The following is a 267,290-nucleotide window of genomic DNA, read 5'->3' as shown; positions in this document are numbered from 1 at the left end:
GTCCTTCACCACACGCAGCTCAGACACGATGTCCTTCTGCAGTGCTGCCAGGTGCCTGGCCAGCCCTGACCCCTCAGTGTCCATGTGGGCGCCATGAAAGTGGGCTCCTGTGATGGTCTCCTGGAGAACGTGGTAAAACTTCTGCCTCCAGCCCTTTGGGCGGCCAGGGGGCAGGAAGGTGGCCTCCAGGAGCAGAGTATCATCTATTTTCTCCTCCCGCTCGATGATCCTTACAGCAGTGACGAAGAGAACTGGGTCCTCACGCACCAGCCGCAGGCTGCTGCCCACGATGTCCCACAGCTGCTTGGCCAGGCTCTCGTTGAGCTCCTGTAGGCCACCGAAGTAGGACAGCACAGTTGCCTGGGCACTGGAAAGCCCACGGAGGTGCAGCTGGGAGAGGATGTCATCCCGGAGATGCTCCATCATCATGAGCTCTGCATGGGCCTCCAAGAGTTGCTGCCCACTGAGCAGCTGCAGGGTATGGGAAAAAACCTCGTGGACTGTGGGGGAGGGAGGAGAGATGCCAGGATTGAGTGCAGGGAGTGAAGGGGGTTGGCACCAGGGTCATGGGTGCAGGTTAGCAGGGAGATGGTGAGGGAAAGGGTCTGAGATCTGAGGCTCTGGGAGTACCGTGCTGGATCAGGCCTCGAGGAGGCAGTGGCATCTCCATCCACAGAGACTTTCCAAACCCAACCAGCAAAGCCAGAGCAATCTGCTCTAGCTTTGCTGCCAGCCCTGGGTGGAGCCTAGGGTTGGACTGAAGTTCTCCCCAGTGCCTTCCAGCCAAAATCCACAAGGACCGGGCCAATGCCTTACCCGAGAAGAGCTGGGGCAGCACCTGGACCACCGAGGCCAGCTGCACGTGCTCTGCCATCAGTGCCCGCATCTGCTGGAGGCCCTGGAAGCGGTCTGCGCTGTCGAGCAGGGCCCACCGCGCAGCCCCCAGGTCCTGGCACACGCTCTGCACCTCCTGGGCCGCCGACCTCAGCTGCTCCAGCCCCGCACTTACCCCCTCCAGGTAGGATTGGATGGTTGACTGGGGAGCAGAAGAGGATGGAGAGGCAGTGGAGAAGCTCTCAAAGGCTGGAAGACTCGTGCACCATTTGTCCCAGCCTTGCCAGGTCTCCCTTGCATGCACTCTCCCAGCCCCACAAAGTCACAACTGCCATGATGCCATCATATCTCCCAGCCCTTCTGTGATGACCCCAACCCATCAGACCCAAGCACACCCAGATCCAGCAGCAAGAATGGCTCATTTCACCCCTCTCTGGGTAAACTCAGTCACAGTGACTGTTTATGGGATGGGAGGCAATGGCTGCTGTGCATGAGGTGGGAGAAGGGCATTGCTTTGGGGTGACCAAGACAGCAGAGTGAGCAGTAACCAGATGTCTCCTTTTGGGTTTAAAAGATTACTTTGCTTCTGCAAAATCGTAACATGCCACAGGATCTCTACGTGCCCCCCAAGGCGTATTAATGGCATGAAGCACCTCAGTGGCCCTATGAACCCTCCTCCCAAATGGACTTCCATCTTTTCCGGCCCTGCAGCGGCTCTGGTGCATCTCCATGCCCTGTCCATCCACTTAACTCCCGGCTCCTGGTGCCAAGAAGTACTTTTACCCAGCGTCACCAGAAGCAAGTTGTTTTCTCTGAGGCCACATCACTTAAAACAAGTTGCCTCCTTGACAATTCACCCACATTCAGGCTAGGAGAAAATATCTCCAAAATAATCAGGAGAAGGTTGGTGTGCTCAGACTGACTGGGTCCTGAGGTTAATTGTTCCTCAGGTTATGCAAAAAGGGTCACCCTGAGCAGGGAGGTGTGCACAGGGACTGGGGACAGCTCTTACTGATGGATGTAGAGATGGAGTTTCTTCTGTGGGGATCTGCATGCGGGGGCAGGTTGGAGCTCTTGGCCTCCTCCCAGGAGGGGAGAATTTGGTGCTGGGATGGGACAGTGATGGAGAGCGCTGGCTCCTGCACATGATGTGCCAAACACCCTTGGTGTTTTGTATTGAAGGATGGTCGGAGACATGGGAGACTCATTTTAACACTTCAGAAAATATGCAGGGGGAGGGCAGGGCGCGGTGGTGGAGTTTACCAGATCTTTTCCCCCAAACAATTGCATTTCTCCCACCAAGCACCAGCCAAAGGACAAGATTTTGCCAGAAGTGGACACAAAGATGATTCAATGCAGAAGAGGGGACCCTAAATGGGATCCCTGCTGGGGGAGGTGGTGAGGCTGCAGGCGTCCATGGGGTGGGCTGTGGCAAACACCCACCTTCAGCCGGGACTGGATGGAGCTGTTCCTCTGCGTCTCTCGGCTTCGGTACTGCCCGAGCCCCTCCAGTTTCTCGGGGCGGTAAAACACCCCTGAAGCCCATTTCAGAGCGGCTCCTCTTGCCAGCTTCTCAGCCTTCTCTGCTTCTGGCCACTCCTCATCTGGGGATGAAGCCAGGGGTTAATGAACGCAATGAAGCCTCTCCTGGCAGGGCAGGAAGGGCCCCTGAGGCCAGAGGCAGGAAGCTGGCTGCCAGCGGACTTCCAAGCACACCCAGATCTGGGAAAGCCAGACAGCACAGTAGCAAGCGGGTCCTTCTGCTAGGGTGTCGTCCCCTGTCCCCCCCCAACCCCAAGATGCCACTGCAGCAGACTGGGACTGTCACAGTGGCTGTGGCAGCGAGAAGGCTGCCCTGAGAAGCTGTCACCCAGCCTGCCAGCTTGGGCTGTACCCCAGGCTGAGGACATGTCCCCACTGCTCCCCCCAAACAGAATGCTGGGTTGTCTGAGGGGGTTCTGATGCCACCTGGGAAGCCCTCAGCAGAGCTGAGGCTTCTGCAGTGAGTCAGCAGGAGGGATAGAGAGATATCAGCTCTAGCATGGAGGAGAGTCAGCCTGAGGTGAGAACGAGGGGCTCCTGGTCTCCCAAAGGCACCCACGCAGCTGTGGCGGCCCACGGCATCCCCCTCCGCACAGGGTCTGAAGCCATGCAGAAGGCCTTCTGGCCAGAGTGGAGGGCTGAGAACCAGCTCAGTCATCACATGCCAGTCCTCATCCCCAGTGCCTGGTTTCATTGTTTCCCCCTGCTCCATCCCCAGCAACTTCACAGCTTGTGGCTCTCCACAGCCCCACTAGGATGTCACCCAGTGCCAAGCTGGACTCCTGCTCTGCTGGGGAGCCTGCCCGTATGGCCACCCTCAGGGACCGGGGGGGCTTTGGAGGCAGTCAGCAGCTTTGAGGACGAGCTGTGCAGTGAGCAGCACTGCTATCACCATCAGTAAGCAGAGTCAGGCTTCCAACCCCACCCGAGAGCACAAGGCACTGGCCGCGGCACGGAGAAAAGGTCCAGGGGTAGTTAGGCAGAGGGCAGGGGAACCCCCAAAATGTGCTGCATGCGGTAGCATCCCTCCCCTGCCCAGCACCGCCAGCTCCCAAGGGGGATGGCCGCATCGTCCTCGTTACCTCTGGGGCTCACGGTGCGCTTGTCCTCTGCAGACATGCCCATGGTCTCCAGGCTGCTGGAGCTGCGGGGGCCAGGGCAGGGCTGCGCGGAGGAAGCCAGCAGCCGTTTCCTCAGCCGGAGCAGCCGCGTTCCTCAGGGCCTCATTGTGTTCCCACAGCCACGCTCAGGACGTCAGGAACGGGGGGTGGAGGGGAGGGGGGACACAGGGGAAGGCACCATGGCTGTCGCAGGCCTCGGGAGTAGAAATCATGCCCTGCGTGCCCTCGCCGGCACCCCCAGACCTGCCCTGGGCAAACAGCCTCTCTTCGTGGCCCCCCCCAGCGCTTCCCTGCTCGAAGCTAGCGTGGCCCAGGGAGGACAGCAGGCTGCCCGGGGTGCCCCTGACCCGACAACCGGCCCAGGCCGGCGCTTTCACCGCACCATCTGCACCCAGAGCGGGAGCAGCTGGCAGGAGCCGGGTGAGGGTCTGCCTGCGACAGGAAGGGGAAGCGGGGACAGACCTGGAGACGTGTGCGTCCCCCCCAACCCACCTTCCCCAGGGCACAGGTCGGGGGATTCGCCCCCGCACTGGATGTTTTAAAGCAGACAAGCGTGACGGGTAGCAGCGAACCGCTCCCTCCCGCCCAGGCAGTGCGAGGGCTCAGGGATGCAATGCTCAGATCTCGTATGTCAGTTTGGCTTCGGTACCACAGTGACGGTGAGGGGACGGACGCGTAGCCCGGTTTTACCCTGGGGCTTCCCTAGCGGTGGGACGGGGACTGAGGGTGTGCCCGCAGCGGGAGGCCCCCCCGGGAGGCGCCGGGTCGCCGTCCCCTGGCGGAAGGCGGTGGGTCCCTCCGTGGGTGGGTGTGTGTGTGTGTGTGAGACCCGACCCCGATCCCGATCCCTATCCTGATCCCGATCCCGGCCGTCGAGCCGCCCCCACCCAACCCCCGGCCCCGGAAGTTCCCATCGTGCCCCGCGGCCCCGGAAGCGGAAGCGCGGAGGGGCCGGAGCCGGCGGCGGGCAGATGGCGGAGTGCGGGCCCCAGCCCCCCGGGGGTGGGAGCGGGGCTGCGGGGGCGCCGAGCCGGCATGAGAAGAGCCTGGGGCTGCTGACCACCAAGTTCGTGTCGCTGCTGCAAGAGGCCAAGGACGGCGTGCTCGACCTTAAGCTGGTGAGGGCCCCGCCGCCCCCGGGGGGGGCTCTGCGGGAGCTCCCGCCTCGGGCCGGGGTCCTGCTGCTGGGGGAGCCGAGCTCCTGCGGGCCAGGTTCTCCGGGGGCCGAGGCAGGTTTTTTGGGGGGGGGGGAGTCGGGGCACGGCAGCGCCCGGTGCAGCAGGTGCAGGGAAAGGGGGGGGGGGCCCCCGGGGGAACGGCAGAGCTGCCAGCCGCGCTGAGGGCATGCAGAGGGGGCTCTGCACCTGCCTCCCTACTGTTCCCTCCTGCCGCTTCCTTCCGAGCAGTTCTCCCCACCGAGCCCCTCCGCTTTGCCCAGGAAAGAGGAGGCAGCGGACCCTGCCTGACGTTGCAGGCAGTTGTGTGATTCAGTGGGAGCCCTGCTTGGCCGTCGTCTTCTCTTCTGCATTCTTACCCCGCAGCAAGGTGCTACTTGATCACCAGCACCAAAATGATCCAGCCCTGTAGAGCCTCTGAGACATATAGAAACAGAGACCTATAGAAACTGTTCCTCCCCACTGCAGTTTGCCCCGCCCTGGCATAGAGCAGGAAGGGGAGCGTGGTCAGATTCATCTCTGCCAAAGGTTGTCCCTGATGCCTTTAGGCTGTGGAGAAGTGGCCCATTAATGTGCCTTGCTTTTGCATTTTGAAGATCTTCACCTAGAGGAAGTAACTCTGTCTTTGTGGCACGTAGGGTACTTAAACCTTGGCCTTTTCTATAGGTGAAGTTCCTTTGCTGTGGTTTATACAAATACCTCTTAGGTGGATATGCGTGCGAGTGCGCTCTGACCCTTCACAAGCAGTAGACGAGTGTCAGAAAGCTCTGAAGATGCATGGTTTGGAGGAGTCTCCTGGCTATAGGCTTCATTCCTCTCCTGTGCCAAATTGTTGTATCTTTGGATTTGGGCAATATTTTCTTGCTTAAAATGGCTGTTAAGTGCATTCGTATTTGTTAGCATGGTTTGATCAGTTGTGCCGTGTAGGGTCTCTAAAGTCCCGGTCTGTTACTGGTAGGTGAGAGGGAACTGACACTGTTGGTCCTGGCTGTGCCAGTACAGCACATGTTAACTCTTGCTGGTGCTTGGTTGCCATGCGGTAGCAGAAACAGACGTATCAGCGCAGTCCAGTGTGTCCCGAAAACCGAGGGGAGGAGAGTTGTGTAAGCAAGGCAGGGAAGTCCCAGGGCTGCTCAGGAGCTCCTGCCTTACAGCTGTGCTTACTCTCCTCCCAGCACTGCATCTTTCAAACAGAGGAATCTGCCTCTTGAGAAGGTGTTGATTCTCTATCAAGCGGTATCAGATCAGATTTAGAAAAGACCTTTTGAATGTTGACTTCGCTGAACTGTTGTCAGTCATACAGACAATTCTCTGTGTTCTTCTTCCCATGCCCATCTCTTTTACCCTCAAGAAGCACTGAATTTTTAGGCTGCCAGACTAGTGTCTTCTAGCACTGCTGAGGAATGGTGATTTTTGGATCCAGCGCGAGCAAGGTGGCTGGAATTTGATTTGTGCTTAGTGGGGAGGTGGCTGGGTAAGAAAGGGAATGAAGGGGCAGTGGCTTCTCATGGTTGTAATGACATTGAGAATGTGGCTTTGTAATTTGAGGTGCTGGGACATGAGAGGTATGAGATGGTGAGCAGACTGCTTGGCCAGGAATTAATCTGATAGGCAGGAAGGATTGAAACATGACTGAGAGGTTGGAGTTCAGTGTCTAACCTTTTTGCAGGCTGCAGATACCTTGGCTGTGCGACAGAAGCGACGGATCTACGATATCACAAATGTCCTGGAAGGCATCGGGTTGATCGAGAAGAAATCCAAGAACAGCATCCAGTGGAAGTGAGTGACAGAGAAAGTCTAAATCGTTCACAGGTCCCTTTTAGTCCTGGGTCCTGTCGTATGGGTGCCTTGCTCCTCTTCAGGCAAGCAGAGCTTCATGAGGCTGTTATCTAAGTGACACTGGGGTTAAAATGCCTTGCTTGGAGCAAGGTTCCTCAGTGGCCTGTGCACGCTTGTAATTCCCCCAGCTGGGCTATGCTGATGGTAGTAATGAGGAAAGCTGAAGTACATACCATGTATCTCTTACAGCAGAGCTCTTATTTTGGTACAAACTAAGTATTTGCAGCACCTTGGGCTAGAAAAGATGCCTGTCTTGGCACTGGAGATGGGGGAAAGCCCTGCCAGTCTGCAGGATGTAGGAAGATGTACCAGACCTTGCTGTGCTGGAAGGAAGGCGGAGATCTAGAGTGGGTATAGATGAGGGTTTCTGAGCGATCCAGCCTTGACGTATTATAGGGGTGGCAGTAAGGAAGGTGGCAACCACTCTGAGAGGATGGGGCTGGTCTGAGTGCCTCCAGAGGCTGATACATGTCACTCCTTTTTACTTTGCCCAGAGGGGTGGGTCCTGGCTGCAACACACGTGAAATAGCTCACAAACTTATCGAGCTGAAGGCAGACATAGAGGACCTGGAGCAGCGGGAACAGGAGCTGGAGCAGCAGAAGATGTGGGTTCAGCAGAGCATCAAAAACGTTACAGAAGATGTGCAGAACAGTCGATATCCTTTGTGTGAACTGATTACTCTGTCTCCATGTTCGCTTGCTAGGCTGGAAGGCAGGGACCTGAGGGCTGCGTTGGTGCTGCCCTGCTGAGGGCAGAGGGGTGGTGGTGACCTCTTGCTGCTGGAGAATCTGCACTGAAAGGCTCCAGAGGCAGTGCCTGGCTTTGAAATTAGGGTAACTCTGTCCAGCCTGGGAACCAGCTTTCTTTGTGGTGTGTGGTTTCTTGTCTGGCTTTTTGAAGTACAAAACACTGTAACGTTTACCATGATGAGAAAAGTGCTTCTCTCCGAGTCACAGGTGCCACTTTCTTGAGTGCAGAGCTGCTCTTGTGGCTTGTCTGTCTTAGGGTGTCAGTTCTGATGAGTATGTAGCTTGCAGGCCTTGCCTGCAGACCACTTCAGAGTGTGGCATGGAGAGCCTTCCGGGAATGGCATTTCTTGTGCTCAAGAAGGAAATGCCAGGTGCCCTTTGAGTTCTCTGTCTGTGCAGGAAGTTGCAGCCTTTCTCCTTAACCTTGGAAACATTAGCATATGTGACACATGAAGATATCTGCAAGTGCTTCACAGGTGAGGAAATGGTGCTGCATCGTAAAGATGTAACATTGCAGTCCTATCAGTCTGTCCCAGCTGCTCTCCTTTCTTCAGGAAAGAGGAAGCAGCAGACCACGGGCTGCCCAACAGCATTAAGTTAAATGTAGTGCGAGCTCTGACGCCATCCTGAGTTTGTGTACCGCTGAGTTGTATCTTTCTTGTCACCCTCAGAGGGGGCAGGCAGTTTCTTTTACTTGTGTTTAAAGGAACATTGCTGCTATTCCTAAAGAAGTCTTTTTGCTGGGTGTCACTATGTGGGTGTATGTGTGTTATGTTAGAAGCCCTTGATGTTAAGGGCTTGGGTGGACAATGTTCTAATAATAGGAAGCAAATTTTACTGCATGGTAGGAATCTGGGTGTAAGCAAGGAAATAGTATAAAAAGTGGACCTTCAGTTGCATCATGCCTTCTACCAACAAGAATGCAAGAGGAAGGTAGTGAAGAGCAGGACAGAAGGGAATACACCGCTTGCTGTGACCTCACTTCCTTGTGTACTGCCTTCCTAAAGCTGTGAGGTGCCTCTATGAAAAGCCATATGTCCTGTCTCTGTGGGGCAAAAGTGAAGAAAACCCACAGGAGTCTCTGTTTCTTCTGTATTGCCAATTTTGATGGTAGCTGTAGAACCCCTCCAAAAAAAAATCCCCATTGGTCAGCGTGCAGTACGGCAGCCTGCAGTACATAAACTGTTCTCAGCTGTAGTGGTGTGGAGTCACAGCTCCTTTCTGCATCAGTGGACACCTGACCTCTCCTGACCCCGAGCAACCTGCATCTGCTTGCTTGCAGCAGAGATTGAAGCTATTTACCCTAACCTCCGTCAGCCATGCATAATCTCACCCTTGTCTGACTCTCTCCTTGTCTCTTCCAAGCACCCTTCTCACCCTACACTTCATCAGCTCTTCTATTTTTCATTTTTGCCTTTGTGTGCTGTCCTTGTTCACCGGATTTTATACTGCTCAAGTTCCTGCTGGTAACTTATGCATCATCACCCCCTTTGCTTTACTGTTTCTTCTTATTTAAGCTAGCCCTTTTGGGGGGCAGGGGTTGTATTTTCAGTTTGACAGTGCCTAGGGCCAGATAACTTGTAACAGTCTGGAAGAGTTTACTGGAGACCAGCAGACAGCTTATTGCTTGGTTGATTGAGTGTTTTGCATTTTATTGCACCTGGTTTTTGTAAACCAGTTTGCGTCTGAAGTCAGACCTCGCCAAAATCAGATCTTACTTAGGGCAGATCTGAATTCCTTCTAGAACAGAGGCTTGATCCATGTTTTTCCATTGTCTGTTCAGTTTGCCTGTATGAATATGCCTTACATCACTTATTTTTTTTCCTCTCCTGGGCATCTGAGCCTTGCAGAGGTTCTTTTTTGGACCTCTTGTGTTCTTGAACTGTGGTGCAGGCTGAATTTCAGCTCCTGGATTTTCTGATTGACTGCTATTGAACTTGCTTTCTCAAAGTGAGTTAGGGCTTGAAGATTTCCATGCTTGGACTCTTGTCAAGTATGGATTCATTATGTGGATTAATTAAAAAAAAAAAAGTTAGTTTTTAGCGACTGGGAAACATAATTTTCCTGTCTGTTGCTGTGATGCATTTTCCACTTGCAGAATGAAAAAAGAAGTGGAAACACACTGTACACTGTTTTGTAGAAGTATTTGGGATATAGCTATCAAGGGAGATAGAAATGCAACACCTGTATTTGAAACCAACAGGTCTTAAAGCTCGAGCTTGTGTCTTTAAGCTTTATTGTGCTTTTTTTGTCTCTTAACAATATTTTTCTTAAATGCAGATTTGTTAAAGGAATCTCATCTTATTGACAAATCCTGTGGTATTTTTAATCCCTGTACCTTTTGCTGATCTGACCTTTGATTGCTTGCCTGAAATTAAAGGATGTGCTCTTCTGCTGTCCACTCCCTCTCATTGCTCTGGGGATCTTCTGTGTTAATTATCAAGTGAAGCTTAATGCAAAATACTGGTGAAGTGTGAATACTAACCACACGAAAGCTTAAACATTCAAAGTGAAAGCTGCTAGCTGCTCGGTCTGAATATGTCTTAATGTTCACAGCTCTGGTATTTCTCTGTTCATGTTTCTCTAAACCCAGATATGGACTGGAAGCTGCTTGCCTGTGACTGTTGTGTTATTAGGGGCACAGGTCTTAAGGAGCTGCAGAACTTGAAAAGGAAGGATGCTGTCAGCCTGGCTCCGAGCCCTGCATGTGCTGGGCTCTGTGCAGGGTCCAATACAGCTAACACCAGGCAGCTCTCTTGCCAGTAGAGACTGGGCAGTGTTGGTTTTGCGTATTGGTACTCCAGCATGAGGTTGCCATGCTGTTGGCAGCCTCACTCCTGAGCCTAGTTCGACACCATCTCTTTGCTGGCAGTGCAGCTCTTTGAGTTGTGTGCTCTTTTGTTTATAATTCACATCTAAAAGCTTGTGACAACAGGTGGAAGGATCGTTCCCTTAGGTTTCAGATGTTCTTAAGAGTGAATTTAAGCCAGCCCTTCTGAGAGAAAGAAAAGTTAGTCCTGTTAAGGATGCTGCTAAAAAACTTTAGGGTTGCTTTGGGAGAAACTTCACAGGTTCTTTGTGCCCTGGGCAGCTGGCACATTGGGAGCTGTATGATATGCTTAGCAGCTCATGTGGGTGTAAATGACAGTACTCCATGGAAGAGAGGGCAGGAGATATGGGGCTTTGAGGAGGGGCCCTTTGTCAGTGCTTAATTATTGTCAGAACAGTTTGTGCCTGCTGAATGCTGACCAGTCTGTTTTCACAGGAGACACCCTCCTTGCTATTCGAGCCCCATCAGGCACCCGTTTGGAGGTTCCCATCCCTGAGGTGAGTGATAAATGGGCAGAGCGCAGGAGTGTGTGTGTGTGTCAGAGTGGCAGTTGTGGCTGGATTGACCAAGCTGGGAATTGGCAGTAAAGGGTTTGATGGGAGTCGGAGGAACTGCCAAGACAAGGAAGGCTCCAGATACTAAATAATTGCCAGAAAGCTCTGTTGTTTAGAAGTATGTAATTGGAGGAGCACCAGGGGAGAGGATAGTCCTGGGAGTCAGTGGAATTGTGTGTGGAACCATGCTGAACTGTCTGGACAGCATGTCTTGCCTCTGGGAAATTCCTGTTCTGTTTGAAAAGGGCATTTAATATATGGTTGTGTTTTGCTTTTGACTTTTCTCAGGGCCTAAATGGACAGAAGAAGTATCAGATCCATCTGAAGAGCACAAGTGGTCCCATTGATGTTCTCTTAGTAAACAAAGATGCTTGGAGCTCTCCTCCTGTCGTACTACCTGTCCCTCCCCCTGAAGACCTCATTCAGTGCCAGGCAGTTGCACCCTCAAAACCGCAGATACCACCGCTCACACACTTCCAAGAGGCATCCGTTCCCAGCAGCACCCAACCCTCTACACCGACACCTACCAGCACTCAGGACCATAGCCCTCCCGTGCAGAAAGCCACAAGCACAGGTGAGAGGGAGGCTATGGGAGGCAGAAACAGGATGGTGGCTGAGAAAGGAGAGTATGTTCCCTGGCCTGGCTGGGGCTGGCCCTGCTGGTCGTGCAGCATCCTCAGCTCCTGGCAAGGGAGGTACCCCTGCCTTTGCTGCAGCCAGCCTTTTCTTTTGTCTCGATTAGTGGGACTGGCTGTGTTAACAGAAATGAGACACTTGGCTTGAGGGGGTAGTGGCACCCTGTAGGAGCAGTGGTGAGGGAGAGACTAATCACACAGATTCATTGATTAGCAGAAGTTTGTAAAAGGGTCTTTTCAAGTTCAGCTTTCAGTTTGAAAAAAGACTGTCAAAAATTCTAGATTAGGTTGCTTGTGGCTTTGTCCAGCTAAATTTTGAAATCCTTCAGCAGTGGAGATCCCCAGCTTCCTTGGTGAGCTCTTCCAGGGCTGCAGCACCCTCTCAGTGAATTCCTTTTTCCTGATGTCTGGATCCTTTGAGCTGCATCTCATGCCTGTTCTGCATGTTACATTCTTTGGCACCACCGAGAAGTTCTTAATTTTTGTAACTGCCTTTCAGGTAGCTGCAAGCTGCTGTTAGATTGCCCTTAGACTTCTCTTTGCCTTACTGAATAAGCCCAGCTCCCTCCACCCCTCCTTGTAGGCCATGTGCCCTAGCCCCCTGGCCATCTTGGTAGCCCTCAGCTGGTTCTTCTCCACATCTTTCTTGAACTGGAGGATGGCCAAGCTGGACACCGTACCCCAAGTGCGGCCTCAGCCCCACACTTCCCTCAGTGTGCTGGCCACGCTTCTCCTGGTGTAACTTACTACCCGGCTTGTGTTAATTGCTGTGAGAGTGTGTTCTTGGCTTATGTGCAGCCTGGCACCACCAAGACTGCTGCTCTCCAGCAGAACTGCAGCTGGACCTGGGAGTTTTTGCTGGGTGAAAGCCTTCCTATGCAGCTGTTTGTGCTCGGCCAGCCTTGCCAGTGAGGTTTTGGTCTGTGCTGCAGCTGCTTGCTTTGGGACTGGTGGGAGATTACATTCTTGTGTGTGTCTGTGGCTCTTTCCAGAATGCGGTGTCACAGCGGCAGAGTCCAAGAGCAGTGGCAACTTTGACCCCCTCGGCAATGCGTCCGCATCGGCCAGCCAGCCAGCCGGGTTAGATACACAGCCACTGCAGTCCTCTGCCTCGCTGGACAGCAGCTCCGTCCTACACAGCCCCTCTACCTCCTTTGAGCCGATCAAGCCCGACCCCACAGGAAGTGAGTATGCACCCTTGTTTCATGCGTTGCTCCAAAAGCATGCAGCTTGGAGCGAGGGAAAGGCTGCTAGGCCTGGAGGAAGGAGCTGAACTCTGTTCTTCCTTTGCTGTCAGCCAGACTCTGCAAGGGATGAGTAGGCATTTCCCTGTGAGGGTGCTGGGGAACCTGGTGAGAAGGTGACTCTGTCATGTCTAGGGTCCTACCACTTTCTGTGACGTCAGTACTAGAAAATCTGTGAGGGACACTCGCATGACATGCATCTTTGCTGTTACATGTAGGATTATTCCCTTGCAGTCCCTTCTGTAGTGCAAGGTCCAATTTTGAGACTGCATGAAGCTATAGAATTTCCAGCCATCACTGAGAGCACCTTTGTAGCTCATGGGGAGTTTTCCTGTATCAGGAGAGCTCTTGTCTCTGTTTTCCTCCTTTACTTAGGAATACTTCATCTATTTTTAGTCATCTTGTGGTCTTAATGATCTCACAGTGTATATTTGGGGAGCTCCTTGATGTGCTTGGTGAGGTGAAATGGGCTTTAAAAAAGGGACATTTGAGCTTTATGCCAGGAAATGGCAGGGTGGCCCAAGGAGAGAAAAGTATCCTCTAGGTAGGACACACTGCTTTAATGTTTCGAAGCGTACCTTCACTGCAGAAACACTCTAGGCTAGAGGGTTATGGTTAGAAGAGGAAATCTTCCTCAAATGTACCTCACACAGTGCTTTTGTCATACTTCTGCTGCTAGCGTGTCTGAGAAGTGTGAACTGTCTGTCTTCATCTTGGAGTAGACTTGTTTGTGGAATTAGGCCTGTGATATGTGTATAGCTTAGCATTTCCCAGTGGGCCTGTGCTGACTCTCTAAAGGCACGCCCTCATCCTATACAAGATAAATCGAGGTGGTATATGGAAGCTGACACCATATGAGGCTTGCATACAGGGAATTATTCTAGAGCTGCTGACTGTGATAACGTGTTCATGTCCCAGGGCTCCTGATACATATAATACAGATTTATTTTAAAGTAGTCGAGCTTAAGTATTTTATTTCTTACCATTTCAGCAGAAGTATGTGACATGGGGTCTGGGGGCACAATTTCTGGTGGCACAGGATGATTTGGGTGCATAAGGAGTGCAGTAGGACAGTAGGTGATTGTGCTGTAAAGCATTTCAGACTCTTTGTGTAACGATGCAAACCATTTGGTTTGTTGTATTTGCAGTACTGGAACTTCCCAAAGAGCTGTCAGAGATGTTTGATCCAACGAGAGGTATGTTCACTCCCTGACCATGGCTTTGTTCTGTGCCCATCTACCCACAGAAGTGGGACAGCTCGTTTTATTCACTCTTTTTTGGGTTATTTTGGGGTTGTGGTTTTGTATGGTGCTTGTGGTTGTTGGTGGCTGCTGGGTCTCTACTTGTAGTTAGACACTCTTAAAATTACTGGTTTCTGTATGTATTTTTCTGTCTTCATGTTGCCAGCAGCCTCTGTTAGAGTTTGCCCTACAGTGTGCGGATGAGGGTTTTCCTGTCACCATGCCAATGCTAATCTGTGCTCTGCCTTCCCATGCTCCTTCTCCAACTTGTCTGCACCATGTGAAAGAAAAATCCCTGTTAGTCTTGTTCAGCTGTAGCCTGCCTGAGGCTAATCCAAGCAAATAATCTAGGGAGAGTCTTCTCTCTTCAAAATATCCCTCTGTGGTTTTGGTGGTGCTAGTAATTTTGGAGCAGTAGGGGAGGAGATGCTGTTAACTTGTGTTAGGAGTTCTGCCTCTGCCCAAGGAATCTCTGGGTGTCACTGCCTAATGGTGGGACAGACTCTGGGCTAAGGGCAGGAGAGGTGAAGGAATTTGATCTGACATAAGCCTAAACTGGGAAACTCTTCTTACCTGCACATTTGTTTCCCTTCAGTGCTGTCAGAATACTTTCTAGCCCCACAGCTAGGCAGAGCTGAGTACACACAAGCACTTCTGTGGTGACAGGATATGTACAACAACAGTCCCTAGTTCTGTGTTCTAGCAGGTGCTTTGTGAAAGTGCTGCCTTTGCGTAAAAACCCCACAGTCCCAAATGCGCACGTGTGAGCCTCCAATCTGTGTGCTAGGAGCCCTGGCCTCCACAGTTGGCCTGGAGTGCACCTTTCCTCCTTGCCCAGTGCCCACTGCTGGAGATGGTGGATGAGGTCTTGGTAATGACTGAGTACATCTGCAGAACAAATGTGACTTCGCAATGTGAGACATAAACTGCTGCAAGGCCCCAGCCCGTGCAGATCTAGCTTAACGCAAACTAACAGTACTGTGTGACTATGTGGACACTATTAAAAAGGAGGTGTTTGCCGTCTATGGTAATGTATGTTGTTTTATGGAGTATTCTTCCCAATTTGGAGGGGGAAGATGACAATCCAGGAGTGAAGGACAAAACAGAGTCGACAGCTACAGAGGCAAAACTCAGGACTGGAAAAAAGGAACACTACAGAGCTCAGAGAAATGGGACTTGCAGCATGCTCCATGCAGCCTCTTTCATCCGTGTGTGATCCCAGTAATGTTGCCCTGGCACTGGTGGCTGCTTTCAGGCTATGCAGTTTAAGCTGCAAGAGCCTGCAGTTCTTCCTTAGTGCTTTGTATTGGAATTACTTTTTCTGCGTGGTTTTCTCTCTCTTTTAAATGGGTACTTAATAACTGCTTGTTTTAAACTCGTATCCTGGAAGAAACCTGGATTTCAACACACACATATACACACCCTGCTATATTCCCAGCCCTGATCCAAGAACGCAGGTTCTGCATTTAATTGCTATTTATTGAAGCTGGTATTAGTCCTGTCTAGTTGCTCATTGTTGGAATTCTCTCATGTCATGGCACTGAATTAGACCGGTAGGTTCCTGTCTTCTGGGAAATAGCCTGCTGTGGATAGGTGTCTTGAAAATGGGCTCATCTGAGTTTCTTTGGGAAAGCTTATTTCAAGCGTGGGTGGTATCTCATCAGCCCAGTTAGATTGAGTTAGATATTCACTATCTGAACTTGGTAAAGTGAGAGAGGTATTCAGAAAGTTGTTTTCAAATGCTTAGTTTCTTCAAGAAAAGAGATTGACTTGCACATGCTTTGTTTGGCTGCTTGTGTACTGTTCAAGTGCCTCGTGAACCTACTAGCCAAGAGTAACAACACTGGAGGAAGGAATGACATTTCAGAGATAATTTTTTTACAGTTTTGTGTGGGCAGTAGAGGGGAGAGCAGAGTTAATGGCCCATTAAGGAAGGATGTGGAGAGCTCAGATGCTCATTCTGTTTGGCAGCAGGCAGCCAGTGAATCTGCCAGGGCCTATGGCTGGATTAGCCACAGCGCAGCCGTTGGGCAAGGGGAGCAAATTAAGGGGGCAAAGGACACAAATCTGGAGGAAGCTGGAGGCTCGTTAGTTCTACTGCTTCTGGAACAGCTCATTTGTTTTTTATTTTTTTTCCCCCACTGTTAGCAAAGTTGGTGGGTAGTTGAGGACTGTGAATAAGTCGGGCTTTACCAGCTCAATTTCAGATGCATGTTGAGGAGTTTCCTCTGGAGGAGTTTGGGGCACCAGCTAGCATGCCAGCGCAGGGGTAAGGCACAGCCTGTCATATGAAGGAGACTGGCGTGTGGTTGAGCTAAAGCAAGCAGAAACCTCCTGCAGAATTTTTTTGATGTAGCTTTAATTGTCTGACACAGATTTCCCTTTGCCTGTGGCAGGAGGGCCAAGCCTCCTTTCGCCACTACCTGCTGCACACACTGTGCCTTAGCCAGAGGAGGGATAACAAGGGCGAAGACCACCCTGGGAAGGGTGGGGAACTACACAGAAGCAGACCAGGAAAGCAGACTGTGTTGCTTAACCATGCTTGTCTCTTTCCCAGAATGTATGAACTCTGAGCTGCTGGAAGAGCTGATGTCATCTGAAGGTGAGTCTTTGAGTCTCCCCATCATGGTGTGGCCTCTCCAGGGAAGGAAGGCCACATTGTATGACTTTACCCAGCTGACAGTCTTGCGACTACAGACTCACCCTCATCTCTTCTGGGCTCTGGACACAGACTCTGTTCTCGCTGTCCTGCCTGTCCCTGAGAGAGGTGTGAGGACCAGAAGAGCCTGTCTCTTCCATATTGCAAGGCTGACTTGAAGCAAGCTCAAAGACTGTTACTGTGAGGTGGCCTCCTCATGGCTCTGCAGCTCAGCGCCTGTTGGCAGCTCTTGGCTCAGTGTGGGAGTGCTGAGTTTAGTAACCAACCATGGGCTTTTCTTTCCCCAGTGTTTGCTCCATTGCTCCGCCTCTCCCCTCCACCTGGAGATCATGACTACATCTATAACCTGGATGAGAGTGAAGGCGTCTGTGACCTCTTTGACGTGCCTGTCCTCAACCTCTGACTTCTCAGTGCGGCTGTGAGCCTTGCAAACACAGACCGTTTTGTAACTCTTTGGAAAGTGTCTATTTTTGGATTCCTTTTGTGCTAGAGCTCGATGAGTGAGCGATTCAGAGATGCTCTCGTATGGACTCAGAACCAAGAGATATGGACTTGCAGGCCGGGAGCCTCCCTGTAGCTGCTTCCTCTTCCTCTGTTGCACGTGCAAGGTGCATGTGCAACTCACTCCGCCGTATCTCTCTCTCCACTGGATCCTGGGCCTCACTTCAAAGGGTCTGTGTTTTGAGTGTTCCCAGTTCACCTGTAGAGTTTGCCCATGTGCCTCTCCGAGCTTCCTCAAATCTGCATGCCTTGGTTTTTCCTGCACTCCTAGAGGCACTTTGCACCTCCTAGGTACCAGCTGCTACAAGGAGCCCTAATATCGTGGTCAGTTCACAAGCCCAGAGGTAGTTAGCTAGATTTCTCAATGTGAGCAGTTCAGATTGGGGTGGTTATATTTCTGAATGACAGCAATGGGGGAGAAGGGTGGAAAGGTACCAAAGTGTCCATTTCTTCCAGTGACTCAAGACCAAGCTAGTATGTTTTGCAAGAAAAAGCACTTTTTTTAGCCAGCTGTGCCTCCTAGTGGGACTCAGGAGTTGAGCATTCCTAGTAGGACCCGGGAGCTGAGTCTTTCCCTGCTTGTGCATCAGCAGGAATGCTGGTTGTGTGTTCACCAGTCCGCTGATGCATGAGCCCAGGGGCTCTGGCTCTTTGTACAGCAGCTGTGCTGTTTCTACAGGGCTAAAGAAGAGGTGCCAGTAAGTTGTTTTTTTTTTATTTTATTTTTTTATTTGTTTTTGCCTGAGTGAAGAGATGTTTGAAAGGGTAAGACTGCTCCAGCTGGTGCCTGTAAGGTACTCCAGGTACATCAGAGCCTGCTCATATTTGCAAATAGCTATCTTCTCCAACCATTGCACTTGAGCCTTCAACTGTCTAAAAGGCGACCAAGCAGTAACAATTCAGTAGTACTGTGCTGTGACAAGTTATGTAGGTGTTGTCAAAATAGTGCTTCCCCCTCCCCCCTTTTTTTCCTCTCAGCATCTGCTCAGGATCAAGCTTTCTGTATATTTGAATTTGCTCCTCTAGTATCCATACCCACACACCCAATTCCTGATCCTGTGGCAGGTTGCTACCTGGTGTGATGCTTTCTCTGCATTATTTTTCTGCAAGATTTTCTTCATTGCTTTCTTCATACCTTCTTCCATTGTAAAGGAAGGTCTGCTGTTGGGTTCGTTACGATGATCAGGTGGTACCAGTCTTGGACCTTGTGCAGTTTAGTTGGAGTAAAATGCCCTGATGGATCTGTGTTGTATTTTGCAAGCCCCGACTTTGGTTTTCGGTCAGATCCTGTATTTGAGTGTCTTCAGTTTTGCACATCTTCCTGCTGATGTGGTGGCAACAGCTGTCCTGCCTTTCCTGCTCTGCAAACTACCGAAGAGAGCACCAGGCCAGGAGTGTGGCTCGCCGTTGCAGACAGGTAGCTTGCAGCCAGCCGTGTAACCAGTTGATGTTTAACTTCTCCGCTTAGCTGCTCGCCGCCTGTAAACCACACAGCCAGCTGGAGCACCAGGAATATGGGATGTAAAGTCTTCAATTGTTGGAGCCCGCAGAAGTGAGAAGAGTATATGCTTGGGATGTGGATCCCTGAGGTGGCTCCTCGGGCCATCCTGTTCTGTGTGGGACTCCTCGAGAAGAGCCACCCCTCTCTGCAGCCCTGAAGCACCGGCGTCCTCTTTGGGAAAAGCCTGAAGAATTCAGGAGGAACAACGGGATGGTCTCTAGTGTGGCAGCGGGCAGCTGCTGCCGGCGAGACAGCCACGGCGTGGGACCCTGCAGGGGGGTGAACTTCCAGCCCGCATGCAGCTAGTCCACGAACCTTCCCTCCTCGGCATCCCTCGGCCCTGCGCGCGCGTTAGCTAGGCTCCGTGGCTTTGGTGTAGCTCGAGCTCTCCGCGTACTGCCTGGCCCTCGCCCTCCTCCCGAGTGTTCGCGTTTGCCACCACCAGTTAGACGACCTTTGGAAAAGGACACCTAGAGAAAAATTTACAGTCGCAAATGAACTTTTGATTCATATATAAAGATTATTTTTATACTTTTTTTGCAAGGAAAGAAACAAATTGCCTGTAATATTTGTATAGTGTTCTCTGACGTGAATAAACAAAAAACTTTCCAGAGCTTCCCACCTCGGCCGAGGCCGGACGGAGGGGGTGCCCCCGAAACGCGGGGTGCCGGCCGCCCCCCTCGGGGCCGGGCTCCTTCCCCGGCGGGAGGTGGGTCCCGCCGAACCCGCGTCAGCTCAGGTGAGGGGGCTGGGCCTGCTCGGGGCTGCGTCCGGCACCGCCATCGAGGCCGGCGGCGGCGGCGGCGGGGGCCGTGCGGGAGGCGGGGAGGCGGTGGCGGCGACCCGGAACTGCGGCGCGGGCGGGGCGGGGAGCCGTGTGGAGCGGGGACGGTGCCGCCGCGGGAGCCATGCCGCCGCCCAAGGACGTGGTGAAGATCGCCATCCAGATGGTGGGAGCCATCCCGCAGCTCATCGAGCTCCAGCAGGTACCGCCCGGCACCCCCCGAACCTTCCCCCGACCCCGCAGCCCAGCTGACGGCCGCCCTCTCGCTTGCAGACCAAGCCCCTCGCCTCGGTGCTCAAGGACGTCTGCGACGCGTGAGTACAGCCCCCGGGTCAGCCCTGACAGCCCGCCGCCGGGCTGCTGCCTGGCCCGGCGGCCACCGGCGCTAGCCGTACGGCGCTGTGACCGGCCGCCCGTCGCCGCAGGTGGAGCCTGCCCAACGCCGAGCGCTACGCCCTGCAGTACGCGGACGGGCGGCAGACCTACATCACCGAGTCGGTGAGGTGCCCCCCGAGCTCCCCCCGGACCTGCCGGCGTGGCCCTCACCGGCTCACTGGTCGCTTTCTCCTTGCAGAACCGCGGGGAGATCAAGAACGGGAGCATCTTACGGCTGACCACCTCCCCGGTACATCCCTCCGTCCCCCTGTCTCCTTCTCCGCCGCTTGCTGCGGTGGGATGTCCCGCTGCAATGGGGCGATGCGGTGCTCCAAGCCCTTTGCCGCCGCCTCGCTGCGTGACTTCTGGCTCACGACGGCTCCTCTCGGTGCCTCAGACCCAGCAGAAATAACGCGGGGAGGAGACCTGTCTCGACCTTCATTCTCCCTCGGCAGAGCTCGGGGGAGTTTGAAGAGAAACTAAGTCATCTCGAGATGCTTTGGACGCGTGGGCCAACTCATCAAGCGTTCTTAGCGTCACACCAGCTTGACCTCCTTCCTCAGCTCCTCCTGGTCTCTGCTCTGGTGGCTTTGTCTCTCGGTCCAGCTCCTCACCAGGGCTGCTCTAGCCTGAGCCTTCTTCCAAAACTTGTGCTTAAGCTCTTCCAGCCTTCTCCAAGCTTCTCGCTGTCTTTCGATGAGCCCCTTTGGCTTGATTCTTTCCTTCCTGGTAGGACCAAGAAGCAGAGCAGTTGTACAGCGGGATCCAGAGCAACAACTCAGATGTGAAGACTGACTCACTGAAGAAGCTTGCAAGCCTCTCCCAAGACGTTACCTTTGCTCAGGAGTTCATCAACAGGAATGGCTTGAAACAAATCTTCTATATTGTGGAAGAAGGGAATGAGTGAGTAACAGGAGAGGACTTCCTTTGCAGTTCTTGACTTTTCTTCTCCCTTGCTAATGCTGCCTGAGCTCTCAGCTGGGCGTTGGCATGGACTCTGTTCACGTTCCTGGCTTGTTGATCCCTGTGCTGTGGCATGAAGGGCAGTGCTGGTGGCGGGGCACTTGGCTCTGCAGGCGCCTTACCTGCAGGTATGTGGCTGTGTCCCCCCACACTGGCAGCCAGGGGAAGGTCCCCATGGGTCTGTGGTCTTGATTCCTCATGAATGTGCCCAGACTTGAACCTCCTATCCCTTCGCTGGCTGGGTCACCTGCAGCCTCATGGGTTTTGCTACCAGGAAATGTCCTGTGATGAGCCTAGCTTCTGCTGCTGCTCATTCCTGCCACCCCAAATAATCCCCCTGCCCTGAGGTTTTAGTTGCGAGAGATCTGCAGGCAGCTCGAGAAAACCCCGGTTGCCAAATACTAGTGCCTACTCAACTTTTTCAGGATGTGATGGTGCATCTCCTCTGAGCTCCTATCTCACAGAGGATGTGGAGCCTAAAACCACACAGTGTGTGTTTCTTGGAAGTAGAGGGAGGGATTTGGGGTGGCTTGGCTTTCCTGAGGGCTTGTCTGCAGTGGTCTTTGTACCGTGGTAATGCAGCTTTCCACAAACTGTTGAACTTCCCTGCCTCAACTTCCTGGGATGACTAAGTGAGGGTCTGATTTCTTACCCAACAGTCTCTTTTTCCTTTCTTCTTCTGCTCACTGCTCTCTGCTTCTTTAGCCGTTTCTAACGTACCCACCAATGTGCAACTGTACTCCTGTCTTACAGTGGTGACTGTGGGGTATCTGGAGCCATTCTCAATGCGTTTGCTTATCTGTCCCTCCAGTACAGGGGAGATGCTAGCTCACACCCTGAAGGCCTTCATGGAGCTGATGGAGCATGATTTTGTTTCCTGGGAGACTCTTAGTGCAGCCTTCATCAAGAAGGTAAGCGCCTTCTGCAGTATCCACAGCCTGTGCCCTTGGAATTCCTTGTTGCCCTCATCACCCAGGCTCAGCCTGCTGTCGACGGATGGTTTTGTGTCTCATAGATAGTGAGTTATGTCAATATGAACGCGGTGGATGCATCTGTGCAGCAGCTCTCCTTGTCTATCTTGGAGAACATGGTGCCTACCAGTCGCCTCCTCTTTGAGCTAGTTAAAAAAGAAGTGACGCTGGATCGTCTTCTCACCCACTTGCAGGTGTAAGTTGAGAGGCCGGAGCACCGTTCGCCCACATCCCAAGGCTGGTGGGGATGAGGCGATGGGGGGCATTTCTCTGGGTCTTGCTGACTATCCCTGGCACGAGATTGTATTGTGCCTTCCTAAACAACTTGTGGGAGATCAGCCTGTTCTGTCCCTGATGCTGGGGGAGGGGTGGACTATCCTGGAAACCATCCTGTTTCCAGGTCAGATTCCTTCATGTGTTCATTCATGGCCTGTTTCATTCCAATATCTTGGTTCTTTAGCTGACCGGAATTTTTTCTGGTGTTGGCTCTTCCCTTTCCCTTCCCTTTCCCTGGTATATTTAGGAGCAATAATAGTATGTTCCTTACAACTTGGGGTGGTGGTACTGTAATGAACAAATGGAGTTTGTTAAATCCCTCAGCTAAGGTGGGTTCTTCGTTCCCTCATCTTCCTCATACCACTCTCTTCAGTTTGGAGGTTTTTCTTTCTTGAAAATGGAGGGGCTCATGCCCAGGGCTCTTGCCAGACAGGAGTCTGCTCTTCACCCTGGGTTCTCCTGCAGCTCCAAAATGCTGCACCCGTGAGTGTGTGCAGAGCAATGTCTGATCCATCCATGAGTGCCCTGCAGTCACAGCTGTGGGGACCATCTCACCCCTGGCCCTGCTGTCAGCAGCTGCTCACTCATGGCTCTGGCCTCTCTGGGTCCTCCAGCTCCATGCAGTGGGGTCCAGCAGTGAAGTGGGGAGAAGACTCTGCCTTGGGGAAGGCAAGACCATCCTCAAAGCTGGTGACTCTCCCCATCCTCATCCTCCTCCTTCTGCAGGACAAATGCCCAGCTGCAGCTGAAGGCGATGGCCCTGCTCATTGCGCTGCTGCTGGCTGCGACTGATGCTGAGCGGCGGGTAAGGGGCTGTTCTCTGCCTGCGGGCAGTAGGCAAGACCGGCTGATGGCAGGGTGCTGGGCATTGCAGATCCAAGTACCACAGTGCCCCTGTCACAGGGGTGCTCTGCCAAGAGGCCTCTGCTGTCTCACACCCCTTGGAGTAGTTTTTGGGGGGGTGGGGGGATGCAAGATCTCAAATGACAGGAGAAGTACTATGGCTGGTGGCGGCACAGTGACCGTGATGGCCCAGACCCAGCACCTGGCACGTCTGGGCCATCATGGCTGGGCCCCCTGTGATGGGATCTTGGGCAGCTGAGTCCTCCACTGCAGTGTTTGTGTTCTCTGGGATGCCGGGGCTGTGAGAGGTGCCTGGAGATGTTTAAAGTCGGCCTCCTGACTCTGCTTCTTCTTAACTGACACAACCTGTCCTGGCAGCCTGGTGGGGCAGGATCCGTTTGAGCACCCCTGAGGTGGGCTAGGGCAGTGGAAGCTGGGGGCAGGTCTCCTGCTCACTGGTGTCACTCCTGAGACTGCCCATTCCTTTTTGTCTCCACCCTGCCTATGGCCCCAAGCCAAGCTTAGCGAGGATGGTGGGCTGCAAAGGGAACACAGGCTTTTTTGGGTGAGTGGTGTGTGGAGCTGGAGAATGTCTCACAACCACTTCCCTTCCTAGGACATGATGGACTACCTGAGGGAGAAGAACATCAGGCAGTTTATCCACAAGGTGAGGAGCTGGGTTCGTCAAGGGTCTGCTCTGTGCTTCGTCCTCTGTCGTTCCTCCCCAGCCCCCGTCCCCTCAGCCCCAGCCTTTGGTGACGGTGCCTGGCTGGGTTGCCTGTGTGTCCTGCATCCCTTCCGTGATGCCTCCTGTGGGTGCTGCCTCACTGGCACCCACATGCCCAGGGTTGCACCCCTGGCTGCCTGCAGTTCAGTGCACCCAGCTCTCGCCCAACCCTGAGGGGAACTGCCTGCTTCCTAATGCCTCTTTGAGCAGCAGGACCTGTTGGGCTTTGGCTGCCATTGGGCCCTGGGTTTGGAGGAACTGGGAGCAGCAGCCTGGGGGAACCTTCTCACTAGCAGTCTCCTGTAGAACATCATCCACAGCTCCGAGCCGCTGGGGGATGAGATGGCCCATTATCTGTACGTGCTGCAGTCTGTCAGCCTCAACCTGTGTGAGCGTCGCATGAGGACCTCCATGGATCCCTACTCACAGGTCTGGGAGTGCTCTCCTTGCAAGTCTGGTCCTGGTCTCTTCCACCTGTAGAAGTAGAGACAGGTGAAGGTTCACCTTTGGGTGAACCCGGCACATTTGATTTCAAAATTTCAGTTTGTCCTGGGAGAACCTGCTTGCGTGGGCCTCACCAGCATCTCCACTCTCCTTCCAGGAACAGCGGGAGCTCCTCCAGTCGCTGCGCCAAACTGCCTTTGAGTCGGAGAGCGAGGCACCTGGCAGCAACTTCAGCACCGAGCGCCGGCGCTCCCTGTGCGCCAAGGAGTTCCGCAAGCTGGGCTTCATGGTGCGTCCCCCGCTGCAAGCCCCATGCTTGCTCCGCCAGCCGGCCTCGGCAGCACCTTCTGATGGCTTCCCTAAGCCTGGTGTCCCTGTTGATGCTGCTGGGCCACCATGCAGTACCTCCCTCTGCTCCCTCGGTACTCCCAAACAGCAAGTGCTGCAGAGCTGCTGGGACTCAAAAGGCAAACCCCATGGCTGCTTTGGGAGGACTCTGCTGCTTGGACAAGAAAGCAGCAGCTGCAAAATTGCATCCTTTTGTGTCCTCCTAGAACAACAGCAACCCAGCGGAGGACCTCCGCCGTGCCCCGCCAGGACTGCTCGCCCTCGACAACATGGTGTATTTCTCCAGGCACACCCCCAACGCCTATAGCAGGGTGCGTGCACTCTCCCAGAGAACTCCCTGGCAGAGAGGTGCTGGTGGATCTCCATCTTCTTTTCCTTTCCCTGTGACCTGTCCTCAGCCAAACCCAGGCGAGGATGTCCCTTTGGGGCAGGTATCCTACTGGTGCACCTTTTCAGGTGGAGCTGAGTCCTCCCTGTTGGTAGAAGCAGCCATTTGAGGCCGGTGGCACTGAAGGGTCCCCATAATTTCTAGTGTTTTGCTCACAGCTTGATTTCCAGGCCTCGTTCACATCTGAGCAGACCAGGGCAACTTGGGCAAAACCAGCCAGTGGCTGCAGGGCATTAGCTACGTTCCCAACTGCTTTGCCTCTGATCAGTTCCCACACTGTGGCAGGGGAAGGAAGAGGCTGGGGCTGGTTTTTGGGGAGAGCTAACTACTTCTGTTGAGGATGGCTTAACCTGGGGGGACAGCTTGACTAGGAAGTTCAGGAGGAGCGTGGGATGTCTGATCCCCACCGTTTGGGCAGCTCTCCAACTCCATGGCCCGTGTAACACGAGGCAATGGCCCTCTCCTCCAGTTTGTCCTCGAGAACAGCAGCCGGGAAGACAAACATGAATGTCCTTTCGCTCGAAGCAGCATCCAGCTCACCCTGATCCTCTGCGAGATCCTGCACGTTGGAGAGCCGTGTATGTGTGTGCTCCAGCTTGTCCATCTCCCTGCCCTGCTGCCTGCCAGCTGGCAGGAGTGGGGACAAGCTGCCAGGGCAGGGCGCTGCGTATGTGGGGCCTCCAGGCTCTGGCGTGGCTGACAACAGGGGAAAGGGAGGGAGGGCTAGGAAATGTCCTGGTTCTCCTGGACACTGAAATCCCCTGGAAAAACTGGGGAGTCTGGCATCATTTGTCCTTCTCACTGCAGGCTCGGAGACGGCTCAGGCCTTTTACCCTATGTTCTTCGGGCAGGATCATTTCTTTGAAGAGCTCTTCTGCATCTGCATCCAGCTGGTGAACAAGACCTGGAAGGAGATGCGTGCTACCCAGGAGGACTTTGACAAGGTGTGAAGGGACGCTGGGGCCACAGGCTGTGCACAAATTCAGAGGCTCTGGGGAGCGTCACCAGACCAGAGGTGATGTCCTGGGCCCCACAGGTACTGCAGGTGGTGCGGGAGCAGATCACCAGGACCCTGTCCCTCAAGCCCACCTCCCTGGAGCTATTCAAGACTAGAGTGAACGCGTTGAACTACAGCGAGATCCTGAAGCTGCGGCAGACAGAGCGGCTGCACCAGGAGGAGACGCTGGCTGTGCCTGTGCTGTGAGTGGGCTGCAGGCAGGGAGCCGGCGCTGTGGTGGGGGGCCGTGGTGGTGGAGGAAACACCGTGGGGCTGGGGAGGTCAGCGAACACCAGTTGAAGTGGCCGTGCTCCTCTTCTGCTGGCTTTCACCCCAGGGAGTTGCGTGAGAGGCTGAAGCCGGAGCTCCTGGAGCTGATCCGACAGCAGCGCCTGCTGCACCTCTGCGAGGGCACCCTCTTCCGCAAGATCAGCAGCCGCCGCAGGCAGGGTGAGTGCCAGCCCTCTGCTCCTGGGTGGGGGTCCCGGGAGTGGGGGGCAGAGGCTTGTCCCCATGTCCCCTGCCACTGGGAAGAAGTTGCAATTAATCTGTGGGGAGTAGCGTGCCCGGCTCCCTGGACGGCTGGTGTGGGCTAACCCACGGGGTGGGACCAAAAGTGGGGTGTGCTGATGAGGGAACAGCTCCGTCTACCCGGGGATGGGGACCTCAGCTGGGGGGGGAGAGGCTGAGCATTTCCCAACAGCCCTTCTGCTGCAGACAAGCTCTGGTACTGCCGCCTGTCACCCAACCACAAGGTGCTGCACTATGGGGACGTGGAGGAGGGGGTGGACTCTCCCCCCATCGAAAGCCTGCCAGAGAAAAGTAGGTGATGGAGAAAAAGAAGGTGGGAAGGAGGGAGGGGAGCTCTCTGCCCACCCGCACTGTGATGTGCTGGGGATGTCTTAAGGTTGGAATTGCCCATGTGCCTGGCCCAGTGCCCGCTGGTAGTGTGGGACTGGGAGCTGTGGGAGTTCAGGCTGGGGCGGGCTGGCTCTCCAAAGGGTGCTGCAGAGCGGCTCGAGCCCCCCAGCCCCCGAGTTGCAGATGGTTGTGAGCCCCCATGCTCTGGCTCTGTTGGCCTCTGAGCGCCGGGGACCTGGGGGAGAGGAGAGGAGAACGGTCACTCACAGCTCCTCTGCTTGCCCCAGTTCCTGTGGCAGATATGAAGATGCTGCTCATGGGGAAGGAGTGTCCGCACACAAAGGAGAAGAGCTCCGGGAAGCAGAACAAGGTCAGCATCTCCCACCCTGCCTCACACAGGGGGCCCAGCATGCTCCCCTCCCCAACTGCCGATGGTTTTTGGTGGTGGGTAGATGGTGGCAGGTTTTTCAAGTGGCTTGAGACCTTTTGGGTCTCCCAGAGAGCAGAGGAAGAGGCTGAGAGGCAGCTCCTGCTCTGAACCCCACCGGGGCTGGGAAGAGTCCAGCCGAGAAGCTGGCTAATCCCTGCACTGTCCCCGCAGGATGTCCTGGAGCTGGCCTTCTCCATCGTGTATGACGTGGAGGAATACTGCCTCAACTTCATTGCCCCCACCCGGTACGAGGTGAGCTCCGAGGGCCTGCTGGGGAGGCACACTGCGGCCAGATGTCCTTGCCAGGGGACACCAGACGGGGAAGGGAGTCGTGTGTGCCCTCCCAGCCCAGCCTCCTGGGCTTCCCTGCAGTGGGAGCTGCAGTGGGGGGAGAGGTGGGCTCTCCGGCTGTCCCAGGCTGGTGCCAGAGTCACTCGTGCTCCGTTTCCCCAGTTCTGCCTCTGGACTGATGGGCTGAACGTGCTCCTGGGCAAGGAGATGACGAGCGAGCGAATGCAGACGGACCTTGACGTCCTACTGTCCATGGAGCTCAAGCTGCGGCTCCTGGACCTGGAGAACATCAGCATTCCTGACACACCCCCTCCTGTCCCAAAGCCCCCCAGCAACTTAAACTTCTGCTACGACTTCAGCCACGCAGAGCAGTGAGTTCCTCCCTGTGCCCCGTTGTCCCCTGACACCCCCCAAAATCAAACCCCTTCCTCTAGGCTCTGTCCTCCATCTCCTGCCCCCAGGTGCTGGCTGGGGGCTTGGGCTTGGGCTGCCCACACCTTGCCCATCCCGGGGCAAACCGCCCACCCTTCCTTGCCTGTGTCCTGCCCTCCTGCGAGAGCACGGGGCTGAGCCACCAAGCGTCAGGCTCCTGTTCGAGGGGGGGTGACCCAGTTGCTTTGCTCCCCTGCCATGGGCAGGCAAGACAAAATACTTTCCAGACAGCCAAACCCCTCTGTGGTGGGGCTGACCCCCCCGCACCACAGCCAGGCTTTGGGCAGAGAGGGCAAGGATACGGGCAGGAATAAAGGTACAGGCAGCCCTGGGACAGCTGGAGGGGAGGGGCAGCACTACAAAGGTACGAATCCACACTGCCTGGCTCTCCCTGTCAGCATAGGGGATCCTTTCTCGACAAGAAAGTGGTTAAAAAAAGGATAAAACACCCCTTTCCACTCGGTTTGGCGAGCAGACGGCATCTCCAGAGCACGGTGTGCCTGCCTAGCCCATCCTGCACTGAAACACTTTTCTGCAGAGCCCTCTGTGCTCCCACTCCTGGAAGTGGGGGGTGGGGGGTGTTTAGGGTCCAAACCCTCGCTCTCTCAACACCATTTCAGCTGGGCAGGGGCTTGCTGCTGCCATGCCTGGTGTGAGGAGGAGACCCCCGGTCTGCCCTTGCTGCCCAACGCTCGTGCCAATCCTGGTGCCTTACCCCGCCCCAGGCGGGTACTTGCACACTTCAGCCATGTTGCTGCACTACTGCACGATGACAAGCTACCTCCTCCCTGGCCCCCACAACTCCCACCCCTGTGCCCCCACCTCCTCGTGCCTACAGCTTCTCCTAGGGGTGTTGCGGTAACAACTGCAGCTGCAGGTCGCCAGGGCTCCGACTGTGCCTCTGCCTCCCATGTACTGGGACAATAAACCACTTGTGGAGAACTCAGGGCTGTGTCCTTTCCAAAAGCTTGGGGAAGGTGTCAGGCTGACTGCAGGGCAAAAAAGTGCCAAAGCAGGCAAAAACTGGGATGGTGCTGTGGCACTGTGGGAGCCGTGGCACAGAGCATGAAGAAGCCTGGAGGATGGCCAGCATGAAGATTTTGTTCCTGCTCTCGAGGAGCAGGCACGGAGTCTAGTCACCTCTAAGGAGGGCGGCCATGGGGCTACAGCTAAGGCCGTTTCCAGCCTAGGAAGGCTTAGGAGCACTGCAGGTGGTCCTGGTAACAGGTTGGATGGGCTCAGCTCCTGCAAGCGGGCCCGTACCTTAGCCTTGAAGCTCAGAGAGCAGTGTCTCGGCTGTAAAGAGGCTGTCACAAGGAAAGATGAGGCTGGGGAAGGCAGGCTCTGTCTGCAGCCCCGGCTCTCGCCCCATGCCCTGAACCACCTCCTAGGAGCTGGCGGAGCTACTGAGGTGAGAGCAATGCGGCTTGCTCGGCTTCAGGTCAGCCTTTTGATGGCTGTGCAGGTAACCTTCTCCTAAGAGCCAAGGGGAGGTGATGGGCACAGGTGGGCCAAGGGGCTGTAGGGCGGGGGAGGGCAGGCACGGGCACCCCAAACCCACGGGCTGCACTGTGGGGCCAGGGAAAAGGCCTCAGAGTCCCCTGGGGCCGGGAACCCGAGGGAGAGGGAGAGACCTGCGGGAACTAAGACCTTCCTTCCCCGCCTCCCCGAGGTAGGCCTTGGCTGCCAGGTACCAAGCGCGGCCACGCCACTTCCGGGGGAGGGTGACTTCCGGTGTGGGCCGGAAGCGGAGCGTGGAGCCGGCGCGGCCATGGCGGTGAGTGGCGGGGCCGGGGGCTCGGTGGGGCCGGGGGCTCGGCGGGCGAGCGAGGCCGCTGACCGCCTCTCTTGGCTCCGCAGCCCAAGGGGAAGGCGGGTACCAAGGGCAAGAAGCAAATCTTCGAGGAGAATCGGGAGACGCTGCGCTTCTACCTCCGCATCATCCTGGGGGCCTCCGTGAGTGCGGCCGGGGAGGGCCCCGGCGGGGCATGGGGCCGGTGGGGAGGGCCGAGCCCCGGGCCGACAGCCGTGCCGTGCTCTCTCCGCAGGTCCTCTACGCCGTGGTGAACCTGGTGATCTTCTACCCCGCCGCCTCTGCCTGGACGTGGGTGAGCGCCCGGCCGGCTGCTGCTGCGGGCAGGGCCCCGGCGAGGGGGGCCGGGGGCTGGGCCTGGCCTGGCAGAAAGCCGGCTCCTTTCCTGGTTGCCGCGACGGGCGAAGCCACCAGGCCCCTGTCGCCCTGCCCCGGAGGTCGTGGCTTTTGTGGCTGACAGCCGTTTTCTTGTTGCAGCTAGCATTCGTCTTCAGCTCGGTGGTCTACGGCACCAGCTACCGCTCCATGAACTCCATGGCAAAGCCGTCTTTTGCGGAAGATGGCAGCCTTGCCGACGGCGGAATTGACCTGAATATGGAGCAGGGGATGGCAGAGTGAGTGTCCACACCCGCACGAGTCCAGGTGAGCAGGACCTGCTGCCTGAGCGTGCACGCAGAGCCAGGAGAGGCCCCGAGGGAGAAGGCTGGGCCTCAGCTCCCACCTCCGATTGCCCCCTGACACAGGCACGAGAGGAGCTGGAAGCCTGTAGCCGTTTTTTCCGAGAATGTACCTAAACTGTCCTTGTTACCTGAATGCTTGGCCTGGCGTGCACTAGTCACGAGCTGCTGCGTGGGTACGTCAGCCTGGGACGGTCACTCCTTAGGGCTGAGGTACACAGGTAGGAGATCCCAAACAGTTTGGCTGGAGCAGCTGTAGCACTCTTTGTCTTTCATCAAAGAGACAGCGCTGATCGTGTGTGTGCTTCTGCCACATGCAGAGATGTATTTTCTTTTTAAACCAGCACTGCAGGTAGCGCTTAACAGAGCAGAAGGGCGTGCACTGCCAGTTACCCCATCCTGGCTGCAGACTGGCCACGTCTTGAACTGTTCTACGCACTAAAAACATCCCTTCTGTCTTAGGCAGCTCCTCTCACCTCCTCAGCCTTTTCTGCTCCTTGTGCTCGTGCATTCCTCATGTCTGTCTGTCTGCAGACAGCACCAAGTGTTTGCCTGTCCAGTGTTCTTGGTGCTGCTGTAACTCTCTTTTCCTTGGTCAAGGAGCACGCAACAATAATTCCTGCAAAGCACTGTTAAATAAAATAAGGCGACAACAGTACCAGAACAGCAGAAATATCTTCTAGGTTTGTCTTTTCCAACAGCGAGGCTCAAGCTAGTTACAGAAAACTGCTGGGCAGTCGTGGACAGGTCATGCTTTGTTCTCTGTCCTCCCTGCCCTCAGCCTCTGTCTGTTGGTCCAGCTTTTGCTGGGGTTCTTCAGTGTGTGCTCGGCAAGGTACCTGGAGTTGTTGGCCCTTTCCTTCCGATGCCCTTGGCCAACAATTTAAGGTTTATCACCATCTTTCACTTGCTGCCAGGCTTTTGAAGAAACACAGTGCGGCTTTGTTTCCGGCAGAGCCCTCTGCATTGTGTCAAGCATTCTTGTGTGGGAAGGGCTGTGTATTGATTTATATTTTTTTTTGTTGTTGTTACAAATTCTATTTCTGTAGCCAGTAGATGCCTGGGGATGTTATCAGCCAGTAGACCGACTTGTGCAGCACAGAACCTGCTGTCTGCACAGGATGAGCTTTCATCTTATGTGTTTGTTAGTGGAGTAGTGAATTTGCTACCTGCAGCCAGAGTGACTCAGGCATGCAGTGTAAGAGACTCAGCCAAGGGACGAGGTAGCCAGGAAGAGAGGAAATTATTTCTAGCGTGATTTGTGAGCCAGGTGCTTTACACCCTGTTCATCCTATAGTGAATTCTTTTCCTGCTGGTCAGCCGAGGGTTTTTCTCCCATTTTACACTGTTTTGGCTCTCCTGAGTAGAAGCATGAAATATTTTGGAAACATTTTTTGTGAAACACAACATGGGACAGTTGAGTAAGGAAAATACAGAAGTTTGATGTCATCTGAGGTATTGTCCTAGTTGTGGGAGACGCCTCTGGGAGATGTGTAAGGCACCGAGGCAGAGCGAATGCCCCAGTAACTGCCCCATGCATGTGTGTGATGGTGCTCTCGGGGGAAATGACTGACAGGAGTTAGCAGAAGGATCCTGTTACCTGCTGTGAAAAGGTGCCAGGCGCAGTTGTAGTGCCGCTGCAGCCCACTTGCAGACATAGTACTTCCCTTGGTACCAGGCCTCTGCGGCTTTTTTGCCTCAGCAATACACCAGAATTAATTGATGCTTGTCGGAGGCACAGGCTGTACAAAACACAGTGCAGCTTGAAGGCAGAGCTGTAAAAGCAAAACCTGCAGAGCTGAAGTTCTCATCCTTACCCTGTACCTTTGTACCTGAGCCTGTGCAGAGCCCTCAGCCGTAAGAGTGCAAGTTTCATTAGTTTAACCCCATTGATACGTGAACACAAAGTGTTAACAAACACTTGGTGCTCCTCCGTTTCTCGGGTGAAGTGCTCTAAATTACCTGAAATGCTCTAAATTACCTCTCTGGGGATCAGGGAACCACTCTAGGCTAAAGGTTACTTTCAGAAAGCAGTGGATGTTTTCCTGCCTCTCAGCTGAGCATGCCACAACTGATTAACATGTGCTGTTCTGGAGCTGCTTCTGGAACGCTGCAGATTTGATGGTGTTTCCCTTGTGCTGTCTGTAACTGAAACAGATGCTGTGTGTTGTTTTGGGGTTGAGGAAAGCTGAGCTTGCTGGTCCCTGGGAGAGCTGGGTTTGGTGGGAGCGCTGCTGTGACCCCTCTGGGGCCGCTGGTGATGCATGAGATTTCTGAACCTCAGCATCCCATCATAGAGCCTTTGCTGGATTCTGCAGCATCTCAAGTTGATGACGGTGTCCCAGCCTGAACTAGTTGTTTCTGGTGATGAATACCTAACATCACCTTGCTTTGTGCTGTGCTGCTGAGAACTAGATGAGCTATTTCATTACCTTTGCCTTTGTTTTCTTGACTTCATTCTTGGATGTGACTTGAGGGTTTCTTACTCCAGCAGATGATGATTTAATGGGAGCGAAGGAGCTGGCATTTTTCTAACTATCATGGCACTCCCTGTGGCTTGTGTTGGAAAAACTAATACCTGTTTACCTCTCTTGGGTGTCAGGTCCGTCCCCCCCCCCCACCCTGGGTGGTGGTGGAGGTGTGGGCAGCTTGTTCTCCTGTGTAGCTGCTCTCAGCTCTGCCTCAGGCTGGCGTGGAAGAAGGAGTCGGATAAGCGGGAGGGGAGGGGGAGCCGAAGCCGTCTGTTGCTGTAGCTCCGCTTGTGGGTGATGGTGTGCTTGTCCTTGTAGCACCCCAGCCCTTTGGTGACCCTGAGTGTGTCTGTCAGCCTGTGAAATGGCACAGAGAAGATTCATGTTTCCCTTTAGTGCAGCCAGCTGTGAGCAGCTATACTTTATGCCACAGTATGTATCAAATCAGGGGGTGCTGGCTGCTGTTGCGGGCTGCGGGGGTGGTGGTTTTGCTGCCGATTTCCACCCCCCTGCATTCCTCAGCTTTCTCAATGTCCCTTTTCAGAGGGACCCTAGCTCTTTAAGTCATCGGATTTATTTATTTTTTCTGTTTACTGCTCTGACGCTTCTAGATTACCACGTGTGGCAAAACATAGCTGCAGGGACAGTCCTTCGGTTGGGCCAGGCAGGGTCGCTCCCTGGAGGCGGTGCAGATGGGCTGTGGAGGCAGAGAAGCTGGTGTGTTCGGGAGCTAGAATGGAAGGTTAATGTTTTGCTTTTCTTCCCTCAGGCACCTCAAGGATGTGATCCTGCTGACAGCTATAGTCCAAGTGCTGAGCTGCTTCTCGCTCTATGTGTGGTACTTCTGGCTCTTGGTAAGCTCCTGCGTTTTTCTTCATTGCTCTATGTTGTCCTTGTCTTTCCCTGTCTTCAGAGCTGAGAACGTTATCTATTTAATTTCATGGCATCCTGTTTCAGCCCAAAACTGTTTGCTGATAAATTTTTTAATCTCCCTGTCAAATCTTGTTAATAATGAGACCGTATAAGGGAAAGAAGTCCTGATCCCTGTGAGTCAACCATGCAAAAACCAGGCTGGCCTTGGCCTTTTTCTCTGGTCCTGTGAAAGGGCAACAAGAAACATGAGGCAGATCAAAGCCATCTTTGTATATAGAGCCTTTTTGTGACTGGCAAACAGACTGTGCTGCTGCTTGTTTGGTTTTCTTAGTCATTCACCAGCACAAACTGAGGCTGGGAACTGCTGGATACTGTGGCACTTGGTAGATCAAACGCTGTAGGCTTTGATTTCCCCTTAACACACCAGACTCTTTCTACTCCAGAGACATTTGTCATGTGTCTCCAGCTAAAACTGCTTTTGCAGAAGGACAAAAAATCTCCAGTTAAAAAAATCCCACAGTTGCTTTGAGTATATCCCACAAAGGTATATAAGGCAATCTTGGGAGCATAGAAAGTTACCTTACGGTCACTTTCAGTGACTTACTTTCAGTCCTTACTCACAAGTTCCTTTCTAGCTGGCCTGGCAGAGGGCAGCCTGAACTCTTGACTATCCCCCGGAGATCATTCAGATCACATTTGTTTTCATTTAGAGAAATGTGGGTGTGTTTTCTGAAGGAGGGAGAGGCAGAACATGTGGGCAGTTGGATCTTTCTGGGTAATTCAGACCTGATGCTGAGATTTCCATATATGAAGCTGAAGTGCTGTATACAGATGCAAGTTCCTAAACCATACAAAATCAGGCCATTTATTTTGGACACCTGCCACTGCCTTTGATTTCCGTGCATCCTGTGATGCCCCTGATCCAGCCTGTAAACATATTCCAGCTCCTTAGGCTTCCTTGGTAGGACCAGCCCTCCAGACTGTTGCACCACCCCTGCCAGAGCTGTCCCCAAAGTGACCGAGTTTGTGCCACACGTGTTTTGCAGGCTCCGGGGCGCGCTCTCTACCTCCTGTGGGTGAACATCCTGGGGCCCTGGTTTACAGCTGACTCTTCGCCTGCCAGTCAGGAACCAAACGAGAAGAAGCAACGCCGACAAGAACGCCGCCAGATGAAGCGCTTCTAGCCCTGGCTGGGGAGATAGATTAATGCCGTCTCTCATCTCCATGCTGTTATTTCATCAGAGATGCGACTGAAATCACCGCAGTAGCTATGTTACCCTCTGTCATTGCTGCCATTCCGCTAGAAAGGCCGCAAGAGACTTCCCTTGGTTGGTTCTTGGCGCCAGTCGAGGCCTTGCTCGTTGGCATGACAAGGGGGGTGATGCTGGGATGTGTGTAAATACCTTTTTAAAGCAGTGCTGTATCATGTTCAAGGTTGGGGATTGCAACGTTGGAAGTAGTATATTAAAGAGCAGAGTCTAATTGGCCATGCTGGCAGTGTCTTCACACAGGGGTGCTCGCAGAGTGGAGCTGTTAAAAACACCAGCGTGTTCTTGGAGACCTGGCCCAGAGGGAAGCAAAATCCCCGAAGAAAAGTGGTCTTATTCCTTCCCAAGCTTGCTTTGTGCTGCCCTGCCTGCCGGAGCATCTGCATGCTGCAAAGGGGCTGCAGCTGCCCTGCGAGACCTGGAGCATGGGCAGCTGGGGGTGCTGTGAACTGGGCTTGCAGCCAGCCTTGGAGCTTTTGGAATAGAGCCTGGGCTCTCTGGAGCCACCAATTGGCCTGTGCTACCTTTGGGGGAGAGCTCAGTGGCATGAAAGGCGAGAAGAATATAAAACCAAGTCTGTGGGGTTTGTGTTTTGTTTGTTTGTTTTGTTTTTTTAAAAAAAGGGCTCTCCTAGGCATGGCACAGCTGGAGGAATGCTGCAACTGTGTTAGAGACCAGGAGCAGCTCGGGGCAGCTTCTGCTTTTACCTACTTTGATTTATTAATGTCCCTGCCCAGTATGTTGTTTTACACACTCCGGTGACCCCATCCTGCTCCTGACGCACCAGCTCGGAGCCATGCAGCTTTGCCTGCGCAAGCGAGACACACAGCACTCACAGCGGTACCAGCCTGGCTGTTGATGCTATCCACAACCTTTTGCCCACACGTTGTTTCCATTACATCATTTTTATTACACACTTTCTCCTTACATCAAGCCCAACCCCCACCTTGAGTTCTCCTGTGCCTCAGAGCCAGGCAGAGTAGCTGTAGTTGGGGTGCAGAGCAATGGTTAATTGTGGGCAAATATCTATGAGGAGGGGGGAGAGCAGAGAGGGGTAGTTGGGGGATTAAAGTCCTTTCTGCTGCTGGTGGGGGACATGAGGGAAGGGGTAGGGGGTGGGAAATGCATACACAGGGGGATTATTCCCTGCCAGGGCTGCCAGGCACAGCCCAGAGACCCCAGCCCCATCTGCTGGCCCCAAGTAGGTGCCCCCACTCTGCTGGGAACACCCCCTGGTACCCTAAGGGCATCCCCCAATTGCAACCACCCCAGCACAGCCTTCTGTACCTCTGGGGAACCAGTGCATCGCCCCAGCTCTGCACCTCTGGGGAACCAGTGCATCGCCCCAGCTCTGCCCTCACTCCCTCTGAACCCTCTTCTCCAGCTCCCCAAAGCCACACAGCCATCCCCAAAATGCACAGGGGACGGGGGGGACATACATCAACACTAACCACACCGGCCCTCTTGGCCGCGCTACCCTACACAGCCAGTACATGCACAGCAGCCACCCGGGTGCAGGGGAGGAGGCCCAGGCTCTGCCCTCTCCTCCAGGCTCCAGCCCCAATAAATATCCAATAAATTGCACCAGTTACACCCTTGGGGCACTGGTTTGCCGGGAGGGGGTGGGGGGGAGAGCGGGGAATGCCCCTCAGTCAGGCAGCAGCTGCTCCAGCTCCTCCTCGTTCAGGCCATTGGTGGTGACAATGTGGTCCAGCTGCTTCATGTACCGCTCCAGGTCCTGCATGAAATGGGGGATGCGGGCCTTCTCCAGGACCCCAAATTTCTTCAGCCGATTCACATCTTCATAGGAGACCTGATGGGAAGAAGGGTCAGTCCCTGCCATCCAAGGAGGAGGTCCGGCCCCCACCTGCAGCCCACCCCTGTCACTGCCCCAACACCTTTCCTGCCTGCAGGGAAGCATTGGTAAAGCCACCTGGAGGGGGATTTGCAGGGATTTGTGGTTTTGATAATTTTCTGTCACTGTGGGGACAGGTGGCAGCGGGGCCAGCCTGTGACCAAGACAGAGGGGCTGGTAGAACTTAACCCCCTGGGTTAAGCATCCCCCAAAGGTTTCCCATGGAGGAGTATGGATTGTCCTGTCCTTCCTTGCATCCTACCCAGCACAGCCTTTCCTCGCTCCACCGAAACCTATACGTGCAGGGACAGGAAGCTGAAGGGCTTCTAGCCAAGGGCTTGTTTTTGGGAAGCCCATATGAGCTTTGGGATGGGATGGGTACTCTGATTAGCTCCCCGTGCCCCCCACCTGCTCCCGGCTGTTACCTTTCCAAGTGCAGCCAGCAGCGGGAAGTCGATGGTCTGCCTATGGCGCAGGATGCGGAGAATCCCATCCAGGTAGACCTGGTCCTTACTGAAACATCCTGGAAGAGCGGGAGAGGCCAGGGAGCGAAAGCCTGGCTTCCCCACTGCCCTCCGCTTGCCTGAACTTCTGCCAACCACAATAACCAGAGCGATGGCACTGGACCAGGGTGACACGAGCGTGCCAGGGCTCGGGCATTGCTGGTGCCATAGCCAGGTCCCAAAGGATAAGCATCAGGGAGCAGCGCCAGGGACCGTGGAGGCAGCCGCATGCAGCGAGAGCCCCAAACCTCTCACTGGAATGCGTTCACCTTTCTTCCCAGTGGAGATTTTTTTTTTTAATGGTAAACCACTGCAAGAATCTAAGTGCATCCCCAGAATGCTCATTTTTTCCTCTCCTCTGGCTGTTGCCTCCCTGCGAGCTTGTGCAAGTCGCTCCCATCAGACCACAACCACCTTATGGGGCTCCCCAGGGTGCCCCATCCATCCCCACCTCACCCCAAGCAGCCGAAGAGCTGATGTGCCGGGACTGAATGTAAAAAATCACTGCCATAAAGTATAAACCCGTAAGAGAGCAGTGCTGGGGATGGGGAGGAATGTGGGGACAGGCAGAGCCACCATTTCAAAGGCTGCCATGGCCACAGGAGCAGTGATGCTCAACCCACCCAGCAGCAAAACGTGTCCGTCTACCTCTGTTTTCTAAAAAAAAAAAAAAAAAAAAAAAATCATAAAAAAAAAATATCCCTTCCAAATCCTGAAGACTTTTCACCCCCTGAGAGGTACCTGGCTGTGAGGTGTCGGTCTGGCCCCGCTTTGCCCGCACGCAGTATTCCCACCGGACACCGGCATCCTGGACATACTGCTCCAGGTCCTGGAAGAGGGCGGAGAAGGAGAGGCGGCTGGCCCGCTCGATGGTGTAGTAGAGCAGGGCTGCCCGCCACAGGAAGGGCTGCTTGCGGAAGAGGACGCTGTGCAGGCTGGCCAAGCCTTCCTCCGTGGGGTTGGCAGGCTTCAGGCTGTACTGCTTGCGACCCTCAGAGCTGTGCCAGGGCTGGCGGGTGTTGTTCACCCCCCGGATGTAGTGGGTGCCTGGCGAGGGGGGATGGGAGCGAGCCCCGTAAGCCGCAGCCTCCAAAAATCTTGGCCCCCGGCCCCCCCCCCCCCGCCCCGCCCCTGAATCGCTGGGCTTGGAGCTGAGACCCAGCACCCACGGGTGCCAGCTCCAGCCTTGGCTGGAGATGCTGCCATGGGACATGTGCTTGCTCCGCTGCCCAGGGTGGGGGGCAAGCACATGGGTGGGTGCCCAACACCCCCAGCCCCACACGCAGAGAGGGGCCCAGTTGGCCTCAGCCCCTTCCAAAACCCACCCAGGAGCACCCCTCCAGGATGCTTCCTTGCAGGACCCAGCGGGTATTACCTTGCCCCGTGGTCCCCACAGACCCCAGGCCATTATGCCGACAGACAGAGGATGCTCGCAGCGTCCTGCGCCCCCACCCCAGCTGTGCCTGTCACCCACAGCCACCCCCCCGCTGACCTATCTCGTGGCGCAGCATCCCCTCCAGCCAGTGCTGCCGGGCTCCGGCCAGGTTGATGGCCAGCGTCGGCCGGCTGTCCTCCACCATCATCACTGCCTGGGACAGGAGGTCATCAGTAAGCTGCACCACCACCTGCGGAGGAAGGAGGCAAATAGTGTCAGCACACCCATGGGAGGAGATGGTCAGCGGGGTCTTGGCTCTAAGCAGAGGCTGAGATGGTGGCAGATGGTCAGAAAAAGCCACCAACGCCACGGGTGGCACCATCCAGCACTGCTGCACCATTACCAGCTCATGCTACAGCTCCCCACAGAAACCACAGAGAGCAGGAGCAGGCAGGGAGGGCACTGCCAGTACTGAGAGGATGCTGAGAGGAAATGGATGATCCCACGGGAGGGTTGAAATAACTCCTTTAATCTCTTTACAGTCAGCAAACCTGAGCAGGCACTGTGGGGGGAGCAAGCAGCTCCTGGGCAGCCTCCTCCCCCATCCCTCTGGCTCCGGCATCCCCCCTTCCTCCCTGGCTCATTCCCATGGGGTCCTCACACTTTTATGGCCACACACAATGGGCATCCTCCAGAGACCTGCCTGGTTCCACCCCTGCATCTCCACTAGCAATGGGACAGCGCAGTAAATTTGGTCACCAAAACAAGCTTGCTCTAAACAACCAGCAGCACCTGCTTTGGTATGGGCCCAACCTCTAGACCCACCCAGAAAAACATCCCACGCGGGAACCAAGGCTCTCGCTCCATTTTCACGGACTCTCCTTTCAAGGCTCCAAGACATGAGCAGTGAGGACGGATCCATGCCAGCCTACCCTTGTGGCAGGAACTGCGTGTACCAGCCACAATTCGCAGCAGGGACGGGCAATGCATGCGCAGGACTAGCGAACATCTTTATAGAGAAAAAAACCTCAGCTATTTTAGGAAACCTGGCCACCGCAAGTGCTGGAGCCAGGACAGCTGCTCTACGTTAACAGGATTTAACGTGCCAGCCAAGCAGCATTTTCTGACCATCCGACTTCAGACCTGCAGTGACTCAAGGCTGAAGCATTGCCGGAAGAGACAGCCCTGGAAGCTCTCGTATCTGAGGTTTGGCCGTGGCAATGCTTGGGACCTTCAGGCACATACCAATTTCATCTCAAAACCCTTCTGCCACATCCACGTTAACTCTAAAAAACATCTATTATTTCACAGCTGACACTTTCCAGGATGAAAATGTACACACACATTACTACATGACAATTCTTCTCTTATTTAAAAAAAAGCAGAGGAGACTGAACGGGTTTGCTTTAACCCAGGTTTATTATTGTGCAAAGCTGCTCAGAAAAGCCAAAAGTGCAATGTAACAGAGCAGAGTCTACCACTGGGCCAACAAACAGCATAAAATACTTACAGTGCAATTGCTTACCTGGATTAAAATATACCAGCATGAAAGAGAATCCCTCCAACTCCAAGAAAAGACTTGCCAGTTCATTTCTGACTTGTGCATATCTCCTTGAGCTTTATTTCTGCTCCAGTTAAGCAAGTCAAAATAAATATGGGTTGCAGTTTTGCTGCCCTCTCCCACATCCAGCCACGGACCTTGGTGACCTGGGACAAACTGAGGCAGGGAACTGATCCGGACTAAAACTGGTCTTATACTCTAGGTTAGTTTCCAGCAAGATCACCACCCCCGGCCACCCAAGCTCTCGTGGGGGGCTCTTGGCAGGGACAAGACTTCTGGCAGCAGCACCAGCTTCTGCTAACAGCCCTGTCCGAGGCAGGGAAGGTTACAGCTTCACCGCAAGCAGAAATAAGGAGGCACACATGAGCCAGGTTTTGGTATGATTGTAACCAATTCCCACCTCTTAGGTCAGCTCCGTCTGCGGGAAATACAGCCTGGACACCTGACATGGCAATCCCAAATGCGACTAGCGGAGGCTGAAACCCTGGGACACGGGAGGGGAAGGGGAGAGCCAGGGGACAGAGTTTAAACCAAAAGAAAGAAGGGGAGGAATACATTTCATCGTCACAGCACTTTTCCTGGTCCCTTGAAGACACTGCAGCACAGAACTGCTGCCCAGACCCTGTGACAGCCCTTGGTCCTCAGGTCTTTGCTGCCCAACCTGCAGCTCTTAGAGGGAGCGCTGGAGACGATGCACGGTGTCAGCTGGAGCTCTGCTACCAGGATACAGGATGCTTGGTTGACTGGGAGTGGTCCGCAAGGCCAGGTCCACATCTTGCTGTCTTGTCACACTTCATTGTCCCTATACAGGGAAAAAATAAGCTCAAAGGAGGCTGGAATTTAGGAAACTAGATGTAGAAAAACTAACTTCTTCCCTAGGATAAACACTCCTATTCTTACACCTGCTTTGCCCCAGCCTATTAAAAAAAATACCACCCCCCAGAGCTCCTCTTCTCTGCTTTTCTCCATTTTCCAATTGCTCATCCTTGGCCATGTTACACTGGATTCCTTCAGAAGCCATCCCCAGGCAAGAGGGATTCAGCAGCTCCAGGTCCCCCGTACCAGCAGGACCTGCTGTGGAGGGCTCAGCCCAGCCGGCGTGTCTGGGGAGGCTGGTGCTTGCTTGGCATCCCACCAACAATTCAAGTTTCCCTTGTGCAATTTCAAAAGCTACCTTTGAAAACAACACTCAAGAGCACCCGCGCAAGTGAAATACTGCATAAAGCCAGGATTTTAATTATATTGAGTGTTGCATGGATAAATGCTCCACACAGCTCATCCCTGCCGTTCTGGTGATATCCAGCTCTCCCTTCCCATCTGCACTGGCACCTTAAATCCCACCCCTGAAGAAAACTCTTTTATTATAACCCAAATATCTGTCCATCACCTGCACGTGGCTTCTTCCTCTGCTGTACCGGGAATGCCATGTCCCAAGTCCTATGCTGCATCTTCCCTGATGTTACCCCACTTAAGCATCCTACCAGAGCTGAGCTTGCCTACAGCAGAGATACACCCTGCTTTAATAAGCATTAAGCAACATTTGCAAGAGAGTGCTCTGGCTTTATAAAAGCTAATTTTTCTATTATTTTGGGGGGGCCTTTATGCTACAGGACAAGTCAATGGTCACCAGGCCAGGCATTTCCATCTTGTGATGGTGCAGAACTTCAGTGTTAAAGGCAGAGCATCAACAGCTGCTCACACAATTCAATGTGGGCACCAAATGAGCCCAGACAAATTATGGAAAGGCAACTGCTGTCCTTCAGTCTTCACTACCATGCCTGAAGACAAGGTAGGCTGAACAGTCCGAACCCCAATTTTTTTCTTTTTCTTTTCCTATCTGGTATCACTATGCACAGGGTGAGCAAAGAGAAACGCAGCAAACAGCTGGAAAATAAGAGGTGGTGCGATGCTCAGTGCTGAAACCAGGTCTTGCACGAGCCCTTTTTAGGCAAGGCAGCAAGAGCTGAAATGAAGACCGAAGCATTTCCTGGGATACAGCATCTGGAGAAAGATCCAAGAGCACAGAAAAATCGGTCTACAGTAAGCTGGGACACTGCTGGTGGCTGAGCACAGAGGGAAGGGGGTAGTTGAAGCAACCGTTCTGTGTTTTTGGGAATCAAGGAAAAGTCCACGCAAAAACATCCCAGAGCCTTTAGAGGAAGAATTCAAGTTAGAGGGAGCACTGTTGATTTTGGTTTTTCCTCTCTAATGGTGAAGAAAAAGTAAAGGCAACACAGAAACAGCAATACTCAACTCAATTATATGGAGCGAAAACTACCTTTCCCTGTACAAGAGCTCGATGGCATCAAGCGAAGTGGTTAGGAAGCAGATTCAGGACGAAGAAGCATCAGCAAACGATGCAACCCACCGCATGAGGTTTGCAACAGTTCACGATCAGGTAGGCGAATTCTCAGCAGGGGTTTTGCAGGCAGAAACAGCCCCCGACTCAGGAAGACACCAGGCTGCCATGGCCTGGGGAGAAATTCCCCATCCCTGTCCTAAGGACGGAGAGATCCCAGGACAGAGCTGGGCAGGGGAATGAGGGATGGAAAAGGACTGATCCAGGGGTTGGGAAACAGGATTAGACACCGCTTGGAGAGGATGAGAGCAGCTGCAGCCGCGGGTACAGCCGCAGGTCGCAGTCCCCCTGCGAGAGCCGACGATACAGATGCACCCAGGGGCCACCACGATGAGAAGCTGATGGACAAAACCCCATGATGTCATTCTTTGGATGTCAGTCTGATGATGTTTTAGAGGAATTGACTTGGGTGGGGGTTTTTTTTCCCCCTTATTTGATAATGTGAGGATACAGCATTGCTTTGTCATACTAAACAGAGGTGCCAGGAACCACCCCGTGCAGAGCCAGCCATCTGGGAGTGATGGGAAGGGACCCTCAGCATCATCACAGACTGCAGCTATGCACGCTCCCGTTACGCTGACCCTTCTCTGGCTGCAGCAGCCCATCCGCCCGCTGAGCAGCACTGCTTCCCTTATTTTGGGAAACCCTCCAGCTTTGCAGGTGCTGTTAAAACAGGGGCTGCGACTTCAGCCACACTTATTCCTGGAGCAGCAATGCCAGCTCTCCAGCTTTGTGACCTCTGTTATTCTGAGCAGGATCCCCAGAGTATCCTCACGGTCCTCAAAACTTCTACTCGGCTTTTGTGGATGCAATGATGGAGAAAGAGCTTGTCCCCAGGAACCGCGGGAAGACTGCTGACAGCCCCCGCAGCACGGGCTCCTGCCTCTCCCCAGCTCCCTAGTGCTGCTCAGGACCTCGCATGCCAAGAAAGCGCTGGTATCGAGCAGCTCAGAGGCGGAGGGGCACCACCGACGGGATCCCAGGAGGTACTAGCTAGCGCTATTTAGGCTAACAACGTTTCACAACCCCAGGGGTTGGCATGCAGAACTTACCAACGGGGTGAGGGGGTTCTTTGCTGCAAGCTGGGAACTCGCCGAAATCCATATGGAGACCTCTGAGCTCTGGCAGCATCACCTCGGTCCTGAGCCAGAAGAAAAGCAGAAGAGCTTCAGGATCTGCAGCTCTGACCCCGACAAAGAAGCTTTTGAAGACACAAAGTTAATTATAGCGTAAATACTCACCCACGAGCGTGCTGCCTGTGGTGCCGGAAAGCGGGATCCTGCCTTCGCTGATCAGCGCCGGGGACAAAGGGCAGCTGCCTGCAGCGACTGCCACCAGCCTGGCCCGCGCTGCCTGCCAGGACTGCCTGCAGGCAGCACAGGCAGCTGTTGCATCAGCGGGTCAGTCTCTGGGCTAACGCAACCCCCCCTGCACTAGTTTCTTCTTGGGTTTTGGGGTTTTTTTAAGAAAGCCATCACAATTAGTACATATCAGGGAAGGAAATGGCATGGCAGAACAGACAGGGCACAGCAGGTGAAAGTCAGGAATTATAGATACAGGTGCGGGGAGGGACATACATGTCTGAAACCACCTAGTTCCCCGACAGGGTGTTAAATTATCAGCGACACAGAAGTTTCAGCAAGTTTTGGTTCTGTATGGGGAACAAGCTTTGCCAACATTGCTGTATCAAGAGCAGATGAAACCCTTCCCTCTTCCCTGCCCCAGAGAAATTCAGCAAAATTTGTAATGGGTAGGAATGAGCAAACCAATGCTTTAATGGTTTTAAAAGCACTTATCAAAAGTTTTGGATAAAAGGCCCACTTATCTCACACGCCGATGTGCAAACATAATTACTGAACCCTGCGTTCCCTGGAGCAAAGGGAAAATTACACAGGGCTGGAAGGAAGCCAGTTGTACACCAATACGTAAGAAAAAAAGATGGCTTTCTGCCCAGCCAGAGCTCAATTTGGGTTAGATTAACGGAGAAAAGCAATATAGCTGAATTTAATCAATTGATAAAAATCAAGAGATGGACCACAACTAGCAGGTCATAAGTGTAGGTCTGTAAGTAAGACTTGCCAGCTGCTAGGTTGGGTATTGGGACTGGTTCTGGGTACTAAAAGGCAGCTGAATTATAGTAAGAGATTTGCAGAAATCCCTTCTGTCCTAAGCAAAGGCTTAGGAGGATCAAGGTGCCAAATCCAGATCCCAGGGACAACCCAAGGAGGCTGGAGGAGGAAGGTCCCCTGGCCAGGTGGGACCTTGAGGAACCGCTCACTCCTGCTTTTGCAGGCGTGAAATGGCCTGGGTACCCCTGAGCAAGTTGACGCTTCAGGGAAATGCTCATGAATAATCCTGTTTGGAGATGGAGGTGAAAAATCAGAGCTAAGAAAAATAGTCTGGCCAAGAGGCAGCAGCGAGGAAGCCCCCCGTGCCAGCCAGCACTGCACGGACTTCTGCCTGGCAGCCAACAGCCGGAGGCAGCCCTGCAAGCCAAAAAAAGCAAAGTCAGCTCCAGAAATCCTTCTCAGCATTTGAACCCAGGACGGTGGAAGCATTTTGCCCACACCTTGCTAGCAGAAGGGGGGGAAAAAAAAAGCCCCTTAACCAAAGCTGTGGGACATCCCACACTGGATGCTGCTCAGAGAAACCAGATTAAGAGATGCTGGACTTCCCCCCTGCCTTCCTCCCGCACGGCTACCGTCGTATCTTAACCACGTATTTCCCAGCTTTAAAACCCAAGCTTGGGGTTTCAAAGTGCCATAACCTGGCACATCCCATGGGACAGCAGGAAATCTCTCCCCCCAGCTTTGCTTTTGGACATGTGAGTGAAGGCAGCTGTCTGAGATGTCTGCCATACCACAGAGAGATGACTTCCTGATGGTAATTGATGCCTCATGCACACAGCAAAAGGCCACGCAGACAAGCAGCAGCTCCTCTCTCTCTCTCGGGAGATATACACTGAAAAAATCATGGGAAATCGGTGGGGAACCAGCACCCATGTCCTAATGCCAGGGTAGAGCGAACGCAGCCAAGCCGGCGCTGAAAGGACACCACAGCTCAGAGGAGAAAAGTTTCTTCTCTGTACCCAAAACACTTCCTAATCTAAGTCCTTTTTATCAGAAAATGAGTATTTTGCAGCTGTAGTTTACAAGCGATAATACAGGGACGTGGATTACCTCTCCCACACAGCCTTCCTTCTGCATGTACTTTCGGATAATGGACCAGATCTGGCACTTGCTCAACAGCCTCCCACCCGTGGCAACTTCGAAGCTCTCGTAGGTCCCATACTTCTCCAGGACGGCACGAATGATCCTGATCGCCTGTTGCATGCAGAAACAAAACATGAGTGCAAACACCTTCCCTGCTTATAAACACGTCTTAAAATACCACATGCAGTAAACCCCAGTGGAGATAATCCCTCATAAACGCCCATAAAGTGAGACGTGGTTTTGCAACCTCTAAAAAGCCAAGGAGATTGAGCCAGCTGGAAGTGGCCACCAGGACAGACGGACACTTAATGCAATCAGCACGACCCACAGTATATTCTTTCTGGTTTTTATCACCCTTGCAAGCATCTGTTGTAGGAACTGGGCAAAGCAGAAGCGAAAGAGCATCATCACAGCATGCTGCCCCTGGAGGTTAAAGCCACGATTATTTTCATCTTCTCTGCTTTCAGTTCTCCTTTCAAACTCTAGTGCTTGGGTCTAGCTTATCAGCTTGCTTTTTACGCTGAGAGTTTCTTATTGCAGCGCTGGATTGCAAGCCCAGCAGGAAAGGTGGGCATCACCAGCATCACCCTTTACAGCGCTGCTGCTTCCTCTTCTTTGGCCGAGGTCTCAGTGCAACCAGCCTACTGCACACCAACAGCCTTCTAATAAAAGCAGCATGTGCTATTTTATTAGCATTAACATTTACGGAGCATCTACAAAATACAAGCATTTATTAGCACGTTTCCTTCCCAAAAAGTGAGTTTGTATTTTCAAGCAATGACTTTCTCCAACCTATTAATATATACCCCAAACCAGATGACAACAACTTTGCACGAGTTCTGGAGTTTTTCCAACAGTTTTATTGCATCTGTAAATCTGGCTGTGCTGCTGCCGAGCTTCCCAGCCCTGGGCCAAGCGCTGCTCCTGACTGGTGTGTGTTTTACCTTCTCCTGCTGAGCAAACCCCCTTTGCTCTCGTATGGGCTCCAGGCAGCAGCTGGAGCCCTGCAGAGGAGGTCCCATCCCTGCCCTCATCCCTAAGGTCACCCATGATCAGGAGATGGGTGCTCACCAGCAGTACCAGTACTCAAGCCACCCAATACCCCGTAGAGGGGCTTCGTGGTCTGCGTCTGGTGAGCAGCCTCCCCTATCCCAGCAGAAGGTCCTGATTTTCCTTCCCTGAACAGTTTTCTCTGCACTGCTGGTTTTTATTCTCGAGTCACTTATTGTGTCTTTCCAGAAGAAGTTGCGCAGGTTTTTTCTGTGTTTGGGTGGGGTTTTTTTGGTGGTGGTGGTTTTTTTTTTTGTTTGGGTTTTTTGGTTCTTTTGCTGAATGATCAGGATCGGTTTTGCAGCGCTGCAAGGTACCTCCTGCTGACAGTGGCAGAAAAAGGACCGTTTCTTCCTCCCACCTCTGCTCAACCACTTGTTCTCTCCTCCCAGAGGACCTAACATGCCAAGCCAAGAGAAACCCAGCACAGCTGGTGCCCAGGAGCAAGACGACCAAAGAGCACGCTCCTTGCTGACCTCCAGTGCATGTCCCAGCAAGCAAAATTCCTAAGATACCAAATTTAGTGTTCTGAGAGGCTGCTGAGCATCCCCGGGCAGCCCGAAGTCGTGCACCCATCATATGCAGTGGGATAACAAATCCTCCAGCCCCAGCTCCATGCTGGTGCTGCTCACGTTCCCAATCCTGTAACAAACCAGGGATGTGATCTCCAGAGTGATGAGCCTCCATGGGGCTAGAAGAATCCTTCCAGCTTATTTAAATTTTCAATTAAAAAAATAAAATAACCCCCCCCAAGCACATGCAGAGCAGCTGGTGGAGCAGCAAGCTGGAAGCAGGGAGCTGATGTTGGTTTTTCTGCTCTTGTCCAAGGATCTTGGCTTAGCAAAATGTTTCATTTATTTAAGCTCCATGATTAATGCAGGTTTTTAAAATAAAAGCAGTTTGTAGCTAATAGTTGGCTGGCAAGGGAAAAGGTTTCCCAAAAGAAAAGAGACTGGAAGGAGGTTACTGCAGGGTAAGAACAAAGGAACCACAAATACCGTCCCATCACACTGTCACTGGAAAACTTGGAGAAACACCAGTAGAAACACTCAACACTTAATATCTCTCGCAAAGGGTTTTAGGATCCAGGATGACGCCATTCACACTGGTTACGAATGCTTAGTTCTATTCATTCAAAGTAATGCGCAGAGAAAAATAATCTCAATTATTTATCTTTTACTATGTTGTAAGTCAACTGTACCAAAACAGAAAGCAAGGGGGGAAATAGCGCCGAAGAACTCATTTTACTGCATTACGTGGAGAACGAAATGCACTTAAATGCAGGAAGAAAACACTGAAAAGCCAGCCAGGTCTTTATAGGAGTCAGACTGTCTCCCCTGCAACAGCATCGCTGGCACCAGTTTATCTGGGGCAGAGGTACGGCAGGCACTGGAAATGACTAACTGCTTAGAAAGCTGTTTACAGAAAGAGCCTGAATCGTCAGATAATAATTCAGGCAGAGATATGGGAAGTAACGCAAGAATAAGTAAACATTCAAAAAGCAATAAATAAATCGGTGAAGAAGTTGTTATTGAAACACCAGATGTAAGCTCCCAGCTAGGAGGTGGAAAGGGACGCAAGTCTGGCGTGCAAGTCTGGAGTCAAGAGAAGAGTTGTTTTTTATCTGCTCCCTCGGAAGCAGCTGAAAGGGGCCCGTGGGGCAGAAAGGATGCGATTGCCAGAGGCGGGATGCCCAGCCCGAAGAGCAAGCTGGTTTTGGGGCATCGCCAGGCTCCCGGCTCCAAACCCAGAGCAAAGGGACGGAGCCGCTCCATTGCCTGCCTCGCTCTGCCTGCATCCAGGAGAGGCTCGTTCGCAGGCAGAGCATCGAGCAAGCACGCTCCTGCCTGTTCGCTCCCTGCTACCCACCCACCGTTATTACCCGCGGCAGAGAGCAAGCCGGGAATAACAGTTAAGCAAAATAATGCAGACTCCTTAAGGGGAGCCTGCACCAACAACTGTCATTCCTAACGGCGTTTGCTGATGCGTTAAGGGTGCCGCCACGCCAGACGGCCTTTAGGCCTTCCAGAAAACAAGCCGGACTTAACCCACCAGGTCATTCCGGCTAAGGACCACTTCCCATGCAGTCACCCACGCGCTCCGGCTCCTTGTCCGTTATTTCTACAATAACAAGCGTAAAAAAAAAATAAAAATAAAAAATAACAGCGAGGTGTCCCTGAGGGAGCATCGAGCTCCTCCTAACCACCACCAAGAACCAGTTTGATGCCGGTAGCATCCCCCAGCCACCGGTATGACCGTTGCCCACATCAACCGCGGAGCGCGCGCGCTATTCCTGCGGGTAGGCTGGGTAACTAAAAAACTTTTTAAGAACGGGGCGAGCGTGCTGAAGGCAGGGTACAAAAAGCAGGGGGCCAGATCAGGCAGCAGAAGCTGGGAAGGAAGGCGGGCCGCGAGGTTCCACCTGGACCACGGACCAGCTCCCGGCCGGCCCCACCGCCGAGCGCTCCCAGCGCGCGGCAGGTCCCGTTGGCATCGCGGGGGTGACACCGCCCTAGGCGAGGACGCCCACGCCTTCGCGCCTGCCGCGTTACCGCCCTGACGGGGCGGGAGGAAGGCGGCGAGGGCGCGATCCGGGGTCCCTCCTCCTCCTCCTCCTCCTCCTCCTCTTCCTCCCAGGCCGAGCATCCCTCCCCAGCCCCGCCGTGACGCTCCCCCCGCCCCCCGCCCGCAGCAGCTCAGCAGGCAGCAGTACCGGCAGGGGAACGAAGGCACCGGGGGCTCTGGCAGCTGCCCGCAGCGACGCCCGCCCCGCGCAGGCAGCGCGTGACCCGCCGGCCCCGCCTCACCTGAGCGACGAAGCGATCGGAGGCGGCTCCGTATTTATCCAGCACGGCGGCGGGGACCGGCTCGGCGTACTCGAACTGCGGGTCGTAGGCGAAGCTGGCGCGGAAGAACCGCTCCCGTTCCGCCTCCACGTTGCGGGGCCGCAGCGCCACGAGCAGGCAGGGGCTCCGCCGCCCGCCGCCTTCCTCCCCCCGCCCCCGCGCGATGTGGGGCAGGGAAGCGGCGGCGCGCATCCCCCCCACGCGCCTCCCCGCGCTTTCGCTCCGCCGCATCCCGGCGCCGGTTTCCGACAAACGCCGGGTTCCCCGAGAGCGACGGGGCGCGGGGCCCGGGGCCGGTGGCGGGGGGGACGGCCAGGAGCAGAGCGGCGGGTCATGGCGGTCGGAAAGGCGCGGGGCGGCGCCGGCCCCCAGCCCTCCGCCCGCCGCCGACCCCGGGTCCAGCACCATGGCCTCCAGCGCGGCGGCGGCGGCGGCGGCGGCGGCGGCGGCACGTGGGCTGCGGCGGGCCGACCCCCGCGCTCCCGCCCCGAGCACGCGCCGCGCCCCGCCAATCGGCGCCGCGCCCGGCGCGCCGGAGCCAATGGGAGCGGAGCGTTGCGGGAGAGCCCCGCCCCTCCCCGCCGCTCCGTTCCCCGCCCCGCCCCGCCCCGCCCCGCCCCGCGCGGAGCCTGCCCTGCCCGCGGCCGCGGAGCCGAGCGGCGGCGGCACCGGGGCGGGCCGAGCGTAGCGCTCCCGAACGGCGGGCTCGGGGCGTCCCCGGCCGCATCCCCAGCAACCCCCGCCGTGTCACTAAGCGCGTTTGCATTGCTAGCCCCGGCTCCATCGCCAGCCTCGGCTCCGTCGCCAGCTCCAGTTGCACTGCTGCCCCGGTTGCTTTGCCAACCCCGCTTGCGTCGCCGTCCCCAGCCGTGTCACCAACCCTGGCTGCATCGCCAGTCCCAGTTGCGTTGTCATCCTGGCTGCTTTGCCAGCCCCAGTTGCATCGCCAAGGTGGTTGCATCGCCGGGCCAGCTGCATCCCTGGTCCCGGCTGCATCAGTAGTCCCGGCTGCGTCACCAGCCCCAGTGGCATCGCCGGGCCTGGTTGTCTCACCGATCCTGGTTGTGTCACCAGCCCCAATCAACATCGTCACCCTTGTCGTGTCACCAACCCCAATCGTGTTGCCAGCCCCGGTTGCAGCCCCAGCCCCAGCTGCATCACCAACCCCAGCTGCGTCGCCGGGCATGTGGCTTTTCCCAAAGCCCCGGCTGCTGGGGTGCTGCGGGGCAGTGAGCACCTCCATTTTTGGTTACGGCTGGCTTTACTAACCTGCTGTGCAAGGACAAGGCAGGCTCAGCACTGAGAAGCAAAGTGTGTTTATTATTTTGTACATCTGCCGATTTCGAGTCGGTCTTGCCCCAGGAGCCTAGTGTGCTGCCTGCATGCTGGCGGCTGGCAGAGGTGCTCTTGCAAGTCATACCTGCCGTGCCACCCTCGTGCCACCCCCGCGACCGCCCCGGTAAATCAGAGCCTGCACTCGTTATGCGACTTGCTCTGTCCCAAGTGAGCAAAGGCTACGGCACCCTGGGCTCCACAGCCTCTAAAGTGCCTAAACGCGGCTTGCTAGCGACAAGGGCTTGTGCGTACACCGTAATTCGCAAGTGTGATGTTAATGAGCTGACAGCGTGGTTAATTATCCACCCGCTAGTGGGAAGTGACAAGCCTCTGAAGTATAATTAATCGCCATTCCCAAAAGAAAAACCAATCAGTGTGGAAGTGGGTGCCAGCCCATCTACCTGAGCTGTTGGTCTTGCTCCTTTTCCTTCCAAACTCAGCTCCGAGTCCTTTGCTCCCCTGCATGGCAGCTTGCGGTGGCCACCAGCATGGAGGGAAGCTGGCCCTCATTTCTTTCAGTTCTTTTTGGGCTCCTTAAGGACTGTGTGCCCAGGTAGAATCTTCCCCCCCTTCCCTGCCCCTGGGCTGGATCTCTCCTGCCCTGGCTCCCCCTGTTCCTGTGGGCTCCCCAGCAGGATTTCATTGATGGAACTGAGCGTCAGGTTACTGAAGACCATGTTAAGGTGGTCGACGCCTCGCAGCTCCTGGACGTGCACCTTCTGCTTTTGCTGGTCACGCCATCGCTTGCACAACTCCAAACTGCGTGTGTTGACAGTGTCATCCCCGTCACCATAAATCATGTCCACAGGGTCCTCGTAAGGGAAATGCTCGTCATATATGTAAGTCTCCACAGTGGGGTAGCCTGTGCCATAGAGGCAATACGTGTCCACCCCAGGAGGGGGTAAGCCCTTCAGCAAATCCTTCATGTCCTCCCACATGTACCAGCCGTCTTCCAAGTTGACATCGGTGAAGAAGCGTTGGTAGTCCCGGTAGGTGTAATTGTAGGACGGCGTGGAGATGAAAACGTGGGTCTCGGGCCACGCCAGGCTCGTTGGGAACATCCAGGGGCTGGTGGTGGTCATGCGCTGCTCTTCACGCAGCTTGATGTTGGACATGAGTGGGATGCCCTGATTGTCACCTGTGGGACACACAGGGGCTTATCAGAAACAGCACCAAGATGTACCCTCGCAAACGGTGCCCCTTGGGCAGCTGTGCTGGGATCAGCCCGTCCACCTGTGACTCACAGCTGTCTCCTGGCTGGGGTATGGTTCCACCTCAGATCTTCCCCTGCTTAGCCCTGTGCTGCCCATGACCGTACGTCCTCTTCTCACCCCTCTGGCTGCAGATATCCAGAGCAACCTTCCAAACTCCCCTCTCTGGCATCACATCTCTAGCTGCTAGGCGGGGCTGAGTGTAGATAAATCTGGACGTGTGATGGCCCTGACCAACCCAGGCCCAGATTTTCCCTGCAACCCCGGCACCTCCATGCCTGCCTGCAGGGACAGGAGTGAGCCGAGTCCGTTGAAGGTGCTGATAGTGGGTGGCCAATCTATATGTCTCCTGCAAGCCTTGGCATTTGTGGTTTGTCTGGAGTCCTAAGACCACGCAATGATCTCAGATTACCTTAAAAATGTCTCTGGCCCTTGTGGCAACAGAGAAAAATATGAGGAGGTGACTTAAGGGTGATGCAAGGGGCCAGATGCTAAAATCTTCAAGCACATGATTTTTAATTCCATGCATTTTTGGAGGCTCAGCTTGTGACTTGTAGTTATTCTGGGCTGTCAGCATTAGGCAAGTGATTGTGGCTTTCTGGGCTGCAAAGAGACTAAAGAGGAACTTGGTGAAGGGAGATTAAAGCCTGAAGACAGCAAAGCTTATGGGGGATGGGCTTCGAGATGTGGGGAGATCCAAGCAAGTGGTGCAGGAGAACGTGAGTGTCCCTTGGGTGGCCTCCCTGTCCTCTGCTGCAGAAGAGATGTATGGTTTGCAGCAAAGGTCCAGCAACCTCACTGTCCTGCATGGATGGAGGCGGTGCAGATGTCAGGGGAGGCAATGAGAAGGGGGTGAGCGTGCCCTGGGTGGCTTCTCCGGCCCCAAGATTTGTGGATGGGTGTTTTGGCTTTCCAGGAGCAGCCCTAGCCCAGGAGTTGATGCTATGCATGGTGCAGGCTGTGCTGCAGGCTGTCTGCCGAGAGCTGGTGCGGAGGAAGGGGGGTGGCCAGGCTGCAGGTGGACCCTTCTGACAACAGTCTTCCATACACACAAACCCAGCAACCCCAATCATGGAAACCAGAGCAAGCTCCAGAGCATGCCCTGGGCCACTCTCCTGCTGCCGGGTCTGTGGCAGGAACCTCCATGGTGCTTTCTGCACCACAGGATGCAGCAGGATGCAGAGGCATCAGCACCAGCGTATGAGTGCTGCCTCCACAGACACCTCGGCCGTCTGTCCCCCACCTCTTCCACCACCATGTCCTTTCCCTGCCCACCCACCCCCCCGCTTCCATTTCTGCAGGAGGGAAAGAAAGCAAAGAGGTGGCTGCACACAAGGAGTCACCCACCGGATGCCAGGACACGCAGGGGCTTGACAGACCCTCCCCAGGGGGCACCCAGGGAGATGAAACCCCCAATGTACTGATCTTTCCAGGCTTGCGTCTGCTGTAGCAGGAAGTAGAGGACGTTCAGGTTGCCCATGCTGTGCGCGATGAGGAAGATGCGTCGCTGGTACTCGTCGTGCATCTCCTCAATCAGGGCCTTCAGGTTCTGGAAGTATTCGGGCTGTTCCTCTGTGGACAAAAGGGGCGCCAGCTCTTGGCCACCTCACTCATGGCCAAGGGCTGACCCGACCAGAGAGAGGTGTGGGTGCAGAGGCCACAAGTGCCACCACGCATTCACACGAGTGCACTGTGAATGGCCAAGCACCCACCATCATGAGCAGTCATCCCTGTCCAGGGGTTCCTCCACACCAGCCAGCTCACCCAGCCCGTGCGAGCCATCCTGCTTCCCCCCCTGCATGGGTGGCCTGGCCACAAACCCCAGACTTACGGGGCCCGACCCTCCAGTCGTAGGGGGCTGCCCGAACTGTCTGGTCCCTCACGTAGCCGTTATTCACCAGGTTCTGCACCAGGGTGTGCAGGTAACCTATGGGCAGAGAGAACAGGTGGGAATTAGGTCTGTGGTCTTCTCCTGTCAACCTTTTCCTGCCCTGGTCCTGGTCACAATGTTCTCTGGTAAGCCCTGTAGCTTGGTAGCTCCAGCCAGAGGTAGTGGCTCCATGCATCCCATGCGCACTGGGGTCCAGGGTGGGGTGGTCCCTGCCTCCTGCCTGTGCTCAAAGGGAGTGTGTCCCCGAGTCCAATGTCCCTCACTCCCAGGTCACCTGGGCTCTCTGCAGAACCAGTCCCTACTTGAGACACGGGGACACCTTTCCACTTGCAGGGAGCACGTGGCTTCCCCAGACATCCCACGCCTCTCCTCCTCTCACCTGCCAGCTTGCTCTGATCCAGGTATTCCACGGAGTAGGTCTTGCCGAAGCCAGGCACGCGGATGTGCACTCCCGGAGCATTGGACATTTTCCGAGAGGTTCGGTTGTACACCACCCTGCGGGGACAGGACAGAAAGTAGCAGAAGAGCCGTGTCCCCCATGGGGGACACGGGGCTAGGGTGGAGATCACTGGCTGGCAGCTTGGACCTGGGCAGCTGTTTCCAAGTCTGGTGTGGATGGGGAGGTGGACCGGTGCCAAGCCAGCGTCCACACCAATCGGCCGGCAGCTTGGGGCAGGAGGCTCTGATAGAGTGGGCTGTAGCAGCCCCCTCACCCTGTGGCCCCAGGCAGGGTGGCAGCATCTCCAGTGGGTGCTGAGGATGGTCTGGCTGGGCACGAGCACATGGCAGGGATGTGGGAAAGGGATGGGCGCTTGGAGCGGGAACCAGTCAGATGTGTTCCCAAACAGTCCTGTGGTGCTCCTGTGGTTTTCCATGTGTGCCAGGTCGTGGCTGGGGGGGGGGAGGAGAGGGGAGGGAGATCCCTGGTAGGTCATTTACCTGGGGAGTTCCCGAGGTGGGGGTGAGCGGTACCTGGTGTTATCGATCCAGCAGTCAACTCCCACTGGCAGGAAGGTATTGAGGTTGAGCCAGATGGTGAAATAGTCCTCCGTTTTGCGGTAGCACATCCAGTTGACCACATCTGGCTTGTCTAGCTTCGCTTCCAGCTGATTTCCAAGACACCCAGGCACTGGAGGTACCACAGAGGGAGAGCATAGCCATCTACAGACCCCATCCTGCTGACTCACAGCTTCCCCCAGCCCCCCAAGCAGGGATCCCCCGGGGCTGTCTGGCTGGGGACACCTGGGGACCTGCTGGAGCAGCATCCCTGGAGAACAGCCTGCTCTGCGCAGGAATGAGAGTTCTCGGAGCCGAGATGTGGGGTGAGCATGGAAGCAGTGCTAAAAACACATCCTCAGGGACCTCTTCAAGCTGTCTTTCCCATGGGGTGACCCCCAGAGCTGCCACCCTCGGCCCAAGCCTGCCAATCTCCACCAGCACGTAGCATCCCAGATTATTCCCCCCTGCCTCGCTGGGTTTCCATCCTCTTCTCCTTGCCGCCCAGCCTGGGGGAAGGAGTTGGTGCGGCTTGGGCCTGCCCAGCCCTACCGCACCTCTGGCACCTTGTCCTGGGGCAGTGGGACAGCTCGAGGATGCACAGAGTCCCCAAGGAGGTGAAAGTCATGCCAGTGCTGGTTCCCGAGGCCCACACACTGTTTTCCTGAACTTTAAACCCTACACACAAGCTGAGCAAGGTCTCTGAAATGGTTCTGCACTGAGCAGAACTGTACCTTGTGGGTGTTCAGTGCAAATAAACACAGTGTGGTTTTAAGCAAGTTCACAGTCTGACCTGAGCTCCCTCGATGGAGGGTGACCATCACTGGGGCATTTGGTCTGCCTCTGGGAGCTTCAGTGTGGTTCCCAGCAGGGATGGGACACCCATTCTGGTGCCACCCTGTGCCTGTGCTGGGGGCAGACACCATGGAGAGCTAGTGTGCAGAAGCCAAGAGCCGGCTCCTAATGCCAAGTGCTGACCCCGAGGGCAAGGACAAGAGGTGAAGGGTCTGCAGGGGGCAGTGGTTGTGAGCTGCTGTGGGACGCGAGCGCTGGGTGACAAACCCCACGGCCCCAGCAGGTCTGAGGACAGGCCCGAGACGCACGGCTGGAGGTAGTGTGGACCTTCAATGCTGCTGCAGGCACTGTCTGCTATGTGGCTCGCTACATGTCCCACGTACGGCCCTTCCCCCAAGGAAGGGAGCTGCTTTGAGCTGCTTTGTAGCCTAAAGTCCCTATGGACACCTGCCCTGTGCTTCTCTGGGGCCCAGACCTGAGCTCTCCTGCGGCTGCAGGACCCCAAAAGCGCAGCAGGGTGGGAGCCACGCTGCCTGGTGCAGGGGCTGAAGGATGCAGGTGAGGAGCATCTTTGACCTGAGAAAGATGTGCCCCATTTCCCCTGGTCCCCACCAGCCTCAGGTGTCCCTGCATCCCAGGGTCCATGGGCATAAGTATTTCGGAGAACCGCAGTGCTGTCCCTGTCACGGGGTGTGAGGGCAGCCTGGCCTGGAGATGCTCTACACCCATCTCACCCACCAGAGCCCTGGCACCTGCAGCGCAGCAGGGGCAGGGCCAAGGGGTGCAGGGGCATGGTTGCAGCCTCCGAAAGCCCTGTCCCATGCAAGAGGGGAAGGAGATGTAGCAGTTGCCTCCCTCAATCTGCTTCATAGCTCCCTCACCTCCGTAGCATCTCCCCAGTCATACAGGGAGGGTCTAATCCTGCATTCAGAGCACCTGGTTGGGGATCAGGCCATCCAGTGGACGCTGGCATAGGAGAGCCCAGGCAGGGAGCAGGCAGAGAGGACCTCCTAGGCCAGTGAGAAAAGCAACACCACAAGCTGCTCTGATGGGTCCCGAGGGTGCCCAGCCAACACCCCCGCCCCCGGCATGCAGCCCTGAGCTCTGCCTCCCCTTCCAGAGGACATTAGATAATTATTAAGGGAGTTCCTGTGGGGGCAGAGGGGTTATCGGCGGTCCCAAGGGCACTGGGGGTTTCTAGGACGCCTGATCCAGGGGGATGGGCTATGCCGAGCGGCACGTGGGGCAGCTGGACCCGGCCGGGCACGGGACAGGGGCCGAGGCTGGTACCGGGGGCACGGGGAGATGCTCCAACCACCACAGCTCATCCTGAGAAGAGGCACCTGGTGATGGCCACCCGGGTTTCCTGGCCACCAGCATGGCCAAGCAGGACCAGCTGCAGGACACCGAGGCTCCAGACACCATCCCCTGCTCTCTGATGCCTCTGTGAAGGGAGTTTGTGGGGTCAGCCCTCAGCATTGCAGCAGGGATGTTCTGCTTTTTCTCTTCTCTTTTTAAAGGGGAAACTTGGCTTGATTCAGGAAAAAGGAGAAAAACCCCAACTCTGCTCAGCAGAGGTTTCATGGCAAAACCCTAGCTCGAGTCCCCAGTGATGGCACAGAGGTCAAAGGAAGGCAGAGCTGTGCAGGATGGAGGTACCAGCTGGTGGCTGCTGCTCCCACCTCCACCTCCCCAAGGTGATGCCCCAAACTCTCCTTGCACCTCCCTGAGCACCTCTGCCAAAGGCTCACTCTCCTCCGCGACATCCCCCAGGCAGGCTGGACGTTGGGTGGGATGCGAGATAGATGCCCTTCTGCAGCAGCAGATGAATTAACCATTGCCAGGGAGCGGCAGAAGACACGGGATGGGGTGGATGTTGGGGGAGCAAGGGGTGGTAGATGCTGGCCCACAGCACCGGCGGCAGCAGATGTGGGAAGTGGCAGATGAAGATGTGCTGCAGCCCCCATGCCTCCGCTGGCAGAGCCCCCCCTGAACCGAGCAAGCCCTAAAACAGCCTCTGGGCCAGCTGTGAGATTTTAGAGCCCCCTTTGCTTTCTGGGGTACCCAATCTGCACCCCCAGCTCTTGGGCAGCTGCGGCTGGGCACGGCCAGCCCTGCATCCCTAGCTCGGCGGATGGGAGGGAACCTGGAAGCCATGTGTCACCCGCCCCCCCCTTGGTGGCTCCAGCTCCAGATTGCAAAGGGCCACTGCAGCCAAGAGCCACCAAGCTGGCACCCCAACATCACCGCCAGCTCTGGGGGGCTGTGCGGCACCCGGGGTGCCCACCCATACCCTGCATGGTGCCTGTGCTGGCATGACCTTACCGAGTACCACGGGCGGCGTGCTGTTGGTCGGGGGAGCTTCTGGGGTGGTGGTGGGTGGAAAGAGGACGTTGAAGAGCCAGAACTGAGACGTGGGCTGTAGGAACAGCGACAGCGTCAGCAATGCAACCCTGGCGCCGCTGGTCCCCATGGCAAGCTCGGCTGGGATCCTCCGGACGTCTCCAAGCAAAACAGCCTTTTATATTTTTTACGCAGGTCCAGCCAAGAGGCACCCGGGCTGCAGGGGAGGGGAGAGCTGCAAGGGGCTGGCCGTGATGGGGAGGAGGGACGGGGAGGGCCAAAGGACTGGCCTTACGGACCTGCCATGCCCTGCCAAGGCAGGCCAGCGGTGCCCAGGGGCTCTCCATGCCCCAAAAGCCCTGCCCAGGGGTGCCAGCAGAGGGGGCATGTAAATTTAGCAGCTTCCCGGTGCCTCAGCGTCCCTCCGCTGCATGCTGGGGTTGTGGCCGCCACACACTTCCCCCTGCATGGTGCTCCTGCGGTAACCCCACAGGGCTGCCCGGGGCTGCCTGGGGCTGTCTGGGGCTGCCCAGGGCTGCCCACTCCCTGCATGGCTGAATACAGCACGTCCCATTCCTCCTGCCCTTGGTGGTGGGGGGCTGGTGCTGCTGACTTGGCCAGGCAGACCCCCAAACCTCTGGGAGAATACATGGAGGCTGGGACAGCCAAGGACACATCTGGGCAGCACCTCATGCCACACGGCAGCAGCACATCCCCCAGTGCCACCCTGGGCACTGCAGCTGCCCCATGACCCCCTGCCCAGGCTGCTCCAAGCAGTATCCCCTCTGCAGGTGCTCGGCCCCAGGGGGATGCAGCATCCCCCCCCAGCATCCCCCGGGCAGGTGCTTGACCCTGGGACCCTGGGTCCCTGTGGGTGCCCCCTTGGCACCAGCCACAGCCTGGGGGGAGCCCCTTCAGCCCCCATCCTGCATGGGCAGGGCTCCAGGTAGCCCTGCCTACACCAGGGACTGGGAGGCACCCAGGGGAAGGCAGGGTGACCCAGGCTGGCAGCGCATGGAGGGGCACGGGATGGAAGGGGCTAGGGTGCAGGGGGGCGAAGAAGAGGTGAATGGTGCTGAGCCATGGCGGTGGAGCAGAACCCAACTGCTCATGGGCTTGCTCCAGCCTTCCCAGTGTGCTCCAGACTTCCCAGTTTGCTCCGATGGGGCAAAGGGCCAGTGCGCAGCAGTGCTGAGCAGAGGATGCTGTGGGGGGACTTCGAGCTCACCTGGAGCGTGGCCTTGTGATCTTCCGGGTGCAAATCCTTCCCACCCAGCATCTTCTCTGGATCTGAGCTCTGGGGCATAAAGCTGCTGCCTCCCACCTCCTCTCACTCTGTGGGGAAGGGAGAAAGGCACGCAGCCTGTCCAGGGACGCTTTCCCTCCAGCTTGGCCAGGGCAGGAACAAAGAAGCTCCAGCAAAGCGGGTTGGCTTCAGAAAAGCCATACTCTCCCGCTGAAGGGAAGATGTCTTCATCCCGAGGAAGAGCGAGGTGGGTAGTGTCTGCGTGGGGGTGGAGGGCACTGGTGGGTGGGCTGGGCTGGCAGGCTGGGTTCCCCGCGGGGCGGAACCGGGAGGGATGGCAAGAGAAAAGGGAGGGTGGCCTTCGGGAGCCCCTCCGAGGGCACGGCGTCTTCGCAAACCACCACCACCACCACCGCCACCCCGCCGCCGCCTCCCCGGCGCCTTCGGCCCGGCCTTCGCCAGCACCGGGCCGTTGGCAAAAGCCTTGCTGTGACTCGGATTCGAACCGAGGTTGCTGCGGCCACAACGCAGAGTACTGACCACTATACGATCACAGCCGCCGAGCGGGGGGCCCCGCGCCGCCGCTCCTCTCCTCCGGCCGCATCCCCCCGGCCTGCCTCGGGGAGCGGTGGGGAGGCGGCGGAGGTCTTTCTTGCGGCCGCCCCCGCGGCACCCCGCTCGCCCTCCCCGCGGGCGCGCCCCTACGGCCCCGGCCCCGGCCCCGCGTCGGGATCGGCGCCCCGGGGCGAGGCCGGCCCGGGCCGCGGCCCGAAGCCGGGTGCTGAGCCCGGCGGGCGCGGGCGGCCCCCCCGGGGCGCCGCGGGGGGGCGGGGGAGGACGAGGTCGAAGCGGGGCGCCGCGGGGGTGGGGACGAGGTCGAAGCGGGGCGCCGCGGGGGGGGGACGAGGTCGAAGCGAGCCCCCGCGTTGTCCCGCCGGCGCCGCAGGGAAGTGGGGTCCCGGGTGCCCGTCGCGGACGTGCCCCGAGGGCGCGGGCAGGAGCCTGGATAGCTCAGTTGGGAGAGCATCAGACTTTTAATCTGAGGGTCCAGGGTTCAAGCCCCTGTTCAGGCGAAGGCGTTATCCTTTAGGAGCCCGCGAGCAGCACCTCTTCCTGCAGCCGGGATTGGACAATCCCTCCTGGGACAGCTGAGATGGGGGTGAAGCAAGTAGATCTGTGTCCCCTGCTCCCTTCCTCACTCAAGGCTGTTCAGGTGCCCAAACCAAGCAGGTTCCCCAAAGGTTGGGTTCCTGCTGGCACCTGCTTTTTTTTTCTACATGAAGATGATGAAGGGGCTGGAGCATCTCTCTTAGGAGGGAAGCCAGCCTCTTCTCAGTGGTGCCCAGCGTCAGGACCAGAGGCAATGGGCACAAACTGGAGCACAGGAGGCTCCATCTGAACATCAGGAAACGCTTTTTCACTGTGTGGGTGACCGAGCCTTTGCACAGGTTGCCCAGGGAAGTTGTGGAGTTTCCGTCCTTGGAGGTATTCAAAAGCTGACTGGACATGGTCCGGGGCAACCAGCTCTGGGTGGCCCTGCTCGAGCAGGGGGGTTGGACCAGATGACCTTCAGAGGTCCCTTCCAACCTCAACCATCCTGTGATTCTGTTGCTCGTCATCCCAAACCCACTCCAACCAAAGCAAAGCCCTGTGCCCTTTTAAGGGAAGATGGTTCATGTGAGAGCAAAGGCTGCAGTGATCTGTGGGGCCACCGCACTGCTTCAGCCAAGCCCTGAATTGCACTGAATAAGTGTATATACTCTTCAGGTTATTTTTGCAAAATAGAAATTCTTTTAACAGAAAATTGAGTAATTTTGGATGAAAAACATCCCCTTTGGGATTTTGACATTTTTCAACCTGAACATAGATCAGTTATTCAAGCACAGTACATTGTTCTTCAGATAAGGTCAATGGCCTTGTACCCAAAACTGACTTTCTGGAGGGGGGGGGGGTGGGGAAGGGGGGGTTGGGAGGGGTGGAGAAATATATTTCCTTGTGTTTCTGCTCCTCAGCTGTTTAGGAGTGGGACCGGTACTGCTGCTGCTAAAGGACAACTTCTCTAGATGGTTGTCTTCTCTTCCTTCTGTATTATCTTTAGAAGGGAAAATGCTTTTTGAGCTTTCTCTGAGTAAAGAAATACATGTTTTCAGTGAGAGAATAAATGAAGATTGGAGGACTGTGAAGTTGTGCTAGTGGCCTATAAAGTGCAACTCCTAAAGGTAAATGCATAATGAATTTTGCTCTCCATTTCTTCCTATGGATAAGGTATGAAAGAAAAATAATTTATTTTGTGCAATAAAAAAAGCCTCCCTCTCCCCTTCCCATGCACAAGCCCTGCGGACACCTGAACCAATCTGCCTGAGTGCTGGCAGCCCTCTGCTACTTTCAGTTACCCCCGCAATGGTGAATAAATTGAGACCCGCTGCTTGGGTAGTGTTTTCATCAGGTCAGCCCCGAGTGCGACCTGTGCAATACCTTATGCAGCTTGAAAACTGCTGTCCGGAGGGAGTTCTGCACAGCTGTCAGGAGAGGGCACCAAGACCAAGCAAACAGAGTGTCTTCACGGTCTGAAGGCTCCCGAGGAGGAAAGGCAAGAGTTTAAAAGGCTTCCTCAACCTGAAGCACCTCCTGGTGCACCCCAGAGATCTCTATCTGCCTCTCGGTGCCCTTGAGACCTCTGGTTCCCAACCCACAGTGTGTCAGGGTCATCCCCCAGCACTGGATGGGTTTTGCCTCTGCTGTGAAAGCATCCCCAGAGGTGCTGCAGCCAAAATCCTGTTCTCCAGGAGCTGGGAGTGCTGGCAGCGGGGCTTTCATCAGGTTGATCTTCCTTCTTCTTCAGGTGGTCGTTGTGGCAGATCCTTCCTACCCTGGAGGGCAGGAGCAGGGACCTGAGCCCTGGGGCAGCAAGTTGCTCCCTCCCACCTCCTCTCACTCTGCAGGGTGCCTACAGCATCTTCTGGCCCTCTTTTTCCAAAACTGGGAGGAAGGGTGAGGGAAAGGTGGAAAGCTGGGTGATTTCTTCGGAATTCTCAAGCTTTGCGTGGAAAATGGAGAAGCTGGAGTGCTTTCCCAGAAGCGTCACTGAAGCCCCACTGGTGAGACCCCACGCAGTGCCTACAGGTCAGGAAATCATTGGAGGCGTGAGTCCGGTCACCCTTCGGAGCAGAGAGCCCATCAGAGCTTGTGGCTCTCTCGGAGGGCATGACATCTTTGCAAACAAACCTCCTTGCAAATGCCTCCCTTGTATCTCCAACCCAGCCTTTTCGTGCACCAGGCGATTGGCAAAAGTGTTGCTGTGACTCGGATTCGAACCGAGGTTGCTGCGGCCACAACGCAGAGTACTGACCACTATACGATCACAGCAGAACAAGTCCTGCCACACGCCAGGTCCATGGGGAGGAGAGCGCCTGCACCGTCCCCTACCCTGGCACGGGGCACCTAGCACAGCCTGGCAAACAAACCCCCACTATTTTATTCAGGCAGCTGCGAGCGGACCTAGATGCTGCTGCTTGAAGCCTCAGCAGTCTGGAACAGGGCTGTAAATTGTGCAAAACCCTGGCAATGCTGGGATGGCATGCAGGGACTGCGGCTGCTGTAAAGGACAGCACTGTCAAGGGGATATCATGCCGTGGGGGCATCATGCTACAATACAGCAAATTTAGAGCTATAGTAGTTTCAGCTAAGTCTGAGTTATACAAGAGGTGCATAATTAAGTAATTTTATGGCACTGTAAATGCATGATACAAGAAGTTTGTGGCAATTCAGTTTAAAATATGGCAAATGGCATGAGGAGCTCCATGGGAAGCTGACTGATGCTGTGGGAAGGACCTGGGCCGGGAGGTCCAGGTAACCCAGGATATCCCCAGGGCACCTCATCCAACATCCCTGCGGTCCCACTGCCATCTCCCTGCCTGGCTGTGGTCCCTACAGAGAAATCGTTCCCTGGCAGCATTGCTCAGGGAAGCCCAGGGCAGGCAGCATGGTTGCACTGAGCCTCCTGGCTGGGCTCAGCCTTGTGGGGCTCCTTGGTTTGGGGTCTCATCCTCCAAGCTCGTGTCTCCAGCATTTGTGCTGACACTGAGGTCTGCCTCTGAACCCTCGGTTTTCACCCCAAACCACCCCTCCAACTGCTTCTGTGACACTTTTAATCCTCCCCCCGTTCTATTTTTGCCCTTTGATAGCCCAGTTTATGGGGTGTGTTGGTCAGTGCTGCCTACCCTTTCCACATCTAGGCTTTTTGCTCCTGCCTGGTTTGGAAAGGAAACCTAATTTTCTGTCCTTTTAGCATCTTTATGACTGGGCATGCACCACAGAGGTGTGACTGGGTGGTATGAGATGGCCCAGGGTTGAAATTGGCCAAGAGAGATGGATCCAATGCCAGTCTGATCCCCTCTTCCTTTGCTCCTCACTGGGGCTTTCTCCTCCCTTGGAGAAGAAATGGCCTCACCTCTGGTGAGGATGGGAGGGCCAGGACTTTGTTCTCCCAGAGCCATCCTGTCCCTAATTTTCTCTCCCTGCTGATGCTTGCAGGCCCCCGAAACACCCCAAATGCCCAAACAGGGACATCAAAATGATCCTATGTGCCCTGTGTTGGGGCTATCCTGTGTACCTCCTACTCGGCCAAGGTGGGAGGGATGGTTGAGGGTCCCATGTTCTTCATCCCTATGTTAAAACAAAATCTTTGTATTCATTATTCATGAAAGAAACACCTCTACATCTCTCCCAATTTTACACCTTTGAGAAAGTGCTTTGGTGACTCCAGAACTGCTTTTGCTGGTTTTGGCCCCAGCACAGGTTGGGCTCAGTGATAGTGGAGAGGGAAGGACTTGGTGAGGGCAAGAGCTCCCTGCTCCATGTCCTGGGCAGCCCACGGACCCCTGGGTACCATCCCACCACCTTCCATAGGAGGTACCATCCTCCTTCCCATCCCACCACACACCACAGGATATGCAGTGGGTGAGGCTTGGTGCCCCCAAGCCCTGCATGGACCCCAGGGCCCCCATGTGCCCACTGGGTCCCTCACCCTGCTCCATCAGCCCCTTGCTGGGTCCCAGAGCCCCTGTGGGCATCTCTGCTCAGCCTGGAGCCCCCAGAACCACATGTGCCCCACGGAAACGTACATAGTACTGAGACCCCATCCTGGCTCTGCACACCAGCTCGGAAGAGGGAGCGGAACCACCCAGAAGAGAGGTGGAGATTGGATTTAATAGGAATATAGAAGTGACAGAGATGGGGGGGCCTCCCATCCCTGGGAGGGCTCAGGACCATGTTTACAGACTTCCCCATCATATTCACGTGTCCTCTGTTCTGCCAGAAGTCCAGATACCTTTCCCTTGGATCCTGGAGAGTCATCTGTTTCCCAATGCTGTGGCATTAAGGAGGAACGGTTTGGTTTTATTGCACAGGAAGGAAGGCACAGAAATGCTATGGGCTTAGTTCAGGCTGGATATTATGGGATCTGCTTCCTCTGGTGTTTCCATACTTTCTATGATGGGACACAGGACCTCGCGTCTGAGGCAATGACAAGGTCCCATGTGCAGACAGTCAGCCTGGGGATGGGTCGGGCAAACGAAAAGACTTTGGACCAAATAAGCATTGAGCCACAGGGCAAGGTGTCTTAGTGTCTAGTTAGAAAGCACCAGAGGAATCCTTCACTCTTTGGCCACCCACAACTTCCTGGTCTCATCCAGAAATCCTACAGGGTCCAACAGCTGGCCCATGGATGGCAGGGTGCCTCATCCCAGGTGCCACCCTCCCAAGCCTGCTGCCCTTCCACGAGGGTGCCAGCATCCTTCCTCTGGGTGCTCCTGGTTGCGGAGGGAAGGGCACTGCAGGGGATGGGGAGACACCATCCATAGCTGGAGAGTTTTACCAGAATAACTGAGTCTCTTCGTAATTCCTCTGCTGATTCAGCTCTACTCTCCTGCTCCACTCTTCCCGACGCCTGTGGTAAGTCTCCAAGAGTTGCAGGGTGTAGTTTGCTCGTACAGAAAGCTGGCTGCAACAGCAAGAGAAAAGTCTCTCTCACCTTCTGGCTGAGACCCTCCTGCCTTCCCACTGCCTTCAACTTGGAGGCAGCTTGGGGCTGCCTGGCATGAGGGTCTAAGACAGGTCATGGGAAAGGGGAGGATGCCGTACCCAGCCCCAGAGCTCCGGAGTTGGAGTCCTTCATGCCTCGGACAGCTGCTTCTGCTCAAGTTTCCTGGGCTGAGGTTGGTGAACATGTTCAGTTTGTGTAGCCCCTGCAGACTCTCCAGCTTCTTCTTCACCATGGCTCTGTGTAGGAAGGGAGCAGTCCTCTCCTCTTTCCCAATCGATGGCAGTGGGGAGCATGGCCAAATCTCTGTCAATGTTTCATGAGACCACCTAGCCTGCATTGGTTCCAGAGGATGATTTTTAGGAGGCTTCTCACCTCCCTCAGGTGCTCTGAACATTCAGCAGTGGAGAAGCCAGTGGCTACAGGGTCTGGGCAGCCCTCCAGCATGTTCTGGTCCACCCTCAGAAACCCCTATGAGGCAAACTGCCCTGGGCAGGGACCTGCAGCTGTAGCAGAGGAACCCGGAGAATCACCCCAGCACAGCCCTCAGTGTTGGGGGGGATATCTGTTCCCCACTGGCCCCACGCTCTTATGCTGACCTCACTCATGATGAGGTAAATGATGGGAGGAAATGGCAGTTTTTCAGAGCAGGAACTGTGGGATTAAATCCTCCAGCAGGTCAGAGCACACGAACCATGAAGATGGCTTGGTTGGAGGAGTTGGAGGCCCTGAGGGCACCAAGAGCCCTCAATGACCCTGTCCAGCATCCCCTAGGACCTCCACCCATACCCCATTTTAGCCCCTGCCAGAGCTGATCCAAACCCTGACCTGAGGACTGGTTTCCTGGCGTGATGGAGACATCCTCTTTTCATTTCTGAAAACGGGAAGTGTGGTTTGAGGTCTGACACTGAGACTTTGCTTGTGCTTGCCGTCCTTTTCCACCACCAAGAAGCGCTCCTGAATTCTTGGCAGAAAGCTGAAAATAGCCAAGAGGGTGAGCTGATATGGGTATGGGATGAGGCTGTTCTTCACCTTGTGCTCACGAGTAGCTCAGTGCCAGCCTCTGCAGCAGACGTCAGTTCTGAGGGAGGTTTGGGTGTATTTTGGCTACTTGGTTTCGTGTCAACAGTGGAGGAAGAAAACCTTGAGTTGTAGCACTCACATGAGCTGTAACACACACACGTGGTCCCCATCTTGAGGGAACGATGAGAACAACAGTGACTTTTGCAATAACCACAGCCTGGAGGGACCATGACCCTCCTCCTGCGAACTGCACTGTGGTGGTCACACACTAAAGGCTGTGTTTTGGGGGCAGCCAGTGCAGGAGAAGGAGGAAGTGTTTGAGGGAGAAAAGCAAAGCTGGCGATTAGCTCTCTCTGGCAATCCTCCTGTGCCAGACAATCTGCCCTGACCACCAGATCTGGAATTAAATCAGAGTCCTCCAGCTGACTGAATGCAAGTTAGAAAACAGTGAACACAGACACTGCTCTGTCTTGCTGGGGGAAGATGTTCTGAATTTCATTTTTCTTTGAAAAGTGGCATCATTTACACTGAAATGAGAGGAGGTTCATAGACATCAAAAAGGAAGGAGAGACATTTCCTCAGTTCCTGGAGTAATTCTTCACACAAATATCAGTCACCATGACAAACCTGAACAATCCTTCAGAGACAATACCAACACTGCATACAAAGGGAACAACTCATTCAAGAAATCAAAGAACACAGGGTCACCCTTCTCCATTTGTCCATGAGGCTCACCTGCCAGGTGACCTTCTTCCTTTGCCTTCCCACCCCTTTCCCTTCTTCAGGCCAGATAGCGTGGACAGAGACCAAGACTGCCTTCCTCGAGAAAGGAGACGTTCAGTAGGAGGACTCTCTGGAACTATCCGAGAGGAAGACTCTTCAGAGCACATCTTTGGGGCTATTTAACAAGAATGACATGCACATCAGCTCCAGCATCTGATAAAACAATACAATTCCCTTGACACCATCATCTCAAAGAGGTCTTGCTCTCTAGGAGGACTTTGGTACAGCATATCAGCCTCTTAAAACTCATCTCCAGGCAATTTTTCTCCCCACATTCAAGTGCACAGGATCTGTGGGAGAGGTAGACCTCTCTACCCTTAGCAGCTCAAGGCAGAACTTCCTAAAATGAAGGAGCTACTCGCAATATATACCACGGCATAGAGCCCTGGGGGAAAGTGCGTTGCCATGAGGTCTTCTTCCATAGTGAGTAATTTGAGCTTGTGTACAGCGAGACACAAGAGATGCAGTCTTCTCTCCCAGAGCACCACGTTTTGGCCTTGGCTTCAACCACCTACTGCTGATGACTAAAGGAACACCCACATACAAGCACTTGTGCCCACACACACACACGGCTCTCTCACAAGTCAAATGTGACATTACCATCAGTCTTAATTTGCTTATCACCCTCTTCTTCCTCCTTCTCCTTCTTCTCTTCCTCCTCCTCCTCCTCCCTGTCTTCTGTGGCCTTCAGAGGTGCTACAGAGGGACATTCCAGGGCTTCTTTCTCAGAGGGAAGTGTAAAATCAAACCTCGAAATGAGAAGATGCCGGATTGAGAAAGGGCTACCACATTCCCTTTGCATCTCCCATTAACAATGCGGTCATGGAGACACTTGAGAAGGTCTCTCAAGCTGCTGCTTTCCAAAGCAGAATATGCAATGTCCTTGAGAGCTGTGTTAGGAAACAGTCACACAATCAAGATGTCCGTGGCTTGGGAGCACATGAGAGGTCCCATCAGTCTGCTCCAGGGCTTCCCAATCCTAACTCTGAAAAACTTGACTCCCTCACTGAAGGCCATCTCTCATCTCCTTTTCCTGTTCATGCACATGGAGAACAGACTACTCTCTCTTTAATCAACTGGCCAATGTTAGCTTGAATTCTAACCCTTCCCTGCAGCTTTCTTGCAGGCCTTCTCAGGCTCATGTCAGGGCATAACCACCATCCCCATGGCCATTAAGCACACTAACAAGCAGCCCCAGGCTCAGGTCAGAACTCTGAAGAATCCCACTCAAGTACAGGAGGGGAAATCACTCCTCCTGTCCCCCAGGGACTCGGGAAGCAGGCATTTAGGGGCACTTGGGGCCCTCAAGTCTCACCAAAGGCACGGCTCTGTGGCAAACACAGGACTTGTATGAATCTGGTACCCACTCAAGGACACTTTTCCTGTACAATCCATGTTTAGGAAATTCTGGGATCTTTCCATTTTGAAATTGCACCCACAAGAAAGAGACGAATCAGGGGAAACCTTATGGAAAATGTTGCCTCAGTTCCTCAACCAATGAGAAGGAAACGTACTGTGGCAACAAGAAGACACCTTCAGGACCCATGTGAAAATCAAGACTTTCTCTGTCTGATACCACCAGATGTCTCCTCCCTGGGGTCTGAAACAGAGACAGACATGTGAGAGCATTCAAGGGACATTTTTACCTTGTTTATAAAGTTGTCTGCTTCACAGAGAAGACATGGCCACTCAGACATACTATAACAAAGTTTTCTTTGGCTAATATGAGCCCCTCAGCTTTTCAGGAAGAAGCTGCACAGCTCAGAGTTGACAAGGAGCAATAATACTGCCACATGTTGTCCCATGCAAGCTGCCATGTCTTAGGTTCACAACAGGAATACGGGGAACTGAAGCTGCTGCGCCTGCTGTGCCAGTATCCCAAACGTGGTCCAAGAAGTTGATTCAAAAGCAGTAAGATCACCCCAGGGCTGTTAACATGCAGGGGAACTAAACCTTATCTTTCTGTGAGGGGTGAAGTAGGATGGGACATGTAATGGGCATTTCCCCATGTCTTGGCACTCCTTCCCTAGACAGTTCCTACTTTCGTACCCATCAAAGCCCCACCATGATCGTTTCTATGACAGACAGTGGGATGCTGGGCTAGGTAGAGACTCTAGGTGACTCTTCCTGCATTCTCTATGTCAACTATACCACTGTGTAGGAGAGCAGGACACTACAGAGTTGGCACTGCTGTAGACCATGACCGCCCCAGTGGCCAGGAGGGTCCTGACAGGCCACCAGAAATCAGGTCAGTCATCCTTTAATAGGTGTCCGGAAGGATGAGGTATAGCACAGGGAAGGGATCAACTCACACTGAGAAGGGCTTCCAGCAGCTTTCCAGTGCCATCCACAGTGAGGAGAAAGTAATCAAAAAATCTCATAGTGACTTCCCTGTTTCGTATGGAAAGAATGCCGATGGACTTGAAGACAAAGTCCGTGTCCTGTCTTTTAGAGGTGGCCCGAAAGAATGATGTCACAGTCTCATATACACAACATTGCACCGTTGTGAAAGGTAGTTGGGCACATACAGAGAGCTCCTCACACCTCAGAGGGACGACTGTTACATCAGCTAGAGAACAGAAAAAGAGGAACAAAATCATCTCTGCAGCAGGACAGCATAGGCTCCAAGAAGGTGTCAGCAGCTTCAGGCAGGACACTGCTACAGAGCAGTCTGTTGAATTCCATGCCTGCAGCTCCTAAGAGTGCCTGGGGGATGAACACTGTGTGGGAGGGCAGGGAAGACAGGTGGAGATCCCACGACAAAGTCCAAGGTGCTCGGCCACAATTGTGCCCACACTCAGTGCACTCCCACTAAGTCTGTGCCAGACTCATGGAGAAGCCATGGAGGAGCAAAATGCAAGGACTGCACAGCAGCATACTTCTGTCCCCCTGCCCCTCATACTCAGGCACCCACCTGATGTTTCAATCACATGGAAGATGGGGTCACGTGAAAAAGAAGAGCCCCTCCAAACACAGACCCAAGCTCTTCCTACCCCACAGCATCATCCATGTCACACTGCAGCCGCACTGAGCAGAAGCCATGGCAGATCTGGCTATCCACGAGTCCTTCCACAAACTCTTGTCCTCATCTTTGGTTCTGGTGTGTCTACAAGTGACTTGTACCCACTTTGCTCTAGAAGGAGCCTCTAAGAGCCAGTAGGAACTCCGGCCGTTGCCCTTACAAGTAGATGGGCAGCACCATAAAGGCAGAGCATGAGCTTTCTCTCAGTTTCATCAGAAATATCAGATCCAATAAATTAGTCTGAAAGCAGTAGTCCTAACATTCCTAACCATGAATGATATGGAGCCAAGCGTGAAAGCAATTAAAGAAGACATCCTCCAGCTGAAGGCATATCATCAAAAAAGGACACCCAATGGGTCTTTCCAAGGAATTTCTCTTTGGTGGCCTGTTCAGCTTGAACGAGCTGAGGCTGTTCTCAGGACATCTTTAGGCATTCAGTCATGCCTTAACAGTGGTTAGCATACGCCTCAAGGGTGGTGCAAGGGCAGGCAAACGTTCTAATCCATCTTCTTACCAGGAACATCTTCTTCAGTGTAGCTGAGGTTGCATTCATCTGCAACCACCTTGGACATATGAAACATGGGTCTCCGAACAATCGAAACCTCGCTGTTCACGGTGTGCATGTAGTCTTTAAGAACATAGAACGTCCCGATTCCTAACAGTCGGACACCCTGAGAACAGTGGAGGTAAAAAGAAGGAACAATAATAAGTATCCAATGACTTGCCAGAGCATGGGGACGCTGCCTTGTGCATTGCCCACCCCGAGCCTACAAAGACCAAGATGGGATACTGAGGAAGCTTTGGAGAGAAAGCATGTACTCCAGGTCTTTTTTGCTCTTTCTCCTCTGCTCTACACAAGAAAGCTTTTGGGAAAAGTGGCAACAGAGCTGACATCCCTCCCCTAGATAAAATGGGAAGGGTTTCCAACAAACCCTTAAAGAGGCACCAGGGTATGGTCTTCCCATTCTGGCACTGGAGATGAGAGAAGACCCAGAAAGTTCTTAACACTTTCTTCTACTTCATCTGGACTTTCATTTTTATCACAGGTGCCAGAGAAGCTGGTCTGTGCCATGTTTGTTGAGAGCAGTGTCCTGCCAGGCAACTGCTTCTGCTTTCAGAGTGGGGAAGTGATGGCACATGGTGGCACAGCATTGTCCAGACAAGGCAAGCCCTCAGGGTTTCACAAGGGGAGGAAGAGGATGCAAGACCCACCCTATCCTGTGCCAAGTGCTGTCTAATCCATTCCGACACGCTATCCCAAATCGTAAGGATCTCTGGAAAGCAAGCGAAAGATGTGTCATGCTCCAAGTCAGCAAGCTCACAACCCTTCAGCACACTCTTACCCAAGGAGATGATGAGTGAGATTAAATGTATTGCCACCCCAATTGAGAACATGTAAGGTGCTCCACAAGACAGGAGATGTAGAATAGATGTACACACCAGCGAGAGGATGGTGTAGTGTCACAGAAGAGGGCTCAGAGACTCAGGGGACCCCCATGTATCTCCCCTGCAGGGACCACCGTCAGCCCTCTGTGCTCATTGACTCTGCATGGCCACTGTGGCTGGGAGCTCTGTGTGGGCAATTCCCTTTGCAAGGCAAGAAGCAACCCTTGGTGCCAGGGGCTTTGACCTGGGGAGTGGGCAGCAAGGCAAGGGCAGAGGAAGGTCCTCAGGAGGAGGACCTGGGAATCCTGGCTCCCAAAATGATCCCTAAGCCAGGGAGGGATGATCAGACAGGGCTCTTGTTGTACCCATCAGCCCTGTCCAGTCCTCCCCCAAAAGCCCCCATGTTTCTACAGCTACTTTCATAGTTAATATTGTCTACAACATTCAGAAAATAACTTCTGCAAGCCTCACCACTGGAGGTGAGATTCTTGAGCGTTGGAAATGCATCTGGCCACAGGTTTTCCATCTTTGTCCCCTTGTCCCTCTGGGTTAACTGCTGTAGCAGGAGGGTGAGAAGGAAATGTCTCCTCCACGATCTCCACCTCCTTCTTTGGCTTCACCAAAGGGTGTCCAGCACCGTCCTGGCATGGAATGTCACACTGTGACCCCAGATCATGTCACAGAGGGGCTGCAAGACCTCTCTGACTCCCCCTTAACCCCCCCCCAGATTCTGCCAGATTTTGCCCTACGAGAGGGAAGGGTGGTGTGGTGGGTGGTGTGGAGTATCCCCACCTCACGGCCCGCTCCCCAAGGAGAATGGGGGGGCATTGAGAGCCATGGGGGGGTGGTCCCAGACAGGGGCTCACCCTGTGCACTCCAGATGCACTGTTCAGCTCATTGGTCCCAGCTGGAGAGGCTGTGCCACGGTTGCTGGTGTGGGGCCCGTGCACACAGCGGTGTTCCGGCTCCTGGGGTTTGGACAAGGCTCAGAGATGGATGCACACAGCAGCATCCTCAGTCATGGGATACTGGTGGGGGTCTTTATGGGTTTTCCCTCTATGTGAGAGAGCAGCAGGAATGCATGTAGCGCTGCCTGGGAATGAGTGATGAGCCAACTGGGGGTCAGGATTAAGGAAAAGACTGGGATGGGTATCATTGTAGTAGGTGTCTGCTATAGGCTGCCTGATCAGGAGGAACAAGTGCACGAGGCCTTCTACAGACAGCTAAAAGTAGCCTCATGTTTGCAGGTCCTGGTCTTCATGGGGTATTTTAACCACCCTGATGTCTGTTGGAGGGACAACGCAGCAGGACATAAGCAACCCAGGAGGTTCCCAGAGGGCATTGGTGATAACTTCCTGACATATGTGATAGAGGAGCTGAGGAGGAGCTGTGCTCTGCTGGCCCTTGTTCTTACAAACAAGGAAGGGTTCACTGCGAGCACTGACTGATGCATCAGAAGGTTGTGCTGCCATTCAAAGGGAGAGCTGTGGGATGAGCCCCTCTGTGCCCAGGGGCAAAGTCCTACCAGGATGATGGCCAGACCCCCCAGTCAAAGGAGATCAGACATTCAGACCAGCTTAGCTCAATTATATTGGGAAATAATTCTGAGAAGTTGACTCAAAGCACTATGTCCTGGTTTCAGCTGGGATAGAGTTAACTGTCTTCCTAGTAGCTGGTACGGTGCTATGTTTTGAGTTCAGTATGTGAAGAATGTTGATAACACTGATGTTTTCAGTTGTTGCTCAGTAGTGTTTAGACTAAAGTCAAGGATTTTTCAGCTTCTCATGCCCAGCCAGCAAGAAAGCTGGAGGGACACAAGAAGTTGGCACAGGACACAGCCAGGGCACCTGACCCAAACTGGCCAACAGGGTATTCCATACCGTGTGATGTCCCATTTAGTATAGGAACGGGGAAGTGGGGGCAGGGAATCGCTGGCCTGGGACTAGCTGGGTGTCAGTCGGTGGGTGGTGAGCAATTGCCCTGTGCATCATTTGTACATTCCAATCCTGTTGTCATTTTATTAGTTTTGTCATTATTAGTTTCCTCTTTTTTGTTCTATTAAACCGTTCTTACCTCAACCCACGGGTTTTGCTTCTTTTCCCGATTTTCTCCCCATCCCACTGGGTGGGGGGGAGTGAATGAGCGGCTGCGTGGTGTTTAGTTGCTGGCTGGGGTTAAACCACAACACACTAGTAAAGACTCTCACAGTGATAGTTAAAGGGAGACCAAGAGAAAGGCTCAGTGCTACTTATTGTTTACACACAAATTTATTAAGACACAGGCACAACTTGGTGCAGCAGCAAAGGGACCTGCTGTCAGGATCCTGGGCTGACATCTCACCAGGGCACAACCTTCCCCTCCCAGTCCAGGAAGGTCCCAGTGTCCTTCTCGGAGAGGGAAGAGAGCACCTTCAGCATCCCTCGCACGCTCTCATCCACTCTCACAGGGGGCTGCAGGCACACAAGGAGAAACACAGCCACGTGTCAAAGACCTGGCTAAGGTCTGCCCTGGAGTAGATCATTGCTCAGGGCTTGGGGCTCTCTGGAGTGAGTGAGGAGAGGCCAGCATAGGGCAAGAAGAGTTCCCCATCTCTCCTTCCATCATGCGCCTCCAGCTCAGGGTATCTGCCAAAAAGTTCCCCCAGAGCCCAGCATGTCTGGGACTGTTCAATCCACAGCAAGCTCTGCATTTGCAAATAAAAAGGTTCTTCCAGACCCTAGCCAAAAGCTCTCTTACCTTTTGTGATCCTGAGCCCCCCATGTCGGTTTGCACCCAGCCAGGGTGGAGAGCCGCGCAGAGGATGCCATGCTCCCGGTACCGCAGGGACTGGCACTTGGTCAGCATGTTCAGAGCAGCCTGCGGGGAAATGCGGCAGGGATGGTGGTGGGAGGGAGAGGGCGGCTGCAAGGGAACGTGTCCGACCCCGCGGCTGTGGCAGGGAAGGGCCGGTGGAGCCGGCTCCCCAGGGCACATAGCGCTGCTGCACTATCCCCATGCAGACGTCCAGCCCAGCCGAGGGCCCATCCCAGCACATCCCTCTGAGGTGGGACCCAGGCCCAGGCACAGGAACGTTCCTGGGAGGGACCCAGTGACTGACGGGAGCACAGTCACAGTGCAGAGAGGTGCAGGGACTGAGGGGGAGGTTGGGAGGCATGCGAGATCATTTGGAGATGAAAGTGTCTGGGCTTACACCTGGTGCAGTGTGGCAATACCTTGCTGCAGCGGTATGAGACAACTTGTCCATAATTCCATAAAAAGACTTCCTCAATGGAGCCTGCAGAGCTGGACATGTTGATGATGGCTGCCTTGCTGCAGTTCAGTGCTGAGCCCGGGATCCCCTGGGCAGCCTTCTTCAGCAAGGGCAGGAACGCCTGCGAGGAGAAGAGAGGAGATAGGGCCACGCACAGAGGTGGCACAGGGACAAGGGCCAGCTCCTTCCCCAGCAGGCAACATTGGCACCAGCACCGGAGCATCTTCCCTCCTCTTCGCACTGCCCCAGCCCACCAGGCTCCAGGTCCTGAGCTCCAGCTCACAGCTCCATGAGCTTCTTGTTGAGTGAGAGTCCATCAGCACCGGAGCAGAGCCAGGACCCTCTCCCACCAGCCCTTCATGCCCCCTGGGACGACCCAGCTCAGGGAGCCAGGGCCACGGGAAGGGATGTTCCCTGGAGCTGCGCTACAGTTCCAGGGTTGAGGGTCTCACCTGGCCCAGCAACAGGGGCCCAACTGTGTTGGTGGTATAAATCTGGGTCATGTTCTCCAGCGTCTCGTTATCAAGTGAGCTCGCCTTTGCAGTTCCAGCGTTGTTGATGAGGAGGTTCAGCCCCGAGCCCCGCAGGTGCTCCCCAACTCTGGCTTCAGCTGCCTTGATGCTGGCAGGGTCAGTGACTTCTGCAGAGCCGACAAAGGGTAGGTCAGTGCCCGCACCCCTGTGGTGACTTGGAGCCCCCTGTGTGTCCCCAGGGATGTGGCCTCGGGGCTGGCCATGGGCAGGAGGGATGGCAGTGCCCAGTGTCCCACCGGCACAGGTCCCTCATGGCACAGGGCTCCCCGAGGGTGCACAGCGCCCGGGCACTCTCCAGGTGAACCAGGGAGAGGGACCCCCATCTCAGGGCACCTACCAAGTGGGATGATGACCAGGTTGGGGTGCTTGGAGGCCAAATTCTGTAACTCCTGCAAGAGAGGGGACTGTGTGGGCATGGCGAGGCTGGACTGGCTGCACAGAGGCTCAGCCATTCCCAGACAAAGCCTGTGTCACTCTGGCTCTGTTCCTGCACCACCTCATGCCCAGCACCCTGCTCAGGCTGCCCTGCTCCCGATGGATGGGGGTCCATGCCTCTCGCATGCACCACGTGCCACTGCTTCACGTCTCACCCTGACGTGGCAGACACAAGCCCTTTGCCTCAAGCCCTTAAGGAGGTGGGAAGCAGCAAGTTGCCATTTTTGTCCCAGAGGAGCCCTGTCCCCTCTACACATCCCATGAACAGCTCATCTCAGAGGTGTCCCAACCTGGCTGCCCTGTCCTGCAGCACTTGGGGTGCCCGGCTGCAGCCCCCTGTGCTCCAACCTGCTGCCCTGTCCCTTTGTCGCCTAGCACAACCCGCTGTGTCCAGGCCAACCTCACCTGCGCTCGCTGTCCCTTCGGGTCCCGACAAGCTGCAAACACCCATGCAGGTGGGCTTGGCATCCCCAGGAACTGCCGCACAAGCTCCAGGCCAATTCCCCGGTTGGCCCCAGTCACCAGAAGGGAGTGGACATGAAGGTCTCCCATATTGTTTCTCTTTCCTCTGCTTCAGCTTGCATTGTTTGCTCAGCTCCTTAACGCTTCTTTATAGCATGTTCCACCGCCACCCCACCCACTCAGGGCTCACGCAAAGGCTTGGCTCCAGGTACAACCTCTCCATCTCTTCAAAGTTTATGACATAGGTCCTGGCTGGGAGCCAGCCCTTGTTACCAAAGGGCAAAAGTCAGTTGGCTTTTTCAGGCAAACTCCGCTGACCTTAGGAAATCTGGCCCCATAATCCAGGAGGTACCAGCCAGCCTGGCCAGGAGAGGCTATTGTGGGTGAGGAGGGAGCAGCATGTGGGAGGGATGCAGGATGCCCCATGGCTTAGGTGGGCTTTACAGCTTCACAAGCATCCTGTGGGCTAGACGGGCTTTCCACATCATACCAGGTTGTGCCTCAGATGTCCATGAGCAGATGTTCTCCACCTTGCTCTTGCCTCTTCCAAGCCAATGCCCATTCACTGATTGTCCTGTGAGAGACCCGTGGACTGGAGCAAGCCCAGCATGGTCTACTGGCAGAATGATTAGACCCTACACTGCTTGCACATCACATCTCTGTTGGTCATGAACTTCATCCCTTGGGGTGCAGTCTGAAGTTGAGTGGTCTCTCTGCCCAGAGCCATGGATGACTTGGGTACCCAGGACGTTCTTCTGCAAAGAAAAATGCTTTGGTCAAAGCCCCATTCTCCACATTGCCCATAGGCATGGGACACTGACAGTTCTGTGCTATCACCACTGAAGCCTGGTGCTGCCCAGTACCTCAAGTGAGGCATTACAGGTTTGCAGGGCTGGGACTGGTGTGCATGCACATCATGTGTTCCCACTCCACTGCAAGTGAAAACACATCCCCAGAAGCCTCTTGCCAACCCCTTGCTTTCAAGTGTTGAGTCCCAGAGCCATTGCACGGGCTCCCTGGCAGTAATAGAGACACTGACACTGCTGACGTGTCTGTCACCTTCTCCCCCGGGATGCCTTGGCAGTAGCGTTAACCAGAGCTGCTTCCTCTCAGCTGCAGTGCCAAATGAGCCCTCGTGCTCCAGCAGCAGCTAGTTTCCTCCTCTTCTCTTTTCTGTTTTCTGAGGGTCAGCTGGCATATGCCACGAGACAGGAAGGTCCTCCCCACAGACTTGGGATGAGCCTGCCCAGGGCACCCTCCCCATTCCAGTCGAGCAGATGCAGCTTGGGGCTGCAGTAAGAATGCCCATTTGATGGTCCAGCTCTGCCATCCCCTCATTCCTACACTTGCTTCTGTCTTGGTACTGCTCTGAGACTGCAGCACCCTCACCCTCATATCGCCACTGCATTCACCTTCTCCCTCCAAAAAACCTACTTTAAAGTATGGACGTGCCAAAGTTTGGTCCCAGGGATCCATCTGCACCTCAGGCCAGTCGCATGGTCACCACAATGCCACCAAAACAGGCAGTCCTGCCCTGCCTCACTCACCTCCCCATCTCATATTTGGGCACCTGACTCAAGGGCTCAATCACGGACCTGACCGATGCTCTGGCTGCCTCTAGTTGCAACGGAGGGGAGGATGCTGCCACCAGCCCCACTCAAAGAAGGGATGAAGCCCAATTACAGTGGCAGCATCCACTGTCTCTTCTGCGTCTCCACGTGGAATGGTCCAGCTGCACGAGGGATCGAGCCTTCCCTCCCTACCTGCCTTCACCAGGCTCTCCCCCAGGCCATAGCTCCGGCAACCACAGTACATATGAATCCCACACAGGACAGGTGAGTGGTTCTTGTCAAATCAGCACAGACCACACCTAGATCTGGACATCATGTCTTTAAGAAATATTCTCATTGATAGCAATCAGTTCTTTCCCAGATACGTTAAAAATGCATTGAACGTATATAAAGCATGTTCCTTTTCCAAAAGGCATATTTACCAAATAGCATTGTTTTAAGGACATTTTCTGCAAGTAGAGACATGCCACAAATCCCAGGGCAAAACTTCTCTGATTTGTTTTTGCTAGGCTCTTAACATAGAAATTTGCAGTTTCTGCTGTGGTGGTGTTGAAATATCATCACCATGTACCTGTTGGAGAGAGAACTGAATTTTGCACATCCCATCAAAGCATCTCAGCATGATATACTAAATCCCTTCGATACTCCTGCTCTGCCAGCAGGATCTGGCACACGCGTCTCTCTCCAGCTCTAAGGGACTTTGTGATTCCCCCTGTACCCTGGAACATGCAGGCTGGCAACAGCCCCAGCCTTCCTCTGCTCCCATAGCAAGCAGATATTCATTTGCTTTCACATCCTCAGAGTAAAATGTACCATTTTGTTTGCTCGGTGTAAATCCTGAGATAAAGCCCAGAGCACGTGACAGAAATGCACATAAACACTCTGCGTTTTCTGGCATGGCAAATGAAAAATCATCTTTGTTGGCAGGCCATAGTCAATGTTTCCCCTTACGGACCCTGTGGAAAATGTTCCCTGATAACATATTTGTTTAGTTCCTCTGCTGTTACTCATAAGACTTTGCATACAGGTACAATATCAGCACATTAAGCACTCACACATTCCATTCACTTGGACAACATCATGGCAACCAAGGCTGGGGTTTTGCCCTTCTCCCTTCTACTGCTTGTAGCTTTTCTTTTGTGGCAATGGCCCTTATTGTGGTCCCATGGTACATTCTGCACCAGCATCCCATGAACTGCTGTTGCTTCGATGGCCATTTAGTACGGTGCTGTCCAGCTTCTAGGTGAAATATTCCTCTGCAGGAACACAATAGCAGCAATCTGCTCCTTCTCTCCCGCGCATTTGCAGCTTGTAATTGGGACCTGATCACAGATCTTCCCCCTTCCTGGACACTGCCAAGTCTCAGCCTCTCCTTAAGCTCTACCCATTTCTTTTTACTTTCCATTTTCTTTCCTGAGGCCAGTCAGACCTCCTTCTGCTTTTCTGATTCTCCACATCGGGTTGAGACACTTCTTTTGCCTTGCAATTTCCTACCACTTATCAACTGTACAAAGCTTTGGGTCTTCCAGCTGTCTGTCTCAGACTGAGGACCCTGACAATTGTCCCCACGTCAACACACCTCCCACATCACAGGACTGGCTTTCTGGCTCCAATGGGTCATTTCAATAACCTTTTCCACTTTCTTACTTTTTAATGACTACAGACCACAACTATACTTGCCGATATATGCCATTTGCACGCGAGCTCTGCTCCTCCAGACTTCCACGGTTTTCTTCTTCTAGGCGGAGGATGAGGCCGTCACCCACAGTCTGTTAGAAACCTCCACAGTGCCTCAGAACCAGAGAGCATCAGAAACAAAAAAATTAACCTTTTAAATCTCCTATTTTTGCTGTGTCACCACATTTTTGTAGCCTTCCTCTGTTTTGGAGTCATAACTTTATAATGTTGACTTTGCTCTGGGGCCCCATGCTGCAGTGTTGATCATTACAGTTTAACCAAGTGCTGCTTCTCCAGGAGTCAGAGTCCAACCTGGTGCGAAGAGGCAGAGGAAAAAGCGACCAGCCTTGCCTGGCTTGCAACCCAGCTTCTTCACAAGTGCTGCTGCTGTCCCCAAGCCTCTGGAAGGGACCTCAAACCAGCTCCTGAGAAGGGATTCCTTTGCTCTGAAACGTTCTTGCACGGTCTACACCTTAAGCTGAGCACTCCTCTCCCCTAACCCCTCAGATAGCTGTATTTCATGTATGGATGTTTTCCATCTTGCCACGCTAGGAAGACTCAGAGCCAGTTTTCTAAGAGGCGGTCATGCCTTCTCTGCTATCAGGTGCTGAAAGCTCAGGTGTGCTCATGCTCACCTAGATGTTTGCACAAAGAGCAATGACAGTGCTGCTTACAGAAGTATTGAGAAACAGGCTTTTCTTTGCTAGCCAAGGGAGTGGGTGTGTGGCACAATTATCTTCAGTACATTTGATCTACCATGTAAGTAAGAATAAACTCGTTACTATTTACCAAGCATACTTGCTCCATGATGTATTCAGGGCTGTTTTGGGCCATGTCATAGCATATTAGTCACTTGCTGAAGAATCAATAGATAGTGATGAATGAACCGCTAATCAAGGCATGGGGTGAGACCTACCAAGCCCTGTAACTGAAGCTGGGCAGGTCACGTTCACCCTCTGTGACTCATTTTCTTTTTTGCTGAAGAGGACTAGTGACACCCCCTTGTGAAGGGGATCATGCAGACACTGAGGGTGAGAGCCTGAGCTTAAAATGCAGCTCCCAAGGGAGGTGAGGAGGTCCTAAGTAAGGCTTCTCATGGCCCTTTTTCATAGCTTTGCTGTTTTCCCAGCAGACTGTTCCACGTTACACCTGCATTATATCAGAGCTGGCTTTGAGCCCAGGAACCCAAACATCTGGCAGCAGGGAAAGCAGATGCAAAGCACTTTGGACTCTGGCATAGCAAACTGTGTCTTAACATGAGAAGAAACCAAGGCTGAGGCAGGTTTCCAAGCAGCCCCTGCCCAGTGCAGAGGACAGCTACAGGAACTGCTGGGTTTCTTAAGATCCAGATGAATCTGTGGGGAACCATATGTCACTTGTGACTACTTCAGGCAGGGAATAAAGACTTTCCTCCTTTTCCAAGCTCATGGTGGGTTCTCTGGTCCAGTAGCTCCAGAGAATCCCACCAAAGGCCCTGAGTCAGGGGTTTCCTCTAAGCAAAGCGTTTCTGAAGAGCTCAAACCAGCTCATTGGAAATAGCAGGCACAGAGGCTTAGATGGAAGGTGAGGGCTGGATGATTAGCGCTGACAGGAGTCAAACACAATGCTGAGGAGGCACAAAGTACAGAAAACACCTTCACTCCCCGCATTCCTGCACCAGACCCAGGCACAAGTGGGTAGAGCAGGATGGGAGGACCTTCTACTTGTGGCAGAAAGCACAGAGGAGCCACTTTTCCTTCAATGCTGCTGGACTTGAGCAGGGTGGAGGGGCACAGCTGCCTCCTGCCCAGAAAAGCCATCCCCATCACAGCTGAGCTGGTGGTGGAAGCCTGCTCAAGCCCCACCGCACTGCTGATCAGGCAGTGGGATGAGAGGAGAAGGGGAAACAACCAAGCCTTTTGCTTCCCCTTCTGACCTGACAGTTTAAAAAACGTTGACCAATATACTTTTCATAGTCTAAGTATAGATGGAGCACAATTGATTTGGATTGAGTTTCAGAGCCCATGAGCTTGATTCAGTTGCCCAAAGACAGGCACTGGCTCAACGACCATGGAATTCTTGTAAAGTACTGGACTGTACTGGTCCCATTTTAGGACTGTCAGGAAAGGTACATGGAGAAAGCACAGAGAGAGAGGCTTCCCCACAAAGTCTCTGTCTATTAGCATCTCTCTAATGCTAAGAGATGTGCAACAAGCTCCAGCTAGGTCACTGCACACTGGTTTCACAGGAACTGACTTCTCATTGCAAGGAAGGAGAAACAAAACCAAAGGTGATTTGGGTCGTGTCAACTCTGCCCTACGCTTGCAGAGGTCACACCACCATGTTCCTTGCAGGAGTCCCCCCACGCAGCCTGAGAAGTCTCCTGGACACAACCACCACCAGGTCCAGAGATGAGTGGTATTGAGGATAATGGGAGAGCCCACTGCAACTGCAGAGCCTTGAACCTCTGCAGAGACCTCAGCAAAGGGGATTTTTTTCCAAGTAAATCTTCCAGAAGAGGATTTAAAATGCTCAGACTCTCCACACAACCTCACTTGGGCCACAGTATTTGGACCCAGTGTCAGCTAGGGGCCTCAGACTGGGTTCAGAAGCACTTTTCTGGGGATATTCCTCTCCTGAGAGCAGTCAAGATAGCTCAGCTACCTGTGTGCAGCGGTGCTGGCAGCACTGGCAGTTGGCCTCAGGGACAGAGCCACATTGTCGGGACACATGGGGACACCACAGATCCCCACTGGCCTCACTTCTGAAACCCTCTGGGGGCAGTGGGCTGGGTTATCCTTCCTTCTTCGGCACGATGCACTGAAGAGGGACCTCAGAACCACCAAGCAGCACAGATTTGCACTCCCACTATTATATTTGCTAACAGCGATGTCTGAGAATGGGCTGTCATACATGACGTGGAGATATGCCCCATCTCAGAAACACTAAGGCACAGGCTAAATGACCAGCTTGTGAGTGGCGTGGTTTGACATCCATGTGTTGGAGGGAGAGAAGGAGGCAGGGCTAAAAAGAGCACTATATCACCTGATGGGTGGAAACAGTGCTGGGGAAAAAAAACCCCAACAAGTTCTTTCCAGCCCCTCTTCTTTGTTAAAGCCAAAATATACAACCTTCCTCCTAAAACTGTGTTACCTACAAGCCCCCACCAGCTGCTCTGTGATGAAGGCCCAGCCTCTCAACCGGTAAAACCTGGACATTTGACTAACACCCTAAGAAACACACCAGTACAAGACACACGAAAAATTCTTAAGCCTGCAGTGGGACTTGTTCCTTCATAGGGAACATCTCAGCCTCATGTCCTGTTTCTGAGGGATGCAGCAGGACAGGACATTAGTTGGGAGGGTCAGGTGGACCATGCTGCTGCATGGAGAGGTTTTAGAGGCATGGAAGCTGGGTCTGCAGGACACCAGTGCCCACCAAGGTTAGGTGGGGGCTGAGGGCAGGTGGAACATGCTCATATTTATACACTCAAGTGCTCCAAAATTCAGTAAGATCGGGATTAGACTTTACCAGGCAGCAGGAAGTTACCAAGGCCTGTTGTAGAGAAACTAAAGCACTTGGGTAAGCTTTTTTTTGTTGTTGCATTTCTCTTTATTACCTTCTGGAAGCCTCGCTAACAAGGTTTTCCAAAAAATCGATAATCCCCTATTTTGGACATGGGGAACTGAAGTCTAAAAGTGGGTCAAGCAATGTCCGTATTGGGAAGTATCCAACTACAGATGCTTAGAGCTTGTCTTTTTAGATGGTTCACATTTGTATTCAGAATAGGCTCCTACTGACCTCAGCTGTGGCTGCGCATTAATTGTTTCTACACAGCAGATCACAAGGGATCCCCGTTTCCAGGGCTTTTTGAAGTGAGCACATAGGAAGAGTTGGTTAATATATATTCCCCCCCACAGTGGAATGGGGGAGAGAGTCGGGGAAAAAAGTAAAACTCGTGGGTTGAAATAAGAACAGTTTAAGAGAACAGAAAGGAATAAAATAATAATAATGATACTACTACAATAATAATAATTAGAATATACAAAACAAGTGATGCACAATGCAATTGCTCACCACTTGCCAACCGATGCCCAGTTACTTCCCAATCAGCGATCCACCCCCCCAGGCCAGCTCCCCTCAGTTTATATACTGGGCATTACATCACATGGTATGTAATACCCCTTTGGCCAGTTTGGGTCGGCTGTCCTGGTTGTGTCCCCTCCCAACTTCTTGTGCCCCTCCAGCCTTCTTGCTGACTGGGCATGAGAAGCTAAATCCAAAACACAACACTGTACCAGCTACTAGGAAGAAAATTAACTCTATCCCAGCCAAAACCAGGACAGTTACGTATCCACCAATCTTTACAACAGATGGAGCAGTACTTCTGGTGACAAGTCACCTAACTAATGGCCTGAACACAGAACAAGGCAGGAAAAAGAGAATGGGTCCTTTAATTCAAATATATGCTATAAGGACAGTTTCTTCTTCTTAGCATGTATTGGCATAATCAAAGATTTATTCCTAGTAAATTCCATTTTCTGTATCACCAAAAGGTTCTCAAAGCATTTTTATATCCCAAGGCAAACTGGGGAGCAGAGGCTCAGCTGTGTAGTTGAGCTACAGCACAGCAAGATAAAGGTGGCACAAATCACCTGATGCTATCACCAGATTGATATCATTATTTATTTTCTGATGTATTTATTGGTATCAGAGGTGTTTTGTCTAGTGTTTGTCAAACAAGGATGAAAATAAGCAACAAAAATAATGATGCTTACATAAATCAGAGTTGCTCAGTCATTACTTCACTGTTGAGCCCCTGGTTATGTGCTTACCATAATGGGATTTTAATGTCATTTGTGCATCTGGTTTTCCATGTAACAGCTGAAAATAAAACATTGACACCCACCTCCAGGCTGTCAGCAGAGCTGGTACTTGCAGGTCCCCTCCAGACACAGTCCTCCAGCTGACACTGATGGTCTCTTTTCTGTTTTCCCTTTCCCCTCACGCCCCATTTTCCCAACCCTAGATGCCACCAAACGTTTTTCCTTGCTTTACTCCTGTCCACACCTTTGGTCCAGCTTTGAACCAGGTACCTGACACCCATCAACAAAAGCAACAAGAAAAAAATCCATCCATCATCCCCCCCTACACCACAGCCTACTTACCCAATTCATTGCATCTGATCGTCACAGAAAGAGCCAAATCAGGTGCATTTCTGGGCAGTCAGTAAAAACAGCTGTGAAGGATTTGGTACCTCCCTGATAAATTGGGTCAATGCTGGGATTTAGGGTTGTGTCCCCCCCTCCTGCCCCCGTCCCAGCCCCTATCTAGGGGGAAAAATAGCATTGCTGTGCTAAAGGTGCTGAAGACACCACCCCAGAAATGCTGTAAGCCATCTCCCCTGCATCCCAGCCTTGGGAAGAGATGGGGGTCCCCTTCAGCCCTCCCCCTCCTTCCCAAAGCATCGCTCCGGGAGCCGACCCTCCTCCCCGCGGGGCAGGCGGGGACCCCGGCACGGCGATGCCCTTGGTGTCTTTGTACTGAATATTAGATAGGAAAGAAAAAAAAAAAAAAAAGATACACACACACACACACACACACCCCCCCCCACTCCGGTGGTTGGCGCAACCCCCTCCGGGCCAGCCCGGGGCCGCGGAGGCGGGACCGGCCCGGGCCCGCCCCGCTCCGCCGGTCACCGGGGAGGGCGGCGATGGCGGCGGTGCGGGCGCGTACGGTGCTGCTGACCGGCTCCAACCGCGGCATCGGGCTGGAGCTGGTCAAGCAGCTGCTTGGGGCACCGCGACCTCCCGCCTGGATCTTTGCGACCTGCCGGGACCCCGAGGGGCCGCGGGCCCAGGTCAGTCCGGGGGAGGCGGGGGGGGGGGGGGGGCTCGGGAGCACCCATGGGTGCAGGCAGATGCCATGACTTACGCGCTCGGTTCGCTTCACCGATGTGAAAATAGCATTGCGGTCGCAGATCTCGTGTTCGCACCGTGCCCTGCCCGGCACGAAAGTCCTCGGAAGGTCCCGCGGCGCTTCGGGCGATGAATAAAGCCGTGCCGCCCTTAAAACCGTGCTGCCGGGCTATTTGAGGCCGCATTGGCTGTGCCCCAGCCGGCCTTCCCCTGCCAAACCTTCGCTCATGTGCTGCTGGCATGGCGTCGGCTCCCAGGGAGCTGGGTCTGAGCGGGGCTGGACTCGGTGGTTGCCGCTGGCTGATGCTGGTGTGAATTGCAGCGACGCTGCTCTGGCCAGTTCTGCGACGTGTTACCGGTCTCTGCAAAAGCTGGGGGTTCGTTAACTGGTGGGATCCTCCTGCCCCCACTTTTCACTTCACTTAAATGGGAGAGACTCACACATGTTGCTTCAGCGGGAGATCACAGGAGCAGAGCATCACCGTACCCCCAGTTTTTCTCAGGTCCAGCTTTGGTTTTCCTCTGCTTACTGTGACCCACGGAAATACCAGTGAGCTCTCTGGTAGGTCCTGGCTCCGGCAGGTTTGCTTGCTGCATCTTCTCGCAGCTTGGTTGCGCACAGGGGTCAGCACGGCGTGTGCAGGGATGACATGTTAGGAAGTCCTTGAGACGCATTCCGTGTGCTCGCTGCCAGCGTTATTCTGGCTCAGGAGTGATGCCGGTGCAGTGAGCATCCACCCTGCCACCAGCCCAGGGGTGCCCAGCTCCTGCTGCTCCTGGTGCCCAAGCTGGCTGAGTCAAAGCTAGCTGAGGTCTCTTATTTTTGCCCCGTTCTTCCCCCCCACCCCCCTTCCCCCTCCCGCTTTGCTGGGTTCAGGCAATGATGAGATCAGAGGACTTTTTGCAGGGCTGGACTGGAGCCAGTTTCCACCCAAGATGGTCCACACACATCGATCTCAGCCGTGGGATGCTTCTCTAAACCTTGTCCAGCTGTGGTAGGGTGAAGGCAGCGTCTTCAGGGTATTGCTGCTGAAGTCCATGACCACAGGAGACTGAGGGCAGAGTGATCCTCCGTCAGGCTGGTGCCACCCTGGGAGCCACGTTGCTCCTCCTGCCCCTTTGTGCCCAGATCAGACGCTGGGCTGGGTGAGGCTGGACTTGCACCAGGACAGTGTGAAGCTGTTGAGGCCAGCAGCTGGGCGAAACGGGAGGAGAAATGTCTGTTAGTTATTGCAAACCATTTAGATGGATTTTTTCCATCCTTTCCTGTGCCCAGGGGGGAACATGGGAACAGGGGGAAGCCCAGAGATAACTGAAGGTGGACCACAACCAGCACCAGCAGCTCTCCTGCTCCATGTTGGTAGGACGGGTCCTCTCACAAGAAGCTACCAATTTGCATTTCTCCTGTAGCGTTCTCTGTGGGCTTGTTTGTAGGAGGTTTTTAGTTCTAAAAGCAATCATTTTGGACACATTGAATGTGGTGTTTTGGTTTCTGTTGTCTAAAACCTGCTACATTGAAGAAGGCTCAGAGCAAAGAGCTGCTAGGAGCCTTGAAGTTGAAAGTTTCCTTTTTGGAAAGGGCTTCTGAATCCTCCATGTTTGGTGAAAATAATCAATAAAAATGTGCAAAACGGTTCATTTCACTCGAGTGGGTGAGACGTTAGTGTCCAGAGCAGAGTGGACCCTGGGATTGGGCTATTTGGATCCAGACGTGACTTCCCCAAATGTCAAGTCTGATGTTGACACTCACAGCCATTCCTCCTCCACCTCGCTTCCAGCAGCCTTTGGGAGACACTTCTGGCTGTACCTTCAGCCAGTTTGCATCATTTGTTGGGGGAGCTGGTCCTTAATAGTTTGCTCTCGTCCTTTGCTGTGGCTCTGGCTGGGTTGTACATGTAGACCCTTTGGGAGACTGGCCACAGTATCTTGCAGTCGTAGCCTTGTCATGCTCTGAGCACATGCACATTGCTTAGTGGAGCCCAGAAGAAGCCTGAGAACTGAGGCAGGTCTCCAGTCCAGCCATTCACAAGCGCTGAGTAACATCTGCAAATGTTTCCCTCAGGGTGGACCATTGCCAGTGCCCCAGGATGATGCTTGGCATCGCCTCTGCCTCATGCTGATTGTTTCCCTATCTCTTTTTGTAGGAGCTGAGAGATCTGGCATCCAAACACCCAAACGTGGTTCTTGTGAAGCTGGGTAGGTGTGCTCTGCCTCTGAGCTGGTAAATGTGTGGCTGCTGGCCGCGCTTACCCCGTTTCTCCTTCCCTCCCTTCAGGCTCTACACGGGGATCCAGTTCTTCAGAGCTGCTTCAAGTCCTGCTGCCAAAACCAGACCTGTATCAGCCTCAGTAGCCCATTCCCTGCACCTCCTTGCCCCGCAGCCGCAGAACCAGGAGGTTCTTGAGATCCATCCTGTGTGGTCCCCCCAGGTCCCCCAGCCAAGTGGCTGCATCCTTGCTCTGCCATGCAGCTGGTCCCAAGTCCCAGGCAAGACCAGGAGGGCTCCAGGAGGAAGACAGCTCCTGTGGAAACAGTGTGTGATCAGCCCAGAGCTTGAGCAGGAGCTGTAGGACCTTGCAGAGCCATCCCACAGCAGGTCCCAGCACAGCCCCTGTAGGGACTGTCCACCCCCACCCCTCCCAAGACTCCCCTGGGGTTCTCCAGAGCTTGCTCAGGCAGGGACTTTGTCAACAGACAGGAGGCTGTGGCTGCTACCTGACACAGCATGGGGCTGTCCCCCAGGGTGGCTTTGCCCGATGGGCTGCCCCAGGGCAGGATCCTTCAGCTGCCGGTAGTGGGGCACCCTGTGCATGGCAGAGGAGGTGGTTTTGGGATGAGCTGGGACTGGTGGGTGCTGGGGTGCTCTAGGCTGGTTGCACAGCACCATCTGGTGCCCACAGATGGAAGGAAGGCCACACAGGTCGGGTTGCATAGCTATTCCTCAGCATCTTAACCTCCTTCTCCTCCCCTGGTCCCCCAGGTGGACCCCATGGCTCTCAAACCCTGTTCTCTTCCCCTGCAGATGTTGCAAATCCCTCCGCTATTACTGATGCAGTGAAGATCGTGGAAGGGAAGCTGAATGGCATGGGCTTGAACCTGCTAATAAACAATGCTGGCATCTACACCCCGACGGCATCACTGGAGACGGTAGATGCTGAAGAGATGATAAGGACATACAAGACCAATGCGGTGGGGCCAATGCTGATGGCCCAGGTATGGATGAAGCTCTGGGGATGGAGCTCACCGTGGAGGGGGAATTTGGCCCAGCTTGAGGCTATCCCAGGCTGTGCATGGTCACGATGGAGATCTCGGAGTTTCTTGGGGCTGTGGGAGGGAAGGGGGAGTGCCAGGGCTGCGCTCCCAGTCCAAGCCCTCTGTAGCGTCCCTGTGTTGTGCTGGGCTAACTGGGAGCAGGCAGGGCCACTGCAGCAAAACAGCTGGGCTCTCTTGGCTTCCTGCTGTTCTTCCTCATCTGCCCTGCCATAGGCAGCCTAGGTTGCCGTTGCCATAAGTGGGGCTGGCTCGAGGCACAGGCATTCCACAAGGTTCCTTCTCCCCAGGCGTTCCTGCCCCTGTTGAAGAAGGCTGCCCAGGAGAGCACAGAAAAGGGACTGAGTTGCAGCAAGGCAGCCATCATCAACATCTCCACCATCATGGGGTCCATTGAGAAAACTCCCGAGTCCTTCTTCAAGCCTGTGATCTCCTACCGCTGCAGCAAGGTATGGAGACTGGGGACCTGCCTGTGCTCATGAGCTCGGTGGGAGTCAGAGCTGCCCCTTACCAGGCCTGATCTCAGGGGAGAACCTGAGATCACGAAATGGAGGGACTGATCCATGCTGATCACTGTCCAAGTTCCCTGGGCATCTCCATGCCCAGCTGCTGCCCACCTAGAGGAGATACACACTATCTCTTGAAGTCTTGGCATTGCTTTTTCTCCCTTGCCACGAGGCAGTGATGGGTGGGGAGCCTGATACATGGAGCTTTCTACTGCCCATGGCTGATGCTTCCTTCCTCCCCCAGGCTGCCCTCAACATGCTCACCAAGTGCCAGGCTCTGACCTACGGGGAAGCCGGGATCCTCTGCGTGGCACTTCACCCTGGCTGGGTGAAAACCGATATGGGCAGCCAGGAGGTGAGTTCTGGCTGAGCACGTTGAGGGGGGAACCCACGGGTGGGACCCAAGCCTACAAATTTGCACAGGGCATGCCTCAGGTGGCTGAGATGGCTCTCAGGAGGAGGGATCCATGCGAGAATGGGCTGCCTTTTGGGCTACAAGTTGCCTGCATTTCTGCTGGGCCACTCCAGAACTTGGGTGCTGCCTGGGAAATAGTATCAGCACATATCCAGGGTGAGCAGGAGGCCTGTTCAGGGGGAAAGGGCTTTGGGCAGTCTGGAGATGTGCAGGGAACCTGAATTTGACAGAGCAGGAAGGAGAGGAGCAGCAGCACCACCCCATCCTGTGCCGTGTTCCTTGAAGAGCTGCGGGTCCGTGAGGTCTCTACTCATCCCGCAGGATCCTTGTTTTGGGGTGGGGGTTGTTGCTGGAACCCTGGAATTCTGAGAAGGCTGCACGTAGCATCCCGCTTGCAGCAGTAATCTCTTATGTGTCCTATTGAGTTAAACCCATAGCTGGCTTCCCAGCCCAAGCCACCTCCATCCAAGCCATCAGTGAGCATGCAGATACCCAACCATCCTCCCATGTAACGGGCTTATCCCACCTCCTGTGGCTCTCTACTCGGTCTGGGTGGAAGGAGCCTTGTTGCCAATGTGCATGAGCTGCGTGGGTGCTGGTGGATGGCTGAGAAGGACCGCGGTGTCTCAGTCCTGCTCCTCACTTATACCCATTGCAGGCTGACCTGACGGTGGACACGAGTGTGCGGGGGCTGCTGTCTGTACTGCCAATCCTCTCCGAGAAACACAGCGGGACTCTGCTCAACTGGGAAGGTAAAGCTATTCCTTGGTGACCACTCTCTGCCCCTGCGAGGGACCCTACAGTGCCAGGGGACTCTCCAGCTGCCCTGGAACACCAGGATGCTCAGCATTCTGTGGTCTACAAGGGACCTACTTAGGACTCCACCGACCATGCAGGGCAGCCTGTGATCCCTACCTTCATGTTGTTAATAAATAAAGTCAATTAGTACCTGTGCCTTCTCCCAGCAGCAATGCCCCCACTGAGACTGTCTCTGCCCTGGCCTGGAGCTGGTCCCTGCAAAAAATAACCCAGCATTATAGCAGTCTGCTTGCCTTGCCTTTGGCTGCTCTGAGCTGAAGGAAGGTCCCAGGGAACACATAACCAGCCCAAAGCCCTGCTGTTCTCCCTGGCCACTGAATGTGCCCAAGTCTGCCTGCTCTCTGCCATGCTTCCACCCAAAGCATGGTGTCTTCGCTACAGATTTTTGGGAGGACTTTGTGCTGGACACAGTGCCTTTGGGAGCAGCCTTGGGGCTGGAATGGGAGGATCAGTAGCACCACAGTCCAGTTCTGCAATTCCAGGGCAGCCCTTCCCAGTGGAGCGCCAACTGGGCATGGTACCCCTGGGTGGGGGAACCCCAGTCCCATGGGGGAGCACAGCATGGGAATGGCACTTCTGCAGGATGGAGAGGCTGGGAACCTCTGGGCTTCTGCATTGGTCAGGCAGCCCTGGGCTGCATAACTTTGCCCAGGAGGTGGTAACACTCCCAAAGAAAAGGACTTTGGGGTGGTACTGGATTTTCCAAGGAGGGTTCTGCCATCTCTGGAAAGAGCTTCTCCTTGGGGGGATATGGGGAAAAGGAGCCAAGGCTCCTTCAAAACCCTGCCTAGTCTCAGGTGGGCAGAGCAGCCTGGCTTGCAGGAGAGGCAAACCCACTGTTCCTTCCCTCAGAGGCCACCACCTCCTCTCTCTTATCTGGAGGATCAGCTCAAGCACCTCTTTCCCTCTGGTTCTGGGCTTTTCTGGGGTCGTACCTCTCCCCTGGAGTGGGGGCTTGCCTGGCAGCACCAGCTTTGCTGGGAATATTGAGGCCATGCACTGCTCTGCACAGGAGTCCTCCCATTTCCCACCCAGGAGCACAAATGCTGCAGTCCCCATACCCAGGCTTCACCCCCTGAGGCAGACAGAACATGGCGGCAGTCTACTGGGCTGGGACCATGTCTCTGCCCCACTGAGGCGAGCTGTGCCCCAACAAGCTCTAACAAGCCTTGGCACCCACAACCCAGTGAGTCACAGACTCCAGTGAGTTTTTCTTCCTCACTGGCTCCAGTTCCTCCCAAGCCAGTGGCATTTTGGTAGCCGAGACTTTTGAGAGGCTGGGAAAGGGGACAGCAGGGAGTATCTGCAACTTTGGTGCCAGCCTGGGCTTGGGGACAGAGTGCCTGTGGCTGGAGGTAGCATTGCTGCCAGAGCTTGTGAGCTTGGACTCCTGGCTCCTCGTACGCCCTTTCTTGGGGTCCCGAGCAGCCCAGGTGCCCAGCCAGGGATAGGAGAGGCAAGATGCCCCTGTGAAGTTCAGAGGTGCTGGGAGCATCCCCAGATGGAAAGGGGATCCCTCACTCTGCAGACCCTTTCCATAATGGATGGGCAGATCCTTTCTGGAGCAATTGCTGGAACACCTGGGTTGAAGCTGGGTCCCACTTCTCTCCTGGAGCTGGGGCTCCACTGCCCCATCCCTGGCATGGGGCTAATGCCAACCCCCACCTGGCTGTGCCAAAGGAAGCCAAGCCTCCGGGCTGTTTGGAGCTCTCTGTCTTCCCCATGCCCAGGCTGACGTGCACTTTTCCAAGCCCATGCTGTGCTTTCCAAGGCCCTCGGGTGACTGTGCTGCCAGCACTGCTGCAGGGAGCTGTACTAATGCGAGGCACCCACTGCTGCGTGGGTGCTCCCTGGCGTGGAGACGCTGGCCCTGGCTTTCTCCTCCTGCGCTCAGCATCTGCCCAAACAAACTGAGCCACGCTGGGGATGGGAGCAATACTGCTGCCCCAGCTGAGGGCTGCTTCATCCGTGGGGAAGCTCCAAACCATCTGGGCTCTTCCCAGCCACCTGATTTCCCATGCAAATGCTCACTCCTTTTTGCTCTTTTCTTTCCCAGCTCCTGTCTGTGGCCAGAGGAGTCAGTGCCCACCTGGGCACCTCCCCAGGTATTTGTGAGCACTGCAATGGCAGAAGGAGGAGAGAAATCCCTGGTGAGGAATGGCTGAGGGACAGGAGCATGGGTGAAGGGCCTGATCCTGCAGCCGTATGGCTGTGCTCAGCCCAGCACTGGCTCAGAGACATGGCCAAGCCTCCACTGAGCACCCTCCCTGCCCCTCAGCAGAGGTCCTCCTGACCCAGTTGCTCTGCACAAGCCAGCTGGAACCCGGCCAGTCACTGCGTGCTGGTTCCATGCTCATCTCTCTCCATGTTTCTCCCTTCTGCCCCATGCCATGTGCTGGATCCTGGGAGATAAGCTATGCCAGGGATCCCACCACTGGTTGCAGACAGCTTATAGCCCCTCACCATGATCATTGCCAGTCCCATGAGATGGATGTAGCTGCTCCCCTGGGAACATGGGGAGAAATGGAACTGCTGAAAACTGGGACAAGCTCCATCAGCTTGGCTGATGGCCTGCAGTGCTGGTGACACAGGATGGTTGCCCACCTGCTGTGGCAGCAGGGTTTTGGCTGAGCTTGGGAGGCTGATAAACCCGTGAGCATCTCTCTCCAGTCCCCTGGGAACTGGGACATCACAGCGTGGGCAGGTCACCTGGGACATGGGTAGCCCTGTGTCCCAAAGGTGGTGGGAGGAGGAATGGGAAGCTCTGCAGGTGTGTGGTCTGCTCTGGCATTACTAAAAGCCCACCTGCTGGGGATGAGAACAAATGTAGGGGGGCTGCTGGATGTTGAAGCACCATGACCATCAGCCAGTAGGACGCCCAGTGCACTGGTCTTTCCTTCGGGTGCCGGGACAGCAGGCTAATTGCCACACACAGCCAAGTGGCAACAGGTCAGTCGATCCCATTTTTCAAGCCAATGGGAGACTGGGCAATATGACCCAGCTTGGGCCTCTGCAACTGGGAATCACCCTTGATGAGTGCTTTGCCATCACAAGCGAGGCCAGCAGCTCCCCAGGAGCCCATCCTTCCACCCTCCAAGACAATGCTTATCCCAGGGAACGCATGCTGGAGCTGAGCTGCCAGGGACTGTGCTGGCCATGGTAACTCGGAGGCCAGGGATGCCCGAGCACCTTAAGGTGCTCCAGGATGTGTGTTCCTCAAGAAGCCTCAGTAGAGGGGCCAGACGGGCAGATCTCCCTGCTCAAATGCTTGCCAAGAGGTGTCAGCTTTTGCTTTGCACAAGTTCCGGGCGTTTGTGCTCATGCAGTTGATTATATCCCCGTTTCCTCTCCTGCCTGATGTTTCCTGCCTCGCTCACTCCCTTTTGGCGACTTTGCCCTTTGTGTTAGGCTCATCTCCTGGCTCTGGGTAGTGTCAGACCTCAGCGTCCCCCCAGCCCACCATGATGGCAACACACAGCCCTAAGCACCATGCCCTGTGTCCTTTCACCGGGCTGCCTACTGCACAGTGCCCCGGGAGACACTTGAAATGCCAGCTCCACCTGGCCATCCAGCAGCTCCTTGGGACAGAGCAAGGGTGATTTGGGATCTATCTGCTTTTAGCAGCTGATCCATCTCTATTTTGAAGCTGGGGAGCAGGTGCCAACTGGACAAGTGCATTGCCACAGGGGGCTGCTGGATCCAGCAGTAGAGAAATCTCAACAACCCCTTGGGGACCCTTGATGCAGGGGCTGCACAAGGGCACGGGAACATGTCTGGGGACTTCCAGGAACCATGGGTGGGGATATTGTCACCCAGAGCAGCTCAGACTGCCTCCACCAGCCCCTGTGGAGCCATAGTAGCATCTGCGGGCAAACATAGCTCTGCTCTGGGGACCCCAGCAGCTCACCATGCTCCGGGGATTGACTTCAGTCAAGGAAAGGGAAAGGCCCATATTTTTGAGAGTCTTCCACCAGCTGCCTTCTTGCAGCCCAATAGCCACTGGCAAAGACTTGTTGCACCAGGAGCTGGGGTCAGGCAGGTCTGTGGGTCAGGACAGGAGTGGGAAGGGCATGGGGAGTCCTGGCAGGACTTGCCAGGATCAGGGCAAGACTAATTTTGAGAGGCAACCTCCCATGCCCAAGTGGGGCAAATAGCAGCAGGCAGAGCCCCTCGAAAGGCAAAGACCGCTCCAGGAGGAGAGCGCCAAAAGAGGAGACTGGGAACGGAAAAGGGCTGCTCCGATGACACAGATGTGGCTGCGGAGGTGGAGCAGCAGGCAGGAGGCAGGTCACAAACAGCCAGCACACGAGGAAGCGCTGGGACACAAGTCAGTGTGGCCAGGACAGCCAGCCGCAGCAGCTCCAGGTGCAGCAGACCTTTGCTGGTCAGGGAAGGACCGGGAGCAGAGGCAACCAGAACTGCAGGGACCTCAACCAGGACCTGGAGATCCCCTCAGCAGGAGTCTTCTTCCAGCCAAAACAGCTCTTTGTTTTGCCAAGGTGCGGACACTGTCCATGGCATGGGGGGACGGGGCAGCAGGATGGTCATGGTGGGGACATCTCCATGCCGGGTGGCACTGCAGTCCTGTGGCTTAGAGCCCCAGGTGACTGTTCCCAGAGACACAAACAGTCGGGTAGACTGGTGCTGGGAAGGCTGGATCGTCTGGGGACCTGCAGGTTTCAGGGGGGTGCAGTGCTGGGAGGGTGCTGGGGCACAGGGCTGCCATCAAAGTACTGGGAGCCAGCCTGGGTGCATGAGAAACGTGGCTCAGGAGGAAGCACATCTTGGTCCCTGCAGCCCAAGGGCTGCCAAGGAAGCCAAGTGGGGCCAGCAGATAATGTGGCGAGGCTTCCTCTGGCATCGCCACAGCTGCAGGGCCGGGGTTGCTCCGTCACTATCTGGCCCTGCAGAGTCCCATGCATCCCTTCTCCCTCTGCTTTATTATTGTTAGCAGGGAGAAAGCAGCTCACCAGGTCCCACCTAGAGCTTTTAACCCACTGCTGCCTGGCCTGCTGCTCTCTGGTCCCGTCAGCCAGAGCTGGGAAGGCTCCATGGCTGCCCCTGGGAAGATGGTTTGGTACCAGGAGCTTGTTGCAGGCTTCACCACCCTGGGGACCAGGAGCACCCCCCGGCACATCTCACCCGAGCCATGTTATCTCCCACAGCCACTCTTGCAAAGGGTGGATGCTGGCATTGTCATCTCTCAGTGTGGAGAGAAGGTCCTGAGGGCTTTAGGTGCCGCTGATTCCCTCCTTGCTCTCTCTTCCCCCTTTTAGCTGGTCGGATCCTGCCTGGTGCTTCCTCTGGAAGCCCCCCTGGTCTCCTGGGTAGGCACCATGGAGGTGGTGGCTTTGCCAGCTTTGCACAGATTTAACCCAAATACCTAATGAATTATTTGGAGGAAATCCATCCTGGGGAAGAGAATTGCAGCGCTTCACCAGCTTCGTTTGACGAGCCGGGGTTTAATTGAACTCCAGGGTCTCCACTCCTTGGGTAAGTGGAAATCAGACAGACATCTCAGCAACCTTCTCTAGATCTGCCAAATTGCCCCCCCTTCTCATCTGGCCGGGAGGGGACCTTAGTGTCCTGTCAGCACAGGCTGGGGCTGTGTCCTCCCTGGTGATGACTACCACAGGACACCTTTCCTGAGCATTGCTGTCCATGCAGGAGCAGAGGTAGGTCACCCAGCCGAGCCTGCTGGAGCGATGCAGAGGTGCTCCACGTCTCCTGCAAATGCACAACATATGTTGACATGCCCATCGTATGCCCCGGTGCCCCACGTGCACTCCCAGCATAAACCAGCAGTTCACCCGGGGCCAGTCTGCTCCATGGCCTGGGGCCCTGGCACAGCCACACACATGGATCTTCAAAAAAAAAAACCTGTTTGGCAGCTGTGCAAGCCGTGCTGTCACCTGAACTCAGCACAGGAGTGTGCATGGGGGGGGTTGCATTGAGGTGCTTGCCCTTCCTCCCACAGCTGGGCTTCTGCCCATACCTTTGTCCCCAGCAGTGCCGGTGAAAGGGGTGACACTGTCAGAGTGAGCCCTTGGCCGTAGGACCTGGGTCCTGCTTTGAAGGGTCCTGCCGGGGGTTTGGGGCAGGTCAGCCTCTCCCTGCCCGTCCCCCTCCCCGGCACTGGCTGGGCCTGAACTTCCAGCTCTTGCAGAACAAGTTCCCGGGAGGCTGCACCCAGGGCTGGCACAGTGCTGAGCTGCCAGCGTGCCTGTCCAGTGCCATGAGCATGCGGGGGGGGGGAGGGCTGCAGGGATGTTGGATGGGGTTAAGCTGCCCAGAGTATGCCATGGGCTGGGGCAGCCTTCCTGCTGCTTGCCTGCAGGACAGGGCTCGCTAGGGGGGTTGTCCCCTTGGTCCCCAGCACATCAGCACCCAAATGCGTCTGTGCAAACGCAGCGAGTGGCACAGGGACTTGAGGGATGTCCCTGGAGACCAGCTGGTACCCATTCCATCCTCTCCGGCCACATGGCTTGTGTCCTAGCCTTTGCCAGGGACGCAGAGTGACATGGCCAGGATGCCCACTTGGGTCCCAGCCCTGATCCTCTGGAGCATCTCCCCCGCCTTGTTGGCTCTAGGGAGTGGACTGAGACCCAGTGATGGCAAGAACAAGGATCCAAGCTCATTTCAATGAGCTCTCTCCCCCGTGTCCCTCTCCTCGGAGCCAGGGAAGTGACGCTGGGGAGGAACTTGGCTCCTCTTGTTTGTTATTACAGGATAAAGTTACCCTTTAAAGCAGAGCCAGTGCTGTCAGGGCTGCATACCATCCAGGAACATCCCTCCTTCCCAACGGCTCCAACACACTTCTTGTTATTGTGCTTGCACAGAGCCAGCCCGCTCCCAGCCCTGCGCACAGTGAGGGGGACGCAGATGGGGGGGAATCAAAAAAGAGCCTCGAGGCTCTTTTCCCACCCTTGGAAAGTTGGAAGCAACGGGAAAAGGCCTCTCTCCAGAGAGGGAGAGCTCTTCTGGCTCTGGGATATGTGGGGAAGAAGGAGCAGAAAGCAAGCAAGGGCTGGGAGCAGTGGAAGTGCAGGGGGAGCTGGATGTGGCCACGGTAAGCTGGGGATGTCTGTTGTCCCCCCAGAGAAGGGCCAGGGATGCTGCCTTCACTGCAGCTCGGTTGGGGACCCTTTCAATGGGACTGACTGCTGGTTCCCACTGGGGAAGCTGCTGTGCACAGCAGGGTGGTGGCGTGCGGCTGGCACCCATCTCGCCACGCCACGAGTCCAGCTCCAGCTCAGCATCTCCAGCCAATGTGCAGCCAGAAAGAGGGCTGGCTTCTCCTTTGAGCTCCAGCCTCTGTCCCTGGTGGTCCCAAATCCAGGGCACCCCCCATCTCCTGTGAGCTGACACCCCAGGAGACAGCCCAGCACCCCAAGACTTTCCAGACATGGGGGGTCCTCAGCAGCACCCTGGCCATCCCACCCATGCTAGACCCTCTGGAGGGGGCTGGGGGCTTGCTTAGGGCTTGACCCACCCCCCCGCCGCTGAGCCATGACGTGCCTGTGGGGTGGAGAGGAAGGAAGCCAGCCCGGTGGAGCAGAGCCAGGGAGAGCTTCCTGGCAGCGAGCTCCAGCCTCCAGCGCCTTCCGTGCTGCTGCAGATGGCTCTGAGCGGGATGGAAAGCAGAGGGCTGTGCGAGCCCTTTCCAGCCATTCCCCAGCCTGGCATCCACCCGCTTTGTGCCGGTCAGGAGGCAAATGCCAGCCGGTGACGCAGCACCAGGGCCCCGACACTGCCGCCCCGACGAGGTGTCGGAGGGAAGCCTGACTCATCCCCAGCGGGAGAATTTGAGACTTGTCCATGTAAACAGAGCTGGTCCTGGCGCACCAGGGCATGTGACAGATACAGGAGAGACCGGCTGGAGCCACAGCCTGGGGCTGGTGGCATTGACACATGTGCTAGAGGCATGTGAGAGGCAGCTTGGCCTGCGGAGAGCTGGAATCGGTCTGCTCCCGCCTCATCCTAAGGCTCAGGAGACCATCATTTGGGTGGGGAGGGTGCGGCAGGATCTGTGCTATTCGGCATGTCCCCCCTCTGCTACCCCTGCCCCATGGGCAGCTTTTTAGCAACCAGTGTTACCCCTGGTCCAGCTGTTTGGCTGCCACCGCTTTCCTACAGGGACATCCTTCCCAGCAGGGACCAATTTGGACCAGTAGCTCAGGACAGGCAGAAGAGGGGCAGGATGAGGGCCTCCTGAGATGCCATCTCACAGCGCCAGCTTCAGGAACAGAGTGCAGCTTGTGGTGTCAGGTCTCCCTGCATCTTCTCTTCCGCGGGGATGGAGTGAGCATGGAAGCACCACGCTTGGGTGCACAGAGGGTCACTGGGTGCTTGTTCCCTTTCTGGGACCAGGGATCACTTGGAAACCTCCCGGTTGTCCGATGCATTCTCCAGCACATGATTGCCTTGCTGCGGGATCTGGGCTGGGAGAGCTGCAGGCCAGTGGGGAGAGGAGATGATTACAGCCACTTCCTATCCTTGCTTACCCTGCAAAGGTGGTTTCATTTCCTTAATCCCCATCCCAGCATTTTCTTTGTTGTTTTCTTTGGAGGGGATAGATCATTTGCTGAAGGCTGGTGCTTACTGGAAGGAGCGCTTTCACGCTCTGGGAGACCAATGTGGGTGCCCACTGGCTGCCCCCACATGGAGCTGCTCTCTGCTTGTGGGTGCTGCTCACAAGGGGACGGGGACCCCACCTCTCAGCAGTGCCCAGGACCACCATGGAGCGGATCAGGGTATGCATGGGTCCCCTGCGCCGCTCGGGGAGGACAATATTTGCATGCATTTGCAAACAGCCCTGCCAAACTTGCAAATTCAGCCCTGCCAAAGGAGCTTGTGCTCCCAGTTGCCTTTTCCTCTTGCATCCCCTACGGCACTGGCTTGCCTGGCCTGGGCCAGCTTTGGGGCAAGGCATTCCTGCCGGACTGAGCTTTACCCGGTGCGATGCTGAATCCCCAGGCTGCTGATGCTGCACCATGGTCCGGCTGTGCCAGCCTCCCTGCTGCCGGCCGGCCGTGTGTGCTGAGCTGGGCTGGTTGTTGGGCTTGTCCATGACCTCAGCTTTCCTGCTCAGTGTTGGACAGTCCCTGAGGGGCTGCAGGAATCTTGTGAATCATGAATAGTTTTGGAGTGATTCCTCCAGGGTGTGTGTGAGCTGGTTTCTACTGTGCCGAGGTGGGGATGGCTGCCTGGTTGCAGGAGGTGATGTGGCCCCAGGGGATGTTCAGAGCCCCCAAGCTGAGCTGGGGTATGGGTTGGATGCTGCCTGTCACATTCCCGGGATCGAGAAGGGAGTTAGGAGAAAGAACAGCTGGCTGGTGGCTGGAGAGTCTGGACTAGCCCATGGTGCCCTTCAGCAGCTCCTTACCCTCCTTGGCCCATGCTAGGGTTGAATCTGATGCAGTCACGATCTGGATGTTCTGGCTTTGCTGCAAAGCCTTGGCTTGGGTGCCTGCTTGCTGGCCAGAGAGCCTGGGCAAGCTGACTGTCACCCAGTGCTGGCCAACACCAAGCAGGTTTGTGGCTGCTCAGGGGATGTCCTTGCCTCCCTTCTCCCAGCCCCGCGGGCACGCAAAGTGCTGGGACAGGCAGCTCTGCCCCACAGAAAGGGACGGGCTGGATCAGCGCTGTGCCCCAGACTACTGCTCCTGCGAGCTGGCCCCGAGCACGCTGGGGAAGGGTTTCCAGCAGAGCTCAGAGGACCTGCTGGCACAGCCTTTCCCCACTGCCGGCCAGTTCGGGGCCCCGGTGAGTCAGCTGGACCTGTGGCTCACATTGCTCACGATGCACCAGCACCGCCCTGGCTCCCTTAGCTTTTTCCCAGGTTGCGTTCCCCAAAAACGCACAGCCAGAGGGATGAGGAGCCCAGTGCCGGGATGCTGGATGCTCAGCTCCAAGCTTGTGGCAGGCTCTGCCGAGCCGAGGCACCCTGGCTGCTCTCGGGGATGACAGCCAGGCTCCGAGTGTGCTCAGTACGTGTGGCTGTCCCGGCACAAGGCTTGAAGCTCTGGCCTGCGCTCGCTGCCTTGCTCCAACGCTGAGCAGGAATGCTGAGCACGCGGCTGTGGAGGGAGGCAGGCCTGGAGCCAAGGGCTGGCCTCCTGCCCTCCGGAGAGTGGGGAGTGGAAGACATGGCTCCAGGCCCAGCCTGCAGCTAGAAGAGCAATTTGGGCAGAGACCCACGGTGTGGGGATCCGCCGATGGCTCAGACCTTACTCTGCATCGTGGCAGGCAGATGCAGGCAGCTGGCACAGCCGGTTGCTGAAGCTGCAAGGGAGAGGGGAATGTGCTTATGGTGGTCCCAGCTAATCAGGCTCTGGCAAGGTGCAATTCTGTGCTGGGAGGTGCTGGGTGATGCCAGCCAGTGCTCAGACAGGGTCTCTTTGCACTCAGAGACTCTTGCCTGCACCAGCACCCAGCTTCCCAGCGTGGGCAGGGACTGCTGGGAAGCCTCCTCCAGTGGCCAGGATCCAAGAATATCCATACCCATGCCGGGAAGGTTAACCCTTGCCTGCCGGTGGGCATCATCCCTCCTTAAAACCAGGAAGGGTTTTTTTGGGGAGCAGGCAGGCAGGGGGGTTCTGCAGGGACTCAGCCAGCGAGCCTGCCCTTGCTTTTGTTTGCAAAGCTGGTCTGTGCCGAGCAAACTCCCGGTGACCTAGAATAGCCCGTGCAGTGCGCCAGCCCAAGCCTTGGCAGAAGGAGTGTTTAGCTCAACATCCCCAGTCTGGCAGGGCAGGCAGGCGTGTGGCCGAGGGGAGGAGTGCTGCAGGCAGCTCTGTTGGCCCCAGCCTCGGTGCAGTCCCCTCTCCTGATGTCTGCAGTGTGAGACAGCTACTCCCCATCCCGGCAGCGGCCGGGAATAGTGTTTTACCTTGCCATGGTGATGCATGGGTAAGCAAAACGTGGTGGTGTGGGTAATTCCTCCTCCAGGCACCCCAAATCTTTACCAGGAGGGTGGTCAAACCCTGGAACAGGCTTCCTGGAGAGGTGGTCGATGCCCCAAGCCTGTCAGTGTTTAAGAGGCATTTGGCCAATGCCCTTAATAACATGCTTTAGCTTTTGGTCAGCCCTGAAGTGGTCAGGCAGTTGGACCAGATGATCACTGTAGGTCCCTTCCAGCTGAAATATTCTATTCTATTCTATTCTATTCTATTCTATTCTATTCTATTCTATTCTATAATGGTTATTATCTGAAAACCCACCTTGCTGCGAGGGAGCCAGTAGGACCAGCTCAGTGGTCTTCAATTGGGGTGGGTGAGCCCAGGCAAGCTGTGGTGGGCACTAGGCAGCCCACCGTGCCAGCTACTCACCTGCGGGCTGGGGACACAAGGAGGATTGTATGCACCCATGCAGAGCAGGGGTGGGTGGGTGCTTCCAAGTGCCTGTTTTGCCATGCTGTGCCAGTTGCAGTTGCAGACCTGCCTTCCCCCAGCTAACCTCACCGCCCTGACCATGCAGCAATATCTATCTGGCTGCCCTTGGAGAGCTTTTGGGGGTAAGCAATGTGGTGACACCATCCACAGGGTGTGTGTGGGGAGACCCAGCCCCTCACTTGATCCACAGGGGATGCTGGATCAAGCGATGACAGCATGGCACGGTGCTGCTGACCACGCCAGGTATGTGGCGGGCCATCCTGGTGGGAGAGGGACTGTGTGGCGCTGCGACCTGGGTTGATTGATCAACCAGCTGGCTTGATGGATCCACACACCCTGTCTGCCTGTCCATGTTGGCGCTTTGGTTTAGCTTTTCGCTGGTGGCCGCAGGACCTGCTGTCCTCTCTCCCATCTTTGCATCGCTTCTCCTTCCCTGTAACCAGGGCAGTCTGGAGGGATGGGCTGGGAGCTGGGATGCCCCGGTTCTCACTGAGCGTCCTTGGCAGCAGTGCTCCTCTCCCCACTGTGGTCCCAGGAGAGCGACAGTGGTGCAATGATTTCCTTGTCACTGATATTGTCCTACTCCACTGAGCTCTGAGACCTGGTGATGGTCTAATTAGTGCTTTTGCATTCCAGGCTGGCTGGAGCGCTGTGTTGTCTCATCCTTGCATGGAGGATGTCTCACCGGGGCCGCAAAGGCATCAGTCCCATTTAAAACTGGGTCGATTCAATATGATCTAGGACAGATAGGAGAACAATGGGCTTGGGAGAAAGGAGAGGAGCAGGGTAGTAGGCATGGTGCTGGGGAAGCGTGGCTTCCTCCCTTCCCTCCACGCAGAGCTCCAGCGATGCTCAGAGGTGTCAGGGTTTAGGACCTGGACTGGCAGGGCAGTGTCCAATCCAGGGCAGCCATGATGCTCCATGAGGAAGCCAGCACCATGTAACTGTGGCATCTGTCGGGGTGGCAGCCTGCATTCACACCAGGGCTGCCTGTCCTGTAGCTGGGGACACTGGGAGCACTGCTCTGCTCCTTCCCTGTGGAGGTTGGAGGCTGCTGGGGATGGGAATGTGGGGCAGTGCCTATGCTTTGCTCTCCCAGGGTGGACTTGCCGTTCAGCAGAGGTCTGAGCACAGCTCCTGCTTTCTGCAGTCGGGGTCCGGCGGTGGGAGGAAAGGCAGCGTGGGGCGTTGGGTACAGCTGGGAGCAAGGGTGCTTGGGCCCTGGTTCTGCCTCCGCCACCGACTGGCTGCACAGCCTTGGTCATGTCACTTTACCACCTGGAGATACCTTCCCCGCTGTCAGCAGGCCGCGCAACATGCTCGGCGTCTTTCAGGGCGAGCTGTAGCCTGGGAGGCCGTGGTGGCCCTTGTTGGGGGGACCGGGGGGGGGGGGGCGACTCCGGCCACCGCTTTCCTGGCAGGGGCTGGCTGTGGGCGCAGCAGCCCGGGGTCTGAGCAAGCCTCAGGGCAGGGCTGGGAACAGGGCTCAGGCATCCCGCTTCAGCTCTTGGTGGGGTTGGCAGACCCCCAGGGAACGGCCATGCCCCGGCAGGCTGGGCAGATGACCCCTGCGAGGCGGTGGCGGTGGCGGTGATGGCGGTGGTGGCGATGGCGGCGGCGGCGGCGGCGGCGGCCGTCTCCTCGGGGAGGGAGGGAGGTGCTCCCGGCCATGCAGCCGCCATTGGAGCTGGCTCTGCCGTGGTTTCCTGCCGAAATCACATGGCTCCCGCGTTTCCATGGAGAGAGCCGGGGTGGGCGCTGCCAAGAGCCTGCACGAACTCCCCGCTTGCTCCCCGTCCATGGGAGTGGAACAAAGGGGATGCACCGAGCCAGGCCCGCTCTCGCCCCGCGCGTCGTCCCTCGCCTCTCCTGGGACATGTGAGTGTCACCGGCACCTCCGCACCCCGGGCAGCACCGCCTGCCCCGGGGGGAGACACCGGTCACGGAGCGGGGGGGGGATAAGTGGGGAGCGGGGTCGGCGGCTTTAGCAGGGCTACACCCTGGGGGGGGGGGGGGGGGAGGCGGCCCATGTCGCCCCAGTGCCACCGTCTGCAGCCACCGCGTCCGCCACCCGCCGTCCAGCCCCGGGGTGGGCAAGCGAGGCGTGCGGGGGGCTGCTCCGTCACGGCGGGGAGGGTGACGGGGGACTCGGCTCCTCCGCCCCATGGCCCTGCGGTTCGAGGGCTGCTCCGCACCCCGCGACAGGGCCGGAGAAGGAACCAACCGCCTGACCGTGGGATATTGGGGCCAGCGACCCCGCAATGTCACCCTGGCCGGGATGCGTTGGCATCCTCCGGGCCCCGCTTCGCTCCCGGTTTTGGGATGGTGCCGCTCCTTGTACTCTGCGGAGGAGCCGTGCTCTGCCCCGTGCTCTGCCCCGTCTCTCCCGGGGCTGGCCGGGCAGCAGGACGGCAGGCAAAGGACAAGCCGCCGGTGTCCATATAGGGCCCTGCCCGAGCGGCTGTGGGACGAAACAGCCATCGGTCCCGGAGGAGCGGCTGCACCCATCTCCCCCCCCCGGCCCCATCACACCCCTTGCAGGACCCCGGCGGGGCTCCTGGGGGACCTGGGTGCACCGTGTCAGCTGGGTGCTGCCTCCTCCTCCTCCTGGGTGAAGGAGGGAGGAATGCTCGGAGGAATTAATGAGACAGATCTCGCTTTGTTGCTGGCCCGATCCTCCTATCTCCCAGCCCTCCCCAGCCTGCCAAGAAGTGCTGGGGAAGGCCTCACACCATTAACTCTTTCCCTGCCGCACCTCCTGCTGTCCCAGGGCTTGCAAACAGCCTCAGTGGGTTTTACCCTTGCCAGATTCCCAGAGGAGACTACCGAGGCCACCGGGAAGTCCTGGCCTTCCTATAAACCCCGTGTTGGCTGAGGACCTGTCTCCAGGCTGGTGGCTAAGGAGCAGCCTTGCTGCGTCCCCCCTGGGCAGGGCTGGGGCGTGAGGCTATGACATCGCGCAAAATCAGGCAACGTGGGGCTCGCCACTACCGGCGTTGCCTGCTTTTGGCTGGTGGAGGTCCCCAATGCATCGCCATGGTCTCCGGGGTGAAGAGGAGCCATGGTGGGAGCTGGCATGGTGGTGGACGAGCCTCTGCGGAGGACACGACATGATGGGGTTGAGCCTGGGAATGTGGACGGCAATGGGCAGGGCAGGGATGGGAGATGCTGGGATGGGCAGCTGATGATGTGGGTGTCAGGGTGCAACCAGGGGATAACTGTTGATCTGCAGCGGGGACGGCGGTGGGGACTGGGGCGTCTCTTCCCAAACCCTTCCTGAGGCTCCTGGCCAGCACTCCCCTTTGCCCAGGAATCTGTGGCCTGGGTTGCTGCACGGTGCCTGGGACGGGCATTGTCCATTGCCTGCTGCTACTTCGAGAGGAGCTGGGCAGGGGCGTGGGGACATCCCCCAGGGATGCCATTGTGCTGGGCTCCAGCCTGCACCCGTGGCTGAGGCTTGGCGGGCACGTTGGAGCTCCTGCCGTGGCTCTGACTTAAAGGATGGGACCTGGGAGACCCATGGTAGGCAGGGAGCTGGCATTTGGGGTCCCCGGGGGACAGCGAAGGCAGACCAAGCCCTGGCTTTGCGTGGGTTGAGGCCATTGCTGGGCTGGGACGAGCTCCCCGCCTTGTGCTTTGGGGTTATTTATAGGGCTGCCATTTATATCGCTTCTATTTCTGCTGCCGTGTGGGGACGATGCAAGGAAGTAAGGGGGGAGGGCTCGAGTCTGCCGCGGCCCTGGCGCCCGGATGCGGGGTGCCCAGCCCCTCTGGCAAGGGTTGCTGCCGGCAGCGGCAGTGTAGGTGCCAGTCTGGCTGCGGTAGCCCTCGGGGCATCAACCCTGCAGAAAAAACTCCACATACGATCTGTGGCGTTGGGCTGCCAGGTTTTTTTTGAGCTGGCTTTGCTGGTTTCTGCAAAAAAATAAAGTCAGAGAGGTCGGCTTTAACACCGTGGTGGGGGTGACCATCTGCAGCTCTAGGACCGGGCTTTCCCAGACCAGGACTGGCTCTTGCCTGGCCACAAGTCACTTGGTCACTCACTGCCATGACAGTGGGTCTTCTTGCCAGAATTGCCACCTCCTGCCCCCTCCTAAGTCTCCCCCATGGCCAGGAGCTCTTTGGCCCCTCAACAGGCTGGTGCCTACGTGCTGGCACTCATCTTCCCAGCCTCTTTTGACCAGCAGTGACTTCTGCTCACTGTGCACCCACTGAGGCATGCCTGCGCCTTTTCGTGCCACATTTCCAGCTGTGCTGACATTCCCAGCCATGGAAGGGTGTCCATGTCCAGGGAGCGCTTGTCCAGGAACAGCCTGAAACAGGTTCTTCATCACCTTGGTCTTTGGTGCTGGTGCCACCAGGGCAGCATGCTCCTGGGGCTGGTGGCTTCTCCAGGGGCTGGGTGATGCTAGGTGGGCACAGCTTCAGTGCTGATGATCCCAAGGCCAACAGGGAGCAGCTGGAAAACTGCACCAGGACTCAGTGCTGGCAGGATGTGGGGTCTCTGGGAAGCCAGTCTTGTATCCCACCCAGGGCAGGGAAGTAGGAATGTCCTCCTGGGGTGTCTGGATTTTTCTTCTGCCTATCCACAGCCTGGCCATGGCTGTACATGCACGTCCAAGCATGGCTGCCCACGGAGGGTTTTGTTTGCACGTTTAGCTGTTGTGGGGGTGCTCGGGGCAGCTGCCCAGGCCTGGTGAGAGGAGGCCATGACAGGGACACCCCCAAAAAGGGGGTGCTTGGGGCGTTACACCCACATCCCTGCCATGTACAAGGGATGGAGGCAGCTGCCCTGGCTGGTGACTGGTGATGAGCATCCAGGGAAGTCCCCTGAGCTGGGGGAGGTGATCAGCACCCTGCAGGGCCATGGGGCTGTCCCCTTCCCTGCGCCCACTCTTTGTCCCCGGCCAGGCCAGGGAGAGATTAATTTAACTCAATTACCGCCCAGGCCCTGGCAGTGTTGGCATGGCTCGTGCCCTTCCCTTGGCAAGGTGTCCCTGAGCTGGCAAGCCCTTCTGGAGTGCTGTGCAGGGTGCCACGAGGCGCTCAGAGGAGACGTCTGATGCCATGTGCCCATGTCCTCCTCCAGCGTCCTCTGCCACCTTTTGAGTGCACGACCCCAGCTCCTGCCTGGTCCTGATGTCTCCCCATGGGTGATGCCCAGGATGGTGCTGTGCCACGGAGCTTGCCTGCACTGCCCACATATCAGCTGCCCCACAGCCCTTTACAAGGCTGCAGGCAGGGCTACGGAGAGGCAGAGTCCCTGCAAGTGGCACAGCCTGGCTGCCACCTCTCTGGTAGGAAAGCCTGGATGTCCTTTCACTTCGTGTGGCACTGAGGAACACCTCTCCTGCAGCTCCCGGCAGCTTTAGCGTGGCTTTCTTGTTAAACTTTAATGAGAACAAACGAGCTGGCATGGGCCGTTGCTGTGGGCGCATTGCCTGGCCATGTGCCGGGCACTGGCTCCGCATGGCTGGCAGTGCGGCGGAAGCTTTGCAGAAGGCTGGTCGGTCCTCGGGTGGTGCTGGGAGCGATGCTTTCCCCCGGGGAGAAGGAGCAAGGGGTGAAAAGCCAGGCAGTGGCCCCCTGCCCATGTCAGCCACCGGGTCAGGACTCTGCCCGTCGGTGGGGAGAGCCGGGGGGATGCATCCCGACCAGGCGAGGTAGGAGAGCTGGTCTTCACGCAGGGTGGAGGTGGGTCCCCCGACACCATGCTTTGGGTGTGCTGGGCTGCTGGGTCCCCTCCATGCCCATGGGGGCTGCAGGCAGGTGGGCAACAAGATGCCTCCGTTTGCCAAGCCTGGGATGGCTTCTCCTCGGATACCGCTCACAGCCAGCCCAGACTCACCAGCTCTTCCTCCAGCTGCTCTCCCAGTGGGGCTGGCACTGGGCACCCACTTAGGCACCCACCCAGGCACCCACCCAGGCACCAGGACAAGAGCATGCCCTGGGATGCAGTGCTCTTTGGTGGCACCACTGCAAGCCCCAGCTCACCAAGCCTGGCTATGGCTGGCTCCCGAGCCACGTGCATGGGTGCCCACAGTTGGGGAGCCATGCCACCCTACAAGGGAGCCTCAGACACTTCTCCTCCCCTGCCATGTGCTGGTCCCATTCTGCACAGGGACCAGCAAGGAAGGGACCAGCTGGGGAAGCAGCTCACCCTCTAGGGAGGGGGTTAACTGTGTCCAAGAGCACCCCATCTCTGCGAGCACACCCCCAAGACTGCCCCAATGCTTTTCCTCCCAAAGCTGGCCTGACCTCGCTCTAAAAGCAGCAGCAAACAGGAAAGGAGCCTGGGAGGGAGGTGTCTCTTCCTGCGCCGGTGACGTCAGCTGGTCCCAGCCTTGGATGGAGCTGGCTGCTTCAGCCTCCTCTATCGGAGCCGGAGGGGTTGCCAGGCCTGGGTGCCCCAGGACCAGGACCCCTGCAGGGACTTACGGTGCTGGAGGGGGGTGATGTCTGTGCCACAGAGTCCCCTTGTCGTTTAGGGCATCCCTGTGCTTTCTGCCAGGGAGTTGTGGGGCCGGGAGGTGCTGCTGGCCTTGGCACGGAGGGCAGGTGGGTCTGCCATGCTGCCCTGTGGGAGCTGGACCCCCGTGGGAAGCGGGACAACCTTGGTTCCTGCATGGGAATGGCACCCAGCATCTTTGAAGAGCCCTGCGAGGAAGCCCTGGCTGAAACCAGCCCCTCCGAGGCTTTGGAGACCCGGATGACACAAACTGGGGACATTTGAGGCCTTTTCCCAGCAGCTCCTGGGTGTTGCAGGGTGCCCACAGGCATACCGCGGGGATGCATGCCATGGGAAGCCCACAGCAAAGCCACGGCTGTTTTATATATATGCATATACATATATTTAAAAAAAAAAGCAATGCAGAAGCGAGCAGTAGGGCTGCTGGGACTGCTTCCCATAGCGGTGTGAGCATCGGTTGCCCGCTCTGCCCGCAGCTTTGTGCCTGCCTGCAGCAGAGCCAGCAGGGATGGGGGTGAGGGGCTGTGCCCAGTGCATCCCCTCCGGAGCAGGGACCAGCAGCAGCCCAGGGCCAGCGGTGCGTTCAGCAGGGCGGTGTTTGTACCCTTGCTCATGGCCTGCCCTGGGTGACGGAGGAAAGGGGGTCTCTGAGAGGAGCAGCATCATGGGGGGCTGGCTGGTATGAGGCCAGGGTGGCACGGGTCGGGGGCGGGAGTTTGAACCGCATTGGCCTGCGGTGTTGTCCCCTCCCCTGCGCCTGTGCCTCAGTTTCCCCAGGGGGGCGGTGGGGAGGGAAGGATGGGGACCGAACCGTGCTGTCCCTGTTCCCGGAGCAGCTGGTGCTGGTGGGGTCCCCTCCTTCTAAGGGGGATGGGGGTCCTTCTGTCCTCCCCTACTCTGTCCTCTTGTCCCCAGCCCTTGAGTCATGGCCGGGGCTGCAGTGCTGGGCAGTGATGTCAGCCCTCGGGCAGGGGAAGCGTGGGAGGAGACTGCTGCCCGGGGGGAGCCCTCCCGGCCCCGGCCCCCACACATGGGCGGACAGACAGAGGGAAGGACAGACGGCATGAGAGAGCAACAGCTGCCCGGGACACTGATCCCAGCCCGAGGGGGACGTGCTGCCGCAGCCCGCCATGAACGGCAAACCGAAAGGTACTGAGCACTGGCGTCACCGGGGCCCCCTGGCAAACGCCATTAATTTGGGGACCCCCAGCTGTCTGAGGCTCCCAGGGCGATGTGGCCGGGCTCATGGGGGGGGTTTTGGGGTGAGCAACTTCCCCAAGGAGGAGAACTCTTCTTCCCCAGGGATCAGTATCCACCACCTGCAAGGGATATGGTAGTCACCGTGGCATGCAGTGATGGGGTGTCAGCGTGGGGTGCCCATGGCAGGATAGGACCCGCCAGCTGCCCAGCCTTGCCATTGCCCATGCTGAGACCCAGGCTCTGCATCTCAAGGCAGGAGAGGGGCCATGGCTGCCCCCCGCTGCCAGGCAATGAACCCCCAGTGCCACAGCAGCAGGGCTTTCCTCGGCAAATTGGTTTTCTCCCCCTTGTGCCCCCCGCATCTCGTCTGTGGTCATGCTAATGAGGACAAACAGAGCCTGGCTTCAGTTGAGAATCCCTGGCACCGCAGCCCCAGAGGATCTGGGCAGAACAGGGGGTCCTGGGGCTACTCTCACGCACAGGGACCATGTTGTCTGGGCAGGATTTTGGGTGGGGGAAGCTTCTGGTACCCAACAGAGCATCCTGGAGATGAGCAGGTGGGGGTGAAGGTGGCATGTGGGACCTTCGCAAGGTTATGTCAACCCCAGCAAGATCATGCCAGAGCCCTATCTTTTGCTCAGCACCTCTAAGAAGGGTCACAGCCCACTCAGGAGTAAGAACTGGTGCCCCTGGCCAGGCTGCAGTCCCATCTAGCAGGGCATGGAGGTGATCCCTTAGGCCTCCAAAGCCATGGGGATCCTGGCTGGGTGCTCTGTCTGTGCCTTTGGTGGTGGTCGATCTGCTTCACTAGGACCGTAGTGGTCCTGGGCTGGTTCTCAGGAGCCGTCCTAGAAAACAGGATGGGCTTGAGCTCAGCCAGGCACTGGGGAACCCCCTGGGTCCCAGTTTGGGGCTCGCATCCCTCTCCGGCTGCGAACTGGGAACCCGTGGTGTGTATGGGTGGTGGGGTGGGAGGCTGTGAGCCCCCAGCCCCTGGGGAGCTGGCCGTGAGTGTCTGCCTGCGTCGTGCCCTGCCCTTCCTCGGGGATACTCCACAGGGTAAATAAGCGCTTCCTGCAATTCTTCCCATTTGCAGCTCCTTCCCTTTCCTGCCGCCCTCCCACTTGGCCCAAGGAGTCAGCTGGCCTCCTGCGGCCGCGAGGGCGGATACTGCTGCTGTGCCCCCAGCATGGGAGCACCCAGCACCCATCCAGCCCCCTGCCTGCAGCACCCAAACCACCATTCCCTGTTCTGGTGGGGGCTGCGACATTATGGCTGGGAGTTTCTCTCCTGGGTGAGTCATAGGGAGCCGGGATGCCATTCACTGACTCATCCGACTCCCAAAAAACCCCAGTCCCCCTCGTTGCCCCGCACGGGGGGCAGGCAGCGGGGGTCCTGCCTGCCTGGAGGAGAGGCAGAGCGTAGAGGACGTCAGGGAAGAGGCGGCTCCCAGGCTCCCTGTGACCAAGGCGGCATGGCGTCGGTCCCCGGATGCTCCTGTCCTCTATGCTGGGGAGGGACGAGGGGTGATGGGAGGGAAAAGCTGCTCCAGCCCACGCCGGGAGCTGGCCAAAGGCTGTCCCGGGGCCGGAAGGGGCTGGCGGGGGGCCGGGGTACGTGCCTGGGTTAGGGCAGCAGGGACGCAGCTGTGCAAACAAGGATGCAGCGGCTGGGCTGGAGGGAGCCGTGCCAAGGGCCTGAGTTCGCAGGCTCCCAAGGTCGTCCCCGCCGTGCGCCCAAGGGACGCTTACCCAAGGGTGCTGGGGTGGGGGGGGTCGTGCCACTGGCGTGGGGTGGCAGGACCACCCACTTGCCACAGACGCCTTGGGTGACCAAGCTGCGGGCAGGACAGACCATCCCATGGCTGCTGTGCTGTGCCCTCATTGGGGGACACTGCTGTGCCCGGGGAGGTGGCCGCAGTGCCATCAGCGTGGGGGCCACAGCCCAGCCCTGCCAGCCCCTCCTGGGGGAAGCCCCTTGGGAGGCCGCGGGTGCTGCTGGCTGGTCGTGGGTGCTACTCCTCAGGGTCAGGGGTTGCGGCAGGCTGCTGTGTCGGCCACCTCAGGCGTTGCTGGCCTCCAGTGAGTGACATTACTGGAGATGCTGGTCAGAGCACCCCCAGATCCCGGGGCTGTGGGGCTGGGGATTCGGGGGGAGCCAGTTTGGGGCGTCTCCGACCAGGGCAGTGTTGATAAACCCGCCGGAGCGACCTGAGGCTGGTGTGTCTGAGTGTCGGAAACAGAAACCAGCTGGGACCAACCCAGCCGGTCGGACTGCCCCCTCCGCCGCTCAGACCAGCATTCTTGGGATCCCAATTATCTCCAGAGCACCAGGCATTGAGAAAGGAGCTGGCGGCCGGGCTGGAGAGCCCCGGGGTGGGCTCCAGCACACCCCCCCCCCGCCCCCGCCACGCCACCTACCCAGCTGCTCACACCTGGCTGCTCTGCACCCTCAGCCTAGCCCGAGGGCAGCACTGGCCGAGGACGGACAGAAGGACCGACTCCCAGGATTGTGTTTCCTACGCCGGGAGAGCTGCAGGCGGTCTGCTGCGCAGGCACAGCAAGGTGAAAAGCTTGGTCGGGAGGCAACTTCGTTAGCACTGAAGCCCTAATTAAGAGCAGGGGGCAGTGGGGCTGGCAGGGACTGGACCTTTGGGGCAGGACCTCTGCAGCTCCTTCTCAGGAGAGGGAGGGATGTGCTTGGGGCTCAGCGCATGGCAGGGACATGAGTGTGCCAGCGCTCTGCCTGGTGCCAGCTTCCCAGTAAGCCTGGCACGGGGCTCACTAGCCTGGGAGAGATGTGGCAGCCAGTGGCCCCTTCCAAGCGTGCCCTGGGCTCTGCTCCCTGCTGGGGCTGGCCGTGCCGCCATGGTACCAGGTACCTCTTATCTCGGTAATGTCAGGAATGCACCACGCCGGGGTTTTTTCCGCCGCTGTGAGCCAAGCGTGCCAGGAGCGGAGACCCCACACCCTGCCTGCCCTGCCTGATGCAGGCAGCGCTGCCCTTTGGCACCTGGCTGGCTGGCTGCATGTGCCAAGGTCGAGCATCCCTGGGGCTCCCGGGTCATCACTCCTGCAGAGTGGGGCACGGTGTTCCCCTCCTCAAAGGGGGTTTGGAGTCCTGGCATGGGAGCTGGGATGCAGGGTGCCAGGCCTGGGGACACAGGGTGTCATGGCAGAAAGGCTGGTGCCGGCAGGACCTGGCAGTGCCCGGGGCCAGGTGCTGGGCTGGCTAGCAGCACGTGTTGGGGCTGCACCATCCCTTGCTGTTGACACAGGTCTGCACCCATCCTGCCGGCTATCTGGCCTCATGGTGCGGTGCATCGTGGAGGGTGTTTGGGGGACAGTCGGATCCCTGGGCTGGAGGGCAGGGATGTGGTCCTGTCAGCAGCCACTGCTCATGGCACTGCTCCCTGTGCTAGTGCAGGAACTTCAGATGCCTCAGAGCACGACACAGCACCATGCAGGTGGCTGCTGGAGCCTCTCAGGGGTCTGGGTGTGTGGCTGAGGATCACTGACTCTTCTGGAGAGTTGTACTGGGGCATTGGTCCCCCACAGCACGCCCAGCATCCTTCTCCCCTCTGACATCCCCAGCATCCTTCTCCCCTCCAACACCCTTGGCATCCTTTTCCCTAGTGTGGGCTCCTGCCTGGGTGACCCTCTTTAGAGCCCCCTCCATGCCCCCAGATGGCAATGTGGGCTGGAAAAGGATGGGCTGGCAGAGTTGTCCTCTCCCTGTAGGAGCTGTGACCTGGTCCGCATGTGGAGAGCTGCGTCTTAGGGGTGGTGGGTGCTCTTCCTATAGATGAGCTGCTGTAACACCCAGCTGGGGCAGCAAGCACCAGTGCCACAGGCCTTGCTCGCTCAGTGGGGAGCAGATTAAAGAGCCCTGCAGAAGGTAATCTGCCCAGGCCCAGCCAGGGATTACAGCTTCTCCTAATGAGCTTAATTGGGACAGCGTTGTCCTGGAAACTGGAGGGACTGGCACCGAGATAACGCTGAGGCGGTGGGACCCACAGAGCGGCTCCGTGGTCCTGGGCTGGGACCTGAGCGCCAAGGAGGGACCAGATGGACCTGCTGCATCCTGGCTCCGATGGGATGGAGGTTATTGGTGGTGGCTGCCTTTGACTCCAAACGGCCCTGGCTCATCCCAGGAGCTGTGAATGCCTGGCCCCAGCCTGGCATGTGGGAGGTGACAGCATGGCTGCGGGGCGGCGGGGAGCACAGCGCTAGGGGGATGCTTGCCAGTGGCCGAGCAGACGTGTGCCGCACGGGGCTGGTTTGAGCTGGGCTCCCAGGCTCCGTTGTGCCGGGGGAAAGAGTGGGGATGGCGGCGGGAGCCCCGGCAGCGCCTGCGTCCCTGTGCCGTCCCTGGTGCTGCTGGGGCTGGGGGCTCGCTGCCTGCTGTGTTGGGGGCAGGAGGAAAGGCAGAGCAAGGCCCTTAAAGCGTGGGGAGGTGGCTCTGGCCCCAACTGCCAGCTGGGGAAGCTATGCATTCCTAGGGCCCTGCCTGGCCTTCCCTGGCAGGGTGTGTGACTGCTGGACACCGTGTGGGCTCATCCCTGGCAGCTCCTGTCTCCCCATTCCACAGCTCCGCTCTAGGGGCTGGCAGCAACAGAGGGACTGAGTTGGTGTCAGCAGTGGCTGGGATGAAGTGGAGCATCCAGAAGCCTCTGCCCTGCTCTGGTGGCTGCCCTGTGGGCTGGGTTTTTCCCTGTGCCCAGCTGGCACTGATGGGGGTGGCAGGGCCAGGAGGAGCCCTGGAGTCCCCTGCTCTTGCCTTGTGCTTTGGGCTCCCCACCCCAACCCCAGCCACAGCTGCAGTGATGCTCCCTGCAATATGGGGTGGCAGCTGGGTCTGAGCCCCGAGACTCAGAAATCTACTCTGTCCTAGCTGGCATCGACTGCACTGGCCACTGTGGGGACAGGCAGGTACAGGCAGTAGTTTCAGGGCTCCTGGCACCCTCTCTGGCGCTGCCAGAAGCAGAGGGCAGGGCTGCAACAGCTGTGGGGCTGGACACGTGCTGCCTGCAAGGACTTTCCAGGGTCCGACAGGGAATGGCTCGGCCTTTCCTTCTCCGACGCAGAGCTCCTGGCAAAGCCGGGGACTTTCCAAAGCACTCTGTTGCCTGTGGGTTTTCCTCCTGGTCGCTGGAGCAAGCGGAAGCGAGTGTGGAGACAGCGAAGGGCTGGGCGGCCAGGTCTGGCCCCGCGCCCTTCCTGCCCCTGCAGTGGGGTGGCACGGATGACAACGGGACATGGGACGAGGTGGGGTTCAGGAGGAGGTGGCCAGGCTGGGGCACAGTGGAGGGTTTGCCATGGTTGTGTCCAGGAAGGGCCATGGTAGGCATTGGGCATCAGCCCTTTCCTGTGGCTCCCATGGGGCCAAGCTGGGACGTATCTGTTCATCTGTCCCCACCGAGTGCTCATGGTATCCAGAGCCCTGCTTCACCCAGGGCAGGGCACCAACAGCATTACTGGGGACAGCATGGGACCTGTGTCCCCAGTGCCACCGGGAGCGTCCCTGGGCTGAGAGGGAGGGAAGGCTCCCGGCCCATGAGTGCTACGTCTACCACAGCCCATGGGTGCCGTAGCCACCCTGGTGCATGGGTGCCATTCCTGTCCTGGTCTCAGTGGCAGCCCTGCCTGCATGTGTTTCCCCGCCCTGCTGCTGGTGACCCTGCTCTCTCGTGCCCCGCAGGGAGGCCCTCCAGGTCACACTCAACGATGTCACTGTCTGTGCGCCCGCAGCGCCGAGTCCTCGTCACCAAGATCAATAGGAGCCAGTCCTTTGCAGGAGTGAATTCGACGGCCGACCGGCCCTTCAGGTAGGAGATGGGTGCTCATGCTGCATGCAGTGAGGGATGGGGATAGGCTTGGGTGCGGTGGTGGGACCTGCTGCACATCCTGAGGCACCTTCCTGACCCGCTGGGATCTTTGTGGTACCCAGGGGATGTTGTACGGGGGGCTGCGTGGAGCATCAAGGCCAGATGGGAGACAGAGCCCACCACCCCAACCCTCCACTGTGCTGGGTCCCAGGCTGGGTGAGGACCCTGCAGCCCTGTGGCTGCTGCCACCAGAGCATCAATGAGGCAGGTGTAGCTTACCCTTGTTCCTCAACCAGCTCTTAAGAGCTTCCCTGTGACCATCTCATCATGTTTAATGGGTGTGGTGAAGGAGCTGGGGTGGCTTTGAAGCATTGTGTCTCGACGGCCTTGACATCCTGCGGCGGCCGGTTTTGGGATTTGAGTGCTGGCGTGAATCAGGGTTTCCTCCAGGTCATTTCAAACATGTTGCTGAAAGGTTTTATTGGCTGCCCGTCAGCTGTGTTGCGAGGAGCAGCCGTTCCCTACTCATCCTCTCCAGCCGCTGGCGATGTTACGGTCCCATCATACCCTTCCTCCTCCTCTCTGCTGAACCTCACATCGGTGAGAACTACCCCATGCGCTGCTCATCCCTGCCACCCTCCTCCGCACCACCCCTAGCTCCTGGCTACCCTCTCACAGGTGGTTCTTGAGACATGGGCATGCCGTGGGTTTGGGCTGTGGGACTATGGCATTTTAATACTTTTAATCCCTTTTCCTAGCACCCAGTCAGCCTCCTTACCTCCCAGTGCTCCCACCAGTGCCTGGGGAGAGACATGTCTTAGCCAAAGGGCTGGGGAAAGCAGTGCCAAGCTGCCTTGCCAGGCTATGGCCACCTTCACTGGGTGCGCACAACCGCAAGTAGAGCCTCCCCATGTCTGGGAGCAGACATCCAGCCCTGCTCGGCTCTTGTCCCTGGGTCCTGTCCAGCTTCTGGGCCAAGTGACACTTCCCAGGCCATGGGCACATTGCTGGACCTGGGGGTGCCAGAGGGGCTTGCTTGGGGACAGAGAAGTGGGATGACTTTTGGATGCCTGCAGCCAAGTGTCTGGTTGGGAGATGCTTGTGGGAGATGCCTTCAGGGGCCCGGGAGGGCGGGAATGAGGAGGGGTGGTGGAAATCAAGTGTTTACTGTGGCTTGGGAGGAGGCCAAGACATTCTCCCCCCCCCCCCCCCCCCAGTGATTCAGGGAAGTCTTTTGGCCACACCTGCAAAGAGCAGCACAGGATGGGAGGTCGGGGCCCGGGGCTGGGAATGAAGGAGCCCAGGGTGTCTCCTAGGCACCAGTGGCGCGACAGTGAGCTAGAAGGAGCAAGGGAAGAGCCGGTCTAAGTGGGGCGTTGCTCGCTAGGCTGGGGAGCGACTCCATTGCACAAGGCAGGAAGGGTGGTGTTTGGGTCCTGGGTGCTGGGTCGGTATCCCTTCAGGTTGGCTGGGGAAGGTCCTCGAGGCAGCAGTGGAGCAGGTGGAGGCAATAGGCAGCCAGCAGCTCCATATGGCTGGTTTGGTGTCATCTGGAGAGGCATAGCATTAGTGAGGATGTCCCTGCCCCATGTCGCTGCACTGTATGATAGGGTGACAGGGCTGTTTGTCCCTAGGATGCTACCATGCTGCCACCCGCTGGGATCTCTGCCTCTCCCTGGGAGCTCACGGTGGCAGGGCAGCAAGCTGATGGTGGCATGTGTCACCCTGCCACAGTGCCCAGACCACAAGGAGCATCTCCATGCCCCTGGCAACCTGGGGTGCTGGCAATGGAGCAGAGCACGGCCCCTTCGGAGTGTGGCCAGGCCCGGAGATGCCACCACAGGCACTCCAGGAGCACAGCTTAGCTCCGGCTGGTGCCAGCCCCTTCTACCTTTGCTCCCTCCAACTGGTGCCTGTGACACCTACACCTCTGCAGAGGCTACCCCACAGCCAGCCTGTCTGACCCCGCTGGGACAGGGTTAATTCTCTGCTCTTCTCCACTGCCAGCTTCATGGGTTTCTCCTTGTCCTTCCCATGGCTTCGGGGCAGCCAAATGCACTGGGGGGACTGTGGGCATGTGGTGCAGGCAACACTGCCCAGCTTTATGGCCCCATCTCGCCCAGCCCTGCTGGCTGGTTAGACTGGCTGCTGGGGAGTCCTGGGAGAGGCAGGCAGGTCTGGGCGGACCTGGCCTCCATCCCAGAGCTCCTTTGTGTCTCGAGACAGGGTGCCCGGCAGGCTGGGGCACCCAGGCAGACCCCAGTGCTGTGTGCTGATGCCGGCTGCCCCGGGTTTGCCTGCGTCTCTCCCCAGGAACCTCTCGCCCTTCACCCCCACCGTCTCCCGCAAGACTGGCTCCAGGGTCAGTAGGATGTTCTCAATGTCCCACAAATCCCCACCACCCAAGGTGCCTCAGCCCAACCGCCTGGACGAGGTGTACGAAGCTCTCAAGAAGGGCCTGACGTAAGTGCTGGGGCTCCCCATGGCTGGGTGGTTGGAGGCAGGGAGCCCCTGAGGGGCACAGGGACAGCTTGCCATGGGTTGGGGTTGGCAGCTCTCCACTCCCACCAGGTAGGGAAATGCCAGGTCTCCTGGGTGCAGTGCCTGGGGGTCCTGGAGCTGCATGGGGTCCTGCATCCCACCACATCCCATGTTGAGGCAGAAGTGGGCTTCCTCACCTGGGTGCTGGAGCAGAGAGTGGGGATGAAGGGCCAGATGTGCTGGGTTGGTGTGGTCTGTGGGTGGCAGGAGCCCTGGACATGGTGTTCCAGCCTGACCCCCATGGTGTGGTTGCCCCCAGAGCCTACCTGGAGGTGCACCAGATGGAACTGGAGAAGCTCAGCACCCAGATCCGCGAATCCAAGAGGAATTCACGCCTGGTGAGTGTTGCTGGGAAGAGCCTTACAGGGAGTAGTGCTTTGGGTAGATGCCCAGGGTGGTGGGCACAGCTGGGGCAGCCCATGGTCCATCTGTGTACCAGGGCAAAGCCTGCTTCTGTGGGGATGTCAGGGGCCAGCCCAGGCTCTGGTGTTGGGCTGCATGGGGCTCCTGTCCTACTGTTCTGCACTCTCCAGCCCTGGCTGGGTGCTGCATGTCCCCACTGACATGCTATGGGTGGTGGGTGCGATGTGCTGGGTCTCCTTGGGTAGGCAGAGCTGGCTTTGTGCTGCATCTTATCCCTCTCCTCTCTCCTCCAGGGCTTTCTCTACGATCTGGATAAGGTAAGCGGGATCAGTGCCCCATCCTCCTTGTGTCCTTCCTAGCGCCTGGGATGTGCTACTGCCAGCCCCTCTCTGCTTGCTCTGCCCTGCTGCCTGCCCCCCATCCCCTGCACGGCAGAGTGCCTGCGGGCTGGGATCGGGGCTCTGCAGGCAGGGTGGGTCTGGGCAGGGGAGGTAGCAGTGACAGGCAGCGTGTCACCCGCTTCTTGCAATCAAAAGCTGTTGTTGGTGAGTGCTGGGCTTGGGTTAGCTCTGAGGCTGACAGAAGAGCACCCTGGAGCCTGGCCTGTCTCCTGCACAGCCCTCCGGGGCAGGGGAGGCTGGAGAATGCTGCAGCACATGGGTGCAAGCACAGCCTCTGCTCCACTCACTCCCAGCTGCCACCCTGTACCTCCCAGGCAGGGCTGGTGACCAGGACCCATCCCAGCTGCAGTGCAGGCATGCAGCAGGGCACATCCTGACCTGCAGCTCCTCTGCAGAGGGGTTGGGCTGCTGCTTACACCATGTCCTCTGCTTTTGCAGCAAGTGAAGTCAATTGAGCGCTTCCTGCGTCGCCTGGAGTTTCATGCTAGCAAGGTGAGATCTGGGGACCAGGGTCACCTCGGGGCAACCTCAGTGCAACCTTGGTGCAGCACTGGGACAGCCATGCTGTCCCCTGCCCTGCCCCTCACCGCAGCTTGGGTCTGTCCTTGCAGATAGATGAGCTCTACGAGGCTTATTGCATCCAGCGGCGGCTCCGTGATGGAGCCCACAACATGGTCAAGGCTTATAGCACGGGCTCACCGGGCAGCCGGGAGGCACGCGAGAGCCTGGCTGAGGCCAGCAAGGGCTACAAGGAGTACACGGAGGTGAGGCAGCTGGCTGGGGTGGGCTGGCAGGGTGCTGGGTCCCATGGGTGGCTGCTCAAGTGTTGCTGTCTGTCCGTCTGTGCCCAGAACATGTGTTTGTTGGAGAACGAGCTGGAGAGCCAGCTGGGCGAGTTCCACGTCCGGATGAAAGGTAACACATCCTGCTCCATCCTGGGCTTGCTGCCTGCCTGCCTGCTGCCTGCTGATGCCCCTCTGCCTTCTCTTGCAGGACTGGCAGGCTTTGCCCGGCTTTGTGCTGGTGACCAGTATGAGGTTGGTGGGACCATATGGGTTGGGAACTGCTCTTCTCCTGCCCTGTGGTCCTTGGGGTGCCTGGGGGGCATAGGTGGGCGCTGGTGTGGAGGGCATGTTGCAGGGCAGTGGTGGGTGGAATGGGTCCCTGACCATGCCCATGGACATACAGAGAGCACCCACCACCCCGGTGTTGTATCATCTCCCTCATACCCATGCCTCTGCATCACCAGATCTTCATGAAGTATGGACGGCAGCGGTGGAAACTGCGGGGGCGCATTGAGGTGAACAGCAAGCAGGTGTGGGACAGCGAGGAAATGGTTTTCTTGCCCCTCGTCACTGAGTTCCTCTCCATCAAGGTACAGTGCAGAAGGAGGCAGGGATGGTGTGGACCAGCTACCACCCTCCGTCCTGGCAGGGCTTCCCTCCAGGACCTCACCTAAATTTCACTCTCGTTGGGGTGGGAGGAGGCTGTCTGGTGGTGGTGGCATTCTGGCACAGAGCATGGATGCAAACAGCATGGATGCAAACAGCATGGGTAAGATGAAGCCCATGGCTTCATCTCCTCCTCTCCTCCCTCTCCTTCTCCAGGTGACAGAGCTAAAGAGCCTGGCCAACCATGTTGTGGTGGGCAATGTGTCCTGTGAGACCAAGGACCTCTTTGCGGCTCTACCCCAGGTAGTGGCTGTGGATATCAATGACTTGGGCACCCTCAAACTCAGCCTGGAGGTGACCTGGAAGTGAGTATCTCAGCAGGCATTGCTGGTACCATATGGCAGGGCTGGGGATGCCCAGCGTGGCGTGGCAAGAGGTGGCCTGCCCTGGGCTCTCTCCCATCCCAAAACTGGGCTGCAGTTCTGGAAAACCAGAACTGGACTGGATGGGGTCCTGGTGTCCTGCTTGCTGCAGAGCAGGGTCAAGACCCCCCAGGCTGGCACACACCTCTCACCTCCCTGCTCTTCTCCCCAGCCCCTTCGACAAGGATGACCAGCCCTCAGCAGCCAGCACTGTCAACAAGGCCTCCACAGTGAACAAGAGGTTCTCCACCTACAACCAGAGCCCGCCTGACACACCATCCCTGCGGGAACAGGCTTTCTACGTAAGTAATACGCCGGTCAGGGCTGCTCAGGATAGGTGGCCTGTGGAGGGGTCTGCGCAGGGATGTGCCCAGGCTACGTCCCACAGGGTGGCACGGCTCAGGCACAGGGGTGGGCAGCTCCTCTCCAGCCATCCAACCACGGCTCCCCGGTACTGCCGCCTGCTCCTCCCGCGCTCACAGCTCCTCTTCTCTCTGCCCAAGAGCCCGGGGCGGGCGGCCAACAAGCATGGTTGGTCCTTGCTGGACATCTTTCGGGAGACACTCTTCGAGAAGCTGTCTCAGAGCTGCTCCTGCGGCGACGTCTCCTCGGCCGAGCTTGGGAGATGGCCGCAGCAGGGCCGCGTAAGTGTGAGGGCTGGAGCCGGCCAGTAGCTTAGCCCAGCGTTGTAGCCGTCCTGCAGTAGCTATAGCTGCTCCTTGTCTCCTACTCACTGGCCCTTCCTGATGCCCAGAGGCCTGATCCTGCCAGGCTGGGGTCTGGCTGGTACTGGGGATACAGTCCCCGAGCTAGGGGAGCCTGGGCTGCATGGGCTGGCCCTGCTCCTCTGTCCACATGCCCTTGTGCGAGAGCTGGGCACTAGTGAGTAGAAGGTTTATCCATGTCCCTGCGCTGGTGGCGTTGGTGTGCTGTGCCATGGCATTGGCATGGTCCTGGTGTGGTGGTGATGGTGCTGGTGAGGTGCTGGTGTGATGGCGTTGGTGTGGTGGTGCTGGCGTGGCACTGGCATGATGCTGTCATGGCGCTGGTGTGACACCAACATGGCGTTGGCGTGGCACTGGTTCAGTGTTGGTGAACCACTGGCATGATGTTGGCGTGATGGCCCGTGCTGCCCCTCCATGAGCTGGTGCTGGAGCTGTTGCCGTCCTTGCAGCCACGGTGGGTGGTGTCCTCAGCTCTACATGTCACACCCTGTCATGGCTCACTGGAGCTGCCCACTGTGCTGGGGAACCACTGGCACCCCAGAGCTCTGGGGCGTGTGTGGCTGGGCCTGGGTAGCTGGACTCCCCACTGGTGTGGGGTGAGATGTAGGGCTGGAAGAGGCAGCCATGGTCTGCCAGGTCCTCGCTGCCCAACCTGCTGTGCTGGCAGAGTCAGGGCAGTGCGGCAGCCTGTGCTGGTGATCACCACGGCCTCGGTGCCCTCCTGCTCAGCCGGATCCTGCCCCCGGTTGAAGGGAAGGCAGCCAGACAAGCAGAGGCGGCAGGAGGGTCTTGTCTGACACCATTTTCCCCCTCCCCAGAACATGCTGCGGCGGCAGGAGGGTCTTGTCTGACACCATTTTCCCCCTCCCCAGAACATGCTGCGGCGCCAGGAGGAGCTGGAGAACGGCACGGCCTGGTCCATCTCCTCCGAGTCCTCGGACGACTCCTCCAGTCCCCAGCTGTCTGGCAGCGCCCGCCATGCTGCGCACAAGCCTATCGTGCAGCCCGAGGTGCAGGCCTCCGCCCCCGCCATCGAGATCTCCTTCTCCCAGCAGCCAGAGGAGGCCAGGGCTGGGCCCAGGGCTGGCGGCGTTGGCGTCCCCCCCGCCGGCAGCCAGCCGGAGGAGCTGGGCAGCTGTAAGAAGGAGACGGTGGCCAACGGGCACGTGCCCTACTCCCGGACTCTGAGCCACATCAGCGAGGCCAGCGTGGATGCCACAATGGAGGCCAAGGCTGTGGAGAGCCCCTGGGAGCCTGCGCCCAGCCCGGAGGAGGACGCAGGGATGGGGGAGCAGGACGTGGACCCCCTCCCCGGCGCCTCGGTGGTAGCCACCATGGCAGGGCAGGACAGGGGTGCTGAGGCCAAGCCCCGTGCCTCTGTGGCGTGGGCTGTCACCTGTGAGGCGGAGGCTGGCGGGGCCGAGCCAACGCAGAGCCGGGTGCCAGTACAGGGCGGCTGCGGCACCAGGGACCCCGCAGTGCTGGCACAAGCCTCCGCGGAGGAGAGGCCTGTCCCCGCCCCGCCGCTGCCGGCCGACATCCCCGAGGTGCCGCGGGGGAAGGTGGTGGATTCGGGTCTGGAGGAGGCCATTGGCCTCCTGGGCTCAGCCCTGGATGACTACCGGGGGCAGTTCCCAGAGCTGCAGCCCCTTGAACGGGAGCTCAAGCGCCTGGAGGAGATGCTGCTGGTGAGGGGCTGCCAGCAGTGCCTGGGGGTTGAAGGGGGCGTTGTCGTCCCTGCTGGCAGTGCCCAGGGATGATGGGGATGGGGCCATCCCTGCTGGCAGTGCCCAGGGACGACTGGGATGGGGCCATCCCTGATGGCAGTGCCTGGGGACAATGGGGACGGGGCCATCCCTGATGGCAGTGCCTGGGGACAATGGGGACAGGGCCATCCCTGATGGCAGTGTCTGGGGACAAGGGGAATGGGACCATCCCTGATGGCAGTGCCCAGGGATGCAGGTGGCAGGCCTGTCTTGGCTGGCAAGCCAGGATCCAACCCCGCCATGCCTTCCTCCGCAGCAGAAGCAGGGCATCTTCCTCAGCCGGGCCTCCAGCATCAGCCTGACAGTGGAGCATGCGCTGGAGAGCTTCAGCTTTCTCAACACCTCTGACATGGAGGACTCGGAGGGCTCTGAGGAGGACCCTCTCCAAGACGAAAGGTGCACAGCAGGGCTCATGGGATGGGGCGTGGGGCAGGGTGCGGCCCTGGGGCAGTTGGGATGGGGGATGCGCAGCTCTGCCAGGGTGCCCAAGCACATTTAGACTGGCCCATCACAGCTCAGGGCAGATCTAGGTCAAGAAGCAGCAGGATCTGGCCCTTCTGGTGGCACAGTGCTACCCCACATCTCTCCATGGGGGCAGGGCTGGGAGGCCACCCCTGTGCTCTGTGCACCTGGGACCTGCTCTTTCACCCAGCCCTGATGCTGTGATACTGCATGTCCTACAGAAACTCTGCCCAGCATTGCACCTATGGGGGGGGAAGGGCTGGGTCCAGGTTTCCCATGCTGACCCACTGCCTCGGTCTCTCCCTGGCTTGCAGGAGGGCTGGCAGACCCCGGCGCAGCAGCAGGGCCACCAGCGCTGGTGAGACGGGGGCAGACGACACCGGCATGTGCAGCGGCTCTGAGGCCAGCACCGACCCCATGACCACCGGCAACGAGTTCCTGGATAAGGCCCTGGTGCTTCACCTCAACAACTGCAACCGCCTGCTGCTGGTGAGGACGGGCCAGGGCACCGTGGCAGGAGACATCCTGGGGAGGGAAGCCCTGGGGTGGGCTGTGGGTCCCCCCTCGAGGGGTATCTTGCTGCAGCATGGAGGCTGTGGTATGGGTGATGAGCTCTGTCCCTGAGGTTCCCTGGTTTGGCCATGCCTTGCAGAAGCTGGGCACCTTCGGTCCCCTGCGATGCCGGGAGATGTACGCCCTGGACAGGCTGATGCGGGAGGCGCAGGTGCTGGAGATCGTGTGCCAGCTGACGGAGGAGCGAGCGGGAGTAGCCAGCTCTGCTGCTGAAGGTAAAGACACACGGCTGAGGGGACTGTCTCTGCCACCTCAGGGGCTGCACAGAGCCCAGTCTCCCCTGGGCCATGGCTGGGCAGTGAGTGGCCATGCCAACCGGAGGGCAGGAGTCACCTGCCTGCTGCTGTGGCCCCTGGAAGCTTGACAATACCTGTCCCCGCAGTGGTGCAGTTCTCGACACAGAAGGAGGGCGTGCTGCCCCTTTGGGACTGCTGCGTGGAGGTGCCCAATGTCTACACCTGCCCCGTGGAGCGGTTCCTGCAGGTGCTCAGCGCCCAGTATGCGGCACCCATCAGCGAGCGGCACCCTGGCCTGGCTGATGCCGGTGAGCGGGTGCCCAGGGGTGTTCAGGGAGAGAGTTGCCAGCCCCACTCAGTGACCATGAGTGGGTGCCTATGGGTGCCAGGAGCCCTGCAGGGGGGTGACCATGGCTGCTGCACACCCTGACCTGTCCCTTTCTCTCAGTGTGTGTGAAGCTGCTGGAGGATGTGATGAATCGGCGGCTGCCCCGGCGGCCTGGCAGTGCCCAGGGCGAGCAGATCACCATCTTCCAGTACTGGAGCCATTTTGAGTCACTCGGCACGCTGGTACTCGACATCTACATGATGGAGCTGGCAGAGGAAGGTGAGTGCCCTCCCATTCTCCCTAGACCCTGGCATGGGGTGCTGGAGCATCACCATAGGGGATCACCCTGCAGCACCACCATGACTACCCTGGGGCAACACCCAGAGGCTCAGCCATCCCTGGGGTGGGCAAGTAGGTCTGATTCGATGCACAGCCCACTCCCACACTGCCTTCCTGAGCACTGAGTCCTTGCTGTAGGTCCCCAGCATCTTGGCTTGGGTACCATGTGTTGGCACCCTGCGTGGGGCTACCTCTGCCTGGCATGGGCGCAGGGTGCCCAGGGATGGGTTCCCTGTGGTGGCAGGGGCGTGCAGGCAGTGCCGCTGGGCTCCCCACACCTCCGCTCAGCCGGTGGTTCCCTGCAGCGCTGCTGGCGCAGAACCTCAACTCAGATGACCAGGACGTGGTGCTGCGTGCCCTGAAGCGTGTGCCCGAGGGCCGCCTGAAGAAGGAGGGACTGAAGGCCCTGAGCCTGCTCCTCGTTGAGGGCAACAGCAAGGTGGTGAGCGCTGTGTCGGCCCAGCTCCGCAGCCTGGCGGAAAACCCCCGCTTCCGCCAACGGGTACGTGCCAGGCAAGCCAGGGATGAGGTGGGCTGGTGCCACAGTCCCCAGGGTGCTGCCCCCTGGCTCTGCCACGGGTGGTGGCACTGACCCCCCCATCTCCCCCAGGCCCTCGTGTGCTACCTGGAGCAGCTGGAGGATGAGGAGGTGCAGACGCGTGTGGCAGGGTGTGCAGCGCTGGGCTGCCTGAAGGTGAGAGGGACGTGGGGAGGAGGCAGCAGAGCTGCATCTTCCAGAGGAAGAGGAATCGCATGGGGCTGGCAACTCCGGACATACCTGCACAGTCTCCTGCTCCCAGGAGAGAGGGACTGGGGTTGCCCCAAATGTGCCAGCAAAGCAGGCAGGGGCAGGGCAGGAAGGGAAATGGGGAAGGAAGGGACAGGACGAGGGACTTTCTTGCACTGTGGGGCTGCAGCACCCTGTGTTGTCTTCCCCTCCGGGCTGTGTTCCTGCTGCCAGCCCTGCCAGCCACATTCAGCCCCTTGTCCCTTCTTCTGCAGGCCAAGGAGAGCATCGAGCAGCTGGTTTACCTGTGCCAAACCGACAAGGAGCCTGTGCGGGAGGCAGCCAAGCAGAGCCTGATGCTGTGCGGTGAGTGTCCCACTGCTCCTCTCTGCTCCCTCCCCACCCACGGCATCCCGAGTGGCATCTCCTGGTGCCAGCAGCGCCCGTAGAAGAGGGTCCCAGGCTGGTCCCTGCCTACCCCACACAGTCTGGCTCACGGTGCCCCAAGCTCTGCCAGGCAAGAGCAAGCTGGCAGTGGGCAGTGAGGGCCAGGTGTCCTGTGGCCACAGAGCACTAAGGCTGGTTGTTATTTATTATTTGCTAGATGGCACTGAGAGAACCATCTGAGTGGGTTTCTAGGCCTCCAGATCGCGGCAGCTGCTGCACAGGTTGGGACACGTGAGCCATCTTCGTCCCCCGTCCCCACTCCTGCTGCTTTGCTCACGAATGTCTCCGTCTTAGAGCCTGTCAGCCGTGTCACGTTTCGGAGTCTGTGTGTCTTGGTTGTTCATAGACCCCGTCCCCGTGGCATCCCAGCACATGTAGATGCCTTGTGTCCCATGTCCCAGCAGATTGTCCATGTCACCATCTCTTGCTGGGGATGGCCATTGCGGGCAGATTTGCGTGTGGGTGTGCCGGGTCAAGATCTCAGAGCCCGCTTGTAGCATAGGTGTGTGCATCTCTGTGTGCCGGGGGGTCCTGGGGAAGCCCTCGGGATCCCTGTGCCAGTGCATGCAGATGTGTGATGCTGGAGCTGGCACAGCCCCAAGCCCTGGCCCCTTGGCCCCAAGCTAGGCTCTCCACAAGCCAGCACTCCTGCAGCCCAAATGTGAGTGATCCCTGCCCCGCGTGGGCATGGGTACGGCAGGCAGCTGAAGAACAGGATTTGCAACATCTGAATCAGCTCTGGGGGCTCTTTTAGCTGGATCCTGGCTGGGACCTGCCCAAGGGTGTGCTAAAGAGGACAAGAGAGGTCTCCACTCTGTGGCCATAGCACACCAGCTCAGATCTGCCAGGCATTAGCCATGTTTCCCCAGAAAGGCTGGGAAAGGTGGCTGGGGATGGGCAGGGGACAGAGCTTCTGCAGTTCGGTTCACTGACCACGGCATGTACTTGCAGGGGAAGATGGTAAATCAGCTCACCGGCGGCTGGAGGAGACCCTGGACAGCCTCCCAAGGATCTTTGCACCAGCCAGCATGGCCAGTACAGCTTTCTGAGACGCCACGCAAACCCACCTGCCATCCCTTGAGGGCAAAGGCACCGCTGGGCTGCCCCAGGCTTGCACAGACTGGGGCCAGCCGGGACCCGGCAGCTCCTGCTCTAGGCAGCACCGCAGTATTATCCCCGCTGGCAGCTCACCACGGCTGCACACTGCCTTACGGAGCACCGCTTCCCCTGCCACTGACCACTGGCCCCACGGGGTGCCATGTACACACCCCTCGGCAGGGGGGGCTCGCTGCACATCCCACACTCTGATGGCTATTTAAAATACACGGGGAGCCCACCCTTCCTGCCCCCCTCGTCGGCTACAGCTGCTGGGACCGGAGAGGCAGGGAGATGTACTGGATTTCTCTGCCTCCTCTTGCCTTCCTTTTGCTTGAGGGCACGTGCCCTGTCCTGGAAGGACCTGCACTTTGGAAACCACACCGTTTCTTTCCAGGAGTTGCCTGGGCTGTGGGGACTGCTGCCCTTTGCCACCTGGAGTCCCCAGGACTTAAATAAAATGAAATATGAGATATTAATATATTCTGCTGGCGTTTCTTCTTTCCAGCTCCATGTGCTCCTGTCCCTCCCCAGCTGTGGCTGTAGGGAGTGTAGTGAGATGTGGCCCCAGCCCAGAGCCTTTCCTGGTCTGTTGGGAAGCGCCGTGGAGGGCAGGGGCAGGAGGAGCAACAGAGGGACGGACAGACGGACGGACAGAAGCTGCCACCTTTTTTTTGTTTGTTTTATTTTATTTTTTATTTACAGATTTTTGCAGAAAAACAAAAGCAAAAAATTCTTTTCTATAATGTCTCTATAAATCTATATATAATGTAATTACAGAGAACGACTAATTTTGATTTTAAACCAGCAATAAAACCAAACCTTTAATGAGTGCCGGTGTCACTGTGCAGGTGTTTCTTTGGCCCTGCTGCTCAGGGGCAGGGTAAGCTGGGGTCAGCATAGCAGGCTGGGGGAGGGGGGGGGGGGGGTGTTCACGGGGCGTCATTGTGATTTCTGGCATCGTCTGGGTGCAGCCCTGCCCCACGTCTCAGCCACCAGCAAGCTCGAGCCTGAGCCAGCATGTGGGGCTGCCGGGTGCCTTTCATGGCCAGGTGTGCAGGGGAGCAGGTACGTGTCACTTAGCACAGGGCACAGAAGTCTTGGGCCTCCTGGCTTGGCACAACTGGGGCAGAGAGAATTGCCCTGGCCGTGTGTGGCACTGCCCGGTCCCACAGCATGCCTCGCTGTCCCACCTTCCAGGGATGCTGTTGCTGGAGGGCTTTAAATGCCATTTCTAATGTTGTCTTTATAAATGTGTGGAGGAATGCTTCTGGACTGAGGGACAAAGCTGGGCTCAGCTGGGTGTTTCTCAGGTGCTTGGAAAGCTGAAGATCAATACTGCTCCCACGGTGGCCTTTGGTTTCACCAAAAGGCGAACAGGTTTCTCCTTTTCAGCAGTGGAAGGAGTTTCCAACTTCCCTGAGCTTTGCAAGAGTTGCTGAGATGTTACCAGACTTTGGCTGCTGGGTATGGGAAGCATCACCCAAGGTGGCATGAGATGGCTACACGGTGGGAGTGCCCAACCAGACTTTGGCTGCTGGGTATGGGAAGCATCACCCAAGGTGGCACGAGGTGGCTACACGGTGGGAGTGCCCAGCTCAGGAAGCCACTGAAACCAGGGCTGCCCTGGGGAACAGTGACAGCGTTGCACGCTGTCGCTGTTGCCATGGCAGCCCTGGCTTCTACCATCTTCTGTACCTGTGGTGGGAACACACCATGGTGCCCGACCCCAAGCAGAGGTCCAGGGAGCTAGGGACAGAGCTCACTCAGCTGAACTGGTTTTTCAAACCCATTCCCATAAAGATTTGGCACCTCTTGGTGCGGGTCTCATCACTGAGCCACAACAGATCAAAGACTCAGAATAGTTGAGGTGGGAAGGGATCTTTGGAAATGCTCATCCGTTCCCCGATGCTCAGAGCAGGGTCAGCTAGAGCTCAGGACCACATATGGTTGGGTTTTGAGTACCTCCAAGGATGGAGATGCCAAAACCTCTCTGGCCAATCTGTGCCAGTGGTTGACCATCCTCACAGAAAAAACTTTTCTGAAATTTAACTTGAATCCCTGTACTTCAGTTTCAGTTTGGTTCTTGGTCTTTCACTGGGCACCACTCAGGAGCATCTGCCTCTGTCTTCTTTACCCCTCGCCAGGTATTAATAGACACAGATAAGAATCCCCCCCAGCCTTCACTTTTCCAAGCTAAACAGTCCCAGCTCTCTCAGCCTCTTCTTATATGACAGCTGCTCCAATCCCTTAATCATCTTAGTGGCCCTTATGGTCCTGGGAGGGGAGTAGGTTAGAGCAGCGAAGATGTCCCAAAAGGCAGCAGAGGCAGGGACTGCCACGGCACTGTCCCATGGTGCTGCCAGCCACCCGTGCCGGAGCAGGCAGCAATTGCTTGGGCACCACCAGCATTGGCAGAGCTGGGGCTTTATGGCCTCCAGGCCAAACAGTATCTGTCCATCAGTGCTTCCCGGGGTTTCTAAGAAAGTCCCAGCAGGTTACAGCCTCCATGTCCCTTTTCCTCACCGGAGCAGAGCTTTCTGGGCTGCCTCAGGCAGAATGGCACACATGGCATAGCATGTCGTGGTGCATGGGGAGTCCCAGATGGGACACTGCCTTAGCATAACCACTTTTGGATGTGGTTTTATCTGCAGATGGGATTGCAGGAAGGGGGTAACCAAGGGACATTTTGCTGCATCCCTGCTCGCCTAGCCTTCCGCCACCTGCTTTGAGGGTTGGACAAGCCCCAGGAGGGACACAGTGTTTCTCCAGAAGCACTGCATCACACCGTCAGCTGTCGGCAGCAAGAGATGTGGGATGTGGGTCCCAGCTAGCACATACAACTGTGGACAAGAGCACCTGAGAGGTGGAAAGTGGCCCAGACAAGACATCTTAGATGTTTGTTTTGGTTTCTTTTTGCCCCCTGAATAACTCCTGGAAGTAAAACCACCCCAGTGCCCCAATGGCCAAAGCCACAAATTCAGTTCACTCACCTACATGGGTGTTCTCCTTACCCTGCTGAAACCTAGCCCCATCCCTGCAGCACAATACCACCTTCCAAGATAAGCTACACCTTGGCTGTAGAGAGATCAGAGCAGGAAAGCAGCCTTCTGTCAGGGCAGGCAGGGAGCTGCAGGTCAGGACAAAATGACTCTGCTCCTGGAACTGCAAGGAATAATCTCATTACTTACGTGGCTTTAAGAACATTTGAGGAAAAAACCCCAAACAGATTAATTTAGGAATCTATGGCCCAGCCCCTTGCTCTGAATGGGTCTATGCCAGCATTGTCAAGGACCTCTGCCCCACACACTGCCAGGTCACCTGGAATTGTAGGATTGCCATTTTAACTGGAATAAACTTAAAAAAAAAAAAAAAAGTCTTGTTTTTTGGACAGCACTCACTTAAAACATTCACTGCAGTCTGCATCCTGCTTGGGTTTTTTTATTTGAGGGCTGGGGCGGAGTAGGACAACCATCACAAGACTCAGCTGTTTGAAAGGAGGCAGGGGACTCAGCTTTTCCCTCTGGGACTTAACATCTCCAGCCCTTGTGCAGGAACCGCACCGCTTCATGGAGTGAACTCCCTGGGAGCCACTCTCACAGCACACAGGGACGGACACAGCACCACAGAGCACGTTTTGCGGCAGCGTGTTTGCTAATTCAAAGGAGACAGTGTGCCAGCACCACATTTGTCAGCCAGATCTGTGTCAGCGCTTAAAACATCTCCCTCTCATATGGACTTGCTTGTGCTCAGCAGCACCGACGACTGTTGCAGCTACTTGCTTTTCTTGTAGGAGCTGCAGCCCGTGGGAGGGTGTCTGTGTCACGGTTACATTACCCATGTGCTCTGGCTTTGGAATGATGTTCCTTTTCCCCCATTTACTGCTGTTTTCCTTTTAATTAGAGGTGCATATAGATTCTGGAGCACTTTGCAGTATCGTTTTTTTACCTGCTGGTCTCAGGTTAGTGTCCTGAGGAGCCCCTGCAGATCATCAGCACAAAATAACTGATCAGTCAACATACCCTCCTCTTGGACAGCTGGTCGAGCTGCACAGGATATGGGTTGTGGTCTTCACCAAAAGCTCCCACCAGCCAGAATGACCCCAAGCAGTCACTGCCACTTTGGAGTGCCATAAGCTCTGATCAGCCCTCGTGTAAGATATGACTTAAATCTCGATGCCAAGTTATTTTTAGGGGGTTGTAGTTTGGCAGTCTCCAAACTCTGAGCAGCCTCAGAGTTGGACCTCTCACCTTATCCCAGGCTTGCATGAAATCATGTTTCCAAGGCATTCACTAGGGCACTTAGAAATGATTCAAACAGCTAACTGGTCTGCATTAAACCACAGCAAGGCAACAACCTCCTCATGATCATTGACGTGTTCCTCGCAGGGCTGTCAGGCACATACATACAGGCTTGTTCTCCAAGGACTACTCCTAGGGTGACAGGTGGGGCCTCATTTCATACAGAGACCAAAGTGTGCTCCAGGCAGTCTCCAGAACTTAATTTAATGCTGGCTCTCAAACTCAACTAATGTCTTCCTTAGAGCTGAGTGAGGAGAGGGGTGGTGACTGCTGAGGGCTTGTACAGCGTGAGGGTGGTGGAAGCACGGAGCTAGGAAGAGCAGGGAACAAGAGGGGTGAGCTCACCCGGGGCCTCGGCAAGGCAGCCAGGAGCTCCGCAGCTTCAGTTCTTGGCGTTCTGCTCATGGGCAAAGTGTCTCTGGGAAAGGCCTCGCTCAGGCAACTTTTCTAGAGGAGCATCTGCCTCTGGGTGTCTAATTTGGACAGGCTTGGAGGCTGCTTTTCAGGAGCACCCACAAGCAGGACTGAAGCTGGGGGCTTGAATCCTCTGCAAATCAGCTCAAAAGCGCCTCCAAGTGAGAAACACAAGATCAATAGGTCAGACCCCCAGCACATGCTGGTAGATGGTCTGGGACACTTCTGGCAGAAGTCCAAGAATAGGTGTTTGCCAGAACAACTTCTGTTTCCTAAGCAGCAACATTCCTACTACAAAAGACAAGTGACCATTTGTCATAGGATGGCTACAAACAAAAGGCAGAGGGCATCATTAGCACTCCCAGCCCTGGGTGAGTATTCAAAGGAGCATAAGAAGCAATTTTACATATAGCCAGTGCTCCTCTCTATTTTGATTCGTGCCTGAACGAATTTTTGAGCTTAAAGCAGGATTCATGGCTACATGTGAAAGATACGCCACTCTCCCAGAAATTACAGCATGGGAACTGATGAGTTGACAGCTTAGAATAAATGTAAATGATTTTTTAAAAATTCACACTACAGAATCTCACTTCCCCAGAAATGTTCTTAGCAGACTCTTCGTGCCGTATTGACTTAATTTCATTTTACACCAACCTGTCTAGTGGATGAAGGGAAGGCAATGGATGTGGGTTTTTTTTGCTTTTAACAAAGATTCTGATAGTCCAAGAGGAGTTGGACAGGAAGATCCTCATGGGTTCCTTCCAACTCAGGATATCCTATTTCTATGATTCAAATTTCTCATGCAGTGAAGACCCCAGAGGTCATGGTTGTGGGCTACACCCTGTCACCTATCATAATTAATGGTCACTTTTCACCATTGCTTTGTAACTAATTTTTTTTGTCCTTCAGCCAAGGCTGAAGAAACAGAGCTACATCCTCATGACTCAACACAGCTCGTCCCCTCCGGCCGCTTGGTAAGCTACAGTTCCCCCGCTGTAACGAATTAATGGACTCAGCCTGGTGTCATAATCCTCAGAAGGGAACTTGGTCTCAGTTGTCAACAGCCCCAGAAAGAGTATCGGTGTTCACAACGCAGCCCACGGCACTGCCACCAGTGCCCTGCTTCTTTGCAAGGACTGGGAGAGCTTAGGCAGGAGAAACCAGTGAAGCAGGGTCAGGAGCTGATCTTCTCACTCACCACCACCTCTCAGCGCAACTCCCTCCTCACAGAGCAGCAGCCTGGCAGACCCTTCTCCACGACACACGCTTAACAAGACATAAGCATTATTCAGACTAGGATTTAAGGCACAGCTTACACATGTTAATGTATGCTATGTTTGTCTGATGGTGTTGTCACTTGCTAAGCAGGTTGGGATAAAGCCTAGGCTGTCGAACAGCTTTTATTCTGCCCTGCAGTGACATCTCAAGACGCAAAAATTTGGGGCAAGATTTTATTATCAGTTTCAACTGTGACAGCTTTATAACTCTTTAGTCCTACTCGCAGAGGTTTGGGTTGAGGTTCCTTTACATTTAGTCTTCCCTCTGAATTTCTGGCCTTATTGTCCTCCAAAGATTGGTAGGTGAGTAAAAGGAGCAAAAACCGCAGCTTCTTTCCAATGCATCTTGTTTTTGAACTATTAATATTTTAACCCATTACTCTAGCTCAATTTCACCTGTTTTTATGGTAAGAAAATACAAAGAGGATGCAGCGTGAGCTCATAGAATTCTCCCCTCCTCTCAGCTTGCCTGTTAGTCAGCTACGGGACTGCAACAACACTACCAGAGATGAGCAAATATGTTAAGCCCAGAAGATTCAGCAACACAGGAAACTGCAGAAAATGAAAGACAGGCGAGCCCCCATGCTTTCTCATATAAATTCACGCATCTCACTATGGATGCCGTGGCTGTTTCCACCTTTTGGGGGTGGAGGGAGAAAGTTGTGGACAGGAAACGGTGTGGCATCTAACTCCTGACGGGCAGGACCCAACCTTTTTAACTTCCCTAGAAGCTCCCTACTAAACACCTGGCACCACATTCACCATTCTTGCAGTGCTGAAGCAAACTTGAGCAGCGTGTCCCAGCTGGTTATGAGCTTGGCAAGCCCAAGGTCCTTCAAAAGCACCAGGCAAATACCACCTCATTCCAGTAACTTGTTGGTATTTGTAAAATTGCCCTACAACTTTCCTAGTGATTTATTCACAACAGCATTAACTCCACTTCCAGCTTAAGAAAAGCTTGCATCTTTCCACTAGCGAACACCTCCTCGGCATGGAGGAAGGCACAAGTTTCAGCATGGCCTTCTCCTCCCAAGCTCCTTCCCCTGGAGCTGAGGCACAGTCTCCTGCTCTGGCAGGTGTGAAAGTTTTGCTTAGGTGAAAGGGGGAAGTTTTAGCTTTGTGAAGCTTAGGAGAGGTGTGCAGAGCCACGGACGCGGGTGTTTGAGGGTGCCTGGGGCTCAGGGTGCCAGTGACAGGGCAAGACTCCCTCAGAGCCCAGGCGGCTGGGGCACCAGGCACTGGGGACGCAGAGCGGCGGCAGCGCCGCGGGGTTCCCGACGCGCCCGCCGGCCCAGCCTGGATCTCTCCCACGCGGTGCCGCCACCGGGCTGCCTCCCACACCGGGAGAGCCAGCAGCAGGGCCCGTGCAGGCTCCCCTGAGGGACGCGGCGCTACTGCTGCCGCCACCCGCCCTCCCTCCACAACGCGTGACGCACCGACGCACGCACAGGCGCGCGCCGGCTGACGCCGCGGCCCCGCGTTTGAAGTTGGCGCGCGATTCGCGCCCCCGTCCCTCCCACCCCGCCCGCCGCTCCCAGCCTGCCCCGCGCGGCCGCTTCCCCGTGCGCCGTCCCTCCCTCCTCCCTCACCCCTCCCCGCTCCGGCCGGCGGCCGCGGCAGCCGCGCTGGCGCAGGCGCACTCCGCCCGCCCGCCGCCATTTTGTGTCCGAAGCGACTGTGGAGCGATTAAACCGCGAGCTGGTGCTGGGCGCTAGCGGCGGCCGCGGCGGGGCGTGCGGGGCGCGGCGGCTCCGCGGGGCCCGTGGGCGGCGCGGGGCGGCGGCGGGGCCCGGCGGCCGGAGCGAGCTCGGCGGGGTTGCGGGCGCAGGTAAGCGGTGGCGGGGGGTTTGCAGTCGCTTTCTCCGGCCTCTAGGTGTCACGATGGGGCTCCGGTTCGGCTGGGGCCCCGCAGCGGCCGCCGCCGGGGAAGCAGGGGGCTTTGTCTCCCTCTATCGTCCCCAGCGCGGCCGGCGCCTGCCTGCCACCGCCGCCATTCCCCACAGCGCGGCGCTGGGCTGCGGGCCCGGCCGGGCCTTTCCTTCCCGCCGTCCCCACCCGGCCGGGCCGCCGCCGAGCCGCCGGCCCCGACTCCATTTTCTTTCCTTTGTCTCCTCCGCCGCGCCACCGGGGCTGATTACCGCCCCCTCCCCGCCACGCGAGCTCGCCGGGCCGCCCCCCCCCCCCCTTTCCCTTCCCCTCCCGTCCCTTCCTCCTCCCCTCCCCCGCCTTCCCCGCCCCGCCGAGCCGGGCCGGGCCCGCTCCCCACCCGCCCCGGCGCCGCCGCCACTTCCCCCACCCCCCCCACCCCCCCCTCCCCTTCCCCCCGCCGTCTTCGCGCGAACCTCTGTGGGGCTCGCCCCGGTTCCCTCCGCCCGCTGCCCGTGGCCTCCCTCGGGTGTCCGGCCGGCTCCTGACCGCAGGGCGGTGGCGGCGGCGGCGGCTGCGTGTCCCGCTCCTGCCGGCCGCCGCCTCGCTGCGCTGGCGTGTGCTGCGGAGTGAGAGGCGCTGCGAGGCGCAGAGCGGGACTCGAGCTCCCTCTGCAAGGCAGGCTGAGCAGCGCCATGCAGCACCGGGACGCGGGCACGGCTGGGGGGCGCCCGCTCTCGCCGCGCTGCCCGGCCGCCAGCCTTCCCCCCCCCCCCCCCCCCCCCCCCCACCTCCGCTCCCCGCTCCGTTCCCGGAGAACGGCTGCCTCCCCCCCCCCCCCCCCCCCAACCCCCGCGTCGCGCCCAGGCCCGGGCCCCCCGTGGGGCTTCAAGGCCGCCGCGGCGTGGCCCGGAGCAGGCGGGGATAAGGGCGCAGCTGGGTTGCCACCGACCCTGCGACAAGTTGTGTCACTTGGTTTGACTTGGTCCGGGCTTCGGGGCGGCCGCCCTTCGCAGCCGGGCTCTTGCTTAGGGATGGAGCCCGACAGCCCATCACAAAACGCGGTTTTATTCCTCCTCTTGCATGGGTTTGTTCTGCGAGGGTGGGTGGGGGGGGTAGCACAAAACCCGATTCTTTTTGTGATGTAGAAGAGGAAATCGCACATGCTCTTTGTCCAGTCAGTTTGCTTTTTGTTCTCTACATCAACTTTAAATCTCTTCCGTAAATGTATTTATATGGTATCAGATTTGGCCTTGCCTTAGCTTTGTGAAATGACTTTGATACAGTCGTTTTGTCATGTTGTAGACATCCTTTTCTGTTCAGTGTAATCCTTAGGACTTGCCTGCTGGTGAGAATGAGCTTGCTTTCCTGTTTGTGACTTCCTATTTTTTACCCAGTCTTCTCCCCCCACCCTCCCCCAATAAATGCATGGCTGTTCCTCACCTCCTGCCAGTTATTGAATTCTGGTAATAAACTCCAGAGGTGGTATTAGAAGCATATGAAATACTGTTTACCACTTCCAGTATATGTGGTTTTTGTTTCGGTGCAAGAAGTGTGTAAATATTTTCTCAAGTTCTCCAGTTTATTCTGCTTCTGCAGAGCCTGTTGAATTTGCAGGAGTCCGTTGGGTATAAGAAATAGCTCCATATTGTATTCAAGCTGCTGTTCTTTCTTAAGCTTAAAATGTACCTAACATTTTACTTTAGTGCAGAAGGCATCATTAGAACTGAAGGAAGGAGCAGTTTTAGCATAAAGGCAAAGCAATGCTTTTTTTTTTTAGGTTGATAGATTTTTTACTTCCATTTTGCTTTTCTTCTGGATGTATAGGGCTAGTTCAATTTTAATGTCCTCTTTACTTATACTATACATGAGAGAGGTTATTGGGATGCACAGAATGGCTTAATACTGTTGAAACTTTGTGGGATATTTTTGAGCAGTAATGCCCAAGAAAAAGGTGTGAAACTTGAGTTCCTAGAGCCTCAAGTGGCCTTGCAACTGAAATAGTACAGCAAGTCTTGTTCAGTTTGGACAGAGCTTGGGAAGCCGTCACTACAGTGTTAAGTTTGCTGGCAACTCGTGGCTGCAGTGCTATTGAGGGAAAGAGCTATTTCAAGAACTGCTTTTCATATTAGCAGGCTGTATCTTGAATGTGAACTGTAGCTAATTTGCGTGTATCATTACCAGCTCTTGTGGCTGCAAGTTGATACCTGCCTGATGCGGTACCATTGTTGTTGTCTTGAAAATGCCAGAAGCTGACCTGTGTTATCCTTGTGTTTATTCAGCATTTACCTGAAAAATCCAATTATATGTGATTACTAACTTGCTTAGGAATTTCTACATAGAGCCTACTCCGGAACTTAATTTTTTTTCTTCTCCTTAGTACTTCATGTCCAAGAACTCCTGCTTTGCTAATGAAGATTTTTGGAAGTCAGGTGTGTGTTTATTATTAGACTTATCTGCTCTCTGAGAAGAGCCAGCCAGCTTATTCCTTGCCCTTATCCCTCACGCTTTGGCAGATTCTTCACCACTTATAACAGCAAGCTGTGTTGAGCTCTGACCTCTGGATAGCTCCTCCTGCTCTGTCTGAACAGATTTTTGTACCTTAGCTGTTTCAGATATATATATATATATAGACTATATTTGCATAAAACCTCCCTGATTCACCCATCCTGGCAGCTCTTGCTTCTCTTATCCCTTCTTTACGAGAGAGGGAATATCTGAGGGAGTAATAGAGCATTAGGATCACAAATGCTGCTTCCTCCTTTGCTTGTACATGCTCTAGAAATACATGTAATGAGGAACAGTCACCGCTGCTACCTGCACACCTGAAGGCACACACTGACTGAACTGCTAGTCTTCAGCTTCCACACTGAAGCTGAGAGAAACCAAAGCTTTGACTCTGGTTGTTGTGTTTGTGTTAACTTACTGAACTGTACTGATTTGTTTGCTTAACTTTAAACCTCTGTTCATCCATTTGGCTCTAGTTCAGATGCCCAGTTCAGTCTTTGTTGGACTAAACCTTGAGATTTCAATACAGTATCAAGCTCTACTGCTCTGCAATGCTACATGGTCTTAGAGATGCACACAGATCTAGGAAATTTTGGGCTTTTGTTCAAAGGTTATATTTATTTACTGCTGATAAGAATGGTTCAGAACATGGCTTTTGTTTTTTTCAGATTTTTTTTGCTGAAACTTAGAAAGAATCTTTGTCCTGTCCTGACTGTAACTGAAGATGCTGCTTTTTTTGTACTGAAGGATATTTGAATTTCATTTAAAACACCCTTTTCTGCTGCTCCTCCCACTTGTCTCCAATAATCCATCATTCTTCAGGAATTGATATATAGTTATTCTTGACATATTTAATATGAAAAGTAAATAGTAGCTGCTCAGCTGAGTGATCTCAGTATTTTCTGATTGACAAAAATAACCTTGAAGAGTAAACATGAGGTCGGTAGGGAGTTTTATGATTCAGGTAACTACACTGAACAACTTGGTTTTGGTGTCTAATATAAATTAAAGCTAAAGTAAAGTTTCCCTTATTTAGTATTATAAAAACTTGGAAACTATCAAGTCTTAATATCTTTCCAATGTGGTTCTTAGCAGGTGAAAGTACAGAAATAGTAGAGAGGCAGCTCTCGAGAATAATGCAGTTAACATACATTACTTAGGGGAGATCTGTTATAGAATGGATTCCTGAAGAATTATTCTTTAACTATCCCTACAGATGAAGTTGTGAGTCATAAGATGTTTACAGTTGCATTTCTTATGTAAAGGTTTGTATTTAGAGACACTTCACTTCCAGCCCTCCCACTTTTTGCTGTCAGCTACCTGAGGATTTCAGTGTGCTCTGTGGACTTGATGTTAAGTAGTGAGGCAGATAAGTTTAAAAGCATGTAAAAGCACAAGAAGGGCAGTGATCAGTTAGGATATGCTGACCAGGTAACACAGGGGAGGGCTACTGTACTGGTAGCAGTGCAGCAAGCTGTACTCCAGGGTATTTTCTTTATGCCCTGTAGTTCAGGTAGTATGCCCAAATACATACTGTTTTGTCAGTCAGCTATCAGCATGGTCTTATTTTTCTGCCATAGCAACAAACTCATGACATTTCTAAAGCTTCATGGCTTTCACTGTAAAGCTTCACTCAAATGTAAAGAGACTGTGAACTAAGTTCAGCTTTATGAAAATCTTATTTTACCTCTCTTCTTTTTTTCCCTAGAATCTAAAAATATCTGTTGACATCATTGAAATTGTCAAATTCTAAAAAAACAGCAGCCAAATCATAGATTGTTTGGAATGTGAAATATACCTTTGTCTTAATACGCATCACGATTAGAAGCTTGTATGTGTCTTAAACATCAGCAGGTAAAGTAGCTATCCGTAAAGTAGAGGAGAAAGTAGCTTGGTCCAATTATATAAAGAATATTACTCGCCTTAATTGGGATGTCAAAGTAATCCTTACTCCCTCTTTCAGGTATTTAGAATTAGGTTGCTGTTCTGAAAGCTTCTGAAATGCTTCTGTTGTGTTTTCTTTTTAAAAAAACCCCAAACAACAAAAACCCCCCAAAATGCCAAACGCAAGACAAAACATAAACCAAAAAAAAACCTGCCCAGACACCCCACCACCAAAGTATATTGGGAGGTGAGAGGGATGTTTGCTTTGGCCAGTGTATTTTTTTCCACTTTTAACACTGGAGTATCTCTAGCTATAGTATTGGAAGGAATATTATGTAGTTGATGCACTTTGGAACACTGGGGAAATTCTAGGAGGTCAGAGAAGTGCTGATGTATCAGTATTAAAAGGAGATGGAGTGGATGAACATGGCAGCTAGTAATGTGCTGTGCAGACACACCCGAGCTACCTTGCGTATTTGACTAGCACTGCATGATGTTAATACATACATAGTTTACATTATTACCAGCTGTCCCACTTACTCTTAGTGCAGAATTTAGTTAGGAGAGAAAAGTATGTAATTAATCCTAGTAAATAAGGCTTTAAGGAGAAAAGAGCATGTTAAATTTGTTGTTTGACTTGGTTAAAGGTATCTCTCTTGATTTTGAGGAATATAAAAATTAGTATGGAATATCAGTAAATGCCATTCAGTTCAGAATAGTTCAAGAATAGTCTGGGGGTGTACGAGACTGAATAGTTTCCATGGATGTTCAGCAAAAACTAGTAATTGCTTGTCATAATTTGTTTGCATTACTGATTTTGTTGGTGCAAAATGTCTGTTGATTTAAAACTGTGGGTCATGGAAAGGCAAATAGCACTTATGCAGCCATCATGATTGTCAGGTGAAGTAGATACATTCAGATATGTGTGCTAAGGCTGCTGTATGTAAAGCTATACACCTGGGAACAAGGCAATTCAGCTGAATTTAAATCAAGGCACATGGTAACCTAGAAAGGAGTGCCTGAACTGCATTTTGGAATCATAGTGGATAAACAGCTTAAACATGAGTTTCCAAGGTGATGCTGTGACAAGGTAATGTAGTTCTCAAATGCATTAATGGAATGCATAGAGATACATTCTTGCCTGTGTGGGGTGGGTTGAAGTAGTTATCAAAATACTATGTACGGTTCTGACATCAGCACTTAAAAAAGCAAACAAAAAAATTACTGTCTGCAAGGGGGATTAATCTCCAATTTGGTGGAGAGCTTAGCAGCGCAGTAAAGCATTAAGGGTTTACTGTGCAGCTTCTTGGCAAAACTGAGAGGTGACTTGATTAGAGTCCTCAGATACCTCCTTGGCAAGATAATACTGGCTAGTAGTGAGCTTTTTTAATCTTGCTGATAAACACAACAAGAATTTGTAGCCAGGTATGTTCCAATTAAAAGACTAAGTTTTTCACAGTGAAGGTGATTAACCATTGGATTATGATATGAAGAGCAGTCATGTATTTCTTAATGTCTTAATACCTTTGAATCAAGATTGTGGAAAAAAATCTGAAAATTGCTTCAGCCAGCTGCAAGGTACTGAACTTTTGTTTCATATACATTTAGAGAACTGTAATTCATAAGAGGTCAGACTTGGTGATCAAATGGTAGGTCATCATGCTAAAGAAAAAAGATGGGGAGCAGCTATTCTTCTCTTTCACCACCTTCCCTCTTTTTGAACAGAGATGGGTTTAGGACTTTTCCTTAGAAATCTAGAACATGATCAAGCCAGTATAATGTTCTGAACAGGAGAAAGTAAGCAGATATTGATATATATTGGAGGTGTGTCAAAATAGTGTCCCATATATTTAATCCAAACTCATGACTGAAAAATCCTAATCTGTGGTTATAGTACTAGTGAGCTCTTGGTAGGATACAAGTTACTACTTTGCTGGCAGGGCACACTGCTGGCTCCTGTTCAGCTTGCTGTCTACCAAGTAGTCCTAGGACCTTGTCAGCAATGCTGCTGTCCAGCCAGTCCCAAGTCTGTATCACTAAAGGAATTCTTCCTTCCCAGTTCATAGCATGGAAGATGCTCAGTGAGGGTGAAGCAGGGTGATTTTTACTGAATCCACTTCAGAAAATACAGCTTTGTAAAATTATTTATGTGTTATATAAAATTATTTATTGCATCATATTTTATATATTGCATTTATACATATTGTGTGAAATTATTTTGTATGCTAAAGTGGATGCTGAATAAAATACTGAATTAATCAGGATTGAAACTAGGGAGAGTAAACCTGTGGAAGAAGGAATAAACAAGACAATAATTTTGATCTATGATAATGCATCACGTGTGGAGACTTGACGCAAGTGTTTGATACTTTCCGAGCTCTCCAGGTTGTTAGAGTAGCCTCATGGTGGACTAAGCATCTCGAGGTGGAGATAGCTAAAAGCTAAAAGTTCTTTTTGTGTATTACATATGTTAAAGGTGGGAAGGGGGAAATGTAAGCTTGAGAATTATCTCAGCTAAAGAGCTAACTTGCATACAATCTATATGCTCTTCTGGATGGTAATTTCAACAGAAGCATCTGGTGCTTGAATTTTGCAATTCTGGTTTCTCCTGGCTGTTTGTAAGAAGGCAAATAGGGTAGCTCTGCTGCTACCACTTGTGTTCTTTGCAGAAATTCAGTCTGTGTCCAGTCTGATTGCTTTTCTGTGGTGTGGTTCCTAGCACTTGCACAAGGCCAACTCTTCAGGTAGATGCAGTGAGTTTTGTGGTGAGCCTGTACCTTGTAGGAGGAAGAAATGGGGAAAATGCACCACAACTGATGGAAAACCTGTTTTGGTAAGAGACTGTGGAGACACTGTAGGTGCAGAAAGGTATCAGCAGGTCCAAAGGCTAAGATTCCTAATCCCATGGCAGGGTGTTGGGATGAGGGTGGTAAACCACAGATATGACTGATTGCTCTCCCTACACAGCGTTTCCTCCTTGATCTTTTGCAGACAGACTGCTGGACTAAATGGACACTGATCTGTCCTTGCAGGGATTTTTTTTTTTGTAACGTTCATGTTGGAGAAGGGGATTTTTTTTTCCTTTTTTCCCCAACCTATTGATAAAAGCTGTACAAGTGAATTTACAGCTCTTGCTATGTTGGGAATAACACCAAAGTATTTAGGGAAGTAAAAGTCATGGCTTCCCTGGAAAATTAAGTTGGCTTGCATTGGGCTGTTGTGACCCCATCTCCTTCCACTTGTGTGCTAGATACTGCATCACCAGGCGATGACTTGGTCAGCTGAATTTGCTTCCTGTGTGTGTCCATCCGTTCCACCCCCTGCCAAAAAAAAAAAAAAAAAAGAGGTGGGGGGCAACTGGGTGTAAGTGGATGTGGAAGAACTGCAGCTCTGAGTTTGTTTTAAGCCTTTGTGGTACCATGTCCCAAAATATTTTGGGATAAGTAGAGGCTTTCTGAAGATGTAGCTGAGACCACAAGTAACAATGGCAGCATTTGGATATTTGTAAACATTTTTTGCTCTTTTGAAATAGAGCAGTAAACTTTGCTGTATGTTTAAAATCACTGTCAGGGGAATTGAATTCTCCCATTATTCAGTGATGAAAGAGACATCGTTGCTCTGGACTGGCTCCTGGAAGAGCTTTTCACTGCTGTAGAACCAGTAGTGATTTTTGGCCAATTACTTCAGCTTCTTGTGTAGTTTCTCTGTCTTTGTGTATTAGATTTGCAAAGCTGTTGCCTTGAAACCACCTCTAACATCCCGAGATTTAAAATGAAAGCAGGAAATGCTACTGAATTAAAAATGCCCCTGTTTTGGGTTGTATGTACTTGACATAAGTGTAACAATACTACCTTTTAAAACAGTAGCTTTCTCCTATGTGCTAAACTATTTGCAGTGGAGATGCAATATAAACTTTAGTTTTGCTTTCTCAGTATGTGCTGCAAAAGAGCCTTGTAGAGGCACTTCAGGAGTTTTCAGATTATAGGTTGGAAAAAAATAGAATTTTTTTGAAGGCTAGTAGTTTCAGTCAAAGCTTATCAGATTATTAAAACCTTTTTTCTTTTCTTTTCTTTTTGGAGGATTGAAGAAGTTAGTGTTATCCAGCATTCCTGCTGAGTATATAAGTTACTGCCATTTCTGATCTTTGAAGAGAGATTTATCGCTTCCTGTGGCAATACTGAATACTGAAAAGGTACTCATTGATTACTTGATCCTTGCCTACCTTCCATATTAATGCACTCCTCTCCTTCTTGCTCAGGAATGACTACTGTTGACTCCTACCTACTCTGAGCTACTAGAGCATTATATGAGCCCAGCGTAGTTTATACTTGGCTCCTGTAGTGTGTGTGGAAATAGTTTTGTCCTGTTGAAGCAGCTGCATCCTCTCCCTGTTCTATCAGTGTTTTGACCTACATGAAGAAGAATTTGGCAGCTTCCATGACAGTATGATGGAGCAGACTATCAAATATTCAGATGTCTGACTTGCCTGACATGACATCTGTAATGTTTTTGGAGACATCTGCTTCAAGCGGCTTGTGCAAACAAATCCTTAGGGATGTTTTTCCACCTCCACCAAATTCAAAGAGCATTGAGTGTTTGTCCTGCTCTGTTATCAGTCCAGTCCTCCCTGGTTAGAAGTACTTGATCTAGTCCAGTTGTTGGTCAGTATGATGTGTCACCATTTGCTCTTGTCCCAGAGCTGCCTCTTCAAACAGGCTGTCGCGTGCTGGGAGCCAGGGAGCCTTTTCAACCACCTTCTGGCACTCAAGATGTAACCTCTTGTTAAGATTATGGAGAAAAGAGCACACAGTAGTCCTTGTTTCTTCAAAGACATATTTTTATTAGTTTAGATTTACTCCCTGTGGGCCTGGGTTTTCTCCTGCAAATGAAAAAAAGTAGTGAGGTCCCTTGGTAGTACTGCTTCCACCTTTTCTATCTGAAGTTCATATAGGAGCATTGTCTTCTGACGTTGGTCTTTGTACAGCCCTTCTTTGACTTCATATCACATGTGGTTTTGTGTTTCCTAAACAATGATACACTAAGCCTGTGCTCTTCTAATGCTCTTCTCTTAAATACTAGGCGGCTTTGTATATTCGCTGCTCTGAGAGTGCAGGTTGCTAGTAGATTGCCAAGAATGACTGTACTTCTGCACATTAACAAAAGAGCTGGTCAGTATTTGAGATCTTGCAAAAGCGTTCCAGGTCCTGTAGAACTTATGTGGAAGCTAATGCTGAGACCCTTAAATCTCTCTGTCCGAAGAGCATTGTAGTTATAACTGTATAGATTGAAAAACCTTCACTGTTTTGTGTTTGAAGTTTAATTATATCCTTCATTTTATATATAGTGCAAAGAATGATAAAATAATTTGGGTTGGAAGGGACTTCTTGTGGTACCCTGGTTCAACCCTTGGCTCAATGCAGGGCCAGCTTTGAAGTTAGATGAGGTTGTTTAGGGCTATGTTTAGCAAATATTTTCAATAGCTGAAAGATCAGAGTTTCTACAACATCTCTGAGCAACCTGCTCTAATGTTTGACCACTATTCTTGCTGCAGCTTGCCTGTTGCATCTTGTCCTTTTACTGTGTACCTCCAAGAGTATGGTTTCATCTTCTCTTTGCTCTCCCCTTAGGTAGTTGAAGGTAGCAGCAAGATCTCCCCTTAGCCTTCTCACAGCTGACTCTGTCAGCCTGCTCTTGTAGGTCTTGTGCTCTAGCCACATTGCTGTTTTGGCAGCCCTCTAATGGGCTCTTTCCCATGTATGTCAGTGTACTAAGCTCAAAAATGGAATTGTGGAGCACTTAAATTTCCAGCTTATCCCTGTTTTCCTTCAAGCTTATAAAATCTTGCTCATATGTCAAAGATCTGATTGGAATGTAAATCATGCAAGGTATTTTTATGCCAGAAAATACGCTGGATACTATAAGAGATGTAGGCTGTCTTTCTAGTAGAGGAGGTTAGGAGTGGCTTTCCTTCCCTCTGGGACATTCAATTAAGTGTGCTCTATTGAAGAGTCCTGGTGTGTTTTGTCCAGTGATGAAACTTCTGAGATACGTTTTCATGTGGGAGGTGTTCACTTTTCATCAAGTGTCTTCTGAATGGAGAAGTCCTTCAGTCTTAAGGCTCTTCCGTCTTAATTTACAATTTTTTAAGTTTTAGAAAATGGTAGTCTTCTCCAGGTTACAAGTCAGGAATAAAAACTTAGCTACCAACAGTAACTGGTTTATATGCTTACCACCACTGTGTGCAAGCTTTCACCGGCACAGAACCTGGCAAGGATGCAGCTAGCATCAGCAGTCTTAATGTGCCCTTAGCAGTGGTGCACACCCCACATATCCTCTGAGCCTCCCCTTTTTTGATCAGTGAATGTATATAGCATATGTGGTTTTTACAGAGTAAGTGTTAAATAGAGATCAACTCCAAATGCTTTTTAAAAGCTCACTGTCACTGAGCATCCACAACTCCTACAAACTTCTTATCAGCAGTGCTCTTTGAAGCTGATAAAAAAATTAAAAACATACTTGCCAAGGAAAAAATGCAGCCAGAATCCAGATTTGAGTGCCTTATACTAAATAAATGACGGAACAACTTGGGTGAAAAGTACTTGAATTCAAAGGGCGTTGAACTAGTGTGAAATTCAACACTGCTTGGCCTGCATCACTGAGTGCAGCAAGAATATGTGCCTCGCTTGAGAATTACTCCTGTGGAGTTGCTTGCTGTTCCCAGGGTTTTTAGCATGTATGCACACAGAGGACTGAAAAGGATTACAGATGAGAAATAATGTGCTGTCTTGTAAATATTTTAGTTCTCTAAACGTGAATATTTTAAGTTCTTAATTGATAAGAGTAACGAAGCTAGCTTCGCAACTCTTCAACGAGCTGAGGCTGTTCTTCCTCAGGGTAACAAGGTTAGAATTGTGTTAGAGCTGATTTTGTTACTTTATTGATAGTGTTACTTGCTGCATTGACAGTATGTAACGGGTTATACTTGCTCTAATTTACACTCTTTTGACAATAAAAGCTGCTTTACTCTTGTGACTTGGTATTCCACAGCACAGGAGAAGGCGGCCATCTGAAGTAGGCATAACCAGCTCTAAAATGTCACATTGCACTCTTAATTTGACATGAGGCATACAGAGTCTTAGGCTGTAAGAACTGTAAATGCTAAAGAGTTTGAGAAGAGGTCGAGAAGGAGTTTGTAAAATGAGTTCATTCTTCCTGGTGAAAAGTATTAAAACTGATTAAAATACTCTTGGTTTTGTTTAAGGCTTTTTTGACAAGTGAAGGGGTCCTCAAGTAATTCTCAGTGCTATTCTTCTAAGAGGTGTGGGACTACACATTTTCTGTTAAACAAGCATTAAACATTCAAATGGTGCTTTTTTTTTTACACACACACCCCCCCCCCCCCCCCCCCCCGCCTTCTCTTCCCTTTCTCTTTTATGTAGTTTCACTAGTACGACTCATCTGTTCTGTTCCAGAGTGTGTTCTGACATCAAGAGCTGCATGAAGAATAGCCAGCATGAAGAGAACAAATCAGTCCAGGCAGAAGTGCAGAAGCGTCAAGAACATAAATGTAAATTAAGGGGTTTTAAAGTGTGGTATGCGTTCCATGCCAAGGCAGTAGTTTCCCGAACACTTAAAGCTTACACTGTGCTGGAAGAAACCCTCTTGCCGTGCTTCTCTTTTGGCTGGCCTGAGTGTTTGGGCACATCAGAGACCTGGTCTGGATGGAAATAAGTATCTTTTTGGCTGGGTGAGTTCTGGCCTGGATTAGTTTCCTGACCAGTTAGCTGCAGTCTCAGAAATGCTTATGCTAACATGAGGAATAGTTGGGGTGATGTGGGTGGGAATGAGTGGGCAGTTTGAAGGCAGGGATGGCTTCTCTGACAGAGAGGCCTTGCTCCTGGAGGAAAGGTTTTTTCCTCCAAGGTTGAGTGCCTTTGTGGGTTTGGGTTTTTTTACTTCATCTACTTTGAAGGTTGACTGTAATGGCACTTTCAGGGCTCAGTGTATGAGAATATTTGGAACACAAGTCCAAATTAATTAGATGTGTGTATAAAATGGATTAAACTACTTAAAGCTTTAGCATGAGGGCCACTGTCTAGGGTTCACCTGGGTTTAATTCTGTTTACATCTATTCCAACACTTACTAATTCAGATGAACTTTTCTGTGATTGAAAAGCAAGGATAACTTAATTTAGGGTCCAAGAGTTTGTCTTGTCCACCACCTTTCTGCCATAGGTGTTTCCAAAACTCTCCTGGAATTTCCTGTCCCTGCTGCAACAACAGTAAACTCCACCTCTACATTTGACAACCTGACATTAAGTTAACTAGCACTGACTTTAGTTTTCCTTATAGGCATCAGGGTGTAATTTGTGAGGTGACTAATAGTTACTGCATGGACAGCTGTTGTTCATGGAGTAGGACCCATGTTACTGTCCCAGGGATGAGCACTTCCTTCTCTGATTTGAAGCCTGAATTCCCTTATCCAGGCCTGAATTCCCTTATCCAGGCAGAGTATCACAACTTAATGAGTACTCATGCAAAGGTAAAAGGAATAGCTGTTCCCAAAAAGTTTCTTCTTGGATACTTGTTCATCTAGATATGAAGCCTTAGAGGAAAACAAAATCCAAATGCTTGTAGCTTATTATGAAGTCTCGAGAATGCCAGGAAGCTTGTTGCACTGGTCTCTTTTCAGGTGTGGTAATGTCTGGTATTGCCATTTTGATATCGTGCAACACTGCATCAGATGGCTGAAGAATCCTTCTCTGATCAGGCTGGTTGTGAAGTGTATTGGTTTTGTTTGGCAAGGTTTTGGTAGCGGGGCGGGGGTTACAGGGGTGGCTTCTGTAAGAAACTGCTGGAAGCTTCCCCTGTGTTCGAGAGAGTGAGCCCATATTAGCCGGCTCTGAGACGGACCCGCCGCCGGCCAAGGCCGAGCCAATCAGTGATAGTGGTAATGCCTCTGTGATAACATTTTTAAGAAGGAAAAAAAGTTGGGACGGAGAGAAACTGCCGCCGGAGTGAGGAGTGAGAACATGTAAGAGAAACAAGCCTGCGGACACCAAGGTCAGTGAAGAAGGAGGGGGAGGAGATGCTCCAGGCGCCGGAGCGAAGATTCCCCTGCAGCCTGTGGTGAAGACCCTGGTGAGGCAGGCTGTCCCCCTGCAGTCCAGGGAGGTCCACGGTGGAGCAGATATCCACCTGTAGCCCGTGGAGGACCCCACGCCGGAGCAGGTGGGTTCCCGAAGGAGGCTGTGACCCCGTGGGAACCCCGCGCTGGAGCAGGCTCCTGGCAGGACCTGCGGATCTGTGGAGAGAGGAGCCCACGGAGCAGGTTTTCTGGCAGGACTTGTGACCCCGTGGGGGACCCGCGCTGGAGCAGTGTGCTCCTGAAGGACTGCACACCGTGGAATGGACCCATGCTGGAGCAGTTCGTGAAGAACTGCAGCCCGTGGGAATGGCCCACGTTGGAGGAGTTCGTGGAGGACTGTCTCCCGTGGGTGGGACCCCACGCTGGAGCAGGGGAAGAGTGTGGTCGGCCCTCGTCCTGGGGAGGTGAAGCGGCGGAAGGTGACGTGTGATGACCATAAACCCCATCCCTGTCCCCCTGGGACAGGGGCTTGGTGGTGAAATCCGGGAGTGAAGTTGTGCCCGGGAAGAAGGGAGGGGTGGAGGGAAGGTGTTCTGAGATTTCATTTTATTTCTCATTACCTTGCTCTGGTTGATTTGTGGTAAATTGAGTTAATTTTGCAAATTGAGTCTGTTTTGCCCGTGACGGTAGTGGTGGATGATCTCTCCTGTCCTTATCTCGACCCGCAAGCCTTTTGTTATATTTTCTCTCCCCTATCCAGCTGAGGATGGGGGAGTGATAGAACAGCTTTGGTGGGCACCTGGTGTTGAGCCAGGGTCAACCCATCACATGAAGAAACACCATTTTTGCTGTTAGCAGTTGGCTAATAGACTAAATGAAAGCCTAAATGAATATGGGGGGGGGAAATGACCACAAATACTTGTTGATAAAACTATTAACCTTTTCCAGTATCTACCTACAGTATTAGACTACTTTTTGTGGCAGTGGATTTTACAGGCTGTTTTAACCTGAAATAGTTTTCTGTTGTTCTCAGTTTATTACCTTCAAGTATTCCAGTGGTCTTTTGTGAGCTTCTTCATCACTTATATTATGAAGAACTGGAAAAGGAGGGACTGATTAGTTTTATGATCTAGCATCAGCTGAAAATTAATTCCTCTGTGACTGCTACTTCTAAGGTGTAAATCTTTCTGTATTTTACACCTGATAAAATTGCATGTTTGTCCTTCTGAAATGAACCATCAGGCTAGCAAAACAGAATACCTTTTAATATATTAAGAAAAGGGAAACACTTCCAAAAAAAAGGTTGCTATCGAAATGTTTAATTCACATTTTCCTACTTTTAGTAGAGAATTCTGTGTGTGACTAAACAACTAGTGTCATCTGAGACTGCACTAGCAGTTACTGGAAGAAATAGGGAAAACTTAAACTAAAATTTAAAAGAATGTTAGATATGAATGGAAGGAGAAATTAAGGAAGAATAGAACAAGGTTTAAGAACAAGAATATTTACTAAAATTGTCCCTACTACCTTCTCAATAGAATTTTAATTCTCTAAATCTAAACGAAAAACAAGGAAAAAATGGTTCTTCCAGAAGTAAAGCTGAAATGCTTCCACCAGACTGCTTGCTTCATTAAGGCTTACCATGTCAAGTTAAAAGTTTAGTTATAGCCCAAGTGACTTGAATGTGTGGGGGGTTTGTTGTCAGTAACTGCAGTGATTTATTTTTTTTTCATTATTATTATTTGTCTTGACGATGCAAGTTTCAAGCAGTTGACATCATTGTATTACGCTTTCCTCTCCATTGTAGACTACAGCTTATTACAGCAGAATTAGCAGTATTAGTTCTGGTAGAGCCTTGATGCTGGGGCCTTTTGCCACTGTCAGGTGCAAGGATTAAGAGGGAGCTTGTTCTGCAAACAGCTGAGGAAAGATACAGAATTGAGTTTCCTTCTGTCTTGCTGGGGGACCCTGTATTTATACTCTGTTTTCACGTCTTGCTCATGTCTTCCCCTGAGTTCTTGATCCAAAGTAACAGGTTAACTTTATCCTGAGTAATTGCAGAAAATCACAGGTGTGTGCTACTTGCTGACTGAAAAATAGGGGTCAGTGCTGACTGAAGTTTCTCATCACTTTGAATTATTTCATGAGACATGATGAATGTTTGAAAGAGCTCTGCTAAGATCCCTGGGCAGGAGCAGCAACTAGGAAGATTACTTTTGTAGGTTACAGAAGGAGAGGAAGAAAAGAAAAGGGGGTGGGGAGAGGTTGGAGGTGTAGAAATGTCTCGGGATGCAGTTTGGTACTAATTCTACACCAAGGTAGCCATGAGTAATGAATGTCCTGTAGCCAGGGAGATGGCTTGGCTGTGCTCCGAGGAGTCCATAAGGGTAAAAGGTAAAGATTACTTTTGATAACATCTGGCCCAAAGTGTGCTACCTTCACATAAGCTTAAGTAAAAGGTAACTTTGGTTTGCAATTAACTATTTGAATAAAATAGTAGTGTGGGGGTTTGATCACAGTTAAATGTTATTGAATTTAAACAGGAAACACCCACAAACTGGCTGTGACAGAGTTGCAGGCTGCTTGAGAGAAAGCAATTTCACTGTAGTGTATACTTGGTGGATGGCAGGATGGCACAAAGTGGAGGGACACAGCTCAGTGTAGACATGTAGCTTCTGTGATACAAGGTTCTTGGGTTCTTGGTGCTGTGGTTTGCTTAAAGCTTTAAGCTGGCACTGCTGCTTGAGGTGGCCCTGGCACTCAACCTGCTCCCTTACCTCTGTCTGCCCAAGCATTTGTGTAGGGAATTGGATCAGGAACTGAACATGTTCTGACATAATTAACTGTTTTTCCCTGCACTAGTTTTCAGCTGGAATTAGTTCTCGATCAAGTTTGTTATGGTGAGTGAATTATTCTATCAATGTGAAGGAAGGGAAAAGGTGAGAGCAGCTCTTTCAGCAGCAGCACTGTGTTTTCCTGTCTTACAGGGATTATGAAACCATTATGCAAGTTAAGAACGTGGTCTCCTGTCTGGTTAATGGGGAGAAAGGTGGGTTCCTCTAGAAGGTAATCTAGTGTAGAGATCCACTTAAAAACTTTGAATCACTCTCTGGAAGAATGTACTCTTCTCCCTGTCCTATTTAGGGAGGCCAACCTTCCAGCACAGACACCTTGGTTGGGTAATGACCAACAGGACTCCAGACACTACCAAAGCTGGCTGTCTGCATCTGATCCCTTTGTAGGGTCAGTACTTAAGGAAACCATTCTTCTACAACTATGTTTGCAATTGCAGCTGTCATTTCTATAGCTTTTTTACATATTTCTTGGGGCTTCTTCACATTGACAGGCCCCTTTTTGTACACAGAAAAAGCACAAGTATTTATTAACCCATTATGAAGTTTGTTCTTCTGTTCTAGCTTTCTTGCTCTTCCTTTTCCTTACTTTCTCTCCAAGATGCTAAAATATTTCTTAAAGTAGTTGTTTAATAGTGGATTAATGAACTGCCTTTTTTTATTTAAAGCTGTAATAGATTTTTGAAGTAGTATATTTGATAATTTTTTTGTTTTCAGTACCAGTATTGTAAGTGGCAAGGAGGAAATGAGAAAACAGCTGGCGATGGGTGTAGCAGTCATAACCAGTGGATGTGGAATTTAATGCAGTAGGCAAATGAAAGCTTTAAGTTTCCAGCATGAGAAAATTACGTAATAAAAGAAACTTATCCCAGCTTTCTAGTTTCTGCTTTTGGTAGTATATCTTTCATGTTTTGCATCTGATAGCACTGTAAAAATATCCTATCACAAGTTGTTCCTTAAAGCTTTGTGAGCTTTGTTGAGTAGTTTCACGTTCCTAGGCTTATCTTTAAAAGAAAAAAGAGGAAAAAGGTGGTTCCCTCTTTCACCTGTTCCTAAAGAATTGAACACAAGATTCTTAAGCTTTTGTACAACTTTTATAATTGGATGCTTAAGTAACTCTAGCCCTGGTAATCTTCTGTATTTCTATGGGCAGTTAGCAACAGAAATGGATGAGAGTCTAGTATGAAATTTCAGTCTCTATGCATATAATCTGAGTTCTGGATAACCTGTGGGTCTTTGGCTTTATGCACAGCTAGCCTGTTTGGATCCAGCTGAGCCTCTTAAATGTAGTACTGTGGCTGAACAACTCCTAGAACCACTCCTAGAACCACTCTGAGTTCAAAAGCTTTATAGTGGTGTTTGTGAAGTGCTGAGACCAAGCTAGCAAACTCTGCCTGCGGGTGCATGGCCCTACACAGAGCTCTTCAAGTATCTTCCTTCCACTTTCCAAATTGTGTCAGGATTTTTTTGATTCTAGTACCACACTGTGTGGAGAACAAGAATTGGTGTGCTTTTAAACTGAGAGAGGAGAGCTTTGAGAAGAGATTGCACGTACACCTAATTCATATTCTGGATTTGTTGCTTATCTATGGGTACTACTGATATGCCCAGGAGATCGGGAGCAGTGAGTAGTGTGTAAGAGCAGCACTAGGAAAGGCTATGCTTAATGCTTTGTGGTTTATATATGTCTGTTTGCTTTAGAAAAGTTACATTCATGCCATGTTCATCTCTTATCAGGGAAGCCCTGCTGGAGGAAATGCCAAGGCTGCTTACCTGTTAAACTCCCTTATCTTTGACTATGCTTAGTTGGGAGGCTTTTCAGAAGAAAGACAAGGCTATTTCACGATGAGGAAGGAGAATGACCAAGCACTGCAGTTACTTTGCATCTGCTAATGTCCTTAAATACTTACATAGACATAAATATTGACTGCAAGCAGGAAAAAAAAAGAAAAAAAATTGCCTGTTTGTCATAAACCCTGTTGGACTCTTTTGTTTTAAATCTTCCTCTTGCTTTAAGTGGCAGAAATACTGTGTAACTGTAGACTCTTGGGTGAAGTTTTTGTTTATTCCTCTCTTCAGCTTTCAGAGGTTCCCAGGGTATGCAGGAGAAACCTAAGTCTTCCATGTTTTAACATAGTGCTTTATTTCCACTCACATATCAAGTTTAATAAGTGGCTAATCCATAAGTGTCAAAGCCATGACAATTTTGGAGTGGGATGTGTATGTGGATTGACTGGAGTTCAAAGTCTGAATGTGTTGCAGGGGTTTGGCTTTTTTTTTTTGCTTGCACTAATGTAGCTGCTGATATTTTCATTATTTTATGAATGTCAAAAACTTATTGATAGCTAGCATGTGGTTTCATTGTTTCTATTATTATTATTTTGCTCAAGTGAACTGTATATTACAGCACTAAATCTACTTTTCAATTGCTTTGAATGTCCTACAGTTTTTAGTGAGACTGTGCTTTGTTTGACAAAAAAAAATAAATTTTGCTGTTATTTGGTCCATGAAGCTTGATGCAGTTCAGGGTTTGTTTTTTTAACATTGGCTGAGAGGCAGGCAAATGCCTCTTTGTGACAGTAGCTTTATTATAAATAACCCAGCTAGAAGAACATGCACTGGCACTAGCTATCCTAATATATAAACATCTGTCTCTGGGTTTGTACTGTCTGCATTGACATCTACAGCAAGTTGTCTTTAATATTTCTACAATTAAGATTAATGCTGTTGTAGGATTGCATTAATTGAATGCTGTCTTTGTGTTGATGTGTTGAGTTTTATCTGCCTTGCTGTACTGGAAGTTTTCTTAAATCATCTTCCTGAATGTTAAGAGTTTATACCTTCAAGCTGAATGCTATGTTGGTTAAGTGTGAGGCTTTTGGAGGGGACCCAGAATGGCAAAACATTCTATTGTAGTTGGGCTGAGACTTTTTCCTGTGCTGCAGTTAGTAGGTCTGTTGGCATTAAATTACTTTCTCTCAAGCAATCTTTTGATTCCTTTCACTGGAGTGAGGTGTCAGTTGTATCAAATGCATACCCCATCTTATTTCTGCTTGTTTCAGTATTTTAGATGAGCTGCCTCTCAGTTATTTGAGAAAGCTTAGGTCTGTTGTTTGGATGTCACAACTTTTTACCTGGCTAATTGGATTGTGACAATGCATTGAGCTGTTTAGTGATCCAGTGCGTCTCATTTGAGTTGGTAGAGCCTGTTGAGCGAGCATGTGTGTTAAGACTAGCTTGAGCTATTGCATGGGAATTGAGGTGTTGATTTCAAATGTTCTTTGGTCTTTCCTTGGTCACTATCCTTATTCTGGAAGCTCTTCTCTTTCTTTTTTTTTTTTTTCCCCCCAGTCTTGATTTACCAAATCATCTTCTGTTAACCTGCTGCTTTGTTTTCCTTCTTAGTCAGTCATTGTGGAACTAAGCTGTTGGTATAAGGTACAGTAACTGGTAGGAAGAGAGCTGAAGATAAAAGCCAGAAATAAAAAGTTGGGAGAATGGCAAGGCAAAATATATTGAGCAGTTTTTATTCCTAGTGTTCTGCTATAATGGTCTTGGTTGTAGCAAGCGACGCATGTTCTCTGAAATGTTGGAAACTTTGTCTCAGAACTTGGCTGGGTAATTTCTAGGAGTGAATCTGTAAAAAGATGAGGAAGATCCAATTCTGTTAAAATTAGTGGAAATGGAAAATCCTCAGCAAGCTGTGGGGATCACATTCAGTGAGTTGATGGTATCTTCTGGTGACTCCTCCAATAAATATAAAACCTTCCTCTAAAACCCACTTTGTGAAAAAGGACATTTAAGTTTTAAAAAAAAGAAACGGAAGAAGGACAAAACCTGGCTAATACTTTAAGACAGAGTGATTGAGAAGTGACATGGACAGGCAGTGCAAAACTCACCACAGCAGAGATGGAGAGTGTCCAGAGAGCGAATTTAATAGGAAAGAAAGAGCCCATACATCTTGTCTAGCTCCCTTTTCTCTCAAGTTTAGAGGCCATCCTGTGTGTCCCCAGTTGTAGAAGTATTTTAATTTGAAAATCCACACTTTCTTGGGAAGAAATCTTGGTAGCTTGGCAAAATTTTTGAGCTGGCCAAGACATCAATTGAGATTCTTTCTGTATATTTCTGTATTTTCATGGTATGTTGTTAGTTTAACCTGAAGTGTTTGTAGTTTTGTTTAAAATACTGTAACAGTTCCTCTGCTGGCAAAAGCCTTGCTTTAAAAACAGTCATTTTCAGATTAATTTACCGAAAGGAACAGACTGTAGTGCATAGCATGGAACACGCAGGAGTAAATGCTTATCCGTGTGCTGAGTTTTGGAGTACAGGAGTCAGGATGAACTAGAGGGCAGTGAAAGAGGAGGTAGCAGGAAACCATCCCGGCTGCGCTGCTGCAGTGTGGGTCGCTCGCCGCTGGAGGACAGCCGTGCTTCGCCGGGCCTGCTGCTTTGGGGTCTGGCTTTCGCAGGAGGATGTGGTGAGTAGCGACAGGTAACTCTAGGGTAAGAGATAATCATCTCTAAAATAAGAGAGGGAGCTGGAAAAAATAGGGTTGTCTTGGTTTCTTTGCTGAATGGTTGTGAGAGGCCTTTCACTTATTTCACACGCATGTATACCCTTCATTGTGAGGATTCTTTAAGCTAAGTCTTGCCTGCAGGCATTTATTTGGTCTCAGTGTAAGTCTGCATTCCTAGGCTGGCAAACTTTCCTGACAACGTGAGCCATGTGCAAAAGTCTACATCTATGTGAGTGACCTGTTCCTTGGTGGACACAGGATTTTCTGTTGCGCGAGTCTGAGATGATGCCTTCCAACCGCTCCACTGGAGGACCTGCTTCTGCAGGATCCTAGAGGACACTGGCAAATCTTGGCCTGTTGGCTTGCTTTCAGGTGACTTAGCAGGCTTGTTACCAACTTTGATATTGGCAATTAACGTGGAGGTCCTTATGAGAGCCTGACCTGAACTGCTCAGAGCTGCATGTGTTTGTGTCAAGGTTGCTGACCTCTGCTCTGTTCCTCTACAAGGCCCCAAAGTGGAATTGCATTAGCTCTGCAGATGGGCTTTTGCCATTTTTTCCCTCTGTCTTAAATCTTTTGTTATTATTGCCTCCCCCACTCTCCCAGCCGTTTACCACATTCTTATCTTTTGTTTAGCTCTGTCCATCCTTTTCTTGTTCAGAGAATTCTGGTCACCTGAAGAGGCTTCTCCTTCTGTCTCTCTGCAACTACTTGAGATGATTGAAAAACAATTTGCTCCAATTGTTTTGCAGTTGCTGTAGACCAAAGACTAGTTCTGATCGCCTGCTGGCCGGTGTTAAGTACTTACATCATCTTGTGTACTTCAGCTGTTTATCCATATGGATTTGCTTTGACTGGAAAAGCTGATGGGTGGTAAAGGAAAGGAGAGGCTGGATCCCTGCAGGGAGTGCACATGAAGCCATATGTCAGCATTTCTGGGTATTTGGTGCCCCCTGGAGACTGCTGCTGCCCACAACATAATGAATATCACGACAGGACATTAATAGATGTCCCTAGTCTGAGCAGGCTGAAGAACAATATGAACTATATTGCTCTCACAACAGAAGTGGATGATACTAGAAAAGGCAGTAGAGTAAAAGCAAGGAGACTCTAAAAATAATAACAATTACATGTCCTGTAATTCTTAAAGCTGGTGAAGACTAACAGCTGTTTCATGTTTATGTATGTAAGCCTGTGTATTTCAAAAATGCATATGCAAGATTAAGTGTAGATATTTGAAAGTAGTATGGTGTGAGATTTAAGTGTTGAGTTCACAAGACAGATTAAATAGATTCCGTTAGTTGGTCTGAGAGGCCAGTCAATCCAATAGGAAAATGTGGAAGTCTCTTACCAAATCTGGAATTGAAGTCAGAACTTTGTCACAAGCTTTGTAAGGAAACCGGCATTTTTGTTACTTGCTTCAGCAGTAAAATTGACCTTGGTACCTTTTTAACACTTATGTGAGGGGTATAATAAAGTATATCCTGATGCAGGGAATGTATTTGACATGGTTGTGGAATCTGCTTTCATTTTTCCCAAGGCAAAGCACCCGAAACAGAGGTAGACTTACAAAATACTGCTTTACTATGATTTTTGTTATTTTCATTTGGGGAAAAAGACAGCTACAAAATGATAATTTCTTTCAGGTATTATTACTCTGGAAGCAACCTTCCTGCAGAATGAGAATACAGGAATTTCATATTTTACCCTGACTGCAGAGAAGAATCCTGCATGGTCTGAGAAGGAAGAAAAATCTCAATGTTATGCTTGAACGCAACTATTTTCAGAATTACAGTTAAGGCCCACCAAAATGATAAACTTTAATATTGTTGTTTGTTTATGACTGTGGATAGATTTAACCCAGGTATCGTGAGAAATCATTAGAGTCCACCAGCTCTGAGTCTCCATCATTTACATTGATATAAAATTGTACCTAAGCCTTGTCTGCCTGCTGCAGCTCGTTCGGCCCGAAGAGGGCACCATGCATCATCCTTTGCTCTGCTCTGCTCTGCTCAGGGGCCAGGCTGTGCCCAGAAGTGGGAGCAGGAGTTGAACTCCATGCTGCTTACAAGAAATACACCTGACTAACTCGATTATGTCCTTTTTACTTTTGTTGTTCAGAGAAGTTTAAACATACAGGAAATAGTAGTTGTTTGACATGAAACAAGTGAGAAGTAAGTTCTTGTGCTCAATTCTTAGTGCTTTTTCTTCCTGGAAAAGTTCTGCGCTTCTCAGATGCAAGACTTTCTTTAAGGTTGGCTCTTTACTTTTAACAGTATGTTATCTTTGTATCTTTAAAATTTATAGCCAAAGACTGCCTCTGATATTGCTAAACTGTGTGAAGTGACTAAACAAGCTCAGTAAAGAATAATACTGCTGTACATCTTGCCTGTGGGATTTGTGGTCTGAGAAATGGGAACATGCATATCACTTAATTTCTCCTCCTTGTTTTCTGTCCTTTCCAAGAAACTGGTACAGTTGTCTCACTTCAGGCAGCATTCTGTGATTGCCTTGGTTTATGGTGGCAATACGCTAGGAGAGACCTACAGTTACCAAATCCCGTTTTCTGAATATGATTGCAATATGTTGCTGCTCTTGAGCTGGTTGTTTTCAGTTAGGCCACTTGTCCCTCTGTGGGGTTTGTGCAGTTGCTAAAATACATTGAATGGTGTGCAGCATTCATTCTCTTGTTTTTACAGCAGGAAGGTGAAATGGAAGGTGAGGCAGTTGAAGCTATTGTGGAAGAATCAGAAACTTTTATTAAAGGGAAAGAGAGAAAAACCTATCAAAGGCGACGTGAAGGTGGGCAGGAGGACGATGCTTGTCATATACCACCAAACCAAGCAGATGGAGGTGAAGTGGTGCAGGATGTCAACAGTGGTGTGCAGATGGTGATGATGGAACAGCTGGATCCAACTCTTCTTCAGATGAAGACTGAAGTAATGGAAGGTGCAGTGCCTCAAGAAACAGAGGCTACCGTGGATGACACACAGATCATAACACTTCAGGTTGTTAATATGGAAGAGCAGCCTATAAACCTTGGTGAGCTTCAGCTGGTCCAAGTACCTGTACCAGTGACTGTACCTGTTGCCACCACATCTGTGGAAGAACTTCAGGGAGCTTATGAAAATGAGGTTTCCAAAGGAGGCCTGCAAGAGGGAGAGCCCATGATCTGTCACACCCTCCCTTTACCAGAAGGCTTCCAAGTAGTGAAAGTGGGTGCAAATGGTGAGGTGGAGACACTGGAACAAGGTGAACTTCAGCCACAGGAAGATCCCAATTGGCAAAAAGATCCAGACTATCAGCCACCAGCCAAAAAAACAAAGAAAAACAAAAAGAGTAAGCTTCGCTACACTGAGGAAGGCAAAGATGTGGATGTCTCTGTGTATGACTTTGAAGAAGAGCAGCAGGAGGGTTTGTTGTCTGAGGTCAATGCAGAAAAGGTGGTGGGCAATATGAAGCCACCTAAACCAACAAAAATTAAAAAGAAAGGTAAGCTTCCCATCTGCAAGTGGGTTTTAAAAATGTATTTGTTATGGTGGGACCTTGAAATATGATTGAAGTGTGAGTAGATGCAAGTGGGAGGAAAGCAAACATGCCCAGTGTCATGTACTCTTTATATAATAGCACTCGGCTCTATTGTTTCCTGGGCAAACATCCCATCTTGTCTATCTAGGCTATAAAGGAGCTCATTTTCCTTGAGTGTGATGCTGTGGCATTAATATTCCCATATAACTACAGTTCAGAAGATTCTTCTCCTTGCTGTAATGCATATGTAAGAGTTTGTGTACATGTGGTTTACATCAGGAACCAACAGTATAATTAGTTCTGTGTGTTTTTTCCTAATCAATTGCTGGGTAAGGTAGGTGGTGCAAAATACAGCAATATGTACATTTGACTTTTCTTAAAACTGTAAGTTAAGCAGCCCTTTTTAGAGGGGAGAAGGACCATTGAGTGCTGGCATACTAATGAAAATTGAAACCAAGTCAGCCATAGTCAGCAATGACTGTTTGTAAGGGTATGCAGTTGGATTTAATGGTACATGATGTTTCCTTGTAGTAGTTATGTCTCCAAGAAGCTTTCCTTTGCCCTGCTGATCTCTTATGTTATGCAGTAGACCACAGTCAAGAGTAAAGGTTATTTCCTTCATGGCTAGGTGTAAAGAAGACATTCCAGTGCGAACTGTGCAGTTACACTTGTCCGCGTCGTTCCAACTTGGACCGCCACATGAAAAGCCACACTGATGAAAGACCACATAAGTGCCATCTCTGTGGCAGAGCTTTCCGGACAGTCACATTGCTGAGGAACCACCTCAACACTCACACAGGTACTCTTGCTTTTGTGTACATTGTTTTTGTAGGATCTGCTCTGTCATTAGAACAGATATAAAACCAGGATGGATCTATCTTGAATCTAATTTCTCTTATGGAACAAGCTAAAAAGGAAGAAACCATGCAGTGCTGTCATTTGTTTCTCATATGAATGCAGTTTTCTGCCTGGCCAGGTCAGGTACAGAGCTTGCCCTGTACACAGGGATAAAACTGATCCTGGGCTTCATCTGAAATTACCTGAGGTTACAGAAATGTTCCATTTGTCTTTGGCATTAGTACTAAGCTTTGTGTTGCTGCTGTTGTTTGCAGAAAAGTAAGATGAGAATGAGGCTGGAGCTTAAACATAAGGGAACTGAAAATAACAACAAAAAAAAACTAACCCCAAGGAGGAGGTTATAAACTGGACCAATAAAACTTATGGCTAGGAACTGTAGCAGATTTCTGTGGTCCTTACTAAAGTTTCTGGTATAAAACTACAGGTAATTGAACTGTAATTAAACTTAAGCTTGTTGTGACCTTTCTGTGAAAAAAATGTCATTCATATCCCTTGTTTTGTCTGCATACTTATGTCTAACTGGGTGGTTTGAAATTTGTAAATAACCAAGTGATACGAAAATAAGGGAGTCTGTTTCCTCACTGAAAGGATATTAATTCTCTAAGATCTTCAATCCATTAGTTATTTATACAAAAGTTGACTCTTGTGTATTATTTGCTTCTCTAATTTAATCTTTCAGAATGTGAAAGCAATGTTGCTAATTCACTTTAAAACCAAAAAAAGTAACCCCCAAACTGTTCCATATTCTCTTTTGTCACTATATCTGAATGTCATCTTCCTGTTTTGCTGCAAACTATTAGGTACTCGCCCTCACAAGTGCCCAGACTGCGACATGGCCTTTGTGACCAGTGGAGAGTTGGTTCGGCATCGCCGCTACAAACATACCCATGAGAAACCATTCAAATGTTCAATGTGTGATTATGCTAGTGTGGAGGTATGTTGGTTAATTGTTACAGCACTGAATACTTCCTTGTACGCTTCAAAGCTTGTTCACCATCTGTTACAAACTGTTCTTAGGCATTTCCTCTTTGGCTATTTGCTTAAAAGGCTCTGAGAAGAAAAAGTTATAAATCAGGTCTGCTCTTGGAAGCAAATGGTGGGGTTTCCTCAGTTAATGAGAAAACAGTGAGCATTTATGCACAGAAATTCTAAGTGATGTCCACTTCCTCTTTGGAGACAATAGTTGTTGTCATTGTTTCTTAAATTATTTGGCCTTTAAGATGATTGCAGGAGTCATAGCATGCTCCGTCTTGAAGAAGGCAGCCATCTCCTGCTGCAGTAAGGATGGACTTTCAGACTAGAGGTACCCTCCCATTTTAGAAATGTGCATTCTGCATATGATTGGTTTATGCCACTAAGGTGACTGTAGCAAAAACTAATGAGCCTTTGCCTCAATATTGGTGAAAAGCAGCTTTGCTAATACTGGGTGATTGTCTAATTTGCTCAAGTAAATTAAGCTTCCTTGGATGCTCTCTCCTATGCAGTATTGTTACTTATGCTACAGGACAGCCTTTATATTGTGATGGGAAATTTGAGCAAGATGATGAGCACCATAATTTAAAAAAAAAAACAACAAAACAAGGGGATGTCTGCAGTGGAAGAAGGCTACAGGGGGGAGAGGTTGAGTAGGGGCTTTGGGCTTTTTTTCCTATCCACACTGTGGCTGCAGTGCTGTAATTCCATGCCCTGTGGTTTGAGTGCTGAATAAATTGTGCTGCAGTAGTTTTCATAGTATGAGTTAGGAATAAATAACCAAGTTGATCTATACGTGAGCTCGTGCTGCGTTTTGTAGACATAGGTTGGTGATTAAGCAGCGTGGTCACGTTTGAGCAAAAAATGCCTTAACGTTTGTGTTCATGCTGACCTTTAAGCTGGGTTGGTGCCTTCTAGATAAAAGCAGGAGAGGAAGGGAATTAAGTCACCTTGTTGATTGTAGGACTAGATTTTTTTTGTTGTTCTTAGCAAGAAATTGATTTATCTTATCCTTCTCAAAGTAACTGGAGAGGACCCAAGAAAGCACCCTGTGGAGAAGAATATACTGTACAGGGGACACTCGCCTCCCACAATGTTCCTTGGGTGCATGCTTTCCCAGAACACTTTCTTGTGCCTCTCCAGGACACTTTCAAATTTTAGCGTGTCTTCAGATGCTGAGATGGTTGATAACAGTAAGGTGAGCACAAGACTCTAAACCAGGCTGCACTGAACGTGGGAGCAAGCATCAAGCAAGATTGGGAATGAAGTTGGGAGGTGAAGTAGAGTGGGCAGGAGTGAGTGGCTATGTGCAGTGTAAAAATGGCATTAGAACATGCTTGTTTGGGTTAGTGGTAAGATAAAAATAGACTGCCTTAAACTTAATCTTGACTGATTTCTTGTACTTTTGGCAAACTGACCTGCTCATCTATGCTAATTTCAGTATTGCTTTTGACTTCCAGGTTAGCAAATTGAAACGCCACATTCGTTCTCACACTGGAGAGCGTCCGTTCCAGTGCAGCTTGTGCAGCTATGCCAGCAGGGATACCTACAAACTGAAGAGGCACATGAGGACCCACTCTGGTATTGATGCCATGGTTTTTTAGTGTGTTGTTTAGCGTCAAAGAGTGCTGAGGCTGTGTACAATGGGTGCTAACACTTAAACAGCAAAAGAAATATAATTTTGTAGTTGATAAAAAAACCTTTATAAAATCTGTAAATGAAGAGAGTGCACCGTGATTCTAAGCACTTGTAAATTCATAACCTGGTAGTAACTGCTGCACCAAGAAATGAGCTTGGAGAATTCTGATTTCCAGTCTGACTGTGAGGTGATAATGTACAGGCACTTCCAGTGTGAACAGAAGAAACTCCTATTACCAGTTTTCCACTTCTGGTTGAATATTATAGCCTTTTATAGTTTCATGCTTGAGTGTAGTTGCAAAAGCGTCTCATGCATGTTATTTTTTAAAAATCCTACATTTTTTCTTTAATAGAAATCGGGATGGTTTTAGCACAGAACGTTACTGTCATGCCAAATTAATCGTATTGCTAAAATTGAAGGGGAAAAAATGCCCTTGCATGTATACATGAGCATTCAGAACCCACAAGCCCCCCAAAAATCTGATGCCACTTGCTGTCTTCTGGCAACCTGTGTGTAGGTCTTCCATACATTTCTCAGAGTAAGGATAACAATTTAACTCATTTGCTTAAAGATTGGACTTGAGTCTCTTTGTAGAAAGATGCACGCTGAAGCTAAAATTTATAGAGAAAGAGACATTACTGAGCTCTTTCTAGGGTTACTATTTTCTGTCAACTAGCTGCCTGTTGGAAGTTTTGGGAGGTTGTTTTGTTTGGGGCTTCTTGGTGAGATTTCTTCTTAATAAAAGTACTTGTGCTATTTTTTTTCCTTCTGCTACTGAAGGAGAGAAGCCATATGAATGTTACATCTGCCATGCTCGCTTCACTCAGAGTGGTACCATGAAGATGCACATTTTGCAGAAGCACACGGAGAATGTGGCCAAATTTCACTGTCCTCACTGTGATACTGTTATAGCGAGAAAGAGTGACTTGGGTATGTATCTCACAAAAGTGGCCATTTGGTGAAGATTCTACGAAACACTTCCCAGAAATAGAGTTCACGTAACCCAACTGCTGACTTTTTTTTACCTAATACTTCTGGTAACTGTACAACATGAAGCACAGGATTAGATGTGTGGCTGGTAATACACACTTTTACCTTACAATAGCTGCTGCAAACTAAGAATTTTAAGGTTTTTTTCATTATTTGAAAATGTAGTGTGTTTTCCAAGCATACAAGGCAAGTTACTGTTTTCAGGCCTATAGATGCAAGGCATTTATTGAACTTGGACTGAGATTACAACTGCGTGTGGATTGAGGTTTGAAAAACCCAGAGGTCACTTGGCTTGACCTCCTGCACATTGGAGGCTATTAAGTTTCATGCAGAGATATTGTCATCAAGCTAAAAAGTTTGAATTAGACCAAATAGTTTAATTTTCCAGGGTGTGGAGCTGTGTGCCACAGACAGGGTAGGAAAGACTTGAGTTGTCACAAAAGCCCTAAGTCCTTGCAGTAGGAGAGTCTTACTCTAGCAAGCAGTACCCAGTGTGATTCCAGCAGGCAAGCTCTCTTTTATGTTCTACAAGAAGGTGAAAAATAATATCACGCCCAGAGCAGCTGAGGAGAAGGAAGAAGCCACAGTTTGGCAGAACTTTCTGTCTATAAACAGAATATCACCCAACTAATGGGGAGGCGGGCTCCCTTCCAGTAAAGACAAGTGTAAAGTGCTACAGCAAGAGGCAGTTTGAGAGTGTGGAAGTCAGTTGATGTCGGGAGCAAACAAGCTGATTTACAACAGAGGAAAACTGATGTTAGCTATGAAGAATTTTTCTTCTCATAATGCTTTAGTCTACCATAAGGTACCTTGTGCAGCTGTGGTATGCTCATAGTTGGAGGATTTTAAAGAAGTGACTAAAACCTCTTTTGGGGATTATCTGCTGGTATCCCTGTTGCCTTCTAGCCCTGTCACTCTGACTTCTAATCCTGCAGAAAATCCTGTTTCCCCCAGTGTATTACCTGGCATAACAGTCCACGAGGCACTTTAGTGTGACAAACATATGTTAATCAAATGCAAGTGTACTGTATCAGCACAGACTGACTAATAACCAAATCTAGAATCCTGTGGAAAAACTCAATGGAGTTTTTCTTCAAGACCTTTCTGTCTAGAAATTGTTCTGGGTGCTTTTAATTGAGAGTCTTTTAGGTTTTTGGTAGAATCCTAAATTAACTATTTCACTTTTTTGGCTTGAGCTTGAGACTGCATGCAGGGAGATTGCTAAGGGAACTGTAGGCTAGTCTTTCATGCTTAGAAAGGCACGGTGATTAAAGCCTCTGATTCTTTTGTTCCTAGGTGTCCATTTGCGAAAGCAGCATTCCTACATCGAACAGGGCAAGAAGTGTCGCTACTGTGATGCTGTGTTTCATGAGCGGTATGCCCTCATACAGCATCAAAAGTCTCACAAGAATGAGAAGCGCTTCAAGTGTGACCAGTGCGATTATGCATGCAGACAGGTAAGCTTTGGGGGACTGGCACCTCTTAGGAGCATTAGAACAGGAGCTAAAAATATAAGGTGGAAATCTTAGCTGTTAAGTTTGACCAGCTGTCAAGATCAAATTAGCTCTCTAAATCTTTTGAAGGGTGTGAAGGAAGGTTCAGTGGCCTTTGCTTCTTGATGGTGTAGCGTTCCCCTGTAGAGAAGTACTTTCTAAGTCACAACCTTTGATGCATCTGTTGACAAAGAGATAAGAGTCCATCTATGATGGAAGTAGCTAGGACTGATTATGCCATCAGTCAGGATGTTCTCACATTCCTGCAGAATCATCCTTTCCTTGATATTAAGGATAAAGTTTTGGCCTCCCTTTAGCTGAAAATTCACTCTTCTGTATCCATATATCTGAGTTCTCAAGTTACTTTTCCTGTCTTGTCCCTGTCAGGAGCGACACATGGTCATGCATAAACGGACCCATACTGGAGAAAAGCCTTATGCCTGTAGCCATTGTGATAAAACCTTCCGTCAGAAACAGCTCCTCGATATGCACTTCAAACGATACCACGATCCTAACTTTGTCCCTGCTGCCTTCGTCTGTTCCAAGTGTGGCAAAACATTCACTCGCAGGGTAAGAGAATATACTGCTTTGAATTGTGGTGTTTTGTGGTGGAATGAGGCTTTTAACCAAGGGGAGGGGAACAGGTTTACCCAAAAGGAAAGGTTTACCCAAAAGGAAAGGTGCATGAGGTACATGGCACAATACTGATCTCTGAAATAGAGCACTTCTTTCTCAGAGGAAAAGAGACGGGGGGAGACCTGGTATAATTCAGAATTAGTACTAGCATGTATTAGGGTTGACATAATAAGCAATGTGAAAATGCAACTTTTATTCATAAAGTTGATGGAAATTTACCAGTTTCCCCTACATAGTCTTTCTTAAGAGAAGAAAAAGAAAAAATGCAAGTTACCAGAAATGTGTTTGAAAATATAGAGCCAGAATATCTGATCTTGGATTCAATGCATGTTGTATTTTTTTGTTGTGTTTTTTCTCTTTGAGTAGAACACAATGGCCAGACATGCTGATAACTGCTCTGGCCTAGATGGTGGGGAAGGAGAGAATGGAGGAGAGACAAAGAAGGGCAAACGTGGCCGAAAGAGAAAGATGCGGTCTAAGAAAGAAGATTCCTCTGACAGTGGTAAGAAATGGCTCAGAACATTCTGAGAACTACAGGCCTGTGACTTGCTGTGTGTGTTAGCTGTTAGTTTGCCCGTTCTACAGGTTTGTTCTGGCACTTGAAAAGCTTTTATCTAGTTGGCAAGCAAAAAATGATGGTATGTGGCCAAGTACAGAGGTGACTGCCTGTGAGGGATAGTATAGATTCTGCTGTCCCGGGCCTCTTCCAAGACAGAGTAGTTGAAAAAACAGTCTGACACCCTTTGCCTAGGCTGCGCAGTTCCTGTCCTGCCTGCTCTTCTGTGTGTGAAATTCTCTGGTAATGCTTTCAGTGTGCCAAAAGAAACTGTGTGTTTCTGTGGTGCACTGCTATGAAATGGTACGTGCTCTTGCTTCACTGCTATTGGGTGGCATGTGGCATGTCCAGATGACCCCACTGCTGAATAGCTTGGCTGCTTCTGTGGAGGAAGGCTGGCCGCATCCAAGAGAATGGTGGAGACAGTACTGGCAATCTATGGACTGTTGTGGACAGCCTGCTGAGACAATTGAAGGGTCAAGGAGCTGGTGGTGTCTTCCGCTTCATGCGTGTGTTTGCATGTATGCTGATATTGAGAAGATGGCTTTTGAAGGGCTCTGACTTACTGGATAACGTGCCAGAAGATGGGTTAGGTGCAATTTGTAATAGGGTGGCTATTGTCTGTAAGCTTATCCAGAACAGGGAGATGGCAGAAGCTGTTGCAGCAGGTAGTGATCACCTTCACTGTGGTCCTATTTGTGAAGGAAAAACTCAGTCATAGTCTTCCCTCCTGGTGGAGGGAAAGCTTAGTCATGTCTTCAGCAGGAAAGTTGAAGTAGAGTCTCAAGACCAACCAGTTCAAAGATGATTCTGCAAAAGCAGTGTTGCTGATTAGTCTTTTATCCGGAGTGTTTTATGTAATTAATCAAGGGGTGTAGGCATCTTTCTGGCTAGAGAATGTATATCTGAAATGCTTATGTGGCAAACAAGTTTTATAGGATGAGTATGGTCAAACGGCTTGTGCAAACCTTGACTTCAAAAACTGTAGAAATAAGTGCTTAACCTCATGTTTGTATAGGTATTTCAAAAAAAGTGTTACAATCAGTTGAATAAAAGCACGTGTAACTAATTGTTCATTTAAAATATGAAAAGATCATGGAGGTAGAGAGAGTAAAATAACTGCCTTGATGGAAGGTAATTAAAAATATGGGATTCTGGAGTATCTAATTTTTATCTGATTTGTAGGCTTCCTGGGAGTTTAGCCTATTCTAAAACCCCAAATTTTATTTAGTTGATATGGTCCAGGTGCAAAACAATTTTTTGGGGAAGCTGGTCAGAAGTCATGCTTGCTAGGTGGACTGATGATGAGCTCTGTATGGCTGTGGCTCAGACTTTGTAACTGAGAGAATCCCTTCAGCCTCAGATGAGTTGACAAGTCTGGGTTGACTTCTCAGGAATCATTTGATAGATGTGAAGAATTGACTAGTGTGAGCTAAGTAGTGGTAAGAAAGAGGCCCTAACCACATTCTCAGGAGAACTGCATTATTCAGTGTTGTTTTTATCTCTAGATCTGCAGTTTCATGAGTTTTGGCAACTGCTAAATATCTAAAAATGGTGAGCAAAGCTGTGATGAAACAGACCTGTCTTGTGCTAATGGGAAAAATACCAGATAGCAAATGATAGTTTTGTCTCCCATCTGGCCTGTCTGCCCAATGTTAGACAGACTTCTAGTTGATAGACACTGAGTTGAGGGGGGTGATATAAAGAAGCTCTAAAAAGCTGGCACCTGAGAAATCCAATAAATGAAAGAAATTTGGTTTGGGGAATATTCCTTGAGTGACTGTGTAAAGTAATGTAGCATATATGTGCCTCAGTGTACGTAAGGGGCAGTTTGTTTGGGTGGTTTTTTCCCCTTTAGGTGGATAAACAGAAGTATGCCTTATGCAATTGCCCTTTTGTTCATGAGTGAAGCCACTCTTCTATGCAGTTGACACCCTTACAAATTTAAGGGCAATCATTTTGCTGTCCAAACAATACTATCCTATTTGACATCTCTTACTGCTTTTTGTCTGCTTTGGTTTTGATCAGGGCATTCTGATCATGTGGATGGTGCTAACCTAGTAACTTTAAGGAGTGTTCTGAAGAATAAAGTCTAGAACAATAAGCTCAGTTAACAACATAAAAGTTGCAAAAAAAACCCCACAGCTTGCCATGAGGACTGTTGGATTGGAATCAGCTCCAAAATGCAATGAGGTGCAAAGAGTTGATGTGAATGGGAGGTGCCATCTTAAATTCTTTGAGTAGACAGGGCCTCATAAAATATGCTGTATTAGACCTGTCCTGCCTCTGAAGAGAGGTGTTGGGGAAGATCCTTTTAGTGACTGGTTGGTAAACTGTATGTCAGTGGCCCTGGAAAGCATGGTGAGCAATCTGCAGACATGTGCTCACCCTTAATGCTTAAGAACTCCCCAGTTTTGTGTGGTTCTGCCATATTCAGCTTGAGATTTTGAGGTCTTGAACATAAGTCCCAGTGTCTGGGAGCTGCTGCCCTGGTTTCCTATCTACTTAACAGAGAAGGCCTGAAGTATGGTGTTGCCATTTCTTCAGGGCTAGGAGACTTGCTCGGATCCCTCTTGAGTTGTAGTGTTTTGTAGAGATACTGTAGTGGCTGTTACCACTATTTATGTGTGACTGGCCCTTTTTATCCTCTTGCCCCTCTATTTCACACACTTAATTCCTCTCCACATCACCTCAGCCCCTCCCCTAAGCATCCCATAAGTAGTCCTGTGTGATCCAAAACTGCCTTTCCCCTGCATCCCATTGTGTCCCACCCCCAGCCAGCAATTCATAGAATCACAGAATCATAGAATGGTTTGGGTTGGAAGGGACTTTAAAGATAATTTAGTTCCAACACCCCTGCCATGGGCAGGGACACCTTCCACTAGACCAGGTTGCTCAAAGCCCCATCCAACCTGACTTTGAACACTTCTAGGGATGGGGCATCCACAACCTCTCCAGGTAACCTGTTCCAGTGCCTCACCACCCTTGCGGTAAAGAATTTCTTCCTTATCTGATCTAAATCTAACCTCTTTCAGTTTAAAGCCATTACCCCTTTCTTATCACTACATGTCCTTGTAAAAAGTAGCTCTCCAGCTTTCTTGCAGCCCCCCTTTAGGTACTGGAAGGCTGCTATAAGGTCTCCCCAGAGCCTTCTCTTCTCCAGGCTGAACATCCCCAACTCTTTCAGCCTGTCTTCATAGGAGAGGTGCTCCAGCCTTCTGATCATCTTTGTGGCCCTCCTCTGGACTCGTTTCAACAAGTTCATGTCCTTATGTTGGGGTCCCCAGAGCTGAACACAGTACTCCAGGCGGGGTCTCATGAGAACAGAGTAGAGGGGCAGAATCACCTCCCTTGACCTGCTGGCCACACTTCTTTTGATGCAGCCCAGAATTTCTGGGCTTTCTGGGCTGCAAACACACATTGCCAGGTCATGTTGAGCTTCTTGCCAACCAGCACTCCCAAGTCCATCTCTGCAGGGCTGCTCTCAATCCACTCGTTGCCCAGCCTGTGTTTGTGCTCGGGATTGCCCCAACCCATGTGCAGGACCTTGCACTTGGCCTTGTTGAGCTTCATGAGATTTGCATGGGTGCACTCCTCCAGCCTGTCAGGGTCCCTCTGGATGGCATCCCTTCCCTCCAGTGTGTTGACTGCACCACACAGCTTGGTGGTGTTGGCAAACTTGCTGAGGGTGCTCTCAATCCCACTATGTCACTGACAAAGATGTTAAACAGTGCTGGTCCCAAGAGCAACCCCTGAGGAATGCCACTTGTTACTGGTCTCCACTTGAACGTCATGCTGTTGACCACAACTCTTTTGAGTGTGACCATCCAGCCAATTCCTTATCCACTGAGTGGTCTGTCCATCAAATCCATGTCTTTCAATTCCCCCATACCTCTTAGTGTAAAAGGTGATCAGGAGAGCTGCTCCTGATGACTCATCATGGTGGGGTTTGCACCTGGATGCTGGGGCTGGTGGCTCACCTGGGAGTGCCCTGGACAAGATGTTTGTTCCTCAGAAGTTGATTTGGGTTCCCTCCTTCTATTGTGCACCCCTGTGCACCTCCTGTGAGTTGTGCAGGTGGGACTTTGATGGGCTGATGGCTCCTGTGATGGACCTGGGAGTAGCCCAGCAGTGTATTATTTGGTCTCTCTCCTGCCATTGTCTTTCTGAGCTCCTTTGTGGATGTGCAGAGGAGCTTTTATTGCATAACCTAACATAATTATGTTTTCTTTTGCTTTCTGAAGGACAATTTGTTCCATCTAATGTGAGGGTGACAGACTAACAGTCTGTGGCACCAGCTTCTCAACAAAGGACTTGTTTGCCTTCTTTCTCATCCGAGTTGACTGCTTTTGGATGAGGATTTGGTGGTGGTTCTCTGTAGATGGATGTGTCTGTTTCTTGTTTAAACTGAAGACTTACCTAATACAATGTTTCATACAGAGGAAAATGCTGAACCAGATTTGGATGATAATGAAGATGAGGAGGAGACAGCAGTAGAAATTGAGGCTGAACCAGAAGTTGAGCAAGAGGCTCCTGCACCACCTCCCAGTAAGAAACGAAGAGGAAGACCACCAGGCAAAGCTGCCACTCAGCCAAAACAATCCCAGCGTAAGTCACTAATTGAAGCTTATGTTATACTGCTTGCTTGAGCTGCTTTTTCCTTGGATTTGGTAGTTCTTGTAGGATAACTTCTCCCCTCAAGTGAGCTTATTTAAAAACTAGATAACTGTACTTGTCTCTATTTTAACAAGAACTCACCTTTTGTGTGAAATTTGTTGCAAGGGTTTCCTGGTCACCAGAGAACATAGCCACTTCAGACCATGTTAAAAGGAGAGGACATTATTTTTTCTTTAGTATTATTCCATTTCATAGATGTGCAGACAGCTCACTGCTTCTTGCACCAGTTACAGCGTCTCTACTAATGTACAGTTCCTGGTAAAACGCCTGTTAGTACAACCACTGTGGTATTCTTACCTATGTAGACTTTTGTAGGTATTGCTGCAAGCAAACATGCTTTAGGTCTGTAGTTCTGAGCATAGCATTAATGCAGCTGTCATTTCAACTCTACAGAGTTTTCTCCATAAGAATAGACATCGGTGACTGTGCAAAGTCTTGAGTAAATAAATTCTAGGAACAAAGCAGGAAGGGCAAATTTGTTCCTTCAAGGGGTAATGGCTTCCCTGGTGGCTTGCCTGTCTGCTCAGTGCTACAAGTGTGGCTTCTGTCCTTCCTAGAATTACAGCTTGTGGAAACATCTTATGCTGAATTCATCACTAGTATCACTGGATTCCCCTGAATTTGACATTTTGCCTTATGCCCATACACTGGTATGGTCTTGTTTATTGATTACTCTACAATATCTGTTGTTTGAGTAATGTCTTAATACCAGAAGGCATACTGGAACTGTTGCAGTGGTAGCACATCTTCACAGAGGGGCAAGGAAATAGATGCTTGATACTTGGATGAATGAGACAGGTTGAATCGCTCCCTGCTAATGTGGGAATGTGAGTTGTGGGCCCCACCTTCCCTTTCCATGGAAGAGTCTTAAGTATCTACTGAAAAGTTATCTGGTGAGGTGTGCAGGCCAGCTCTGGAACCAGTAAAAAAAAAAAATGTTGTTTCCCCCTCCTCCTTTTGTTTTCTGCCCTTGTAGCTGCAGCAATCATTCAGGTTGAAGACCAGAACACTGGTGAAATTGAAAATATTATAGTTGAAGTAAAGAAAGAACCTGATGCGGAAACAGTAGAGGAAGAGGAAGAAGCTCAGCCTGCTGTAGTGGAAGCTCCCAATGGAGACCTCACTCCTGAGATGATTCTCAGCATGATGGACCGGTGATGGAGGAAGATCACGCTGGCTGACTGAACTGGCCTGGGCTGTGTTTAAGCGGCTCAAATCTATTTTTCCTTTTACCTTTTTTCTTGGCTTTGGGAAATGCATCATTTTAGACCATTTTACCAAACATACTGGGAAATAAAACTTCAAAATGATGTTAGAATGTGATTTAACTAGAACTTGCTGTTTTATGTTAGCATTACAGGATCATGGAACATTAGGAAATATTTTTGAGTCCTTGAGGGTTTCCTGTGAGATGCTTGATTTAGTTTTGCTCTGAACTGCATTGTAAAGCTGGTCCAAGGGCCGTGTTTACATGCACCAGGTTTTAATACACAAAAGTGGAAGCCTTGACTAGAGTATGTGGTAAACCACTCCGGACTTGCCCTTCCAGTTCCCAGAGTCCTTGAGCCTCCTTCTCTCAGTAGTGTTTTTAACTGTAAATGCAGACTTGGGAGGGTTCTAGACTTTTAAAATGTTTTTTGCTTTTCCCCACTGACTAGCTCCGGTTCTCCAAGTCGGCTGCACACGGTAGTTTTGGCATGCTCCAACTGGTTTCTGTCCTTAATATGCTTTGCTTTCTGCAAAGCATTTCTGTAATGGTCAAGCTTGTAAATAACTTTTTTTTACATTTTAATCTTTTTCCATTAATTAAGAGGTATGCAAAAATGCAGTTTAAATAAACCCCAGTATTTTAATTCCTTTCAAACTAAGTGATAAGAGAATTGATAGAGTGTAAATGTTGGAAAAGCTGTTGATAACCAATCACGTAGAAAAGAGATGTACCCAGACTATTGCTTGCGGAACAAGAGAAACCCACACGTGAAATCTGGTTTTGAAGCACACAAAACTGGCATTTGAAACATGTATAATTAACCTTCTTTTTGAGTTATAATTTCACGACTACATTTTCTTTGCTCTATCTTGTAGTTGTATTTTGTGTTTATGAATCCTGTGTTAAGGAAGAAGTGGTGATTTATAAGTGGGTCACTGCAGCCCTCAAAACCTGGGCCAGGAAATTTTAATAGGTCAGTAATTACACAATTTTGGATCTCTGATAAAGACAAAAAAGGAATAATGTGAAATACAAATGATGCCTGTATATGAACTGTCACATGTTAAAATATGTAAGCTTTTTATAGAGCCTCAGTCTTGCTGATTTCAAACAAATTTTTCTTCTATGTATCGCTTTTAAGAGAGCTATCAGTTTAGCTATCAGACTCTAGGTTGATGCATTTTTGTACTTAGCTGTACTGTGTGATATTTTTCATTATTTTAGGAAGCCAACATGGGAAAAAAATACTGTTATAAAATATGTAATGGGGTTTGAAAGCTGGGAAGGAGAATATACTGCTGTACAGCTAATAAATAATAATGGATTAACATGTGTGCTCACTAGCTGCTTTCTTTGTATGTATTAATGGTATGACCTGGCAGTGATCTCCAGACTGTAAAGCCATCACTCCTCCTAGAAAGATGCTGCAGGCCTGTAAACAGGAACCAGCTCTTCTCTCGCTGTGGGTGTTCCCTCTGCCCTGTGCCAAATGCGAGGTAGCTATCTGTGACATTAAATCGCAGCCGCGGGTGAATGTACACGTAAGCAATTGGTGTTACGGGGGTGAAGCCAGCACGTGGTCTGTTTCCTTACAGCAGCTCCGTCATGTAGTAGGGGTCTAAGCTGCTTGCTCAGCTGGTGCTGCGTGGAGGAGCATGCAGTGGAGAAGTCGCGCAAGATATGCTGGGCTGGCCACTTGTGAATGTCAGCTTTTACAGCTTGAGCTGGAAGTAATGCGGGAGTGGTGGTGGTTGCTTTTGTTTGTCTTGGCTGTGGGTTTAAATGATCGTAGTTGGTGGTTTAGATAGGGGGAGTATTATTTCCACTTCATTCTGGAAAATGGGACTGATACTTGGGTGGAGTTTCCATGGTGTATCTTCTTAGTTACCTGTGAAAGCAGCTTAGAGAAGCCAGCTGAGAGTAAGCAGTCAGGTAGCTGCATGCTGTGTAAGTTCAGGGTAGTGCCTCTTGTACTGCTGGCTTCAGAACAGGAGTTGCTGCAAATCGCACAATATTACTTATTGAAAAGGAAATCTTAATCACAAGAGTTGCTAGACTTAATTTTAATTTAACACTAGATGTTTGGTGACTAGTTCTCTCGTCCTGAGAGATGGTCCTTCTTAAACTTGCCAAGAAAAGCTGTCTGGAAGTTGATGCCTAAGCAGGATTGGTGGCTTGTTTCAGCAGGTGGGAAAGGTAAATGCAAGGGCTGCTTCGGCAAGAAGGAGCCAGGTCTGGCTGCAGAAGTGGATAAATCCTCAAGCGCTTTCTCAGTTGGACAAGAACCTTGGGTACTCAGAAGCCCAAAGATGTTTCAGATGGAGGCAGTGCTCTGATGGAGATGTGTTTTTTCCATAAGCCTAGAGCTAGGGAGGCTTTACGGTGAGCTGGAAAATTGAAGGTGTCCTTGGGATCTGTAAGGAGTACCACCATCATCTCTTAAAACACACTGTTTACAAGTGGGGCATGAAAGATGTTGCAGTGGCTTGGTTTTAACTGGTGACCTGTGATGGTACCCCAAGGAGGTGTTGTGCACGCTCTAGCAGAGGCCTCCCTTGGTCTGTGGGAGCACTGCTGCACGACCTCCCTGCGCAGCAGCTTGTGCTGCTGTACCCAGGTCTGAGTGATGCCAAGATGTGTTGCCGGCTCTCCTGGCGTTCAGAGGAGCTGGAAGAAATGGCTGCGTGTGAACAGCTCAATGGTGGGCTGGAAGGAAGAGAGCCTGAGAGGTAGTTTTGTCCGAAGGCTACAGGCGTGGTTGCTCCTGAGTAGTCTTTGATCTACTGGTGGTGTGTTGTATTCCTTGGCAGCTCCTCCCCTGCTAGGCACAGCCCACTGCTGCAGCAGGCCTGGGAAGATGAGGCTGGTCTCCAAAGGGGACTGCTGGTGGCTTCTTCTGTGCTTAGCTGAGGAAAAGATTTCTAAGCAGTGTTTTATTGTGAACTGCTTTTTGAACTTTCTCCAGAGACCCAAGCAAGGGTTTAGTGGGGATGGGAGCAGTCACCCTGTGGCCATCCTCCTTTTTTCCTCAGCCTGGTGTGTTACTTTGCAGTCTGCTCAGTTGACCTGGTTTCTTCATGCTTGCTCAGTCAATAGTCCTGTTATGCAGCCTGGTTTTTGATTTGAGCTGGGGCTCCTGCCTTGGGCAGGTATCTCTGCACACGTGCCTCTCTTGCAGGCTTCTGGTTTGCCCTTGGTGGAGCTGCTCTGGAGAGAGGCAGAGCAACATCCCAACCTGCTCCTGAGGACATGCATCCAGGGCAGCATCTCAAGCCTGAATGTGGACAGAACATCTCTGCTCAGTTCCAGCGCTGTTGCCAGTGCTGGAAAAGCTGTGCCCTGGACTGAGTGAAAAGCCAGGGCTAGTATGGATCCCCAGGAGCATCAGTGTCTCGGGCAATTGCTTGGCCTGGCTGCTGTCTCTGGTGCTTGGGCTGCTGTCCTGAGGGCTTGCTGGAGAACGGCATCAGGATTAAGAGGGGTGGAGACTGGCTCTATGTGACTGCTGCAGCCTGCTAAAGGCTCTTTTGTCTTTCAGAGCTTGAGAGCTCCCCTAGGTTAGAGGGATTAACTCCTCTGACATTACTAAGCAGAGGACCAAGCCCACTTCTTTAACCAAGGGTGTCAGACTGAGGTTTTGTGAGTGCAAACCATGGCATGCTTTCTTCTGCCTCCTTGGAGGAAAAACTAAGGACCTCTTCTACTCTTTTGTCTTCATGTCATTGTAGCAGATGATTCTCCAGGTGAGATGATGACAAATGTAGATCGAGGACAGCTCAGGGAGGCAGCTGTTAGAGCCTCTAAGAGGTAGAGGACATGGGGACACCCTTGCAGAGCAGTTAGTGTTTTCCAAGCTGCCCGACTCATGGAAGGTGGGCAGAATCCAAACTGGTGCTGACATGACCAGGCTTGTGGACTAAACTGTCCTATGCTATTCTAAACTCTGTTGGTGGTAGCAGGGCAAGAGCTGTGGTGGATTTGCTGGTCTTGAGTGTGCATTTAAGAGCAGACTGAAATGTGGGCCAGAGCTATGCAAAATCCAAGGATGTCTTTGGCAGGAAGTCAGGCGTGCGTGGTAGACAGCCAACGTGGACAAGCAGGAAGGGAAAAAGGAAGTGCACAAGGTAGAAGGGGGGACAGGCTGCCCTGAAGGAGCAGACCCTGCCTGAGTGTGCAGGGATGGAGTTGGGAGAGCCAAAGCTCAGCTGGAGGTGAACTTAGAGAAGCATGTGAAGGACAAAAAGAACAGCTTCTGTATTAAGAAGGGCTTCAGCAGCAGCAGGAAGGCTTTAGAAAAATGCAGGCCTGCTCCTTAATGGAGCAGAGGAATTAGTGGCAAAGGACGTGGAAAAGACCAAGGTACTCAGTGCTGCTCTTGCCTTGATTTTGGCTGTTGAAGTCTGTCTTCAGACCTCCCAGGGCCCAAGTCTAATGGCAGAGTCTGAGGGAAACATCTGAAGGTGCTGAGGAAACCAGCCAATGTCATTGCACTCTCTCATCTTTGAAAAATCCCGATGATCTGGGGAGGTTCGTGACACCTGGAAAAAGGCAAATGTCCCACCTCTCTTCAAGAAAGGTGAAAAGGAAGATGTGGGGAACTACCCTGTTGCATTCTCCAAGGAGGTGGCTGGCTGTGTGGACAAGGGGAGAGCAGTGAATGTTCATCTGGACTTTAGCAAGGCTTTTGACATGGTCTTTCTGTAGCCTCCTTATAGCAGAATTGAAGACATGGGGACTGGAGAAGAGGATTATTGGGTGCGTGGAAAATTGGCTGGGCCACCATCTTCAGTGTGGTCAGCAGTACAATGTCTAACTGATGCTGGTTGTTCATGTTCCTCAGGGATCACTTGTAGGGCTAACTGGTCCCATCTTGGCTCACCAGTACAAGAAACAAGTGAGAGGCTGGTGTGAGCCTGGCAGATCCCCAGGACAGTTCCCACTGCAGCACAGGCTGGGCGAGGAGAGGCTATGGGAGGCTGGTGTGACCAGCCTGAAGGAGAGAAAGCAAGGGGGGACCTTGCTGCTCTCTGCAAGTAGCTGATAGGAGACTGCGGAGAAGATTGAGCCAAACCCCTTTGGGAGTTGTCACAGTGAGAAGGCAAGAGGCAACCAAGACAAATGGGAGCAGGGGAAAATCCAGCTTGAATCAAGGAAAACCTTTCCCACTGTAAGTGTAGTCAAACATTGGAAAAGCTGCCTAGAGAGGCTGTGGGGTCTCCATCCTTGGAGATGTTCTGATCTCAGCTGAGCGTGGCCCTGAGCAGCTGAACTGGCCCAGTCTAGAGCACAGGGTTGGATCCAGAGGTGACCAGCAGCCAACACCACTCAAGGAGTCTGTAGTGGTCAAGACCCATGGCAGAAGCTGTCACTGTGAGAGCACACAGGACATGGTTGCTGGGAGGGCACCTGAGTGCCCATGTCAGCACAGCACAGGAGCATCTGGGCTGGGAGCGGAATTGTGGGCAGAGGAAAGGATGAAGTGTTGTGGAGCCAGGGGTAAAGAGCTCCTACTATTACCCACAGAGCATGGTTAAGTGCTTCAACTCCCCAAGGGTGATCTAGGGATGGAGAGGAGCACCAGGACCATTTTCTGGGAAGGTCCTGGTACTCTAAGATAGAGCTGAAAATGCCCAGCTTGTGTCCTTTGTGGGGGAAGACAGAAGAGGTGGTTTGCTCTGGACATCCTGACGTGCCTGGGCTTGCACAAAGGGCAAGGAACGTTTGTGCGTGTGGATGTCTTCCTTTGCCCTGCTCCTGGTGTAGGTGTTCTGCTGCACTGATGCTCAGCATGTTCCAGCATGTGGGACCCAGTATTTTGGGGAATGAGCTTGGGATGCAGCTTGCCTGCAGCTCCTTTGTGTTTCTAAGCTTCAGTAGAAGCCATCTTCTGATGGGTGCAATGTGACAGCTTCTCTCTTTCTATGTCCTGAATATCCTTGCATGACAAAGCTGGGACCTAGTGCCCTTTCTGAAAAGTTCAGCCACCTGTAGCCTGGTCTCCTGTCATCCTGAAAAAGCCATAGATCCAGCCAGGACTGTCATCATCTCTGCTGAGTGGTGAACACCCTCTGCCCTTCCTCTTCCTGATGCTCATCTGCTTGCTGACGTAGCTCAGGAGGCTTGAGGAGGTGCCTTGGCAGAGGTTGGTCTTTGCCCTGAGCCATGTTCTCACCAGCCACCTCCTTGAGAAAGAGCTGCTGTGTGTTGTGGTTGGGCTCTATGGAGACGCTGTCCCTGCAGGGAGATGGCTTCCTGCCTTTGCTTTCATGCTGAAGGTGGTTTCAGAAGTGCTGTGGCCCCAGGTGCATGCAGCAATCTCCCAGCCCTTCCAGGGATCACCTTCTCCTGAGTTACTCCACCTCTGGGGGGAAAAAAAACCTACTCTGGGAGCCCTTGGCTGGCAGATTGCATTTCAGGCAGCCTGGAGCTTGGTGGTTTGTCAAAAAGGGGCAATTTAGGGGGACAAAGCATCTGGCACCCTCCATCCCAGCTGATGCTGGTTGTTGGGACGTAGGCTGCTGGCTGAGAGCAGCTCTGCTGGCTTACTCAGCACCTTCTCAGTCTCTGGTAGGGCCAGCTGAGCCAACACTGAGAAATATTGGGTCCAGAGAAGTCCTGCAGCACTGCACGGGGCACAGAACAGCTTTCTGCTCCATCCTGGAGCACTTCTGGCTTTTTGTCTGTCTGGTCCAGAGCCTCCCAGGGGAGCAGAGCGGTTGAGTGCTCACTCCTGTGGCTCCAAGGAGGCTACCTGGCTTCTGCCTCTAGTCCTTGCTTTGGGGCAGCGGTTTTGTCATTTTGGCATGATGCCTGGGGCGGCACGTCTGCTCTGGAGCAGCCCTGACGCAGTGAGCACGAGCACCCCACCTCTGGAGAAGCACCCTACAGTGGACACCGGCAACCATCCTCTGGAGAAACACTTTGCAGTGGGTGCCAGCACCCATCCCCATTAACTCCCTTTGCAGATGCCCAGTGCAAGGTGATGGGGCTGGGCTGACCTTGCAGTGCTGGGAAGGATAGAGCTGTCCTTTTCATGCTCACCGGCCATCTTCAGGCAGAAATACGTCCCCCTGAACCACCTCAGGGGGCTGCAGGACAGGGAGAGGTCACAGACCCTCAACCCTTGAACGCTGGAGTCATGGGGAGATGCTGCTGCTCTTGGCTGGGAGGCACCAGTGGGTGTCCTGCTCACCCAGGTGAAGCCAGGCGGGAGGAGAAGAGCTGGGCAGGGATGCCCTCTCCTCCCAGCGGGGCCAGCGGGCCGCGGGCGCCGTCGCTTTCATTTTGCTTCTCTTGCTCAGGCGGTAAATCTCGCCTGACGGGGCAGGAAGAGGCACCGAGTGCCGGGAGGGGGAGGAGGTGCCGAGGCGGCGGCGCTGCTGGTTGGTAACCTCAGCGCTTCCTCCTAGCAGGGTGCCTTTCCCGCGGTGCCCAGGGATGCTGTCCTGACGCCTGCATCCCCGGGTGGGTGACCCCCCTGGTCCCAACCATGGCTGCGTCCCCTGGAGGGATCCCTGCTGACCTGCAAGGTAAGCATCGCCCGCTGCCAGGGCACCAACGCCACATGGAAAGCGCCAGTACGGGGCCTGCTCGGTCCCGGTTTGCCGTGCCGGGGTTGGCAGAGCCGCTTTTCGGTTCCTCGTCGGCAGCAGCTGCCTTTCAGGGGGGTTCCAAGCAGGGCGTGGGGCGTGAGGGCTGCTCTCCCTCCCAAAGCTCCCATGCTTGTGGATGCTGCTCAGGCCAAAAGCACCCCCAGAGAACAGGCTGGATCCTCAAGGACATGGCTCCTGCTACCTGGTTTGTAGGTGCAGCCTGGTGCTGCTCGCTCCCATGGGCTTGGGGTCCCCCAGCCAGCTGGGGGTCCCTGGCAGCTCCCCAGGGAAGCACGGCCTGCAGCCCTGGCCTGGCTCCTCAGCAGCGCGGGGGATGCGTGAAGTACCGCTGCTCCCAGCCTTCCCTCATTTGATTGAAGAAGCAAAAGGCCGCAGAGGTCTCGGGGTCCTGCGGCCTCACCAGCCCCACCAAGGCTTGCAGTGGAGTGGGAAGGAGCCGGGTCACCGCATCTCCACAGCCCCAGGTCCCGGCTCTACCAGGATGGGTCCCTGGGGACGTGTGGCTCGAGTCACTGGACCTGCGGGGCTCTTGGCAGCCTCAGCAAGGGCCAGAGCGAGCCGTGGCGTTGCAAAAACCTGATTTGTTTTGCGTGGCGATGGGCAGTTGTGGTTCTTGTCCCACTCCTCTGAGCGAGAGGTGTAAATCAGGAGAGACGGGGAGGCAGTGCGGGAGGTGATGCTCAAGGCAGGAGGCAGCAGGCAGGAGCAATGCTCGCTCTGGTCTGCAGCTACTGTGGGAGCGACTGGTTTGCCAATGCAGGGAGACTGGCACACACGACCACCCATGCAGGTCATAGCCAGGAAGAGTTCCCCAAAAAATGCAAAAGCAGAATACATCCTTGGCTGCACCGTGGGGAAGCAGAACTTGGGTGCTGAGTTGCTCCCCAGTCGTAAACGTGGGAAGGAAGAAAGGGAAACCAAGACCCTATTGTTGCTGGGTGCCAGCTCCCAGTGAGCAAGGCAGCATTGTGCAGCATAAACCAGTGAGCCCAAAGCTCTGCGCTCGGTCAAGGCTGCAGCCTGGGCTGCAGAAGCCAATGGGGAGGCGGGTTTTTCACCTGAGCAGCAAACAAGATCCAAAGCTGGTGAAGAAGCACGTGGCTTAGCTGAGAGAACAACCAGGGTCTGACCATCAGGTGTGGATGGAGAGGAGTTGATTCAGATGGGAATGGAGGGCATGGTGTCCCCAAGGGCAGCAGGGAGTGCAGGAGAGGACCGGGGGTGGCTTCAGACACCTCGCTTCATGGGGACATTGTTTTTTTCAGAGGGCATCACCGCCTTCCTGGGGACAAAGAAGGTCCTTCTGGTGATGAGCGTCCAGCTGCAGGTGAAATCCAAGTACGATGACTATATCTTGGTACGTGCAGAATCTGGCCTGGTTCCTGCTTTCCCAGTTTCCCCAGGCAGCTGTTTCATGGCTGCAGTGGGAGACGGGGGTGGCTCCCCTGTCACTGCAGTCCCTCGTCACACCAATGTCCCCTGCCTAGGTGCTGACAGCCTGGCGAGCCTATGTGCTGCCGGTGATGCTGCCGGTGAGGGTAAGTGTTGGGGGACCCTGTGCCACGGTAGAGTTCCGCGGCTCCTGGGAGGGCATCGCTCAGCTGCCTGGGGCACTGGGGTGGGTGGCCTGTGGGTCACCTGGGCCACTGGGTCTGGAAAGCCCCCAGGAGCAGGAGGAGGAGGAGGATGGGGTGAAGGGGAGGGTGTTTGCATCAGGGGGCTGGTGAAGGCTGGGGGGCATGGCCAGTCACTGCCCAGGGCATGGAGAACGGTGGGAGACCCTTGGGTCCCCCTTCTCCATCAGCGCTGGGGCTGATCCTGCTCCTCTCACCCACAGGTTCACAGCAGCTTCAGCTTCCTGGAGGTGAGGGACATGACAGTGCGAGAGCCCAGCTTGGTGAGTGGCACCAACACCGGGGGCAAACCCAGCCCGGGCACCCACCCCACCTTGTGCCCACCTCCCCCCATGGCAAACCCTGGCCCAGAGCCCACCATGGGGTCTGGGGGCATCCTGGCCCCCCGTTGCACATTGAAGGTCACCAGTGATGATCTGTGAGAGCTCTGCAGGGTATTTATCCCTTTGCCACCTCTAAAGAAATTCTCTTATGGCCTCATCCAGGGTACTGCCCTCAGGGCTGGAGGTGCAGGGAGGCACCCAGGGGTGCTGGGGGCCAGCGTGGGTGCCTGCGCCTCTTCCCTGCCGGCAGCCACAGACAGCACCTGGCCGTGGCACCTCCCGCTCTGCAGGGACAAGGTGACAAATGGCTGCTGGCTTACCGAGGCAAAGCCAAATTTAGCAGGAGGGTGTTTTAAACCCTGTTAATCCTCTTAGAGGCGTCCACGTAGGGCAGATGCGGTGGGTGGGAACCGTGGAGGAGAGGAACCCCGGCTTGGATGTGTTGGCCGAAACAGGGCTGCAGTCCTCATTAACCTCTTGTCTTGTCTTTTGCTCGTTAAAACATCATCAGTGACGACAGCCCCAGCCTCTAAACAGGGTTTCTGCTGCTCAGCACTCTGCGTGGCTGAGCTCCGGGACAGAAATAAAGAGGAGCTGGGCAGAGAACGAGGGGTGCTGGGGGTTGAAACCCCACGGTGGGGGGTGGTGAGACATCTGACTGGGATATGGAAAGCCCGGGGGTTATTAATCTGCAGGCAGAGTGCAGGCAGGGCCGGGCCCCGCTGTCTCCCACAGCCCCGGGCACCAGCAGAAGCGCCGTCCTCGCGTGCTGCCAAGCAGATAATTGTCATCTCACTCCCACGCCTCAATCAGTGTGTAATTAAATCAGGGAGCGTGTTGCCATGGGATTTTTTTTCTGGTAGGAATCGAAAGCTAAAAAAGCCTCAAAACCTCATTAGATAAATTCAGGGAGGAAACCTCCGTCCTCCAGCTGCGGCTGCTGCAGGCAGAATCAAGGCTATTCTCACCCCCACTGCTTTTGGGCTGCTTTTGCATTAGCTTAGCTTGAATTCTGGGGAGGTTTATGCCTTATTCTGGCACAGTACGATCTCTTTAATGTATTTTGTCCTCAATTCCTGGTGCTTGCAGCCTTCCCTGTGCTCACGGTGCTCCGGCTGGGTTTATAAGCAGCAGCTGGGTGTTTGCAGCGAGGAGCTGATGGCTGTCACCGTTGTGTCTGGGGTGTTGGGGACGCTGTGTGCTGCCAGCTCACTCAGGCATCCCCCATCCTTTGGACCCCGCAGGTTGTCATAGAAACGGATGCAGCATCTTACGCCTTCCGGTTCATGTCCTTTGATGATTTGGAGCAAGTTGTCATCCATGTCACCATGTCACTTAAGAAGGTCTTTCCGGATTCATCCCCTGGGTAAGGGTCTTCTGCTCCTCAGGGGCAGTTGTATAGGTATCAGAGCAACCTCTTTGCTCAGAAAAGCCCCAAATATGGGATGGGTTCACAACAGCACCTTTTAACAGGGGAAAACAACACTGATGGAGGCCAGACCCTTCTTTCCAGTTGCATCCGGAAGAATATTTCTGGCCACCCTACATACAAGGGTTATAGCTAAGCATAAAGTTGTGGGGATGCTCTTCTTCCTGCCCACAGCCACACACCCCTCTGGTCTTTCCCCAGGACACTGCTCAAGAACTCCCCCCCCAACCTGTATGAAAGGATCCAGCGGATCACAGACTCACTGGAGGAAATGCTGCAGAGCAGCCCTGGGCCCTGCGGTAAGCCTCCCCCCCCCCCCCCACACACACACCCCCACCTCCCCCAGGCAGGACCAGGAGGGTTGGAGCACCCTGGGGACCATCACAGCCCAGCATCCATCAACACTAGCTCTGCTGACAGCCCCCCGCTCTGCTGGCAGGGCACCCATGGTGGCTTAGGTCAGAAGGAGCCCTGCTTGTGGGGTCTGCTCTCCACCAGCCCATGGGGCAGGAGCATGGGATGTAGTTCCCCAGAAAGGAGCAGGACAGCTGTGGGACAAAGATGCTCAGTGTCCACACATGAGGACATGCAGCTGTGGGATGCTTCTACCCACCTCATATAGCACTGCTGCAGGGCCAGGAGCTTTTTCCTGTAGCGTGGTTTGGAGTAGGATACCTCTGTTATCATCATAGCAATGCACCTTGCCTGGTGTCTACATAGATCAAGCAAAGCAAGCCATAGCCCTCTGAGTTGCGCAATCACTTTTTGGGCTGGCACTAGACCACGCAGGACGCCTTGGCCCCTTTGAGGAAGGAAGGGAGAGCCCTCACCATCCCTTTTGAGCCCCCGCCATCCTTTTCCTGCTTCCTCCTCTCTCCAAAGGTCTCCTCTGTGTTCTTCTGGGAAGGTCTGCCACCAAGACTGCCTTCTCTTTGCAGGGGGGTTTTCAGAGACCTACGCTGCTTTATGTGATTACAATGGCTTTGCCTTCCGTGAGGAAATCCAGTGGGTAAGCTGGTCTGTCCCATGGAGAAGAGGCAGTTGCAGTGTGTCACTTGACAGGCAGGGAAGCAGGATGCTCACAGGGCTGCTGGGGCTGGGAGTATCCCAGGGATATCCCAGGGACATCCCAGAGCTGGGAACTGCAGTTTTGCCTGGCTTGAGTGCCCCCTGCTCCTTGGTGGGGTGGAATCAAAGTGCAGGTGGGGTTGAGATGCCTTGGGCCAGGTTGTTTCCCAGACCGTCACGTAAGAAGAGCCCCTGGAAATCTGGGACCTTGCTGGGTGTCCCTAGTAGAGGGGAACCCCGCTGGGACCCAGCCACAGCAGGACTGGCTGTCCCCCTCTTCCTCTGGGACACTGACTCCAGCCCACCTCTCCCCACACCCTTATTCCCACCAGCCAGGGTGTGCGTTGCCTTCTTCTGGCCATTCCCTGCAGAAGTGGTCCAAGACCCACCAAGCCATTCCACCAATCTGGGACATGTGCCCTGCCAGCCACAGCACCAGGGGGAGGTTTTAGACGAAGGGTTTAGGCAAGGAGGGGTCCCAAGGGCTCAGCTCCCCCCAGCAGTACTGGGCACCTGAGCCCTCCCTAGGACCAGGTGCTGAGTGTGATCCGTGTGTTCATCCATCTGGGCAGGACGTGGACAACATCTACCACAGCCAGGACTGCCGGGAGTTCAACCTGCTGGACTTCAGCCATCTGGAGAGCCGGTGAGTCCCCCAGCCGTGCTGCCTACGGTGCCCTGTGCCACACCAGCATTCACCCTCATCCGCCCCATCAGGAGTGGCCTAACACACTCCTTCACTTGTCTTAGAAGCTTTTTTCACTTTCCACACTCCAAGGATGCTACATCTGCAGGCTGATGCTCCCCCGCACCAAACACAATGAGCCCCATCCCATGGGGTGATGGCCCTTAGAGGCCGGGCAGCCTCCCATGTTCATTTTTAACACTTAAATAAGCCTGCGAGCTGCTTACAGAGGTGGAAACTGAACGTCACGGTGGCTTCTTGCAGCTCGTGGCTGTCAGGTGTTTCCCTATGCAAAGCAGCCGGTGCTGCTCGCCTCCCTGAAACTTGGCACCGCTCTCTACCAGCACCCCAAATACCTGTTATAACCTTATAGTGGGGCCATGAGCTCAGTCTATGCCCCAAGTTGTCCCCGTGAGGCTCAGCCATGTCTCCATCCCAAGAAAGACAGAGCAAGGGCTGAGGTCTGGGGGAAAGCGGCCACTGGGCTGGGGCATAGTGAGTCAAAGTTCTGGGCTGAGCATTTTGAGGAACAGAGGATCTGTGTTCAGTTGGCCAAAAAGGAAACAGTTTTAGTGATCTCTTTGGACCGAGAAATCAAAAAGAAACTTGTTTCCACTTGAGCAAAACCTGTATTGTTCTTTACACGAGAGCTCAGAGTTAAAAAGGAAAAATAACAGAGGTTTTGACAGAAGCATGCAAATATTTTGATTAATTTTATTTTCCTTGAGGGAATAACGTGGGGAAGCTGAGCTGCATTTGTGGGTTGCTTTAAATTCATGGACCACTGTCCTGCTCCCTTGAACACTGTGTTGGGGCACCCTGGGGCTCAGTGTCTTGGGGCATCCCGGGATTGGGTGTGTTGGGTCACCCATTTGGGACCAGGTTTGGCTCAGCCTGGCCCCGACTCTCTTGTCACCCTGCAGAGACGTGGCACTGAGTATCGCTGCCTTGTCCTTCAACCTGTGGTTCACCAAGCTCTCCTGCAAGGACTTCAGGCTGGTGAGTGCTGGCACTGCGGTGCTGGGCATGCCAGAGGTGGCCGGATTTCCAGAAAGGCTTTCTTCTCCCCTGCCAGAACCAGGAGATTTCAGAGCAGCTGCTCTACATGCTCAGCAAATCGGTGATGTTGGAGGAGCTGGTGCTGGAAAACAGCGGGTTGAAAGCGTAAGCAAATGCGTTGCATGGCCCTGGCAAGGCAATGAGCAGGGTCTTAACAGCCTGGTGGATCTCCCCTCATATGCATGGAGCAGGGTGGTCCATGGACCCATGTGCCAGAGGGGTGCTGGTGCCCCATCCCCTCAACAGCATGAAGCTCACTGAGAGCAGAGACCCCCTGAGCCCGGAGGCCAGTGAACATCACCGACCCTTGGAGATGCTCTGCTTTCTCCTGCTGGCTCCTCAGATAGAGTGAGCTCTGCCTTGCTGGCAGCAGCTGGTGGCACATCCCTGTAAGGCTACGGGGTTGGTGGCTGTCTCTCCCGGACGAGGCCGTACCTTGCTCAGATGAGTGACCCTTCTCCCCACAGTGACTTTGCGCAGAGGATGGCCCAGGCACTCAGCAACCATCCCGACTCTGTTCTGCACACCATCAACCTTGCTGGCAACCAGCTGGAAGACAGAGGTACCCAACTTTTGGGCTGGGATGAGTTTACACCCATGAAAACCAATATTCAACTCCAGATCCCACTGGCAGCTGCCTCTCTGCCCTGGGGACTGCAGCTCGGGGTGGGACGGACACCCGCCTGCGCTGGCACAGCTGCTCAGGGCCCTCTGGTCTTTGATCAGGGATTGTCGCCTTCAGCCGCTATGTGGAGAAGAGCCCCAAGGGGCTGCAGAGCCTCAGCTTGGCCAGGACAATGCTCACTGCCAAAGGTACTGCCTGGGTACCGTCGGGAGGCTGTGCACAGCAGCGCTCGGGGCCAAGCTGGCACCAAAGGGGTGGCTGGAGGGGCTGCAGGGACACCCTGGAAAGGGCATCTTGAAGGATGCAATATCCTGCTGCCCCAGCTGTAGGAAAGTGCCCCTTCCTCTGCTCCATGGCTCTCCCTGGTGCAGGGGACCCACGGGCATCCATCTCTCCCCCTCTCCTCAAGCAGGGATGAGCATATTATGCAAGGCCCTGGCAGATAACAAAGCCATTGGATCCTCCCTGCGGCACTTGGACCTCTCTGGAAACCCCGGCACCCTGGCTGGGGACGACATCAGCGTGAGTGCCTGGGCTGCAATGGGTGACACCCATCTGACTCTGTCCCCAGCGTGGTTTGGATGGCTTCAGTCTCCTGGGATCTGCGCCCTGCCTTGCAGCACCCTAGGGATGGGGAATTCACAGCTCCGACACCTCCCTGCCTACCTGGGAGCAGCTGGGGGATGCACTGGGGACATCCCACTGCATCTCCTTGCGGGAGGGTGGGAGACACCACCTGGAGCAAGGACATATCCCAGGAGTGAATGGCATGGGGCTGAGTCCCTCTGGGCAGAATTCATCCCTGTGCTCAGCGGAAGGGAGGAGGCAGGCAGAAACTGGGATTTCTGGGCTGGAGGGTGCTGGGTGGGGGGGTCAGGGTCCTGGGCAAAGCCTCTGAGCCCTCTCTGCCTGCAGAACCTGCAGAGTCTCCTCCGCCAGTGCCACTCGCTCTCCCACCTCAGCCTGGCCAGCACGGACTGCCCTTTGGATGCTGTGAGTACTCGTGCAGGGGGTCCTGAGAGGGAGCCCCTGCCCTCAGCCCCCCTCCCAAAACAGTGGCACGCTGCTGGGGAGTGCTGCCACCTCATCGCGGCTGGCATGGGGTTGCGGAGACAGGGTGTGCGTGGGGCAGTGGGCAGCCAGCCCAGCGATGTCCCACTCTGTGCCCACTGCTGTGGGTGGGCTGGGGGACTCGGGGTTCAGCAGGAGGAAGAAGGGAGCCCCAGCATGGGGCAGACCCCCTTAGCACCCCCCATAGCTTGTCCCATACCATCACCCATCCATTCCTGGGCTGTGCGAGGGGCCACAGCACCTCCTCGACATGGCTCACCTCCCTACCCTGGCAGCTCTTTGGAGCCCTGGTCCATGGATGCCATGCCAGCCTCGTCCATCTGGATCTCTCAAAAAATGTGTACTCCCACAAGTAAGGCCCCGGGATGATGGGGAGGGGAGTGCGGTACCCAGGGGAGTGGCTGGTGCTGGGTGGCAGATGATGCCATGTTGTACCTGTCCTTTTCAGGAGGGTGAAAACCATCTCCCCTGACATCAAGCTGTTTTTCAGCCAGGCCTGTGCCCTCAGGCATGTCTCCCTGGCAGGTACCAAGCTGCCAGCAGATGCTGTAAGGTGAGGTGGGGCTGTGAGTCCACCGAGGGGAATGGATTTGGGATGAGCATGGTCCAGGGTGGGACCTCGCTCAGGGCTTTGTATGTTGAGAGGGGTGGTAAGGATGGATGGGGCTGTGAGAGGCAGAGCTCTGGGAAGGATGTCTTCTCCAGCACCCTGCTCCCACTGCCTGGACCATTGCGGGGTTGGACCCCATGGTGGGTGCTGATGCCCCTGTTGCTCACACCGATGGGTGGCTTTGGTGACTTTTCCAGAGCGTTGCTGCAAGGGCTGGCAGACAACAGTCACATCAGTGACCTGCGCCTGGATCTTAGCAACTGTGAGGTAAGGGGCCAGCACCCATGGGTGCCATCAGTGCAGCCAGGGGGTCCCATTGCAGTGGTTGAGGGGGCTTGCTCTCTGTGCAGGAAAGTCTGTGCCCTGTCCGCTGCGGGGCTGGACTGACCTTCCCAATGGCAGGATCTCGTTTGCAGGGCTCGGCGCCTCCCCTTGTACTGATGTCTTGCTGTTTTTTCCAAGCTGAGATCAGCGGGGGCCCAAGTCATCCAGGATCTCATCCCTGACGCCAGCTCCATCAGCGACCTGGACTTGTCTGACAATGGTAAGTTGCTTTTTCCCCGCCTGGGAGATGTCCTCCATCTGAGGGTCCAGCCACCTCGGGCTGTTTGGCAGAGGCCAGCTCAGCCCCAAGCACCTCGTGAGCTTGTAGGAGTCCCCAGGGAGATGGGCTGCTGCACTTGCCTGCCTCTTGACTGCGCTGGCTGATGCAACATTAAATTGTACGTGTCACCTGTAAAAGTCCTTCAGCAGCAGGAGCTGCAGCACTACAGGCTGTGTCTCACGGGGGTGAAGGCACCCAACAGCCAGCAGTGGATTCCTGCCTGAGAAATTACCACCTCATCAGGCTTTTATGGCTTTTTACCTCAAAACCAACCACCCCTCTGCCTTCTCCAAGGCAGGCAGTCCTTACGTGTGCTCTTCTCCCTCTGCTGATGTCCTTCCCAGTGTGCCAGGCCTTTTCCATCACCTTCCAGTGTTGCATCCCATGGTGGGCAGCAGTGGTGTCCCTTGCCTCTCTCATTCAGAAAGAGCTTCTCCAGCATGGGGTGTGGGGTGACTTCTTCTTTCCCTCCTGCCTCGGAACTTGCCCCAAATTCTCATTTCACCTCTCTCTTGGTACAAGTCTCTTCAACTCACTGCATCCAAGGTGGTCTCGTGTTGCTAGCTCAGAGTTTGAAGCATTGAAAAGGTTTCCCTGGGCTGAAACACTTCCCACCGCTCTGCAGGAGTTTGCAGTCTCTACTGCTAACCTTGTCCTGCCGTGGCCTCCAAAGCCATGGGGTGAGCAATCCTAATCATCACAACCATCACCTCTGCCAGCTCTTGATTTCAACTAAAAGGCCCCAAACCTTAAAGCAGCCTTGCTAAGAACTCGCACCACATCGTGCAGCTCCTTGACAGCCAGATGGCTGTGGGAAAGCTGACGTGGTTTGGAGTCTTTCAAAAACCTGTTCAGGCCACCAATGCTCCAAAATCTCACGCTCTCACCCAAAATCTCTGGCCAACCTTTGCCAAATTATGCTTCTATATTTGGCTTTCCTAGTAGAGCAGCTCCATGCAGGAGGGACAGCCCCATAGGTGGGTCTTGATGCCTCTTGCCCTTGGCTGGCAGAGCAGCTGGGCGAGAAGATCCCTGCCCGCATCCTTGCCCCATGGGAGGGATGTCACCTTTGCTTGCCGAATTTCCCTGGGATGCCGCAGCCATGAGGGTGGAAGTGCAGGCAGCTGCCTGCCAGCTGAGAGAACTCCTCCCGTGTTGTCCAGGGTATTGGGTGGGTGATGGACGGCGCGTCCCTGTGGGATGGCAGAAAGCAAGAGCCATCTCTAGCTCCGTAAGTGCTCCCCATGGCTCAGCACAGCCTTGGTGCCCCAAATAGCAGGAGGCCCCAGAGTGGGTGCTCCTTCCCTGGGGTCACTCCTCAGGGACCCCAGCTCTGTACAGGTCTTAGGTCTCCTTGGAGGAGCCATGAAGAGGATGAAGATGCTCAGGACTTGCCCTGGGCATCTCTCCACTAGCCCACGGTGGCAGCTTGGTGGCTCTGCAGCTCTCCTGTGAGGGACCACTTTGGTGTCACCTCGGTGCACTGCTCAGAGTATCCCAGTGGGTGTCCCCCATCTCTTGCAGGCTTTGACCCTGACATGGTGACACTGGTGCTCTCCATTGGCAGAAGCAAGTCCATTAGGCATGTTTCTCTGGGGAAAAACTTCAACATCAAATCCAAGTAAGTGCAAAACTGCAGCACCCCAGGGCCAGGAGCCATCCTGGCACCATGCACCCACCTCGACTCTTTCTCCCCATCAAAAGCCCATGGGCTGTTTGAGAATGCCAGGGATTGCTTTGCCCATCCTGCCTGCTCCAACCCAACAGGGAGCCTGGGGCCACGGGGCGACGATCACCTGCTCCTGGCGCAGTCCCTATGGGACTGCAGGTGCTGCAGGGACAGGTCACAGCTTCAGGCAAGAGCGGGAGGGAGGATGGAGTTTTGCCAGCTGCCCCTGTGGCCCCGGGGAATGCGTGTGTAATTGCCCCGCCACCTCTCCTGCAGGGAGGGGCTGTTGGATGTCCTGCACCGCATTGTCCAGCTCACCCAGGAGGATGACTGTGTAAGTCCGGCTTGCCCTCAACCACCCCACCCATCCACCCATGCTCTTGGTTGCCCTCCACCACCACCACGCAGCCTCCCTGCTGGGGTGCTGTCTGGATCCCTCCCAGCACAGACTGGGAGCAACCCCCACCCCCGCCCCCACCATTCAAATCCTTTGGCTCTTATTTTGCTCTGTCTGAAGCAGATGCTCAGACAGAGAAGCGAGAGCTGTTCCCGTTCATCTGGGAAAGCGGGAGCCTGTATCTGGCTAAAGGCGCAGAGGAGATGCTTGGTGTAGCATGGCTGCAGCCCAAAAAAACCCAAAAAAACCCACTTTCCTCCTCGCTGCCTGCCAGGCATCTGAGCTAAATCCAGGGTGTTGCCTAAGTACCCATTGCCCTCCTGTTTCTTGGGGTTCAGCATGACTTGGGTTCCCCAAAGCCAGCACCAGGCACCCACAGTAGCTGCCAGCCCAGCAGCTGCTGGCCAGGGATGGAGGCTGTGTCCGCAGGGGTGACACATGTCCCGACATGTGTCCTGGCCACCTTCCCCCTTCTTCTCCCCTTTCTAGCCTCTGCAGTCCCTGTCCGTGGCCGAATCACGCCTCAAGCTGGGAACCAACGTCCTGCTGAGTGCCCTGGGCAGTAACACCAGCCTCATTGCTCTGGACATCAGTGGCAATGCCATGGGGGACACGGGGGCCAAGATGCTAGCCAAGGCCCTGCAGATCAACACAAAGCTCAGGTAGCAGCAGGTCCACATTGCCCTGTGGGTGCCCTTCCCACCCTGTGCTGGGTGGCCCTGATACGGTGGTCCTTGCTGTGATGCTGATGCCATCAGAGGAGACTTATCACGGCTCCTGGTGACGACAAATGTGTCCCTGGACCATTCCTGGTGCACAGTGAGATGCTGCAACCGTATCTTGCTCTCATGGCAGTCATCTGCCAGTGCTGGCAGGGGACATGTGAAAGGCAAGAGAGCAGCTCGATCCCTACCCCAGCACTTGCTAGCTCTTTGCCAGGCTCCTGCACAGCCTGGGATGCTGCAGCCAGACCCTTGCAGTCACTGCCCTCACTCCACGCTCTGGCATCAGTTCCTAAAATGCCATTTTTTTACCACATTGTGACTGCAAAGGCAAGGCGGGGGTGTCTGCAGGGGACAGGGAAGGGGTCTCCCAGCCAGGGCTGTTCCTCTGCGGGACATCTGCCCCTGCCAGCAGGATGGTGTCTGACCACATCCTCTATGCCTTTCAGTCCCTCCAGGCAGCCATGTACTTTACAGCTCATTGAAAAGTCCAAGTTTAGGTTTTGAATATTGAGATTCAGATTTTTAACCCCATTTCTAGGCTTTCTGGTGCCTGAGATCAACCTTGGGCTCACTCTTCCTGGCACCCACTGGGTGGGCACCCACCTCGGGGCTGCGTGATTTCAGGCAGGGCTCACTCGTGTCCTTTTCTTTGCAGGACCGTGGTTTGGGACAGGAACAACACGACTGCCCATGGGCTCCTGGAGGTGGCTCAAGCTTTGGAGAGGTAAGGAAGGAGATGCTTGGTCCTCCTGGCTTGCTACCACCATGCAAAAGAGCCTCTGGCTCCAGGATGTCACTGTCCCCAGGGCCTCTTGTCCCCTAGAAGCAGCAAGTGCATCACAGTTGCATACAGGTCCCAAGGGAGTTGGGCCACAGCTTGGGCCTTGCAGCCAGCAAAGCAACCTGCCACCCATTTGGTGATGGCACCTTCATTACTGACCTCAGAGTCTCCCCTGGGCTCTGCATCCCAACCCAGCACAGCCCCATGTCACCCAAGGCAGCCCCCGACGAGCACGGGGTGGGGATCTGCTGTTGGTGGAGATGTGATGCTCCTCTCCTCCCTGACCATGAAAGATGCTAGGTAGAAGTTGTCCACCTGCCGAGCACACCGTCAGGTCTCATCTTCGGCCATGCAGGTTCTCTGGAGGTCTGAAGAAAGAGGGGTGGATGGAGAGCTTGGGCGCTGCTGCCCCATCGGGGTTTGCTGATGGCCGGAGTTTAACCATCCCCATCTCCAAGGGCTGGACCTTGGGGCAATGTCCAGGCTGCTGTCGGGTGGGCTTTGGATGTCTGTGGGGAAATGCACGGCAGGGATGAGCCCCGCGAGGCTGACAAGGGGTCTGACAGCACCCGCTCACCCCTGCGCTGCCTCGCAGGAATTACACCCTCAAGTCGATGCCCTTGCCGATGAGCGACGTGGCGCAGGCGTACCGCAGCAACCCCGAGAAAACGGAGGAGGCGGTGCACAAGGTGTGGGGACGTGGGCTGGGGGGGTCACGGGGTCGGGTGCCACCGACACCGGCTGCTCATGGCCTCTTGCCTGCTGCAGCTCCAGTCCTGTCTGACGAGGAACCAGCTGCGGCGCACGCTGCCCGCACAGACCTTCCGGCTGCAGCAGGGCATCCTCACCACCTCTTCCGAACAGGTTTGCTGGCCAAATTGCTGCATCGGGCTGCCCTCCCCTGCCCCAGACAACCCTGGCTAGCTCGTGTGAACTCTTGCAAGCAGCACAAACTCCTTTTCACCTTTTCTGAGTGGAGGGCAGAGCGGTCTGGAGGGATGAAAGTGAGGCCAGGCAGAAAGCATATCTCCAAGGAACCCTCCTGGTTGCATCCGTGCGTTTCATGCATATGCAACGCTGGAATATCTCACTGCTACGTTACTCACACAGCATGTTGCTGGCTCCCTGTGCACACTCACAAGCAAATCCCTGCCGTGTGGCATCCCCAGTTATTAGTCAGGGATGTTCTGGGGGGCTGTATCTTGCCTGTGCCCCCGCCACCCCATTGGGCAGCACCGGCATATCTTTCTCCGGGAAAGTCACAGCAAAGAGGGGAACTGGCAGTGCTGCTCTGGTATCGGCATGTGACGCAGCCTCTCTGCGCTCCAGATGGTGAACGAGATCTGCTTGAGCGTGCAGAAGCATGTCGACATCCTCAGCGCCTGCCTGGGCAGGGAGGCGGAAGCAGACATCGTCTGTGCGGAGGAGGCCATCAGGAATGCCAACCTCTCCGTCAGTGTGAGTCCGCTGCGCGGGGAAACCCCTCAACTCGCCCAGCTTCAATTTGGGATCGAAGCAGGTTATTGATTAGTTAATGACATAATTAACCGGCAGTCAGAGAACACCAAAATCGTCAATGCAACAGATGTGCATCACCGAGCACTTGCAAAATGTTAAAGAACAGCTGCAAATTTCTGAATCCCATTCTAGAACAAGGCCCAAAATGTTCTTAATCCCTCCCACCAGAGGCACACAGTCGTGTGTGCACCCCCCGGGAAGTGGGGGTTACAAGCACACCCCCTCTTCAGCAAGGGCACCCCCTGCTCATGCACCCCTCCTTGGGAGAGGTGGGTGCTCCAGCTTTGGGCACACCCTGCAACCCACGGATGCCCACACCGGTAAGAAACACTCCCTGCATCCCCGAGGGGTCCCTCCTTGGGACACCATCATCCCACCCCAGCTGGGTGACGAAGGCCAGGGCATCTGCTGAGCAGCTCCTGGCACTGTCAGCTCTGGTTTGATCCTTCTGGTCCTGCTTCTCTTTCCCTATGGCACCTTCTCCTCCCTCTTCTATACTTCTCTTCAAACCACATCTTTCTTTTTCCCAAATTTATTGGCACCCCCCTGGGTACTTAATCTGGCTGAGATAGGATTTAAGAGGATGGTGCTGATGGTGGAAATGTGGGGAAAGGGATGGGAAAGGATGTCCCCAGACGTGGACAGCAGCGTGGCTGGGTGCAGGGGGAGAAGGAGGGTCAGTGGGTAGTGGGGAGCCGTTGGGGGCCCAGCTGGGGGGACACAGGGACCACGAGGGGCCAGCAAAGTCAGAGGGTCGCTGGGTCTCCCCAGCTAATGCAGGTGATGCTCGTCCACGGGGCAGTCACCTATGCAGGCTGCACATGGGTGGAAAGCAAGGATGAGGTGCCGTGGGATGATCTGCGCCATCTCTCTTCCCATGGCAGATCCTGCCACTCTTGTACGAAGCGGGAAACAGTCCATACCAGAACGGTAAGCTGCAGCACAAGCTGGAGTGTCTCACGGAGGAAGCATCGCAGACCTGTGGCCGGGAAATCCAGGTGGGCACCCATGGGGAACTCCCAGGGGGAGCAGAGAGCTGATGGCAGCACTGGATGGCCCGAGGATAAGGGATGTGGTGTCTCCTGGAAACCACATAAATCCTGATAGAAAAGACACTGAAAACTCCCCTTTCCTCCCCAAATTTCAGGCGATCATGCAGGCAGTGCTGGACACAGCGCACAGCCTGTGCCCAGCCGTGGTGCAGAAGAGCGGAGTCAGGGACCAGCTGGTCAACGCCATGTCGGAGCGGATCTACCTCCAGGACCATCTCAACCTCAGCGTCGTCCTGGACCAGATGGTCACAGATGTCTTCAGCAAGCTGAAGTGGGTGACATGCTGTTCTTCCTTCTTGCTTGGTGGCTGGCCAGATGAGGATTTTGGGGGCTCCCTACCAACTGCTCCCCTCCCCTCGTGGTGGTGGTGGTGTGCTGGGTCCTGCAGCTGCATTTTCCCAGCTGTGGCTTTGCTTCCCACTTGGATCCAGTTCAGATGTGTCCCTAGGAAGCTGGGAAGTCCCATGGGGTGATATTCCTGCAGGCACATCCCCATGGCTGGCAGAGGGGTACCCCAACCATCAATGGGGGATGCACTCAGCATCCTCCATCCCAGCCAGCACCTGGTCCTGTTCCTGCTCCAGCAGCACACACCCAGTGAAGGCATGTCCTAGGTGCCCCTCTGGGTGCCACGGCTGAGCATCCACCTCTCTAGCAAGGCTCTCCCTGGGGAGGGGCTGGCCCTATGTCTTGCAGGGGCTGCAGGCGCTGGCCCTGACACCCCTCTCTCCACTCCCAGTGAAATCAAGCTGTCCGTCACTGCTGCCGTGGCTGACTGCATCGTGGATGCCGTGCTGGGAGACCTGACCACTGCCCAGTGCAAACTGGTGAGTGCCAGGGGCTGCCAGCACCTGTGGGGTGGGGATGTGGGGCTGGGATGCGGGATGTGGGGTCTGGGTACCCCAGCATTGCCCAGGCACCAGCCAACTCTATGACCATGGATTTGCTGTCTGGGAAGCAGGACAATTCCCACCCAGGCTGGTTTTCCTCCCAGGTAATCCTCTCCCATGTGGTCACAGCAGCATTAACATCCTGAGTGAAGTCTGGGAGCCGCTGTGTGGTGGGGGGTGCCGGGGTGAAGCCGGGCACCAGTCACTTGTGCACCGGGGCAGGCGCGGGGCAGCTGCGCTGCGGCCGGCAGCCGGCTAATCAGGCCTAAATCCGCTCGCAAATCCCAGCCACGGGTAGGGAGCAGAGCAGCACAGAGCACACAGGGCGGCCAGGCGCGCTTCAGCCCCCAGGATAACTTAAGCGCTTCCTAATGGTTTTAGGCGGAGACCCTCCCCAAGCACGGGCTCGACCTCCCGGTCCTGCTGCCTGAGCCAGCTGAGGACGATGCCACTGTGCCAGCGAGGGGCAGGAATCCTCTGGACCTCACTGTGGAGGAGGTAGGGTCCGACCCCACCGCTGCCGCGTGATGCCCGTGCTATAACTGCCTTTTATCCGCCTTACCGGATGATGCCAGGCTTAACGCCACAGCCTCTCTGGGTGCATGCACCCCCGGCACCCCCCGAGGGCAGCACTAAGGCAATTAGTGCTGGGAAACGGGACCGTTAGCCTGCCCGGCCATGCTGCCTGCCCTGCCGGTACTGGGAACGTGTCCCTGTGGTGGCCCCGGCTGGGCTGGCCATTGCCTCAGGACTTGGGATCCAGCACAGCACCGGGTCCTGACCGGGAAAGCATCTGATCCGGCATTGTGGGCGGTTTTGGTGCTGGACCAAGATGAGGGGGTGCAGCTCTGGGGGTCTGGGGGTGATGGGGTTATTGCACCCATCACTGGGCGAAGCCTGGCTGGCTCTGGCTGCTGCGGGATGCCGCTCCCCATGGCCAGCTTGTCAACGCCGAAGCCACCACTGTCCCTCTCTCCCTGCAGTACAAGATGGCCCTGCGGAGGAAAAACAAGCATTTCAGGAGCATTCGGCCCACGCCAACCGTGAGAAGTAAGGTCACCGCGCGGCTTTCCCTTTGTCACGGCTCAGTGTGTGCCGTGCCACCTCCGCCAGGGCACGGCAGGGGCAGGGGGCTCTCAGCAGCAGTCTGGGGGGCTGCTGGGCAGAGCCCTCAGCGGTGATGCTACAGGTTGTGGGCAGAGGCTGGCAGAGATTCTGCCCCTTTGGAGAGCCTCTCCAGGTGCCGTGGTGCAGGTCCACAGGCAAAGCTCACCTTGAGCTTGCTCTTGTACTGTTTTTGGGGGTTCAGCTGGCTCAGTGCCCAAGGGTGGTGGGGTAAATGCCCTGAGCTCCCTCCCCACGTAGCCAGGCAGGGGTGGGAGGTTTGTCCATGATTGTGGATGCCATGGCATCTCCCCCTGCCATCCCAGGGACCACCAGCGGCATGGGCATCACTGACGCCCCCAGCACCCCTGGGGACCTGGCACAGGGAAGGAGTTGTTGCCCACGGGTGCTCCTGCTGCTGGTGCTGAGCTGCCCCAGGCTTCTCTGCTGCTGGTGTAGCCCCATGGAGCCCTGCGTACCTGGAGGGGCATGATCTGGCTGGTGGGGTGGGGAGGAAATGAGCAGCTGGTGGGTGACTTCTACTTTTGGGGCTTTGGGTGTGATGCATATTTAGCTTTGGCTGAAGCAGAGCTTGTGCTGGACCTCAGCGCCTGGCACCCAGGTGTCCCCAGGGGACCCCTGATGTCCCCAAGCCCAGCAGCATCCTGACCTCCATGCAGTGGGTAACCAGGGGAGTGAGGATCTGCCTGCAGAGCAAAACGGGGTGTGTTTGTGAGTGCTGCCCACCAGGCCAGCGCTGGCAGAGCTCATGCCATATAGTTGCTACTTGCCGCAGGTCTCGGGGCTTGCTGCGGGGGTTGGCTCGTTCCCTGCCTGAGCATCCCCCTCCCACCCCCCCACCCCCCCGCAATATCCCATGCACGCAAACCTCCAGGGACCGCGGCAGGATCCATCCCCAGCTACGCTGCAAAACTGTTCCCTGGGGGGGGGCCACCACGCAAGCTCTCGGCCACGGTCCCCTCCCCTGACTGAGCACCCCGCTGACCCTCCACGCGTGGGCAAAGGTGGCGGCGGAGGCGGTGGCGGCGGCGGCGGCGGCAATGATGATGATGATGATGCTGATGGGGAGGCCTGGCGAGGCTGGATGCCAACCAGGGCCCTCTCGCCCTTCGTAGGTGTCTCGGAGCTGGAGCCGGCGGCGGGTAGGGACGCCAGCGGGCTCCGAGCTCACCGGGCGCCACCGTCACTCAGCCCCGCCGCGCCGCCGGCACGCCCTGCCTCCACAAAGGATGCTGAGCCTGCGAGCGGCTCGCTCCCCTCCACGCAGCCTGCCACCGCCACCACCGCCGGATCCCTTATGGACCTGCCGACCGCCGGCGAGAAGCTGGAGCATTGCACCAAAGCCAGGCCCCGGCCCAACCGCCGGCACAAGCAACCGCCCAGCAAGCCAAATGTAAGGGGCGGGGGGGGGGGGGGGGGGGTGGTTGGCAAGGTGTGGGGGGGTGGATTTGGGGTTTTTTTTCTCTTTTTTTTTCCCAGTTGGGTGAATTATCACAGTCGGTATTTGTTGCAAGGCAGGAAAATGAGATGCGCGGAGCCGCGGCTGGTTTATTATCTTGCATTTCAGCTGCTGCTGGAGCCTCCTTGGAGGAGGGGGGCAGCCTGAAAGGATGGGCAGGGGGGCTGGGGGGGGCCCACAGAAATCATCCATCCCCTTTCCTGCTGCCCGCTGGGAGATGCTGAGTGGTAGGAGCTGGCAGGGAGGCGGGGGGGAATGAAAAAACCTGCAGAGTTTGGGTGCAGAGGGCCGGTGCATTCGGCCATGGCTCCGGCTGCCTCTCTCCTTCTGCACCCAATTTGCTCCCCCCCATCCAAAACCCATCGGCCCCGAAGTGCTGGCAGCTGCCACAGCTCCCAGTGATGGTGGTGAGGGTCTGCCAGCTGCAGTGGGGTGGGTTGCGCTTCTCCCCCACCCAAAGGGCGAGCAGCTGGGGATCCTGCCTTCGCAGCCCCCTTCCCAAAGGAAAAGTAACTTTTGGGTGCAGTCAGCGGAGAGTCTGGCTCTGTCGCCAACCCCAGGGCCAGATCCTGCTGGCATCACCTCGTCCCTGTGCCACCGTGGTGCAGTTGGATCCTTCCACCCACCAGAAAGCCCTGGCTTGCACGGCTGTGGTGGTGCTTGCCCTTGGACCGTGGTGGGACCAGCGCAGCTGCGGGGACAGAGGAGAGGCAGGAGCCGTTTTCCACAGACAGGGTAGATGCTGGAGGCTGGCAGGGGCCAGGCAGGGCCTGGGGGCCATCACCTTGACACATCTCTCCGCAGCGGGATGGGCAAGCTTGGCACCCATGGTTGGCCAAGGCTCGAGCGAGGATGGGCTTTGATGGATGCGATGTGACAGGGAAAGCAGATCTCGAATGACTGGAACGGCTCCTGAGCAGCATCAATCCAGCCGTAATGAAAAATCATTATGGATTGAAATGCCACCGATGGGGAAGCACCTCCCTCTCATCAATAGGAAGCCACCGCTGCGGTGCCACATGCCAGGGCGAGGAAGGTGCTGTGGAGGAAGGCTTGGCCATGGCACAGACTGCTTTGCCATGGGTGGCCTTTATCCAGGCTGTGGTGGCACTCCAAAGTTGGACCTGAGGATGGGCACCAGCCTGAAGGATGCAGATGTGGGTCCACGCAGGGCACCCACTCCATCACCCACCGAGAGCGTGGGTGTCCCTTCCTTGGGGCTCAGATGGAGTAAGCATCCCTGCTAAAGGCTTCTCCCACAAGGACAGCAGGGTCAGAGACCTGGCCCAGCTCTAGGAGGGCTTTAGCAGGATTTGTCATTGTGTGTCACCAAGGAGGGTCAGAGGCACCTTACCTGTGGGTAACACACAGGTGCCTGAGCGTGTACGGATGCCGTACCCCAGCCACTGTGCTGGCAAACCACCAGCACCCCACACGTGGCACCCAGCGGGGTGCGGGGGGCTGGCAGCCAAGTTGCCCTGCCTGTGCAGGCAGGGTGAGGGGCTAGCAGGAACCCAGGACAGGCTGGAGCTCCCACAGCCCCAGGGATGCGGTGGGATTAGAGCTGTGATGCAGCCGATAACACCATGGTCTGGCTTTCGTGCTGGATATGCAGCGAGACAGAGGGTGCCAGCGCCCATCCTGCGTTGGCACCCACTTGTCCATGCACAGGCATGGGTGGCACGTATTCATGGGGGGTAACCCTATGCCGGGCTGACGCCGTGCTTGCTCGCAGGTGCAGCCCGTGGCTTGTGAGAACAGTGAGGACAGGAGCATCACCCGCGTGGATGAGGGGCTGGAGGACTTCTTCACCAAGAGGCTCATCACAGAGGAGCTGCCGTAAGCCCAGTGGGGGCGCCTAAGGCCCTGCAGCCACCCAGCACTCTGGCACACACACATCCCCGGGGTTTCAGCAACCCCCCTGCCTTCACCTACCCTGCAAATGCTGCTGGTCCCAGTGCCAAAGGGATGCTGGGGAAAACATCACACCCGGGGGCAAGGCTGGTGGGAGAGGGCTGGGATGGCAGCCATGGGGAGCAGGATGCAGACAGCACCCCACTCCTGCAAGCCTGGGGAGGAGGGGCTGTGGGGTCTGTCCCATAGCAGGGAGGCACTGGGGCAGCACCCATGGGATCCCACGCTGGGAATGGCTGCCCTTGCCAGGACAGCGTCATCTCAGGTGGGATGCCCGGGGTCTGGATCCTTCTCCTCAGAGTGGGCGGGGGTGAGGGGGAAATGACCCCTAGCCCCTCAGCAGCCTGGAGCTCACCTTTCCCAATGCTTCATCTCTCCCCAGCCCCACAGCTCCAGAGACCTGCCCGGGATCAGCCCCTCTGGCCCCCTCCGGCTCCCGCACCCTCAAGAAGAAAATTGGGAATTTTTTTGCCTTCAAGAAACCTAAATCCAGCCGGGGCTCGAGGTGTGAGAAGGAGCCCGAAGGCGGCTCCGCAGCCCCCAGGAGCAGGCGCTCAATGCTCAGTGACATTTTACGAGCCCCCAGCAAGGCGGGCGAGGCGGGCAAGCCGCTGAGTAAATCAGAGGAGGGGGGGCTCGCTGCCGAGCCCCAGGCAGAGCCCGAGCACTGCCAGACGCCCGACTCTGCCCGCAGGATCCGGCCCAAGTACTCACGGGAGGGCAAATCCCAGTCACTCATATTGCTGTCAGGGGAGGATGAGGATGCGCTGGGGGTCAGGCATGACAAGGTAAGCACTGTCACTGTCACCGAGCCACTGTCACTGACACTGCTGTTCGGCTTACCCGGTGGGTGCTGCTCCCACCCAAGGGTGCTGGTGGTGGGGTCAGCCAGGCACTGCAGGGGGATGTGAGGATAGCGGAGCCATGGCTGGGGATGTACCTGCTGGGTTGTGGCCATGCCTCCATCTCCCCGGGGGGCACGGCTGGGGTTGGGGATGGGTGCTGTGGTGGGTGCTGTGTCCCTGGAAAGGCTGTGTCTGTCCTGCAGAAGAGGCAGCTGGAGAAGAGCGAGGGGGAGCTGCCCACCTCCTTCGAGCAGCGCATGCAGGTCATGCTCCACCGTATCGGTGTCACCAAGGGCCCGGCCGCTGAGGGCAAGAAGCAGCAGGTGGGGAGTGGCTCCAATTTCAGGATGGATCCTGCACCCAAAGGGCAGGTGGAGGTGGTGGTCCGTGGGATGGGGGTCCCCTGGAAGCACCCAGCTCTGTGCCACCACTGCCCCTGGCCTCTGTCCTGTCACCTAACTCTCTGCAAGAGGACCAATACGTGGGCTCCAATGCTCTGCATGGTGTCTGTCTGTCCATCCTTCCCTGGCATGCACCCACCCCCTGCAGCCACCCCAGAGCCGGGCAGCACCCTGCCTTCTGCCACCCATTGTCCCTGAGGGCGCTGCCACGCTGATCCCAACCCTCACCAGGTGTCTTTCCCCTCGCAGAGCAAAGACAGCGAGATCAAGAAAGCTGGCTCAGATGGTGAGGGGCTGCAATCTCCCTACCCTGACCCCCACCCAACTGGGCACCCACAGGGTGGGCATGGTCAGGCCCCCTCAGGCTCCCAGCTGCGGGTCCCACCATGTCCGCCCCTCGCTGGGTGCTGATGGCATGGGGCAGACCCCAGCTCAATGAAGCTGGCCGGTGGCTTGTGCTTGCAGGGGACATTGTGGACAGCTCTGCGGACTCCCCACCCTCCCTGAAGGCCCGCACGCACTCCGTGTCCACAGGTGGGTCACCGGTGGGTGCCGGGGGGCTTTCACCCCAGCCCCCAGGCCAGAGGGCTCGGTCCCCTCTGCAAGCACCAAGTAGCACTACAAGGGGACCAGAGCCAATGGGGACTGGTAGGCACGGGTCCCTGGGCAGGGTCCCACCCTGGGAAGGGTGCTCTGCACTCATGGGTGCCCAACCCTAGTGAAGGTGGACAAAAACCCAGCACCTTGCCCAGTCCTTGGGGTGGCTGCAGGCTTGTTCCCAGCACCAGGAGCCATCCCCTGGGGCCGTCACTGCTGGGCACCCACAGCTCTGCCCTGCCTTCCCCACAGATGCACCCTTCCGCAGCCCGGCCACCATGCTGGAGCCCAGTGCTGGCCTGGCCGAGCCCCGGCCAGCCTGGAGAGCCCTGGGAAGACAGCTGCCCACCGAGCTGCAGGGCACCAGCTCCGACCAGCCCCGGCGCTCCTTCATCCTGCTCGAGCCCAGCGTGCTACCAGAGCCCGGGGCCCGGGAAGGCTGGAGCAGCAGCCTGCCACGACCGGGGAGGAGTGCGCCGGCGGGACTGCCGCGGAGGGTCAGCCACAGCGGGGAGGTGGGTGCTGGTACACCCCTGCCCACACCATCTGACACCGAAGGTAGGGATGCGCGAGCTGTCGATGGGGTCCCCATCCCACTTGCTGGCCTGTTCCTGGAGCCTTTTGGGAATGGAGGGCATTAGGGACCCAAGCACCCAGCGCTGGATGCTGATGGGGGGGGCAGCTAGGAGGTCAGGGTGCTGCAGGCTCCCCCCTGACGGCAACTCCCCGCTGCTTTTCCAGACAACCGGCTGACACCGCGGCTGGTGGCATCATGGGGGACCAGCCGCCGAGCTGTGTCCGTCCACGAGGAGCAGCTCAGGGAGCCCGAGTGCCCAGCAGAGCTGGGAAGTAAGTGGGGGCTGGAGTGGGACCCCAAACCTCCCCTTCCACCCCATGCTGGAGGAGGCAGGCATTGGTATGGTGGCATCTCATGTACGCGGTGGTGCCGCCTGTCTCAGCTAGTGGGTGGCCGCCTGCGGTGCCGGGGTGCTAGATGATGGCATCGTTACAACAGGAAGATCCGGGGATGGCGGGGGGGACTCAGCATTGGGATTGGCTCTGGCAGCAGCCAGGCCGCCCAGGCTTGCAGGCAGAAAGGCAGCAAGAGCCAGGCAGCTGCGCCCCACTGTAACGTGGGGCTGGGTTGTGTTTCTTCCAGCGGGCACCGTCCCCTTGCGCCTGCGGCGGTCGCCTGTCCTCAAACGGAGGACCAAGCACGACTCCCTCCCGGAGCCGGAGGGCGAGCCTGGACCGTCCTCGGATGCTGCAGGTGAGACTTGATGCTCCCCTCCATTGTGTCCCTGCTAAAGCGCGTGTTGGGGTATGGAGGGTCATCCCCCCCCAACTCACACCAGCACCCATGACCTCTCTAGGTGCCATGCCACAGGACTGGCTTCGTGCCGGGCTGGAGAAGCCACAGGCTGGAGTGGGGACCGAAGGCGAGCAGCCACAAGCCGTGGCACAAACTGTTGCAAATGCACAAGACTCAGCAGCCGTAGACCAAAGACGCCCAGTGCCGGGCCGGGGGGAGCCAGCCCTGGGACAGTGAAGCCCCTGCATGCCGCTGCACTGTTCCCAATAAAACCCTGCAAGCAAGAGCGCAGTGCTGGGGTGATTGGCAGCTGGGGTGCGGAGAGCAGAGATACTCCGTACCGGGCTGGCATGGATGTGGCCGCGGGGCTGGCTAACGACAGCATCGCCCACCTTTCGCTGCGGGGACAGCTGGGGCCACCGACATCGCCCAGGAGGGCAGGGATGCCCAGGGACCATGCCGGAGCCCTCGGGATCCACCGAGTGGCATCGCCTTCCCCGGATGGCCTCTGCCGTCGCGGGCTGCAGAGGGGGGAGCTGGTGATTTTAGGCAGCAGCTGGGCAGGCAGCGGCGGTGCTGGCAGCCAGCCATTTTTAGCAAGCGTTACCAGGGCCCTTTCACCTCTCCAGCTCCTCACCCCGCAGGGTACCGCTCTCTCCATCCCTCCTGCCCCCCCCAAGATGCAGGTTTCCATCAGCAGGACCACGACCCATCACATTTCAGCAAACAGCTCTGCAGCCGAGCTCCAGCCGTGCCTGCCTTGCCATCCCCGCAGCTCTCCCGATGGCACCAGCATTACCCCAACACCCAAGCGGCTTTCTCCTGTGCTGATCACCGCTCCGGACCAAATGCATTCCTTACATGGATGTTTACGACAAAGCAGCAAGATGCTTTTTTTTTTCCTTCCTTTTTTTTTTTTTAATACAAGAGCTGTGTATTTAAAAAATATACAATTTTTATTTTTAATTTCTACAGCATAACCCTGCGGGATATTTTTTGTAACAAACAGTGCAGGACCCTACGTAAAACAATCAATAAAATGTCCAAACTCCTGTGCTGCCTTCTGAGTGGGGATCAGGTTGTGGGGCCTCTGCCACCACTGCCGCCCCTGCTAGGGCAGTGGCACTGAGTCACCTCTTGTCCCCACTCGCTGGGCCAGGGCATTTGGAAAGGATGGAGAGGGAGAGGTGGGAGAGGGATGCCGGCTCATGCACAGGCATCCCTGAACGGATGCTTTTTTCCCCTCAGCGCTGAAGGTGCTAGCCTTCAACAGGTCATGTCCCCAGCATCTCTGGAGCCAGGGTCTCTGCAGTCAGGCCAACCCACTCAGTGGTCCCCTTGGGGACAGGGGTCCTGGTGTCCCCCCCCTCTCTCCCCCAACTGCTCATCCCAGGCAGCCCTAAATTGTTTTGGCCAAACGGGTGAAGAAATGAAGGACGGGCTGGGCTCAGGAGTCCACCTCCCTGTCGGTGAGTATCCAGCACGCCCACTTCAGCATCGCCTGTGAGATCCTGTGAAACCAGACCAGAGGAGCCAGGATGAGAAGGGACCCGGCTGGGGACACATTGCCATGTGCCAGGGCAGCCCGGTGACAAGGGGTAAGGCAAGGCAGAGCTTGGGGACCCACTGCAGGGAGGCAAGCAGTGATGCCTGCATCCCATGGAGCCAGCCATGGGGGAAAGAAGGGCTGGCCATACAAGGCCATCGCTGCACTCACCTGACAGATCTTATTCGCTCGCAAAGCTCAGGGCTTGGTGCCTCGTATCTGTACTGGGCCGGCTTCTCCTTCACATACTGCAGAAGCAAAGGGGAAGGTGAGGCTGGTCTGCCCCAGCTGTAAAGCCCAGAGCACAGCCCCACCATGCAGCCCGAGACGCCAATACACCTAGGAAAACTCCAGAGTCTCTCCCTCAATTGTTTCCTGCTCTGCCAATCTTATTTTACCTAGACAGCTGGAAGATGCTCCAGCAAGTGTTGGTTCCTACCCAACTCGGGCTCAACCACATCTTCACCCAGTGCCCCAGATCCTCCTTCAGGAGGCTTGGAGCCACCATCTACGTCAATCCCTGCTTTCAACTCCCCGTCCCTACCAGTCAGGTGAGGAAAGACCTTGGGGAGGGACACCAGCAGTGGGGTGGGACACAGAGAGCCTCCCTGGGGACCACCCCCTAGAGGACTCCACCCGCTGCTTCCTCTTTACCGGCTGTAGAGCTCTGCGCTGCTCCGGCCTGGAGCTGGGGCCGCTCGTTGGGGATACTTGCTCTTCCTCCTCCTCCTCTGAGAACTCCTTTCCACGCCGCAGCCCCGTCTCTTCCTTTCTGCTCTTCTTCGCACCCAGTGTGCTCGTGAGCTCCAGCCTCCTGCCTGTGTCTTTCCCCCTGCCCCACGGGGCTCTTCGGGTATGCTGCTGCTCACAGACGGCTGGCAGTGCCTGGCCATCTCCTGCCAGCAGCTTCCTCTTGGCACCCACATCATCTCCTTCCTGGGTCCTGGCATGAGCCGGACCATGCTTCATTGTATCTGGAGGGGAAGCTGTGCCACTGGAGTCTGCCTGCTCCCTGTGAGGTATCCCTTCAGGCAGGGATTGTGAGCGGCTGCTGGGCAAGACAGGAAGAGCTGGAGAAAGAGATGGCAGTGGGGCCTGAGAGCCCCCCGATACCTGTGGGCCTTGCGAGGCGCAGGGGGCATCGCAGGCTGCCTCCGCAGCTGACGCTGCCCAGGTGGTGCCGGCCTCCACTGGACTGGTATTGCCGTAGGAGTGGAACAAGGAGGGAGAGGAGGTTTGCACTGGCTCTCCACGCGGCCAGCCCTCGGGAGAGTCCTGGCTACACGGTTCCAGCAAGTCAGGGGTGTTGCTGTCAGCAGCCACATCTTGCTGGGTCTTCAGTGAAACGTCATGTTGAAAGCTCTTCTCTGGTAAGAGAAAATACATGGTCAGCTTGGGCAGGAGGCAGGTGGCTAGTGGTCAGACCTGCCCCAGCACTTCAGGTTGGGCAGAAGAGCATCGGAGCTGGGATGATGCAGGCACAGGGCAATGAGAATGCTACAGCACTACTTTTTGGCCAGGGGAAAAAGCAAGCCAGCATCCAGGAAGAGCTACATGGTCACCCAGTAAGAGGAGAGGGGTTGTCTCCTGCCTGCAAGGCAGGCTGGACGCACTGGGGCATGGGGACTTACCATCTGAAGAGTTCAGGGTCAAAGATATTGGGGGGAGTCCGTTCCAGGGGTTGTCCAGGGATCTCTCCGAGCTCCCCGACAAGGCTGTTGGCTCATCAGCTGCAATGATCAAGTCGGGGTGTTGATTTTGGCAAAGAAAGCGGCTGCCCGCTCCCAACCCTGCAGCAGCTACAAAGAACTGTGCATGGGGTCTCGGACGGAGGCAGCACTTGAGAGGAGCTCTGAGAGCCCTCTCTAACCAAAACTAGGGTGTACTCCAGCCAGACTCCTTTCATGACCTCAGCCAGCCCCTGTAGCAGGCAACGGAGAAGCAGATGGTGCCCTGAGAGCGGGAAGGAGGAAGACCTTCCCTACACCCTGCACTGTCCAGGACAGCAGCTCCCTTCAGCTCCTCCTCTATGTGGAGCTTCTGCAGGTACTTCTGCAGCAAAGCTTGGAGACATCAAGCCCAGTGAGGTGACACAAGCCCATCCTGGCGCTGAACCACAGCCACCCGTGAGCCCACTCTCAGGTACAAGACTCGGCTCTGTGATGGCATCAAAGGGACAAAATCACTTGTGCTCCCAGCAGAGTGAACCAAAGCTGCTCAGCTTCAGAAGGCTGCAGGAATGGGACAGTTCCCTGCCTGCTCAAGGCAGGGCTGGGAGTCCTGGTCTCCCAAAGACCTGGCTATGCTGGTATCTCCTCCGCTCAATCCAACGAGAAGATGGGCTGAGCCAACTGCAAAGGAAACTACTAAGAGACTGGGTGGGATATGGAGAACCCACTACTCACAGCTTGCTTGGGATATGACACTCAGGTCACTTGGCACTGTCCTGCCATCACCGCTCTTCCCAGGAGCTGCTTCGCTTGTGTCTGCAACAAAAGGGGCATTGCTGGTCGCACCCCAGCATGCAGCACAGCCGCAGCAAAGGAATTCTTCTCCCCACCCCAGAGAGACCCTTATTTTGCATGCTTGGGCACTGAACTGCCCACCTGTCTACCCTGCAGACAAGGCCACTGCACTGACCTGCCTTGGAAGCATCACAAGCAACTGCCTCCTCCTGCTGAGGAGGGATCACCAGGGTGCTGGCCAGGACCATGAAGACGTCCTCACCCTGCTGAAATGAGACGTTACGTGGTTTTTGCTGGGTAGTCCCACTCGAGATGCAGAAGCCCACCCATAACTGGCAGCTGAATGCCATCTCTCTCCCCAGCAAACCTCCAGCTCAGCCCACCACCCTTCCCCTTCCTTCTCCCACCCCTTCAGAGCACCACAAACTGTCACAGCCCTGTCTCAGATGGCCACAGCAGCCAGACTGACCTCTTTCTTACGCTCTGCCTCCCACTGGGTGACAGGAACCTCATCCTTCACTGTCACTGGCATGTCCTTGGGCATCTGCAAATCCAAGCATTCCTCAGCATTTTCCTTCAAAACCTCCAGCTGGTTCTGTCCTATGGCATCGATCAGCTGAGAGATGGATGGCTCTGGAGCAAGAATACACAGAAGTCAGTGGAGAAGACACCTTAATTCAGGCAAGCCTCACTTGCAAATACTTTTATTCTGCTGCATGACTGTAATGTGCACTGAAACCTGTGGAAACACACAAAATTCTGCATTTTCTTTGCTTCTAGAAACTGTCTTTCCTTTCTCCACACAGGTCCTGGAGCAGCAGCATGAGCCCAGGTGTGCAGTAGCCCATGCTGCTTTAGCTGTCAGCACCATCTTGTCCTGCTTTGGGCTTAGCAACGTTGCCTTGTGCTATCTGGTCAGGTTTGTGCTACCTCTGCCTAACACGGACCAAACTGAGGAGAGACAGGAGCCCCACTAGGCAGCCAGAGCACCGCGTGCCCCGCACAATCCTTTACCTGAGCTGGGAGCGTTCTTCAGAGCGAGACTCCTCCTGCAATGACCAAGGAGAAGACAAAGCTAGGTTAGGACTGGGGCACACGCAGGTCAGCAGCCCTTTGCAGCTCTCACTTGCAGATTGAGCACCCCGACTTGGAAGAAGCAGCTTCTGGAAGTAGCGGATTCCCCACTGTGTGCTGGATCTGGCCACGGACCTCAGCTCAGTATCCCAGGAATACCCATCAGGAAGCCTCATTCCTGGAGATGGACTGATGGAGGCCCCTGAGGATCTCCAGAGTTGGGGCTCCCAGTATGGAGTGAAGAATGAGCTGTACAAGCCTTCACCCACCCAGCCACGCTGCCCGCGGCTGGCAGGAACAATTTCTCCATGGGTGTTTCCTCCCAGCTCCACCAGCCCAGAGGAAGAGGATGGGGATGGAGAGCTCTCTGCATCACCAAGACCTCGTTTGGCATGGTCTACTTGGCTCTGTCACATCCTGGGGCAGGGAGACCCACAGGTTAACCAGGAGCTACCACAACCTCTGCCTGCCCTTGCCAGCCTGCTCTAACCTCAGTCAGAGCCTGCACACTCTCGTCATGGTGTCTGGATATGTTCCCCAGCAATGGCCACCCCCATACTTACAGCCAGAGCTCTTTTATCTTCTGCAGCACAGAGGGCTCCTGGTTCCTGCAGCAAGAGAGAAGCCGGTTACCAATTCCCTCCGAATCCCCATCTTCCTTCACAGCTTGCAATGGAGACAACTCCTCCTTCAAAGAGCAAAAAGGCCGCACCACAACCAGGTCACATCAGGACTCCCAGGGTCAGTGTTGCTCTGGGAAGATGAGGAAGCCCCCCCCTCAGAGCAGAGTCCCCTTCCTGCCCCATGGGCCTTACCCGTCAGATGACTCCAACCTCTGCCTCTCCATGGGCAGCACGATGAAACGCTGGGCCGTGAGGTAAAACTCGCAATCCTCCTGCAGGGAAAACAGAGCCCGTAAGGCACCTCTGCAGTCCCACCTCTGCTCCCACCTGCCCCAGGGCCAGCGAGCACCCACACGCACACCCCAGCTCTGCCACCAACTCTCCAACCAAAAGTAAGGGCCCCCTCATGAAGGACAACCCCCTTCAACAGGGGGTTTGTACCCTCCTCCATCAGCTGATGGCTCTTCAAGAGCCACACACCAGGCTGGACCAGCCCAAGGCCATGGGGACACTCCTGAACCCCTGCAAGAGGACAGCAGGCAGTTCTGCCACCAGTGGTCCAGGCAGATCTCCTGTAGCTGCACAACCGCAGGAGGTAACAGCCTGGGGGAGATGCACCACATCCCCAGGGTGGGCTCAAGTCATCCCCTGCCCCAGTGCCCAGGCCAACTGCCACAGACCCTCCCAGGAGCTGCAGATGAAGAGGAAAGAAGAAAGACCACCCATCATCTGCCTCCAGCTCCTGGGGGCCACTCAAAGTAGGTAAGCATGCAGGAAGCACAGCAAGGACAAGGAACAAGTTGCTTCCACTCATCAGAGCACTCACCAGTCTGGCCTCCTCCCGGAAACACACCGTGTACTTCTGCAAGACGATAATTCTGCAAATGAGGCTGGAAAGCCTGAGCTGCATGTGGGTGCTAGAAAAAGAGCAGAGCAGGAACGTCTTGGAGAGATGAAGAATGGAGCTGGACCGCCCAGACACATACCAGGGCTCCCCCAACAGCCACACCAACCACACCAGGGCATGTTGGAACACATCTCAGCATGAGCATCAGGGACCAAGGGCTCCTGGTTCCTGCAACTTATTCCTGTTGCTTACTGTTGGCTCTGCTACCAGCACCCCGCCAGTCTACGGATGTCCAAATGGGGAAACTGAGGAAAGCACTGAAGGTGCAGCCCAGGCTACCAGGGTTAATGCTCTGGCTCCTTTCACAAAGCCCCTGGGTTCTTTAGTCCTTTCTAATCACATCTACAGGGCATTGCAGCTTCTGCCACCAACCCCTGCCCATCCCAGCTAGCTGAAAGCAGAGCACCAAGCCCCAGCATTCCAGCTTTCTTCTCTTAGCAGCTCTTTCACGCAGACTTCCCACCCTGTGATTGTTTTAGCTTAACACAACCTGAAACAAGACCAGGCAGGAGCCCCACTAGCAGCTGTGGAGAACCGCTGTCCCAGCCACAGCCAAGTCACGGTGGAACCCACTTTTCCTCTGCCTGCAGAGCTTCGGGCGTAATGACCACACGGATGTAGTAGGACCCATCTGAGACCTGTAGGACAGCATCTTCGAGGACCCCAGGTTGGCCTGGAGCAGTTGAGTCACTCAAAACCTATCAAGAGATCAGGAAAGGGGAAAAAAAGACATCTCACTTACAGACTTCCCCATGAACATGGACAGGACACCGTGCCTGGCTGAGAGCCTGGACTCTTAGGAGTGAAGGTTACCATTCACCGTGAAGCCAGGTGGTAATGCTTACCCCAAGACCAAGGGGTTCGGTACGTGCCTGTGCCTCCCGGCTGAACTGACCAGGCTCCACACTATGACAGAATAAGTGATGTGCAACATTATGCGAGAGAGCAGTCAAAGGCAAAGTGGGAGAGAAGCCACAACCAAGCATTTTTTTAACTCAAACCAGCAGCAGGAATCCAGGCAAAAGGGGTCTGGGCAGGCTTGAGACATGTGCTCCTCTGCAAAGCAGAGGGAGACAGAGAGCGGCAGTAACCAGCAGGATCACTACAGCCATTCCCTTCTTCTGCATGAAGTTCCTGGTCTAGCAACCCTGAGCCTGTGTTAAGCCATGTCCATGCTGGGTCAAAACACCCCTCAGAGAAGCACAATAAGCAGAATAAACTGCTCCTCCAAGTCTCATGCCTGCCTGCTCCGTGGGCTGGGAGCTATGGATCTGTCCTGGCTTGCCCCAATCCCTACAGCCCTGGGATTCATTCCTGGTACACACGATTTGGTCACATATGTCATGTACACCATTCACCTGACTGGTGACGTTGGGACACAATGCATGAAGATGGGACATGAAAATGCATGTCCTATCATGCATGAACGCCACCTCCATTTGACGAGAGGTATGCACACATCCTTTAATAGGTGCCCACCACACTAAAAAGACCAGTCATCATCAGCTGGGACCTTCTGACAAGAAGAGCCTGCCAATCCCACTGCATAAAGTCCCTGTACAAGCCAACAAGGCTTGCTGCTGGATTTAAGGATGCCCATGCCACCAGGATCCTGCTCCTGTAGGTACCACAGCTCAGCCACCTAGCAGTCCCCACTGGCTGTGTCCCCTTGCCCTGGGGGGAGAAGCCCAGCATGCAAGTGGCCAGTCCCACCATGTGCTCACTCACTATGGGCAACTCTGGATTCCCAGTGGAGGCAGGGTGGCTTAGCCCATGCTGCACGAGAGCACGGGTACCAGCAGCAGGCAGGGCTGCGCATGGAACGGGGTAAAGAATCAAGATAAAGAATAGGGTAGGTTTTGAAGTTATAGTTCTGAAACAGATAGAGAGGAAGGCAGGCATAGCTGGAGCCCAGAGCAAGCTGGAGAAAGGCTCTGCTGCTCAAGATACACTCCCAACCTTCATTCATTGTGGAGGACTCCGGTGGGTGTAGGTTGGAGAGTGGTCACACTGAGGCAAGTCTCCCCATTAATCCCTCGAACCCAAGCAGGGATCCACTCATTCACTGCTGGGTCTTTATCAGCCCAGGCGCAAGAGATCTCCTGCTCAGGAGGGAGGACTGGGCCAACAAGTAGGGAACCAGTGATTTCACCACCTCCACATCTTCAGACAGGACGGGGAATAGGACCACAGGATCTTCTCTCTCTCGCTGTCATTTTTTTCTCCCCATCTCATCTCTCCTTCTGTTTAAATCACAACACCCATTTTTCTCCTTCCTGCTTCTGTTACTGAGGAGGCATCTGAGCTGCCTCAAACAACTCCTTCCCCAAAAGACATTAGGAGATGGCTAACAATGCTGTCCATGGTGGGAAGCTGCTACAAGCACCCAAAGGCTGCGAGAGAACAGCAAACCACAGCACTGCAGCTGGGTTTCTCCAGCATCCAGAACATGACCACAACCCATCACAAGGCAGGAACTGCATGCCCTGCCCGTGAGGGTCCCACGTCTGCTTGTGCACTCAGTTGTCTCACTGCATCTTCATCCAAACCCTCCAAGTCCGCAGCTAATGATCAGCAGCACCGACTCTGCTCAGTTGTTTTCCTCCTGCTTCCTTCCTGCTGCCCATCAGGCCTCAAACAGGCAAGAATCCCAACTACAGCTCTCTCCTGCCACGTAGGCTAGATCAATGTCCAAGACACCACCAATGCTGCAGAAAAAGCTCTCCAGGCACGACGCAGGAGCAAGTTTTGTGCCTCAGAGCCCCATGCCCTCAATCATCACACAAGAGGCTCTCCCAAAAGAGCCAGCATCCAGGGGAGAATGAGCCTGTGGTCCCACCAAGGCTCACTACCAGACAGGATAAGCCTTCAGACACCTCAGCAGGTCCTGCTTCTGCCTCATGCTACCCACTGTGAGGACCACCCATCAACCGGTGCGGTACAAGGAAGGACAGGATGCAAAGAAGAGGAGGAGGAAGGCAAGGCAGTCTGCAAGTGCGAGGCTAGGAGAGAAGATGATCTTGGAGACTGCGAACTCTTTGGATGAGAGCAGGGCACACCTACCAGAGATGCAAAAGTCAGCCAAAGCTGCCAGAAATGGGCAAAGCTCCTCCACCTCAAAGGAAAAAAGGGACTTTGAGGAGGAAGGGTTGCCCATCAACAGCCACCGAACTGGGGACTCCTAAACACTTGCAGGAATTTGGATTTCAAACACTGTTGGAGGACTCTAGGACAGTCCCTCTTGGTACCTACCCGCAGGACCTGCCCGGCCAGGAGATTCTCACTGGCATCCAGCTGCTCGTAATTCACCAAGAGGTTGACAATCCAAGGCTGCAGGATGTAGACTTTAGAAGACATATTCCTATTCTCAAACACAAACCTATGGGAGAAGAGACAAAGCACCAAATTCTAAGAGCGGAACGCAGAAAAGCTCCATCATCCTGGGAATGGTTTTGCACCCCAAATACAACCACAACCGCAGGAGATGGCTCAAATCCAGCCCAAATCCACCCACTTCTCCGCAAGGACACCCATCTTAAGGCAGTGGTGCCAAGGAAGATGTGCTGCTGGGACACGCAGGTCCTGCAGCATCCCACTCATGCCAGGTGGGAGGGGACATCAGCAAGCAAGCTCCGGAGCTGCGTGCAGGCTGGGGCAAGCCTTCTGTATATCTCCTATCCAGTTCAGGATATTTTTTCCCCCTCTTCCTTTATTGTTTATTGCCCCCCAATAATGATTTTCCTGTGCCCAGGACTTAACCATTGCTCTCTTAAGTGTAAAAGGGGGAAGGGATCTCTCTTTCATGGATAAGGGCTGTACAGAGGGGCTGGGCCAGGCAGGGGTTTGGGGACAGGCAGGGTTGGGACAGGCAGGGTTGGGACAGGCAGGGACTGGGGACAGGCAAGTGCCGGGGACAGGCAAGTGCTGGGGACAGGCAGGCGCTGGGGACAGGCAGGGGCTGGGGACAGGCAGGGGTTGGGGACAGGCAGGGGCTGGGACAGGCAGGGGCTGGGGACAGGCAGGGGTTGGGGACAGGCAGGCGCTGGGGACAGGCAGAGGTTTGGCACAGGCAGGGGTTGGGGACAGGCAGGGGCTGGGGACAGGCAGGGGTTTGGCACAGGCAGGGGCTGGAGACAGGCAGGGGTTGGGGACAGGCACGGGCTGGGACAGGCAGGGGCTGGGGACAGGCAGGGGTTGGGGACAGGCAGGGGCTGGGGACAGGCAGGGGTTTGGCACAGGCAGGGGTTGGGGACAGGCAGGGCTGCCGTTACCGAACCGCCCCCCGGCCCCGCCTCACCCGGGTCCCAGCACCTGCCGCGGCCCCTCCGCCGCCCCCGGCTGCTCCCGCCGGCCCCGCTCCTCCCCCGCGCCCGCCCCGCCGGGACAAGCGGCCGCCGCCGCCGCCGCCATGGTCCCGCGCAGCGCGGCGAGGCGGGGCCGCGACCCAGGAAGAGGAAACGCGGCCGGGCTGCCGGGATCCGGGGCGGACCGGCCGGCGGAGCCTGCCTGGCCCTGCCCCGTCCGCATCCCGAGCCCCGGCCCCATCTGCATCCCCGGCCCCATCCGCATTCCCGTCCCCATGCCCGTCTGCAACCCCAGCCCCATCCGTCTACATCCCTGTCCCCAGCCTCATCCACATCCCCATCTGCATCCCCGTCCCCAACCTCATCCCCCTCCATCTGCATCCACATCCCCAATTGATCCCCAGCCCCAACCCCATCCCTGTCCGCAACTCCATCCCCATCCATCTGCATCCCCACCCCCAACCTCATCCCCATCCCCAACCCCATCCACATCCCCAGCCCCAAATCCATCTGCGTCCCCAGCCCCATCTCCAGCTCCCTTCCCATCTGCATCCCCAGCCCTATCCCCATCCGCATCCCTAACCCCAGCCCCAGCCTGCAGCAGGCTCTCTGCTCTCCTCCAGGCTTTTCCTGGGCACAACCATGCTTTTTTTTTTTTTTGGCCAACTTTCTGTTACGGCTTCCTCTTCAGTGGTTCATGCATGATGCCAAACTATCACCAAAACGCTACCTTGTTTTCACATTGTTTCCTTTGGGTTTGTCTCCAATAGCTCTAAGCAGCCCCAGGGTCTCCCCGGGTGGTCGTGCATGGGAAGAAGCACCCTTCCACAAGGGACTTGCACACACTTTGCCTCCTCTTGAGACATTAAAGCCACTTACCTACTCAAATCCGGCAAGCAAACTGGGAAATGTTCAGGCACATGCTGAAGGGATGGCAAACACCTTCTCTTGCACAGGTCAGGGCTGAAATCAGGCCACATAAGTCATGGGTCGATCCAGTCAGCATCTCTTCATCCCCAGGCCAGAGGCTGTGGCTACATCAGTGGGCTGGAGCGAGTGTGGTGAAATGCCACAACAAGATGGATTAGTGCTACACAGAAGAGTAGAGACAGCAGGGTTTGTTTTTAAAGAAAAAAGCTAATTTATTGGGATCTTTGCATATGGTAGCACACGCATGGAGGATCAAATCTCTTGAACAGGACGGTTGGTTACTTTCCAGTAAGGTCCTTGTAGCAGCATCTCTAGCTGGAGCAGGTGAGACTCCCCAGGCTTCCACCCACCCGGTCCTGCATCATCACCTGCCTGATCTGTTGTTATTAATTATCTTACCTACAGAACACCTCCTAACTATCTTAAATATATCTTCCGCTATTACAAACTGCACAGTTCGGGCGACGCTGCAGCAGGAACCACCTGGGGAGGCTGTGGCATGCCCAGATCCTCCCCGCAGGGTGTTCATCAGCACACGGAGACACGCAGGTGGTGCTTCTCCATTGACTTTAGGCACAGCAGGAGCTCCTGGGGGATTTTCAGGCCTGTCCCAAAGCTGTATCCACCCATCAGATGTTTTCCTTGGAAGGCAGCTGGGACTTCAGTCCATGGGTTGGTTCAGTGCCTTGCCACTGCAGGAATGAGCTGGGGAGTACCTGGACCACTCTGGGACTGGATGTCCGTTGCGTGCTGTGTGTGCGCTGGGGCGCAGCCCCGATTCCTGGCCACATCACAGTTTTACCTGGGGGGCAAAACTGAATTTTATCCTTCTATCACACTTACAACTTAAATACTATAGCTGTTGTTAGAGCAGACCCTGAGGAATGGGTTGCTTCAGGCAGCTCTGGAGGGTTTCCAAGCAGTCCTGAAGGGTTTCTAGGTTTTTCAGCCTGTTGTGGTGGCCAAGGGACACTTGCCTGTCCTGGCTGCTCCATCCCTGACCCTGGCTTTGTCTTTGCACAAATTAAGCCCAAAAAACTGTGCTGCACTGGGTCAGCAAGTCCACCCTTGCCTGCCTAACCTCAGGCAAGAGGAGGGACAGAGCCTGGTGTCCCAAGAGAGAGGGTGGCGGTGGGAGAGGGCATCTCAGTGGAGGAACAGGGGTAGCACTGGCCCTGAAAATTGAGCAGCTCAGGTTTGGTGGAGCAGGGAAGGTACAAAGAGCAGCTCTCCCGACATCCAGCCCAGGGCATTCCCTGCCTGGGCAGGACACTCGGCTCCCTTTGCGTCATTCCTCAGCTGCTGGGAAGGGTGGGTCGTGGGTATGGACCACAGCCAAGAGCCTGGGGCACAGGCAAAGAATTTCCTAGAGCCACAGGCTGATGCAAGCTCTCGTGGGAAAATGTGAAACAACCGAGTAGCAAAAGGCACCTGCAGAGTCAGGGCAAGAGCAGTGCAGCACTGGACGGAGCAGCATGGCAGGGCTTCGGGTCTGTTCTGTTCTGGTGACTGGGGCCAACCGGGGAATTGGCCTGGGGCTTGTGCGGCAGTTCCTGGGGATGCCAAGCCCACCCGCATGGGTCTTTGCAGCTTGTCGGGACCCCAAGGGACAGCGAGCGCAGGTGAGGCTGGGCTGGGATGCAGTGAGTTGTACTGGGTGACAAAGGGACAGGGCAGCAGGTCAGAGCAGGGAGGGGATTTGCAAAGGGCTCAAGCTACAGACAGGCACCCACAGCACAGGGCAGCCGTGCTGGGACGGCTGTGGGACCAACTGTGCATGGGATGTGCAGAGGTGACAGTGGCACGTGGTGCATGTGGGAGGAATGGAGCCCCATCTATCAGGAGCAGGGCAGCCAGAGCAGGGTGCTGGGCATGAAGTGGTGCAGGGACAGAGACAGAGTGACACAGGGTTTGCCTGGGAAAGGCTGAGCCTCTGCACAGCCTCTCCTCCCTCGCTGTGCCCACATGGTCCCCTCTCTTGCAGGAGTTACAGAATTTGGCATCCAAACACCCCAACCTGGTCATCATCCCACTCGGTAGGTGCCCTGAGGTGGGGAGTCCCTCATCCCGGTTCCCCTGGAGAGTGCCCAGGCACTGCGCACACCTGGAGAGCCCCTCACCATGAGGGACCTGTGCCAAGGGGCTGGTGCCTGCAGGGACACTGGGCACTGCCATCCCTCCTGCCCGTGGCCAGCCCCGAGGGCACATCCCTGGGGGGACATAAGGGCCTCCAAGTCACCACAGGGGTGCGGGCACTGACCTACCCTTTGTCGGCTCTGCAGAAGTCACTGACCCTGCCAGCATCAAGGCAGCTGCAGCCAGAGTTGGGGAGCACCTGGTGGGCTCGGGGCTGAACCTCCTCATCAACAACGCTGGAATCACCAGGCTGAACTCACTTGATGCCGAGACGCTGGAGAACATGACACAGATTTACACTACCAACACAGTTGGGCCCCTGCTGCTGGGCCAGGTGAGACCCTCAACTGAGCTGGACTGTCCCAGGTGGGCACAAAGAGCTGGTGGGAGAGGGTCCTGCCTCCACTCTGACGCCCAATGGGCTCTCACTCAACAAGAAGCTTGTGGAGCTGCAGGCTGGAGCTCAAGAGCTGGAACCTGGTGGGCTGGGGCAGTGGGAAGAGGAGGGAGGATGCTCTAGTGCTGATGCCAACGTAGCCGTTGTGGAAGGAGCCGGTCCTCTCCCCTGTGCCATCTCCTGTGCGTGTGCCCCTGTCTCCTCTTTCTCCTCGCAGGCGTTCCTGCCCTTGCTGAAGAAGGCTGCCCAGGGGAGCCCGGGCTCAGCGCTGAGCTGCAGCAAGGCAGCCATCATCAACATGTCCAGCTATGGGGGCTCCATTGCTTCTCCCTCTGGTTGGGATCTGATGCAAATTGTCGCGTACCGCTGCAGCAAGGTACCACCACGCCGTGCTGGGGACGGATTTGCTTCCCCTGCCCTGTTCCTGCTGCGGGGTCTGCTTGTGTCCCCTTGCAGCCCATCCCCTCCCATGGCTATCCCTGCCCTGTCTCCCCGCAGGCTGCTCTGAACATGCTGACCAAGTGCCAGTCCCTGGGGTACCGGGAGCATGGCATCCTCTGCGCTGCTCTCCACCCTGGCTGGGTGCAAACCGACATGGGGGGCTCCATCGGACAGACGGTAGGAGTTTCACCACGGTGGGTCCAGCAGAGCCCCTCTGCTGATTTTCCAGAGGAGGGAGCTGCTGCCCTGAGCCCCTGACCATGACCTCCCTGCCTGCCCCATCCCTGCCTGGGCACCTCCTCCTGCCCTGGCCCCGGGTGCCTGGTGCCCCCACCTCCTCGCCTCCCCGCTCGGCCCCTCTGCCTCGGGCTGGCGGCTTTCCCCGTGCCCTCGAGCGTCTCCTTCCCCTGGCCCCAGCTGTTCCAGGGCAGCCCTTAGCCAGGCTTCGGGCACAGGCTGCCTCCCCTCCTCTGCCCCACAGCCCGCCGTGACAGTGGACGCCAGCGTGCGAGGGATGCTGAACGTGCTCTCCTCCCTCGCCGAGAAGGACACCGGCACCTTCCTGGACTGGCAAGGGAAGGTCGTGCCCTGGTGAGATGCCGGCCTGGCCTCCTGGCAGTGGGGCCCTGTGCTGCTTCTCCCACCTGCCCCACGTCCTCAATAAACCCCTGCCCGAAAGCCACCGGCTCTGCTGTGTGCTGCCAGCTTGCGGGGGCGGCCCCGCTCCTTATTCCAGGGTGTGCGGTGCCTGCGGCCCCCCACCCAACCCACGGCTGTCGCTGGCATCCCCACAAGTGCCAGGCCCGGGGTCCCATGGCATCGTGACCACCCTCTGGAGACATCCCCTCCGGGAGGCACCAGAGCCAGGGCAAAGCCCCTCTCCCAGGAGGGTGGTTGCCCCTGGGGGGTCAGGGCAGCCCTGGGGCCATGTAGGTGCTGCTCTGGCCTGGAGAGGCTCAAGGGGCTGGGGGTCGCAGGGATCAGCTGCCCTCTCCCCTCATTCAGGAGATGCTCGGTCACAGGCAGGACAGACAGACGCATGGTGCTTGGGCAGCGTGCAGGGAGCATGTGCCGGGCTCGGCCAGGGGGTTTGAGGCTGGGGGTGCAGAGACAGAGCAGAAAGGCATCAGCTCTCAGCATTTACAGAGGTGGGGGGTACAGGGGGACTGCAGGGCTGCGTGGGGACCAGGGAAGGGGAGAGAAGCTGCTTCCAAAGCCCTTCCTCTCCTCCTGGCAGCGCAGGGTGAGCTAAGGACGAGTGAGCGGGGTGACCATGCAGAGGGGTGAGCCAGGGAGCGGGAAGCTGTGGCATGGGCAAGAGGCACCGTCCATCCATCACCAAGGCAGGGTGTTCCCTTCCCAGTCAAGGAAGGCTCCAGAGGTGTCCTGTGAGAGGTTGGCCAGCACCGTCAGGATGCCCTGCACACTGTGCTCCACCATCAGGGGTGCCTGCAGAAGAGGACAAGGCACAGCGTCACTGCTGTGGGCTTACCTGGCATGGAAATCAGCCGGGCTTGGGCAGACCGTAGGCTGCATGGCCTGGGGAGCAGCACTCATGGCGCTCATGGGAGTATTTTTCCTTACTGCCACCCCCCTGTTCTCCGTTCTGGGGGGGTGGGGGGGGCAGGGCTGGCTATCCCGTGCACTTGGCATGTTGCAGCTTGCTGCCTGCTCCCTGCCTGCTCTGCCCCAGAGGATGGTACTGGCAGCCCACAGCATCACACAACATCCCCTGCCCCAAGTGCCCCTGCCCTCCCCGAGAGTTGGGGGAACGAACAGTGGGGGTCCTGCTGACCCTCCCCTGCACAGCCCAGTACCTTCTCTGTCCCCATGTCAGTCTTCACCCAGCCAGGATGGATGGCCACGCACAAGATCCCCTTGTCTTGGAGCTCTGCAGCCATGCACCTCGTCACCATGTTCTGGGCAGCCTGGAAGAGGCACCACCATGCCAGCACAATTCGGGGCATGGGTTTGCAGGAGGGGGGGACATTTGTCAGCCAGAAAATGGCTGTGGAGGTGGGAAATGGGACTTGGCCCTGGGGTAAAGCATCGGCACAACCCGCCTGAAAGGCTCAGTCCCAGGTGCTACTGGTCTCGCTCTCCATGCTTACGCTTGGGAGAACCAGGCAGGGGGTGGGTGGCCTGGGGGAGGTGGGTGCCCCCATGGGCTCCCCTCTCCACAGGCATGGTGCACAGCAGAGCATCCCCAGCACCTCACCTGGCACCTCACCTTGCTGGCACGGTACGGGTACATGGGGGCCTCTGGCACCTTCAGACACAGCCCGATGGAGCCCAGTTTGGTGGAGATGTTGATGACCGCGGCCCTGCTGCAGCTCAGCCCCTCCTTCCCCACGCCCTTCGCTGCCTTCTCCAGGAGTGGCAGAAATTCCTGAAGCAAAGACACCAACGCTCTGTTAATACGTGACAAGCCCCGAGCCTGAGGACAGCCCTGGAGGTCTCTGTCAGACTGCGGATGAGCAGCTGGACAGACATCCCCCGCAGAAGGGCAGAGGATGGGGAGGACTCCCCAGGGAGGGGCCAGGCTCCTGCCTTTCCCTTCCCCAGGAAAGGAGCAAGCTGGCACAGCCAGCCCAGGGTGGGCAGGAGCTCCAGCTGGGGAGGAGAGAGGCATGGGAGATGCTGGGGCTGAGTTGAGCTGCCTCCCTGCTCCTCTAGGTGGGCAGAGGAGCCCCGTGGTCCTGGTCTTGCCCCCATCAGTCTGCCTCGTTTGAGAGAGTGAGAATCCACCCAGCTGAGGTTGCCTTTGCCATAGGGAACATCTCCCCAGGCAGGAGAAACCCAAAAGGTCCACATGTACCTTGGTAACCTGAACTGGCCCGACCACGTTGGTGGCGAACGCAGAGAGCATCTCCCGCGAATCCAGAGAGCGCAGTGTGGCGTGCGAGCTGACACCCGCGTTGTTGATGAGCAGGTTCAAGCCCTGGTCCTTCAGATGAGACCCCACAGCCCGCACAGCACCTCGGATGCTGGGCAAGTTCACTGCGTCTGCCGGGGCAAAAAGCAAAGCGGAGGAGAGCTCCAGCAGGTCACACAGCATCCACTGGAAAGTGTGCTGTGGCTGGAATGGCTCTCTTTAAACCATCATTATCCAGAAAGGACCAGGTTTAGCAGGTCAGGGTGTTAAGCACATTGACATGAGCAGCAGTTTGTCCTCACCTCTTGGCTTCACAGCCTTAGCTGAATTAAACATTGATTCAGCTCCTTTTTGGTCACATGGAGGCTACTGGTAACATGAACTTAGCTGTATTTGCTTTTTGTATTCAGGGAATTTATGATTGCACAAGGGATGCTCGGTGCTTGCACACTGAGGCTCCCAGTTTTATTTCCACCAGGAGACAATGCAGCTAGATGGGCACATTTTAAGGATAGACACCATCTTGAGGGAAACAACCTGACTACACTCCTCAAATCCTTCTGTATTGCACAGCAGCTATGGGGGCTGTTAACATAGGGGGGACCCATTCATTTTATTGTTGAATTACACAAAGATCTTTTCTGGTTGATCTGACTGATCATTTAGAGCTATCTTTGCCTTTTTTAACAATTTGTGCTTAAATGCACCTTCCACAGCACAACTTCCCATAGCTTTGCAGCCATTTGTATGCAAAAGTCCTTTCTTTTTTCTTTTCTTTTTCTTTCAGATTTTTTTTTGCTTCACATTGTTACCAATGAGGATTTGGAGCTGACAGATGAGCTAAGGTGAGTACAACTAATAAAATATTTGGGATATAACCTCCAGTATTTGTTTGCATGCTCTGAGTCTGAACTTCCCCATCTCTACAGCATGGCTGCTCTGGCCAAATTGGGGGGGACAAGCCCTCTCAAGCAACCAGAAACAATTGAAATTGTGCTAACAGGGAAGTATTTCCAGTGCCTTTTTCTTCACTTAAATATTGGTATCTTTTGGAAAATCTGCCATGCTTTAATTGCAGGATTTTTTTTTGCTAAAGCAATAGGAATGGTATTTTTTAAGTTTGTGTTCCACTTTTGGGTTTGCTTGTTAGGACGTGCATCCCCTACTGGGTGCTCACCCTACTGAAGTGGCCATTGTTGATTTAAAAGGGGTCATCTAAACACCTTCAGGATCTGAAATGGGCTGGTTAGGCCAACATTAAACTTTATATATTGCCTTTCAATATCCCAAGTACACCACCGAGCTCTTAAGAACCATGAATATTGACGTGTATGAGCATGTTGGAATGTGCCTTTCCTCCCTGCGCACATTTCTGTGCACATTTCTTGCAGGTGCTAATCTGATGAGCCTGATGGGTGGGGGGGATCGCAGAGCTAGATTCTTTTTTGCAACACTTTGGCCGCTGAGCTGTGTTTCTGTTCTCACGCTTAGACAAGACTGACTTAGCAAAGGTTTGCAAGGCTGAAGACTCCTTTCTTGGAATATTTTGTACACTGATGAGCAGAAGAACAATCCTTTTTCCTGATGTTTTTAACTCGCCTGGTGTCTTTATGGTGGTAAACAAGTATTTGAGTGGCCTGGCACTTGTTACCACCTTGCCTTGTGCAGCATAGACCTTTGCAGAGGTATCATGAAAACATTTTGGAGGAATTTGATGAGATAATCTGCTGTGGAGCTGCCATACATGAGGGGATGGAGCCTTGGGATTTAAGAGGACATGCATGGCCAGCTGCAGGACATATCACAGGGTGCTTTTTAGTAACTTCTCTTTGGATAATGATCGGAGTTCAAGGCTCCATCACTCCACCACATGTAAGGGATCTTTCAGTTGCTTTGGTGAATGATTAACTGCTCTGTTTGGACTAGCTGAGTCATTGTTCCAAGGGGCCAGGCATGTGGAACCAGCACGTTTCTAATGCTAGGCCAGCCAAATTTGCTGAAGGAACATACTCTTGTCTCCTTGGAAGAAGTAAGAGGATAAGGATGAGAAAGAAAGAAAGAGGGAGAGAAGGAAAGGAAGCAACAGGTCTTAAGCATTTTGGAGTTAATTCATAACTTTCCTTGCTGAAAAGTGCATTCCTGTTACTGGTTTGAAGCCAACCTTTCCTAAAGATGGAGAAAGCCAGTCTGAAGCAGCTTCGCTTTTTTAAAAAAAAAACTTCACTGCTGTTGGATTTTTCCCACCTTTTTAGCATATTTTGGGACTTTATTGATAATCTGGGTTTTGGGGTGTATTTATTTTAGTAAAGGCTGTTTATTTAGTGGTCAGTCCTTTGAGATGTCCCTTTTATGTTGGCCATGCTTTGGTGAGCAAAGTAAGCACGCTCTTCTATCACATACTAGGAGCTGGGGCTCACAGGTAATTTTAAGATGCTATTGTTTATCACAGAGAAGGTGGTCTACTTTAATAATCTATTTAATAGTAAGAGAGCGATTTGCTGCCTCTTTTTTGTAAAGCCTGACCTCAGGAATGCCTTCTTTGCTAAGAAATGCTAAAAATTTACTTGAACTTTTCAAACAACAAATAGGTAGGTAGAGACTGATATAGTCTTTGCATTGCCTTGATTCAGTTTTCTTATTATTGGCTCTAATGAAATACTCAGAAGTATTTAGAAACTCCAGCTGCTTCCAACTTCACTCATTACAGCAATCGCAATTCTGGTACAAATGCTTCCCCAAAACACTTCTTTTGGGTTTGTATGGGTTTTTTGACCAACTCTTTTTAAAAAAAAAGTGGCTGTGAGAAGCCCCTGCTCTCTCAGAGAGTGCAGTCTGCCCCCTCAAGACACATCTGCAGGACACCACGTTCCTCAGCCTGGTGCTCCTTATCTCCCCATGTTTCACCCCAATGCTGTCCACCCAGCAAACCCCCATCCCTGCTCAGCACCCTGGAATCTTCCTGCCTGCAAATACCCCAACTTTGGCAACACCAAACGCTGCCCTGGCTGCTCTCCCTTTTCTCCCCAAGTCCCTATGCTGTCCAGGTCCATTTGCTGCCTTCTCCTGCTGCTCCCCAGCGCTGCTGACAAAGGCCACCAAATCTGGCCCACCTCCATGGGAGCAGGGAAGGGATGAAAGGACATCTCCCCAGTCCAGGCTGCGGACATCCCGAACTGCAGCATGCCTCTGGGTCTGAGCATCAGCCTGGGATACCAACACCACCACGAGGCCAGATTTCCCATATGCATCCTTTTAGCCAATTTCTTTTCTCCCTTTTTTACCTGCAGTGAAGGAAATGCCAATCATGGCCACCTCCAAGCAGACTCCAAACCAACCCTCCTACTTAGGAACCATTCAGTAAGTTTGCTTGCTCTGCCCTGCTTTGCTTCGCTTTGCAAACTTGCATGTCCCAGCCCAAGACCCAGGCAGTGTATTTAGCATCTTTGGGAACAGAGGTCATGCCTTTCCCATGAAACTTGCTCAGCTGAGGTGTCCAGACCCACCTCTGCCTGCCTCTGAAGCCAGTTTGACTGCTTCCAGCCAGTGGGCAGCTCTGCTTGGAGGGGGAAGCCTGCCCAGATGTGCACCGCTCCCTCCCCACCTGGCAGGACTAGAGCTGCCTGGCTGCCAGTGCAAAGGGAGGCTGCCCAAGAAAGCTGCTCCCGGTCCCGTCCCTGAAGCGAGCGGAGGGCTAGAAGCGATGTTGGGTGCAATGAGGGAGATTGCTCCATACCTAGCTGGACCAGTTTGATGCTGGGGTGCTGGGCAGCTAATTCTTGCAGGGCCTGGAAACAAGGGAGGAGGTTATAAGTCACCAGTGGCACGACCAGGTCTCCCACCCCTACTCCCAGGTCACCCCAGCAGCAGCCAGGCCAGGGTGCCTTTGCTTTTGTTGGGGAAAGTGTGTGGGGCCATTCCCCATAGATGGGGCAGGGCAGCATCCCCGCAGCTGGCAAGAGAAGGGTGCTGCTGGGCTCAGGCACTGCCCCCCGTCCTGGGTGATCCCAGCATGGAGAAGGGGTTGACCAGCCATCAGCATGGCCAGGAGTGAGGGCTGATGACATGGGCACCATGTCTTCTCCTCCAGCCTCATCCCACCTGGCTGTGTTGGGCACTGCCATAGCTGCGGGGCTGGGGAGGTTATGAGACCGCACCAGAGCACTCCTGCCCCACTGCCGGACCACCCAGCCACGGCGAGATCCGGCAGCGAGCTGGCAGGGCTGTGGGGACCACCAATTTCTTTCACCCACCTGGCTCAGGATCATCCCTGTGCCCTGCACCCGCACTGACCTTCCCTCTCGGACCTTCGGGGTCACGGCAGGTGGCAAAGATGTGCTGGGGAGGCTGGGGGCTGGCGGCGAGCTGCCTCACGAGCTCCAGCCCAATGCCCCGGTTGGACCCCGTCACTAGGACGCTCCGAGCCAGCGCAGCCATCTCTGCGGCCTCCGCGCCAGGCTGTGACACACGGCAGGACTGCCGCCTGCTCGGCATGAAGAGGAGCTGGGCACAGCCCAGGGTGTGGCTCTGGGCACCCACGGGGACAGTGATGGTGCCAGCATCAGCCCTGGCCCCTCGCTTGCTCCAGGCAGAGCCAGGGTCCCAGGGTGGACCAAGGGCTCCCCGTCATTTCAGCACATGAGGCTGCATGTCTCCTGCATTTTCACTCCTCTAAAGCCTCAGCTCCCAGAGTCCCGCAGAAAAAGGGTCACCTCTACCACAGGCTTGGAAGAGCACTTGGAAACACCACCGAGAAAAGGAAAACAGGTCCAAATCTGGCTGTGGCTGCTGATGTCCCAGTTTGGGATGGCTGAACCCAGGGATGCTAATCCAAAGCCCAGCCTGGAAAGTGCAGAGAGGGCATTTCTAACACTGCAGGCTCAACTCGCACCAATGCTTTCACCCAGAGCACCCAGGAGCCAGCAGAGAAGACCCCCAGCTCCCTGCACCTCTACCTGCCTGCTGCTGGGGCTCCATGCTCATGGCCACCACCCTTCTCCTTGCTGGAGGACAATGCTGGGTGCTTATCAGCCGAAGAGATGCCTGCAAAGCCAAGGCTCCTGCAGCCCAGACCAGCCTGGGGGCATGGATTTTTAAGAGGCAGAAGCGAGTAAGGTGCTGAAAGAAACCAAGAGCTGCCATGTAAAAAGCCTCAGCACAAACAGAAGAATTGGGGCAACCTGAATTTAAGGTGGGGGGGAAAGTAAGAGGAAAGTAGCAGGGATGGGTCCATCACATCTGGATGTGCCCAAAGGGACACATCTGTTGCCCAGACTCGCTCAGCCTGGCAGAAGGGACAGAGCTGACTATTCCCTGAGTATTTGAGTTGTTCCAGGTCTGGCAATCACCAAAGAAATACTTAGGCCAGCAGCTGAGAGATGGTGAAGGCGCTCCAAGTTTGGAAGATATGCTTTCAGGTGACACAAAGCATGGAGAGGAGGAAGCAGTGATGTTTCCTTCCATCTTGGTGAGTAGACTATGGCCCTTATGAGAGGTAAGCATGCTGGGTGTGGATTTGGATGGTGTTAGACTCAGACCCGCTGTAGCAGGCGTTATTGAGGGTGTAATCACCTGCGCAAGCAATTGCACTGCACAGACTTGCCTGCTCCTGCTGCTATCTGCAAGCAGCATCCAGAACAGAGTTCCCATTAGAAACCAACAAGACTGGAGTTTCCTCTTTTCCTTCCAGGCTCCTTGGGAAGGAGACAACAGACACAAGCAGAGAAGGCAGCAGCACAAGGAATGGTGGGATTGGCTGCAGGCCAGCACTGAGCTGGGGGAGGTGAGCAGCAAGCAACCTTTGGAAAGGGCTAACTGATGGCAACCAAGGCCAAGGACAGCAGCACAGACGTGCTCATGGCTCCGGAACCACAGCGTGGGGCCAGAAGGGGTGCTCTGGGGAAGAGATGAGACCAAGCTATAAGATCCCAATGCTATGGAGGCACCTGGGGACCATTCAGGTTGGAGAGGACCTGGGAGGACTCTACTCCAAGCCCCCTCAGGAGGAGCAAGGTCAGCAATGACTTCAGATCAGGCTGCCCAAGGCTTGAACCAGACCTCAAAAACCTCTAGGGACCCTGCAGTCTCCCTGGACCCCTGTTTCAATGCTTTACTGTCCTTACACTGAATTTTTTGTCGATGTGGCACCTCCCCTGTGTATGTGCTGTGCCTTTTGGCCTTGGACTGCATGCCTGTACCCCATCAAGTCTCTGACTGCATGAGCAGAGTATGTTTGCCATGTAGCGAACCCCCCCCCCCCCCCCCCCCCCCATCTTTTAGCCATGACCTTGTCCCCTCAGACCCTTCAAAGGCCTTGCAGCCATTATGTCCCCTGGCAGGGAAGCCCACAGGGCTCTGGTCATCACTCCAGCAGCTCCCTCACCCACCATCCCCAGCCAGCTCCCTCCCCTCCACATCCCCTTCTTGGCCTGAGCCTTTTACAGCCCCCTGCTCCCTCCACATCAGCGGCCGAGGCCTCAGGCCCGTCTGCAGGGAGCAGGGCTGTGCCAGGTGGGCCAAGGCCTCATGGTACTGCAGTGTCACTGTGCCTATAGTGAGGAAGGGCAGTGAGGAGGGACTGAAGGGCCCTTACGATCCCAGCCCCCTCGGTCCCCCCTCAATCCCGCCCGCCCTGCCCTGCCCTGCCCTGCCCCGCCCCGGAGCAGGCCTCCCATCCCAGTCCCGCAGTAGGGCTGACACTCCTAAAATGGCGGCTCCGATCCCGGCTTCAGCCGGGCCGCGTCACGTGGCCGCCGTGTCCCGTCATTGCATCAGCCGGCGGGCGGCCCACCCCCAAGGCCGGCCGAGGGGAGGGGGCGGAGCTGATCCAGAGCGATGGCCCCGGCAGCCAATCGAAAGCGCTGGCGCACGGCGTGGCGCCGGGGACGGGAGGGGAGGGGCGGAGCGGAGCGGAACGGGCGTTGCGGTGGGGCCGGCGGTGTGGAGTGAGGGGCGGCGGCGGCGGCCGGGGAGGTAGGGTGTGCCGGACTTCTGCTGGGGCCTGAGGTGTTGCTGGGGGGGTCACCGGCCTTGGGGGATTGCCTCCACGGCCCGGCCGCCTCCTCTGGCCCGGCTGGGTCCCGCGGACCGAGGGCTAGACGGCGTTGCAGGGCGGGCAGCGGTGAGGGGCGGGAGGGTGGCGGGGCCGCGGGGGGCGGGGGGGGATGCCTGTCTGCCGGCCCTGCGGCGGCTGTCCGCAGGTCTGCCGGGCACCCGCGGTGCCCTCGCCTCTCCTTGGGCTCTTGAGACCGGGTGGTGTCAGGGCAGAGGCCCTGCTCTGCCCTGGAGCCGCCGCTGCGCCGAGACCTTCCCTCCTCGAGTCCTTCCTTCCCTGAGGAGTTATCTCTGTGCCGCAGCAGGTTGCTGGGAGCTTGGCCTTCCAGAGAACCGCATTGCGCTCCATTGGCAGGGGACAGCTTTAGGTACCCGTTAGGATGTACAGGAGGTGCTCACCGCCAAACTGTCACCTGCCTCTGGTGTGTGTGTCCTGATGCCTTTTCTCTCTGGGAAGGTTTCCAGGCATCCCTGGAGTTACCCCTGCTTTGAGCAGGGGGGGGGGGGGGGGGGGCGTGGAGGAGGTGATATTCAGAGGTCATTTCCAAACTCAGCTATTCTATGATGTAATCACCTTGAATGATTTTAGGACTTGGCAATCCCCCCTGCCCCATGTCTCCAGCAAGGCAAACACAGCCCCTTACTAAGTTCAGTATCCAGGTGAACTTGGTATGTTAAAACCATGTGTTTTCAAGGAACACGTAACTTGAGGTAGAGCTCAAGAAATCGGAGAGGTTGGGGGAGAGGAAGTTTGGGGTTGGGCCAGCACTATTTGGGGCACAGTGATAGTTGAACTGAAGAGTCAGTGAGAGTACTTATCATTGTGGGGAGACCTTTTCAGGAGATGGAGGCAATGATCCTGATATTGCTTGAGCTGACAACATGCAAGAGCCTTGTTTCTTGTTTCTTCAGACCGCACCAAGGCCTTGCCGCTTTCCCTTCTGCTTGCTTTGGACAGCTGTGACTTGCAGCTTCAAGATGGAAGCTACGCTAACAGCTAGCCAGATCCGGCAACGGTTTATTGACTTCTTCAAGGAAAACAAGCATACCTATGTGCACTCATCTTCTACAATCCCCCTTGATGACCCCACGCTGCTCTTTGCCAATGCTGGTATGAATCAGGTAGGATTCCCACTCTGGTACTGCGGTCCTTGTGAACATATCCTGTAGCAGTTGAAACCTGTGAAGCTCTTTGCAGAGCTGTTTGTATGGAAAATTATTGTTGTTTTCTCCGTCTTCCTTCTGGTCACAAAGAGGTGGTTGGTGTGTCTGCTGGAGACTTCTCTGCTCTTGCAAAATTGGCAAGAGCACTGGAAGAGGTTCCCGTGTCTGCTGGGCTGACTGTGCAGCTACAGGAGCACTGCCAGTCTCCCTTCCTTGACCCTTTGTACCACAGCTAGGTTGTTTGGTTGTTGGGTTTTTTTGTCAGCTGGGAATCTGGCTACTTTCAGTCCCTTTGGATGTCCTGGGGTTTGGTGGGCTCCAGGAACACATGTGTGTGTGTGAGTGCTAAGTGATAGGCAGTGCTGCAGCCTCCTCACAGGCAGGAGACAGCAGGCTTGTTGTTTCTGAAAGCTGCCTCAGGTACATCCAGGCTAGCAGTATTGTGATGTGTTTGAAAACAGGCTCTTAGTGCTTTTCTTGATTGCTCTTTTTTCTTTCTTCTCAGTTCAAACCCATCTTCCTCAATACTATTGACCCCTCGCACCCACTCGCTAAACTGAACAGAGCTACCAACACTCAGAAGTGCATCCGAGCAGGGGGCAAGCACAATGACCTGGATGACGTCGGAAAAGATGTCTACCACCACACCTTCTTTGAGATGTTGGGGTCCTGGTCCTTTGGGGATTATTTCAAGGTAAAACAGGCTAGGTGTAGCTCTGAATCTCTTGCATAGTTACCTGTCTCTGTGAACTCAGCAGAGCAATTGCCAAGAGAAAAGAGAAAATCTTGGCACACAATGGTTCCTAAGGTGCACGTGGCTCCTTTGGAATAAATGAGCTTGGAAGCTGCCCTGACCCTGTAGAATGTTTTGAGATTAATTACCTAAGGTTAAAGCTGATTATATTAACTCTGCCAGTTTGGAGTCTTCAGGCAGAGGTTTTAGTGGCTGTCCTGGAGCTGTGGGGAGTTGCATATGCTGTGCAACTATGATGGACCTTCAAACAGGAGTGATCATAAAATAATGATGTCTGAACACCGCCCTATAAAGAAGCTTGTGAAAAAAGTCAGAAAGAGTATGTTAAGAATACACAATAACAGCAGAATTAAAAGGCTTTTTGGGGACAGTGAACATGCTAAGAGTTACCTTGGCTGGATCTGGAAGGCCATCTGAGATGTTTCCGGTGCCCTGTTAACTGCCTGTATTAATTTGCCTCTTTCTTACATCAAAAGTCTGAAAATTTTTGGCTGTTTAGCTGCTGTTACCTACAGTAGCCAGTACTTTGTATGTTGAAGAGAAACTCTCTTTGCATTCACTTGCTGACCCCATCTTTCTTTCTGCAGGAACTTGCTTGTAAACTGGCACTGGAACTTCTCACCAAGGAGTTCGGCATCCCTGCTGAAAGACTCTACGTCACTTACTTTGGTGGAAATGAGGCTGCAGGACTGCAACCGGACCTGGAGTGCAAGCAGATATGGTTGAATTTGGGGTAAGGCCTTTAATTGAGGAAGGGGCATGTTTTGATGAGCAGTAGTCACTCAGAGAAAAATGGCATGTATTATGTGGCAGAGCATATATAACAGGGGGTTTTAACAAAATTGAAGTGTCACAAAGAACATTTGCAAGGTGGTGGGGCTGCAAAACCAAAGGGAAGTACTGGTATTAGATAGAAGATACTGAGAGCTTTTGTTTCAAAATTTGAAGTGCTCTGCTGGGTCAGATCAATGGTCTGTCCAGCCCAGTGTGCTGCCTCTGTCAGCAGTTGAGAAGATGCCGTTCAAGCAAAGCAGGCACGCCTGACTGTGTCCTGCACTCTGTTTACATCTTCCCCTCCCAGCATCCACAGTCACTGGATTAAGTATGTTAGAGGGTCATCCATCTATTCCCCTTAGCCTCTGTTTGGGGCCCTGCTCCTTCAGAGTACATCTGATTCTGTTTTGAATCTGTTGTTTTTTTCTAAATCTCAGTCATAGTCTCCCACCCAGCCTTGTCCTCTCCAAATTGGACAGTCATACTCTTTTCTATGCTCTCTTCCTAAGGCAGCTGTTCCACTCCTAGGTAGTTTTAGTCACCCTTCTCTATACATTTGCTACCTCTACCTCACCTTTGAGATGAGGAAGCAAGAACCGCACTGAACACTCCAGCTGTGGGTGGGCTAAAGCTTGTTGTAACAGTGAAACAGTGCCTTTGGTTTTGTGGCTGTAGTCCCCTCTGAAATATGCCACTGAACCCGTGACACACCTCTACACTGTGGGGCCAAAGCTGCCTCGCGTGTATTAAAGTTGGAGATCCACTTGTCTTGCTGGTGGCTTTGCTGAGGTGTTGTGTAGGCCTTTGCTTCCACCTGGGACAAGTGCCAGGCACCAGGGTTCACTCGATTCTCAGCAGGGATCCTGAGAATTGGGCTCTTGCATTGGTCTGTCTCAAGACTCTGACAATTCATCTGCTCATCCAGGGAATTGGTGAGCTGAGGTTTCTCTGGTATAGCCCTTAGTTTGGGGTATTCTTGCCTTGCTGTTAGTCTCTGTTGTTCAATAAGAGTTTCTTGTTACAGGCTGGCTGAGGGCAGGATTTTGCCTGGCAATATGAAGGATAACTTCTGGGAAATGGGAGACACGGGTCCCTGTGGCCCTTGCAGCGAGATCCACTATGACCGGATTGGGGACAGAGATGCTTCCCACCTGGTCAATCAAGATGACCCCAACGTGCTAGAGATCTGGAACCTGGTGTTCATACAGTTCAACAGGTGAGCAAGACCTGCTTCCCTCCCCAGGCTGCTGCAGCTCAGCATGAGGGATTGCTCAGACTGTGCACTTTTAACTGCCCCTGGCTTGCTCGCCATTCCCTCTTGTCCAGCAGCAGTGCACTTTGTGATGCTCTGTCCCCTGACCCACCTGTACAGAAGAGGTTGGTCACACTGGCTTTTGGGACAAACTGGAAATATTTTCTCAGTTCACCTGCCAGGAGCTCAGTAGGGAATAAATGCCATCCCACTCTGGGTCTGAGTTGTCATTGAGGGTCTTGTTAACTATACTTTATCAAAGTTGTCCTTTCTGGGGCTTGCATATGGGCCTGTGTCATAAATGTGATGGAACAAAATCTCATGGAGATGAGGAGAGAGATGGGGTTGCCCCTGCAGAGATGGGGTTGCTCCTGCAGAGCCTCCATCCATAACAGCTTATCTTTCTTTTTGTGGCTGGGCAGAGAAGCTGATGGGACACTGAAACCTCTTCCTAAGAAAAGTATCGATACTGGGATGGGCCTGGAGAGGCTGGTCTCTGTGCTGCAGAACAAGATGTCCAACTATGACACTGACCTTTTCCTTCCTTACTTTGAAGCTATCCAAAAGGTATGAATTGGGGAGTCTGGGTCTGGGCCTGACCCAGCTGCATCCATTCCCTGAATCCCTGGGGAGTTGTGTGGGGCTGGTCGGAGGGTGATTATATCTGCAGGTCACTGCTTTCCTAGCTGCTGTGAGCCCCAGGGGTTTGTCTTTGCTGGGGGCAGGGAACGAAGGCTGGCACAGTAATTGCTGCCTTGGGGCACGTTTCCAAGGAAAAACACAGGACAGTGAGCAGTACAGCTTTCACAGGTGTTTCTGTGAACTGTGCTGATGGTGCAGTCCTTGGCCCTCTCTGAGTGGTAGATGCTCTGCAGTCCCGTATGGCCAAGTGCCATCTTTTTGCTGTGTAGTAGAGAGCATGTGGTGCTGCTAACAGAGAATCAGAGTTTGTCCTTCAGTCTCCTACCTGGAACATGCTGATCTGTAGAAAATCCCCCGAGAGAGGAGGTTTTTGCCATAAACCATGACACTTGTAGAACCAGTGTACTGTTGCTGCATCTTCCTGGGTGGGGACCACATTACCAGTGCTAGGAACTCCATGTGCAAGTCCAAGTGGTTTTTTTTGCTCCATGGAAGAGGCAGAGCTCCCTGGCTGCAGATTCAGCTGGAAAAATTGCAGGGAGAAGAGCCCAGGCTGCTGCTGCCTCTGAGGAATGAGGTGCAGAGCTCCAGAGTTGGAATTACAGGGCTGCCTTTCTTCGGTGTTAAAGCCACTGGCTAGACACAGCCCATGTGTCTGTGTCTGCCTCCCTGCAGTGTGCTGGGAGCCTGGCTGTAGGGACTGTCCCATGGTGTGAGGTTTGCATGTGCAAGCACTGCTTTGTTAGAGCAGTACCTTTCCCTTGGGTATGGATAAAAAGACCCTAAAAGAGGGAAGGTGGGACCATCTCCCATGTGCCAGAATTTGAGAAGTTTCTTGGCTGGGCGGCTTCTGCCAGACCAGAGTCCTTAAGCCAGTGTGCAAAACAGATGATTTCCCTACACTCTGTCCCTCTCACGCCCTCTTCTGTCCTGGGTTCTTAATGTTGGGATAAATTGGCTCTTCTCTCTGGTCTTGGAGGTCCTTTGGCTCTGGAAATGCAGGTTGTGGCACCATGCAGAGCCTCACAGCTCTCGCATCTTCCCTGGCTTCACTGAGTCTCCTCTTTCCAAGACTAGTGTGCCTCCTCTGTGGCCATGGGCAGTGGAATGGGATTGGCTTCTGAGGCACTTCCCTGTTGTTCTGCCATGTTGCTGGACCCTACTGTCTGTAATCATCCCCTTTGCCCACCGCCTTCTCCTCTCTGCACAGGGCACGGGTGCCAGGCCGTACATGGGACAGGTTGGTGCTGAGGATGCCGACGGTATAGACATGGCCTACCGCGTGCTGGCTGACCACGCACGGACCATCACGCTGGCCCTTTCTGATGGGGGCAGACCTGACAACACTGGCAGAGGGTAAGAAGGGAGCTGCTGCAAGGCTGCTGCTCCCATTCTGTTCAGCACGGCTTCCCTGAGGGGACTGGGATCTCATGTCTCCGGGATGTCTTTGAATTTGTCATTAAAGCAGTGGATAGCAGAGTGTTTGCTCAGTGTATTTGACACTTGAATCCCTGTAGCAAGGTCTGCCCAAAAGGCCAAGACACACAGGTCTGAGGGTTCTTGTGAGTACCAGTCCTGCTGTGTCAGCCCCCACAAAGGATCACTGTGGGCAGACAGGCACAAAACCCTGCTTGATGCAGTGCTTCTGTCAAAAAAACAATGAAGCTTTGGCTGTGGGTGCTGTGCTGTGGGTGCTGCTGGACTTGCAGAACTGACTCTTAAGCACACAGTGAGTCTTGTTCACGGAACTGGGGCCTGGCACCTCACGTCTGGCTTGCTGCTGCTGTGAGCAGCTACTTGAGAGAAAATGTGGGGAGAGAACCCTGTGCTCTTGGTCCTGGGAGGGGGTGCTTGTGGGTGGATGCTGGTGGATCCCTTGAGAACAACTCAGAGGTGTAATGTTTGCATGAGGGTCTCTGCTATTCCGTAGGTATGTGCTGAGGCGGATTCTCCGGAGGGCTGTGCGCTACTCCCATGAGAAGCTCAATGCCCCCAAGGGTTTCTTTGCTACTCTGGTTGATGTGGTCGTGCAGTCACTGGTAAGTGCTTCCCCACTCCGCTGTATCTGCTGAAGACTTCCTCTGCTGAGGTGTGCAGATCTCCATGCTGTAGGACTAATCCTCTTGGGTCTGCAGGGAGATGCCTTTCCTGAGCTGAAGAAGGACCCAGATATGGTGAAGGACATTATCAATGAAGAAGAGGATCAGTTCCTGAAAACGCTCAGTAGAGGACGTCGCATCCTGGACAGGAAGATCCAGAGCCTGGGTGACAGTAAAACCATCCCTGGTAAGGCTGTGACTTCTGTCCGGGTGCACCAAAAGACATTTATTATCTGGGGCCAAGTTAGGGCTCAGCTGGGCTGGGAACTGAGGGATGGTGAAAGGTGTGGGGGAACAGAGTTGGAGTCAAAAGACCATTGGTCAGAGCTGGGCCTCACGTTTCTCCTCGGGCCTGTGTTCACTTGCTTGGGTTTCTAAGCTGCCCAGACCCAATGTGATAGTGTGATCTCTGTGCTGTCAGAGAGGAGCCTTTTAGATGTTCGTGTTCATCAGACCTGTTTGCTGTTGTGCTATAGTGTAGAGCCAGTTGGAGAGCAGTGAAAGGAGCAGTGTCTCACAGAACGGGAGCACTGACTGCTCTGCTTTTTCTCTGAAGGTGATACTGCCTGGCTGCTGTATGACACCTATGGTTTTCCTGCGGATCTCACTGGGCTGATTGCAGAGGAGAAGGGCCTTGTTGTGGACATGGAGGGCTTTGAAGAAGAGCGGAAAAATGCGCAGGTAGATAACAGCTCCAGGGGGGCCTGGTCTACGAGTGGGCAAGGAGGATTCCCTTCCTTGTAGTTTGCAGTTATGAGTCCGCTCCTTTCTTACCAGGTCTGCTCATGCCCTGCATGCCCCAGTGCCCTGTGGGAAGGACCAGGGCACAGCACCGCGGTTGTGGGACACGTCTTTTCTGTGTAGCTGGAGCTGCTTTTGCTCACTAGCACTGCGAGGCTTGGGGCCTTGAGCTCAGCCTTCAGACAAGAGTTAGCAGAGTGCTGGGAGCACCTCCCCACTGTCCTGTTCTGGATAGGGAAGTTCAGGACTTCCCTGTCTGATGAGCAGTGTCCAGGCAGGCCTGCAGCTTGGGTGCCTCTCCCAACATGTTTGCTGCAGCAGCAGGGTGTGGTATTGACCAGGTGGCTGGGTACTTGCCTTGCCCTTTTTGGGCTCAGGTTTGCTTTGTCTGCATGCCAGTAGCACTGGAACAGCCTGCTCTGAAGCCATAAAAGATGGGAGCATTCCAGCTGCGGGCACACAGCTTCCTAGGGCAAAGCTCTAAATCAAGGAGCTCTCAGGTGTGTGTGAGGTGTGCAACTAGGCTGGCGTGCATGGGACAGTGCTGAGGTGGGTTTTCTCAAACTTTGGTGCTTGTCATTGGCAGCTCAAATCCCAGGGCAAGGGTGCTGGAGGAGAGGACCTCCTCATGCTGGACATCTATGCCATTGAAGAGCTAAGGGCCCGAGGGCTGGAGGTGACCGATGACTCACCAAAATACAGCTATGCTTCAGATCCGAGCGGTACCTATGGTATGAAAAAATCTTCTCAGAATTATCTTTTGCTGCCAAACCTTTCCTGTCATGTACCTCAGCAACATCCCCTCTGGGCTCACCTTTCCTGGGATGTGGGGGTGGGAGTGGAAACATGTGCAGGTGAGTAGCCTGCTTGTTACAAATTGAGCTGGGAAAGAGAAGGGTAGACTGTTGAAGGGCTGGTGTACTGTGGAGATGGGTTGACCCTGGCTGAACACCAGGTGCCCACCAAAGCCGTTCTATCACTCCCCCATTCTCAGCTGGACAGGGGAGAGAAAAATATAACAAAAAGCTTGCGGGTTGAGATAGGGACAGGAGAGATCATTCACTAATTACCGTCACGGGCAAAACAGACTCAGCTTGGGGAAAATTAGCTCAATTTATTACAAATCAGCCAGAGTAAGGTAATGAGAAATAAAACCAAATCTCAGAACACCTTCCCACCACCCCTCCCTTCTTCCCAGGCACAACTTCACTCCCGGATTTCTCTACCAAGCCCCCCTAGTGGCGCAAGGGGGACGGGGATGGGGTTTATGGTCATCACGTTATTTTCTGCTGCTTCACCTCCTCAGGGCGAGGGCTCATCACACTCATCCCCTGCTCCAGCATGGGGTCCCACCCACGGGAGACAGTCCTCCACGAACTCCTCCAACATGGGCCATTCCCACAGGCTGCAGTTCTTCATGAACTGCTCCAGCATGGGTCTTTTCCATGGTGTGCAGTCCTTCAGGAGCACACTGCTCCAGCGTGAGTTCCCCACGGGGTCACAAGTCCTGCCAGAAAACCTGCTCCGTGGGTTCCTCTCTCCACAGATCCGCAGGTCCTGCCAGGAGCCTGCTCCAGCGCGGGGTTCCCACGGGGTCACAGCCTCCTTCGGGAGCCCACCTGCTCCGGCGTGGGGTCCTCCACGGGCTGCAGGTGGAGATCTGCTCCACCATGGACCTCCGTGGGCTGCAGGGGGACAGCCTGCCTCACCAGGGTCTTCACCACGGGCTGCAGGGGAATCTTCGCTCCGGTGCCTGGAGCATCTCCTCCCCCTCCTTCTTCACTGACCTTGGTGTCCACATGCTTGTTTCTCTTACATGTTCTCACTCCTCACACCGATGGCTGTTTTTCCCTGTCCCAACTTTTTTTTCCTTCTTAAAATTGTTATCACAGAAGTGTTACCACTATCGTTGATTGGCTCGGCCTTCGCCAGTGGCAGGTCCATCTTAGAGCCGGCTGGTATGGGCTCTCTCTCTCTCTCGAACACAGGGGAAGCTTCCAACAGCTTCTTACAGAAGCCACCCCTGTAACCACCCCCCCCCGCTCCACGCTACCAAAACCTTGCCACACAAAACCAATACAACTGTTCAGGTCTGTTGTTGCCAACTTAAGGGGATTCCTGTTCCCTGCAAATTTGTGTCTTCACACTCCTATGTTTGTGTTTCTCAGCCGCTCCTTTGCCAGTGCCGCAGGAGACTGCAGTTTCTCCTTGGTCTGTTACAGGGTCCTTGGCTCACTTGCTCTGGCTCCTCTTGCTAATTCTTTGATTTGGTGGAGATTCAGGAGGCCGCAAGCTCATAGCCATGTGTGCTGCTGACTTTTACTACATAGGTGTGGAAAGAAGTGACAGTCCCTGCCTTGGAGAGCACTGAATGAAATTCCCTCTTATCCAACTAACGGTTGTTCTAGTTCTTTCTCCTCACCCCCTGCAAATGTGGTAGGTGCCATGAGCTCCTGCAATAGCCGGGAGGTGTTGCTATGAAGTTCTGCTCCCATGTCGTGTCTACAAGGTTTTCCTATTTTACTGACACTGCCTCTTGTCCTGGTGACAGATTTTGGGAGCCTCGTGGCCACAGTGAAAGCCATCCGTAGGGAGAAGAAGTTTGTGGAGGAGGTATCCACTGGTCAGGAGTGTGGGATAGTGCTGGACCGGACCTGCTTCTACGCTGAGCAGGGTGGGCAGATCTATGACGAGGGCTACATGGTCAAGGACGACGACGGCAGGGAGGATGTAAGTGGACTTGAGAACCTTTTGCTAGACTCAGTCTGACCTGGGGCCTGGGCAGAGGAGGAGAGGGCCCAAACAAGCTCCAGCCATTTCCTGTCCATGGCAGGTGTCAGGCATTGCACAGGTTTCCTTTTTGGGGTGCAGCATGGCATGGATGTGCTGGAGTCTTGTTCCCCTTGCTTCTTGGGGAACTGAGCTCTGCTGCAGCATCAAGCTGTCACCAGAACATGGGTGCTTGCAGTGGTGGTACTGGGATTGCTGTGCAGAAGGACAGTGCTTTCAAGCCGTGATGGGGAGCTGAGGTGGGGAGCTCTTTCAGCTCTGCAGCTCTGCCCCATAACCAAGCCCAACCTTCATTCGCTTCTCTGCTTTGCAGCTCTGTGTGCTGTACCTGGGGACACTCATCTTTCTGCTGTCACACACACCAGTCTGTCTCTTAGCGGCTCAGATCTCTGGCTGGACAGTCTGTCTCCCCGTGGCCTCTCGCCCTACTCACTAGATGCATTTCCTTCTTTGTGCAGAAAACAGAATTCACGGTGAAGAACGTGCAGGTCCGAGGAGGTTATGTGCTTCACATAGGAACTCTATATGGAAGCTTGAAAGTAGGAGATCAGGTCCACCTGTCTATTGATGAGGTAAGACATGGTGTAACATGTGGCCTCATCTCTTTTCTCTGGATTTTGTCTCCTTTCTTTTTATTGATGCTACTTTGGGGGCCTGGTGTTTGGGGCCTGCTCTCCCTGCAGCACACAATGCAGGCAAGCAATGTGGCCCTTCCAGTCTGGCTGACTCAAGGCCTCTTCTGCTTGGCTCCTGGCTTTCTCCTACCATGAGGTGGATAATGCCCAGCTGGCTCAGAGCCATGCTCACTGGGTTTTGTTGATCAGCAGCAGAAACATATTTTGGGTCATGACTGGGAGGCAGAACATGTATGGTGCCCCACTGCATTTTGGATGAGAGCGGAGAGCCTGGGCTGCCTGCCCCACTCCAGATGTTGCTCCCGTGGGCTCAGCCTGCTGAGTGAGTGCTGGGTTGAGCCTAGTTGGCACAATGAATTTCCCTTCCCTATAGAGGCAGCACCTTTGGAGCAAAAGGGAAGGCTTCCATCTTGCAGTGCTTTCCCTGCTGAGGAGCAGAGATCAGTGTCTGTGACCTGGTCTGTCCCTGGCCTGTCTCCAGACAGGCCCAACAAGGGGACTGCCAGGGAAAAGCTGTGCACAAATTTGGTGGGGAGCATCCTGCTCCCTTAGCTGAGGCTCCAAGGCAGCAAATGTGATAAGTTGTTTCTGGTTTCCTGAGCTAGTTTAGGTTTCTGTTGGAGCAGTGTGTTAACCTCCGCTTCTGCTGCTAGAGGTGACCTTGGTTCCACAGTGTGGGACCCCATCTAACAGTGGCTTCCTCCATCAGACTAGGCGGAGGCCAGTCATGAGCAACCACACAGCCACCCACATCCTCAACTTTGCCCTGCGCTCGGTGTTGGGGGAAGCTGACCAGAGAGGGTCGCTGGTTGCACCAGACAGGCTGCGGTTCGACTTCACAGCCAAGGGAGCCTTGTCTACACAGGAAATCAAGAAAGTTGAAGGGATTGCCAACCAGATGATTGAGGAGGCAAAGGTGGGTATGGCTAAGAGGTTGGATATGCTTGGGGAAAAAAGTACCTTGAATCAAGTTTTTGGGTGATCTGGGATGCTGGGAGTTTGTCACAGCGGGAGCCTTCTGAGCTGCTTATGCGGTACTATGAACAGATTCGCATCACCTCAGAGGATTTTGAGTGGGAAAACTCCATGTAGATTGCTCCGTTCATTGGTACCAAGCCCTCTCTACGGCTGGAGTGTTTCCATGCCTGCTCTAGTGTCACATTAGCTACAAGAGCCAAGAAGTTTGGCAGAGTAGTTTTGCAGGCCTGGCTGGATTTACAGTGTACACTCAGACACCCCAGTGATGCATCCTCAACGGTGAGAGAGTTGCTCTGTCTGGTCCCAGCCATGTGTCAGAACAAACCCTGGAGGACCCTGTGATTAAAAATTATTTGAATGTATGGGAACACACGGGGAGTCTGAGCAGGTAGTGGTATCAGGAATTTTGAAGATGGGGGTGTCTGTCAATGACTTTGGGATCTCTGCAGCTCAACAAACCCCAGCTTAGGTGAGGCACGGAACTTCCCTTTTAGGATCTTTCAGAGGAAGTCAGGATTCCCTATGAATGCTGGCCCTTAGTCACAGCTGACAGGACCAGCTCTTACCTGCATCCCTTTCCTGTGCTCTGCAGACTGTGTACGCCAAGGACTGCCCTCTCGCAGCAGCCAAAGCTATCCAAGGACTGCGAGCAGTTTTTGATGAGACCTACCCCGATCCTGTCCGTGTGGTCTCAATTGGCATCCCCGTGGAGGAGCTGCTGGCTGACCCCTCTGGCTCCGCAGGCTCCATCACTTCTATTGAGTTCTGTGGAGGGACGTGAGTATCTGGAGCGGCTGGGGAAGGCAGCAGGGTGGCTTGAAAAGGAGTCCCTGTGGAGCCCGAGCTCTGTTGTGAGTGCCGTGGGCACAGCCAGGGCAGAGCTGGAGGTGGTGGTGATGATGTGCCTTTGCATTCCCAGTCCTGAGTCAAGCTGCATTTAAAATCAGCCTTTGCAGGCAGGGAAACTGCCTGTATGCTCTCTCTGCCCACACACATAGTCTCTGACAGTGCTGGGAACATAGCCCTTGCCACCCTTTTCTTGCTCATTTGCTTTCAGCAGCTAGGTTGGGTTTTCTGCCTGTCCCCACACTTGCTGCATCTCCCTGGCAGGGTGGTTTTCTTGTTTCCATGCTGATTTCCTGCTGAGATGAGAGGTGGACTTCTGACTCTCTCTTGTGGGTCTTTCTGGGTTCTTTTCAAAGGCACTTGCAGAACTCCAGCCATGCTGGCCCCTTTGTGATTGTTTCAGAAGAAGCAATTGCTAAAGGCATCCGGAGGATAGTTGCAGTCACCGGGGCTGAAGCTCGGAAGGTAAGGGGAGGGAGGAGGGATCTTCTGTGAAATCCCACATATTAACCCTGTGCCGAGGTTCCTTTTGTTCAAATTTGCCCAGTATCTCTGTTGGGATACTCAGCACCAGGGAGAATTGGCATGAGTGTCTGAGGGACTTGTGGAGAAGGGTGCTGCTGTTGGCAAAGGCTGTGCTGGTGGCCCCTGGCTGTGCTACAGTCAGAGGAGAGAACAGGGAAGGGAAGGGGGAAAGTCTTGGCTGTAGCTGTTGTGTTTGTGTGGCAGAAGGGCCTGGGGTGAGGTGGCTGCAGGGTTAGCTCAGGTTGCTTTGCAGATTGAGCTACAGATCTAGGCTCTCAGCAGCTGGCAAGATTGGCAGGAGAGTTGTGAAGTCTGAGAATCCAGTCTTCTGCTGCAGGAGGCAGGTGACTGGTCCTGGGCTAGCCTGGACTGGTGTTCCCTAGAGTGGGAGAAGAGGCTTTGTGAGGAGGTGGCTTTCTCTTTTTGGAGGATCTTGGCATTCCTTCTGGCAAAGAAGACTTTGGAGGCCTGGCTGCCAGCATCACACCCTGGTTCTGGTCAAGTGCTGCCTGCTTTGGCTCTGCTGCTTCCCAAGGAGTTACTGAACTCCATCCTGGGGCTGCAGCATTCCTCACCCCTTCTCATGGTGGTGGCCAAGAGCCCAGCATGCTTAATCTTCCTGCCTGAGTTAACACAGATTGTATTCTGCTAGGCCCTCAGGAAAGTTGACAGCCTCAAGAAACTGTTGTCAGCCCTGGAGGCCAAGGTGAAGGTCCAGACAGCTCCCAACAAGGATGTGCAGAAGGAGATCACGGATCTCAGTGAGGTGAGGATGGTAGCAGTGCTCTGCCTTCCCAAAGTGAATGGGACCTTGATTGCCAGCACCAGGTGGTGGCAGTTCAGCTTCCTGGTCCTGTCTGAACAGCCCTGTGTCCTGTGGGTCCTGCAGCAAGCACCTCATGCCTGGGGCTGTCGGGCAGTGGGAGAGGAGGGGAGCTTACTGGGAGCTGCCAGTTGAGGTTCATGAGTGTGGTGCAGCATCTCCTGCTACTGTGGTCACTGGTGCCTTTAACCTTCTCCACCTACTCCTCTTTTGCAGACACTGGCTACTGCTATTATTCCGCAGTGGCAGAAAGATGAACTGAGAGAGGCTGTTAAAGCGCTAAAGAAAGTTATGGATGACCTGGACCGAGCAAGCAAAGCCGACATCCAGAAACGAGTGAGCCCTGGGTGGGAATAAAGGACAGTGTGGGAGGGCTGCAGGAGGGTTCCCTTGGGAGGCTCCACTTGTGTCCAGTGTGGAAGGGAGGTGAGCTGAGGGGGTGCCCCTCATGCTGTTCAGCTTTCCAACCTCTCCTGCTCCCTCCCAGGGCATGGCTACCTCCACACCTGTTCCCTGGGTTGAAACGCTGGCAGTGTATCTTGGAAGTTGGGGTGCTTCCGCCTTAATGGTGCCCCTGGGTGCAGACTTCTTCCTCCTGGATGCCGTTGGATTTTCCTGGAGGAGGAATCGCACACAGCACTCCTGCTGCCTTGCAGGCCACACCCCTGCCTGCCAACATGTTTTGTTCCTGGCTCCGCAGCAGGAGGCTGCTCCTGGCTGGGCTATGGGTGTGTTGGGGCACCTTGGGGGCCTCTGTAGCTGCAGGGAAGCTCTTCTGAGGTGGTTCTTGCATCCATATGCAATGTGTGTGCTCTGACATCTGACCACTCTTGTCCTCAGGTGCTGGAGAAGACCAAGCAAGTCATTGAGAGTCACCCTAACCAGCCATTGGTCATCATGGAAATGGAAAATGGAGCCTCAGCAAAGGTATGGGAAGGTCCTTAAGAACCTTCCTTGTGCCTGAGGAGCAGTTGGGTGGTCTCTGTTCACTTGGGGAGGTGGTGCTGTGTTACAGGGCTGTCTCTTTTGCCACCTGCCAGCCCTGAGTAGTGGCTAGTGAAGAGGGGGAGGACCACTGGGACAGTCTGCATCCCACCGCCTGGACTAACAGATGGGTTTGCAGGGGTGGGTGGGGTCTTGACCATTTGCTGAGCTTCCAGACCTGGCAGTGGATAGGGAGGGACCCCAATAGGAATCACTTTGTGTCCCAGGTAAGGCTCATCCAGCAGCAGTCATGACACTAAAATACAGGCTTAAGGAACTCTGAACAGTAGCTCTGCCAAGCTGTGGTAGTCGTGATGCTTCTGACCATGGCAGATCAGCTCTGGCAACACCCTCCAGCACTCCTCTGAGCACACTCTGAGCTCTGAGTGCGTGGCCAGGGCCAGGCCAGAGAGCTGCTCCCCAGCTCCTGGGCACAGTCTGCTGCAGCATGGTTCAAGTTCTTCTCTGGCCAGGGCTAAAACTGCTCCTTCCCTCCTCCACTCATGAGTTAAGTTTCTTTCCGAGCAATTTCTGTTGTGAATAAAAGCTCCCTTGTGCATGCTGTGCCGCAGTGCTGAGCCTAGCAAGTGCCAGGAGTGCGGGCTGATCGTGCCTTGAGGTTGGACCACTCTGGTTTCAATGCCCTATTTAAATTTCCACTCTGGGAGTCTCGGAGCTGATCCTGCTTAAAGATGCCTGCTCGTTCTATGTGGCCATCTCCATTGCCACAATGCCAGCGCTCCTGCTTACAGTGGGTGCCAACACAGCATTTTCCCTGACGGAAGGCTGCATCCCAGGGGATGGCAGTGCCAGCAGCCTGGGGAGTTGCGTATTCCCTATGCAGCTAGAGCAGCATGGCTTTGCTCACTGGAGGGCCAGCTCCCGGAGCTCTGTGCTGTATTGTGCTGTCTATGTGAGCAAAGGATGACTGTCTCCTTGGGAATAATGGGATGCATGGCAGTCTCCCTGGTTTCTCCAGCATGCCTGCTGCGTCTGATAACCCTTGCAGCTTCTCGCTGCATTTGAGTCCTCCTGACTTGCTGCAGAACAGCTGCTCCCTCCTGCTGGGAGCTCACAGTGCGGGACAGAGCATTTTCCCCTCCAGCCAGTACACTGGGGTAAAGGTTCACTTGCTTTGGGGCTAATTCTGCCAGTTCCTGGATAACTGAAGGTGGGGAAATAAAAGCAGCTCCTCACTCCTGCCTCCTTGCAGCTGTGAGGGGGACACGGCCAGGGCTTGTGTCCCCTGCCAAGGCTTCTGCACAGCTGGGAATGTGAATATTGCTCGTGTTTGGGAGGAGGAGTGCTGCAGGGTGCTGCTGGCTGGTTTAATGCAAGTCCAGATCCCCGAGGTCTCCATGGGTGCCACGGGGGCTGGAGTGGGGCTAGTTGTGAGTGCGGGGAGGGTGTGCTGCAGTGACTTTGTCCTTCTACAGGCCCTGAACGAATCTCTAAAGCTCTTCAAGACTTACTCCCCCCAGACCGCCACCATGCTTTTCACTGTAGATAACGAAGCTGGCAGAATCACTTGCCTGTGTCAGGTACCCCAGGTAAGGCTGAGACTCTGCATCTGCCTTTCTCTGAGCCTTGGTGGAGGATCTGCAGCCTCCAGGCAGTAACCTACGCCCCCAAAACTCTTTTGGGTTGGCAAGAGCTGTGACTCTTGTGCTTCAGGTTATCATCAGGCTACAGGCCAGGGAGGGAAGAGGCGTTGTGCTCTCCGGCCGGGAAGGGGGTAGAGCCAGGGCTTAATGCAGTTGTCGGCATGGGGTAGGCAGGCTGCTCCTGGACTGCTGGCCTGGCTCTTCTTCAGGAGATGCCCCTGGAAGAGCTTTGTCCTGTTGTACTGTGCTTGTGGACCCTCTTCCCTTGCTGCCGACTGGACTGAGGTCGAGCTGCCTCTTTCTTTGTTTCTTTTCCATCTCAGGAGACCGCAAATAAGGGCCTGAAGGCCAGCCAGTGGGTGCAAGAGGTGTCTGGCTTGATGGATGGCAAAGGCGGGGGGAAGGACGTCTCCGCGCAGGCGACGGGCAAGAACGTAGGCTGCCTGCAGGAGGCCCTGAAACTGGCCACGGACTTTGCCAGGCTCCGGCTGGGGGAGCTGAAAAACTGACGATGGGGGGTGGTGGTGGGGTGGTCACCGGCACCCCTCTGCCCTCCTGCCCGTCCCCTGCCTGCTGCTGAGCCGCCGTCCGCGTTTCCTATGAATAAAAGCTGCCTGTCCCGCCCGCTGCCGCCTCGGCTCTGCTTACGGGGGCGGGCCGGGCCGGGCTCCTCCTCCTCCTCCTCCTCCTCCTGCCCGCCGCCCTGCCTGTTTTCTCCACCGACCATGCCGTTGGATCACCGCCGCTTGCGGGGCCCGGAGGAGTCGCAGCCGCCGGAGCTGTGGGCAGCGGGAACCGGGGGAGCGCCGGAGAAGGAAGAGGAGGAGGAGGATGCGGCTCCGCAGGACCCCTGCGCCCTGCGGCCCCTCTTCGCCCGGGCCGGGCTGCTGAGCCAGGCGGAGGGCTCGGCCTACGTGGAGCTGGGCGGCGGAACCAAGGTCCTCTGCGCCGCATGGGGCCCGCGGGAAGCGGCCGAGCCCGGCGCGCCGGCGGCGGCGGGAGGGGGGCGGCTGCTCTGCGAGTTCTACCGGGCGCCCTTCGCCGGGCGCGGGGCGCGGCGGAGGCCGGGCTCGGCGGCGGAACGGGATGCGGAACGAGAAGCGGCGGCGGCTCTGCGGGAAGCGCTGGAACCGGCCGTGCGGTTGGCTCGTTACCCGCGGGCTCGCCTGGCCGTCAGCGCCTTGCTGCTGCAGGACGGTGGTTCCGCCTTGGCCGCCGCCATCAGCGCCGCCGCCTTGGCCCTGGCTGATGCTGGCGTGGAGATGTACGACTTGGTGGTGGGTTGCGCCTTGTGCCGGCCCCCCGGTCCCGCAGCTGCGTGGATGCTGCAACCCGGGGAACCCGAAGAGCGTCGTGCCGTCGCCCGGCTCACCGTGGCTCTGCTGCCTGCTCTCAACCAGGTGTCGGCGGTGCTGGGCGGCGGGCAGGGCAGCCCTCCCGATGACTGGGCGCAGGCGCTGCGCCTCGGCCTCGATGGCTGCCATCGTCTCTACCCTGTGCTGCGGCAGAGCCTGCTGCGGGCCTCCCGCCGCCGCAATGCCGCTGCTGCCGCCACCACTACCACTGCCTGAGCGCCGATGATGCCCGGGTGGCCCCTCTCTGGGGATGGGGTTGTCTCCCAGAGCTGCTCTCGGTGCTGCCAGAGACCCTGGAGTCTGCCTGATGCACGCTTCACGCTCCCAGAGAGCCCCTGAAGCCAGCCTGAGCCAGCCCTTGAGCTGCCGGAGACCTCCCCTGAGCCAGCCCTTGAGCTGCCAGAGACCCCCAGAGCCTGCCTGATCCACACTTCACACTCCCAGAGAGCCCCTGAAGCCAGCCTGAGCCAGCCTTCGAGCTCCCAGAGACCCTCCAGAGCCAGCCTGAGCCAGCCCTTGAGCTGCCAGACCCCCCAGAGCCAGCCTGAGCCAGTCCTTGAGCTGCCAGAGATGCCCACACAGTTGGAGGCCCGAGAAACCTGCCCGAGGACACTGGAGCCTGCCTCCCCACCACTACCAGAGAGCCCCCACACTGCCCAAGCACCCCGGAGCCTGCCTGAGGAGCCCCTGTGTCACAGGAGACCCCTCCTATGTGGCCCTGCAGGACCCAAGCAGCCCCACGCACTGCCAGAGCCCCTCAAGAACAGCTTCCACCCTGCCTCAGCTGCCAGAACCTGCCTGCACCAGCTGGACCCTGCCCGAGACCTCCCTCCAAGCAGCTTGCCTGCACTTGGGGGACCCCCACACCCCACCCCGGGGTGACCCCAGCACCAGAGCTGAGACCTCCACACCAGGCTGCCCACCACGACCATCCATGCAGGCAGGATCCAGGCAGGAACCACATCATGGCACAGACTGTGCAGCCCTTGGGTCTCCTGCCCAGGCAGCGCCTCAGGGTGGCAGAGATATGTTTTGTTGGTTTTTTTTTATAATAAATCAGGTTTTTCTGGTGCCTTCTGCCTGCATGGCTCTGCTGGGGCCTCCGCCAGCTGTGGGCAGAGGTGGAAGGATGCACTTGTGACTGGCTGCCAGGCAGCGGGGTCACCCCCCTCTGCTCCCGCTGTCCTTCCTCAAGGGGTGCAGAGGGAGCTGGGTGCTGCCTTGGGGTCCAGTTATTCCTGGGGATGGAGAGGAGCTGGTCCTGTCTGCCCAGCAGCACCATGCCGGACTGATAGGGAATATTCTGGGTAAAGGCACTGATTAATGTTTCCATTGAGAAACATGGCAGAGCTGTGCCCTCCTGCCTCTGGGTTGAGTTGCGGGGAAAGCAGCATCCTAGAAAGACCCCAGAGCCTCAGGCTGTATCAGGCAGCACACAAAATTGGGTATGAATATTACATAGGTGCTTCAGATGGTTAAAAACTGCATCAGAGTCAAATAACCAGAGAAAAGAAATAAAAATTATTTTTCTTCCCAACACAATACACTCTTTTACCAGAGCAACTTAGAAATACAGAACAAGTTCCTACCAGCGAGAGAAGGATGACCTAGAAATGAGGGACACTGAACCGAGATGCAACGCTGGGGAGCATGGGATGGGGACCACAACTTCCTTGGGCACATGCAAGGAACCCTGGCACAGTTGCTCACGGGAGTCCTGCTGACCACAAACACAATCTGTGGCTGAGAACAGCCCGTGGTAAACCAGTAAGGGAAACCCATTTGTGAGCAGAGGTGACTGGGAGCAATGAGGTTTGCATCACCCCACTGCTGGCCCTGCAGCTGGCATCAGAGCTGGGCTCAGCACCAGACCTCTATCCCAAAATCCCACAAAAGCCCCTCGGAGTTGTCTCGGGGTGGTCCATCCTTCCTGTGGGATGCTGAGCAGCTCCAAAAGTCTTCCTAGGCTGTACCTGTGCCTGCTGAACCTTGCTGAACCAATTCCCAGGGGGGCTGAAGCACAGAGATGGTGGGCTTGCAGGGCAGGGGAGGTTGGGATGTGACCTCTGCCGTAGGGGCTGAGAGCCCTGGTCTGCACCCCACAGCACCCTATGGGTGGGGGGATGCTGGCATGCAAGGCAGGTGGGATTTGGGATGCTCCTTTGGGATGTGGTCCTTATTTTTTTATTCCTCCCCTCCCTCCCCTGGCCACGTCTGCTTATCCCTAGGTCTGAAAACAGGAGGAAAAAGAAAACAAGCGCACTCAAACACAAAAGACTTCTCTCGCCACGGCTGGCTGGCGTCTCACAAGGAGTGGGACGCAGAGCTGCGGGCACCGGTGGCAGGGGATGGCTGTGCCGAGAGCGGGCACCTCGCATCGTGTGTGGCACTAGCTGGAAGCCTCAAAAGAAATACAAACACAAGACTGGAAGGGCTGGCCACGTGGGGAGGCCACAGCATCCCAGTCCGTCTACTGGCTCCCCTCGGGGTCCGACATGTGGTTTTTCACCTGCAAGGAAAAACGCACAGGGTGGCTGTCCTCTGATGTGCCTGGGCAGCAGGATCAAACCCAGCGCCTTGCCTGGCACGGGGATCCCTAGGGTCCTGCACCCAGCTGGAGGATGTGGGTATGGGAGCAGCAGCGGTGATAAAAGGTATTTCTACTCCAAAGTGTGTGTGGGGTTGCAGCCTGTGCTGCTGGAGTAATGCACACCCAGGGGTTTGCTGCAGGGTGCTCAGGGCTGTCCTGGAGGAGTGGGCAGTTGTAGCCCTGATAAGCAGCTGGGGTGGCTTGGGGGACCCTGATGGAGCATCTCCTCTGCTCCGGGCATCCCCCACCAGGACCCACGCGGGTAGCAAGTGGGGATGAATTTTAGGAAAGCAGAAAGCCTGGTGCAGGATCTGGCCCTCCTCTTACCGTCTCCTCTGTGTCTGTGCTCTCCTCGGCGCTGTCAATGTTGCGCAAGTCACTGTGGCCATCAGCTCCCATCCCCTCCTTCCCCCGGGGCTCCCGTGGCCCCTCTCCTGCTGCGGACGGTGACTCTGCCCCTGTCTCTACCCTCTTCTTCTCGCTCTCCTTGGACCCTGCAAGGACACAGACAGCAGAAAGTTGGGGTACCAATGCAAACATCAGGCCTGTCCTTACAGGGTCCCATTGTGCCAAAGGGTTGGACTCTGCCCTGCCAGGCCAGGCAAGGGGGAGGACGTGGGGAATTTGCCCAGCCAGCTCCAGATGCCCAGTTCCCTCCTGGGCATGCAGGGAGGGAATCCCTTACACCCAACTCTGGGTCCAGGCTGGCATGCACCCACAGGCTGCCCGGCACGGACACATGGGTGTCAGAGGGTCTACGACCTGCCCCCTCACCTGCGAGACGCTCTCTCCGCTGGTCCATGCGATCCAGGCTCTCCAGCAGACTGTCGACCTGCGCCTTGATCTGGCTCAGCTCTCCTTTGATGGAGTGCAGCTCTTCGGCCCGCACTGCGGGGAAGAGGAACTGTTAAGATCCCACCCTGCCTGGAGCCAGAGGAACATGCCATCCTGGGCAGCCACCTCTGGAGCATCCTCCTCTCCGGAGCATCCTTGGGGAACAGGGATGGGTCCAGGGGACAGCCACCAGCCCAGCGCAGTCCAGGCAGTGTCTGCTGGAGCTGGGGACTCACAGCCACAGTGTCAGCGCTGAACGGGACCTTCGGGCGACCAGCATTGCTCTAATGTGCCAAGACACACGGGCCGAGCCTCCTCTTCCTCTCAGCCCCATTGCACTTACATTTTGTCCGTCCTGCTGTGGAGCTGCTGCTGCTCCTCACCCCGGGCTGGGGGCTCAGGCTGCCTTTGCCTCCTGCTCCCACATGAGTTCGTCTGGCCTTGACCGGGATGCGGTTAATGAGGGGGGGGATCTTCTGGTACTCGTACACCCTGCAAGGGCACAAGAGCACGGCAGCGTGAGTGCAGCCCCAGAGGTGCAGCAGCAGCCCCAGCCAGCTAAGAGAGCATCTCTTGTGGCCCCCCAACCTCGGCATTGCCCAGCCCACATGCTGGCCCTGCCCCACGTACCCCCTCCCAAAGGCCCCCAGCCCAGGGAATCTGTGGCATACCATCCTCGAAGGGGGCAACACCGCGGAGCCTCTCTTGGAGGCAGGGAGACAGATGCCCAGGGACACCCCACTTTCTGCCTTTGGTAGAGGCAATGCTCAGCCCACCCCGCTCCTGGGATGCCATGCTTACCGGTACGGAAAGTCATCCCTGTAGAGGTCATAGTCCAGGTCACAGTTACTGCTGCAGGAGGGGGAGAGAGGAGAACAAGTCACCCGCTCTGTGAGGCCATGGATGCTGTGGGGCAGCTAGGGCTGGGCACAGCAGGGCAGAGGCACCCACCCAGCCTCCATCCCCAACCCCAGGGAGTGGGAGGCGTGCCAGAGGGTACCGTGCAAGCTGCCTGGGCTGCCTCTCAGCCCGGGGAGGTGGCTGTGCTCTGGCAGGGGCTTGCCCTGGCACCAAACAAGGGTGTTAGGGGGAATGGAGAGAGTCCCTGGGGCAGCATCAGCAGGCTCTGCTCTCAGGAAGCTGCATTTAGAGCACCCTGATGTTAAATTTCATGGTCCCTGGCTCCGCACGCACGCTGCCGGCTCACTCGGCTCCAAATTAAGAAGCGATCTGTCAACAGATCGCCTCCAATGCGGGAAGCCGACGTGCTGGTAATAAATCATGCGCCGTGGACCAGGAGCGGGGAGGGGGAGGAGGAGGAGGAGGAAAGATGCTGAAGCTCATTTTGCTGCTTCAGCTCTTGTGGAGTCAGGAAGCGTAGGATTAAGCCTAACCCGAGAGGAGACAAAGGCGTGCTCAGAGCATCACTGGGAGCAGGGACCCTTCCCCAGCCACACTGCCAGGAATGGGGGGGGGACTAGGACAAGGTCCCTCAGGGCTCCAGATTTTGCTGCAGATGAGTGTGTCACCACGGGACCAATGCTGGAGCTCGAGGAGAGCTGGAGGTCTGCTGGGGGGGCTAATAGACAACCTGGGCTGCTCTGCCTGGGTCTACCAAGTAAGCCAGGCTTGCCAAACCCAGAAGGCAGCTCAGAGCCCATCACAGGGCAAAGGCACCCCCAGCCCTGCTGCCGCCCTGCCTTATTCATGAATAATCTGCATGGGACGCAGCCCGCAAGCACCAGCCTTCCTAGTAAGGGCAAGCTGGCAGCCCTGGGGTGCCAGGACCCACCTGCTCCTGTTGTTTGCACCTGGGGATATTTTAGGAGCTTTCAGGCCAGCCTTGCTGCCATCCAGCTTTCCATGGCTGTGAAAGGGACAGTGAGTCCTTTGCATCCCCACCTCCTGCCCGTCACCCAGGGAGGAAGGTCACAACCTGCCTTGGGGAAGAGGAGAATGGGCAGCCGGAGAGGAGTCCCAACCCACACGCAGGGCACAGGGAAGGTGCCAGCTCTGATGGCTGCTGCTGCCCAGAGCCACTGCCAAGAGGGACGGGGATGCCACAGGTCACCTCCTGCCATGGGAGCACCGGTGGCTCCTCAAGAGACCTGGTCTTGGGGTCTGGCACCCAGCTAGGGACATGGCAAAGGTTTTCCCAGCTCAGCTTTTTGCTCAGAGCATCCCCCAGGAAGAGCAAAAGCAGCAGTTGCAATGCTCCAGTGGCCCGAGGGGGCTGGCGGTCCCTGCCCTGCCAGCGCTGCATCCCTCTGGCACCATGGCAACGGGCAGAGCAATTAGTTCAATGAGAGCGTTCGCAAAAAGCTCTCTAACAAGACAGACGGAGCCTGGCTCCAGTCCTCTCCTTGCCACATGTCTGCAGAGCTGAGGAGCCGAAAACATGGAGGTATGGGAACCTGCTCTTCTGCTACCATCAGTGCCACCATCACCATCATCTACTGCCATCATCAGGACCATCGCCAGCCCTATGTGCCTCTGCAGGGATGTCTGTCCCCCGAGGAACAGAATTTAAAGGCCAGAACTGCAACCAACATCGAGATCTGTAACAGGTGTGGAGACCACAGGGCTCTGCTCTTCTCCCAGCACCTTCAGATGGGGAAGGGGGATCTCCACACCCCATCAGCAACACACGTGAGGCAGGACCCAGCGAGGACTCCAGCCACCACCGCTGAGGTAAGGTGATGCTCTGAGAGCCCCATGGGGCAGGTACATCCCACAGACCCATGCCCACCACCGTGGGCAGGCAGCTGGAACAGTCGGAGGGTGAGTGACGGAGAGCAGGGGGAGGAAGAAGAGCCAAGTGTGGGACAGTCCCCAGCTGGAGCCAAGTTCCCCCTGTCACAGCCCCCACCCCATGTGCCGGCACTCACTGGTACAGGCTGCTGCCATGCTGCCGCTTCTGGCCCAGCCTGGCCCGGCTTGGCTTGGGTTCCCTGGCCATGTCCAAATCTGCGGGGAGAGAGAGCAGGGCAATGAGCAGCACGAAGAAAAGGGGATGCCAAGACCCTACTCCACGTGGATGTGTCTCTGGCACCAGCTTCCCGGGGACTCCCGGCCACTCTCCTCTCCTGGCTGGAGATGTCCCACTCCAGAGCATCTGCAGGACAAGCCTGAGGCTGGCAGCTCTCTCGACTTAAGTTTTTTGGGAAGGACAGGAGTGGCCCAGGGTTGTGCTGGGACATGGAGTAGCTCCAGCTGTAACCCTGCAGCAGCCCCTTCCCATGGGTGTCCCATCCCCAGGGGCCTGTGCCCAGCCGAGACCAGGCAGGCTCCAATTAGGGTGGCAGAAAGCACCTCTGATGATGAGGGTAATTAACCCCCAGAGACATTTCCCACCACCACGGTGAATCCACGTTCACTATCCCCTCTGCTGGGTGGTTGAGCCATTTTTTGGGGAGCCAGGCCAGTGGGATGCTGGCAAGCGCTGCCCGCCATGGATGGGTGCCAGGGATGGGGGAAAGCCCTGCACCCAGCCACTTCGCGGTCCCAAAGGCTGCCGAGACACGTGTGATGCTGAGATGTGGGGTGGAGATGTCTCTGGACATGCAGCTCCATGATGCTATGTCACACCTCCCCGGCAATGCTCTTCACCCCTTCTTTAGGATTTCACAACCAATGTCCACATAAAAGCCAGCTTGAATCTATTTTCTGAGTATACATTTGAGAGCCACTGATGCAATGCTTTACTAACATCTCCATGTATTTAATTTTGTAATTTTGGGGGGCTCCAAAACCTCTCTGGCCCCTGGGGTAGGAGCCAGTAGGTGAGATGTTGAGGGCTTCCCCTTGGCCATGGTAAGCGTGGCCAGCTGTCCCACGGGTGACATTGTGGATGCCACTGCACTAGGGAATCCTGAGCTGAAGCTTCACGAGTCCTCTGGGAACACACCAACTCATCAGAGAGGTCTGGACCTCCCCAGGAGCGTGGACACTGGCCATGGATCCCCTCCAGCCCCGCAGCCTGTGGAGGAGATCCGAGCAGAAGGAAACCGGCACTTGTTTGCTTTCCAGGCTGTCGCCTTGTGTGACAAAGTCTGCAGGCTGCCTCTGATCTCGGGGCAAGCTGAGGAAGGTGCTCCACTTGCCCTTGCACACGTGCTAGGTAACACTGGCACCCATTTTCTGTGGGTGCAGCCAGCAATCCCAGGGATGGCCGAGCTCACTGCTCAGGACTGGAGCCCGCCGTCAACATCCCTCTCTCCATCCCATCACACCCGCCTGGTAGAGCCACCTACTCATCTCCCTGCCAGCAGGACGGAGACCTCAGCACCCCACAGGGACCCCAGGCTCCCTGTCACAGGCCACCTGCACCACGGGGACTTTCCTGCTGGGGCAGAGGACCCAGGCCAGCAGGACTCCTTCACGCCGGGGGTCATCGGCCCTGCGTCTGGGCTCTCTTCCCTGTAATGGCAGGGGGGGCACATCCGTGTTCTGGGTGGGGGGTAATGGTGTGGGGGAACAATGGTATGGGGGGCACCTCAGTACTGGGAGGACATCCCTGTCCTGGGGGGGGTAACGGTATGGGGGCATCCCAGTACCGGGACGATATCTCTGACCTGGGGGTAGTGGCATGGGGGCATGCCAGTACCAGGGGGACATCCCTGTCCTGGAGGTAATGGCACGGGGGCACGCCAGTACTGGGAGGACATCCCTGTCCTGGGGGAGGGGGGGAATAGTATAGGGGGGTAATGGTATGAGGGGCATCCCAGTACTGGGAGGACACCCCTGTCCTGGGCGGGGGGGTAATGGTGTGGGGAGGACCAGGCATCCCAGTACCAGGAGGACATCCCAGCTCTTGGGAGGGACTGGTACCGGGCTGTGGGGCGGCTCGGTACCGGGAGGACATGCGTGTCCGGGGGGGAGGTACTGGTCCAAAGGGGCGGGAGGCATCCCGGTACCAGGAGGCGGCCCTGCCCGGGATGGGGGCACCAGAAACCTGGCTGCAGGGGGGTACCCCTGCCCCGGGCAGGGCTGCCGGTGCCGGGTAAGCATCCCGGTGCCGGAGCATCTACCGGGGGGCTGGGGGGGGGGTGGGGGGTGGGGGGTGGGGACGTGTGGGAAAAGGGCCGATCCCGGGAGGGCGGGGGGAAGGGACGGGACGGGACAGGACGGACGACGACACCCGGGTGAGGGGGGGATGGAGGGCCGGATCCGGGTCGGTACTCACATCTCCAGCCCGCGTCCCCGCTGCCGAAGAGCGTCATCCCCCCGCAGCCCCGGCGGCCCCACAGCCCCCGCAGCCCCGCCGCTCCGGCCCGAGCGCGCCGCCACCGGGCCCTACCACCGCCTGGCGAGGAGGGGGGGCGGCGGGCCGCACCATCGCGGCACGGCGAGGTGGGGGGGAGCGGTGGGGGACCCCGCCCCGGCCCGCCCGCGCCCCTCCCCGAGCGCAGCGGTGCGTTATTGCAGCATCGCTGCCTGTCCCTGCCTGCACGCACCGCTGCCGGCACCGCTGGGGCTGGGGCTCGCCCTTCCCCGAGGCTGCAGCTGTATGGACGTGGCGGCTGTGCTGGACCATCCTCCGTCCTGCATCCCTAATCCCCCATCCCCCATCCCCATCCATCTCCATCTTCCGTCCTCCATCCCCTATCCCCCATCCCCATCCTCCGTCCCCTATGCCCCATCCTCCATCCTCATCCCCATCGTCCCCAGGCTCCTTTCCCCATCTCCTGCCTCCAGCCCCCTCTGACCTGTTGGACCCTGCCCTCCTGGCCAACAGCTTGGTTGCACCCCGGGTTTGCCCAGCTTGCCCCAGAGCCATGAAACCAGCCTTGCCGGTGGCAATGCGGCTCCTGCCTTCTCTCCCTAGAGCCCCAGCACAAACGATTGGCATGCAACGCCCTGGCTGGGGACATTTTAATTTCCACCCTGGCCCTGTGCTGGAGTGGGCTGTTTGGAAGGGAGGAAGGCAGCCGAGGGAAGTGACTCCCTGGCTCTGTGGTGGGAGGGTCCTTGCAGGGTGCCAGCTCGCAGATGGCAGTGGCGTGTCCCCTCCAGACACTCACCAGTGCTGGGGGTACAGGCTTGCACCCAGCACGTGGGTTGCCGTGGCTTGGGGATGTCCTGGGGCTGGAAGAAGCAGCTCTTGGCTAACACCACCCCCCAAAAACACCCCCAGGGTGCTGGAGACACAAGCTTAGCCGGGAGCCAGGCTAGTTCCAGCTCCTGCGACCCCAGCAACCGCTCCAGGGATGGAGCTGGAGGTGCCACCCAGTGCGGGCACGATGCGGGCCATGGCAGAGGCAGAGTCTGGTGGGTCTGGGGGAGGAAAAGGAGACAAACAGCTCTCCCAAAGGGAGAGAGGGTCTTTATTAACCACCCGGCAGATGGTGAGGGACTGAGTGATGGTGAGGAACTGGGTGATGATGAAGACCCAGGTGATGGTGAGGAACCCGCAGTGCCAGGCTCAGGGGTTCCCACCCAGGTTGGGATGATGGCTCAGAGCTGAGCAGAGTCCTTACCCTGAGCCATGCCAAGGTCTGTGCTCCCCAGACACCCCCCTCAGCCCCTCATTGCATCGGGACCACGGTCCGGACACAGCCCGGCTGCCAGTTTAGGAGAAGGATGCTGTTGGACCTGGCTGCTGCGAGGGCATCTCCCTGCTCTGGGGGGCTGTCATAGCATGATGGTGACAGAGGAAGGTGAGGGGCAGAAGACGACGCTGTTTTGGGGATGCTGATGTAGAGCATGTGCCCTTCTCGCCAGGTCCTGGCACTGTGGGTCGCTTCAGCCCCCTGTCCCCTGAGTGGGCGAGTCGTGGGGGGGTCCTCCTGAGCCATGGTCTGGGCTTGGCACGGCAATGGAGTCCTCCTGCACCACAGACTCAGCACAGCAGCCAGCGCTGGCCAGTGGCCAGGGCTGCTGGCTCAGGGGTCCTGCTGCCACAGGGAGATGTGCTCCTGGGCTGCGATGGGATGCAGACAGTCAGTGCCTCCTGCACCAGGAAGGACCTAGAGGTCTGGGCAGGGCTGGCAGCAGGGCACAGAGCCAGCAGAGCCGGGGGCCAGCACCACTGGGGCTTGACACCCCCAGAAAGGTGCGGGAGGGCTCCTGGCTGCTCACTTACCAAACTGGCAGATGTACCGGTTTCGGGTCTTGCAGCGCTGGTCATTCCAGTTGAAGGCGGCCGACGCTTGCATCTCCACACAGTTCCCGAACCTGTGCCCCGGTGGGAGGGTGGTAAAGCTGGCCAGTGCTGTGGCATGGCAGTGACACCGCACAGAGGTCGGATGTCTGTATCCAGCAGGCACTTACCCCTGGTTGTCTGGCTGCCCGAAAGCGAAGCTGGTGAAGGAGGATGGCTCGCCCACATCCCAGCGGAAGGAAGCCTTGGATGTCTTGTAGGTGAGACCTGGGGGGGGTGTGACGTGGGGTGCCACAGCTGTCCGCAACCTGGGCAGCCCGTGCCCTGCCTGCCGCTGTCACTCACCAATCCAGAAGTTCCCGGTCTCGAAATCGGTGTCTGTTACCCTGTTACCAGTCTCCAAGCGGCTGAGGTAGAAAGACAGGATGTCCTGGACCTTCTGGTTTCTGATCTGGGCCAGCATCGCCCCTTTCTCCTGCAGGGAAGGGAGTGAGTCAGCCCTAAACACGTGGCCCAGATCCACGCCAGGCAGCGGAGAGATTCACGGGAGGCTGTGAGCACAGGTGGCATTTTTCAGCTGCAAAGGGATGCCCAGAGCATCCCAGGGGCTCACCTGGCACTTTATTTTGGCTCCATAGTAGGTATTGGCCTCGGGGGACACCATGAAGCAGTCATCGTCTATCCTCACATCGCAGGCGTGGAAAGGGAACCGAATCTTTGCTGGGGGCACAGGCAGGTGCACGTGGGTCCCTGTGCCAGCAGAGCCAGGCCCACCAGAGGACCCTTAGCCCCACTCCGGGGGTCCCTGCCTGCAGATCCCTGCTGCCACCCTGAAGCAGCACAGGTGGGTGCAGACTCACTGCCGCACTCAGCTCCGCCGTAGCCCACGTCGCAGAGGCAGGAGCACTCCTCCTTCCTGAACTTTCCATGCAGGCACTGCCCGCTGCACCTCACTGCGGGCAAGAAGGTGTTGTGTTAGCTGGGGGGCGGTCAGCAGCCTCTGTCCACCCCAGCTTAGGTTGTGCTGCACACCGGGGCACTGAGCTGAGCTGCCCATGCTGCACGGCCCGCGCACACAAGCACACTGAGCTGACCCTGTGCACGCATGCGCCGCATGGCTGTGTGCACACAGGCACCCAGCAGACCATGAATGCTGCACTGGCTGTCCCCATGCATGCACTGCACCAGCCATGCACACACATGCACTGCACTTACCCTGTGCATGCTTACATTGCACCGTCCATGCACACACGTGCACTGCACTGACACTGCACATGCATGCAGCACACTGTCCATGCACACGTGTGCACTGCACCAACCCTTTGCACACATGCACTGCACTGGCCACGCGCATGCATCTCTAGAGGCAAGGGGAGGCCAGGGTCGCGTGGATGCCCCTCTCACCTTGGCAGTACCTGCCCGTGTAGCCGGGGGGACAGACACACTGGCAGCTGCTCATGTCGAGGTGCCCGCTGTTCCTGCAGCTCATGCGACAGGGGTTCCTGGGCACCTCTGGGCACAGCAGAGAGGTGGCGTGGGCATCTAGGGCTACGCCACGGCCGGGGACCACGCAGGGGCCAGGGGGACTGCAGGGACTCACCGCAGAGCCCACCGCCGTGGTCCCAGGACTTGAAGCAGCCGGAGAGGCCAGCAGTGCAGAGGGAGCACCAGGGCCCCTGCTTGTAGGGCAGGACAGGCGTCCCCGCTACCTCCCAGTTGCCCCTGTCGCCACAAGCAGCTGGAGGCGGCTGCCCCACCTGGCACCAGCTCCTTGCCCCGCCCACACAGACAAGCCACGCCCCTTTCTGGGACAAGGCCCCGCCCACACCACCAGCCCCATACATTTCCAACGCACAGCCTCGCCCACATTTCATAGGCCCCGTCTACTTCTGGATGCAGCCCCGCCCACAGCGCCAGCCCCCACCCACCGCCAGGGCAAGGCTCCGCCCCCACCCCCTCACCACACATCCCCATAGGCCAGCCCACCCCCCTACCCGGACACACCCCTGTGGAGACCCCGCCCACACAGGGGGAAGGGCTTCTCCCAGCTCCGCCCACCCCACTGCCATCGCATCCCAGTCCCCCTTGCCACCCCACCCACACCTCCCAGCCCCGCCCGCTCATGCCAAGGCCCCACCCCCCCGCGCTCAGCCCCGCCCCCTCCCGCTCAGGCACCGCCCCCAGCAGCCCCTTACCCTGGGGAGTAGGCGCAGGCGAAGGCCTCGCTGGGGCCGTGGCCGCCGGCGCAGAGGTGCCGGCCGCAGCCCAGCCGCCCCGCCGTGGCCCACACCAGCTGCGAGAGAGTGTGTGTCACCCCTGTCCCCGGGCCTTCAGACCCGCCCTGGGCCCCCCCCGCCACCCCCACCCCATCCCACATGCCCCCCATGCCCACCTGGGTGTAATGGCGGCAGGTGGCATTGCTGGCGCAGCGCCCCGTCCCGTAGTCGTAGTGTTGGCCCTCAGCGAACCAGCGCTCCAGAACGGCCCCGAAGCCCCCGGTGCCCGCTGGCAGCAGGGCCTCGCTCCAGCTCAGCTGCGGGGCTGGCGGGGGAGCGGGGCCCTCCAGGCAGCTGGCCGCCCGTGCCCCGGCCAGCCGCCCCAGTTCCTCGCTCCACTCCTGTGCAGGTGTGCCATGAGCCACAGAGGGTCCCTGGGGACAGCCCCCATGGCAGGGATGCTGGGGGAGAGCGGGGAACCACCCAGGGACTGGGGACCACCAAGGGGGTCATTCCAGGGGATGACTGGGGGACATCAGAGGATCGCCATGGGGGATGCTGCAAGGGACCCCAAGGGACCAGTCTTGCTCTTGGTGTGCTGGTGTGGGGTGATCGGGGGACATTGAGGGCCATCATGGGACCTGGTGGACCCCATGGGTGTCCCCAAGGGACCAGCCCTGCCCTTGGTATGTGCTGGGTCTGGCAGTGCCGGTGGCATGTCCTTCCCCAGGGGCCCCACGCTGGCCAGGTCTTCTGCTTCATTAGCTTGTTAACGAACTACCGTGTAGCACCCATGGGCTGCCTCCCCCATCCCTGGGCATGGAGTGGGAGATGGATGGGACATCCAAGGGGGTGGGGGGGGAACAGATGAACACCTCCAGGGGGGGCTCACCAGCTTCTGCATATTGGCGGCGGGGGGCTGTACTTTGCTCCTCAGTTTGTTGTGCAGGGAGAGCACCAGGAAGGTCTCCTTCATGCTGAGAGCTGGAGGGGGCAGGACAGCAGGGGCTGGGGCTGGGGCCAAGGGGCTGTGGGGTGCAAGTGCCTTCCCCATATCCCTGGCTGCGGACGGACCCTTCGGGGGGCCCTTCCACCCCTCAAAGAGTCCGTCTGCAGCCGGGGATACGGAGAAGGCACCCGGGTCTCCATGGAGACTCGAGGGGAGAGAAGAAAGCGCTTTTGGGCTGGGAGCACAAAAGGGGCAGGGGCCGCGGGGGGGTCCAGCCTGCTGAGCCCGTGTCTCGCATGGGTGGGCTGAGACTGCCAGGAATGTACTCACCCTCCCTGCTCATCCCATCACCAGCCCCATGCCCCCCCCCCCCCCAACTCCATCCCATGTCATCCCTAGCCCCCATCATCCACCGAGACCCCCGTTGCCATCCCTGGGTGCCCATCACCCACCCAGCCCACTGCCTGCCTGGCCTGGCCCCAGGGGATGGTGCTTAAGGTGCACCCACCCCCCTCAACCAGTTGCCCCCCAGTCCTGCTGCCAGCAGCAGACCCCCCCAGGCCCTCTCCCGATTACCTCCCGGAGCCAGCGCGGACAACTTCTCCAGAGCATCCGACCCCGTCTCACCCACTCTAAACACCAGGAGGTTAGAAACCAGGAGCACCAAGAGCTTCATGCAGGTGCCTGGGGTTGGGGGGGACCAGACCCCCATGGCTCTGGAGTGAGGAATCGGGAGAGACGAGCCACCCTGCAGCAGCCCTGGCATTGGGGCAAGCTTGGCTGCGCGCTCCTGCGTGCTTGTGTGTGCTTGTGTGTGTGTGTGTGTGTCTGGTTGCAGGATTTGATCCTATTCAGGACTCCAGACAGGCACCGCTGGTCAGCTCGAACAAAAGCTTGACGGGTGAGTAATAGCTCTGTCAAAACAGTTGCTCGCTGGCGCGAACACGGCAGACAACTCCTGGGGCCCCGGGCTGCAGCCCCGCTGGGATGTCCCGTAGCGGGGTTGGCCCCCCGTGCTCTGCCCCAGCCCCGCTGCCGAGCCGGGGTTGGGATGGGAAGGCAGGCAGGAGCAGGGGGTCCCGAGTGGCACCCACTTTGGAGCACTGGGAGATTGGATGGCATGGGGCTGGAGGGGCAGCTAAGGGGGCCCCTGCTGCCAGCCTTCCTCCTGCCCCATGAATTAAACATGCTGGGGAGGTAACACACACCGCCACAGGCACGAAGCCAAATACCCGCTCTGGCGAGCTGGGCAGCATGGTTACGGGGTGGGAGGATGCGAGGGCTGGGGGGCTGGCAGTGGGAGAGATGCTGGGCTCAGGGGGGCACATATCAGCAGGTGCTCGGGGTTGAGCAGGGGTCCCAGAACCCATGCTGCTCGGGGGGCTCAGTAGCACCCCGATGGCTCTGCTCCAGCACTGGGCTCCCAGCACCCATGCTGGGGAGCTGGAGGTGCTCCCCTGGCACAGGGCAGATATGTGGGCTTCAAACATACCTGCTTGGGGGTGGCTGGGGGGCAGGCACATGCTGCCATGCCCCTTCCTTGGGCCTGTCATGGGTGGGAGAGACAGGGAGCATCCCACCTGCTAGCTATCAGGGCTGAGCTGGATGTCAGTAGAAATCCAGGTCTGAATGCCTTCAGTTCCCTCGACCTGAGCCTAACCCTAACCCTGGCCTGGACCCTGGGGTTGCTAATGCCAACCCTAACCCTCCCTCTAACCTCCTGTTCATCTGAACCTAAACCGTTGGCACCAATCCCAACACTAATCCTAACCCTAACCCTAACCTTAACCCAAAACCTGACCTTAGCTCTAACCATGAGTCTAACGCTAATCCCAACTCTAACTCCAACCCTAACCCTAATGCTAAACCTAACCCTAAACTTTATGCTGACCCTAACCCTAAACCTAATGCTGAACCCTGACATTAACCCTGACCCTAATGCCGCCTGTAATGTCAACCTGCACCCCAACTCTAGGCTGCAGCAAAGCCCTGAGGTCCCCCTGTAGGCTCCAACTGTGGCTGAGCTCACCCCAGCAAAGCTGTGCTGAGGCCGGCAAGTCCGCGGTGCTGCCAGGCTGCCTTCCTCAGCAGCCCCAGCCCCACTGTAGAGTTGGATGACAGCACTGACTCCAAAGCCATCCTTTCTCCCGGGAGACTTTCCCATGCTTAGCAAACACATGGGATTAGCCTCATCCTTCACCCCTGCGTGCTGGGGAGCCCCAGAGCTGTGGCTGGCTGTGGGGGGAGCCCAGAACCACTGGTACCGCAGCAAGTGCCGTGACAGCCACTGCCTGGCCCCGGCATCTGCTGGCCCTGTGACATGAAAGGCCCCAAAGCCTCTGATGTGCGGAGAGGGAAGGGAAGGGAGAGGCTGGTGCCACTGCCAAGGGGAAACTTTCCTACAGCTCTGCCTCGGCCAGGGGAAAAAACAACAAACACACGGGTACGCGCTGTGAATAAATCCCGGTGAGCGCAGGAGTGCAGCTGTGAGCGAGCGGGGCAGAACTGGACTGCCAGCATCTCGTCCCTGCAGACTGTGCAGCTGGACCCAGCCCCGGCACGATGCTCCTAATCCCGCTGCCAGCCTGGCTGACCCTGGGCATCCTGCAGCTGCCCCTCGGCCGCGCCCAGGTAAGGACCCTCGTGCCCCCCATCCAGTCCCCTTGCAGACCCCCCCCCCACTGGGGGCTTCTCAGGTCCCACCTCTCACACCCCAGTGCCCCATCACCACCCCGGGTTGGGGGGTACGGCACAGCCATGGTGCCCACGGGGCTGCCCAGGGTCAGGGGAGATGGTTGTGGGGCTTTTCTCCTGCAGCAGCAAGATGATGCTAAACCCACCTGGGGCATCCGAGCTGCTCCTCAGCATCCAAGTGCTGGGGCAGGACCAAGCAGAGGGGCTGAAGCTGGAGCAGATACAGAGACAGGGGCAGCCCCCACACTGGGATGGGGAGGAAGGGGCTCTGCCCAGGGCAGGGCATCCAAACCAACCCCAGAGATGCTGCCTGCTTGGCAGGGTCCTCCCAGGCTGCGGCAGGGTGGTGGGGGAGTCTGGCGGGTGATGGGGATGTCCTTGTGTCCCCCCAGGAGTGCCTGAGCCAGCAGCAGGCGCTCAGCACCGTGCGCCAGATGCAGAAGCTGCTGGCGGCACAGGAGGCCGCCCACCTGCGGGGCACACGTGGACTCCGGCAGCAACTCTCCATCCTCCAGAACCGCCTCCAGAGACAGGCCACCAAACGCAACGGTAAACCCGGCCAGGGGTGACATCCCCACGGGGCTGGCTCCGAGCCCCGGACACCTGGCGAGCAGCCTGGGTGAGGGACCCTCAGCTCCTCACCAGGGCTGAGGTCGGCTCCAGCCTGGCAATGTCTGTCCTCACCCATGTCTGTCTGTCCGCAGAGACCTGTCCGCAGCCGGTGGTGCCCCTGAATGGACGGATGCTGGGCCGGAGCATGCGGGTGGGCCACGACGTTCACTTCGTCTGCGACGCCGGCTTCCGGCTGGTGGGCTCAGAGACGCGCGCCTGCCGACACGACCGCACGTGGAGCGGCACCCAGCCCTTCTGCAGAAGTGAAGTGGAATGGGGTTGGGGTGCCCTCCCCAGGGGCTCCTCTGTCACCCAAGCTGCCGGGTCCCATCGCTCTGCTCCCCTGGCTGCAGGGAGAGCAGCCCAGAGGCTGCAGCAATGGGCACTGAGCCTGGGCAGCAGGGTGGGGTGAGAATGTGCCGGTGTTCATGAGCTCCTTCTCCCTAGGCATTGACGACTGCTCCAGCAACCCGTGTGCCAACAGTGGGACCTGCGTGGATGGCAACCAGAGCTACACGTGCCTCTGCCCCCAGGGCTGGTCAGGCCCCAGCTGCCAGAGCCCCGTCTATGCCTGTAGGTGCCCAGGTTTGGGCTGCAGAGGATGGGGATGTTCATGAAGACAGCACCCAGCCACGCTGCACCCGCCTCCCCCTTCCCTGGCAGCCCCCCAGGATCTCATCCCCCACCCATCTCCCCATGCCCCCCACCCCAGCAGTGACACCTGCTCACCCCTGCAGACTGGGTGACGCTGAGCAACGCCTCCTTCAGCCGCCAGCCCCGCTGTGCTGAGGGCCGCCCGGGCTCTCGGCGCTGCAGCTGCGACGCCGGCTTCCAGATGCAAGCCAGCGGCATATGCCACGGTAAAAGGGACATGAGGATGGCGGGGAGGGGTTGGAAACTGAGGCTCAGCATTAATGGGAGCCCTAGCCATGCTCTGCTCTGTCCCCCCAAGATGTGGATGAGTGCCAGCTCTTCCAGTCCAGTTCCCAGACCCGGCTTTGCCTCCACAACTGCCTCAACCTCCCCGGCTCCTACCGCTGCCTCTGCCCCCCCGGCTACCTGCTCCACGCTGACCGCAATGCCTGCAAGGGTAAGAGCAGTGGGTGCAGGGCAGAGAGCATCCCATAGGACCAGGGGTGCAGTGGGGAGCAGCAGGGACAGCCCCATTCACCCCGTGTCACCACCACAGACGTGAACGAGTGTGCCAGGAAGCAGCACAACTGCACCCAGGGCGAACTCTGCATCAACACCTTTGGGGGCCATCGCTGCGTGCGCCCCAAGTGCCCCCCACCACGCCACAACACCAGCTATGTCAAGACCTCCGCCTTGTGAGTACCACATGTGGCTCGGGCTGCGTCATGCTCTCTCCCCCAGGTGATGGGTCCTGTGGTGCCCTGAGGACCATATCATGTCAACCAGAGGCAGCAGGGTGAGTGCCAGCCAGCACTGGCAGCAAATTACCAGGTAGGGTGCCTGAGTGCGCTTGGCATGCTCCCCAATGGTTTTGGGATGCCGGTGGCTGGGGATGCAGGTGGGAGCACCCTGATACATGGTGACTTTAACCCAGGACCCCAGCCCCCCAGAGCCCCAGCCTGGGTGGAACGATGCTGTTTCCCCTCTGCTGCACAACCACGCAGTGCCGTCAGCTGCCATCCAGCAGGCAAAATCCCCCCGGTCCTGCTTGTAAGACTGAACTGTTTTGCGGCCGAGCACAAGTGACCGCAGAAGCAGGGATGGGACGGAGAACCGATGCTGGGCACACTCAGATGTGGCTGACTTGGGTTGCTCTGCCGCAGGAATGGCAGTGGAGCTGGAGATGCTACCTGCAGTGCAGGCTAGTCTTGTTTGCAAGGATGCAGGCAGCTCCCCGAGAGCCAAACCACTGCACTGAGTGGTTGTACTCCTTCTTTCCTGGCAGCCAGTGTGAGAGGAACCCCTGCCCCATGGAGAGCCGAGCCTGCCGCCTGGCTGCCACCTCCATCTCTTTCCACTACCTGCCTCTCCAGGCCAACCGCACCGTGCCCCGCGTCCTCTTCAAGATGTCCACCACCCGCTTTGTGGGCGACAGCCTGCGCTTCGCCATCATGGGCGGCCGGGGCCAGGGCGTCTTTGCCGTGCGGCGCTCTGACCAGCAGACAGGAGAGCTGGTGCTCACCAGCCCTGTGTCCGGGCCAGCCACACTGGAGGTGGAGCTGGAGATGAGCGAGTTCTCCCGCAAGGTCCTCCTGGGCAAGCACATCTTCAAGGTCACAGCCTTTGTGTCCCCATACGAGTTTTGATCCCCTTTGGAGGCGGGTGTGGGGCCAAGCCAGGGTCTATCCTGGGAAGTGGTGGAGAGGGGTCAGCTCAGTGGTCCCAGTTCTTGTCCCATTGGGGACTTTCCTCTCCCATAATGCTTGCTCATGGCTGGCAGGGCAAAGCCATCGCAGCAGAAATGGTGCCTGTCGCAAAGGCTGCAAGGAAAACCCTGCGAGTAATGGGGGCACCAGTCTGGGGGTGCCTGCCTCTGCCAGCCCCCTTCCTCTCTGCCCGCATGGCACACAGAGGGGCACAGCAGACCAAGCCAATGGCACGTGGCATGCAGGTCCGGTTCCTTGTATCTTGTAACCTCTAATAAAAGAAAAGTGGCTGTAGGAAGGGTGTCCTCCTTGCTGTATGCCTGCTGCGTGGGAGCAGCCCTGTGCTCCTGGGGCAAGGGTCCTGGGGAGAGCTGGGTGCTGTGGTCATGGCAGGGTGCCCTTGCAGAGTTCGAGGTGTCAGCAGAGCTGTCAAACCCACCCAGGATCACGCAGTGTCCATGTCCCTCCCAGAACCACTGTTCCTGGGGGCCACAGGGAGGCTGGCGGTTGAAAAGGTGATGAGGGCCTTTGGGGACAGCAAGCGAAGGACACGCTGCTCCCGGGACAACCTCATCTCCGCACACAGAAGCTTTCTTAGGTGAGTGGCCGGCTGGCGGGTGCCAGCACCCCTCGCACAAAGCAGCCGCTGTGCACAGACCACAGGCAGCTCATAAAGACCTCCTTATGCACCCGCAGCCAGCACTGCCACCAGTTCTGCTCGCCAGCTCGGCACGGCTGCTTTGCTGGAGGAGGGGGAAAAGCCTTCCCTGAGGGCATCAGAGCTGCGGGCTGGGCTGGCAGGGCTGGCTGTGCTGTGTCACGAAAATCCGCAGCTGGCCTGCGTTGACCGAGGAGAGAGGCTGGAATGCAAAGTAGAGAATTAGAAGGGTAAATATTTATTCCTGCACATGCGGTGTCCCAGCCAAACTGGGCACCCCAAATGTGGCTTTGCACAGGTTCCTTATACCCTTCAGACCTTCAGGTACAACATGACTTGACTAATCACTGACTGACACCCCCCTTGCTGATTACGAATCATTGTAAAACTTTGCAAGGCAACAATATTTTTCCAGCATTCTTGCTGCTTGTCCATAGATCCAGACGTCCCCGGAGTCTTGCTGGAGTTACTGATCTATGATGCCAGATGATGCTGGGAGGGTTTCAAAGCCGTGTCAGAGGGGTGTTTTCGTACTATAAAGACTGGTTGATACAATAGTTAGGGAAGGGAATTTTCCTAACAGCTTCCAGGGAGCAGGACGGCTGGCTCCAGCTCACAACCAGCCTCCCGTCCTTCCACCACTGGCTCCCAGAGCCTCCCTGACCCCAGCCAACCTACAAAATCTTGGGTGTTTTCCTAAAAACACAGCCAGCATTCCCAGCAGCGCTTCACAGCTGGCTTTGGGGGTGATGAAGGGAAAAACAAGCACCCTCCCAAAGGAGGCCTTCTGAAGGGTCGTGACTTTTCCGGCCTCCGGGGAAGGATTCACCACCTCCTTTAGCGATGAAAGGCCGGGATGGAGGGATGGTGTAGGTCTTTCC

At 54.9% G+C, this 267,290-nt stretch overlaps 20 protein-coding genes and 3 non-coding genes across 53 annotated transcripts in view; 12 read left to right on the top strand and 11 right to left on the bottom strand.

The window, feature by feature from the left end:
- Positions 1 to 4,361, bottom strand: part of EXOC3L1 (exocyst complex component 3 like 1) — a 10,894-nt gene extending 6,533 nt beyond the window's left edge. For 2 of the 4 annotated variants that reach the window (XM_049806341.1, XM_049806343.1), the window contains exons 1-4: positions 3,459 to 4,361; positions 2,278 to 2,438; positions 817 to 1,036; positions 1 to 500 (exon numbers count right to left, since the gene is read on the bottom strand). The exon at positions 1 to 500 is cut by the window's left edge and continues 161 nt beyond it. In XM_049806341.1, coding sequence (XP_049662298.1) covers positions 1 to 500; positions 817 to 1,036; positions 2,278 to 2,438; positions 3,459 to 3,501 — 924 coding nt within the window. In that variant the 5' untranslated portion in view covers positions 3,502 to 4,361. The remainder of the gene's footprint in view (positions 501 to 816; positions 1,037 to 2,277; positions 2,439 to 3,458) is intronic. The other 2 variants (XM_049806342.1, XM_049806344.1) reach the window with 2 other exon arrangements.
- A 76-nt stretch (positions 4,362 to 4,437) lies between these two features.
- E2F4 (E2F transcription factor 4) lies at positions 4,438 to 19,039 on the top strand. 2 transcript variants are annotated; one of them, XM_049804334.1, is made up of 10 exons: positions 4,438 to 4,615; positions 6,342 to 6,451; positions 7,006 to 7,169; positions 7,696 to 7,737; positions 10,527 to 10,588; positions 10,934 to 11,219; positions 12,273 to 12,464; positions 13,673 to 13,720; positions 16,323 to 16,367; positions 16,712 to 19,039. In XM_049804334.1, exons 1-10 carry the CDS (start codon positions 4,469 to 4,471, stop codon positions 16,825 to 16,827), a joined length of 1,212 nt encoding a protein of 403 aa, XP_049660291.1. In that variant the 5' UTR covers positions 4,438 to 4,468; the 3' UTR covers positions 16,828 to 19,039. The 2 variants fall into 2 exon arrangements, with proteins under 2 accessions (XP_049660291.1, XP_049660292.1); XM_049804335.1 differs by lacking the exons at positions 16,323 to 16,367; positions 16,712 to 19,039 and adding an exon at positions 14,835 to 16,316.
- Positions 19,040 to 19,248: 209 nt separating this feature from the next.
- Positions 19,249 to 29,320, top strand: ELMO3 (engulfment and cell motility 3). Of its 4 annotated transcripts, none has more exons than XM_049804329.1 (21): positions 19,250 to 19,412; positions 19,484 to 19,524; positions 19,636 to 19,708; positions 19,785 to 19,835; positions 20,319 to 20,488; positions 21,360 to 21,459; positions 21,564 to 21,715; positions 22,522 to 22,600; positions 23,255 to 23,305; positions 23,672 to 23,794; positions 23,967 to 24,098; positions 24,364 to 24,468; positions 25,015 to 25,123; positions 25,353 to 25,489; positions 25,582 to 25,745; positions 25,880 to 25,992; positions 26,260 to 26,364; positions 26,691 to 26,773; positions 27,005 to 27,085; positions 27,287 to 27,495; positions 29,233 to 29,320. In XM_049804329.1, exons 1-21 carry the CDS (start codon positions 19,335 to 19,337, stop codon positions 29,282 to 29,284), a joined length of 2,208 nt encoding a protein of 735 aa, XP_049660286.1. In that variant the 5' UTR covers positions 19,250 to 19,334; the 3' UTR covers positions 29,285 to 29,320. The 4 variants fall into 4 exon arrangements, 3 of the variants coding, with proteins under 3 accessions (XP_049660286.1, XP_049660289.1, XP_049660287.1); XM_049804332.1 differs by having other exon boundaries at positions 29,229 to 29,247; XM_049804330.1 differs by lacking the exon at positions 29,233 to 29,320 and having other exon boundaries at positions 19,251 to 19,412; positions 27,287 to 28,498.
- On the top strand, positions 29,255 to 35,239 carry TMEM208 (transmembrane protein 208). Its single transcript, XM_049804336.1, has 6 exons — positions 29,255 to 29,333; positions 29,417 to 29,512; positions 29,605 to 29,664; positions 29,847 to 29,983; positions 33,287 to 33,371; positions 34,437 to 35,239. The coding sequence occupies exons 1-6, from the start codon at positions 29,328 to 29,330 to the stop codon at positions 34,572 to 34,574; spliced, it is 522 nt and encodes a 173-aa protein (XP_049660293.1). The 5' UTR covers positions 29,255 to 29,327; the 3' UTR covers positions 34,575 to 35,239.
- A 114-nt stretch (positions 35,240 to 35,353) lies between these two features.
- MATCAP1 (microtubule associated tyrosine carboxypeptidase 1) lies at positions 35,354 to 49,863 on the bottom strand. Of its 2 annotated transcripts, XR_007506605.1 has the most exons (7): positions 49,381 to 49,863; positions 45,491 to 45,634; positions 38,509 to 38,641; positions 37,758 to 38,063; positions 36,939 to 37,036; positions 35,981 to 36,471; positions 35,354 to 35,945 (listed from the first exon to the last, which is right to left on the bottom strand). XR_007506605.1 is itself a non-coding variant. In XM_049804333.1 (6 exons), exons 1-6 carry the CDS (start codon positions 49,825 to 49,827, stop codon positions 36,307 to 36,309), a joined length of 1,293 nt encoding a protein of 430 aa, XP_049660290.1. In that variant the 5' UTR covers positions 49,828 to 49,863; the 3' UTR covers positions 35,354 to 36,306. The 2 variants fall into 2 exon arrangements, 1 of the variants encoding a protein (XP_049660290.1); XM_049804333.1 differs by having other exon boundaries at positions 35,354 to 36,471.
- An 856-nt stretch (positions 49,864 to 50,719) lies between these two features.
- LCAT (lecithin-cholesterol acyltransferase) lies at positions 50,720 to 58,223 on the bottom strand. Its single transcript, XM_049806267.1, has 6 exons — positions 57,973 to 58,223; positions 54,829 to 54,985; positions 54,236 to 54,351; positions 53,797 to 53,892; positions 53,313 to 53,537; positions 50,720 to 51,892 (listed from the first exon to the last, which is right to left on the bottom strand). Exons 1-6 carry the CDS (start codon positions 58,118 to 58,120, stop codon positions 51,270 to 51,272), a joined length of 1,365 nt encoding a protein of 454 aa, XP_049662224.1. The 5' UTR covers positions 58,121 to 58,223; the 3' UTR covers positions 50,720 to 51,269.
- A 1,498-nt stretch (positions 58,224 to 59,721) lies between these two features.
- Positions 59,722 to 59,793, bottom strand: TRNAH-GUG (transfer RNA histidin (anticodon GUG)). The gene has a single exon. It is a non-coding gene; the product is annotated as a tRNA-His (tRNA).
- Positions 59,794 to 60,236: 443 nt separating this feature from the next.
- On the top strand, positions 60,237 to 60,309 carry TRNAK-UUU (transfer RNA lysine (anticodon UUU)). Its single transcript has one exon. It is a non-coding gene; the product is annotated as a tRNA-Lys (tRNA).
- A 2,221-nt stretch (positions 60,310 to 62,530) lies between these two features.
- On the bottom strand, positions 62,531 to 62,602 carry TRNAH-GUG (transfer RNA histidin (anticodon GUG)). The gene has a single exon. It is a non-coding gene; the product is annotated as a tRNA-His (tRNA).
- A 2,474-nt stretch (positions 62,603 to 65,076) lies between these two features.
- On the bottom strand, positions 65,077 to 72,171 carry LOC126041029 (coiled-coil domain-containing protein 81-like). 2 transcript variants are annotated; one of them, XM_049806228.1, is made up of 9 exons: positions 71,962 to 72,171; positions 71,317 to 71,378; positions 70,619 to 70,775; positions 69,395 to 69,651; positions 68,597 to 68,682; positions 67,683 to 67,831; positions 67,035 to 67,197; positions 65,378 to 65,582; positions 65,077 to 65,237 (listed from the first exon to the last, which is right to left on the bottom strand). In XM_049806228.1, exons 1-8 carry the CDS (start codon positions 72,014 to 72,016, stop codon positions 65,408 to 65,410), a joined length of 1,104 nt encoding a protein of 367 aa, XP_049662185.1. In that variant the 5' UTR covers positions 72,017 to 72,171; the 3' UTR covers positions 65,077 to 65,237; positions 65,378 to 65,407. The 2 variants fall into 2 exon arrangements, 1 of the variants encoding a protein (XP_049662185.1); XR_007506752.1 differs by lacking the exons at positions 65,077 to 65,237; positions 65,378 to 65,582 and adding an exon at positions 65,592 to 65,610 and having other exon boundaries at positions 66,105 to 67,197.
- A 1,567-nt stretch (positions 72,172 to 73,738) lies between these two features.
- On the bottom strand, positions 73,739 to 84,511 carry LOC126041030 (C-factor-like). 3 transcript variants are annotated; one of them, XM_049806230.1, is made up of 7 exons: positions 84,307 to 84,511; positions 76,114 to 76,925; positions 75,611 to 75,662; positions 75,193 to 75,380; positions 74,703 to 74,861; positions 74,227 to 74,346; positions 73,739 to 73,940 (listed from the first exon to the last, which is right to left on the bottom strand). In XM_049806230.1, exons 2-7 carry the CDS (start codon positions 76,258 to 76,260, stop codon positions 73,827 to 73,829), a joined length of 780 nt encoding a protein of 259 aa, XP_049662187.1. In that variant the 5' UTR covers positions 76,261 to 76,925; positions 84,307 to 84,511; the 3' UTR covers positions 73,739 to 73,826. The 3 variants fall into 3 exon arrangements, with proteins under 3 accessions (XP_049662187.1, XP_049662186.1, XP_049662188.1); XM_049806229.1 differs by having other exon boundaries at positions 73,886 to 74,346; XM_049806231.1 differs by lacking the exons at positions 75,611 to 75,662; positions 84,307 to 84,511 and having other exon boundaries at positions 73,905 to 74,346; positions 76,114 to 76,258.
- Positions 84,512 to 85,084: 573 nt separating this feature from the next.
- Positions 85,085 to 90,470, top strand: LOC126041336 (C-factor-like). The gene is made up of 6 exons (XM_049806856.1): positions 85,085 to 85,257; positions 87,460 to 87,511; positions 88,338 to 88,528; positions 88,876 to 89,034; positions 89,336 to 89,446; positions 90,165 to 90,470. The coding sequence occupies exons 1-6, from the start codon at positions 85,111 to 85,113 to the stop codon at positions 90,276 to 90,278; spliced, it is 774 nt and encodes a 257-aa protein (XP_049662813.1). The 5' UTR covers positions 85,085 to 85,110; the 3' UTR covers positions 90,279 to 90,470.
- A 2,421-nt stretch (positions 90,471 to 92,891) lies between these two features.
- On the top strand, positions 92,892 to 127,862 carry RIPOR1 (RHO family interacting cell polarization regulator 1). Of its 9 annotated transcripts, none has more exons than XM_049806838.1 (23): positions 92,892 to 94,824; positions 95,602 to 95,818; positions 115,088 to 115,214; positions 117,528 to 117,677; positions 118,015 to 118,093; positions 118,412 to 118,435; positions 118,958 to 119,011; positions 119,131 to 119,283; positions 119,371 to 119,556; positions 119,769 to 119,894; positions 120,127 to 120,275; positions 120,505 to 120,634; positions 120,836 to 120,976; positions 121,930 to 122,745; positions 123,080 to 123,219; positions 123,600 to 123,774; positions 123,938 to 124,073; positions 124,241 to 124,402; positions 124,543 to 124,701; positions 125,067 to 125,263; positions 125,372 to 125,455; positions 125,764 to 125,854; positions 126,887 to 127,862. In XM_049806838.1, exons 3-23 carry the CDS (start codon positions 115,114 to 115,116, stop codon positions 126,982 to 126,984), a joined length of 3,351 nt encoding a protein of 1,116 aa, XP_049662795.1. In that variant the 5' UTR covers positions 92,892 to 94,824; positions 95,602 to 95,818; positions 115,088 to 115,113; the 3' UTR covers positions 126,985 to 127,862. The 9 variants fall into 9 exon arrangements, with proteins under 9 accessions (XP_049662795.1, XP_049662791.1, XP_049662793.1 ...); XM_049806836.1 differs by lacking the exons at positions 92,892 to 94,824; positions 95,602 to 95,818 and adding an exon at positions 103,413 to 103,596 and having other exon boundaries at positions 119,371 to 119,434; positions 119,513 to 119,556; XM_049806835.1 differs by lacking the exons at positions 92,892 to 94,824; positions 95,602 to 95,818 and adding exons at positions 103,413 to 103,596; positions 126,093 to 126,156.
- A 6,879-nt stretch (positions 127,863 to 134,741) lies between these two features.
- On the top strand, positions 134,742 to 173,623 carry CTCF (CCCTC-binding factor). 11 transcript variants are annotated; one of them, XM_049806845.1, is made up of 14 exons: positions 134,787 to 134,850; positions 139,105 to 139,250; positions 143,360 to 143,472; positions 146,753 to 146,847; positions 158,436 to 159,228; positions 159,893 to 160,063; positions 160,923 to 161,056; positions 162,555 to 162,675; positions 163,514 to 163,663; positions 165,020 to 165,180; positions 165,604 to 165,786; positions 166,219 to 166,354; positions 170,849 to 171,016; positions 172,062 to 173,623. In XM_049806845.1, exons 4-14 carry the CDS (start codon positions 146,794 to 146,796, stop codon positions 172,241 to 172,243), a joined length of 2,253 nt encoding a protein of 750 aa, XP_049662802.1. In that variant the 5' UTR covers positions 134,787 to 134,850; positions 139,105 to 139,250; positions 143,360 to 143,472; positions 146,753 to 146,793; the 3' UTR covers positions 172,244 to 173,623. The 11 variants fall into 11 exon arrangements, with proteins under 11 accessions (XP_049662807.1, XP_049662803.1, XP_049662812.1 ...); XM_049806848.1 differs by lacking the exon at positions 134,787 to 134,850 and adding an exon at positions 136,013 to 137,320 and having other exon boundaries at positions 158,439 to 159,228; XM_049806844.1 differs by lacking the exon at positions 134,787 to 134,850 and adding an exon at positions 136,013 to 137,320.
- A 6,110-nt stretch (positions 173,624 to 179,733) lies between these two features.
- On the top strand, positions 179,734 to 203,943 carry CARMIL2 (capping protein regulator and myosin 1 linker 2). The gene is made up of 40 exons (XM_049805781.1): positions 179,734 to 179,824; positions 181,174 to 181,265; positions 181,396 to 181,446; positions 181,746 to 181,805; positions 183,110 to 183,231; positions 183,496 to 183,593; positions 184,233 to 184,303; positions 184,935 to 185,008; positions 185,971 to 186,046; positions 186,123 to 186,211; positions 186,574 to 186,668; positions 186,833 to 186,919; positions 187,144 to 187,253; positions 187,647 to 187,724; positions 188,078 to 188,154; positions 188,251 to 188,355; positions 188,610 to 188,679; positions 188,875 to 188,956; positions 190,541 to 190,637; positions 190,962 to 191,019; positions 191,572 to 191,744; positions 192,463 to 192,531; positions 193,184 to 193,277; positions 193,357 to 193,452; positions 193,918 to 194,046; positions 194,991 to 195,104; positions 195,254 to 195,429; positions 195,898 to 195,985; positions 196,430 to 196,546; positions 197,032 to 197,098; positions 198,289 to 198,566; positions 200,368 to 200,471; positions 200,929 to 201,334; positions 201,595 to 201,714; positions 202,042 to 202,078; positions 202,258 to 202,326; positions 202,642 to 202,947; positions 203,131 to 203,238; positions 203,549 to 203,659; positions 203,763 to 203,943. The coding sequence occupies exons 1-40, from the start codon at positions 179,785 to 179,787 to the stop codon at positions 203,936 to 203,938; spliced, it is 4,470 nt and encodes a 1,489-aa protein (XP_049661738.1). The 5' UTR covers positions 179,734 to 179,784; the 3' UTR covers positions 203,939 to 203,943.
- A 736-nt stretch (positions 203,944 to 204,679) lies between these two features.
- LOC126040830 (adrenocortical dysplasia protein-like) lies at positions 204,680 to 214,682 on the bottom strand. The gene is made up of 14 exons (XM_049805783.1): positions 214,614 to 214,682; positions 213,569 to 213,695; positions 210,890 to 211,014; positions 210,236 to 210,326; positions 209,602 to 209,681; positions 209,350 to 209,394; positions 208,727 to 208,761; positions 208,182 to 208,345; positions 207,888 to 207,978; positions 207,653 to 207,733; positions 206,879 to 206,977; positions 205,902 to 206,614; positions 205,419 to 205,495; positions 204,680 to 205,212 (listed from the first exon to the last, which is right to left on the bottom strand). Exons 2-14 carry the CDS (start codon positions 213,671 to 213,673, stop codon positions 205,149 to 205,151), a joined length of 1,770 nt encoding a protein of 589 aa, XP_049661740.1. The 5' UTR covers positions 213,674 to 213,695; positions 214,614 to 214,682; the 3' UTR covers positions 204,680 to 205,148.
- Positions 214,683 to 217,025: 2,343 nt separating this feature from the next.
- On the top strand, positions 217,026 to 219,119 carry LOC126040831 (C-factor-like). Its single transcript, XM_049805784.1, has 6 exons — positions 217,026 to 217,172; positions 217,535 to 217,586; positions 217,833 to 218,020; positions 218,301 to 218,459; positions 218,582 to 218,701; positions 219,006 to 219,119. The coding sequence occupies exons 1-6, from the start codon at positions 217,026 to 217,028 to the stop codon at positions 219,117 to 219,119; spliced, it is 780 nt and encodes a 259-aa protein (XP_049661741.1).
- Positions 219,120 to 219,859: 740 nt separating this feature from the next.
- LOC126040832 (C-factor-like) lies at positions 219,860 to 225,973 on the bottom strand. The gene is made up of 6 exons (XM_049805785.1): positions 225,690 to 225,973; positions 225,133 to 225,184; positions 221,343 to 221,530; positions 220,755 to 220,913; positions 220,342 to 220,452; positions 219,860 to 219,973 (listed from the first exon to the last, which is right to left on the bottom strand). The coding sequence occupies exons 1-6, from the start codon at positions 225,888 to 225,890 to the stop codon at positions 219,860 to 219,862; spliced, it is 825 nt and encodes a 274-aa protein (XP_049661742.1). The 5' UTR covers positions 225,891 to 225,973.
- Positions 225,974 to 228,288: 2,315 nt separating this feature from the next.
- Positions 228,289 to 245,675, top strand: AARS1 (alanyl-tRNA synthetase 1). Its single transcript, XM_049805497.1, has 21 exons — positions 228,289 to 228,368; positions 229,362 to 229,571; positions 230,119 to 230,307; positions 230,955 to 231,100; positions 232,166 to 232,357; positions 232,816 to 232,960; positions 234,246 to 234,391; positions 234,966 to 235,074; positions 235,171 to 235,321; positions 235,691 to 235,815; positions 236,462 to 236,606; positions 238,427 to 238,605; positions 239,124 to 239,237; positions 240,010 to 240,216; positions 240,871 to 241,055; positions 241,481 to 241,589; positions 242,302 to 242,415; positions 242,689 to 242,808; positions 243,313 to 243,399; positions 244,893 to 245,006; positions 245,384 to 245,675. The coding sequence occupies exons 2-21, from the start codon at positions 229,428 to 229,430 to the stop codon at positions 245,567 to 245,569; spliced, it is 2,907 nt and encodes a 968-aa protein (XP_049661454.1). The 5' UTR covers positions 228,289 to 228,368; positions 229,362 to 229,427; the 3' UTR covers positions 245,570 to 245,675.
- On the top strand, positions 245,660 to 247,504 carry EXOSC6 (exosome component 6). The gene has a single exon (XM_049805498.1). It carries the CDS (start codon positions 245,660 to 245,662, stop codon positions 246,629 to 246,631), a length of 972 nt encoding a protein of 323 aa, XP_049661455.1. The 3' UTR covers positions 246,632 to 247,504.
- A 346-nt stretch (positions 247,505 to 247,850) lies between these two features.
- On the bottom strand, positions 247,851 to 255,103 carry LOC126040700 (RNA-binding Raly-like protein). The gene is made up of 7 exons (XM_049805499.1): positions 255,025 to 255,103; positions 252,728 to 252,806; positions 250,641 to 250,691; positions 250,183 to 250,331; positions 249,780 to 249,893; positions 249,333 to 249,499; positions 247,851 to 248,924 (listed from the first exon to the last, which is right to left on the bottom strand). The coding sequence occupies exons 1-7, from the start codon at positions 255,059 to 255,061 to the stop codon at positions 248,886 to 248,888; spliced, it is 636 nt and encodes a 211-aa protein (XP_049661456.1). The 5' UTR covers positions 255,062 to 255,103; the 3' UTR covers positions 247,851 to 248,885.
- Positions 255,104 to 256,270: 1,167 nt separating this feature from the next.
- LOC126040733 (C-type lectin domain family 18 member A-like) lies at positions 256,271 to 260,985 on the bottom strand. 2 transcript variants are annotated; one of them, XM_049805569.1, is made up of 12 exons: positions 260,683 to 260,985; positions 260,050 to 260,141; positions 259,334 to 259,558; positions 259,137 to 259,234; positions 258,542 to 258,663; positions 258,346 to 258,453; positions 257,802 to 257,894; positions 257,555 to 257,661; positions 257,287 to 257,416; positions 257,112 to 257,208; positions 256,924 to 257,015; positions 256,271 to 256,761 (listed from the first exon to the last, which is right to left on the bottom strand). In XM_049805569.1, exons 1-12 carry the CDS (start codon positions 260,870 to 260,872, stop codon positions 256,724 to 256,726), a joined length of 1,392 nt encoding a protein of 463 aa, XP_049661526.1. In that variant the 5' UTR covers positions 260,873 to 260,985; the 3' UTR covers positions 256,271 to 256,723. The 2 variants fall into 2 exon arrangements, with proteins under 2 accessions (XP_049661526.1, XP_049661527.1); XM_049805570.1 differs by lacking the exon at positions 258,346 to 258,453.
- Positions 260,986 to 262,668: 1,683 nt separating this feature from the next.
- On the top strand, positions 262,669 to 265,880 carry LOC126040888 (fibulin-7-like). The gene is made up of 8 exons (XM_049805909.1): positions 262,669 to 262,737; positions 263,193 to 263,349; positions 263,505 to 263,675; positions 263,860 to 263,985; positions 264,150 to 264,272; positions 264,365 to 264,502; positions 264,602 to 264,740; positions 265,331 to 265,880. Exons 1-8 carry the CDS (start codon positions 262,669 to 262,671, stop codon positions 265,689 to 265,691), a joined length of 1,284 nt encoding a protein of 427 aa, XP_049661866.1. The 3' UTR covers positions 265,692 to 265,880.
- The last annotated feature ends 1,410 nt before the right edge of the window (positions 265,881 to 267,290 follow it).

This window comes from Accipiter gentilis, chromosome 7 (assembly GCF_929443795.1).
Source record: "Accipiter gentilis chromosome 7, bAccGen1.1, whole genome shotgun sequence".
Classification (NCBI taxonomy): domain Eukaryota; kingdom Metazoa; phylum Chordata; class Aves; order Accipitriformes; family Accipitridae; genus Astur; species Astur gentilis.
This window is presented reverse-complemented; position numbering and strand designations above follow the sequence as displayed.

Excerpts from the sequence above, each read along its gene's own strand:
- E2F4 (XM_049804334.1), top strand. The coding sequence starts at position 4,469 with ATGGCGGAGTGCGGGCCCCAGCCCCCCGGGGGTGGGAGCGGGGCTGCG. Across the intron at positions 12,465-13,672 it reads CAAGCCCGACCCCACAGGAA|TACTGGAACTTCCCAAAGAG; the intron begins GTGAGTATGCAC and ends TTGTATTTGCAG. Across the intron at positions 13,721-16,322 it reads GATGTTTGATCCAACGAGAG|AATGTATGAACTCTGAGCTG; the intron begins GTATGTTCACTC and ends TCTCTTTCCCAG.
- ELMO3 (XM_049804329.1), top strand. The coding sequence starts at position 19,335 with ATGCCGCCGCCCAAGGACGTGGTGAAGATCGCCATCCAGATGGTGGGA. Across the intron at positions 23,795-23,966 it reads CCATGGATCCCTACTCACAG|GAACAGCGGGAGCTCCTCCA; the intron begins GTCTGGGAGTGC and ends CTCTCCTTCCAG. Across the intron at positions 25,993-26,259 it reads CAGCAGCCGCCGCAGGCAGG|ACAAGCTCTGGTACTGCCGC; the intron begins GTGAGTGCCAGC and ends CTTCTGCTGCAG.
- TMEM208 (XM_049804336.1), top strand. Across the intron at positions 29,513-29,604 it reads GCATCATCCTGGGGGCCTCC|GTCCTCTACGCCGTGGTGAA; the intron begins GTGAGTGCGGCC and ends CTCTCTCCGCAG. Across the intron at positions 29,984-33,286 it reads ATGGAGCAGGGGATGGCAGA|GCACCTCAAGGATGTGATCC; the intron begins GTGAGTGTCCAC and ends TTCTTCCCTCAG.
- MATCAP1 (XM_049804333.1), bottom strand. The coding sequence starts at position 49,827 with ATGGTGCTGGACCCGGGGTCGGCGGCGGGCGGAGGGCTGGGGGCCGGC. Across the intron at positions 45,635-49,380 it reads CCGATCGCTTCGTCGCTCAG|GCGATCAGGATCATTCGTGC; the intron begins GTGAGGCGGGGC and ends TGCATGCAACAG. Across the intron at positions 37,037-37,757 it reads GACCGACACCTCACAGCCAG|GATGTTTCAGTAAGGACCAG; the intron begins GTACCTCTCAGG and ends CCGCTCTTCCAG.
- LCAT (XM_049806267.1), bottom strand. The coding sequence starts at position 58,120 with ATGGGGACCAGCGGCGCCAGGGTTGCATTGCTGACGCTGTCGCTGTTC. Across the intron at positions 53,893-54,235 it reads GGATCAGAGCAAGCTGGCAG|GTTACCTGCACACCCTGGTG; the intron begins GTGAGAGGAGGA and ends CTCTGCCCATAG. Across the intron at positions 51,893-53,312 it reads CCTGCGTGTCCTGGCATCCG|GTGACAATCAGGGCATCCCA; the intron begins GTGGGTGACTCC and ends TGTGTCCCACAG.
- LOC126041029 (XM_049806228.1), bottom strand. The coding sequence starts at position 72,016 with ATGGAAAACCTGTGGCCAGATGCATTTCCAACGCTCAAGAATCTCACC. Across the intron at positions 69,652-70,618 it reads CACTGAAGAAGATGTTCCTG|CTGATGTAACAGTCGTCCCT; the intron begins GTAAGAAGATGG and ends TCTGTTCTCTAG. Across the intron at positions 65,583-67,034 it reads GGAAGAAGGTCACCTGGCAG|AGATTTGGCCATGCTCCCCA; the intron begins GTGAGCCTCATG and ends AAACATTGACAG.
- LOC126041030 (XM_049806229.1), bottom strand. The coding sequence starts at position 76,260 with ATGGGAGACCTTCATGTCCACTCCCTTCTGGTGACTGGGGCCAACCGG. Across the intron at positions 75,663-76,113 it reads CGAAGGGACAGCGAGCGCAG|GAGTTACAGAATTTGGCCTC; the intron begins GTGAGGTTGGCC and ends CCTCTCTTGCAG. Across the intron at positions 74,347-74,702 it reads TCTCATACCGCTGCAGCAAG|GCTGCTCTGAACATGCTGAC; the intron begins GTATTGCCACAC and ends ATTTCCCCGCAG.
- LOC126041336 (XM_049806856.1), top strand. The coding sequence starts at position 85,111 with ATGGCGGCGGTGCGGGCGCGTACGGTGCTGCTGACCGGCTCCAACCGC. Across the intron at positions 85,258-87,459 it reads CCGAGGGGCCGCGGGCCCAG|GAGCTGAGAGATCTGGCATC; the intron begins GTCAGTCCGGGG and ends CTCTTTTTGTAG. Across the intron at positions 87,512-88,337 it reads CGTGGTTCTTGTGAAGCTGG|ATGTTGCAAATCCCTCCGCT; the intron begins GTAGGTGTGCTC and ends CTTCCCCTGCAG.
- RIPOR1 (XM_049806834.1), top strand. The coding sequence starts at position 103,455 with ATGGAGAGAGCCGGGGTGGGCGCTGCCAAGAGCCTGCACGAACTCCCC. Across the intron at positions 115,215-117,527 it reads ACGGCCGACCGGCCCTTCAG|GAACCTCTCGCCCTTCACCC; the intron begins GTAGGAGATGGG and ends GTCTCTCCCCAG. Across the intron at positions 123,220-123,599 it reads GACCCTCTCCAAGACGAAAG|GAGGGCTGGCAGACCCCGGC; the intron begins GTGCACAGCAGG and ends CCTGGCTTGCAG.
- CTCF (XM_049806846.1), top strand. The coding sequence starts at position 146,794 with ATGAAGAGAACAAATCAGTCCAGGCAGAAGTGCAGAAGCGTCAAGAAC. Across the intron at positions 146,848-158,435 it reads GAAGCGTCAAGAACATAAAT|CAGGAAGGTGAAATGGAAGG; the intron begins GTAAATTAAGGG and ends TTGTTTTTACAG. Across the intron at positions 160,064-160,922 it reads CCACCTCAACACTCACACAG|GTACTCGCCCTCACAAGTGC; the intron begins GTACTCTTGCTT and ends GCAAACTATTAG.
- CARMIL2 (XM_049805781.1), top strand. The coding sequence starts at position 179,785 with ATGGCTGCGTCCCCTGGAGGGATCCCTGCTGACCTGCAAG. Across the intron at positions 183,594-184,232 it reads GAGCAGCCCTGGGCCCTGCG|GGGGGTTTTCAGAGACCTAC; the intron begins GTAAGCCTCCCC and ends TTCTCTTTGCAG. Across the intron at positions 202,079-202,257 it reads CAAGAAAGCTGGCTCAGATG|GGGACATTGTGGACAGCTCT; the intron begins GTGAGGGGCTGC and ends TTGTGCTTGCAG.
- LOC126040830 (XM_049805783.1), bottom strand. The coding sequence starts at position 213,673 with ATGTCTTCTAAAGTCTACATCCTGCAGCCTTGGATTGTCAACCTCTTG. Across the intron at positions 210,327-210,889 it reads GCTCTGCAGGCAGAGGAAAA|CACCCACATGCAGCTCAGGC; the intron begins GTGGGTTCCACC and ends CTCTTTTTCTAG. Across the intron at positions 209,395-209,601 it reads AGGTTGGAGTCATCTGACGG|GAACCAGGAGCCCTCTGTGC; the intron begins GTAAGGCCCATG and ends CTCTTGCTGCAG.
- LOC126040831 (XM_049805784.1), top strand. The coding sequence starts at position 217,026 with ATGGCAGGGCTTCGGGTCTGTTCTGTTCTGGTGACTGGGGCCAACCGG. Across the intron at positions 218,021-218,300 it reads GGCCCCTGCTGCTGGGCCAG|GCGTTCCTGCCCTTGCTGAA; the intron begins GTGAGACCCTCA and ends TTCTCCTCGCAG. Across the intron at positions 218,460-218,581 it reads TCGCGTACCGCTGCAGCAAG|GCTGCTCTGAACATGCTGAC; the intron begins GTACCACCACGC and ends GTCTCCCCGCAG.
- LOC126040832 (XM_049805785.1), bottom strand. The coding sequence starts at position 225,890 with ATGCCGAGCAGGCGGCAGTCCTGCCGTGTGTCACAGCCTGGCGCGGAG. Across the intron at positions 220,914-221,342 it reads GGCCAGTTCAGGTTACCAAG|GAATTTCTGCCACTCCTGGA; the intron begins GTACATGTGGAC and ends TCTTTGCTTCAG. Across the intron at positions 219,974-220,341 it reads CTGACATGGGGACAGAGAAG|GCACCCCTGATGGTGGAGCA; the intron begins GTACTGGGCTGT and ends CCTCTTCTGCAG.
- AARS1 (XM_049805497.1), top strand. The coding sequence starts at position 229,428 with ATGGAAGCTACGCTAACAGCTAGCCAGATCCGGCAACGGTTTATTGAC. Across the intron at positions 241,056-241,480 it reads ATTGAGTTCTGTGGAGGGAC|GCACTTGCAGAACTCCAGCC; the intron begins GTGAGTATCTGG and ends TTCTTTTCAAAG. Across the intron at positions 241,590-242,301 it reads CCGGGGCTGAAGCTCGGAAG|GCCCTCAGGAAAGTTGACAG; the intron begins GTAAGGGGAGGG and ends GTATTCTGCTAG.
- EXOSC6 (XM_049805498.1), top strand. The coding sequence starts at position 245,660 with ATGAATAAAAGCTGCCTGTCCCGCCCGCTGCCGCCTCGGCTCTGCTTA.
- LOC126040700 (XM_049805499.1), bottom strand. The coding sequence starts at position 255,061 with ATGACGCTCTTCGGCAGCGGGGACGCGGGCTGGAGAT. Across the intron at positions 249,894-250,182 it reads CACAGCAGGACGGACAAAAT|TGCGGGCCGAAGAGCTGCAC; the intron begins GTAAGTGCAATG and ends TCTTCCCCGCAG. Across the intron at positions 249,500-249,779 it reads GCGGAGAGAGCGTCTCGCAG|GGTCCAAGGAGAGCGAGAAG; the intron begins GTGAGGGGGCAG and ends GTGTCCTTGCAG.
- LOC126040733 (XM_049805569.1), bottom strand. The coding sequence starts at position 260,872 with ATGCCAGGGCTGCTGCAGGGTGGCTCGTCTCTCCCGATTCCTCACTCC. Across the intron at positions 257,417-257,554 it reads GAGCCAAAATAAAGTGCCAG|GAGAAAGGGGCGATGCTGGC; the intron begins GTGAGCCCCTGG and ends CCTTCCCTGCAG. Across the intron at positions 257,016-257,111 it reads GGGCAGCCAGACAACCAGGG|GTTCGGGAACTGTGTGGAGA; the intron begins GTAAGTGCCTGC and ends ACCGGGGCACAG.
- LOC126040888 (XM_049805909.1), top strand. The coding sequence starts at position 262,669 with ATGCTCCTAATCCCGCTGCCAGCCTGGCTGACCCTGGGCATCCTGCAG. Across the intron at positions 262,738-263,192 it reads TGCCCCTCGGCCGCGCCCAG|GAGTGCCTGAGCCAGCAGCA; the intron begins GTAAGGACCCTC and ends GTGTCCCCCCAG. Across the intron at positions 263,676-263,859 it reads CACCCAGCCCTTCTGCAGAA|GCATTGACGACTGCTCCAGC; the intron begins GTGAAGTGGAAT and ends CCTTCTCCCTAG.